Source organism: Eubalaena glacialis, chromosome 19, assembly GCF_028564815.1.
Source record: "Eubalaena glacialis isolate mEubGla1 chromosome 19, mEubGla1.1.hap2.+ XY, whole genome shotgun sequence".
NCBI classification, from domain to species: domain Eukaryota; kingdom Metazoa; phylum Chordata; class Mammalia; order Artiodactyla; family Balaenidae; genus Eubalaena; species Eubalaena glacialis.
Window position 1 is genome coordinate 18,859,279 of NC_083734.1, and position 279,851 is coordinate 19,139,129.

The window sequence follows — 279,851 nt, forward strand, 5'->3', positions numbered from 1 at the left end:
GAGCAATTTTGCCCTGTGTTATATGTGTCTTATGCACATATTTGCAGTTGGATTTTCTCCAACAGAAAGTGGTTTCACTACTGGCACATTAACAAGCACCAATAGAGTTTTTGGTCCAACTCCAAGCACTGTGGTTGAGTAACATCACCTCAATTTTTTATTATCCTTAAAGATAAATGCATTTTCATATTCTTTATTTATAAAGGATCAATGCTGCTGTAAATACAGGTATTTTTAATTTTTTTATTTCATTCCACCACCATCAGATGCAGTTCCCTATTTTGTTTAATGAAGGGATATAAGCTTTCTAATGGTGTCTTCAGAAATTTATAAAATGTAAATACTGATTTGATTGGTCTTTGAGATGTGTTTAACTGTGAGGCTATTTAACTAATAGTGTGGATGTGATTTGTCATCCAGTATTAAGTTCTTAGTCATTGATTTTTGTGTTAAAAAAAAAAATAGGAAAGAGGGAAACTGCAGCTTTCATTACAGACTCCTTGATTGGTAAGCTCTCCAAATGCTGAGTTACAGTAAACTCTGATTATGCCTCTGGATAGTGGATTTCGAGCATTTTTCTCGGGCTTTAATTTGCTAAAGCTGTGCACATATGTAAAAAGAAAAAAAAATAGATTATTTTAGGGGAGATGTAGGTGTAGAATTATTGCTTATGTCATTTCTTAAGCAGTTATGCTCTTAAATGCTTAAAAGAAGGCTAGCATTGTTTGCACAAAAAGTTGGTGATTCCCTCCCCCAAATAGTAATGAAATTACTTCTGTTGAGTAAACTTTTTATGTCATCTTATAATAAAAGCTGAAAAAATCCCTTTGTTTCTATTTATAAAAAAAAAAAATTCTTTTCTATATGTACCCTTGTTAAGAGATTTTGAAGAAATCATGTAAGATGATAAAGCATTTGAATGGTACAGTAGATGTAAAAAAAAAAAAAATTCAGTTTAAAAGAACGTTTGTTTTTACATTAAATGTTTATTTGAAATCAAATGATTTTGTACATAAAGTTCAATAATATAAAAGCTGTATTCTGTTTTGTTTTTGTCTTTTATTATTATGCATTGTCAATACATGCACAAAAATTTGGGCTTGGCTAGGATAGTAAGGATCCAAAAAAATTACACCCATCAGTCAGAGCTAGTAAGAAATTAAGAGAAAAATTAATGTGAAATCCTGCTTTCAGTTCTAGTAACATCGGTTGCAACTAGTATGTTATTTATGGTATTACATAAAAAATATTTTAAAATTTATAGTCCAGAGTAATGTCAATATTAGTTAACCTAATGTTAATCCATCTTTGGTTTTTTCATTTTCTTTTGAATGAAAAAGAATTTATCTTGGCCTTCAAAAAGCCCATAGATTAAGAGTGGGATACAAATGGTAAAGTAAAACAATATATAATAAAATTGTATACTACATTCTGTGAGGTCAATAGTTTGTTGAAATTAGAAGAGTTGAGGGAAACTTTACAGAAGTGTTGACAATTCCACTGTGCTTGCTTTATTTACAAGTAATAGCTTGCCTGTATACATGTTGCTTTGTATTCCTTGAGCTGAGCACCCCTCTGCCTCCAAAGCTCACTGTGTGTGTTTCTTTTAAGCACCTGTTTCCTTTTCATTAGACTGCTAAGTCAGTCTCACTGGCCTCAGTACTGCCTCATGGTCTTAGTTGGTGTTCAGACATTTGCCACATGAACTGAAGGCTTTACATGCCATGCTAAGCGACTGGATTTCAGGCAGTAGGAAGTATTTGGAGATTTACTGCACAGACATGACACAAACCCATTTGTGTTATAGGTGAGCCATGGTTACAAGAATTTGGGAGGGGAGAAGCTCTACAGAGGGAGAATCACTAGGATGCTGTTGTAGTCCTCCAGGTGAAATATCCAACTACTAGAACACTGCCCGTTGTGAAGTAAGTGCCCAAGAAGTAATCACTGAGTGGTGTTTGTTTCGGTGTGAAGGAATGAAAATGAACTAATACGCAGTGACAAAGCCAAGGGAGGAGAGTTTCAAAAAGGAAACAGTAGTGCTGTAACAGAAAATGAGTACAATATCACCTTCAAGGGAGTTTAGTGATAGAAAACAGGTTTAATGAGCTTAGTAAATGGAAAATGAGCTGGAGAAGTTCATCGTGAAGATGTGAAAAACGGGGCCATAGGAAGAGGGAAGCAGGCAAAGGAAGAGACCGGGGAGAGTGGATGGGAAGGTTGAGCATGTATACTGAGGAAGACACAGAGAAGACCAAAGATGCAAGTTACCAGAAAAAGGAAGGAATGAGATCAAGAACACAGATGGATTTAGCTTGCTAATAATACTGTTGGTAAAAAATGGGGAAGTGGGTACTCAGGACATTTCTGGTGGGAAAATAAATTCGTACAACCTCTGGAGAGAGCAATTTGGTACTTCCCGTTAAAATCACAATGCATTTAACCTTTGCCCCAACAATTTCATCTTCAGGAATTTAATCCTACAGATAAACTGGAACACATGTAAACTGACAAATTGTGACCACTGTTGAAAAGAGCAGATTAGACGCAAGTCATCAGTAGGAGACTGGTTAAGTAAGTTATAATCCATATAAGTGGAATATACAGCCATAAAAGGGGGATCGGGAAGGTTTGTTTTGAACCAATGTGGAACAAATGACAAGATGTAAGTTCCATTTTTAAAAAATTTGAAAAATATGCCCATTTTTGCTTGGGTTATAGAATATGACTAAAAGGATACACAAAAGCAACTGCTTTCAGAGAAGATGGCTGGATGAAAGGACATATAGGAAGGCGGCTTTTCACTGTGCCATTTCTGAAATCTAAATGTACTGCCTGTTTTCTGTAGTTCTTATATTTTAAAAATCTAAAAAAATAGATAAGGGAGTTCAAGAAGAGGGATGATTTCTCACTGGGAACCAGGTATAATGGATAAGTGGTTAGCACAGAATTGGAACATAGTAAATTTGTATTAAGTAAAACGGGAAGTTCACTGTCAAAAAATAGTTTCTAAACATTCAATTTGTATTTTCTGTTTGTTAATCTAAATAGTATGCTGATCTTAGAAAAGGAGAAATACATGAGGTTTTATTAACTATACCAAGTACCATATTAAAATGGATCATTGATGGTTCCCAGTTGTTGACAGCGTATAAATCATGCTCTTCCTCCCTGATCTGAATTCACTAAGTTTTCAGTCTTATCTCTCATGTATGCAGTCTCCCCTCCAACCAGGTGAGATACCAGAGTACAGCATGGTACACACCATGCATTCTGGTGTTCTCCGTACATAGTCTACGATCCAGTTTCTGGAGCATATTCTATTCCTATGTACTATTTGTACAAGTGTAAGGTTGATTTTTATACAGAGGTAAAAATTCACTCAAGTACATTCTTAGGCAAACAAGATTGCTACTTAAGTGTCACATGGATGAATCACGTTATAAAGTTGGTTCTAGAGAACAGGGTGGATATCTCCTGGACTACTGTATTTCATCTGTTCTCTTTTCCCATTTCTGACTACCATCCTATCCACATGGCAAAGCTTCAACCAGGGGCTACCTGCAGGTGCACCATCTCCTGGAATCATATTTCTGTCCATGCAACCCCATTCTTTTTCAGAACCCAAATAGCTTCCACCTGCTCTTGTAGCATGCTACCACTAGCAGCCGTTCTGTCAATCATCTGTGAATGTGTGCCAGCACTTGTCCCAAGCACTGGGAATGAGTAGTTGAATAAGACTCATCAGATCCTGTTTCAAGGATTCTCCCAGTCCCCATGGATCAAAACCACAGTCACTTCTTTCTCTTCCTGTCCCTAAACATTTACCTCTTTGCTAGATTTATTGCTCATTACTCCAGAGAAGGGGTGAAGTTATACAGATATCAGAATAAAACCTTTTTATATTTTGAGACAAATTTATGAATCACCTAATACAAGTACCTAGAACGTAACAGGGGTCCAACAAATCTTAGCTTCTTCACTAATTCAACTAAGATTTTCTTCTGAATGGATTCTGTCTATCCATCCCGATTTCTCATTTGGGGGGCTGGTTCTTCTGTGCAGCCCTGTAGGGAAAGGACCAAGGGTGCCATGTGGGTAATTAGCCTTAAGGAGCCTTACTTATTCATTAAATACTTCCTGGGCGCTTGCTATAGCCTTTGCCTTAAGCTAAGCATGAGGATACAAAGATGAATAAGCCAGACATTGTTCCTGTCCTCATGAATCTTAAATTCCAGAGAGGGAGACATTCACTCATGTTTTAGTAAGCCATATTTCCAAGTGTCTAATCTCCAATTGGTACCCTGAGACATCGGGTAGTGTGGACAGAGGGTATCGTGGTAGAAGAACTGATAGTCGATAGCCTTGGATTTGAATGCCAACTTTGGTGCCTTTGCAGCTTCAAAACTCATAGTTACTTAACGACACTGAGTTTGTTTCTTCAGCTGTAAAATGGGATTAAAATGCCCCCTTCAACAAGGGATCTAGCACAGTAACCTGCTCTCGGTTAGCATCACTGTTTCCTTCCCTACGGCCACACGGTTTTGCCAACTTCAATCCTCAGCTCTCACCTCTAAAGAAAAACCATATGCTTGCTCCCTCTTCCACAAGCTGTTTTAAGAACATGGAGAAGTCTCCTGAGATTACATTAACAAAGTCTAATTCTCTACAAAACTGCAAGTTTTCTAACATTGCCTTATGTAAGACTAATGAATAGAAGTGACATAGAAAGGTCACTTTTCATATAATCAACATGAAATTCCATGAGAGATAGGCTTTTGTGAGAGATTAGTTTTATTTTGCTGAATATGGTTTTTGTTTTTTAAAAAGAAAAGTACTGGTCTTAGTTCAAAAGTATTTATCAGATGCCCATATATCAGGAAATGTAGGGTAGTAAGTAGATCCCAGACTTTTGGATTTCGTAGACCAGTAATATACATTCAAAATTTTTTTGACTTTTTGTCAGATAAGATTTATGAACAAAACAAGCATACCTGACATCTACTGTCACTTTCATGTTATAGAAGGACACAGTGCAAAAAGAGCAAGAAGGATAATTTCAGAATAAGGGATAGTCTTTCACAGAAAATTTGGATTTACAAAAAAAAATTACTACGGAGACTGGACTTTTAGTTACTTTGGAGCAGTTATTCCCAAATCTGCCTTCATAATACAATCATTTCATTTCTTTAAAAAAAAAAAGTGAGCGCCACTAGTACCAATTAAATCAGAATTTTTGCTATTTTTAAAAGCTCTCCAGGAAATTCTAACGTGCAAGCAGGATTGAGAATAATTGCTACAGAAGATAACAAAAGCTCAAGGAATTTATAATCTAGTGGGTTTAAAGCAGGTGTCAGAAATTCATGTACCCATAGGGTCAGCAGTTAAATGAGCTATATAGCTGAGTGTTATACCAACCTAGGAAGACAGAATAAAGAGAAGATACCACAGTCTTCCAAAGAGAAAAAACATACAACCTACAAACGAATGGGCACCAGAACAGCATCAACTTTTGGTTGTATCCTAGGTGACAACAGAGCAATGCATTCAAATTCTGAGGGGAAATGATCTCCAACCTAGAATTCTTAATGAGTCACAGTCAAATGCAGGATAGAATAAACAGATTTTCAGACCTCTACCTCTCAAAATATTTACCTCTTGGGCACCCTTTCTCAGGAAATGGAGGAAGTGCTCCACTAAAATAAAAGAATAACCCAAGAAGGAGGAAGACATGGGACACAGGAAACAAGTAATGCAGCAGTGGATATGAGCTGAGCAAACTATCCATTCTGGCACTGGTTGATTTACATACGTATGGAAAGTTCTGAACCAGTTTAGGAGACACCTAAATGAGTGTGTGACCGTCAATCACAGTTGTCACAATAGTTTGTTCTCAACAATTGAATAAACCTCACTTCTTGAACTAAGTCCTTCATATTTAACACAGGAGCTAGATGCTTACTCTGCTCCCTCTGCAGGAAAACCCCTCATAAGAGATGTCTTTACCTTTCATCTCCACTTCTATTTTTGTTTTGATATTAAAATCTATTATATAGCTTCAGAATTTATGCTTCTGAGAAGATGGAATAGCATAATTTCCCTATTCCTCCTGCTAAGTACAACTAAAAACCCTGGAAAAAAATATAAAACAAACATAAGAAGATTCTGACAGATGGCCGAGGGACCTCAAAACTCAAGGAACTCAGTACTGTGCGTTCCTAGGGTTCTCTTGTCTTATGTATCTCAGACTTGGGGCTGAAGAAGCCAACAACATGGAAATACCAACAGACACAGACAAAAAAGCCCCAACAAAAGCCTGCTCTCTGTAGCCAAAGGACCAGGAAAGGGGCAGCCTAGCAAGACAGAAACTTACAGCCAACCACCACTCCACTCCAGCCAAACACCATCGTCAGGGTTGAATGGTGGTGGCCCACAAAAAGACATGTCCACACCAGAACCTGTGACAGTGATTTTATTTGGAAAAAGGGTCTTTGAAGATATAAATTGAGGACCTTGAGATGAGATCATCCTGGATTATCTGACTGGGTCCTAAATCTAAGAGAAGTGTCCTTTTAAGAGACCAAAGGAAGGAATTCCCCGGTGGTCCAGGGGTTAGTTAGGACTGCCGCGGCCAAAGGTTCAATCCCTGGTCGGGGAATTAAGATCCCACAAGCTGTGCGGCCCAGCTAAAAACAAAGCCCAGGGCTTCCCTGGTGGCACAGTGGTTGAGAATCTGCCTGCCAGTGCAGGGGACACGGGTTCGAGCCCTGGTCTGGGAAGATCCCACATGCCGCGGAGCAACTGGGCCCGTGAGCCACAATTACTGAGCCTGTGCGTCTGGAGCCTGTGCTCCGCAACAAGAGAGGCCGCGATAGTGAGAGGCCCCCGCTTGCCACAACTAGAGAAAGCCCTCACACAGAAATGAAGACCCAACACAGCCATAAAAATAAATTAAAAAAAAAAAAAAAGCCCAAAGGCCATGGGAAGACAGAGACTGGAGTTATGCAGCAACAAGTCAAGGAATGCCTGCGGCCACCAGAAGCTTCCAGAGACAAGGATTCTCCCCTAGACCCTTTGGAGGGAGTACAGTCTTGCCAATATATATGTTATATATGTATATATAACTTATTCATTTAATATATATATGGATCCTCCCACTTAAAAGTGAAGATGACTTTTCTCCCTCTACTTAAAAAATTAAATCTGAATTAATTAAATCTCATGAAAGAAAAAAATACACACATATACCTTTTAGTTTTTTATTTTGTTTCAGACAGTTGGACGAGGCATCTACATTCTAGCACATCTTCTTAACAGTCACTAAGCAAGTGAAAAACAGCTTACTTATAATATAAAAAGGCAAGGGGAAAAGGTCATGATTGTCTAATAGGGAACTGGAATCCCCAAATAAATTATCTCACAAAAATATCAAACTTGCTTTTCCACTTTTCTACTGTTAAAAATGAAAAAAAAATAATTCACATTAAAGAAAAAAGATCTTAAGCTGTTATATAGCAAGATAATCATTTTTACATCCTAAGTCCTTCAAATAAATATTTTAAACAAATTTAAGTTTTCCAAAAAATAGGTCAAGTATTTACCCTACATTTGTTTGGTCCACTAAAAGACCATTTATGAAACTGACATGAAACTGGACTGCAGCTCAGACCCTAGGAAGAACAACATGCACGTCACTGAGGCTGGATATGCACCTGTGCATATTTCAAACATGGGACATGGCTAACACTGCTGTGCATACTACTTCCATAAGTAGTTTTACCCTGTAAAAACCCTCTAGCCTATCGTGAACTGAACTGCAAGGAAAGAACAAAAGAAAATACCTTGCCTGTGGTAGACATTTGCTCAGTAATTTTTAAAAATGCAAAAATTATCATGCTTTTGGGACTTAAAGATTACTGAACATGAGATAAAATTCAATACTGCTTACAAATCCCTGAATATGAAGAGCATATTCAACACTCCTGTGGAGAACACACAAGAGAGTGTATATTACAGCGTACATGGTGGCACATTCTACCTGGTCTACTCTTGCCTTTTCATTCTGAAGTCTTGGATGGCCCTGGATCTTTAAAAGATAGAGATTTAATTAAAAAAAAAATGTTACGTTACATTTTTGTGTTCTTACAGCCAACTTTAAAAAAAAGTACAGTGGAAAGGTACATAGGGCTGTCTATATCTCCTCATACTTTTAAAAGCCAATTTGATTTTTATTGTGATGTGATATTCCAATTAACACTATGCTAAAAATAAAATGGACTGCATTACTGTTTTGTCCACAATATTCACGCCTCTTATTGCTAAGATACTGGAAAATAAATCCAGTAAATAATTTGTTTCCAATGACTTAACTGAGAGATGAATCTAACGATTTTTTAAACCAATGACAACTGAACTGGGCTGAGGAAAGCTATGTGAAACCCCTGCAAACCCAAAGCCAATCATCTGAAAATCTAGAATACCAGCACTTTCCACCCAGGATAGAAAAATGAGCATCCAAAGTAAAGAGAACCACAAGACTGATCGAGCAACCAATCAAACACCACTTCTCTGTTATTTGAGCTAATAGTTACTCGAAGCTTGATGTTTCCGCCTTCGTTATTATTGCTGGATCCTAGAGTCACAGCTTCAATGTCAAATGTGACAGTGGACCCAGAAGTAACTGCGGGCAACTGATTAGTCATTTCTTTTCCATTTACAAAAACTGCACCTAAAATGTTAAGGTAAAGAGTCATTCATATGTGAGCAATAACTAAGAACGGAAACAAGATTCTAGATTATTGGTAATACAGCTAATTTCCTAATTCAGATAAAGAAAACATTTTGGAATGCCAACTGGTCAACGATAATGCAGTTAAATATGTTAACTAACCCCCATCCCCAAGGCAGAAGAAGAAGTTAAAGCTTTGATAACATTTTAGAGTTCTGGTCCAGGGTTCCACTCTTTTGAAATACAGACCATGAGTTTCCCATATGGATGGCATCAAAAGAAACTTGACTCCTTTATAAAATTACATCCTGTGGAACAACAAGATTGTTTCACATGGAATAAACAAGAATCTTGTGCTACCTACTGTTTGACCCACACAGTAAAATATTAATACATCTTGGTAGTGATTTTTAAAAGTGTGATTACTGCAAAGTAAGGGACCAAAGAACACTACAGATGTAAACTCTCTCCCCATTTCCCTAATCTATGCCGAATTTATGTTGTCTAATCTATGTTGAATTCAGATCACCCAGGCACACCGAATCCAGGGGTAAACCACCTGGTGAAAATCCCAGCTCAATCACCTCCAAGCTATGTGAGTTTAAGCCAGCTACTTCACCTCTCTGTGGCTGTTTTTATCAACTACAAAATGGATATAATACTACTCCTCACTTCAAAAAGCTGTTAAAAGGATTAAATAATGTATTATTTTTAAAGGGTATAGAATAATGCCTGGTACATAGCAGCCACATAGATATGCCATTAAGACCTAAACTTTTTCATCTTCTGCTATAAATGTGTGATCTTGAAACTGATTCAGATCTTACTAGAGTGAATCACAGATTTCAAAGAGAATGGCAGTAATTTCCCTCTTACCATTTGTACTAATGCAAACTGCTTGATCCCGCTGCAGGGAGTCATATCCGTTCTGTTTTTCTGCACACACTCCTATACTGTCTCTTCTGTCTGGCTGTCCCACAGTTTCAACTCTGTCAATGAGGTAGAAAGGTCATTTAATCTTTTTTTCTTAATGTGATATCTAATGCTTAAAAAGAGCCATCTCATCACAATTACTCTTAAGAATAGCTAACAATGATTCAGGCAGGACTTCCTAAATTCCAGGCACTGTTCTAAAAACTTTGTGTCTATTTATCTATCTATAAATCATCTCATTCAATTCACATAACAACCCATGATGTGGGTGCTATTAGTATCATACCCAGTTTATACATGAGGAAACTGAGGCACAAAAGAAAAAATAAGGTTAAATAAACTGATGCTGATCACCTAGCTGAGTGGTGGAACTAGGACATGAACTCAGGCATTCTGACTGCAGAGTCTACGTTAACTATTTATAACTATGACAGCACATTTCTATTCTATATTCTGGCTCTAGACGTGTAGAAAATGTGTCATATTTGCCATTATAATGAATGTGACCATTACTGCCATCACCTAAACCTTCAATATGAGAGTCTATGCAATGATTAGATTACTATTTATCAAGAATTTAAAAACAGACATTATCATCTTTTTAAAAAGAGGATAATATAGTTATGGACATATTTTGGTTGCAGAACTTCATACATAGAAAGTTTAAGCATTTCCTTTTGTGTTTTAGTTTCAAATAATACATCATCATGTACTCCAGAAATGGGAAACTTAGATGTAAAGGTCAATCTACATCCCTATTACCAGGGTCATCTTCCCCTGCATTCCAGAAAGCCAGACTTTGCAAGGACAGGAAAAGAAAAATTAGCAAGGAGCAGAATGTAGCTTTATCAAGGGAAGATGAGATTATTTATACTCAACCTGGCCTCAAAATGTTTTTCTTTGTAAAGTGGCAAACATACAGGTTCATAATAAACATGTGGGTGGGTTTCTTAAGTCATTTCACTTCTAAACCAGCAGCATAAAGAAGTACGGGGAGGAGGAGAACAACGTCAGCAAACACAGCAGAACTGTACGTCCTAGGACTCATTCTACCACAGAAACACCACTTTCAAAATGATATACGGACCAAAATACCTTTATGAGATTTCCAGAATCCAGTTAAAAAGTCCCAAAGGAGCACAAAGCTGAAAACAGCTGCACTGAAATGGATAAGAGGGGCAATTTCACTTGCCCCACGTCAACCCCTCTTCCAAGCTAGCACAGTTTGGTGCCAGGCAAGAACAGCCCAACTCCTGACTTTTCCTTCAGAAAGGAATCACAGGAGTGGAGTGTGCCTCCAGCATTCTAGCTCTTTGGAAGGTTGCCTGAAGGACGGGTTTCTGACATGCCTCATTTGGAGCACTGACAGAACCGGCATAGCACGGATGCCTGAATGCTGCAGAGACCAAAGAAAAGTGAGGGGTGGCATCCTGCAGGCAGTGCAATTTGGCATGGGAGGGAAGGAGAAGAGGAAAACTTGCTTCTGGTGTGCCAGCTTTTCACAGGGCTGCTCAAGGGAATGGTATCTGTCTCGCCTCATGGGGAGCCAGCATACTCTGGATGCCTGGTGGCCCCTGATTCCAAGAGAGAGCAAAGGCACCCTGCTGCTGGAGCACCAGAGAACTTGCAGTGCCACAAACAGGCACCAGAGGGAGCAAAAGATTATGCGCTCCTAAAAAACCATCAAGCCTCTCTAATCGAGAAATTGCACACGCAAGCCCAGAGAAGTCACATCCCACCAGAAAAGGTTTCAGAGGCCCCCTGGATCTTTAGCTGGGCTCATGTGTGAGGGTCTTCTCCTGTACGAAGCAAGGCCATAAAGATTTGGAAAGGTGGCTGTTTTTCCATATGTGTAGATCCCAGCACAAAACTATGAAACATGAAGAAACAGGGAAACCTGGCTCAGACAAAAAAAAAAAAAAGAAAAAGATCTTCAGAAAATTATCCTAATGAAATAGAGGTATATGAATTATCTGACAAACAATTCAAAACATCCATCATAAAGATGCTCTACAGGCTCAAGGAAATGAGGCATGAACAAAATTAGAAAACCTACAGAGACAGAAAATTTTAAAAATAACTAAACACATTTTGGAACTGAAGAATATAATAACTGAAAAGTTCATGAGAGGAATTCAATATCACACTTAAGCACTGGAAAGAAACATCAAACTTGAAGACAGGTCGTTTGAAATAACCCAATCAGAAGAACAAAAGGAAAAAAGAATGAGAGTGAAGAAATTCTAAGAGACTTATGAGAGAAGAGAGAGGAAAAGGGGCAGAATGTTTAAAGAAATAATGGCTACAAATTCCCCAAATTTGGGGAGGGAAATGGACTTTCAGATTCAAGAAGCCTAAGGAACTCCAAAGAGATGAACCCAAGAAATCACACTGAAACTCATTACAATCAAATTGTCAAAAGTCAAAGACTGAGAATTTCGAAAACAGCAAGAGAAAAGTGACTTGTCATGTACAATGGAACTCACATAAGACTAACAGTGTATTTCTAAGGAGAAATCTTACAGGCCAGAAAGGAGTGAGATGATATATTCAAAGTGCTTAAAGAAAAAAACCTACCAACCAAAAATACAATATTCAGCAAAACTGTCCTTTAAAAATGAGAAAAAAATAAAGACATTCCTACATAAACAATAGCTGAGGGAGTTCATCACCACTAAACCTGCCTTATAAGAAACGCTAGAAGGAGTTCTTCAAGTTAAAACAACAAGACACTAAACACAACATGAAAGTATGTGAAAATATAAAGCTCACTGGTAAAAGTAAATATATAGGCAAATAAATACTGTAATACTTTAACAGTGGTGCATAAATCACTTTTAATTTTGGTGTAGAAATGAAAAGACAAAAGTGTAAAAAATATAACTATAAAAATATGTCAATGAATACACAATATAAAAACTATGTAATTTGTGACATCAATAGTAAGTGTGGAGGAAGAAGAAGTAAAAGTGTAGAGTATATGTATTCAATTGATGCTAAGTTGCTGTCAGCTTAAAATAGATTGTTATAACTACAAGATGTTTTATGTAAGCCCTAGGATAACTACAAAGAAAATACTCATAGAAGATACACTAAAGAAAACGAGAAAGGAATCAAAGCACATCATTACAAAAAAATCAGTGAAACATGGGCTTCCCTGGTGGTGCAGTGGTTAAAAATCTGCCTGCCAGTGCAGGGGACACGGGTTCAAGCCCTGGTCCGGGAAGATCCTACATGCCACGGAGCAACTAAGCCCGTGCGCCATAACTACTGAGCCTGCGTTCTAGAGCCCGCGAGCCACAACTACTGAAGCCCACATGCCTAGAGCCCGTGCTCCGCAACAAGAGAAGCCACTGCAATGAGAAGCCTGGGCACCGAAACAAAGAGTAGCCCCCACTCGCCACAACTAGAGAAAGCCCACGCACAGCAACGAAGGCCCAACACAGCCAAAAATAAATAATTAATAAATAAATTTATTTTAAAAAAAGAAAAAAGAAAAAATCAACCAAACTACGTTGGTTTTTTGAAATGAGAAACAAAACTGACAGACTTAGCTAGATTAACTAAGAAAAAGAAAGATAACATACAAATAACGTCAGAAATGAAAGGGGAGACATTACAACCAATGCCAGAGAAATAAAAAGGATAAGAGACTCTTATGAATAATATATACTAAGAAATTGGATAATCTAGAAGAAATGGATAAATTTCTACGAATATACAACCTACCAAGACTGAATCATAAAGAAACAGCAAATCTGAACAGACTTACAACTAGAAAGTAGATTGGATCAGTAATCAACAACATCCCAGGACCATCAGTAAACAACAGCCCAGGACCAAGTGGCCTCACTGGTGAATTCTACCAAATGATTAAAGAAGAATAAATAACAAACCTTCTCAAACTCTTCAAAAAAAACTAAAGAGGAGGGAATACTTCCAAACTTATTTTATGACGCTAATATTATCCTGAAACCGAAGTCAGAGAAAGACACTACAAGAAAACAAAACTACAGGCCAACAACTCTGCTGACAATAGATGTAAAATTCCTAAACGAAGTACCAGCACTGTTGGTGAGAATGTAAATTTGTTCAGCTACTATGTAAAACAGTATGGAGGTTCCTCACAAAATTAAAAATAGAACCACCACATGATCCAGCAATCCCACTTCTGGGTATATATCCAAAAGAATTCAAGGCACTGAGAAGAACACAATATTACTTCTATAATATTTCTGCTGAAGATGCATAACCTGAATCTAACCACCAGGAAACAGAAAAACCCAAATTGAGGGATATTCTATAAAATACCAGACCTGTACTCTTAAAAAATGCCAATATCATAAAATTTAAAAGAGACAGAGAAACTGTTCCAGATTAAAAGAGACATAACAAATGAATATAACACATGATCCAAGATCTTTTTTTTCTGTAAAGGACATTAATTGGGACAACTAAATCTGGTAAGGTCTGTAGGTTAGATAATAGTATATCAATGTTAATTTTCTGATTTTGATAATCTCTTTTTACAAAATACTCACTGAAAATGATTTGGGAAGAAAAAGTAGAGGACTTCCCTGGCGGTCCAGTGGCTAAGAATCCATGCTTCCACTGCAGGGGGCATGGGTTCAATCCCGGGTCGGGGAAGATCCCGCATGCCATGTGGTGCAGTCAAAAAAAAAAAAAAAAAAAAAAAAAAGGTAGAGAAAAATGATGAAGCAAATATTGAGGCATCTGGGTGAAAGGTATTTGGGAATTCTCTATACTATTCTTGCAATTCTTCTGTAAGTCTGAAATCATGTTTATAAAGATTTTAAAAATACACAAAATACTATATGGATAAATATATACATAGAGAGAGAGATGTGGGAAACCCAAGATACCTGAATTTTATCCCTAACATCCCTAATGTTGTGTCCTAAAAAATAAAAACCTGATAATATTATTATAGATGGAGGACAGCAGTTACTTGTTTAGTATTGTGTAATGAAAAATATGGCTTGATTCTGGGAGGTAACCTTTAAACCACTGCAATTTCACAAGTGATAGGAGTGTCTTTGTTATTCATGGTGGGTCCCTCAGACCACACTTGATAGTTTATGCTAATGAGGTGCTCAAGGTGGGCCCCTAGATAGTTTATGCTAACAAGATGACTCAGGATGGGAACAGGTCACCCCAGAAAGACCAATCATATGATTACAGGGTTGAGGCTTTGAGCTACATGATGTCAGCCCATTCTCCTAGGAGAGCAGGGGAGGTGGATGTTGAGTTAGGTGGGGAATGATTTAATCAACTATGCCTCCACAATAAAATCCCAATAAAAACTCTGGACACCAAAGCTTGAGTGAGCTTTCCTGGTTCGTAATACTCTTTGAGTACTGTCATGCCAAAAGGCCTTGCATCCCTGAGATGTATGCTTCGTCTTTGGAATCCTCCCAGATCTCACACTATGAGTTCCTCCCTTTGGCAGGTTCTGATTTATATCCTTCTGCTATAATAAAACTGTAATCATAAGTGAAGTGCTTTCTTTCTTTCTTTTTAATATTTATTTATTTAGCTGAGCCAGGTCTTAGTTGCAGCATGTGGGCTCTTAGTTTCCTGACCAGGGATCAAACCCGAGCCTCCTGCATTGGAGAGCGGAGACTTAACCACCCGACCACCAGGGAAGTCCAGTGAAGTGCTTTCTTAAGTTCTGTGAGTCATCCTAGCAAATTATAAAGCCTGAGCATTGGCCCTGGGGACCCCTGAACTTGCAGCTGGTATCTGAAGTGAGGGCAATCTTTTGGAGGACTGTGCTCTCAACCTTGAGTTTGGCTAGCTCATTGCAAGTGTACGTTTTTTTCTGTGATTAAACTTTTTAAATAAATAATTAACGCAAGTAAAATTTCTTGAAATTAACTAAAATCCTGGGAAGAAGGAAAAAAAACTCATTTGAATAAATCACAAAATTGTTCCTAAAAGCATCTTACTTGAAAACAGCATTTGATAAATAAGACAAGCCTGGCATTAAAAGCTTATAAATGTTTCTCTGAATATAAAATGAACCACGAAAGTAAAGAGCTGATTTGCCTTAACACAGAATTATTTTCACAGCTCACTAAGAAATAGAATGGAAGTTTAAAATCTTTGAATTTTTCCCCCCTTTGGCCACACTGCACGGCTTGTGGGATCTTAGTTCCCCGACCAGGGATTGAACCTGGGGACCCGGCAGCGAAAGCTTCAAGTCCTAACCACTGGACTTCCCGCCAGGGAAGTCCCTAAAATCTTTGAATTTTTAAATTGCAAGACAAGTAGTCAGGACATTATTTCCTTAAAAACTACCCAAGTGGTTCTCTCACATAAACAAGTCCTATAAGAAACTCTGCCATAAATCATCCAAATATAAAAAGTATATAAAAAAAGAAAAATGGTATACAAAATAATTCATAGTAGGGTACAGTGACCTTGGAGATACAATTAATAAAAAAAATCAATTTATGCACAAGTTGGTAGGACTACATCCATTGCATAGAGTCATGTAGAAAGTTCTAGGTGATAATTTTTCTCAAAGGTAAAGTATTCTGAGAAAGAACATGGTTCAGAACAAAAAGGAAAAATTTCGATGGCAGAAAGAAAGCTAATCTATTCCTACTACTCTGGCACTTTGGCTAACTGACTGGATTTAAGTGGCAAATTCTCATATAATCTCAAACTTCCTTCTTCTCAGAGTGAACACCTGGAGCAAAGATCCAAAAATTCAGTTGTTTGGCTAATACATCATAATATATTATGAAAAATATCCAACTTTATGATAAATATATGAAAGAAAATGAAAATATTATTATGTCCTACAGCTACAAATTAGGTAAAAACAGTAATACTTAATACTGACAAGGATGCAGTGACATCAGTCAGGACCGTCACACACTGCTGGGAAGACTGCAAGTGCTTCCAGGAACACAGCTAGTTGGCCTGTGTCACTAACAGGAAACTAGCCCAAGGAATAAAGAATAAGCCATATGTCAAAAAAGAGGGTCATAGCACAGCTTGAGTTGTCAGGAAAAAGAAAGAGAAAGAAGGGATGTCTTATCAAGTCATAGTAAACAAGGATTTTTGATATAGAAATATACTCCTTACTACACAAATCCTAAAATAGCTTTTATCCTCTCTTAAAATGAAACTGATAGTCTTATATCTATTATAGAAATTGAAAATCTTCCAACAAAAAAAATTCTAGGATAGCAAATTCATTGGTGAATTCTATCAAACATTTAAGAAATAATACCAATTCTCACAAACAGTTCTGAGAAATAAAAGAGGAAGAAATACTTCCCACCTCAGTTTATGAGGCTAGCAATTACCCTGCTACCAAAGACATCATAAGAAAAAACAGACAGATATCTCTCTTCTGAAGAGACATAAAAATCCTCAAAAAATATATAAAACTTAAATTTAGCAACATATATAAAGAATAATACATGGTCAAGTGGGGTTTCTCATGGGAATGCAAAGCTGATCCAATGTTAAAAAATCTATCATTGTAACCATATCAACAGAAGAAAAACCATATGATTATCTTAAAAGATATACAAAAATAATTTGACAAAATTAAACATCCATTTATAGATAAAACTCTCAGCAAACTAAGACTAGAAGGGAACTTCCTTAACCTGATAGAGGGTGTCTACAAAAAAACCCTACAGCTAGCATCATACTTAATGTGAAAGACTGAATATATTCCTGCTAAGATCTGGAATAAGACAAGGATGTCTGCTTTCAACACTGCTATTCAAAATTATACTTCCTAACCAGTGTAATAAGACAAGAAAAAAATTGCAAAACACTGATGGAAGCCATTTTTTAAAAAACTAAATGAAGATGGCAATTCCCTGGAAGTCCAGTGGTTAGGACTTGGTGCTTTCACTGCTGTGGGCCTGGGTTTGATCCCTGGTTGCGGAACCAAGATCCCACATGCCACTCAGTGCGGCCGGAAAAAAAAAAAAACAAACAAAAAACTAAATGAAGGGTGACTTTCAGATTTACAGCTCTACAGCCTGTCCCCCATTGCTATAGGAAGGTACTGCCTTATAATATGGCTCTTCTGTGAAGCCACATCTCCTTTGACACTCAAAACCTAATCTGGTTCAAAAGAGCTTCTATTGCCAGACCTCAGTTCTCTTCAAAGGCTGCTTATAAACTACTGTCCACTGTCACCAAGGGACACAGTCCTTGCTTCCTAAGATGATGCACTGTGACTCCCCTGGATATTTTTCCCACCTTTTCTCTCTGCTTCCTCAAGAACACTCAAGCACTGTTCAGTCCTGGCCCTGTTTATAGTCTTAGGGTGGAGTCTTCTCCTTCTGGGACTGAATATTTGGAGATTTCTGAGACTGGCCAGCAAACTCACGATTTCCAGCCTAGCTGTGTCTTAGGGGGCCTTTACAGCTAATTTGGAATTTGAGTTTTCTGTATTTCTTAGTTCTGTTGAAAAAGTACTTATGGGTCCCTACCCCCTACCTCTTTATTTCTCCAAAAAGTTTCCAGTAGTCGAAAAATTCAGAACTATGGTGCTACTATGCATCTATTGGTCCCCAAAGATCCCATCTCTCTTTTGAACCCACTCTAATCAAGCTTCCCTCCACCACACCTCCCCTGAAACTGTTCACGTCAGGGTCACCAATCCATGTCCACGCTGCAAACCCAAAGGTCAATTCTCAGTCCTTTTCTTATCTGTTGGGTCAGCAACATTTGACATAATTGATCGCTACTTCCTCTTGGAAACACTTCCTTTGCTTGGCTTCAAGGACACCACATTCTCCCACTTTTCCCGTCTACCTCACTTGCTACTCCTCCTCAGCATCCTTTGCTGGTTCTTTCCTCCCCAAAAGCTAAATGTTCAGAGTTCTCCAGTGTCCTCTCCCTATACTCATTCCCTGGCTAATCTCATGCAGTCTCATGGCTCTAAACACACATCTATACGTTAAAAACTCTCAAATTAATATCTCCAGTCTGGTCTTTTCCACTGAACTCCCGATTTGTATATCTGACTGTCTACCCCACATTTTCACTTATATGTCTAATAAGGAACTAAAATTAATTTGTGAAAGAACAAAATGATATTCACCCATAAATAGGCTCCTCATAAGGCCTTACCTACCTCAGTAAATGACAATTCTACCCTAAGTTACTCAGTCCAAAAACCCTGAGGTTACACTTGACTCCTTTCTCATACCTCACAACCAACCTGTCAATAAATCCCGTCAGTTCTTCCTTCAAAATAAATCCAGATTCTGACCACTTATCATTACCTCAACTACTCCATCCTGGTCCAAGCCACCATTAGCTGTCACCAAGATTAATACTGGAATGCTGAATACAGCTTTCCCTTCATTTCTGGTAATATTTTTGCTCCTCCTCTCCAGCCTCCTAAACGGTCTCCTTCCAGCCTGTACTGCTGTACAGACTATTTTCCACCCAGCAGCCAAAATGACTTGTAAAACATATGTCAGATCACATCATTCATTTGCTCAATGTCCTCCAATGGCCTTCCAACTCACTCTAAGTCCAAGCAGAGTCCTACAGGGCTAGACTGCTAGGATTTGAATCCCAGCACTACTATTAAGAATCTGTACAACCTCAGGGCTTCCCTGGTGGCGCAGTGGTTGAGAATCTGCCTGCCAATGCAGGGCACACGGGTTCGAGCCCTGGTCTGGGAAGATCCCACATGCCGCGGAGCGACTAGGCCCGTGAGCCACAATTGCTGAGCCTGCGTGTCTGGAGCCCGTGCTCCGCAACGAGAGGCCACGATAGTGAGAGGCCCGCGCACCGCGATGAAGAGTGGCCCCCGCTTGCCGCAACTAGAGAAAGCCCTCACACAGAAACGAAGACCCAACACAGCCATAAATAAATAAATACATAAATAAAATTAAAAAAAAAAAAAAAAAGAATCTGTACAACCTCAGGCAGGTGGTTTAATCTTTTTACATCTCAGTTTCCTCATCTATAAAATGTGTCTACCTCCTGAGCATGTAATGAGGATTTATAGACATTAACTCAATACTTAAGAAGCAACACACAGTAGGGTTCGACAAATGTGAGCTGGCTGTTATTATTTTGTAGCCTAGCTCAACTCGTGAATTCATGAAAAGTCAAATGCAGAGCATGACTCCCAAGACTATGAAATGTGAACCAGACTTGGTTTTACTTGGTGAAGACTTTTGTTGGGAAAAGGAAAAAAGAAAAAGACCACTGTATGTGGTATCAAATGTCCTCCTTATAAATGGGCACAAGTGAGCTCCAAAGGGGCAAGTCTTTGAGGAATTGAAAAAGAAATAAATATACACAGCCTGTCCACAAGAATGTCGTACTTTTCTGGGGTTCTGACTATACTCCCATCTCTATAAAACCCATTCACACTCATTACTTCCTGTTCTTTATATTTTTTTCTCCTCCATATCTTTGGTTCTTGCTTTGTTTCTCTACCTGAACTTTCCTTTTCAGCCCTACCTGAGATAAAGCCTTCACCAACCCCTCATCTAGAAGTAACTCTTCCTTCTTCTATATTCCACAGCAGTCAGGATCTTTCTTATACTTTATAATTTATAAACTGCCTATTCTATGTTTAGATAAGATTCTAGTTTTTTCTTTTTCTTAAACTTTGCATTCCCAACGATACCAAGTACTGTAAGTACCATCTGAATGGAATGGGGTTGTATGAAACAATCAGCATCATTCACAAAGACCACAGGTGAGCAGAACTGTCCTTACATTTTAGAAAAGCAGTTTAAGACAGAAGGATATGGACAGGAAAAAGAAGTCTAAGGAATATTCCTTAGGTTATCTGGGAGGAATAGCTATTATATGTGAACATCCCAAAGCAGATATGTCTCCCTGACTTCATGTAATCCTCCCTCTACAAACAAACTAAAAGCTAGGGTTTAATATGATATCACTTATATGTGGAATCTAAAATACGGTACAAATGAGCCTATCTACAAAACAGAAACAGACTCATAGAGAGAAAAATATGGTTTAAAAAATAGTAAGATTGGGAAATCTTAGAAGCAAGGGAAAGCAGGAATGTTCAAGACAGGAAGTCAGGGAGAGGCCTGGAAGGAGGGGGTTGCTAGCAGACCCGGGCACCACATGAGACTGGGCTCTAGAGACTGTTAAAAGCCGGCCAATAACAGGTTCCTTTGGTGTCAGCAGTTCTAAGCATTCCAGAAACTTCAGCAGGGATCGACTGGGCTGAGCAACAGGGCAGGGCCTGCAGGAGTATAATCTCCCTTCTGACTATAAGGCCCTCAAAAAGCTGAATAAAGTTTACCTTGATTCAAGCAGGCCTATCTGCCCCCAACCCCATGCATGAAGGTGCCCCATACAAACACACCATTCACATCCTCTGCCTTAACTGCCAATGCCTGAAATTCCTTTAAACAGGAGAGAAAACATTTTCAATCCACATTCAAAGGAAAAATGACAAAAATGCAACGGTCTGGCTAAGATAATACTGAGCTTAAATAAGTTTCACTTAATCACCCTACCAAGGGGGGCCCCTTTGGAGGAGGAGGGAGGAACTAATGGTTTATTGAGGCCGACTAAGTGTCAGGCCACAGTCCACAGACAGTACGTGGGTTTAAATCAATGTGTGTAATTTCCAATGTCGTAATCTATAAACATTTACTGAAAGACTTAAGAAACAAACCTAAGTAGGTCATCTATCGGCCCTTCCCCTGTGTTCACAGAGGGAGAAGTTAAAAGTAAAAAGAGCATCAGATCACCATCACCCAGGGATAAAAATCATAGAAGAGAGAAAAGGAAGAGAGCTGAGGATACAGTAGCGGAGAAACTATACATTTCCACACTAACTCAAATCATGTTTACTCTCCCATGAAAAAAGACAAATGAGAAGCAATACAGACCAGTGGTCAAAATTACTGGAGCCAGACTGGGTTTAAATCCTAGCTTTGCCACTTACTAGTTATGTGACACTGGGTAAATGACTTCACTTCTCTGTGCCTCAGTATCTTCATCCCTAAAATGGGTAACTACACCTATTTCATTGGGTTATTGTGAGAATCAAATGAGTTAATGTAAGTAAAGTGCTTAGAACAGTACCTGGCACATAGTAAATGCAATTTAAATATTAACTGCAATTAATAATACTATGATTATTATTCTTATTATGATCTGAGGTATCTGGCCTGAATCTGTTAACTCAGGAAGTCCTATCATTATACAGAAGTACCCTGTTCTCAGCAGACTCACTAATGGGAGGGAGTATTTCTATAAACAAGGGACATCAGCAGAGAAGAGGTTTGTTAGTACAGAAAACTCCTGATTACCTGGGGAATAATTAAATAGATGTTAGGTACCAGACTCCTCATTTCTCTTTGTTAGTTTTTTCTGGTTATTAAGTCATTCTTTTTTCATAACGTAAGGGGTGAGAGGAGGTGTCAAAAATGAGACAAGGTTTCTGACGGTGACGACCTCCCCACGAGGACATGCCTCTCGCAAAGGATCTCCTTCATCCCTCTCCAGAAGAGGAGAAGAGGAAACACAAGAAGAAGCGCCTGGTGCAGAGCCCCAATTCCTGTTTCATGGATGTGAAAAGCCCAGGATGCTATAAAATCACCACCGTCTTTAGCCATGCACAGACAGTAGTTTTGTGTGTCGGCTGCTCTACCGTCCTCTGCCAGCCTACAGGAGGAAAAGCAAGGCTTACCGAAGGGTGCTCCTTCAGGTGGAAGCAGCACTAAAAGCCCCTGGAATCAAGATGAATGGGAAACCATCCCAATAAACACATTTTGGATACGTCCAAAAAAAAAGAGACAAATGGGATTTCCCTGGTGGCACAGTGGTTAAGAATCCGCCTGCCAACGCAGGGGACACGGGTTCGATCCCTGGTCCGGGAAGATCCCACATGCGGCGGAGCAACTAAGCCCGTGCGCCACAACTACTGAGCCTGCGCTCTAGAGCCCACGAGCCACAACTACCGAGCCCACGTGCTGCAACTACTGAAGCCCTCGTGCCTAGAGCCCATGCTCCGCAACAAGAGAAGCCTCAGCAATGAGAAGCCCACGCACCACAACGAAGAGTAGCCCCTGCACGCCGCAACTAGAGAAAGCCCATGCACAGCAAAGAAGACCCAACGCAGCCAAAAATAAAATAAATAAATAAATTTATTAAAATAAAAAAAATGAGACAAAGCATAAACTAGTGCATTCTGATCATGCTGACAGTTCAAATGACTTGGCTGGTGGAGAACATGGCAACACTAGCTTAGATAAAACTCTCAGATACACTCCATGCCTTATACAACAAGGGACTGAGACCAAGAGGAACCTGGAACAAGCATTCACAATAAAATCCTATGATCTCACAACTTAAAACTTAGAGGAGAGTTTGCTACACTGAGGTGTGTATGGTGAACATCAGACAAGCTTCACTTTTCTAAATCAAAACCGGGCTTTGGTTTTTAGGAAAAGCTATTTAGAAATAGGACCACAGAGAATACATCTCAGACAACATGAAAACAAGAAAAAGGAAATTTTTCTAATACAGGAAGAAGTGGATGAAGAAATAGAAAATTAATTGGCGGCAGGAGAGGCATGCTTTCAATTTTATTTTACAGAGACTATATATATAGTATGTTTACTCTGATAGGTTGTCTCTCACAGATACTTGCTCTTATTGATTCACAAAGAAAAAAAAAATTGGGGACCTCTGAATGCTTAAGATTGATTTTTGAGGGACTTCCCTGGTGGCGCAGTGGTTGAGAATCTGCCTGCCAATGCAGGGGACACGGGTTCGAGCCCTGGTCCGGGAAGATCCCACACGCCGCGGAGCAACTAAGCCCGTGCGCCGCAACTACTGAGCCTGCGCTCTAGAGCCCGTGAGCCACAACTACTGAGCCCGCGTGCCGCAACTACCGAAGCCTGGGCGCCTAGAGCCCGTGCTCTGCAACAAGAGAAGCCACCGCAATGAGAAGCCCTCACACCGCAATGAAGAGTAGACCCCACTCACCGCAACTAGAGAAAAGCCCATGCACAGCAACAAAGACCCAACGCAGCCATAAATAAATAAATAAATAAATAAAACGCTCCCAATCTTTAAAAAAAAAAAAAAGATTGATTTTTGAGAGGTATTCTATTTACCAAGAAGAAAGAAGATGTAAACACAGTGAATACACACTATGTATCAGGCAGAAGCAAGGCATTTTATACCCATTATCTCAGTTCATGCTCATAATAACCCTGTGAATACATACGAGAAAAGCGAAGCAAAGAGAAATAAGGAAATTGCTCCAAAGTAACACTACCTAGAAATGACGGAATAAACTCAGGACTGTTTTGATCCGAAGCTCATGGATGCTCTGTGCCCTTCACTTACTGCCTAAGGCATGACAGACAGATCTTTTAATATCCACTTGCCTGAATGTTAATGTCTGCCCACAGAAGTAAGTGGGAGCGCTGGAGTAGAGAACACCGGACGATTCAGCATCATTCCGAAGCGCTATGTTTCTTCGACTGCTCAGACTGTACCCCTCAAAGCCAGCTGTCCACTCTTTTTAAAAAGCAAAGATATTGTAAATTGTTAGAATCTTCTGGGGAATATCTTCAACACAGACACATTAAATAAAACTTGGAAGTGGAAGACGCTACTTAGGGTTCATGGGCAACTTCAATGAAAGGAAAAATTCAGTGACAGGGTGTCATGGTCAATCCTACAAATCACAAAAAAGATTTTAGTCTTTTCCTACACATTTTTGGCAAGGAAGATCAAATAAGTGTTATCTCTTACCTAATAAAATCACGTTTGAGCTTATTCCAACCCGATTAAGAAGTAATTAACCGAGTCTAAATCTTTTTAAAAAGTAATACAGGAGAGGTCAATTTTGGATCATAAGACTTCTAAGAAAAAGCCTCTATCAAGATATACGTTGAAGGTTTGGGTCAAATATTGCAGTCTTCTAATGCAATATTTAAAATCTTTGGTTTTAGGGATGCTTATAATCCTGCCTGGCACTATTCGGGGACTCTGGAGATAAGAACGAATGAAAATTTCTCAAAATTCACATGAAGTAATTTGAGCAGGAAGTAAAAGACATATTCCATGTTATTCTCCATCAATTCAGGGTTTATCCTTAGGAAAAAGGGTTGTCAGTGTGCTGCCTTTAGCACAGGATACGTGTACTCATACACAATTAAGCTTCAGGAGTGAGAAGGCAACAGCATACCATGAGGCACCAGCGTGGAATGACCTATCTGGGGGACACTCCAAGGACTCCACTCCTGTCGGCCATCTCCTCGGGCGCAGACTCTGAACTGATAATCAACATTGGGGTCTATGTGCAATACTATGAATTCAGTTTCAGAGCCTACATACACGTCCTCAAAATGACTGGAAGTACATTTACGGAACTGGAGCCTGTAATCTTGGGCGGTAAAGTCGTCATCCACCTGAGGAGAAAGGCTTTACGTTAGGTAAAAAGTCAGAGAATAACTTCTCTCAGCATCACTACTTAGGAACTTTGAATGGGGGCATTTGGGGCCAAGCATACAGGCCCACATGCTGAATACGGGCTCTTCTCAGGAAGGTCAGAGGAAACGGGCCATTATTATTTCCCTTCTTTTCCGTATTGAACCATGTGTTTTATAACCCCAGTCTGATATGAAAAAAATCTGCTTCCTCTGAAGTAATGGCATGTCTTCTAAACAATTAATGCCAAAGATAAGACATTCAAAATTCAAAGACAAGTATCCCAAAACTACATTATTCATATAACCAAGACAGAGCTAATATCTGAAATATATAAAGGACTCCTTAAAATTAATAGAAGACAGGGCTTCCCTGGTGGCACAGTGGTTAAGAATCCGCCTGCCAATGCAGGGGACAAGGGTTCAGTCCCTGGTCTGGGAAGATCCCACATGCCGTGGAGCAATGAAGCCCGTGAGCCACAACTACTGAGCCTGCGCTCTAGAGCCACAAACCACAACTACTGAGCCCACATGCCACAACTACTGAAGCCCATGAGCCTAGAGCCCGTGCTCCGCAACAAGAGAAGCCACCACAATGAGAAGTCTGCGCACCGCAACGAAGAGTAGCCCCCGCTCGCCGCAGCTAGAGAAAGCCTGCACACAGCAATGAAGACCCAACGCAGCCAAAAATAAATAAGTAAATAAAATAAAACAGTAAAATAAATAAATTAAAAAAAAATTAATAGAAGACAAACCACCCAATAAGGGAAATGGGCAAAAGACATGAATAAGCATTCTACAGAATAAGAAATGTAAGCAGCCAAAAATATATAAAAATATTTAACCTAATTTGTAGTATGGAAAATGCAATCAAAACCCACAATGAGATACCATATTGGCAAAAATATAAAGTCTGACAATGCCAAGTATTGGTCAGGATGCAGAGTAAGAGGAACACATACACTACTGGTAGAAGTATACTCTGGGACAGTCACTTTGGAAAGAGTTTGGTATTTCCTAGTAGAGTATAGATCCAATACTCTAAGACCTCATAATGTTATGGCTAGGTATATGCCTTAGAAAAAAAATCTTAAATGTGTACACAAGGAAACATGAATAATAATGGTTACAGCAAAAAAACTGGAAATTGTAGGTCCACAGATAGGCAAAAACAAAAAATTAATTAATTAAAAAACAAACCAAAAAATTGGAAAAAATAAAAATAAAAAAATAAAAAAATAAAAATCCCATTTAAGAAAATAGTTTCCAGAAGCTGACCACCCACCTCTGAATGATGTTATCTGTCAACAGCCAAGACATCATGACTCATCTGGACATGGTTTTTATCTAAAATATGGTAACTCACAAGCATAATATGATTTAATACACAAAATTCTTAGCAGTGCTGAGAGTGTGAAAAAACTATACTTTAAAACTTTATTTCAGAGGTATTAGTTCAGTGTTGAACAGAAAAATATCCAACACCCAATATTCACTATCACCTTCTGACTTTTCTAATTCTGAGCGATCCTCAACTCACCAAGAGTTAAGTTTGGGAAATATGTGATGGGAAACAACATTTCGATACAGAGATTTTATAAAGTACCTTCAAAATTGTTTATCCCAACTGGAAGAGCTACCTCAGTTCAAGTTCCCTGTGACCTTAGTTGTAAAGCAAAGGGCACTTCTGTTCACAAAGAGAAGAAAATATTCAAAGGCAACTAATAAAAAAAAATCGTAAAGGCCCCCAAATCTCAAATCCATAATGCTGAAGCCACTTCTACAATCCTGAATTACGTACCTTACACCATCGTACGATGATGCCTCCGGGTTTCTCTATCAATTCTTCTATCTGTACTGGTGGGCGAGATGCTACCGTTCCATGCTTGAAAATATGGTCTTTCACTATGTTAAGAATTGAGTCGTCCAACTGAGCAGATAAGCAAGGCACATCAACCAGTAAAGGCACCTCTGGTAAGCTGAGGAAACAAGGCTCATGTGTTTATAAGGCTTTTAACTGAAAGTTAAAAATACAAGGGAGTATAGCCTTGAAAAACTGCAAATCACTATGCTGTACACCTGAAACGTATACAACACTGTAAATCAACTATATCTCAATTTTTTAAAAAATAACAAGGAATATTTTATTCATTTATTTTTGGCCGCACTGCACAGCTTGTGGGATCTTAGTTCTCAGACCAGGGATCAAACCCAGGCCCTCAGCAGTGAAGGCGTGGAGTCCTAACCACTGGACTGCCATGGAATTCCCCAACAAGAAATACTGTAGATCAGTCACATACTGTAACAGTGCAGAAGCCCCCAGTAAACAATGCTAATGGCAGTGGGGGTTTTGCAAGATATTACATAAAAATTCTCTTCCCAAATAAATAAAAGGAACAAGAGAAAATGGGTAGGATCACAATTGTCAAGTTTATAGCAAAAGATCTGGTTTACTGAGCTATGACTCAGTTTTGTTTGTTTTAATTCAAGTGTACTTGATTTACAATGTTGTGTTAATATCTGCTATACAGTAAAGTAATTCAGTTATATATATATATACATTCTTTTTTATATTCTTTTCCATTATGGTTTATCACAGGATATTGAATATAGTTCCCTGTGCTATACAGTAGGACTTTGTTGTTTGAGCTATGACTTTGTTCAGATTTTTTTAAATTAACAATTCTCTTACACATTAGGATTGTAGAAAATCGGTAGTAATTCTATACCAGAGATTACAATCACAACTATTTCATACTAGTAATACTGGTAATGGGCAGTGAAAACTTGAGAAATACATTCTCTATATCCCTGAATCAGAATTTTTAACAGGCAAAAAGAAAAAAAGAAAAGCGGACAGCTTAAGCCCAAGAGACACTAACTCTTTTACCTGTCCAACTGGATGTGTGAGGCCTTTTTGGTAAAGCTCCACAGTTTTTCATTCTGTTCTCCTACACCACCCAGAATGGCGATCTCACCTACAATCAGGAATAAGAGAACTAGTACAGGGAAAAATGGTTACATTATAAACTAATCAACACAACCCGTGTCTAAGTGGGTCTCTGGTTCTCTTGAAAACAATTCTTAAGTGATGTCACAAATTCCCCAAAAGTAAATGTAGAAACTATTTTAGGGACTTCCCTGGTGGGGCAGTGGTTAAGAATCCGCCTGCCAATGCAGGGGACACGGGTTCAAGCCCCTGCCTGGGAAGATCCCACATGCCGTGGAGCAACTAAGCCTGTGCGCCACAACTACTGTGCCCGCACGCCTAGAGCCCGTGCTCCGCAACAAAGAGAAGCCACCGCAATAAGAGGCCCGCACACCGCAACAAAGACTAGCCCTCGCTCGTCGCAACTAGAGAAAGCCCGCGCGCAGCAACGAAGACCCAATGCAGCCAAAAATAAACAAACAAATAAATAAATAAGAAACTATTTTAGAAACGGCTTTAAGGTTAAACCCAAGAGGAAAGGGGTACACAATGACAACATTCTGCCAGAGATGAAAGATTCTGCTCTACAAATGGAAACTTGGTTTGTCAACTAATTTTATGCAAGGCATAAGTCCCAGGGACCTCTTCCCATCTCCCCTACAGAATCTTTATCAACTCCAATAGGAGTCAGTGCAAATATTATCCTGACACAAGCAATAGGGTGAAGGGTCATATAAAGGAAATATTATATAAAGTCATAAGAAAATGATCAACATCTCTGTCCTTCCACAGCCCTGAAGAACACTACCAGAACTGTTTTCCATCTCAGTATACCCTGGAGTTACTCAAGTGTTTTGAGACCACATGACATGACCTTCCCCCTTACCAAAAGGAAAACAGACACACTGAACACTGCCTCAAAATCCTAAAAATTTCATAAATAAGTTTTTAATCCCTCGGGAAGGGAGGGGAGAAAGAAGTTTGAAAGTTAAAACACTTCTGAAGTATAAAAAAAAAAAAAAATCAGATGCTGCAACAAGCATGTATGTGCCTCAAAGGATTTATTTTCTAAATAAAAACATTGGTCAAGCCTCGTGGTGATTGGTATACACTCTTGACCTGTGCTGAACTGCTGCTGAGTTTGTTTCCAAATGCTAAGCGCCCAGGAAAAGACATTCTGAAGTCCTGCTAAAAAGAATTTTCTCAAAGGCACTGTTATGGTCAGTGGCAAATAAACACTTCTCCTTGAAGATAAGACAAAAATGTAATTAGTGTGTAAAGATAACATTAGTACTATATTCTAAGAGGGACCAAAAAGGGGACTAACTTCCAGCTGGAGTGACAGAGCTGGGAGCCAGCCACGCACACTTTTTATCCTATGCCACTCATAGCACTCATCGAAGAACCAATGGTATTTAGTCTCCTTCCCTGGATCCTTTTTCCTCAACTGCCCTTTAAATACTGGCGTCCCTCAGAGTCCCACCTTCTGCAGCCTTCTCTTCTCATACTGTACACTATCTCTTGATGATTTTACTTATTCCCATGGATTCAGAGGTGACATACACACCATTCACTGCCATACTGACATCTCCAGGTATGATCTCTCTCCTAAGCATCACACCCACATTCCCAACTCCTGGCATCTCCGGCACCTCGAACTAACATACCCCAAACCAACTGTCTAACTACCCACCCTCCCCCTTCATGTTCTGTGTCAGTCAACTGCACAATTAACCAGTCGTCTAAAATCACACTGGGTTGGGTCATCCTAAATTCTTCTCTTTCTCCTCCATCCTATAACCAGGCAATCACCAATCATCAACACTTACGGTTCAGTAAGATCACCATTAATTCTATCTCCAAAAAATCTTTTTATTTTATTTTATATTTATTTATTCATTCAGTCATTCATTCATTCATTTTTGGCTGCGTTGGGTCTTTGTTGCTGCGCGTGGGCTTTCTCTAGTTGCGGTGAGTGAGGGGCTACTCTTCATTGCAGTGCACAGGCTTCTCACTGCGGTGGCTTCTCTTGTTGCGGAGCATGGGTTCTAGGTGCACGGGCTTCAGTAGCTGTGGCGCGTGGGCTCTGTAGTTGTGGCTCACGGGCTCTAGAGCGCAGGCTCAGTAGTTGTGGCGCACAGGCTTCGTTGCTCCGCGGCATGTGGGATCTTCCCAGACCAGGGATGGAACCCATGTCCCCTGCAGTGGCAGGCAGATTCTTAACCACTGAGCCACCAGGACGTCCCTCCAAAAAATCTTAAAACCAGCTCTGCTTCATCTTCACCTGTCACCGTCTCCATCGCTTCCTATCTGACTGCTGCCACAACTTCCTCATCGGTTTTACTTCCTTACAACCTCTAACACAGTCTCCAAACTGTGGGCAGTGTCGTTTTTTAAAAATGCAAATCTGACTGTGTAACTCTGCTGCCTAAAATACTGCATTCAATACCTCCCAGATATGCCATTCACTTTACTCTTGACGTTACTTCTGCTTCCAGTCGTGCTGTGACCTTCTTTTCTTCCTTGGTCTGCTTGATGAATTTCTTCAAGCCTCGGTGGAACTCCTCCTATAGAAAGCCATCCTACACTCTTCCAGAGGTAAGCATTTCCCCTTCTGTGCTCCCATGAGGTCTTAGATCTCTCTCATCGTGTGTGCTTCTCTCACTGGGCTATGAACCCCAAAGGGCAGAACTTATTACCTTTTTATTTAATGTACCTGACAAAGACCTACAGGAGGGAAGGAGGGGAGGTAGGTAGATGTGGAGACAGGAAGGCAGCAAGGCAAGAACCGGGCATGCTTTAACCAAAATAATTGACTGAAGTTAGGGATATAACCACTGCAATTTCAGGAGTAAACACCAATCCTACTCCTTAATCTCTAAAAAGAACGATGGCATTAAATCCTATAAACCATTGACACTCTGAAAAATATGTGAACAGACTCAAAATGACTGTAAAATCACTGTGTTAACACAACCATGAGAAAAATCATTTACTCCTTATTTTGTAAATGATTATAATTAGTACATTAATTGCACTTACCCTAGGATACCTCACTGTACACCTGTCATCCTATATCACAAACTGTCCCAAGGTACGAATAGCCTAAGCACCCCACAGATGGCAGGAAGCCTGCTGGAACCCTGAGATACCAGCAGTGTCAATCTGAATGTGCTGCGTTTAATGGGCTCCCTGGACTCCCCACCTTCTTGGACTAAGTCCGCTGCAGTGTTAACTCCGTGCTCTATCAGCTTCTGGCAGTCATCTAGTGGTTTAATGGTCTCCTGTTCAATGGTGTCCACCTCTTGCAAAAGGGTCACCAATCGCTCATCCAGGAGCTTCCCAAGGGTTCCTTTTAAATCATTAAAATGCTGTTTGAGGACATCTCTCGTCTGGGATGCACTCTCTTTGATCTGAAAAGAAATAACATAAAAACTCAGAATCTCTAGAAGAGGCTAATCCACAGGCATCACCCCTAATAATCTCAAGGCACTACACAACCATCACCTTCCATTCAATGATAAACCAAATGTGATTCATTTGTGCAAACTTGCAGAATTCCATAGAGTTGGCCTTCAGGTGAGACAGAATGGTCCCATCATTCACAACTGTGTCAATCTGGCTAAGTTAATTAAACACACCATGCCTCAATTCCCTTATTTGTCAAATGAGTATAACAATGCTCGCTTCATGGAGTTGCTGCAAGGATTAAATAAAAATAGTCTATGTACCGCACTTGGTAAAATAACGGGCACACTGTTGTTCTCAATAAATAAATGTTAGAAATAAATATTATCTGCACAAAGTAGTTCTTGGAAATAATGTTTCAGTACCAAAAAAAAAAAAATTAAATTAAGAGGAGATTAAAATTCATTTTACTGAAAAGCAATAAAGAAACGGTAGATTAAAAAAACCACAATACAGGGACTTCCCTGGTGGCGCAGGGGTTAGGAATCCGCCTGCCAAAGCAGGGGACACAGGTTCGAGCCCTGGTCCAGGAAGATCCCACATGCTGCGGAGCAACTAAGCCCGTGCGCCACAACTAGTGAGCCTGCGCTCTAGAGCCCACAAGCCACAACTACTGAGCCCACATACCACAGCTACTGAAGCCCGCGCGCCTAGAGCCCGTGCTCTGCAACTAGAGAAGCCACCGCAATGAGAAGCCCGCACACCGCAACGAAGACCAAACACAGCCAAATAAATAAATAAATATATTAAAAAAAAAAAAGAATAGCTATAAAAAAAAAAAAACACACAATACAAAAAAAATCACTTCATGGACAAAATGCCCTCATTATGGTAAAAGAAAACTAAGAATTTATTCACCATCCAAAAGGTTCAGAGGAGGCAGAAGACAGATGTTCAGGAAAAACACACTTCTGGGACAATGACTTCATCCTTTTTCAGTCATGGTCCTCTTTGTGAATCTCAATGAGAGGTTTATAAACCTTCTTCCCAGAAAAATGAATAAACTCTACCCAAAAGAAATTTATTCAATTTCAGAGATTACAAATTCCCTCAGATCCCAACCATGGCTTGCTCAGAGCAGTAATTCTGAAACTTGCTTTGCAGAAGAATCACGTATCATACAATTGCATCCTATTATAGTTTAGATGGCAGGGCTCCATCCCAGAACCAGCTTGGAGAAGGGGCTGGGGGAGCGTATGGGCAGAGTTCTTTTTCACAAGCACACCTGTGACTCCGCAGCCCACACTTTGAGAAACATTACCCTAGGTCCACAGACCCCAGATTAAGAACTGCTGTTCTAGGAGATATGACAGGAAAATCTTTACATCTCAGAGATATTTTGAAAACAAGTCAGTTGTCTATACAGACACTGGATTTTTTTTTTTAAGAATACAGATAACACACAATTCACTTTTTCTCACTTAACAGGAAAATTCTAACTATAAGCCAAACACTCAGTTGAATTAAAGCAAACTCATACTTTACTTTGCAGATACCATATTAGTTTCCTAAGACATGTTATGTTTACTACCCTAACCCTTTGCTAACTTGATCTTAGCAAGAGCATTTGATGTCCAAGAAAAATACACCAAGAAAAGAACATATCAAAATATGGATAAAGCACAATATTTCAACAGTTAATAGAGAAATTTAGAAAACTTTCTATTTATTCTCTAACACTAAAATTAAAAAGAATACAAAACTGTTGTCCAGAAATGTTCACAACCATGTAAAAACAAAAGATGCCCACGTCTAAGGACTACAAAGAAACACAGGAAAAAAAAAAAAATGGTTTGATTGGCTGGGGTGGGGAGATCACAGAAACAATTTTTTCCCCTTTTGACACTAATGTAAGTTATGATGGTATTTGTGCGGTAATGAAAAAATTTCTTAAATCATAAAGAAAAAGAGAAATCCTAATTTAAGTTTAACTGTTAACTAATATCTGTAAAATTACTAGAGAACTTCTAAACCCAAGTCGAAGTTTAAAAGAAATCAGGGGGCGGGTATATTCAAAATGTCCTTGATTTGGTGCATCACCAACTGTGGGATCCTTGAGAATCAGGCCCTAACATACATAGCACCTAGCAAATAAATGTTCAGTGAAATTAAGTTAATCGTGTATGTTTTTAAGACCTTTTAAAAAGAACCAGGAAAAGCATGCCGTATGATTTTGATACATCCCACCTGGAATATTGTTAGAAATGCAAAATCTCAGGCCCCACCCAGAATTACTGGATCAGAAGCTGCATTGGTAACGAGATCCCCAGGTGATTCATACAGGCCTTACAGACACCAGAATAAATGAAGACAACGTGTTGGAGCACCCTCACCACGGCGAGGAAATTCTGCAGTCGAGCGCTATACCAGTGAGGTCCTAGCTCCCTCTTCAACGGACACCGCACACACAGGAAGTGCATTGGTTAGGTAAAGTCAATTTCCTCTTTAGGAAGAATTCAAAAGCTCCTTCAGCTGCTGCAGAGCTCCACTACGTTTTGTTTTTGTTTCAGAACCTCAGAAAAAAAGGAAGTGTGTGAGCACAAAGCAGTGAGAGGGCCAGTGAAGGGAGAATCCATTTCCAAATCCACCTCCTGCAATTTCATTGTAAATTTGACTCCTTTTTGTTCATAGATTCCCGACCACTGCTGTTTCAAACTTGACACTACCTTGGCATCATTTTCTTCTCCCTGAAAGAGTTCATAATTCAAAGCCACAGCCACCTTTAATTGAATCATGTAACTAATCAAGTTCATTCGCTCGGCTTTTAATAAAACTAATTTTAAAATGCGAACTTCACTGCTGAGTGAATTTCTTCATATTTGATGTGGTACCATGGTCCATTGTGCTCACTGTTAGCTCATTCAGTCTTCCCAACAACTCCGAGAGGTAGGTCTGTATTGTCTACGTTGAAGAAAGTAAACCTCAAGGAAGTCAAATAACTTCCCCACGGCTTCCCAGTGCCAGAAGCAGTGCGACTCCAAGGACCATGGTCTGTCCACTACACCAAGCTGGTTAGTGCTTACAGACCCCATTTTAAAGCATTCCTGTAAACCGGTAAATTATGTATTGGCTGAAGACATTTCCTGCTGCAACATGTATTTCTTGTCCTTGCATAAAGAATCATGTGGTAGATTCCATATATATGTGTCAGCATATGGTATTTGTCTTTCTCTTTCTGACTTACTTCACTCTGTATGACAGACTCTAGGACCATCCACCTCACTACAAATAACTCAATTTCATTTCTTTTTATGGCTAAGTAATATTCCATTGTATATATGTGCCACATCTTCTTTATCTATTCATCTGTCGATGGACACTTAGGTTGCTTCCATGTCCTGGCTATTGTAAATAGTGCTGCAGTGAACATTGGGGTGCACGTGTCTTTCTGAATTATGAATTTTCTCAGGGTATATGCCCAGTAGTGGGACTGCTGGGTCATATGGTAGTTCTATTTTTAGTTTTTTAAGGAACCTCCATACTGCTCTCCATAGTGGCTGTATCAATTTACATTCCCACTAACAAGGGAGGGAGACGCAAGAGGGAGGGAATATGGGGATATATGTATACATATAGTTGATTCACTTTGTTATATAGCAGAAACTAACACAACATTGTAAAGCAATTATACTCCAATAAAGATGTTAAAAAAAAAATGTGGTAGACAACCACTCAGGGCAAAACAACTGTGATGGTTTCTAACAAAGTAAATTTAAGAAAAATACAAATGATACACAACTCAAAGTCTCAAAAAGGAAACTGTAATATACACTGTTTATGTTGATTAACAATATTCAGAACCAATTTTCAACTAAAACCTCTCCTGTAACAGACCATTAAATCTTATTTACAAAGTTTCCACTGCAGTTGACTCTTAATTCCAAAGCAACTGTATTTTTAAAGTTTTAACATAAGGATAAGTTCTCAAAATGCCAAAAAGCCATCAAGCTTATACATCAATACTAAGCCATGCAAAAGCCTAGTAAATATATACTTCACAGCCCTCCAAGACAACAGTGACTGATACATTTTCCTCTAGAGTTTAGCTACTAAAATGTCATAAAACCTACCTAGAATCTGATTTAAGACACCTCTGGTCTTAAGTGGCAATATACAGTTGCTCTATCTATAATATAACGCAACATAACATGTATGTGTTTCAGGAAATTAACTGGAATCTCCTCTACCTCCTCTGAAACATGCATTTTCATGACTTTATAGAAGAAAAGAATTTTTATCCTCCAAGTGTAATCTAAGAATTTGTTTTCCCAATTGTTTTGCTTACAGGAAACTAAAACTATTTTTAAATTAGAGATTGGCTTTAAACACTATTAGCTAACAAGAACACAGGGATCAAAAATAAAAGACAAAGATAAAAAATAGTCAACTGAAATTGAAGAAGCTAACCAAAATGTTTCTTCTCAGTTCATATGAAATGTACTGCGTTAGCTATGTGTCTTCACACTGACACCAAGATATTAGTCATTAAAAATAATAATGGCAATAATAATACAACAGCAGCTCCCACCTACTGAACACCTACTGTGTACCAGGTACTTATACCCATGGTCTCATTTAAATTCTACCACAACCCGATGAAAAGCTAGTCAAGTGGCAGGAAATCTGAACTGTCTGCTTCGTGTATGGACTCATACGTGCTGCTACATTTCCTTCTTGACTCTTACAGTTAGGCTTTTTGTTTTTTTAAAAAATATTCATTTATTTATTTGACTGCGCTGGGTGTTAGTTGCGGTATGCAGGATCTAGTTCCCTGACCAGGGATTAAACCCAGGCCCCTGCATTGGCAGCGTGGAGTCTTAACCACTGGACCACCAGGGAAGTCCCTACAGTTACGTTTTTTTAAAACATGCTTATTAAAACTTTCAAAAAGAAAATCTTGACTCTATCACTTGGTAGTCTGTTACATTAATGGCCCCAATGAACCACGAACCATGCCTTGTGGTACTCATATCCTCATGCAGACCTCTCCCTTGGAGAGGAGGCTGGGCTGGTGACTAGCAATGCAGTCACATGTGCATCGTTATGGAGTGGAACTGAGTTGTGCCAGCTCCAGGCCTCAGCCTTAAGACTACCTGGCTTCTGCACTGCGGGGGTTCCTGAGCCACTGCGTAAGAAGCATGGCTATCGGGGCTTCCCTGGTGGTGCAGTGGTTAAGAATCCGCCTGCCAATGCAGGGGACATGGGTTCAAGCCCTGGTCCAGGAAGATCCCATATGCCATGAAGCAACAAAGCCCGTGCACCACAAGTACTGAGCCTGTGCTCTAGAGCCCGTGTGCCACAACTACTGAAGCCCACGCGCCTAGAGCCCATGCTCCGCAATGAGAGAAGCCACCGCAATGAGAAGCCCGTGCACCGCAACGAAGAGTAGCTCCCACTCAACACAACTAGAGAAAGCCCGCGTGCAGCAACGAAGACCCAACGCAGCCAAAAATAAATTAATTAATTAAAAAAAAAAAAAAAAGAAGCATGGCTATCTTTCTTGAGAGAACAAGTGGAAGGGGGAGGAGAGTGAGAGGGGTGGGAGGAAGAGTGTGGGAGGGAGAGAGAGAGCTTGGCATCCAGGCTCAGCCATGCCAGCATTCCAACTGAGTCCTGCTACTACTTAAGGCTCCAAACAGGTAAGTAAATGTTCTATCTTGAACATTCCAGCCTCAGCTGCCATCTGACTGCAATTACATGAGAGCTGCCAGCAAAATCAGAACTGCCCAACTGAGCCCCGGTTAATCCCCCGAATACTAAGCAAATGGTTGCCTTTTAAGCCATTATGCTTTGGCATAGTTTATTATGTAGTGACAAACAACCAAATCATGATAAAACAAATGTTTAATTCTTGATTATCTGCATTAGTGAACAGGGTGCCTATAATCAAGACTACGAACAATCTAAAAAGAATGTCTGCGAAATCACACCCACAACATTCATAAAGGCATTCATTCTATATTTGTTGAGGTCTAGTGCCAGGAGCTGGGGTTATAAAGATGAATAAGGCATGATCCTGACCTCAAAAAACTGTCATTCTAGTAAAGGAGACAGTTGCATGCACACGTAACTATAGTAAAAAGTATTAAGTCCTTATGTAAGTGAGACAGCCACAAACTGCCATCAGAGCTCAAAAAGGTCATTCTGCTGGGAAAGAGAGTAGGAGACATTTAAAGAATAAGTTACCAGTTGGAGAAGTAGGGGAGGTCACCTTGAATAATAATAATATTTGGTGGTATTATTTTTATGGCTAATATTTATTAAGCAGTTCCTATGTCCCAGGCATCATGCTAAACATTTTAAATACATTTCTCATTTTAATTCCCACACTGGCCAAGTAAAGTAGGTACTATCCTTATCCGCATTGTACAGATAGGGAAGTGAGGCGTCAGGAAAGTTAAGTTTCTCAAGGTCTCACACCTAATAGGGGCAAATGCAGAAAAAGTAAAATAACTGCAAATATAAATGATTCATGGATACCCCTCAAAAATAAAAGCCTGTCCCAGGAATTCCCTGGTGGTCCAGTGGTTAGGACTCGGTGCTTTCACTGCCAGGGCCCAGGGGCCCGGGTTCGATCCCTGGTTGGGGAACTAAGATCCCACAAGTCATGCAGTGTGGCCAAAAAAAATTAAAAATAAAAATTAAAGGGGCTTCCCTGGTGGTGCAACGGTTGAGAATCTGCCTGCCAATGCAGAGGACACGGGTTCGAGCCCTGTTATGGGAAGATCCCATATGCCGCGGAGCAGCTAGGCCTGTGTGCCACAACTACTGAGCCTGCGGGTCTGGAACCTGTGCTCTGCAACAAGAGAGGCCGCGATAGTGAGAGGCCTGCGCACCCCGATGAAGAGTGGCCCCCGCTTGCCGCAACTGGAGAAAGACCTCGTGCAGAAACGAAGACCCAACACAGCCAAAAATAAATAAATAAATAAATAGATAAAAACGTGAAATTCTTAAAAAAATAAAAATAAAAATAAATTAAAATTAAAAAAAGTCTGTCCTACATTTGTTTGGCTTTAGATCACAAATTAGCCATATTATTTACCAGGTTTCTAGTAATAAGAACAGTTCTCTATCAAATTTAAATTTACATTACACTCTATATTGAAAAAAAAAAATTCTACACAGAGAGAAACTGGGCTCCTCTGTGACACTCACACACTTTTTAATTTGAGGTTAACATTATAGATTCTGAATGCTTGTTTAAATTCTCATTTATATCCTACATTTCAAGTGAGGTTTGGACTCAACAAGCAGCTTTCAGAGTGTCGTGTTTAAAGACAGTTTGTGAAAAGACTTAAAAAAGGATGACTGAAAAGCCAATATAAATATGTGGTTTTTGCACACAAATATATGTGCAGCTTTTTTTTTCCCTTGGTAGTTGATTATTTAGTGTTGCTTCTAGAGCTTTGCTTCCAGTATTTTGGCATATTTGAGTCCATTCATTTTCAGCCTACCACCAACAAATGCTCCATAAGTATCTATGTAATAGACTATTCACCTCTGCATTAAAAATTAGACTGTACGTGGGAAATTTTTCATAATGCTTATGATATAATGCTAACCAAAAGAAAACAACAAATATAAAGTTGCATATACAGTAGTCTTTCAATTTGGCAAAATAATATGTCTAGAAGGATACACCAAAATGTTAACAGTGGTTGTCTGTAAGGAATAGAATTAAGGGTGATTTTCAGATTATTTCATCTGTTCTTGGTTTTCCCCAGCTCTAGATTTAACCTTTTCTTAGGACAGTATAATAGGGACATTTTAAGTACTACTGCAGTAACAGATTATTTTCAAACAGATTTTTTGGACTGTTTTGAAAACGGGCAACAGAAGGGGAAGTGGGAGATAAAAGAAGCAATAACAGCTTTCTTTTCTTTGCTGAGCTACTAAGACTTCCTGCCCTGGTTTTCTGAAATAACTTTTTTCCCCCAACTGAGTTCTCTATCTGTTCCAGTCTTTAACTAGTATGCTACGTGTTTTCAAATCTTGTGAGAATAACGATCTATGGAGAACCTGGTATTGTACATTAGGAATATCAAAGTTCCTAATAAGATCTTCAAAAAATTATCTGAAATCAATTATTAAAAAACTGAAAACAAAATACTATGAGAGGGCTTCCCTGGTGGCTCAGTGGTTAAGAATCTGCCTGCCAATACAGGGGACACGGATTCGAGCCTTGATCCGGGAATATCCCACATGCCGCGGAGCAACTAAGCCCATGCGCCACAACTACTGAGCCTGCGCTGTAGAGCCTGCGAGCCACAACTACTGAGCCTGCGTGCTGCAACTACCGAAGCCCGTGTGCCTAGAGCCTGTGCTCCGCAATAAGAGAAGCCACCGCAGTGAGAAGCCCGCGCACCGCAACAAAGAGTAGCCCCCGCTCGCCACAACTAGAGAAAGCCCGCGCAGCAACGAAGACCCAACGCAGCCAAAAATAAAAATAAATAAAATAAATAAATTTAAAAAAAATACTATGAGAGACAAATGGTCACATTACAGATGTTAAGACACGCTAGGACAAGCGTTGGCTTGAGATTGTCAATTATTCACTTGTCTGTCACTGCATAATTATCTAAACCCATGCTATTTCAAACAGCGTTTTAGTCTTGAGGAAAAACCACAGCAGCTTACAACAACACACCTATGGTTCAGGATAAACTACAGAAATCGGTAGAGAGCTGATAAAGAGTTAATGGTATCCTCTAAGGCACTGTGCCTCTATTTTTAATGTGCATACACATCACACCTGATGACGATTCACCAGGTCTAGGGGGGGCCTGATTCCTGCATTCTTCACAAGCTCTCAGGTCAGGATGACCCTGCTGCGGTCGTGGACCACACTTGTAGTAGCAACGATAAAAGGGACACCACTGCCCAGAGCTGGGCAGGGTCCTCACCAGTATCTTAATTAGGCACCAGGATCTGGCCCTTTACTCTGAAAGAGCAGAGACTTGCTCTTGTCAACGCCCCTAGAGACACTGAATCACACTAATTAAAGGCACATGAAGGCCAACAGTTCATTTTAGAGTAAATTATAACTGTACACTGACTACAATATTGGTATTTCTCACTGCTGGCACCTCCAGTACCTCAAACTAATCCCCCTTTGATAATGTACAAACATGGAGTTTCTGGACCTGCAAAGCTTAAAGACTAGGTCCTGGACAGTGGCAATGTCGTCAAACTAGTGTCACTCTTTGAGGCATATCTGACTGGCCAGCTGACATCACTATGTGACATCCTGATCAGCTATCTCTACTCACAACAAGCAGGAAAGTCAACCTGTAGAAATCAACAAGGGATGAACAACACAATGGAACTGAAATCTAAAAATGAATACACAAGAATTTAGATTTTTCCTATTTGTTTTGTTTTTAGGCGGAAGAGGCTAATGACTAGCCACCAAAGGAAAGAGTAAATCTGTGACAGCAATGCTCTGTTGCCCTACCCACAGTATTTCTAGGACCTAGAAGTATCTCTGACCCACCGAATGCACCCAGTGCATATTTATTGAGTAAATGAACAAATGAGTATTTAAGGAGGGTCGGAGTTAATTTCTTTGGTATTTACATCTTAATACCAAGGATTCCAGGGAGCTATATAGAACTATTCTTAATGATTTCAACATCAGTTATGCCAGGCTGACTGTAAATATTATCTGATTTCCTGAAGACAACGAACATCTCTCTAGCCTTTAACTTATTCAAACAGTAAGAGTTACAGACTACCTTTCATTCCTACACAGAACTTCCTTTTCTCTGAAGACAGAGGGTAGGGCTTAAACTTAACCACAAGAAGAGAAACTGCTACATGCTGGCAGTTGTTTTTCACACTAAAAGATTGACAGTAAAAGACTGTTATTCTTGTTCCTTCTAAATTTTCGTAGCCATGATTTCCTAACAGGAGGTAAATTTCATGAGAGATTTTTAAAGGGTAAGAAACAAAAGCAAAGATAAAAAGTATGCCAAGAGTTCTTGAAAAGGTTAAACAAAGAGTTACCACACGACCCAGCAATTCCTAAGTATATACTAAAAGAACTGAAAACATGTCTACACAAAAACTTGTACATGAATGTTCACACCAACATTATTCATAAGAGCCAAAAAGTGAAAATAACCCAAATATCTATCAGTTGATGAATGGATAAATAAAATGTGGTATATCCACACAACAAATATTATGCAGCCACAAAAAAGACTAAAGTACAGCTACATGCTACCTCATGGATGAACCCTGAAAACATTATGCCTAAGTCAAAGAAGCCAGCCACAAGGGGCCACAGACAGTATGGTTCCATTTATATGACATGTCCAAAATAGGCAAATCCAAATAGAGACAGAAGGTAGTTGAGTGGTTATCAGGGGCTGGAAGAGTGACAGCTAACAGGTATGGGATTTCTTTTTGGGGTGATGAAAATGTTCTGGAATTAGTGGTGATGGCTGCACAACTTTGCAAATACACTAAAAACTGCTGAATTGTACATTTTAAGGTATGAATTTTATGGTATGTAAATTACATATCAATTTTTAAAAAATCCTATGCCAAAAGGAAACAAAATCGGCAAGTAAAAAATATACACAAAGGGAGCATCTTTCCTCTCTGCTCTCTCATCCTTCCCTGACACAAAATCTTTGACTGAAAAGCCATATATTTTATGTAGTTATTCTGAAAATGACTGGAACCCTAAAAATATCCTAACCACTAAACAAAAGCAGCTGCTTATTTTGATAACATTTTTGTAACATTGACCTTCCTTAAAATGCAAGTTGACAGAGGACTTATTCTACAAACCCAAACGTGTGCAACCCACTAGAATTAGCTTTGAGGAAGAATTAAAGCTTTTAGAACTAGAAGCTGTTGTAACTGGCACCGGCACAACACACATTTCAGTTCACAACAGTATGACATTACTCAGTCTAGTCCGAAGGCAATGTCATTAGGAACCTAAGCTAATGGATGTTCTTAGTGTCTTCTGTTTCAAGCACAAGACAATGGTCCTCAAAAACAAAACAAAACCCCATACCAAACTCCACTAAGTTATAGGAAAGTATGTTCTGTCTTTAAATTTTTGGACATAGAATTTAAAAGAATGTAGGTTTGGAAACAATACTAAACCATTCAGGATGAGATCATACTAAATTGTTTTAATGTGTTCAATATCACACGAGAAAGTAATAAGTACTTCTCCCAGGTGCTAAGCTCATTCATTTAGTATCAACTCTGTTTCTTAATCCTTGATGCAGTTAAACAATAGTCTCATTCATATATAAGACGTCTTAATTGGCTGCAACGTTAATCATATAATAAGAGATACTTTAATCTCTTTTTAAATATGCCCTAGATTTAGAACCTCTATTTCAAAACAGCAGAAGGAATAATGCAGATGTTTTCAAGTGGAAATCAAAACGAATATATTGGAAGGCCTTAAAAAGCATTCGTCAAATCAGGATCACCATATCTAGATCTTGCTCCCAGATTTGCTACTAAACTACAAAATATGCCTGGCCTACATTTAAAATCTACAAGAATTTTTAAATGTATAAAACCTAAAGCATGTTGAGTATCCTTAATGATGAGAATATCCACAGGCACTGTTATCACAGCACTATTCTACCTGTTGTAATTTTCAGATTCTATGCAGCATGGGAGTTACTAGGATGACAATATATATTAATAACAAATGTGATGTTGAAAAATCCCACTCACTCAAATGATTCCACTCAGACGGAATCCCACTGACTCAAAAAGCACTTATTAAGCACCTGAATTAATAGTAGCTTGAAGATTATCTGTCCTCCTGCACATTGGCAGTGGGTTATATCTTTTTCTGTATATGTTCCAGGGTGCAGAGAAACCATGTGGCATTCCTTTATCTTTGATAACCAGGTCCCCATGGAGCAGATAACTGCCCTCACTTGAAAGTATATTTAGCTTCTCCTTTCAACACTTCTCTCTTTAAATCTGTTTTTCCATTTCGCTACACTTTTGTATCCCATCCCCCAGGGGCTTCATTTTCCTTCTTTTGCCCTTCCAACATAGCTTCACCTTAAAACCCAAACTCTCTAGAATGGGATCCCGCTACATGATTTTTTAACGCGTTCAGGATCATATGAGATACTAAGTACTACTCTGACACCAATTCCATTCATTTAGTGTTAACGTTACTACTTCTCCACTCCTCTGTCTCTCCTTAGTCCATCCCTTCCACTGTCCATTCCGCCTCCACTTTGAGCTCTCCCCAAGTCACTGCTACACGTTTTCCTCACGCTCTCTAAAATCGCTCTCCATCCACAAGGTAGGTTTTCCAAAGAATCTCCACCTCCCCCAACTCTCTCAATCTTCACTACCCTCTGTGACGCCCTCGGGTTTTGCTCCGGTCCCTCACTCCCCCCAACCTCGGACCCCATCGCATCCCCGACACCGCCCCACACAGCTTAGGGAACGCCCTTCACACTCTCCCTCGATCCCCCAAATTTGCCCCTTCCTCTTAAGACCCCCGTCCCCCTCCCCCCCCCCCCAGAACCCACCTCCCCCTTCCCAGACCCTGCCAGGTCTCCCGAACCTTCAGAGACGCTTCCCTCCTCCCTTCAGAGTTTCCGGACACTCCCGCCCCTCGCAGCCCTCCGTGCCCTCGCCCATCTCCGGGCACCCCGCGCCCTCCCCCGGGCCCACAGCGCCCCTGCGGGCGCGGCCCTCCGACCTGCCTCCGCGCCTCCCGCAGCCCCTGCAGCCTCTGGCCTAGCTCCCGCCGGTAGCTCTGCGCCGCCTCCACGCTCTCGCGGGCCTCCTGCAGCAGCAGCTCGGGCTCCAGCTCCATCGTCCCCTCGTCCGGCCGCGCGGCCGGCGGCTGCGGGCGCGGTTCCCGACTGTCCCGGGCGCCGCCGAGCGGCCCCGAGCGGCCACGCGCAGGCGGAAGCACCGCCCCGCCCCGCCCCACGGCGGCCTTGATTGACAGCAGCGCTCGACGAGCGTCCGGGGCCCAGCGCCTCCCGCGCTGCAGGCCCAGCTGGTCTCAGCTCAGCTCCCGCGCGGCACCTGCCAGTGATGCTTCCTCGGGGCACGCATGGAGCCAGGGAAAGATTAATGACTACATCTCGCGAAGTGCTTCCCGCATCTTACCTTATTCTGGCCTCACTACCAGGCCTCCTTGCACCTCTATCCCACAGAGGAGAAAACTGGGGGACAGAGAGGAGAATTAACTTTCTCAAGCCGTCGGGATTTCAAGCCGTTGGGATTTCAACCCGGATGGGTCTTGAATCATCATTGTCCTACCTCCCTAGTAAACGAGCATCCCTGCAGTGGCCAGTGTTTTAGGAGGTTACTGTGAATCAGGCACCACGCTCACAGGGATCAGACAAAGGCCCCATCACCCAGAAGCTCGTAGTCTAATGAGGCAGCCAAGACAGAGGCCTAACCGTGGGCCAGCGGTAGGTACCTCAATCCTGGCAGAATTGCAAGATGGATGTTATCAAACTTTCCTGTGTGGGCCAGGTAATTGAAAATGTGGAGCTCGGCGGGCCATAAGGCCTCTGTTGCAATATAGTGAGTAAATGGGCGTGACCGTGTGCTAATAAAACTTATGGACACAAATTTGAATGTCACATAATTGTCACATGTCACAAAATATTCTTTGCATCTTTTTTCAACTACTTAAAAAGGTAAAAACCGGGCTTCCCTGGTGGTGCAGTGGTTGAGAATCTGCCTGCCAATGTAGGGGACACGGGTTCGAGCCCTGGTCTGGGAAGATCCCACATGCCGCGGAGCAACTGGGCCCGTACGCCACAATTACTGAGCCTGCGCATCTGGAGCCTGTGCTCCGCAACAAGAAAGGCCGCGATAGTGAGAGGCCCGTGCACTGCGATGAAGAGTGGCCCCCGCTTGCCGCAACTAGAGAAAGCCCTCACACAGAAACGAAGACCCAACACAGCCATAAATAAATAAATTAAAAAAAAAAAAAAAAAAAAAAAAGGTAAAAACCATTCTTCGTTCAGGGGCCATACAAAAACAGGTGGTGGGTCAGATGTGGCCCTGGCCATAGTTTTTTGTTTTCTGTTTTTTTAAAATTTTTACTGGAGTATAGTTGATTTAAAATGTTGTGTTAGTTTCAGGTGTACAGCAAAGAGAATCAGTTATACATATACCTATATCCACTCTTTTTTAGATTCTTTTCCATATAGGCCATTACAGTGTATTGAGTAGAGTTCCCTGTGCTATACAGTAGGTCCTTACTGGTTATCTGTTTTATATATCATAGTGTGTATATGTCAATCCCAATCTCCCAATTTATCCCTCCCCCCTTCTCCCCTCTGGCCATAGTTTGCTGACCCCTGGCCGAGGATGGTAGAGTTGCCTCCCCAGGAAACAAAAACAGAACAGTGATTGTCTCAACGTTACACAATGAATCTGTGCTAGAGGCTAGATTCCAGTTTTCCTGGGCCAGACTAAAGCGCTTTCTACCACATTGTTTGGTGCTAAGTAAATGACACTTGAAATTAGAGAAGTTTAGAAAATTAAGGTTCTTCTGGAGAAAATGGGAGATTATCTTTATCCTGAAGTAGCAAGGCACTCAGTAGATTCTCAACAAATACCTGTGGAATGAATCAAGGCATTAACTAAACAAAAAGGAGTAAGTAAAGGCACCCTAGGTAGGATAAAACTAAGGAAAGGGTATAAGGACTTGCAGACAGGAATATAAATGGATTGTGTAAGGAAGGAGGAGCAGACCACTTTGACTGGAGAGGAAGGACTGAATAATATATTGGGAGATGAAGTTAAGAGAAAAGTAAGGGCCGTGGAGTTCAGGTTAAGAAGCTTTGACTTTAATGAATAGACGTTAAAGATTTTTGCATGTGCAGTGACATTTGCGAAACAATGTTTTAGGAAGATAAATGATAGAGAGGTGGGACGGGTTTGTCTTAAGGTAAGGCAGGGGTTGGCATACTGTAAATTCTCAATAAATATTTGTTCAGTGAAATGAATATGCATGAGATAACTAGAGGAGAGTAAATAGGCAAAACTAAATGGCGTTAGTCTAGTTATGATATGATGGAGACTTGAATTAGGATGTTGGCTTTTATGGAGTTTTTGGGTTTTTTGTTTGTTTGTTTTTTAAATTTATTTATTTTTGGCTGTGTTGAGTCTTCGTTGCTGCGTGCGGGCTTTCTCTAGTTGCGGCAAGTGGGGACTTCTCTTCGTTGCGGTGCATGGGCTTCTTATTGCGGTGGCTTCTCTTGTTGCGGAGCATGGGCTCTAGGCACCCGGGCTTCAGTAGTTGCAGCACGCGGGCTCAGTAGTTGTGGCTTGCGGGCTGTAGAGCGCAGGCTCAGTAGTTGTGGCGCACGGGCTTAGTTGCTCCGCGACATGTGGGATCTTCCCAGACCAGGGCTCGAACCCGTGTCCCCTGCATTGGCAGGCAGATTCTTAATCACTGCGCCACCAGGGAAGCCCTTTTATGGAGTTTTGACACTGAAAGCAGGGGGAAAGATAGGCAAATGGTTCAAGGGAACAGGAGAGTTTGGACACACATTGAGTCAGTAAATAACAGGATTTATTAATTGTTCTTGAACATGGTATGTTCTGTGTGCGCTCTAAAGCTAATTGAACAGAATTGGCTCCCACTCCAGAAAGCTTTACTAAGTGAAATTAAAAAAAAAAAAACTAAAAGGAAAACTTCCATAAAGACAAGCTACCAATCTTAGTCTCATTCAACTTTATTTCCTTGACCTACTAACTGCTGGGAGGCAGGAAATGTGTATCTAATATATCCACACTACCCACAAAAATAACACGAAGAAAACTGAAGAAAAGCTGTAAAACTGCGCCCCCAGGCTCGAAATTTTTTTTTTTTAATTTATTTATTATTTATTTATTATTTATTTTTGGCTGTGTTGGGTCTTCGTTTCTGTGCGAGGGTTTTCTCTACTTGCGGCAAGCGGGGGCCACTCTTCATTGCGGTGCGCGGGCCTCTCACTATCGCGGCCTCTCTTGTTGCGGAGCACAGGCTCCAGACGCGCAGGCTCAGCAGTTGTGGCTCACGGGCCTAGTTGCTCCGCGGCATGTGGGATCTTCCGAGACCAGGGCTCGAACCCGTGTCCCCTGCATTGGCAGGCGGATTCTCAACCACTGCGCCACCGGGGAAGCCCCTCGAAATTTTTTTATTTTTTATTTTTTTTTAACTTTAGAGCACAAGTTTCTGAAGAATAAATTCTCTGGTCAATAACAGAGAGGAAGATTGATCTGGAGGTGGTGATGACAGAAGCCAGCAGGCCATCAGACAGGGCTTTACAGAGTTTTTAATCTCCGTGTCACCACATTAGTCTAGCACTGACTTTTCAAGAGTACCCAGAGGTGAGCAGATTCAGAGGCACAGACTCCTCGTGCTACAAGAAACAGAGGACTTGCTAATTGATTTATTTACGATAAGAATGTAATTGCCGGGCTTCCCTGGTGGTACAGTGGTTGGGAATCCGCTTGCCAATGCAGGGCACACGAGTTCGAGCCCTAGTCCGGGAAGATCCCACATGCCGCGTAGCAACTAAGACCGTGCGCCACAACTACTGAGCCTGCACTCTAGAGACCGTGAGCCACAACTACTGAGCCCACGTGCCACAACTAGTGAAGCCTGTGCGCCTAGAGCCTGTGCTCCGCAGCAAGAGAAGCCACCGCAATGGGACGCCTGCGCACCGCAACGAAGAGTAGCCCCCGCTCGCCACAACTAAAGAAAGCCTGAACGCAGCAACAAAGACCCAACGCAGCCAAAAATAAATAAATAAATAAATTGATTTTTTAAAAAATGCACTGAAATTTAAGTTAGGAGACTTGGCTAAACATTGTAACTTTGGAAACATGTGTGAGCTACATTTCTATAAATCGACAATAATGTAAATGTCTTCCTCACAGGACTCATGCAAAGGCTGAATAGTATGGCCAGGTAAAAGTACACATTTATTTACAAAATATTTGAAGAGTACAAGGTATGTGTCTGGCTCTGTGCTTAGGTGCTGGGAATCAAATCAGGAATGAGACCTAGGACTTGCCTTCATAGTCCAGTAGGGGGATCACTCACACATAAGAAGGAATTTATATTCTAATATATTGAGTGCAATGAGTAGATGCACAGAGACGGCCACCTAATCCAGCCTAAGGTAAAGTGGAAGGAAGAAGGTATCAGGAAAAGTTTCTTGAACAAGGTAAACCCTAAACTGAGTCTTAAGGCTTTTCTCGGCTTGGCCACAGGTGCTTCTCTCCTTTCCCTTACAAAACCCCATCAAAATAACAATTAAGGAATTTAAAACTGGATTAGGGAAAAAAAAATGGATTAGGGACAAATGGAACAGTAGAGAACACAAAAGAGCACTAGAAAGTTCCATAAATTTTTGGAAGATGGAAAGTGGAGGAGTAGTAATTGCCCAAGACAACTGCAGGAAGTTACAACCTAAACTGCAGAGGATGAACCATTCAGAATTGGGCTAACTCTCCCCGAAGACTCCTGAGAAACTCATGCTATATATCCTTTTAGAAATTTTAGTCACTTAAAAAAAATCACAACCCCTATTCTGACATTCCTTTCCTTATCCTACTTCCTGCATTATTTTCTCCTCAGCATTTAGCCCTGTCTTACCATATACTTTACTTATGGATCATTTCTATTACATGTCTCTTCCAGCCAGAAAATTCTAAAAGGATAGGCATTTTTCTCTGTTTTGTTCACAGCTGCTTTGATCATAGCTGGCACATATCAGGCACTCATTTGTATTTATGGAATGGATGGAAGGATGAATAACACAGCACATGAGAATGAGGTATGGAACTGAAAAGGGGAGACATCAGTTAATATTAGAGTTAGATATTTTAGGTCCATTGCCCTATTCCATGCATTTAGGTGACGCCTCCCTACTGCTTCCACAAAACTGCATGAGATATAAACACCTCTGCCCCTAAATAGATTGGAGGAGAAACCAAGTGGTCCAGAGAAAAGACCTCCACCTATTAACATTAGGAAGTTCCCCAATGAAAACCTCCTGATCATCCTACAGTAGAACCCACTAGTGAGTCCTACCTATGCTAAAAACCTTCAATCAGCTTGAACCATTTTTTAAACAGCTTTATTGAGTATAACTGATTTGTAATAAACTGCATATATTTAGAGTATATGATGTGATGAACTTTTTCATCAGTAGATACCTGTGGAACCATCACCATAACCAAGATAATGCACATCTCCATCACTCCCCAAAGTTTCCATGTAACCCATTCCTTTGTAATCTATCCCTCCTTCAACCCCTGAACACAGGCAATGATGATCTGCTTTCTGTAATTAGAGATTAATTTGCATTTTTCTCAAATTTTAAATAAATGGAATCATGCAATATATACTCTTTTTTCATCCATGTTGTTTCATGTATTGATAGTTCATTTCTTTTTATTGCTGAGTAGTATTCCATGGTATGGATGTGTTTGTTAATGTACCTGTTGATAGGTTGTTCCAAGTTTTTTACTATTACAAATAAAGCTGCTATCAACATTTGTGTACAAGTGTACAAGTCTTTATAATATAACTATATTGGGAATGTGGGAGGAGAGAAAGTATGGAGGGTGGTGTTACAAGAGAATTAACCACCATAACAGGACTTAATGAACACTGTTTAAAATTGTTAGATCAAGAAATAGCTGTTTAGGGCTTCCCTGGTGGAGCAGTGGTTGAGAATCCGCCTGCCAATGCAGGGGCCACGGGTTCAAGCCCTGGTCCGGGAAGATCCCACATGCCGCGGAGCAACTAAGCCCGTGAACCACAACTACTGAGCCTGTGCTCTAGAGCCCAGGAGCCACAACTACTGAGCCAGCGTGCTGCAACTACTGAAGCCCACGTGCCTAGAGCCAGTGCTCTGCAATAAGAGAAGCCACCACAATGAGAAGCCCATGCACCGCAACTAAGAGTAGCCCCCGCTCGCCGCAATTAGACAAAGCCAGTGCGCAGCAAGGAAGACCCAACACAGCCAAAAATAAATAAATAAAATAAATAAATTTATTAAAAAAAAAAAAAAAAAAAAAAGCTGTGTAGGGCTTCCCTGGTGGCGCAGTGGTTGAGAATCTGCCTGCCAATGGAGGGGATATGGGTTCGAGCCCTGGTCTCGGAAGATCCCACATGCCGCGGAGCAACTAGGCCCGTGAGCCACAACTACTGAGCCTGCGCGTCTGGAGCCTGTGCTCCGCAACAAGAGAGGCCGCGATAGTGAGAGGCCCGCGCACCGCGATGAAGAGTGGCCCCCCGCTTGCCGCAACTAGAGAAAGCCCTTGCACAGAAACGAAGACCCAATACAGCCAAAAATAAATTAATTAATTAAAAATATATATATATATATATAATTTTTTTAAAAAAGCTGTGCAAAGATATTGAAATATTTAAAGATACGCAGATATTTATAGTGCTAGAAGACCAGGGATCGAACCCGTGTTCCCTGCATTGACAGGCAGATTCTCAACCACTAGCGCCACCAGCGAAGCCCTCAACGCGTTTTAAATGCTTAGTTTTTTAGAAGAATAAAAAGCGCTAGAGACATACCTTATAACCCAGCAATTCCACGTTTAGGTGTGTATCCTGGAAAAGCACCATTTGTGTTCAAGGAGACAAGAATGTTCGCTGACTCGTTTGACTAACAGAAAATTGAAGACAATTTAAATGATCATCACTAAGGAAATGGATAAATAAAATGTTGCGCATAATTGGGTGGAATGCTCAGGAATGAAAGGGAACGAATCAGATCGACCTGTATAGCTCTTGAAGACAATGATGAAAGAAACAAATTGCTGAGTGATATTTACATTGTTACCTTTTATGTAAAGAAAAACGAAACTAAAGATTTTTCTACGGATACGTATATGTATGTAAAAGTGTTAGGAAAGGCTGCAATGCTATCCACCAAATAGGTAATACTGGCTGCCATTGGGGCTAAGAGGAAGAGACCGAGTTAGGGGGTGAAAGTCAAACAGACTTTCAGTTTTTTCTGTAATTTTCTAATTGATTTCTCCTCCTTCTCCTCCTCCTCCACGCTCTTGCTCTTCCATCTTCTCCTCTTCTTCGCCGTCATTCTCCTTGCGCAGCGTTCTTACACTACGTGAGTTATAAACAAACGAAACCGAAACAACAAAACAGTTTATATTTAGAAGTGCAGTCTCCCTTCCTGAAAAACCTTATCCGGGGTTAATAATTTTCAAGGAGAAAGTAATTACCACTAATTTCATTGGAGAAATTTGTACCCTTTATGTTGTCCAGACAATAGCAAATACCATAAAGATAGACACAATTACGTCAACAGTTAAAATCAGTTTGCATAACCCGACCGAACAAGGTGGCTTCCCGTTACTATCTGACAGGTGTATTTACATGACTTGTTTCAGCTCTTGCATACCGTGTAGTTAAAACTAGCACTCAGACAAAATAGACATACTCTCTATATTGCAAGTGCAATGTAAAAAAAAAAAAAATGTAAAGCTAAACATATCTATGAAAACAATGCAAATGATGTATGAGATTATCTTCACTACAAACTAGCAAACTACTGGTACCCAGCAACAACTCGAACACACACCAGCCAGCTGAGGCGACGACCTTGGGCTCCTAGCTGCTCGCGAGGACGACATCCACGGGAAGAAATGCCTCCTGAGCTCAATTAGGGGTAAAAAGTCGAAATCTCGGACCCCAAGTGGGCGTATCTCTAGGTAGGACGCTTGCCAAAATAACATTTTATTCCATGTGGGAGGAGTGTAATCAATTGTTACTCCCTTTTCTGTATTTTTCGATTTTCCACTTTTAAATAGGGGCTAGTCTGGGGCGTCAAAAGTATGGGGTTCTAATTCTGCCACCAACGGACTTAGTCAAATCATATCCTCATCAGTGAAACTGGGCGTTAGAAGTTTAAATCTCCGAAGTCCCCGCTACTTTTAGATTCATGGTAAAGCAATCCGCCTCCTGCAGGCTTGCTGAAGAAGCATTTTGGCCCTCTCGGCTCACTGTCCGCGCAGCCTCCGGAAGCAATCTAAACTCCGCCCCCTGCACTCCGGACGGCGCGAAAACCCAATTGACAAGAACTCCCTCCGAAGCCCGCGGGTAGGATTTTTGTTCGGCCTGCTTTCCCCGCGGGAGCCCCAGTCCCAATCACTCAGAACTGGAGCGCCGGCCTCAGGGGCACCCCGCGCTCACCGACCGCGCCCGAGGGTCTTCGCTGCCCGCGCTTTCTCACCGCCTCTTCCCGCGTTCTACTTGGTTGAGCTGGGCCCAGCCTCTGCGACCACCCCGGGCAGTGGGCGCGGGGGAGTCCGAGGCGGACCCCGCGGCCCAGCTCCTCGCTCCTGCTGGAGCCGGCCGCCTCCATGGCCTCCCGACAGGCCGGGCCGGGCCGCGGAAGGTCCTAGGAACCGGGATTCCGGGAAGCAGGGAGCATGGTGGGGGTCTTGGCCATGGCGGCGGCAGCTGCTCCCCCTCCGGTGAAAGACTACGGGAATGAGGTGAGCTTGAATATCTCCGAATGTTGGGTGTGGGTGAAAGGTGATCCCGATTTAGGATCTATGAGGGGAAAGGAGGGATCTGGTCTGGCCCCAGAACCTGACATTGTGTGGAACAATTGCTGGGGTGTGTCGTTTCTTAAAGACGTGATAGGTACCTAGAAACATTGGGATTGTGAGATGTTTGCGGGGACCTTAAGATGCCTAGTAAAGGACTAGTTCCCAGATCCTGAAATGTTTCTGGAACTTGATGTTTTGGACTTGTGAAATGTTATGGAGGATCCCAGGGTCAAGTCTGGGGTTCATGATAAGGAATCATAGAACTTTCGCGTTGAAAAGAATCTTTAAGTTCTACCTGTCCGCCCAATCACCTGCTCTAGGAATACCGCTTAGATTGTCACTACAGGAATCAAAAAAAGTACTTCATTTAAAAATCACTATCTCATTGTTCTAGGACTTAAGATACTGCAGTTAGAAGTCCCAGCTTGGCATGCTGTTATTCTCCTGTGTTCATCAAGTTTCAGTGAAATGTACTAAGCAGTTGTTGCTAAGAGATTCTAATGCCATGAAGTAGTGGAGTAGCATCTAAAAGTAGACGGTTGCTATATTTTTACACCTTTTCATTTCAAGCTCGCATTCTAACTGAAGTGTGCAAACAGATGTCTTCGAAGTGAGCCAAGGTGTATATTCACTTATTTTGCTGGGACTCTTCCTTACTTTTTAGAATTGAGTACTTTTGTCTGCTTGCTAATAGATGTTATGCTGATACTTCTTTGCTGAAAAGGCAGTTGCTCTGCTTGTCTCAGGTGTGAAGAAGGACTTTTGATACTTGAATTACACAGTTCTTGCTTTTTGTTTGCTCAGTTTTCCAGTCTTTTCATTACACTTTCTGCTTTTGGTGCCCTGCTTAGAGGGCTATTTCACATTAATGATACTTACTGTTTAGTATTTTAAGGGTAAGGACCTTATACACATTATTTTACTTAATATCAACCCTGTGATGAGGTGTTATTATCTGTATTCTACAGATGAGAGAAGGTAAGAAGTAATTAAAAGTAAGTTAGGTTAGAAAAAGTAAGTTAGAAAATTAACAGTAATTTGCTTAAGGTCCCACACTAGTAGATGTCAGGGCCAGCACTTGAACTTAGATCTGCCTGACTCCAGAGCCTATGGTATTGTGCCTCTGATACGAGCTCACGATAATAATAATACTAACAACTCATTAGCGTTTTCTTCTAGTACATTTATCATTTCATTTTAAGATGTAAAATTTTAATCTGTCTGTAATTTATTTTGTCTCATATTTATCCAGAGGGTTAAAATTTGTCCCAGTACTATTTATTAACTACTTCTTTGCCCACTAACTTGAGTACTACTATTATCATATACCAAATTCTTAAATACACACTTATGTCTCTTTCTGGTTTTCTAATCGGTTCTATTAAGTTGCCTGCCTATTCATGCATCAGTGCTATGCTTTTAATCATGATAGCCTTATGATCCATTTTAATTTTCTAGACGTATAATTCCTTTGTTACTTATCTTCAAAGAAAAAAAAGGTTTTCTTGTTGTTCTGGCAAGTGTTTTTCTAACAAATGAACTGAGGGAAGTTAAAAATAAAGTTGATGGAGCTTGTTTTTAAGGGTACTAAATAGTGTAAGAGGCAGGCAGTAACTCTTAATAGCATACTAAAACACTGAAAAGTCTTATTTGTTTTAATGGTAGTAAATGTCCACTATAATTTTTACTTAATTAGTAAATTTTGGGATTCTAGGCTTGTTCACCATGTACCTGTTTCTTGGAAATAGTTAGAATAATTTGTTTATTTTTAACTAAAACAGTATAAAGGGAATGGAAATAATATTTATAGAGTTCCTAGCATGCATCAGACTTCACATGTTTGTATGTAATATGTTCATTACAAATTCTGTGGGGAGGGTGGTACTATTCAAAGGTTATAGAGTAAACAGAGACCAACAGTAATTAACACATTTGTACACAAGCATAGGGGGTCTTGAAACTTTTTATTGACGTATAATATATAAAGTACACAAATTATAATTGTATAACTTGATGTGACATTGAGATTTGAATGTAGGTTTAACTTTAAAGCTCTTTTTCTTCCTAATATGTAATGTTTATCAACTAAGGGAGCCTTCCTTTTTTTATCGCATTACATAAAATAATAGATCCATGTTTAAAATTTATGTTGCTTGAAATAAGTGCTTTTTTTCTTCTTTTAAATTGATAGGCAAGCAAGAAGCGAAGGAAAGACGATGACGGAACTTCTTGCAAAACAATCACCAAATATTTATCACCAATGGGGAAGACTGGAGACAGGGTTTTCTCTCCACCAAAATCCAGTAATATTCTGGATTATTTTAGAAAGACTTTACCCACAAATGAGAAAACTCAGACAGCAAAAAAGTACAAGATAAAGTCATCCACACCATTGCCTGCTGACAGTGACAAAGACTGTAAAACACCTTTGGAAATGTCCTCAAATACAGAGAATAAGAAGAGAGGAAAGAGACTTAATTTATCTCATCAACTAAGTCATATTAAAACTGAAAATGAATCTCCAGTTGAAATTAACAGTGATGATAGCAAGAAAGACTCCAGTTTAAGTAACAATTTTGTGGAAAGTAGTACTTCTGCTTTACTCTATAAGAAACATGTCGAGGTACTTGCAGAAAGTATTCAAGATACCAAAAAACAATCAAGCACTATGACCTCCAAAAAAAGTTCTAAGAAAGTAAGTCCTAAACAAGGGCCCTCAAAAAATGATCGCAGAAAATTGAGGAAAAGGAAGCACAGAGAGGTAATAGATCTATCTGAAAGTTTACCCTTAGCAGAGGAACTAAATCTCCTTAAAAGAGATGGTAATGATAGTAAACAGATAATGCCTTCCCTAACTAATGAAATTGAAAATACTGCAAATGATGCAGAATCTAGAGATAATATAACTAAAACAGCCCAGTTAAATGATAGTACAATAACTGTCTCATATGAGGAATTTTTAAAAAGTCACAACGAAAGTGAAGTGGAACAGGCACCAGACTCTACAGTGTCTAATTGTATTCCTTCTGAAACTGTTGACGATACAGTCAAAAGTGGTTGTATGACTGACCCAGAAACCTATGAAATTTCCCGACAGGTCCGCTTTAAGACAGTCACTGTTCTTGCACAAGTTCACCCCATCCCCCCAAAAAAGACAGGGAAAATACCCTCAATTTTCTTGAAACAAAAGCAAGTGGAAATGGAAAATAGTCTGTCTGATCCTGAGAATGAACAGACGATTCAGAAAAGAAAATCTAACGTCGTTATACATGAGGAAGAACTAGAATTGGCAGTGTTGGAAGCTGGAAGTTCTGAAGCTGTGAAACCAAAATGCACTCTAGAAGAAAGACAGCAGTTTATGAAAGCATTTAGGCAGCCAACATCAGATGCACTTAAAAATGGAGTCAAAAAATCTTCTGATAAGCAGAAAGAACTCAATGAAAAATCTTTAAATGAGGAAGGAAGAGACAATAATTCTAAAAAAATCATGGAAAATCCTAATATCCAAATGATTTCAAATAATGGCAATTCACAGACACATGCTGATAAAGGAGATTTTCCTAAAGAGAAAAGTAAAAAGCTGAAGAAAAAGAATAAAAAAATCTTAGATACTGGTGCTATTCCAGGTGAAAGTAGAGAGAGAAATACTCAAGAGAAAGAATCAACTTTTTCCTTTAAAGAGAAACAAAATCAAAACAGGCTTAGAATGAGTTTAAGACAAAAGAAAACAGAAGTTTTCAAAAACAGCACATTACTTAACAGCAAAAACCTTGTTTGTGAAGGTACAGCAGATGATGACCCTCTAAAAATTTCCTCTCCGTGTAACAATAAGTCTTCAAGAAAAACCGGCATACCAGTTAAGGATAAGGTTATACACTCTAAAGCTGAGACTGAAGACAGCTTGGTATATGTTTCTACACCGAAACCAAACAGAAGATCTGTAAGAAGTAACAGCACACCTGCTACAGTAATCATTAGAGGTACTGATTCTGAAGACGCACAAGACGATAGTCCAGTAAAAGCTTCCACTCCAAAAGCAGCGAACTTATCAGGGAAGCGTAGCTTATATACAGCGGAATTAATAACAGTATCCTCTGATTCAGAGAGTCCTATTAGGTAAAGTTTTGTTTTGTTCTCAAGTTCTAAATATTCTGCATGTATTATTGATGTGAAGGAAAATATGTCAAGCACTGAAGAATTGTTTTTTTTTTCCTAGAACACAGCTGATTTATAAGAAAAAGAAAACAGGGTTTCAAAAATGTTGCTTATTTTCCATATTTAATTTAAAGTCAGGCATGATTTCAGAAGAATTCTAGATGTATTTTAGATGAGTTTTAAACTCTTATTTATCATAGTTGTTAATTCCTGGAGAAATATCCTCCAAATATGAATTCTGTGCATTTAACAAACATAAGATTAAAAATAAATCATAGAACTTTTTTAGGTAAGCTGAGCCATATAGTGTGAGGTATTGGGTTGGCCAGAAAGTTTGTTCAGGTCTTTCCATAAGATGCTTCGGGAAACCTGAATGAACTTTTTGGCCAACTCACCATGTACTTGCATGTTGGTTCTGGCTAATCTTAGGGGCTAATTTTCTAGAAAGCTTATGATTTATAAAATGAAACTTTATATTTTCTAAGAGTTTAACATTGAGTTTGGCTTACTTTTGAATCAGTAGTTTGAAACTAATGCGGGTGTCTTTTTTCGTTTTCTGTTTCAGAACTGTCCAGAAATTAGAGCCCTAGTTGACTCCTTTCTGTATTTAATTGAAATTCTTACACATTATAATCATATAAATGTTTGTGAATATCTTTTTGGGTTTTTTTCAGAATGAAATTCACCAGAATTAGTACTCCCAAAAAATCTAAGAAAAAATCTAAGAAAAGGTCTAAGAAATCTGAAGCAGCTGATGAAGATTTTGAGTCTCAGACTAGAAAGGTAATTGAAATATTAGGGTGTCCTGTAAGTGGTATTCTGTTTTGTAAAACAATAACTATTACTATTGGAAGTGATACGCCAAAAGAAGATTCACATATTTCATATATTGCTTATGTTAACTATAACCCTATATTATTTTTTGCTGTTATTTCATTCCTCTAGTTAGCTTATTAAGAGATCAACATATCTTATTCTGAGATGAAAGCAATTGATAAAGACAGTATAGTTTACTTAGAAAAAGTTTTCTTAGTGACAGTTATATTCCAATCTTTTTCCCTAAGGCTGCTTACGGAAATAAGCATGATTGAATTTTTGGTTTATTTCTATAGATTAGAGGCTAACAAGTGGGGTCTTTCAACCCTGGTACTGTTGACATTGTGCGCTGGATAATTCTTTGTTGTGGGGAACTGTCTTGTACATTATAGGATGTTTAGCAGTAATCCTGGCCTCTACCTGTGAGATGCCAATAGCACCCCAACTGCCCTAGCTATGACAACCAAAATATCTCCAGTCATTGCTAAATATCCCCTGGAGGGAAAAATCATCCCCAGTTGAAAACCACTATCCTAAAGGGAGAAGTTGTATATATAAGAATAGTTTAGCTGCTTTTGTAAAATAAACTGCTTATCCGTTATGATGAGAGAATTGGATTCTCTCCTGGGTGAGTAGGTACAAGTGTGTGTGTGTGTGTGTGTTGAAAAAGCCACCAGGGTGATCCTGATATAATCCTTTGGTGAAAGCCACTGCCACAGAAAGTTGGTATCGCTTTTGTTTTTATTTAGCAACTCTCTTTTTTTTCCGTGTGGGGGGGCTTCTTATCTCACTCTAGGTACTATGCTTGGTACTCTTATCATTAATCTCATAAAGTAAATATTTAACCCTGTTTTGAAGGACAGTGGTGCCAAAGGAGGTGAAAACATTTTTGAGAGTTGACATGATATATGATGGAATTTAAGCTGGGGACGGGGAAAAGGGGTACCAGGGACTGATAAATAAGGAGAAAGTAGAGAGCTGTCAGGACGGAGGTTTCTGTTTTAGTCAGGAGTAACCAAGTAAGAGCTGGGAGGACAGGCAGCTAGGTCAGAAAGGAAGGTGTTGGAAATGACAGGTTTTTGAGATGATAGGATTATGGTAGATTTTGATTTTCTTCATTTTTCTGTTTTTTGTTTTTCTATAAACATGAACTTTTAAAAACTTTTATCAGAAAAATAACCATTAGGAAAAAAAAAACCAGATTTCAGGTAATAGCAGAACTACATGCCAAAATGCATGTGGATTTTTTTTTTTCACACATTCACTAAAACATATGTCTTTCTTAACTGTTTCAATGATTGAGTCGTTAATTTAAATTTAGCTGGATTATTTTGAATACTAACTTATCCTAAGGTTCATCAGCCTGTCAAAAATTTTGCTAGGGACTTCCCTGGTGGCGCAGTGGTTGGGAATCAGCCTGCCAATGCAGGAGACAGGGGTTCGAGCCCTGGTCCCGGAGGATCCCATATGCCGCGGAGCAACTGGGCCTGTGTGCCACAACTACTGGGCCTGTGCTCTAGAGCCCGCGAGCCACAGCTACTGAGCCCGCGTGCTGCAATTGCTGAGGCCCGTGCGCCTGGAGCCCGTGCTCCGCAAGCCCCCGCTTGCTGCAACTAGAGGAAGCCCGCGCACAGCAACAAAGACCCAACGCAGCCAAAAAATTAATAAATTAATAAATAAATAAATTTATTAAAAAAAAAAAGAATCCACCTGCCAATGCAGGGGACACGGGTTCGAGCCCTGGTCCAGGAAGATCCCACATGCCGCGGAGCAGCTAAGCCCGTGCGCCACAACTACAGAGCCTGTGCTCTAGAGCCTGCGAGCCACAACTACCGAGCCCACGCACCACAACTACTGAGCCCACACACCTAGAGCCTGTGCTCTGCAACAAGAGAAGCCACCACAATGAGAAGCCCGCACACCGCAATGAAGATCCAACGCAGCCAAAGATCAATCAATCAAATAAATTTATGAAAAAGAAAAAAAAATTTTGCTAGCAGAACAACAAAAATCTGTCACTCTACTACTATAAAGCAGATCTTTAACATTCCTAACCTCCTTATGTATGTTCTGAATATCCATGCCTATTTTTTTTATATTTTATTTTTAATTAAAAAAATTTTTTTTTCCATGCCTATTCTTTTTAATGTTTTTAAAAAACATTTAAAAAGTTTTGGGAATTCCCTGGGGGTCCAGTGGTTAGGACTCCACGCTTCCACTGCAGGGGACACAGGTTCAATCCCTGGTGTGGAAACTAAGATCCTGCATGTCACAAGGCACAGTCAAAAAAAAAAATTTTTTTAAGTTTTTAAAAACAGCAAACATTTGTTTAAAAGACACAGTAGTATATAAATTTAAAAGTGAAAACTTTAAAATTTTCTCTCTCCTACTGTTTAGGGGGAACCCACTTTTTTTTTCTTAATTGCTATCTCTCTTTTTAAAAAGATTCTACTGAACTTTTAAATGCTGCTTATATTATTTATTTATTTGGATTTAATTTTTTTTATTTATTTATTTGTTTGACTGCCTTGGGTCTTGGTTGCTGTGCGTGGGCTTTCTCTAGTTGTGGCGAGCAGGGTCTAGTCTTCATTGCAGTGTGCGGGCTTCTCATTGCGATGGCTTCTCTTGTTGCGGAGCACGGGCTCTAGGTGTTCCGGCTTCAGTAATTGTGGCACGCAGGCTCTAGAGCGCAGGCTCAGTAGTTGTGGTGCATGGGCTTAGTTGCTCCGCGGCACGTGGGATCTTCCCGGACCAGGGATTGAACCTGTGTCCCCTGCATTAGCAGGCAGATTCTTAAGCACTGTGCCACCAGGGAGGTCCCCAGGGGGGAACGCACTTTTAATAGTTACAAGTTTATCTGTCCAGGCTTTTTCCTATCCTTAAATATTTATATGTCATTTTTAAAAGGGATCATATAATGTGAACTATTTTGCAGCTTGCTTGGTATGTGTTTTTTTTTTTTTTTTTTTTTTTGCTATGTGTTTTTAATCCAAATGTAAAAACCTGTAGAACTCAGAATATGGAAAATACATTATCTGGAAGATAATATTTAAATGCACAAGCTCGCTTAGTACATCAGTGGTAGAGCCAGGCCTGAAGGCCAGACTTTATTCTTATCAGTGCTCTTTTCCATACCTACTACCTTTTCAACCTCTCTCCAAAGGATTCAGCCTAAAAGTGACTAAAATCAAAGAATAGATGCCATGAAGATAATGGGGAAATAACCAATAATTCTAATCTGTACAGACATCTATTTGTTTGTTTGTTTGTTTGTTTTGGCTACACCATGCAGCATGTGGAACTTCCCTGACTAGGGATTGAACCCGTGACCCCTGCACTGGAAGCGCGGAGTCTTAACCACTGGACCACTGGGGAAGTCCCCAGACATCTATTTTTAAAAAATTTTTTATATACAGACATTTAATATGGATATCTTTTGGGGTATTTTTCACAAATGTAATTATATTTATCTGAATAGATTTCAAGCAAGAAATAAAGGCAAACCAAGTATAATTGGACACATTTTAATTTCATTTCCTTGGTAAGATTTGAATAACCATTTTTTTGGTCTTTTATTTAGTGTGATCTGTGATTATATTTTTCTATTATATATGTACTTAGTGGGCTTCATTTTTTAGAGCAGTTTTAGGTTCACAGCAAAATTGAGCAAAAGGTATAGATTTCCCGTATACCCAGTGCTGTCACACATGCATAACCTCCCCATAATCAATATCAAAATAGTACATTTGTTATAATTGATGAACTTACATTGACACATCATTATCACCCAGTGTCTGTAGTTTAAATTAAGGTTCACTCTTGGTATTGTACATTCTGTGGGTTTAGACAAATGTAAAATGACATGTATCCACCATTATAGTACCATACAGAGTAGTTTCACTGCCTTAAAAATCCTCTGTGCTCTGCCTATTCGTCCCTTCCTTTTTCCCTGGCAACTACTGATCTTTTTACTGTCTTTAAAGGTTTGCCTTTTCTTTTTTTTTCTATTATTAAATATAAAATATTTGCCAGTAACCTGAATTATTATTTCACATTTGTGTTTAGGTAAGCAGTGCTTCAAAAAATGTATCCAAAGCAAAACAATTGATTGAAAAAGCAAAAGCTTTACACATTAGTAGGTCAAAAGCTACTGAAGAAATAGTGACACCTTTAAGGCGTTCGTCCAGACGTCAGATGCTCCCTGAAAGGTCAGAAACAGAAGTAAGTATTACAAATGTTTATTGATATAAATTCTGTTCTTCTGTTTGAAATGGGAGAAGGAAACCGTTATAAAATTATAAGGTAGAATTGTAGGAAGCCCTGAGGTGGTAGAAAAAATATCATTTTCCATTCTCTTTTCAAAGGCTTTGGCTCTCTTTTGCCTACAGAATACACTTGGAATCCTTATCAAGTCATTCAAGATCCTTCTTAGGCTGAACTAGCTCCTCCTTTTCCTCAAAACAACCCCCCTTCCCCAAACACACACTTTTTGCTCTGTCATACTAAATTATTCATTTTGCCCCAAAGGCTGCAATTTTTACTTTTTTCAGTTTGTAGATTCAGTGTAAAATGTATATTAGGTACTCTCTTCTACCTGAGGAATTCCTACTCAAAGTTTAAGATCCTGCTAAATTATGCCACCATCTCTCTCTCTTTTTTAAAAAAATATAATAACATGATTTATTTAAAGTGTGCAATTCAGTCACTTTTAATATATTCACAGAGTTGTGCATTCATCACCACAGTCAGTTTTAGAATATTTCGTTACCCACAAAAGAACCCTCATTCTCCTTAGGTGTCACCTTCCTATCTCCCCTCCCCCAGCCCTAGCCAAACACTACCTTCTGTCTCTATAGATTTGCCTATTCTGGACATTTAATATAAATGGTATCCTACCATATGTGTCCTTCGTATCTGGCTTCTGTCATTTAGCATAATGTTTTAAAGGTTCTTCCATGTTGTAGAATCAGTATTTTGTTTCTTTTTTTAACCAAATAACACCCCATTATATGGAAATACCACATTTGATTTACCCATTCATCAGTTGATGGACATTTGGGTTGTTTCCACTTTTCGGCTATGAAAAATGCTGTGAATAATCGACTACCTCCTCTTGAAAGCTTTGCTGATGCCTTCAAGTCAAATAGTTTCCTTCCCTATATGTACTTTAATTTACTTTCATGGGGTTTTTTTTTTTTGTATTTTAGTCAGTATTACTTTCACTATACTGTATTATAACTAGTTAAACTATTTTTTTAAATAAATTTATTTATTTATTCATTTATTTTTGGCTGCTTTGGGTCTTCGATGCTGCACACGGGCTTTCTTTAGTTGTGGCGAGCGGGGGCTACTCTTCGTTGTGGTGTGTGGGCTTCTCATCTCGGTGGCTTCTCTTGTTGCGGAGCACAGGCTCTAGGCATGCGGGCTTCAGTAGTTGTAGCATGTGGGCTCAGCAGTTGTGGCTCGCGGGCTCTAAAGCACAGGCTCAGTAGTTGTGGTGCACGGGCTTAGCTGCTCTGCGGGCATGTGGGATCTTACTGGACCAGGGCTCGAACCTGCGTCCCCTTCATTGGCAGGCGGATTCTTAACCACTGCGCCACCAGGGAAGCTCACTAGTTAAACTATTTACTCGTAGATTAGCTCTCCCTCTGTCCCCTAGACCCTGGTGTAAACTTGTCACCAACTCTAGAGTTTCATTTTTTTGTGTGTTCCCAGTGCCTGCTGTATTGCCTAACACATAGTAGATGCTCAATAGATGTATGCTGACCACATGAGAACTTACCAGACTTCATCTAATACATATCTAGGTTGTATAGTTCTGAAAGGGAATAGCCATAATTTTTATAGCTTGGTTGTATTGATTCTTTTATCTGCAATATAGTCTGTTAGTTTCTTCTTTAAAAAAGAAAACCCATGGTCATAATAAATCCACTCTTTGATCACGTGAACGTGTATGATATAAGCACAGACTATTGCCATTCATATCCTGTGTTTTCCGTGTTAGTTTCTGACAGGGAGATGTATGGAGTTGCTAATGTGATTGTCTTGTCATGGCTTCTAGCACTGTAATCCTTTTGAAATTTTAATAACATTAATTGTATGTTATTAAAAATTTTTTTTCTTACTCTGTCTTAGGACTCTGTAATAACAGGTTCACGTCCTACTCCTTTAAGGCATCCTGAGAAAAATCAGAAGAAACTTCAGTGTCTGAATGATGTGTTAGGAAAAAAACTTAACAAGACTCCTAAAAATGTCCCTGGTAATCAGATTTGATAACTTGATGATGAACATTAGAATGTTTTGGGGGGATTATATTGTTCTGAATTTTAATTTTATCTCGTTTTGATTTAATCTCTTGTCTTATAAAATATAACCTTTTAATTATGTTAAATATTTTTATTTTAATGAGTAAATGAGTAAAGTTATAATGTAGTGAAGAGTTTTACAAAAGTTAACTGAGTGTATTTTAAGTGATTGCATTTCTTTGTATCTATTTAGCCTCAGTTAACTTAGTGGTTCCCAAAGCTGACTGATCATCAAAATCATCTGGTAAATTAAAAAAATTTTTAAATCCTTAGGTCCTTCCCTAGACATACTGACTGAGAATCTCCAGAGGTGGGTTGTGGGAATCTGTAGTTTAAAAAGAAGCTCCCCAAGAGATTCTGATATTGATTTTGCCAGGTTGAGAGATCAGCTCATTATAGAAAATTTTTTAATTAAAAAATTTTTTTTAAAGTTTTAAAAGTAGCTAGAGGTAAGTGGAGATGGTGAACCTTGATACTAACCTAAGCATTTATTTTTCTAAGGAAAAGTGAAAGTCGCGCCTTTATTTCTTACTAGAAAGGCTCAGAAAACAGCTGATCCTGTCCTTGGTTTTGATGAAAGCAGGTCAGTCTGATACAAATTTTAAAATGCCAAAATATTTCATGGAATATGTTTTGCATTCATTTACTTTGATGAGAAAGCATTTAAGTTATCATTTGAAGCTTTCATAAATCCATTTTAACAGATGACAATATTGACAATGCTACAACTGCAATTTGAAGATCTTGGTCTTTTGCAAACATTTTGTGTCCATCTCTAGACAAAACAGTGGAAAAATAAACAAGCAAACCAAAAATAGCAAAAAGCTGATTTATGAACTTGTTCAGTAAAAATTTAAATACCTACTATGTAGCAGGTGCTGTTTTTGGTACTAGGAATGTCATGGGGAATAAGACACATTACCTGTCCTCAGGAGGCTTATACCCTAGAGGAAAGACAATCTCTGATTAAACATTAATTGGGCCAACAAATGAAAAATTGCAGTGTGCTAAGAAGGAGAGGTACAAAGGTCTATTAAAAGTTTGTTGAGTAGATTTGGTCTGGTCAAGAAAGGATTTTCTGAGGAAATGGCATCTGAACTGAAGGATGAGCAGGAGTTCATCAGGGGGAGGAGCAGTGGTCCAGCCAGAGGGACCATCTACAGAGTCCCTGTGGCTGGAAGGAGCGTGGTAAATACCGGAGGTTGAAGGAATGCCAGTGTGACTTGAGCATAAACAGCACGGGTGAGAGAAATGAGATTACGCTGGAGAGGTGGCTGCCAGCCCACGTGGGTGGGGCCCTTATGAACGAATTTTGTCACTATGCTAAGAGCAATGAGAAGCAATCAGAGGGTTTTAAACAGGAGTATGGACATAAACATTTGGATTTTGAAAGTTTAATTTGACTGCTGGATTAATTTGGCTATTGTACAGAGAATGGGATGGAGGAGGGACTAGAATGGATGCAAGGGTTTGGGTGTGAGATGATGGAGGTGTGGACTCAGATGCTGGAGATGATGTATGAAAAGATTTTAGGAGATAAATTTAAGAACCCTTGATTAATTAGACACGGGGGCTGGGGGTGGGAGAGACGAAGGTAGAAGGATGACACTTAAGTTCTGGTCTGTGCCAGTAGATGGCACGATGGAAGAAGACCAGGTTTAGAGACATGAGTTCAGGTTATTTTTTTTTTCCTGTTTCAATTTTATTGAGGAATAATTACATATTGTTAAATGCACAAATCTTAAGCATACAGTTTTGATAAGTACACTATATCAAGATATAACATCTTTCTTTTACTCCCTAATGGTTACTTACTCTTTTTCTGTATCACCACCATCACCACCACAACAAAAGGTTACCACTATTCTGATTTCTATTACCATCAATTAGTTTGACTTCTGTTGCCATGGGTTAGTCTTGTCTGTTTTAGAACTTCACGTAAACTTTATATATTGTTTTGTGCCTAACTGCTCTTGCTCAGTACACATATACTTTTTAAAATCAACTTTATTCAGGTATAACGTACGTACAATCATGTGCACCCATATTAAGTAAACAGTTTGAGCTTTAACAAATGTACACATCTGTGTGATCGCCACCACAATAGAGAACATTTCATCACTCACAAATTCCCTTTTGCCTCTTTGCAGTTCATCCCTGCCTTCCACTGCCAATGCCATGCAACCTGTGATCTGCTTTCTGTTGGTATAGATTAGTTTGCCTTTTCTAGAATTTCATAGAAATGAAATCATACAGGAGGTGCACTTTTGTCTCTGGCTTCTTTCAGTCAAAGTATATCAGTAGTCTATTCTTTTTTATTGCTGAATAGTATTCCTTATATGAATATATTTACCACAATTTATTCTTTTATTGGTGGCCATTTGGGTTGTTTCCAGTATTTACCTATTTACTCATGGATTCCTGTTTTATTCTCTGGGTTTTAATCCATTAATAATTTTAATGCTCAAATTGCTTCTAATTTGGCCATTGGAAGCCCTTCAGCTTGGTTTCTATGCCCCTTTGACACATACTCATCATTTATTGAGCATTTCTTACTTGTTTGAACACAAAGATATTCCAGGCTCATCTTTTTTTTTTTTTTTTTTTTAATTAATTAATTTATTTATTTATTTATTTTTGGCTGTGTTGGGTCTTCGTTTCTGCGTGAGGGCTTTCTCTAGTTGCAGCGAGCGGGGGCCACTCTTCATTGCGGTGCGCGGGCCTCTCACTGTCGCGGCCTCTCCTGTTGCGGAGCACAAGCTCCAGACGCGCAGGCTCAGTAGTTGTGGCTCACGGGCCTAGTTGCTCTGCGGCATGTGGGATCCTCCCAGACCAGGGCTCGAACCCGTGTCCCCTGCATTGGCAGGCAGATTCCAGGCTCATCTTTTATTTGCCCTGCCCCAGCTCTGTAATTAGCCTCTTCTCCAAGGAGCCCTGGTTCCTTTTAGTGGAGGTGCTTATTTTACCTAATGCTCCTGAGGTATCAGTGCTTCTAGGCTTTCTCAGCAGATAAAGCTAGGAAATACACACACACACATCCAAAACTATTTCTCACTGTGTATATAATATATGTGTGTATATTTTTTATTAGTACCTTGTACCCCCTCCTTAAAGTTTACCTTCCGCTATAGGCACATACTAATATAGCTACTTCACCCATCTTTTCGTCCTTCCCTCCAGTTAATAGTCAAAAAGGTACACCTCCTCTTTTCTGAGATTAATCTCTTCAGTCTGGCTTTAGATCTCATCTTTTCTTCATTTCTCTCAAACTGGAAAGGAATAGAAATTTTTGAAGCCTCTTCTTAATTACCAACCCAAATTTCAGTTTGCAGAGAATATTACAGTCCTCACTCTATATATGGCAGGCTAGGAAGGGTGTATAAGCTGTGATAGACCAGCACCACGCTCTCTCTCCCCTCCGCCACTCCATCATCCCATCCTCCTCTACCCTTTCACCACCCTCCCGCTAAAGTCAAGATTCTTATGATTAGCAATACAAGATAAGCCAGGTGAAACTGAGACATCAATAATAAGGGCCTCAAGGTTCCTGCTATTGTATTGGAAACAATATTACCTTAGAAGTTCTTGTATTAACTTTTAGAAATGTGGCACTGATTTTGTTTTCTGATTATAATATAAATGTATGTTTAAATAAAAAAAGGAAGACAAAGACATTTTGGTGGATGTCCTTCAAGACATTATTTTCTGTATATACTTATTTTTATTTAATTTTTTTTAACACTGAAAGACTTTCGTTTTTATGATAAGCAGAAAAAGAATTTGACCAGCTAACATCTCAGGTAGCTGATTAAATTTTTTCAAATAAAATTAAGAAGTATTTATTGTACAGTTAGTTTATTTTTTTAAGTGTTTATAACCTTAGCTCTCCTTTTCTCACATCATTTTGTTAAAAGTCAAGATGCAGCTGAAAAGCCTCAGGCTTGTGATGTGCAGTTTAAAGCAAAGCGTGACTTTCTAATGAGTGGTTTGCCAGATTTGTTGAAACGACAAATTGCAAAGAAAGCTGCTGCGTTAGATGTGTACAATGCAGTGAGTACCAGTTTCCAGAGCGTCGTTCATATTCAGCAAAAAGATGATGGTGAGTTTATTACTATGAAATATTTTTAAATGTTAGTAGTAATATGAAACTATGTAAGTTGGTTTAAGGTGAGACAAAGGTTTAGGTATAATTCTTATGGGGATTTTTGTGGGAATTTAGTGTTTTATCCTCTCTTCTTCAGCCTTGGACTGAGGAAGGGGGTGGGGCAAGAAAGCCAAAGGCATCCTCAGCCCTTACCCCTGATGCTAGGGGAGGGCAGGCACGTGTGTGGGCCCTTAAGTGAATGCTGTCCAGACAGGCGCTGTGTTCTAAAAAGGCAGTTCCCTTCTGAAATCATAGCCTGTGTGTGAACAGATCATCTTTAAGAATTTCTCAGAGGAGCTCCAGCCCTGTCTTTGTCCAGTCTACCGTTCACTGTTCAAGGGAAATCTGTTTGCCTCCTTTCCAGAACAGCTTGTGCTGTTTAGTACCACAGAAGTATCTTGTGGGCTATCTCCTGGAATTGGTAACAGGGAGCAGTGCTCCATTGCTCTAGTTCGCTCTTTTCTCACATGCACCGTGCACGAGAGCGAGCTGTTTGCCCAAGCCATGTAAGGTGGTGTTAGCTTGATCCTGAGCTAATTCTCTTTGGATCCAAGTGCTGTGGCAACCATAGTCCTACTTTACTTATGTAGTTTTTAATTACTGTTAATGTACAAAGCCTTCTATCTTTGCTTTGTTGTTGTTCCTACCTAGAGTGTTTTTGTCAGCACAAAAACAGTTATATTCTTCTCAGCTGGCTTTGTGGTTTGGTTTGGTCTATTCCCTCTACTCATGAAATGTTCACTACGTTCTGTTCTCCTTTCTTTTCCTTTTATGTTTCTGACCTTGATAGTTTTTGAGTTTTGTTTAGCCTCTCTCTTTTTTTTTTTTTATAACATGTAATATGTGGGAGGTTCTTGGTATTTTGATTATTATTTATTTATTTATTTATTTATTTTTGGCTGTGTTGGGTCTTCGTTTCTGTGCGAGGGCTTTCTCCAGTTGCGGCAAGCGGGGGCCACCCTTCATCGCGGTGTGCGGGCCTCTCACTGTCGTGGCCTCTCTTGTTGCAGAGCACAGGCTCCAGATGCGCAGGCTCAGTAGTTGTGGCTCACGGGCCCAGTTGCTCTGCGGCGTGTGGGATCCTCCCAGACCAGGGCTCGAACCCGTGTCCCCTGCATCTGCAGGCAGACTCTCAACCACTGCGCCACCAGGGAAGCCCTAGCCTCTCTTTTATGGGGAACTTCCCAGTCAGTCTTTCTAGTAATATTCCACTTTTCTTTTTTTCCCAGTTCTGCTACTGGCCATTCTGTTGATGAAGCCTTTCTTGTTACTTTTACTAGTTCAGTTCTTTTTTTAAAAAAATATTTATTTATTTAATTTTCTTTTTTGGTGCGTTGGGTCTTCGTTGCGGCACGCGGGATCTTCGTTGTGGCACGTGGGATCCTCCACTGTGGCGCGTGGGCTCCTCGTTGCAGCACGTGGGCTTCCCTCTAGTTGTGGTGCACGGGCTCCAGAGCACACAGGCTCTGTAGTTGTGGTCCAGTGGACTCCCGAGTGTGTGGGCTCTGTAGTTTTGCGCATGCAGACTCTCTAGTTGAGGCGTGCGAGCTCAGTAGTTGTGGCGTCTGGGCTTACTTGCCCCACAGCATGTGGGATCTTAGTTCCCCGACCAGGGATCGAACCTGCATCCCCTGCATTGGAAGGTGGATTCTTAACCACTGGACCACCAGGGAAGTCCCTAGTTCAGTTTTATAAAGCATTTTCTAATAGTACGTTCAATTACAGAAGTTAGTTACGCTTTTCCTTAGGATCATGCCCACGCTCACCTAGTAACAGAATCTGGATTTCAGGATGCTAACTGCCCCTGAAATTTTTAACCTGATTAGCAAGGTTGATTTAAAAAGAAAAGAAAATATGCTAATATTTGCTTATTTTTAACAATTGGGAGGGAAGACTGGGTAATTTTTATGAATTGTATTTGTTGGAGGTGAGGGTATTATTTCCTGTATACTCATTTGAGTTTTGGTACTTTTGTGTTAACTACATAGTTGTTGTCGAGTCTTCTCATGTTTATTTAGTTGGTACTTGATAAATGCATAAGGATATGAATGAAGGTAATTAACATAATTTTTCTGTTTTTCTTTAGGGTGCCATTTGTGGCATTTGAAACCACCCACTTGTCCTCTTTTAACTAAACTTAAAGAACTGAATACTAAAGTAATAGATCTCTCAAAATGTGTCATGGCTCTTGGTGAATTTTCAACATTAAATTCAAATTCAAAAAGTAATAATTCTGCTGTTGTGGTAAGTATGAGAGCGGTCATCCATTGTAGGAAGTTTCCTTCATATGTTTCAGAGGGAAAAAATTTTGGATATTTACTGTTGTGGCCTAAAATTCATCTCTTCCTAGAGTCCAGTTTTAAAAAATAAATCCCAATTGAAGTACATATCTCTTTTAAATACTCCTAGACCTTTAAAAACATACTAAGAATTAATGATAGCCAGTTTCAAAAGAATATTAGATTATATAGCACATTTAGATACTTTATCAGTCAGAATTATAATCTAATAAATGTGTAAAATACAATTAGTTGAAAAGAAAGAACAATAAAAATATGAACTAAGGGACTTCCCTGGTGGCACAGTGGATAAGACTCTGCGCTTCCAATGCAGGGGGCCTGGGTTCGATCCCTGGTCAGGGAACTAGATCCCACATGCATGCTGCAACTAAGAGTTCTCATGCCACAACTAAGGAGCCCTCGAGCTGCAACTAAGGAGGCCATGAGCCGCAACTAAGGAGCCCTCCTGCAGCAACTAAGACCTTGTGCAACCAAATAAATAAACAAATAAATATTTTTAAAAAAAATGAACCAAGTCCTTCTAAAGCTGTGCGAACGCAGCTTTGCCATCGAGGTTGTATTTAGTGACTAAAGCTAATCCTACAATGACATAGACTTATTATAGACAGAAAGTAGTTGGTAGTATTCTGATTAATATTAATGGACAATGTGGGTTTAATTGAGCATTTTATTCTTTATTGCAGTTTGTGGGGAGAAGGAAGGATTTGACTGAAGAAGTACGAAATCTTTTGCTGGAGGAAATTAGGTGGTCAAATCCCGAGTTTTCTTTGAGGAAATACTTCCCTTTGCTTCTAAAAAAGCGAACTGAGCACCAGGTACTTTCCGAGTGTCATCGTAAACAAGGTTAGTGATAATTATTATTTCTGTTAACATTTCAGTTTTGAAAACACTAAGCTTAGCCATTGACTCTTGGAAGTGATCACCACCGAGAGAACATTGCTTATGGTTGATAAGGAGAGCTGTTCAATTAAAGTAAAGCAACTTGTGTGATACAGTGTTAGCCCCTGCCAGCTTCCAGAGTTGGCAACCCAAAGACAGGTTTAATTATGTTAAAATACTAATAATTTATTTAAGGAAAGCCTTAGATGAGGTAGTTTATATAGCCCGTACAAAAGGCAATCTAAATAACAAGATATCCAGCTTGCTTTCAGTATGCCACAATTTGATTCTTCCGTTTTCATTTTATAGTGATAAGGCTATTAGATATTTTGAAGTGGTATTAAGATTATTGGGTATTAAAATTTGTTTTTTGTTGATTAATAAGCACATGCATTTCAATAATTCCCCAAATAGAAAGTCCAAAACTAGAGCCCGATGTCAGTCGAAAAGAAACCAAAAGGAAACGAGTGGAAATGGAAAATCATAAATCCAAAAGAAAGAAACCAAATGAGTATTCAGAAAGTCCAAAAAAGATAAGTGGGAAACTAGAAGAACTTGACAAAAGAAACAACTCCAGTGGGATAAAGCTAGATTCTTCCAAAGGTTTATTTCCTAAAACATCCAGGAAGAAACGAACAGCTTTGAGTACAAGGTGTAAAGTGGAAACAGAAGCCGTAGAAGATTCTGATATTCTGATAATAGATGGTGACAAGTCTACATCAGAAGTATCTTCTATTCCAGGTAAATTAGACTTTCTCCCTCTGGTCCTAGAGGTTTTTTGTTTTTAACTTCTCATTTTTCCCCTGTCTCTTTTAATATATGCTTATTGCAACATTCAAACAAAATAAGAAGTGGAAGCCTCACTGATTAGTCTTCCAGATAACCATGTTTAACAGATCGCTGTTTGGTCTTTGATTTTTCTGTGCTTCCCTAAATAAATACACTTTTTTAAAAACCTGAAGACTTCCCTGGTGGTCCAGTGGTTAAGACTCCACGCTCCCAATGCAGGGGGCCCGGGTTCAATCCCTGGTCAGGGAACTAGATCCTGCCTGCTGCAACTGAAGATCCCGCATGCCGCAACTAAAAATCCCGCATGCCCCACCTAAAGATCCTGCATGCCGCAGCTACAAAAAAGATCCCGCATGCCGCAATGAAGATCTCGCACACGGCAACGAAGATCTTGAGGGCTGCAACTAAGACCCGGTGCAGCCAAATAAATTAAAAAAAAAAAAACCTGGGATCACACTCTATTATTTTACACCTGTTTCACATATTTTTGACATATTCCCATTTGGTTACGTAGCTTTTCTGAAGCATTCTATTAATTCATCCATTTAGATTATGTTTTGATAATTTGTACAGCAAGTCTCTGTATTTTTTAAAATTAATTAATTATTTATTTTATTTATTTTTGGCTGCGTTGGGTCTTCGTTGCTGCGCGCTGGCTTTCTCTACTTGGGGTAAGCGGGGGCTACTCTTCGTTGCGGTGCGCAGGCTTCTCATTGTGGTGGCTTCTCTTGTTGCGGAGCATGGGCTCTAGGTGCACAGGCTTCAGTAGTTGTGGCACACGGGCTCAGTAGTTGTGGCTCACAGGCTCTAGAGCACAGGCTCAGTAGTTGTGGCGCACGGGCTTAGTTGCTCCGCAGCATGTGGGATCTTCCCGGACCAGGGCTCGAACCCGTGTCCCCTGCATTGGCAGGCAGATTCTTAACCACTGCACCATCAGGGAAGCCCCTCTATATTTAAAAATTTTTTTTTAAATTTTTTTTTAATTAATTAATTTTTTTGTTTTTATTTTTGGCTGTGTTGGGTCTTCGTTGCTGAGCACGGGCTTTCTCTAGTTGCGGCGAGCAGGGGCTACTCTTTGTTGCGGTGCGCGGGCTTCTCATTGCAGTGGCTTCTCTTGCTGTGGAGCACAGGCTCTAGGCATGCGGGCTCAGTAGTTGTGGCACATGGGCTCTAGAGCGCAGACTCAATAGTTGTGGTGGCCAGGCTTAGTTGCTCCGTGGCATATGGGATCTTCCCGGGCCAGGGATCAAACCCGTGTCCCCTGCATTGGCAGGCAGATTCTTAACCACTGCACCACCAGGGAAGCCCTTTTTAAAATTTTTCTTGGAGCATGGTTGATTTACAATGTTGTGTTAGTTTCAGGTGTACAGCAAAGTGAATCAGTTATACATATACCTGTATCCACTCTTTTTTTAGATTCTTTTCCCAGATAGGCCATTACACAGTATTGAGTAGAGTTCCCTGTGCTATACAGTAGGTTCTTATTATTTATCTATTTTATATGTAGTAGTGTGTATATGTCAATCCCAGTCTCCCAATTTATCCCTCCCCACCCTTACCCCCGGTAACCATAAGTTTGTTTTCTACATCTGTGACTCTACCTCTGTTTTGTAAGTAAGTTCATTTGTACCCTTTTTTTTAGATTCTACATATAATTGATAATCATATGATATTTATCTTTCTGTGTCTGACTTACTTCCCTCAGTATGACAATCTCTAGATCCATCCATCTATCATTTTTTAAAACTATTTTCATGCATTGATTCCACTAAATAAACTATAGATTCCCTTACCCCACAAATTCCACTGGGGTTTTGATTTTGCATTAGAATGTAGATTAATGACACGTGGTGCGGCCAAAAAAAAAAGAGAGGGAGATGCATACCAAAATGTAGATTAATTTGGAGGGGACTGGCATCTTCCTAAGTCTTCTCAATGGGAGTGTAGCATCTCTCCGTTTACTCAGGCTGACCTCCTAGAATGTTTTAATGTATCCTTTTAGTTGTCAAGAAGAGGCTCCATGAAAATTATGCTGCATTTGTTCTTTAGATTATTTCCTACAGTACAAATTATTTTTCATATTTTGTGTTTCTTGGGTGATTATTAAAATTTTTAATGTATACTTTTAAATCTTATTGTCATAAGATTTTATGGTGGTTAGCTTTTAAGAGGGAAGGGTTTTGATGTGAAAAATTTTTAATGTAATGTTAAGTTTTGAAATTGCCTCTTTGGCAATTTGTAAATATAAATATTTGTACAAATACTTATTGTTACATGAAACAATAATGTAAATGCCTAAGAATATATGTTTATGCCAAGGAACAAAATACTTTAATATATATTTTTTGCTTTAGATTCTGGAACTGAAGACATGCTTTGGACAGAAAAGTATCAACCTCAGAACTCCGGTGAACTCATAGGCAATGAGCTAGCTATTAGAAAGTTACATAGGTTGGTAAAATTTGTAAAGGAATTGAGAAATAGTTTATGAATCTAGTTTTACTATTTATTTTATTTGTACTAAAATCTAGAAATTATAAAATAATACATCACAAGGTAAAATCTTAAAAAAAAAAAAAAAAAAGGAAGAAGAATTTTCGGTGAAAAGTAAATGTACCTCTTTTCTCCTGTTTCTACTCCCTAGAGGTAAATGACTATTAAAAGTGTCTTGTAAAACCGTCCAGAAAAATTTTAATGCATATATTTGCTCCTTTCTTCCTAACAAATAGGATCATATTACTACTAATTCAGGTAATAATCCTTTGTCTACAATTCCCACCTCCAAAGAGTTCTGGAAATTGAAAGTTTATTAACTTTATTATATACATGAAGTTTATTATAGTCTTTATCAGTCCCACTTAGTAGGAGTTCATATTTTTTTAACTAGAAATATTCAGTGATTATGGATGTACTGCCACAGACCCACTAGGGGTATTATGTTTTATGTGGTATATGTACCAAATTACATTGCTAATATCTGAAAAGTCCTGAATTCTAAAACTCATCTGGCCCAAAGGATTTCATACAAGGAATTGGGACCCATAATAATAAAATCTTTGAGATTGGCATTGTTCTAAGCACTTGATCATGCTTAGCTCATTTGATCCTTAGAACAATCCTATGAGGGTAAATACTGTTCCTCATGAGGAATGAAGCCCAGAGAGTTTGAGTTATTTGTCCAAGGTCACACAGCTAGAAAGTGGTGGAGCTGGAATTTAAACTCAGTCTAGCTCCAGACTAGAACTTAATCTTTCTACTCATACTTAGCATTGGATCAATATATTAGACATCTTTCATGTCACCATACAATCTACTCCAGTTCTTCATAGTTTCTCTGTACTGATTTCTTATGTGAGCATACATACCATAAGGTATCTTTTCCCCTACTGATGTAGTTTTAGGTTTTTCCTTTTGGAGGCTAATATAAACAGTGTTGCAGTGAATATCCTTGCACATATTGTCTTGAGTATTTAGGCAAAAATTACTTCATTTTAAAATATTCATGTCTATGTAAAATTATTTTACTATATAGTTGATTCAAAAATGTTTTGGAGTTCTTAAAAACTAACAATATACCATCACTTCCCCCAACGATCATTTTAACATATCATCTAAGAGATATCTATATTCTGTGAATTATTTTTATTAACATACATTTTCTATGGTAGTTGGTTGAAAGACTGGAAAAGAAGAGCTGAATTGGAAGAAGGACAGAATTTGAAGGGAAAAAGAGATGAGAAACAGGAAGGTATTTTGAGTCATTTTTTTCCATTTCACTGAACATTTTTAGAATTAGATTAGCTGAAAATTTTTATAAAGCTGCTTGTTTGGTATTTTATATTTGGTTTTTTAGTTTTTGTACATTGAATTTCCAACATTTATTGGCAAGAAGTTTGTGGGATTTGGTCATTGGGTTTGGTGAGACAGAATTGATGCCTAAGCGATTGTTTTATGTGCATTTGAATGATTTTTCAGATCCATTGGATGGCATAGACTTTAAAGGCAGTTCAGATGATGAAGAGAATCGTCTTTGCAATACTGTTCTTATAACAGGGCCAACAGGAGTGGGGAAAACTGCTGCGGTATATGCTTGTGCTCAGGAGCTTGGATTTAAGGTTAGTGAATGAATGTTAATGTAATAGTTACCCTTGAAACAAAAGGAAACATAAACCATTCTGCCATTTTTTCATATATTCTTCTTTTAGATATTTGAAGTGAACGCCTCTTCTCAGCGCAGTGGTAGACAAATTCTGTCTCAGCTGAAGGAAGCTACTCAGTCCCATCAAGTAGACAAGCAAGGTGTAAACTCACAAAAACCCTGTTTTTTTAATAGCTACAACATAGGCAAGTCACCAAGTAAGTAAATTATTTTCCTGAAGTTATAATGTTTAAAAAATTAAAATCTAAGAAAAGAATTTTAATAATTAGCATTTTAAAAAAATAAATTTATTTATTTTATTTATTTATTTTTGGCTGAATTGGGTCTTCGTTGCTGCACGCAGGCTTTCTCTAGTTGCGGTGCGCAGGGGCTACTCTTCATCACATGCGTGGGCTTCTCATTGTGGTGGCTTCTCTTGTTGTGGAGCACAGGCTCTAGGCCCATGGGCTTCAGTAGTTGTGGCTCACGGGCTCTAGAGCGCAGGCTCAGTAGTTGTAGCGCACGGGCTTAGTTGCTCTGCGGCATGTGGGATCTTCGCCGACCAGGGCTCGAACCCATGTCCCCTGCATTGGTGGCTGATTCTTAACCACTGTGCCACCAGTAAAGTCCCAATAATTAGAATTTTGCCATTCATTTTTACTCTTTTCCTATATATAAACACATGCCTTTTTCATTTTTCTTGAACTTTATTTTTTAAAACAAATCTCAGGACCATCACATAATTTTACTCATGTATATATATTTCAATATGTAGCTCTAACTGATAAGGACTTTTTTAAAAGCATAAACACAATATCATGATCAGACCTAACAAAATTAGCTATATACCTTAATTTGATGTAATATGTAGTTTAATTTCAGTTTTCTGTTGCGAATGGTTTGTTCAAATCAGGATCCAAACAAGGTCCACAGTTTACATTTGATTAATGTCACTTAAGTTTCATTTAATCTAACAGCTCCCTCACCGTTTCTTTTCATGTCATTTATTTGTTGAAGAATATGGGTCATTTGTCATAAAATTTCTCACATTCTAGATTTGGCTGATTATATCTTAATGGTGTCAGTTAACACATTCCTCTTCCTTGTATTTCTTATAAACTGGCAGTTAGATCTGTGGGATTGATTAGATTCATTTCCATTTTTGTGCTGGCATACACGCGTAGACCGGGCTGTGTGCTTCCTGTGGTGTCATAGCAAGAGATACATAACGACTGGTTATCCCACTTTTTTTTTTTTTTTTTTTTTTAATTAATTATTTATTTATTTGTTTGCATTGGGTCTTCGTTGCTGCGCGCGGGCTTTTCTCTAGTTGAGGTGAGCGGGGGCTACTCTTTGTTGTGGTGCGCGGGCTTCTCATTGTGGTGGCTTCTCTTGTGGAGCACGGGCTCTAGGTGTGCACAGTCTTCAGTAGTTGTGGCACGCGGGCTCAGTAGTTGTGTCTTGCGGACTCTAGAGCGCAGGCTCAGTAGCTGTGGCACACGGGTCCAGTTGCTCCGCGGCACGTGGGATCCTCCCGGACCAGGGCTCGAACCCGTGTCCCCTGCACTGGCAGGCAGACTCCCAACCGCTGAGCCACCAGGGAAGTCCTGGTTATCCCACTTTTAGTGATATTAAAATACTTTTACGATTACACCTCTTTCCTTGTGGTGTTAAAATGCCCTATTTTTTAAAAAATATTTATTTATTTATTTGGTTGCATTGGGTCTTAGTTGTGGCTTGCAGGCTCCTTAGTTGTGGCATGTGAACTCTTAGTTGCAGCATGCATGTGGGATCTAGTTCCCAGACCAGGGATCGAACCCTGGCCCCCTGCATTGGGAGCGTGGAGTCTTAACCACTGCACCACCAGGGAAGTCCCTAAAATGCCCTATTTTTATGACATGATAGTGATATCTATGATAATTTTTTTCAAGCTCAAAATTTTTACTAAGTTTTTCAAACACCTATGATATGCAAGGTCTATGATAAGATCTCTGGGGATGAGGGTACAAAAAAAGAATAGTACACAGTCATGGAATTGTGCACATATGCTAGTACATAAAGAAGATCCTGCTCTGAGTCCATATGATAATAACTAGCACTTGTAAAGGCTGAATGAGGGTACTTAGAGGGGAGCAAAGGACATGCTCTGGAATAAATGCCAGGCCGCTGTTGGGCTTCTGAAGGGTAGACATCAGCCATTTGTTTTTTAACTTTGTATCCATCTTTCATAGCATATCTAGAAAAACATATCGTTTACTTGCAATATCAGTTTACTGTGGGCTAAATTGAAGTTGCACAAGAAAGTCTGTAATGTGCTCAGTATGTACCGATATCACTTTTTCTCCAGCCTCTTCTGACCTCAAGCAAATGTAGACAGAGTGAATTAAGGGATTATGAAGATTTTTGCTTCAAGAATATATGTTTCTTTCTTTTTTTTTTTTTTTTTAATTTTTATTTATTTATTTATTTTTGGCTGTGTTGGGTCTTCGTTTCTGTGCGAGGGCTTTCTCTAGTTGCGGCAAGCGGGGGCCACTCTTCATCGCGGTGCACGGGCCTCTCACTATCGCGGCCCCTCTTGTTGCGGAGCACAGGCTCTAGACGCGCAGGCTCAGTAGTTGTGGCTCACGGGCCTAGTTGCTCCACGGCATGTGGGATCTTCCCAGACCAGGGCTCGAACCCGTGTCCCCTGCATTGGCAGGCAGATTCTCAACCACTGCGCCACCAGGGAAGCCCAAGAATATATGTTTCTTGGAAAAGAGTATCTTTTCCAAATGATTGGTTTTGTCTTCTCTACTGGTAGAATAACTAACAATACAGTAATATTTGACTGTAAAGAGAATGTAAGAATGAAAAAGAATTTTTATACCTTTGCCTTTTAACTGGTAAGAGTAGAAATATACTGTGGATAACTCAATCTTGCCGTCTGTTTAATTTTTAGAATATTTGTCTTTAAGTGCAATTTGTTTTTGGCAGAAAAATTAATCTCCCCCAAGAAGGTTGTTACATCACCAAGAAAACTTCCTCCACCATCACCACAAAGTAGTGGACCAAAGCGAGTACTTCCACCTAAAACTTTGGCAAATTATTTTAAAGTGTCTTCTAAGCCAAAAAATAATGAACAAATAGGAGCACTTCTGGAAAATAATAAAGGTAAGATACTAAATTGACAGAGACCCTGATAACGTAAAAATATGATCATAGTTCATGAGTTCCTATTGCTATTTATTAAACCTCAGTTACCCTGAAGGTCATATATATAGGAGTACTGATACTTTGTTTCAGTTTTTTGTTTTTTAAATTAAATTTATTTATTTATTTATTTTTGGCTGTGTTGGATCTTTGTTGCTGTGCGTGGGCTTTCTCTAGTTGCAGCGAGCCGGGCTACTCTTCGTTGCAGTGGCAGGCTTCTCATTGTGGTGGCCTCTCCTGTTGTGGAGCATGGGCTCTAGGCACGTGGGCTTCAGTAGTTGTGGCGCACGGGCTTAGCTGCTCCGTGGCATGTGGGATCTTCCCAGACCAGGGCTTGAACCCGTGTCTCCTGCATTGGCAGGCGGATTCTTAACCACTGCACCACCAGGGAAGTCCAGTTTGTTTCAGTTTTGATAATGGATTTCAGTTTGAGTTTATTCTGTGGAAATATCCAGTGTTCTATTAAAAGTTGATTTTATCTAAAATATTAATGTTTTATTTATGCAGGAATCAAAAATTCTTTTGAACAGAAACCAATTATTCAGACTAAATCTACAAACACAACTAATAAAAATGTCAAAGAGTTTGGGGCTGAGGAACCCAACAGGAAAAATGCAACATCTCTCATTCTGTTTGAGGAGGTAGGCTTACAGAGGTATACATTTGTGATACCTCCTGATAAAAGCTTATTCTAAAGATTACTGTATGTTTTACTATAAAGGACTGTAAAATAGCCAAGAAGGTCAGGAATAATTGTATCTATTTGAAATTAAAGTGAATGAAACTGTCAGCCATAGAAGAATTTTTCAGGAACATGATTAATGCAATTCAGTTACTGTTTAGTGTTTGTAGAAATTATTCTGACCCATGCTTATCCAATTATAGGTGACTGCATTTTTTTGTTTTTAATGTTTGATAATTCTTTTACCCTTTTAATAGTATAAGACATTGTAAGCTTTCGGCATGGTGTGAAGTCACACTGTTCACAAATTCATAAATTCTGTCTCTAATAGACATATAGTGTATCTACTGTGTATACGTAACAGATATCCAATAAGTGTATTGTTACTACATTAATATTCTAATAACCATTTGTTCTTAGGTTGATGTCATTTTCGAAGAAGATGCTGGGTTTTTGAATGCAATCAAAACATTCATGGCAACCACGAAAAGACCTGTAATCCTTACGACAAGTGGTAGGTAACCAGTGATTTTACAATTGATTACTTTTGGTTAAAATATTTGGGGAAAGCTTCTAATTTTAATTAGATATGTTCCTTTAGAAGTCTGCTGGTAAATTAAGTCTGTTTTTTTCCCTAAAGCGAGGAGGCTTCTAGATCTTTTTTTTTTTTTTTTTTTTTAATTATTTTTGGCTGCATGGGGTCTTCGTTGCTGCACGCAGGATCTTCATTGCCACGTGCGGGATCTAGTTCCCTGACCAGGAATCAGACCTGGGCATTGGGAGCGTGGAGTCTTAACCACTGGACCACCAGGGAATTCCCTATATATTGTATTATAACATTCTTTTCTAATATTTGTCATTGCAAATATTCAGTAGAATATCTCTGCTATGGATTTCTGTTGGAAAATGTTTGTGTTAGACTCTACTTAGAAATTAATAGCCCGTTTGATAGTTAATGATTGTACTCTAAAAATATCGATAAAAATCATATTAATCCCAAGTGAGATGGTAGTTTAATTAAAAAGTCAAGATAGAAGTTCAATTCCTTAATGATTTATAATTTGCATATTTTATTTTCATTACTGATGAAATATAGAATACTTTCATAGAAAAGTATGACTAGAGAAAGTACCTTAGTGGTCTTAATGTTTAAAAATATGTTTTTTCCCTATAGATCCAACATTTAGTTTAATGTTTGATGGCTGCTTTCAAGAAATTAATTTTAACACTCCTTCACTGGTAAGTTTTGAATTTTGATCAGCATAAATTATATATCACAATTATATAAAAAGTGGTTTATTATAAAATTTAGTTATAATTTTTAAATGTGGTTACTAAGGGGTATGTTAAAATTTTTGAGTTTTAGGAGACTTCTGATTATCTTTTTTTTACTTTAAAAAGTATCTTTTTCAAAATTCATGTATTCAAATTTTTAGTAGACTCCAGTGTTCATTAGGTCTTTTTCATAGTAACCAGTGCTTTACTGAGGTGAAATTTGCATACAGTTTAAAATGCACTTAAGTATACAAATTGAAAAATGTGAACAGAGATAAACATCCATGTAACCATCACCCAGATCAAAATACAGAACATTTCCATCACCTCCAAAAGTTCCCTTGGGTCCTTTTTAGTCAGCACTCCCCTCTCCACCAGAGATAACCACTATTCGAATGTGTATTAACTCAGATTAGTTTTGTCTATTCTGAAATTTCAAATGATAGGAAACATTATGTGTCCTTTTATATCTGGTTTCTTTCATTTAACATTATGTTTTTTAGATTTATCCATGCTGTTCTGTCAGTGGAATTGTTGAATCATATGCATTATGTTATTTTTATTTGTTTAGCTTTTTAAGAATCTGCCAGATAGGTTTCCAGTGCATGAGAATTCTGGCAACTGTTGTCAGTCTTTTTAACTTTGGCCATGGTAGTGGTATCCATCTGTGTGTGTGCATGTTTGCTTTCTGTTAATTAGCTTTCAAGTATAGTTTATTTACAGTAAAATACACCCACTTCAAGTGTATGGTTCAATGAATTTTGACAAATGTAGTTACAGAACATGTCCATCAAGATAGAGAACATCTTTATTACTTCCAAAAGTTCCCTTGTGTGCCGTTGTGTTCTGTCCTTTGTCCTAACCCCTCGGCCCTGCCGACTACCAGTATGTTTTCTGTCACTGTAATTTTGCCAATTGTAGAATTTCATGTCAATAGAATCTTATAATATGTAGTATTTTTTATTTAGTTTCTTTCACACACCATAATGCTTTTTCAGATTTGCTCATATTACCTGTGCCAGTAGTTTCTTTCCTTCTTTTTTTTTTAATAAGTTTATTTATATATTTATATATATTTTATTTTTGGCTGCGTTGGGTCTTTGTTGCTGCGAAGGGGCTTTCTCTAGTTGCGGTGAGCGGGGGCTACTCTTTGTTGTGATGCGCGGGCTTCTCAATGTGGTGGCTTCTCTTGTTGTGGAGCACGGGCTCTAGGCGTGGGCTTCAGTAGTTGTGGCATGCAGGCTCAGTAGTTGTGGCTCACGAGCTCTAGAGCGCAGGCTCAGTAGTTGTGGCGCACGGGCTTAGTTGCTCCGTGGCATGTGGGATCTTCCCGGGCCAGGGCTTGAACCCGTGTCCCCTGCATTGGCAGGCGGATTCTTAACCACTGAGCCACCAGGGAAGTCCCTTTCTTTTTTATTAATGAGTAGTATTCCACTGTATGGATATACCTTACATATATGAATATGTCTATCATATTCACCTACTGATAGACATTTGGGTTGTTTACAGTTAAACCATTATAAATAAAGCTGCTGTGAATATTCACATTGAAGTCTTTGTCTGGACATATATATTTCCATTTCTTTTACTTAAATACTTGTAGGTAATTGTTGGTCCACTAAACAGAAGAGCCTGACAATGTATTTTCTGAAGTTTTCCAATGATTTGCATTCCCACTAGCAATGTATGAGAGTCCAGTTATTTTTCACATACTTACCAGCACTTGGAATTGTCCATTTGTTTGATTTTATTCATGTTAATAATTACATATTGGTATCTCCTTGTGGTTTTAATTTGCATTTCCTAAATGACTTATGATGTTGAGCATCTTTTTCTTATGTCCCATTTGCCATCAATATTTCTTCTTTGTTGAAGTATATGTTCAAATCTTTTGCCCATTTTTTAAATCAGTTGTTTGTCTTCTTACTGAATTTTAGCAGTTCTTTTTATATTCTGGTACCAGTTTGTATTAGATATGTGTTTTGTAGATATTTTTCCCCAGTTTGTGGCTTATCTTTTCTTTCTTTTTTTTGTAAAGAGTAGTTAAAAGTTTTTAATTTTAATGAAGTCCAGTTTACCAAGTTTTTCTTTTATTTGTTTATGATTTTTGTATCCTATTTCAGAAATCTTTACCAAACCTAAGCTTACAAAGATTTTGTCCTAGAAGAGTTGTAGTTATAGCTCTTAGATATAGGTGTTTGATCTTTTAAGTTCAAAGTTTTGTATGCAATATTAGGTAAGATGTATGATTCATTTGTTTTCCCAATAGATATCAGTTGTTCCAGCACTGTTTGTTGAAGGAGTCTTTTTTTCTGTTGAAGTACTTTTCAGTTTTGTCATATATCAATAGGCTGTGTATGCAGTCTTACTCTGTTCTGTTTGTCCATGCAAAAATATGACATTGTCTCGGTTACTCTAGCTCTTTCGCAAGTCTTGAAATCAAGTAGAGTAGGTCCTCCAACTTTGTTCCTTTGCAAAATTGTTTTGGCTATCACATGTCATTAATTTCTCTTAATTTTAGAAATACGTTGTCAGTTTTTACAGTTTATTTTGGTGTTTTGATGGGAATTGCATAGCATCTATGCATCAATTTCGGGAGAACTGACATTTTAACAATATTGAGGTTTTTGATTCATGAACAGTTTATTTATTAGGAGAGGGGGTTAATTTCTTTCAGCAATGTTTTGTCGTTTTCATTGTACAGACCTTGCACATATTTTGATAAATTTAGTCCTAGGTATTTAATGGTTTTTGATGTTATAGTAAATGGCATTTTAAGATTTCAATTTCCAGGGAATTCCGTGGCGGTCCAGTGGTTAGGACTCTGCGCTTCCACTGCAGGAGGCCTGGGTTCAGTCCCTGGTTGGGGAACTATGATCCTGCAAGCCACGCGCCATGGCCAAATAAACAAAAAAAAAGATTCCAATTTCCAGTTGTTTTTTGCCAGTATATAGAAATACAATTGATTTTTGTATCATATGACCTTGCTAAACTAAGTTGTTAGTTCTAGTAGTAGATTCCTTAGAATTTTCTATATTGATGGTCATGTCAGTTAAAACCACGTTTATTTCTTCCACTTTTATTTCTTCCTGTGCAATCTGTCCTTTAATTTCTTTTTGCCATATTCTAGTGGCTAGTGCCAACATACCTGCAGTATTGAATAGAATTTGGAGTGGCATCTCTAACTTGTTCCTAATGTTGGGGTGAAAGCAGTCATTCTTTCACCATTAAGTATGATATTTGCTGTATATTTTCATAGATGCTCTTTATCAGTTAGGTGAGAGTTTTTATTGTGACTGGTGTTGAATTTTGTCAAATACTTTTTCTCCATCTTTTGAGACAATCTTATCGTTTATCTTTTTGATTCTACTAATATGGTGAATGACATCGGTTGATTTTTTTAATGTCAGACCCGTCTTGCATTCTTAGGATAACATGGTCACGATGTATTATGTCCTTTATATATTTCTGGATTTGATTTGCTCATATTTTGTTATGGATTTTTGTATCTACATTCATGAAGGATATTGGTGTATAGTTTCCAGGCCATATGAGATGGGTTAGGACTTATTTTTTAGTAGTTTCTTTAGAGATTAAAATATGCATCCTGAGATTTTCATATTATACTGATTTACAGAGAATCTAAGAACCTTGTAGAAATATAAGTCCATTTACCATCCCTCTATCTTTTATGCTTTAATTTTCAAATATTTTATGTTTACACCATTACAAACTCGATAGAATGCTCTGTTTTTTGCTTTAGCCAGTCATATGTTTTAAAGAAATTAAGAGGGTAAAAAGTTGAGTTTATGTTTACCTATATGCTTGTAAATTTTGATGTTCTTCACTTCTTTATGAAGATCTGAGTTTTTCTTTGGTTTTGTTTCTCTTCAGCCTGAAGGACTTCATTAGCATTTCTTATAGAACAGGTCTGCTGGCAGTGGATGACATTAGATTTCTTTCAGTTTTTCCATCAGTACTTTACACATGTCATTTCATTGTTTTTTTGGTCACGACTGTTTCTGTTATGTTACATAACAGAACGTCTTCATAACGTCAGCAGTTTAAAAATTTATTTATTTTTTTGCCTCATATATAGTGTGTCATTTTCTTCTAGATGCCTTCAGGATACTCTCTTTAACTTTAGTTTTCAGCAGTTTGCTTGTGATGTTCCTAGGTATTATTTTTCTTCATATTTGTACTGCTTGTGGTTCTTGGATATCTATAATCCTTAATTATATATCATTCCTCCAATTAGAGAAGTTTTTAGTCTTATTTTTTCAAATTTATTTTATTTTCCTTTTCTCTCTTTATCCCTTCTGGGGATTTAATTACAGGTAGGTTAGACACTTTACATTGTCCCGCATGTCACTGAGGTGTGCTGTTTCCTCCCTAACCCCCCAGTTTTTTCTGTTTGTACTTCTGCTTTGGTGATTTATATTGATTTATCTTCGAGTTACTGACCCTTTTTTCCTGCCATCTCCTTTCTTCCATGAGGCCCATCCACTGTATTCTAATATTACAGTTTTTAGTTTTACGATTTTTATTTGCTTCTTTTTTATACTTTCTATTTTTCTGCTGAGATTTCCTGTTTGTTCATTATAAGCATGTTTTCCTTAAGCATAGTTTTACTAGCTGTTCTAAAATTCTTTGTTGCTAATTCCAACTTCTTTGTCATCTTGTGATCAGTCTCTATTGATTGTCTTGTCTCTGAGGTATTGGTTACTTTTCCTATTTCTTTGTATGTCTAGTGATTTTAGATTTTTATCTTGTACTTTGTGAATGATACATATACCAGTACATATTCTGGTTTCTGTTATGTTCCTCTGAACAAGTATTCTCCTGTTCAACTAAAATTCTGTTCAGTGCTTTTAGTTTTAGCTGGGCTGCTTTGAGACAGGCTCACACATGTGAAGTTCAAGCATCAACCAGTGATTTGCATTCTCCTTTATACCTAGAATTTCTGTTTCTCTACCTTTGTGGACCTCCCCTCTCACTTTCCAGCTGCTGCTATCATCCCGAACTCTGTCCCTTGGTTCAAGCCAGTAACACTGTGAGTTTCTATCTGAGTTTTAGCTACCACTGCTGTAGCCTGCACTCAGTCAAAAATCAGTTTTAAAAGGTGTGGTGGGGATTCATCCAGGGTCATTTCATTTTTCTGAGTGTTGATTTTCCTTCCATTTTCTTTTGCCTTTGGTTACTCTCTTGTTCATTCAGGTAGTTGGCTTTTTATATTTTTTTGTAGTTGATTATAGAATTTATAGTTATTATCGATGGTAAGGTTTGTCTGATAGTAGGTACTCCTTTGTTATTGAAAGCAGAATTCCCAGTCTGTGGGAAGCAGAAGTCCCAGATGTGTGCAAGAATAATATGTATGTATAGAATAAAGTCAAAGATATCATAGGGGAAAATATTTTTTAATTGTCTTGTTTACTATAATGTAAAAATGCTAGTGGTCTTGTAAAATCTGTGAAATGTGACTATAATTTTATATGTTTTAGCTCTTCAAGGTAAAAAGCTTTCCATAAACAACAATGGGAAGAGAATTGTACATATTTTGTTGTTTTATAAAAAATATAGCAATATTAATTGTACACTAAAATGAAAAAATGTACTTGGTTTATTTACTGCCAACAAATAACATGTATTTGAAATTTTTTCTTCTATTTCTTGCTTACATACATTTATTCTTTTATGCATGCATTGATATAATTTTCGAACTCTGGTTTTCAAAAATTATATAGTAAGTATTTTTCAATACTACTGTAGTATTCATATTTATCATTTTAATGGCTGTAAAATGTTCCATTCAATGTTCTTGAATGGTACAATCAAGTTGTACCATTATTTAATCCTAAGAGATTTTCTTAAGGTTTAATAAAATTGCCTTCAGGATTCAGGTTGGAGGATCTCCCGTAAAATTTTCCTTGCTGTCTCAGACTATATACAGTTAATAAAAGAAGTTTATGTAAATGCTTTTAATTTGGTACCATATTCCTTTATATTTTTCTAGATCAATCATTCTCAATAAGAGCTTAAGATATTGTGAATCTTAGCAAAATTTGGCTTGCTTTTTGATATGTTATTGATGTATTTCTGTTAACTCTGCAGTTGACCATGTTTCTTTCCTTTGTCTCTCTCCCTCCTACCCCCACCTCTCCCCTTCTGTCTCTCTCTTTCTCTCACTCTCTCAGCTAAATGTTGCCAGCTACCTACAGATGATCTGCTTGACTGAGAATTTTAGAACTGATGTAAAAGATTTTGTAACATTGCTAACTGCAAATACTTGTGATATCAGAAAAAGTATCCTTTACTTACAATTCTGGATTAGAAGTGGAGGTGGATTTTTAGAAGAAAGGCCATTATCTTTTTGTCGTAAGTTGATTTGTTGTAAAAGAAATTTCTGTAATGGGATCCTATATTAAAATATATGCTGTACCAAAATATTTGAAAGATTATAAAAATTTTGAGCATTGAGGTATCATGTTAATATTAAAAGAAACATACATACATCAACTTAGTTGATGAAAAGTTTTGTAAGCATTGAATGTGGGTAAATACAATTAAACTGAACCTGGAACAAATGGTTACTTGTACATTTATAAACATAGTTTCTTATAAACAAATAGAATTATATTATTTAGTAACTTCCTTTTTTCACTTATTAAAAAAATAAGTATTGGTAATTTTTCCATATGTAAATTATTTTTAAATGACTGTATTGTAAGTTCCTTTTCAGCTTCCTTAATAGCCTATAATTCTCTCTTTCCTAAGAACTCTATTATTTCAGAAATGCTTTATTTTATTTCTTATCAATCTTCAGTCATTGTTACCTAATTCAAGTCACAGACATTTACTGAGGACTTTCTCCATGCCAGGTCCTGTGTTTATATGAATAAGACATGGTTCCTTCCCTGAAGAAGTTCATAGTTTGTGGTTTCCATGCTCCATAGTCACAGTTCTGTAGTTACAGATCCTGCTCTGGGAAATATACAAATATTTAATTTTAAAAAAGGTGAAGTTCTGTAATATTAATCCCTTATTGGTTTTCAGATTAGTTCAAAATTTAATATCTTATTCTTTTTCAAAGTATATAATTCAATTTAGGCTGGCAGTTTTAACTATTTCTTAGAAGTAAATATGATAAATAAGACATGGATAATATCCTATTTTAAACAAAATAGTTAATAACTATCACCATATTACTGGTTATAAAATGCAGTACCAAGAGCTTTAGCATTATTTCTTTTCTTGAAGATCTTAAATGCATTTCATTCCTGTCTTAAAAAAAACACACAGATACACACTCATTGGAAATCAAACAATACAGAAGTATATAATGTAAAAAGTAAAAGATCTTCCCCCACTTCTTAAAGGTAGCTACTGTTAGACCTTTATCTATGCATATACAAATATTGCTACCTACTTATTAAGCAAAATTAACCAGTACTATATGTATTGTTAAACAATTTGCTTTTTCTTACCTCACAATTTATTGTCAGTACGTATAGTTCTAGCCCTCTCTTTTTCACAGCTGCGTGCTATTCCATAATATAAAGTGGATGTAACATAATTTAATTAACCATTACCTACTAGGTGACATTTAAGTCATCTTCAGTTTGTCGTTAAAGTATGCAGTGAATATCTTTTTTAATTTTACCAATTTAGAAGGTGAAAAATGAATGGTATCTGATTTCAATTTCCATTTCCATGATCACTGGTAAAATCGTACATCTTTTTATGAGTTTATTCGATATTTGTGTTTCTTCTGTGACTTGCCTGTCCAGTCCTTGTCCTTTTTTCTGTTGGATTGTTTTGTAAGCCCACCCCACACCCCAGCCCCACTTAACCTATGTAGAAATCATGTTTGTATTGTACGCTTTATGAATTAGATGCATACGGGGAGAATAACAAAATGAGGATTAGGTCCAAAAAATGCCAAAGGGGACTTCCCTGGTGGCGCAGTGGTTAAGAATCCGCCTGCCAATGCAGGGGACGTGGGTTCAATCCCTGGCCCGGGAAGATCCCACATGCCGCGGAGTTGTGTGCCACAACTACTGAGCCTGCGCTCTGGAGCCCATGCTCTGCAACAGGAGAGGCCACGACGGTGAGAGGCCCACGCATTGCAACTAAGAGTGGCCCCCCCCTGGCTGTAACTAGAGAGGGCCTGCCCACAGCAAAGACCCAACACAAAAATAAATAGATAGATAAATAAATACATTTATTAAAAAAAAAATGCCAAAGGATCTTGGATTTTAAATAATTGCTTGCTACAATTTGATAAAAATATGGATAGCTAAGGTTTTCTTTTACTAATCTTGTAGGAGGAAATAGCAGAAATGTACAACTTGTTTGCTCTGAAGATGACCCTGATTCCCAAAATAATGCTAAAAATACTAAAAGGAATCCAACAGACTTTCCCAAATGTGACACTGGCTGTGCTGAGACCTTGTTTGGCCTTAAGAACATTTTTTCCCCATCTGAAGACTTATTTTCATTTTTGAAGGTATTTTCAATGTCTAGTCAATTTATGTTCTTTTTCATCTTCCCAACACTCACTTCTGTCTTTTGAATCTTAAGGTTAACTTAAATTTACCAGTAATTTTTACAGGCTTCAGATTTCTGATTTTAGCACATTGTACCACTTTGACAAATGGTGCATAGGCATTGCTCTAAATGTATATTATAGAATTTAGAATAGAACTTAGAAATATTTCAGATAAAAAAAGACAATTTCAGAACAGTAGTTTTTAAGCAAATGAGCTTCTAATTATTGAATTAGGGTATATACTGACTATTAGAGAATTTAATTTTTTAAATTAACAGTCTAAATTAATCTTTTAGACTCATGATACTATTTGATGTATTAGGAAAGAGTAGGTTAATAAAATTATGAGGGTTAGCGACTCATTACTTTGAAAATAGATAGGGATGACACTATATTCATATAGGTAGAAAAATGTTCAGACTATGTACTGTTATGACATTTCTTTACTCAATATTGTTTTTCAGCACAAAATCAGAACAAAAGAAGAATGGCATAAGCTCATCCAGCTTCTTACAGAATTCCAAATGCGGAATGTAGATTTCTTATATAGTAATCTTGAGTTCATTCTACCATTACCTGTTAATATCATTCCAGAAACAGAAAACTTTTCTGGTTCATCAGTAAGTGTGGACACCAATGCAGCAACAAAAAACATGAAATGTCTTGCTAGGAAACCTTCTGAAGGAGAGAAGCCATTGAAAAAGTCACAAAAAAAGAAACATAAGAAAAAGATGGTAATTTTAGATGATAGTGACTTATTTGACACCGAATTGGACTTTTCTGATGAATTTATTAGCCTTTCCTCTGCATCTTCTCCAAATTCAGAAGAAAGCAAAGCCAGAGATAAAGAAAGCAATCCAGAGACAAAGAAACTAAACAAATGTCTGGAGTCAAAAGTTGAATCTATACCTCATTCTCCTAAAACACCAGCAGAAAAAAAATATTCTGTCCTTGTTTCTCACTGTTTAAATTCTCTCACTGAGTTCATGGACAACATGTCCTTCTTAGATGCCCTTTTAACTGATGTAAGGGAACATAGGGAATTTGGTAAAAATGATTTTGGCTGGACAAATGGAAAGGTTAAAAGTGGACTTTGTGATGAGTTTAGTCTGGAGAGTAGTGATGGATGGACTTCTCAAAGCTCTGGAGAATTAAAGGCAGCTGTAGAAGCTCTCAGCTTTACTAAATGTTCTTCTACTATTTCAAAAGCATTGGAAACCTCCCTGAATTCTTGCAAGAAAGTAGGAAAAGATCCAACAAAAGAACTTACTTTTTATGTTTCACAAAAGCGCAACAATGTACACTTCAGTCAGTCAGCAGCTAATTTAGAGTAAGTCTTGACTTCTGTTTACTTTTTATTTTTCAATAATAAATGGTAAAGGGGAAATTATTAGTTTCTTTCTCTTACTAATTTTGAAATGCTGGGCTTTATTGATCATGGTAAGCCCTTCATATTAATAATGTAGCTTCTAATGAGACAGTTAAGGAGACCAGCCTGATTGCTGGGAAGAAAAAGTGAGAGATTGGGGTGGGGGTTAGATTTGGGAGACTCTTGGATAACAGGGAAGGGGTCTGGATTTGCTGTGCAGACAGCAGGTAGCCATTAAAGTCTTTTCAGTATGGGAGTGACTGATGTGTTGAAAATGATATAGGAAGTGAATCTGGAATACAGTTAATCTAGTCTAGACCAGAAGCAGGGAGAAGCAGAGGCCAGCAGCTGGTTTTGGGATTGTTGCATTTTTATTGGGCATTAAAAATCAAAAAATAATGCATTACTTTTAATTTACAGCAGTGCTTGGAAGAGGATAGCAGTCATCAAAAGTGTGTTTTCTAGCCGATCTCTTCCGAACCTGGGTAATAGACAAGCTAGTATAATAGAATACTTGCCAACTCTTCGAAACATTTGTAAGACTGAGAAGCTAAAAGAACAAGGAAAAAGTAAAAGAAGGTAGTTTCTGTAAAAACATTTTACATAACTATTTCAAGATTGATAAATATTCTCATCTGATGGAACTATTAATATTTAAGTGTGTTTTTCCTTGTAATTTTGACAGATTCCTGCACTATCTTGAAGGAATTCATCTTAACATTTCAAAAGAGACTATGAACACTTTGGCAGCTGGCTTCCCTTAATATCCTACATTTACAGTGTCTTGTACAGATTCTTACATGGTCCTTAAGAGACATTTTTATAGTGATTTTAATGGAAGAGTTTATTTCTCTTAATGTACATTTAAAACAGACTATTTGTATATTTTTTATTAGTGTGTAAATATTTAAAATGAAAATATTTGAGTTACAAATTGTATTTATAATTGTGGTAGTGGTGGGGTTTTTTTGAATTTTTTTGTATTACCTGATTTAGCGTTGTTGGAGTATTTTTGTATGTGTGTGAGCTGTTTCTAGAAGGTAGAGTTCACTGAACATTTCTAAAGGTGCTTCAGTGCTGAACTAATCCATAATTTTTCCCCTTCTGGTGACCCTTAATCCAGGCTGTGAATGTGAATCACCTAGGTGATAATCTTTTTTAAAAATAAGTTTACACAATCCAAAATACAAAATAGCATGTATAATACATAAGCAAACTTCGTAGGAAAGAAATTTCAAAAAGTAAGATCTTCCTGATAAAATTATTTTTAGTGTACTCATCCAGCATATTTTACCATGTGAATCACTGAACCCGGACAAGGTGAAATCAAGATTATGAACTGTAGTTTTCATAAATCTTTTTTAGCAACCATACAAATGTGATATCTTGTATATTTTGACAACTCAAATCATTTGTACATTTTTCTTGTACTTTTATATCATCGATGTTTTATTTCATGATAATATAAACATTTTGGACAAATTGCTATTCACTGAAACTGTAACAAAGGATTCTACCCTAGGATTTCTACATGATAGCCATTTTGACTTAAGGTTATATTTTTGGAGAAAGTATATATTTTTAATTACAAGATTTTAAAATATCACATTTCACTTAAAATCATTTTTGCAATCAGATGTATCTGAAAGTAGTTTCCTATTTCAAGTGTTTATATATTAGCTTAACATTCAGTTACATTATCTGGTGAATTAATTTTCACTTCAAAAGGTAAGGATCCTAATTTTGTACAGTTGAAAAATAGATGTATACCTGTGTACAAAATGTTTTTACCTCTTATTTGTTCAACCTACCTTTTCTTGTATTGATAGTACACTGATTTAATTAAAGGCTAAAGCTAAAAGACTGCAATGTTTAGAGAGTTCCAGATGTAATCATCTGGGTAAATATGGATATTGTATAGGCTTGGATATAGGCTATATCTTATAGGTTTTGTCCCTGTACAAAAGAGAGAATAACATCTAAGGCTTTTTTTTTTAAGTATATGGATTTATTTTTTTCTACTGAATGCAAAAGTCCACTACCTGTAGAGCATTTACCAGTTAATTTGGTCTTTAATTATTAGAAAATTCGGATAATCCTCATCAATTGAGGAACCAAAGTAAAATAACTCCATAGAATTGTATTTAAATGATCAAAAACCAAGAAATAATGGGGGTATTTTCCTCCCTAATAGGGACACATTTAATATCTTTTTTTTTTTTAAGGTTAAGCATAATTTTGAGAAATATTTTCTCAATTCTTAAAGGTTCCTGTAAGACTTAAGATTTACTTTTGTGATAAAAGTAACCAAATTTGATGACTCTTCAGTACTTAGCATCTTATCCTATAAATATCTAATTTGGACACATTTCACTACAGCTATTTCCAGAAATGTAAGAAGTAGAATGCCACACATCTGGCATGAACAATTGAATAGTTGGTGAAACTGTTTACTAAAGTATAAAACAATGGCAAATGAGATGGTCTGGAGGAAAGAGAATGATTTCAGACGTGTACTTGGAGGTATCTACAACAGTTCCGAGGTGGAGATGCTCACGTATACAGTCACATATGTAGAGATTTACATGTGCATGGCCACAAGTTTAGAGTGTACATCAAACTGCCTAGGGAGTTGGAGGCGCTGGAAGGGAGGACTTCCATGTATTTTATAGATTTCTGATTATTTGAATTTTTTTTTTTCCCAACAAGTATACTTCACTTTTAGATTAAAGGAAAGAAAAGACTTAATGCTTTGACATCAGAGAGACTTGGGTTCAGTATAGGTGAGATATAATGAGGGCCTGAACTAAGGCAAGTCTAATGGAAATGGAGAGATGTGGGGAAATAAGTGCTACTTTTCTCAAAAGATGGTCTGTTAAGTAAAATATTTCAAAGTTTAAAAATGAGCCTAGGGACTTCCCTGGTGGCACAGTGCTTAAGACTCCACACTCCCAGTGGAGGGGGCCTGGGTTCGATCCCTGGTCAGGGAACTAGATCCCATATGCATGCTGCAACTGAGAGTTCACATGCCACAGCTAAGGAGCCCACATGCTGCAACTAAGACCCGGCGCAACCAAATAAATAATTAAAAAAAAAAAAAAAAAAAAAATGAGCCTATTGGGCTTCCCTGGCAGTCCAGTGGTTAAGACTCCATGCTTCCACTGTAGGGGGCACAGGTTCGATCCCTGGTTGGGGAACTAAGATCCTGCATGCTGCGTGATGCAGCCAAAGAAAAAAAAAAAATGAGCTTATTAAACAAAGCTTGTTTGTTTTGGGCTTAATAGATTGAGCTGATGAAAACTCCCTTCTGGAGGCAGTGCATCAAACCACATTGTACTTTCAGAGTAAGAAGAGGATTCCACAAGTTGTGTTATCAATTATATGTAGCTTTATTCCCACGGTGAGCACCATCCAGAAAATTCATTATTCCCTATTTTAACAGTATGATAATAATGCAAATCCTTTAGTATAGATGGCATTTGCCTTTTAAGGAAGGTAACTTTGTTTCTTGTTTTGGATGTTTAGGGAACATCTTATTTTTTAACGCTTAAACCCAAAAGGCACAGAATCTCATTTATTGATTTAGCCTTGGTTTATTATTGTGTAAACCATTCAGTAGCCAAAAGTCTGACTTTAAACATCTAAATACACTCAAACTTATGTTTTCTTCTCCATTAACATGGATGTTCAAAACAGTTGGTTTTACAACTTCAGACCTAATAAATATAAATTAGTATGATATTAAGAACATGTAACATACTAACCTCAGAATTTTAAGATTCAGTATTAAAAACTGCCAGTTCATAGAAGGCAATAGCTTGTAATAATGAATCATATAACTCTTCTACCCTGTATTGTTCAGTAGATGAAAACATCTGTCTGTAGCGGACTATCTTATCTGGTGGGAAGAATACCCGAGGCTCTTCTTTCAGTACAGACTCTGAGAGGAGCTGCTTCACTACCTCTTTTCCACTAGTCCGTGTGTCACCAATCATCAGTTCAAAGTGCTTCCCCACTGCATTTCGATTCATGCTCAGCACCTGATGATGGCCATCCTGGGTAAAAGTTGTATTCAGCAAGGCATACAGCATGGCTTCCATGATATGAAAGTGTAATAGTATAGGAAACAGAGATGAGTTCTGAAATGAAGGTCCTGTTTTCTCCAGAACATAGAAGTCGGCTTTAGGCATCTTTGAAACAACTGAAGAAATCTTTTTTTTGGGGGGGGGGGCGCGGGGGGGGGGGAGGAGGGAAGATAAAATAAGTGAACAGAAATAATTCATTAAGTTTTATTGTTTGGGCCCCCTCTCCCACTTCTATTTTTTAAATATATAACTTACATAATATTGCTACTGACAATTCTGAAGTAATTGAAAAAGCATTTTATGAAGGGGTCAGGACAGCCAAGTTCTTTCTAGCAGGAACAAGCTGAGCTAAGACAAGTCAGTTAATCCTCCTAATTACTAGTTTCTTCATCTGTACAATGGGCTTCATAATTCCTAAAAACTATATTGGCTTTAAGATTAGACAAAATTGTCTTATTTAGCTTTTAAAAAATTCTAGGGTAGAATATATGGTTGGAATAACTAGCCTAGAATCAATCACCTCTGCAACTGACTAATCACGTCATATACTTGATTGAACCAGTTTTCATAGATACAATCAGGATGATCATTACTGCCCATCTCACCAGGTTTTGAAGACTAAATGAGACAATAAGTAATAGCGTTTGAAGAGTAAGCTTTATAAATATGGTAATGAAGTTTCTTAACATTTAGAGTAATATACTTTACCACTGATTTTCTCAGGATCTGCCTTTGATTCATAAGGCATTTCTTGAAATAAATGATTCAATTTTTAAAAAATCATAAGTGATGGAAAACACAGGAATGGGTGAATAGTAAGTACCAAAAGAAAACCCATCCTTACTATCTTATTTCATTCCTTTTAGGACTAAAAGACGACACAAGGAGCTCTAGCAGGTAGGGCTTTGGGGGTGTAACTGCCTTACCTCTTCTAAGTAGGCAGATGATAGGTACGTTCCTTTCATCAATCGGCAATATTCAGTTTGCTGCCAGTCCAGCACTGCCAATTGACGATCAAGGTGAGCCCAGGCAATTCTTCGAGTACCAGAAACAATGGATACAATACTATTAATCGCCTAAAACAAAAAAGGCTGGTTTAATTACAAGTGTAAACATTTTAACATATAAAATTTAAGATACAAACTCAGAAATCCAAATTATGTAATAGAAGTATATTTACAGTTTATGAACTAAGAATTGTTAAAGAGTAATTATTATTAAAAGGTAACCAGTAGCAGTCTTTCACTTGTTGAACAGAACTTTTACTTGTTCTCAGCACCTAGCTCAAAGTAGGCATTCAAATATTCAAATGTTGCTGGGGAATGTGCCAGATACTGAGAAACAAGGGACATAACCATATATTATAAGAAATGCCGCCATACAAGTTACACTGTAGAGAGGAGAAATGGTCAGGAAGACTTACTGGATGGAGGACTAGGAGAATGAGTAAAGTGGTAAACGGGGAGTTATTTCACCCAGATGTCTGTATTTGTCAGCAAATACAGGCTGACACCTCTCACTCAGGCAGTGGAATAAAGAGTGCAAGTGGGAAAAGGGCAGAGGGGTAGGCAGATTTCTGCAAAAAGTAACTTCCTTTATCCTGAGAGCTACAGGGAGCCACCAAAGCATATAACATTCAGGTGTAACATGAGATATACATTTCAGAAAGAACATGGACAGCTGTGTGGAAGGTGGACGGGACGCGTCTATAGACTAGAGGTGGGGATTTGTGTTAGGTGCCTGTTGCACGACAAAGTATTAAGAATCTAGGTCACAGTGAAGAAGCACAAGAAACAGATCAGAAGTAATAGGAGTAGAATTAACATGTGAGAAGGAGGAGCCTAGGAAAACAGCCATATATCTTCTCAACATTCCTCCTAAATAAGTCTTGCCCAGACCTACTTCTCTACATAAACTGTCCTTTCTTCCTAGAATGCCTTCCTCTTCCTGCTAGCCTAGTTCTCTCTCCATGATCCAGGCTGAGTTCGTCTAGTAAACATTCCCCAACCCACAGTTCTCTCCTCTAAATTGCCAATTTACTACCTGTACATCTCATACTTTGAGAATAACCATATAATAGATTACCTATTTATACGTGTATCTCTGGGCCCACCAACTAAACTATAATCAGCCTGAAGAACCCCGTCTTGGTGCTCAGAATAGTGCTTTGGTTCTCAAATATTTAGGCAGTATAAGACGCATGTAAGAAAAAAAGAGTATACCTTAAGTCTCTCTCTTCCTATTTCTGGTTTGATGAGCTTTCTCAAGAGACGATTTTCCTGTAACTTCCTTTTTTTCCCTCCAGTCTCTGGATTAAGAATGGAGTTACAAACTTGAATGGTGGTTTTATACTGGAGCAAGGGCACATTCATTAAACTCTCCAAATTCTGAAATGGCCCAAACTTTTCTCTGTGCTCTACAATACTGAGGGACTTTTTTCCACGGAGCAATGTGAAAGCTTCAAGTTCTTTATTAGACGCTGTATTCAACACATGCAAGATGGAAGCCTGCTGTTCTGAAGAGAAGAGCTTGTCAAGTGCCTTTCCAGACTCCTTTGCGTTTTCATCAGAAAAATCAACATGGGGAATAATTTTCTTCGGTGCAGTGGATTTTTTCCGACAGCAGGAATTACGTAGGGCCTGGAATAAGGAGGACCCTAATGGAACTGGAAAACATCTCCACCTCCCTAAAAGGAAATTTTAGCAAGATGTAAGTTGAGACGTCTTAGTTCCTTTTAGCATTAGTTGTGGCCTAACCAGAGCCTTTGCAAAGTGACATTGACTTTCCTATAATTTAACAACTAGTGGGGTTTCCCTGATGGCGCAGTGGTTAAGAATCCGCCTGCCAATGCAGGGGACACAGGTTCGAGCCCTGGTCCGGGAAGATCCCACAGGCCGCGGAGCAACTAGGCCTGTGCACCACAGCTACTGAGCCTGCGCTCTAGAGCCCGTGAGCCACAACTACTGAGGCTGCGTGCCACAACTACTGAGGCTGCGTGCCACAACTACTGAAGCCCGCGTGCCTAGAGCCCATGCTCCGCAACAAGAGAAGCCGCCACAATGAGAAGTCCACGCGCAGCAACAGAGAGTAGCCCCCGCTCGCTGCAACTAGAGAAAGCCCACGTGCAGCAACGAAGACCCAACACAACCAAAAAGAAAGAACGAACTAGCGGATCATATCTATAAGAGATATCTTCTGATTTTTATGGATAACGCCTAGGTTTTACTACCTAGAAATCTTATTTTATGTCCATAAAGAAGCATGTATTTAAAAAATGATTTCAACTGCTTAACGTTTTTGAAATTTTTAACCTTAGAGAAATCTTTTTCCAATTAATAGATCTTTTTAACAATATTTATCTTCAGTAGTTTCTTTCTCATCCAGTGGAACCAAATAAAACTAAATTTTAGGGAATTCTCTGGCAGTCCAGTGGTTTAGGACTTGGTGCTTTCACTGCCAGGGCCAGGGTTCAATCCCTGGTGGGGGAACTAAGATCCCGCAAGACACATGGCGCAGCCAAAAAAAAAGAGAAAAACAACCAAATTTTATACGTTTATAATAAATGTTTTAGCTGAGTGGTAGATTTGAGGGCGGTTTTTATTTTCTTTTGTACACTTTTCAAGATTTCTACCATGACTATATTTCTATAAAGAATTAAAACCATATAAGGAGCAACTTTGTAAAACCAATGGAAACTTTGACATTGCGGCCACAGGACAATAACGCATCCAGAAGCAAGCAAGCAGCCGTTAGACTCTGAACACTCCGCCTTCGGCCCAGTCCGAGGAGTCGCTCGTGGACCCCTAACCCAGGGAAGAAAGCACAATCGCTCCTAGGCTCGGCGACCAGAACCGCCCCGTCAACTCAGCGGGGACTCCCAGAGGGAGACCTGGACACGGGACCCAAGGGGGAAATACTCCAGGACCAGGGGCTAATGTCACACGGGAGATTCACCCAGTATTGCAAGCACCCTACCTCCCGCCAAAAGGAGACTAAGGATGTTCATCTTCCACGTTAAAGCAGTAGGCTCCCGCGCCCGTCTTCCTCCACTAACTTCCGGTTCCTGCGTGCTTCGCCCAAAAGCGCCCGGCCTTTCAGTAGGAAGGTTCCAGCGGAAGCGGCGTTCCGGCCGGCCCGAGGTTGTTCCCGCTGGACTGTGGCAGCCGCTCCGCTGCGCCTCTGGGCAGACGCCAGCCGGGATTGTGCCGGGATCCGGAGCCCCCGGGTGCGCCGCAGGCTCCTTCCACTGCATCCGAGAAACGGCCTCGCCCTCTCCGGCCCCTGACTGCCGGTGAGCAGAATGTCTGGGAAGAGAACGCCTGGGCGGGTTTTAGCCTGTAGTTGGCAAGATCCCTCCTTTGGGGAGACTCTCTGGGTTTATTATCTAGGCATACAGATTGATGAGCTCCTATTGGGGCCCTGCCTAGAGTCTGGTGGGGGAGCGTAGGCAGGAACATACATAACCAAATCACCAGGTAAAATGGAATAACTGGGACAGATGCGAGGTGGTGTTTCAGGAGCTCAAGGGGGGAACTGTGTGAAGACAGCCTTCAAGGAAGGGAGAGGTAGGAAGAGGTGGCTTTTGACACTGGGCCTCGAAAGTATCCTATTTGGAAGGGATGGAGGGAGCTGAGGCTGGCTCCAAATTTGGCTGGGCCTCGAATGCAGAATGGAGCAGCTGAATAGTTCCACGAGGTAACTGGAAACCACCGGGGCTTTTGTAGCATCAGATCTGAGGTGTGTTTCTAAAAATTTGGGCATATGTCGAAGTGTGAGGCCGGACTGGAGGTAAAGAACCTAGTAGCAAAGTGTATTTGGAAGCTAGTGTATCTTCTCAAGGGACAGGCAACCATAAGGAATTGAACTTGGGAGGTTGTGTGATCAGGCCACTCAGGATGGCTGTTCTCTTGCTCTCTGTACATCCCCTACTGGAACAGTCCCTGCTTCTCCTACACCCTACTCAGGTGGCTGACCTTCGCTCCTAATCATAGAGCCTAATCAGTAAATGCCTTTGTACTTGCCCCCGGCCCCAGCTAGTGATTTTTCTAATCTATAGCCCAAAACATCTCCACTGGGATGGTTTATCAAAGGGGCAGTGAGGGGCTGTGCTCCTCTGCTGGTTTCCCTGGTAACCAATGTACCCACCTGACATCATTTCCCTCTATAACTGGTGACCTCTCCCCCCCCCCCCCCCCCCGCAACCAATGAAGACTGCTACCATGTCCTGCCCTCCACCATGTGGTGCCGCTCCAGAACCCTTTTGCTTCAGATGTGTAAGATCCCTTATTCATTAAACCACTGATGTCTCTGTTGCTGACTCTGGGTTATTTCAGGAAAGATGGGACGACTTTAGCTAATTTTGTGAAAAACAGGGAAGTCAGGAGGGTGGTGGCTTTGGGAGGGAAAGATGGTGTGTTTGCGTTTTTATGAGGCAGCAGTGTCTGTGTAGCTACTGTCCTGGAGGTGGTGGAGATGTGGCCAGTTATAAGTACTCATGAGAATTCTAGGATTCTTGCCAATTTCTGCGGAACTTAGGAATCCAACACAAAATAAAGCCAACTTTTTGTGCAAAATTCTCCAAATCAATGGGAAATAATTTCCTTTTAACTCCAAGGCTTATTCCACTTAATGAGGTGTTAATGAGTTGAAATGTATCCCTCAAAAAAGACTGTGGCCTTATTTGGAAAGAGGGTCATTGCAAACATAATCAGTTAAGATTAAAATGCCATCACACTACAGGCGGTGGGGGGCAGCTAATCCGATATGACTGGTGTCCTTATAAGAAGACGACCCTGTGAATGCAGGTGAAAATGGAGGCGGAGCTTAGAATGATGCATCTACAAGCCAAGGCCAAGGATCATCAGCAGGTCACAAACACCACAAGCTGGGAGACAGGCATGGTACAGATTTGCCTGCAGAAGGAACCAACCCTGCTTGCATCTTGATTTCAGGCTTCTGGGCTCCAGAACTGTGAGAGAATACATTTCTGTTGTTTTAAGCCACCCAGTTTGTGGTGATTTGTTACAGCAGCCCTAGAAAACCAATACACAAGGCCATAAGGAATGCTGGTGATTGATGCTTTCTGAGATGCTGTGGTTCACTGGCAAGATGTAACAAATGACTTGCTACCTGCACAACCTTGGACAGTTTCTCATCCCCTCTGAATCTCAGCTTCCTCATTTGTGAAATGGAGGTAATGGTACCTGCCTCACACCGCCAGGAAATCCTGCTGAGAGGATTTCTCGTTAGAGACTGGATGCAGAGAGCCTGGCATAGAATAAGTGTTCAGTAAATGTACTTCCCCTATTAAAGTTTCATCTCTTCTTTGGAGCTGATTATTAATGACCTTGAGGGGAAACTCCCTCATTCCTCAGAGCATTCATTCAGAATTCCTTTGACAAGAGCCTGGAAGTAGTAAGAGGCAACCACTATGCATGATTTACTGTAAATCAGAATCAGTGGGTTCAAAATGAAAGTCATCATCTTCCCAGAAACCAGCTCCTCACTTCCCTGTTTTTACTGCCCAGATGTAGATGGCCCTGGCCCTTCCCACGCCCATGTCTAGCCCGTTATCTAGTTCCTATGTTTTCAAAACTTTCTTGAACGTGACCCAGGACACATTGATGATGTACATGTGAAACAAAAGCTTTATTTAAAAATACTTGTACCAACAAGGACCTACTGTATAGCATAGGGAACTATACTCAGTATTTTGTAATAACCTATAATGGAAAAGAATCTGAAAAAGAACATATATATATATTAACTGAATCACTTTGCTGTACGCCTGAAACTAACACAGCATGGTAAATCAACTATACGTCAATTTAAAAAAAGAGAGAGGGGCTTCCCTGGTGGTGCAGTGGTTAAGAATCTGCCTGCCAATGGGACACGGGTTTGAGCCCTGGCCCAGGAAGATCCCGCATGCCGTGGAGCAACTAAGACCACACGCCACAACTACTGATTCTGCGCTCTAGAGCCCACGAGCCACAACTACGGAGCCCACATGCTGCAACTACTGAAGCCCGCGTGCCTAGAGCCCGAGCTCTGCAACAAGAGAAGCCACCGCAATGAGAAGTCTGTGCACTGCAAGGAAGAGTAGTCCCCGCTCGCCGCAACTAGAGAAAGCCCGCGCAGCAACGAAGACCCAACACAGCCAAAACAAAACAAAACAAAACAACACAAATTTTAAAAAAGAGAGCGAGAAAGAAAATATTTGTGTTTTTACATAGGATGCACCTTGACATTTTCTACTGTATTTCAGTTTGTGTGTGTGTATTTCAATTTTTAAAAAACACTGATCTGTTGTTTTTTTTTTTAACACTGAGCTGTCTTTAACCCACAAGACATTGGGTGGAGATGTCTAGTAGATGGTTAGATATGTAAGGGAGAGGACTAGGCTGTGCCATAAAGAAATGGCACTTTATCCCGGGAGAATGCCTGGCTGAGCCAGGGAGAGGGACGGTGTGAGGAAAGGACAGGGAGTCCAGGAGAGAACCCTGGCAGCACGAGCATTGGGTGCGAGTAGAGGATTCCCCAAAAGACGGAGAAGCAATGTTCAGAGAGATTTAAAAGGAAACAGGACAAAGTCAAGTTAAAAAAGAGACAAAAGACATGTAGAATTTTGAGGAGGAACAAGATTCAAAAAAAAAAAAGTGGGTTAATTGGAACCACTAAGTTGATATTAATTTCATGACTCACTACTGTGTGGCATCTTGCAGTTTAAAACACATGAAATTCTAGCAGCCTTACCTGCAAAACGTCTTTTTACCTCTCCCTGTGGCCACTTGAATCAGAGCCTCATTGTCTCCATTGGGCTCCTGCAATAACCCCGCACCACCTGATTTCTCAGCTTTCCGTCAGCCTAACCCCGTCCCTGTCCTTACACACACCCTCCCTGTCCTGGCCCCGGTGCTGACTAAACCTCCAACTCCCGCCTCACCCTGCTCTTCCAGCTCTTTCTGTCTGCTCACCGCCAGACACCCACATGCTGCCTCTCCCCCTTCCTAACAGATCCCTGCCGGTGGCGATGTCCGGAAAGGTGAACCAGTTATGGGAATCCTATTTGCCTTTACTAAAGATTAAGATAAGAGTGGGTGTGTGGGAATTCCCTGGCGGTCTGGTGGTTAGGACTCCAAGCTTCCACTGCAGGGGGCACGGGTTCGATCCCTGGTCGGGAAGCTAAGATCCCGCAAGCCGAGCACTGCCAAAAAAAAAGAAAAAGAAAAAAAAAAAAAGTAGGTGTGGTTCTGTTTGGGACCTAAGTGGGAAAGATTTTATACCCTGATCAAGAGTGGGAGGGGGTGTGGGAGGGGAAGCGGCCACCTCCCTTTTCTTCTTGTGGCTCTGGTGGTGGGAGGATGAACTCAGAGGAGCAGCCGTCTCTCCGTGGACAGGCAATGCTGACGAGCACTAGAAGAACAGGCCTTGATAACATTGTTTAGCTGCAGGACAAACCCTTGAAACCACCTACCTGCAGACTTATGGTTCAGTGAGGGAATAACTGACCTTGTTTAAGGCACTTTCGATCAGTATTCTGTTACTTGGAGCTGATCACTTCCTGATTAAGATACCCACTCAGGAGATGTTCTGGGCATTTCTCCTCTGCGCCTTTGTGCCTGCTGGTCCCTTTCCCTAGGATGCTCTCTCCCTAACATGACCTGAATTCTGCTCATCTTTTCAGGGCCAACAAGGGTACACTGAGAAGCCTTCCATTATCCTGAGCCAAAGGCATCCTCTCCCTTCTCTCAAGCACGTGACTCATATCTCCCTCATAGTACAGGCAAACGTGAACTGTAAGGTTTTTGGGGATTTTTTTGCTTTTGACCGTGTTTTTGTCTCCTTATTTGACTCTACATTTTCCCAAGGTGACCTGGAAACTACCAACTAGAATATGTCAAAAATCCATTCCTGGTGGCTCAACAGTCCTGGAGACAGAGGAGCTCATGGTATGCTCAGACTCTGGAATCAGTCAGTCCTGTGTTTTAACCCTGTTTTAACCCAGCAAAGCAGCAGTGTGAACTGGGGCAAGTGACATCACCTCTTCGAGCCACTTTAGATCCGTCTAGAGTGCAAGAGGGATTCAAGCCATAATTATATCCCTTATAATACCCAGCACATCGCCTGGCACACATGGGGATTCATTAAGTGATTGTTAAAAAAATTAATGAATGATCGCATATGTAATATTCCAAAGGTTAATTTTCTTTAGGAAAAGTATTAAAAATTCATGCTCCATAACTTCATGATCTTGACATAGGCAAATATTTCTAAAATAGGAAATGAAAAGCATTAACCGTAAAGGAAATAAAAATGAATAAATTGGATCTCATTTAAGTTAAGAACATCTACTCACTAAAAGACACCAGTGGGGGACTTCCCTGGTGGCACAGTGGTTAAGAATCCACCTGCCAATGCAGGAGACACGGGTTTGATCCCTGGTCTGGGAAGATCCCACATGCCGCGGAGCAACTAAGGCCGTGTGCCACAACTACTGAGCCCTCGCGCCTAGTGCCCCTGCTCCACAACAAGAGAAGCCACTGCAACGAGAAGCCCATGCACCTCAACGAAGAGTAGCCTCCGCTTGACGCAGCTAGAGAAAGCCCGCATGCAGCAACAAAGACCCAAAGGGGCCAAAAATAAAAAAAATAAATAAATACATAATAAAACTTTTAAATAAATAAATAGACAAATAGGTGAATTCCATCAGATTCTTCTGCATGACTGTTTGAGCTTCCCCTGTTACACATGCCTGCCCGTTATTTCTTTCCTTCAGAAAGGAAAACACTTCCAACAAGGACCTAGTGCATAGCACAGGAACTATATTCAATATTTTGTAATAACCTATAAAGGAAAAGAATCTGAAAAAGAACATATATATATATTTACTTACATATATGTATAAATGAATTGCTGTGCTGTACACCTGAAACTAACACGATATTGTAAACCAACTATACTTCAATTTTTAAAAAATTTGTTAAAAAGAGCAACCTAAATGTCCATCAACAGAGGAATGGATAAAGAAGATGTGGTACATATATACAATGGAATATTACTCAGATGTAAAAAAGAACAAAATAATGCCATTTGCAGGAACATGGATGGACTTAGAGATTGTCATACTGAGTGAAGTAAGACATAGACACCGAAAGACAAATATCATATGATATCGCTTATATGTGGAATCTAAAAAAATCATATAAATGAACTTATTTACAAAACAGAAGTAGAGTCACTGATGTAGAAAACAAACTTATGGTTACCAGGGGATAAGGGGGGGAGGGATAAACTGGGAGATTGGGATTGACATATACACACTACATATATAAAATAGATAACTAATAAGAACCTACTGTATAGAACAGGGAACTCAATACTCTGTAATGGCCTATATGGGAAAAGAATCTAAAAAAAGAGTGGATGTATGTATACATATAACTGATTCACTTTGCTGTACAACTGAAACTAACACAACATTGTAAATCAGCTATACTCCAATAAAAATTAAAAAAAATTTTTTTTAAAAGAAAGGAAAACACTTTTGTGACCTCAAGTCCTCTCATTTATTGTTTATTATTTTTTACCCCCACTCATTTCTTCATTTATTTCAAAAATATTTATCGAATCCCTGTGTTGTTGCAGACAGTTGCCGGGGATAAAACGGAGGACACACTGACCTGGCCCTGTCTTCACGAAGCTTAGATGAGTGAGGGAGACCAACTACAGTAGATTGTGGTGCTTGAAAATACAGTGTTAAAGAGGGAAAATACAGTGTTAAAGAGGGAAAATACAGTGTTAAAGAGGGAAAAGGCTTTGGGCACAAAGTTACTCACTACGATGTTATGTATAACAGTGAAAAATCAGTCACCATCTATGTATCCAACAACAAAGAAATATATATACCCGCATGGACGATTACATAGCTATTAAAATGATGTCATGCGTAGAGAATGGACTTGAGGACACGGGGAAGGGGAAGGGTAAGCTGCGACGAAGTGAGAGAGTAGCATTGACATATATACACTACCAAATGTAAAATAGATAGCTAGTGGGAAGCAGCTACATAGCACAGGGAGATTAGCTCGGTGCTTGTGACCACCTAGAGGGGTAGGATAGGGAGGGTGGGAGGGAGATGCAAGAGGGAGGGGATATGGGGATATATGTATACATATAGCTGATTCACTTTGTTACATAGCAGAAACTAACACAACATTGTAAAGCAATTATACTCCAATAAAGATGTTTAAAAAAATGATGTCATGGGGCTTCCCTGGTGGCGCAGTGGTTGAGAATCCGCCTGCCAATGCAGGGGACACGGGTTCGAGCCCTGGTCTGGGAAGATCCCACATGCCGCGGAGCAACTAGGCCCGTGAGCCACAACTACTGAGCCTGCGCGTCTGGAGCCTGTGCTCCGCAACAAGAGAGGCCGCGATAGTAAGAGGCCCGGGCACCGCGAAGAAGAGTGGCCCCCCACTTGCCACAACTAGAGAAAGCCCTCGCACAGAAACGAAGACCCAACACAGCCATAAATAAATAAATAATTAAAAAAAAAAAAAAGCATTTCACTGCAGTTCACTGATTATTTAAAAAAAAAAGATGTCAAAAAAAAAAAAAAAAAAAAGATGTCATGAAGCATCTATAGTAATATGATAAGAAATATAATGTAAAGAAATTTTTTAAAAAAATATTCTTGTTTTGATTTTTTTTTAATTTTTATTTATTTATTTATTTTTATTTATTTTTGACTGTGTTGGGTCTTCGTTTCTATGCGAGGGCTTTCTCTAGTTGCGGCAAGCGGGGGCCACTCTTCATCGCGGTGCCCGGGCCTCTTACTATCGCGGCCTCTCTTGTTGCGGAGCACAGGCTCCAGACGCGCAGGCTCAGTAGTTGTGGCTCACGGGCCTAGTTGCTCCGCGGCATGTGGGATCTTCCCAGACCAGGGCTCGAACCCGTGTCCCCTGCATTGGCAGGCGGATTCTCAACCACTGCGCCACCAGGGAAGCCCCCAAAAAATTTTTAAAAGGATATAAAATTGTATGAAAAATATGGTCCCGATGATCAAAAGATGTTAAAAGACCAGAAGGAAATTTATGAAATATTAATCAATATTAGTGGTAGGACCATTAAAAAAACACCATTAGGTTGAACTGCATGACATTACTACTTTTGTAAGTCAACTTTATACATTTCAACGTAATATTTTGTTGAAAAGGGCTCAAGATGAACTTGGGTTTGAATCCCAGCTCCAGTACTCTGTATCATCCAGTATGTATCATCTCAGTTGTGTAACTGTGGACAAATTCACTTAGATTCTCTCTCAGGGCCTCAGTTGCCTCATCTGTAAAATGGGCATAAAAATAATCTACACCTCAGGGTTTTATTGAAGAGCAAATGGAATAATGCCCATAAGGGGCCTGACATACAGCAATCCCTGAATAAATGGTAGCCATAACTGTGGGTGGTGTTTTCTTTCTTCTTTACTGTATTTTCCAAATTTCCTATAATTATAGTTTTTTAAATTCTGTAACTAATAAACATAATTATTTAAAATTTCCAGGGGGTTGTGGTCTATTCTGTGGGGATCTTGAGCCCAGTCCAGAGCTGGGAATGTGGTTGAAGGTTTTCTTCTTGTCCTGCTGTGGCTGGGCTCAGCTCGACAGAGACAGTGACCCCGGGAGCAGGGCTGATGTTTGTACTCTGAGGGATCCTGGGAGCTTTATTTACAGAGGACACTCTGTCCCAGGGCCCGACTGCCCCCTCACCCCAGCAGCTGCTGTATGGACTGAGCCCACGAGGGAGGCTGCCTCTGCCCGATCCCAGTACTCGGTGTCCGCTGGGTCAAGACATCCTTTGGCACAGAGTTCTTCCCTTAGAAGCAGCTTCTGGTTCCTGAATACAGAGCTGAGCTAGACTTTGATCATGTCCAATCCCCATGAGGGGGCTACAGAGTCTCTCTTTGTGGCAATGAAAAAGGTTTGGAAATAAATAGTGGTGATGGTTGCACAGCATTGTGAATGTAATGAATGCCACTGAATTGTACACTTTAAAATGGTTAGAATGGCCAATTTTATTTATTTATTTTTTTAATTTTAAAATTTATTTATTTATTTATTTTTTGGCTGCGTTGGGTCTTCGTTGTTGTGCGCGGGCTTCTCACTGCAGTGGCTTCACTTGTTGCAGAGCACGGGCTCTAGGCACGCGGGCTTCAGTAGTTGTGGCTCGAGGGCTCTGGAGTGCAGACTCAGTAGTTGTGGCACACAGGCTTAGTTGCTCCGCGGCATGGGGGATCTTCCCAGACCAGGGCTTGAACCCGTGACCCCTGCATTGGCAGACGGATTCTTAACCACTGAGCTCCCAGGGAAGTCCCTAAATGGCCAATTTTATGTTATAGAGATTTTGCCACAATTTTTTTTAAAGTGAAAAAAAAAATCCAGTTATGGGAGGAGGACTAAAGGGAGAGCAGCCTTGTCCTGTGGGGTTTGCCAGACACCACAATAGGAGATCTGGATGTAGGCCCCTGTTCCCACCTTTGCTTGGCTATGACTTTGGGTACCTTAACCTCTCATCCTCCATGAGGATAACAGGCTGCTCTCAGAGGGCTGTCATGGAACTCAAGTGTGATCAAATGGTGTGAAAGTCTCAGTAAAAACACTCAATACTTGTTAATTAGCATTATTCCTCTCTCTCCCCCCTCTCACCAAAGAAAGAAAGAAGGAAAGAAAGAAACCCATCACCATGGGGACTTCCCTGGTAACTCAGTGGTTAAGAATCCCCCTGCCAATGCAGGAGTCACAGGTTCGAGCCCGGGTCCGGGAATATCCCACATGCCGCGGAGCAACTAAGCCCGTGCACCACAACTACTGAGCCCTCGTGCCGCAAGTACTGAAGCCCGCGCGCCTAGAGCCCGTGCTCGGCAACAACAGAAGCCACCGCAATGAGAAGCCCGCGCACCGCAACGAAGAGGTGCCCACACTCGCGGCAACTAGAGAAAGCCCGCGTGCAGCAACGAAGACCCAACGCAGCCAAAAATTAAATAATAAATAAATTTTTAAAAAAAGAAAGAAACCCATCACCAACAAAGTTTAACAGTACCGCTTTTTGTTTGTTTTTGTTTCTTTTGTTTGTTTTTGGCAAACCTTGAGGCTTGAGATTCTGGTGTTTTTTGTTTGTTTGTTTTGTTTTTAGTTTCAGTTATTTATTTTTTTGGCCACACTGCAGCATGTTGGATCATAGTTCTCCAACCAGGGATCGAACCCACGCCCCCTGCAGTGGAAGTGCAGAGTTTTAACCACCGCACCGCCAGGTAAGTCCCTTGAAATTCTGTTAAATGGAAACTTCCAGAAATAAGGACGGGAAGAGAAGAAACTAAAGGAACCTCTCAATCTCTTGCTTCTCACCGTGAAGGAGATGATATATTTTCCCTTGGGTTGGCTTTTGTGGGACCTCCAGGGAGGGGACGCTGAATCTCAAGGTGCAAAGAGAGCAGCTCAGCGGGGCAAAGGCACCCAAGAAGCTCCCCAACATCACTGTTTTGCCCTGGCAGCGGAGAAGTGATGTCCTTTGCCTGTCCCCTCTTCGTCCCCCACTTCCCCCCTTGCCTTGCATTCATACCTTAGGTTGCCTTTCCCAGATTTCTCCTGGGAGATTTATTTCTGTCCCTTTTTTCATCTAAAGCAGCGGAAATGAATCATCTTTCGGCCTGTTTGGTAAACAACCCCATGCCCTCTGACCCCTCTCCGGGCTCTCTCCCTGGTCCCTCCGGAGAGGTTCCTAGGCTAGGCCTCACCCCCACAGTCAAGACCCTCCCGGCTGCTTACTCTTGGTAATGTCCCCTTCCCCCAGGGCCTGGAGGCTTGACCTCCTCCACCCTGGGGAAGATGGGAAATGACACAGAGCATTCCAACGGATGATCCCATGAGCTGACCAGAGGGGCAGGGGAAGCAAGGGAGCCACTGTGTTTTGAGGGCTTTGTGTCTCATGTACTGGCTCATCTCAATGACCCTATTAGGTGATCTCTCGACCCTCGTTTTACAGATGAGGTGTCCAAGGCTCAGAGAAGTGAAGGAACTTGCCCAAGGCCACACAGCTGGTCAGTGATGAAGCCAAGATTCAAAGTCTGGATTCCTGAATTCATTCCATTATACCATGCTGCCCTATGTGTTCGCATGTGTATATGCATGTGTGTTGAATTGGGGATGCTGGCAGATCAGCTGCAACCCACCAGAATGGAAACCTAAGATGATGTGCATTAAGCCTTATGCATATGACAGATATTTGCCTACAGAGGGGATGGCAAGTGTGCACAGTGTGTGCCTTACCAGGAGTCTGTGGGTCACTGAGGATGGTGTCAAAGAGGGACAGAGATGGGGGAGGGGGAAATTCAGGAAATGCCCAGATTCAAGACCACCTAAGCCCTCCCCACACCTCACGGTGATGGAACTTCACAGATAGAAATGCCCAGCGGTGTCCCTATTGATGAAGCCACACTTCCTGGGGAACACAGTCATGCGACTATTTATTAGACTTCTAAAAATGTGCAGGTACTCTTTCTAGGAGCTGTGTGGGATACAGAAGTAAATCTTCTGACATCAAAGTATCTAGTGTGCGCATGTGTGTGTGTTGGGAGTGGAGGAGGAATTAACATAAATATATAAATAACTGTAATGCAAGATCGGTAGAAAATGCTCAGGGCCAAAGGGAGAAATGGATCCAATAACGGTTGGTATTCTAGCAAGACCAGAAGCTGGAGAGATTACTCCAGGCTAGGTATCAAGGAGGGCTTCCTGAGGAGGTGGCATTTGAATGTCTCTAAGTCTCTGAGTAGATGTAGGATCTATAATACGTCAGGAGAACGCTTTAACAGAAGTTAGATCCTTTTTAATTTGTCAAGGACATATGCCCTTATTCCTCTTTTACAGAGGTGTAAACTGAGGCCCAGAGAGGTTGCCCAGGTTGTCCACAGTCACAACGCTAGCCAGTGGCGGGCCAGGATTTGACCTCGGTCCAGGGTGACCGACTCCAAGCCCTGCGCTGGGTCCCTGCCGGGCGGGCATACGCCTTAGAGAGGAACGCAGTCCGCGAACTGGACGCGCCGGGGGCGGGACAGAAAGTCCAGGAGGGGCGGGGCTTAAAGTCCTGGGGGGCGGGACTGGCGGCGCGGGCGGGCTGGAGGCGCCGGGTTTGCGTCCCGCTCCACCTGCGGGCGAAGGCGCTGGCCATGGGCGGCCGCAGGCCGGGGGGAGGCCGGACTGAGCCCTGCTGAGCCCGCGGGGCTGGCCATGGGCGACGGCGAGCGCAACAAGAAGCGGCTGCTGGAGCTGCTGCAGGCGGCGGGCACTGGCAACGCGCACTGCGCCGACTGCGGGACGGCGGGTAAGGGCGCGGCGGCGCGTGCAGTCCGGAACGTGGGACCGGCCCCCGGCCCGCCGGCCCCCTCCCCTCCCCTCCCTTCAGGCCCGGGCCGGTCCAGGACTCCCGCTGGATCCGCGCGTGGCCCTTATATCACCTTCGGGCCCGGGCCCCCGGCAGCCCTCTCCTCGGCCGGTACCGCTTCCACTCGAACCCGGGCCGCCTGTTCTCCCCACTCTGGACCTCGACACTAGATCCCGGCCCCGGGTGCCCTGACCATTCTACTCACCTCCCCTACCAGACACCCTACCCACCCGGACCACGGTCCTTGACGTCTTCATTCCGGACCCAGCCACTTCCCACACCCTCGGATCCACACATCCTACACACCAGGGATCCCAGACCCCGGACCCAGTTCTGCACTGATGGTCCAGTGCCCCTTCCCCACCCGCCCCGGACGTCCCCGGGGTCCTCCCACGTTCCTGCTCCACAGCACTCCGACCCTGTGGACCCTGAGCGTCCCTGACTCCGACTTCCCCACCCGCAGCTCCCCAGCCAGGCGCCTCGGTGCCGGTCCCTCCCTCCGCGCTCTCCTCTAGGTTCCTCGGAGTCCTGACACTTCCACATCGCGCCCGCCTCAGCCTCTCGCCCCCATCCATCCTCGGGACTCCTTCCAAGATCTTCATCCTGGCCGCTGCCGCGCCAGGGCCAGTGGGCTGACCAGAGGGTTTCATGCTGATCTTTGTTCATCCAAGGCGGGGAGGCTAAGAGAGAAGGCATGGGCTGAGCTGGACACCTCCCCAGGCTAACTGCCAAGCCTTGCCTCTCCCGGCGCCCCCTGCCCAACCCTGGTTTCTTCACCCAGCTCCCCTCCTGGCCTCTTGCCCTGCAGATCCCGACTGGGCCTCTTACAAGCTGGGCATCTTCATCTGTCTGAACTGCTCCGGAGTCCACCGCAACTTCCCAGACATCAGCAAAGTGAAATCTGTGAGACTTGACTTCTGGGACGACAGAATTGTGGAGGTAGCAAGGGGCACAGGTGGAGAGCATTGGAACAGCAGACCTGGGGTGGAGGCAGTGGGCAGGGTGCTCCCATTCTACAGGGAAGGAAGCTGAGGGCAAGAGAGGGGCAATAAGGAGCCAATTAGACTTGCCTTAGACGAGGCCCTGAGTTCAAATCCTAGCTCCATCACTTGCTTACTTACTAGCTATGAGGCCCTGAGCCTGCTATTTAACGCTAGTTGTGAACCCTTTCCACATTTGTATTATAGGTACCACTACCCCTTCATAGGGCTGCTGTAAGGATTAAATGCAGGCTCAAGGCAGGTACAAAGTAAATAGTCAGTTAACAGCTGCTGTTCTCAGTAGCTGAAATCCTGGACTAGAACAGAAGTATCCTGATTCATGGTTCCTAGTCCTCCTCCAGTTCCCCTAGCCAGGGAGGGGACCACTTTTCTCTCCTGACTTGCAGAGATGGAGGACACCTGCAGCCCAGATAACACCATTCTGGCCAGAAAACCTTCAGAGAGCAGGCAGTACTAAATTGGGCTGGCTAGCTGAGGATTTCGAGGACTACTGGGGAAGCAGACCCATGTTTACTGAGTACCCATCTGTGCCATGCACTGTGCTAGACCACTGGGCTATATACTTTACTCTTTCATTCCACACGTTACTGTAAGCCTACATATGCTGGGTATAGGAGAGAGCAGTGAACAAGATACAGTCTCTGCTCACATGGAGCTTACATTCTAGTGCAGGAGAAAGACTGGAAACCAGCACCTAAACCTGAGGGTCGTTTCTTTGTGCCTCATCACTCCCCTGTTATATCTTCTTCATCTTCGTGGGTGAGACCCCTGAAGCTCAGGGGCTTAAGTATTGCCCAAGCGTCACTCAGTGAATAAATGGCGCAGCTGGGGTGCGAACCCTGCTCTGTTGAGATCCAAAGCCCATGCAAATCCTGCGACACAGCCAAGTGGCCACTGGGGAAGGAGAGAATAGGGTTCACACTGCCCAAGGGATGTGGATTAAAAACCTGATGTTTTTTCCACACCTGCCCTCACCCCAGATATGCCACTGCTGTTACTGAGTGCTGTTGGCCAGGGCCACTCCTGGCACATCTGCCTCTGGGTCTCTTGGGTGCCAAAGGCCCCCAGTGATCTTCCTGACCTACATACTCTATGGGGCGAGCACTGAACTTCTTCCATCCTCCAGCTCCATCTATCTCCTGCGGACTCGCAGGGACTGCTGCTGGTGGTCCTGGCCATCTGTGGAGGGGGTGGGAGAAAGAACATGAGCTTTGGAGTTAGACAGGTCTGGGTTCAAATCCCAGCTCTCCACTGACTAGCTGTGTCACCTTGGGTAAGTCACCTAACCTCTCTGAGCCTCTGTGTCCTCACCTCTAAAACGGGGATGGTAATATTACAATGGTTGAGCGGATCAAATGAACTAATGCAGGAGAGCTGTAAAGTGCTCTGCCTGTATGAAGCATGGTTGTTACAGCACCTCATTGCTCCAGGTTGGGGCTTCCCAGCAGCACAGATGACCAAGCTGGGTGGGGTGGCGGGGAGGAGGGGAAATGTGTCAAACTCCGGGAGGAGTGTCTCCTGACTCAGCCCAGGAGCCAGTGAGAACAGTGGCCTTCAGGGTAGACCGTGGTTTCATTTCACGTTTTTTCAAGTTCTAACATTACCCCAAGTTGCTGTTGTCTTGCAGTTTATGACCCACAACGGAAACCTCCGAGTGAAGGCCAAGTATGAAGCCAGAGTCCCTGCTTTCTACTATATCCCCCAGGCCAGCGACTGCATGTGAGTGGGTGATTTCCTGGTCCCACCCCTCCCACCACTACCCCATCTCCTGTGTGGTGGTCTCTTCTACAGACATGCCCAGCAGGTGGAGCCAGGAAAACATTTGGTACTGTCATGGAGAACACACAGACCTGATGAAAGCCCCTCTCCACCTTCATAGCTTGGGTTGTCACTTGCCCCCTCTGGGACTCAGTTTCCACAGCTGTGAAATGGGGCATTTTCTTTAGGCTCTGTCCCTTTGACTTGATGTTCTCATAGCCTACAGGTGATGACTAACTTGATTAAGAAGCCGCCGGTATTTTAGCAGAAAAGATGTGTTTCAGCTATTATACTATCTACGGAGTCCCACCTGAGCTGTCCCACCTGAGCTCAGTGTTGCTCCAAAGCAGCTGCTTAGGCCCCACCTAAGCACCTACTATGTGCTCCGCACAGTACAAGCCACTTTGTATGCATTTAGACCTCTCAACAACCCTCAGGGGTAGGCAGGTATAATATTATTGGCATACTCCCCAAGTTCAGAGGTTAAGTAACTTGCCCTTGGTCACACAGTGGATAAATGATAGAATGGGACCAGGTCCCAGGTGGTCAGACCCTAAGACCACTGCTCTGTCCAGTGTAGCATGCTCAGATCTCATGGGAAGCCACAGGAAGAGGCTCTTGGACTCTCCTGGCTTAAGCTCATGAACACGCAGTGGGATGTGGCAGAGTAGATGGTCCAGGGGAGCTGTTATCTGTCTCATTGACCTAGAGGGCTGAGGCTGAGGTTGGAATAGTATAGTGGTGTGCATATAGCCCACTGGGGGAGATATTTCCCCCTGGGGAGACACTGGCAATACCTGAAGACATTTTGGGGTGTCACAACTGGGGAGGGGGTGCCACTGGCATCGAGGGGGTGGAGGATTAGCAGAGATACTGCTAAACATCCTACAAAGCACGAGACATCCCCCCACCACTAAGAATTACCCGGTCCCAAATGTTAATAGTACCCAGGCAGAGAATCCCTGGCTAGCCTGAGCAGGCAGCCAGGCAGCTGCTGTGATGTTCCCATCCTTAGCTGCGGGGTCTCAGAAAGTTGCCATGGGAAGAGGATGCATCAGACACAGCTGACTAAACATTCTCTCTTTTTAGGGTCTTAAAGGAACAATGGATTCGAGCAAAGTATGAGAGACAGGAGTTTATGGCTGAGGGGAAAACAATCTCACCCCCAGGTAAAGTTATTTTCATCATCTTTTGAGGGCTAGTTCTGATGAGTTCTAGAAAACAAAGTGCCTGAGTATTAGGAACAAGGTCAGCAGAGATATACCTGCCACCCTTGCTCTGGCCACAGAGGCCAAGGTGTGGGTTCCTCTGTCTCTGAAATAGCAACACATCGGCTGGTGGGGTTTTATGGTCTGAGTGGCCGAGAAACACATCCGTCTCAGGTCCTTGCGGGGCCACAGGGTGTATAGAGTCTTCAGTATAAATTGCAAAAAGACTCACCCACCGGGCAGACCAGGAAGAAATAGACACCCTGCTTCTGGCTAATGTAGCCCCTGGTGTGGCACAAGCCTTGGGAACGTGCACGGACTGGATTTCACCTCCCTTCCCGCCTTTGTGCAGGGCACAACCTCATCGGTGGCCCTGAACCTGTGGCAGTTTCTGCCCTGCTGCTCTGAGTCCAAGCTGACACTGACCCAGAGAGCAAAGTATACAGAACTGCTCTTTGAGGACGAGAGGCGGCCAGTGCTTAGCTCTCCTAGTGGCCAGGAGCACAGAGTATTCATCTACCAGCAGGAGCCCAGAGGTCACTCATTATTCCCACACTCTGGAGAGTTTCATTAGGCTGATGTCAATGTGAAGTTGGGCCTCCTTCAGAATCAATCCAGTTTCTTAGGATTTAGCCCACTTAAGAGTTTACTATGTCTTCTTAGGAAACAGCCAAGGAAGAAAGTTGAGGGGAGCCCAACTGAAATCATAAAACATTGCAAATTTGGCCCCAGACAGGACCCCCATGTCCTGCAGCTGAAATAGCTAAATTAGATCCTAGACATTTTAGCAGCAGGTGGGAGGTTCATTCCACCCCTGAGACCGTGCGGTATGGGGTTCATGAGTTGCTTGTTTGTCTTGAAGCCGTGAGTGTTCACTCTTTCTCATCCTTGGTGGAAGGTAACCGAGAAGGGTTCCTATGGAAGCGGGGAAGGGACAACGCACAGTTCCTGAGAAGGAGGTTTGTCCTCCTGGCAAGAGAAGGCCTCCTGAAGTACTACACTAAAGAAGAGGTAAGTCTTCTCTTACTCCTCCCCGAGCGCTGGCTCTCACCCCACTCAGGTCTACATTTTTATTTATTTTTTTAATTTTTGGCTGCGTTGGGTCTTCGTTGCTGCACGCGGGCTTTCTCTAGTTGCGGTGAAGGGGGGCTACACTTCGTTGCGGTGCGCGGGCTTCTCATTGTGGTGGCTTCTCTTGTTGCGGAGCACGGGCTCTAGATGTGTGGGCTTCAGTAACTGTGGCACGTGGGCTTCAGTAGTTGTGGCTTGTGGGCTGTAGAGTGCAGGCCCAGTAGTTGCGGTGCACGGGCTTAGTTGCTCCGCAGCATGTGTGGTCTTCCCAGACCAGGGCTCGAACCCGTGTCCCCTGCATTGGCAGGCAGATTCTTATCCACTGTGCCACCAGGGAAGTCCCAGGTCTACATTTTGATCAGTAGTGCCTGGTTTCGTGTATGAGCTCAGCCACTGAGACTTAGGTACCACACGCTGCTACTTTTCCTTGTTATACAATCCATCCAGTCCGCTAAAAACCACACCTTCTCTTCACCTAGAATGGGCTCAGACTGGTCCATGATTAAGCCTTTGATAATCACTTGACTTTTACTTCATTTATTTATGTACTTAAGAAATATTTATTGAGCACCTACTATGCTAGACCTTATTCCAGGAACTGGGGGGTAATAAACTAAACGAAGTTCCTGTTCTCCTGGGGCTTCCATTCTAGTGGATGGATACAGGTGTAACCAAAACATACATCAATACGTAATCTATCCAGTGGCAATAAGTTATGTGAAGTAAAATAAAAGAGGGTGAAGAGTTAGAGCGTGGGGTAGAGGGAGGTGCTACCACAGGTGGTCAGGGGAGGCCTCTCTGATGACATTTGAGCAGAGAACTGAATAAATGTGAGTTATGTGGATTTGTGGGCGAAGGGTAGAAGAAGTAGGGGGAACAGTATGTACAGAAGCCCTGAGCATGGTCATGTGTGCTGATTAGAAAAGATGACCCCTCTGAGAGGGTGCAGCCCTGGTCCCTGTCTAGGCAAGCAGAAGCCTGGATGGCAGTTCTCACTTGTACCTTCAGCCGGGGGCTTTTTGTTCAGTGCGCAAACTGCCCAACCATGAGCCGTAGCCCTGGCTTGAGCTGGGAATGCGTTTGCTGAGTCTAGAGGACATGAAGGAGGCCGGAGTGCTTGGTGCAGAGTGGGCAAGAAAAAAATGGAGAGAGATGAGCTCACATAGTGGAAGACTTCAGAGGCCATAGGAAGACTTGGGATTTTCCTCTGGAAACAGCTTTATTGAAATAGAAATTCACACACCATTGGATGCACCCATTTAAAGTGTAGAAGTAATAGCTTTCAGTATATTCATGGAGTTGTGCAACTATCACCACAATCAATTTTAGAACATTTTCATTACCCTAAAAAGAAACCCCCACATGTGTTAGCTCTAGTTCTCCACTCCACTCCCCTCCCCCAGCCCTAGGCAACCACGAATCTACTTTCTAACTCTATAGATTTGCATATTCTGGACATTTCATACAAAGGGAATCATACGATATGTGGTCTTTTTTCTTTTTAATTTTTGTTTATTTATTTATTTATTTTTGGCTGCGTTGGGTCTTCGTTGCTGCACACGGGCTTTCTGTAGTTGCGGCGAGCGGGGGCTACTCTTTGTTGCGGTGCGCGGGCTTCTCATTGCGGTGGCTTCTCTTGTTGTGGAGCACGGGGTCTAGGCACGCGGGCTTCAGTAATTGTGGCTCATAGGCGCACGGGCTTAGTTGCTCCGCGGCATGTGGGATCTTCCCTGACCAAGGCTCAAACCTGTGTCCCCTGAATTGGCAGGCAGGTTCTTAACCACTGCACCACCAGGGAAGCCCATAATAGTTCTTTATATATTCTATACACAAGACCCTTATTGGATATATGATTTACAAAACATTTACATTCTTTTTTTAATATTCTTTTCCACTATGGTTTATCACAGAATATTTTTACAAAACATTTAGACATTTGGATTTTACTCTGCTATTGGGAAGCCACAGGAGGGTTTTGAGCACAGAAGTGATCTGCTTTGACTAAAACTTTTGGAAAGGGGCACTCTGGCTGCTACCGGGGCGAGAATGGAGCAGTGGGGAGGCGAGGGTGGAAGCAGAGAAGCCAGTTAGGAAGCTATTGCAATAATCCAAGCGAGGAATAATGGGTTAGATCAGGATAATGGTGATGGAGCTGGTTAGAAGTAGTCAGATTCTACATGTATTTTGGAAATAGAGCCAATGGGATCTACTGAAGGATTGGACACGGAGTGTGAAAGTCAGCAGAAGCAGGAGTGATTCCCAGCTTTTGCCTTATGCAACTAGAAGTCTAGATTTGTCATTTGCTGAGATGGCAAAGACTTAGCTCCCTACGGGGATGATCAAGAGTTCCTTTCCCGTTTGAGATGCTTATTAGTCATACAAGTAGAGACTGAGAAAGAAGTTCTCAGAAGTTCTGAGTCTAGAGATTTGGGGAGAGTTTGGAGCTGGAGTCATCAGCATGTAAACTGGTTTAGCAACCGGACTGGCTGGAGTCACCTAAGCAGGGGGTGGTGGTGGATGAGAAAAGATGTCGGAGGACTGAGTATTTTAGTTATTTGTTGCTGAGTGACACACTACCCTAAAACTTAGTGGCTCAAAACATCAGTCTATCGTGTCTCACAATCCTGTGCGTCAGGAATTTGAGCAGGCAGTGGCTGCTCCAGCGTACTCCATGTGGCATCAGTGGGGTGGTTGGGCTGCGCTAGGAGACCCAGGAAGCCTTCACTCACATGTCAGGTGCTTTGGCATCCTCCTTGTGCCTTCTCTCTCTGTGACTGTTCCTCATTCAGGAGTCCAGCTCAAGCTTTGTTACAGCATGGCGGCCGGCTTTCCCCGAGCAAATGAGAATGCTGCCAGACCTCTCAAAGGTTAGGCCAGGAACTGCCTTCTGTTGGTCAAAGCAAGTCATGCAACCAGCTCCAATTCAAGAGGAGGGGATACAGATTCCACCTCTTTATGGGTAGAGTGGCATGTGCAAACTAGGAGGGAAGGAATTGGAGAGAGCCATCTTTGGAGATTATCTATCACACTGAGCCCTGGGATATTCCAATATTTAGAGGAAAGATAAGAAGTTTCCAGCTAAGAGAATGTGAAGGAATGGCCAAGAAAGTAAGAGAAGCACAAGCTCTGAGCACTTTAGCCTTCATCTTACTCCATTTCCTACATGCAGAAATTACTATTTATGTCCCCTGTTGCTTTCCTGGATGGACCAGAGCAATGCCAGAAGATCTATCCAGTGTGGCCTCAGTCTGGGGCCAGATGAAAAATGATGGGGGATGAAGAGTATTAACCCTCCAAGAGAGAGTAGGGATTTCTTCTCAGTCTTCAGTTTAAATCACTGAAAAATATTTCAGGTACAAAAGGCAGGAAGAAAAAGTGCTGCTACAGAGTTAGGAGCAGCCACCGAACCCCAGTAGCTGTTGTGAGTTAGGATGTGAGTCTCATCCTTGGTTGGAAAAAGTTGATCTGTTTCTCAGTCCTAAGCCTGTTCAGTCTAAAGCAGTCTAAAAATAGAACAAGTTGCCTTTGTTCTTTTTTTATTTCTTGACCCAAATGGAAAAGTTTTAAATTATAAAGGTAACTCATTTTTATGTGAAAAGTTTGGGTAATACAAAAAAGTGAAGTTTAAAGAAAGCAAAACTCAGAAGATATTTCAACATAGCAAAATATTAATACCCAGGTCACATTTTTTTAAAACCCTAAAAATCAAGAAGAAAAAACAATCCATTGGCAGAAGAGGCAAAGGAAACGGTTTAGTAGTTCACAGAAAAGGAAACCAAAATGCCTGATAAATACAGGAAAAGAAGCCCAATCTCTCTGGCAGTCAAGGAAATGAAAATTAAAATCACAATGAGTTATACTATGTATCCACCAGAACGGCTAAAATTAAAAAGGTTGACAACACCAAGTGTTGACAAGGATATGGAGAAACTGGAACTCTCATTGCTGGTGGGACATAAAATGATACAACCTCTTTGGAAAACAATTTGGCAATTTCTAATAAAGTTAAATGTACACTTAACCACATAACCCAGCTTTTCCACTCCTAGGTATTTACAAAAACATATGTCCACAACAAAATTTGTCCACAAATCTTGTTCACAGAAGTTTTATTTGTAATAGCCAAAACCTGGAAGGTACCCAAATGTTCATCCACAAATGAATGAATTAAAAAATTGTAGTATATCCATAGAATGGAATATTACCCAGCAATAAAAAGGGACAAGCTACTAATAAATGCAACAATGTGGATCAATCTAAAAAATATTATTCTGAGCCAAAGAAGACTTATACAGGAGTATGTACTGTATAATTCCATTTATATGCAATTTCAGAACAGACAAAACTATACCAATAGAAAGCAGATAAGTGATTGGGATTGGGGTGCGGTGGGGATTGATGCAAAGGAGCAAGAGGAACTCTTTTAGGGTAATAGTGATGTTCTAGATCTTGATTGTGGTGGTGGTTACATGGGTATATACGCTTGTCAAAAAACTGTACTCTTAAAGTGAGTTCCATTTATTGCTTATAAATTATACCTCAATTAAGTTGAATAAGAGAAATTAACAATGAGACTCCATTTCAAACCCATCATATTGGCAAAAATGTTAAAAAACTGGCAGCGTTGAGTGTTGGTGAGGATATGGGGAAAGGGGAACTCTTCTATGTTATTGATGGAAATTTACTTCCGGTATGTACATTGGTGCAACCACTGTGGAGAGCCATTAGCAAAATAATTTGGCAGTTTTCAGTAAGTCAAAGATGTACACACTTGTGAGCTAGCAATTCCATTCCTAATCATGACCTAGAGACACTCTCACAGAGGTATACCAGGGATACAAGCTGACAGCAGCAAAAAAATCAGAAACAATCTCAGTATCTGTCAACAGGAACATAGACTGATAACTTTTGGTGTAGTCATTTACAAGAGCCAAGTAGATTGGTATATCTCAACATGGACAGAGATAAAACGTTGAGTGACAAAAGCAAGATGTAGAATGATCCATATAATGTGATACCATTTATGTAAATTAAAGCCACATAAAACAACACTATGTATTGTTCATGGGTATGTGTATGTGTGTATAAAAGTGTAAAAAGTGAACTAGAAAGATGAACATCAAACTCATGACAGTGATTGACTGTGGGGAGTGGAGGAGGGGAAAGGGACAGGGTAAGTAGTAATTAAAGGGATTTTGGCTTTATTAGTAATGTCGTATTTTTTAAACAAATTTCCTTTTTGGGAACAATATTGACAAAATTAAATACACTTTTTTTGTATTTTTAGTATTTTTCATAGTAAATATTTTAAAAGGAAAGTCGTCCAGTAATCTTTCAAGAAAACCATTGTGAAGAGTGTTGGTGTAAATCTGTCCATACTTCTTATGTATGTGCAAATAAATATATAGTATATGCATATATATGTGTGTATAATTTTTGCATTAATAGGTTCCTACTATACATCCAGTTCTGGGACTTGGTATTTCTTACACATGGATATCATGGACATTGTTTGATATTAGTAATATTGATTTAAATTTTCCTTTAAAAAATTCTGTGATATTTTATTGTGTGGATATGCCATGATTTATTTATTTAACCCATTATCATTGATGGACATTTAAGTAATTTCTTCTTTTTTTTTTTACTGTTATAAGCAACATGGCAGTAAACATCTTTTGACATACATGTTTGCATAGTAATGCAGTTACTTCCTCGGATAGATTCTTAGATGTGAAATTGTGTGTCAAAGCAAAACACTCAACGTTTTAGTAAATATGACCAAATTTCCCTCTAGAGAAGACTGTCCACTAGAACTTTCTTCAGTGATGGAAATTTTCTATGTTTGCACTGTGCAATACCCTAGCCACTAGCCACAGATGGCCGCTGAGCACTTGAAATGGGACTACGTGTGACTAAGGAACTAAAGTCTTAATTTTATTTAGTTTTAATTTTTTTTAAATATTTATTTATTTATTTTTGGCTGCACTGGGTCTTCGTTGCTGCGCACAGGCTTTCTCTAGTTGTGGGAAGAGGAGGCTACTCTTCACTGTGGTGCGCAGGCTTCTCATTGCGGTGGCTTCTCTTGTTGCGGAGCACGGGCTCTAGGCGCGCGGGCTTGAGTAGTTGTGGCACTCAGCCTCGGTATTTGTGGCTCACAGGCTCTAGAGCGCAGGCTCAGTAGTTGTGGCGCACGGGCTCTAGAGCGCAGGCTCAGTAGTTGTGGCGCACGAGCTTAGTTGTTCCGCGGCATGTGGGCTCTTCCCGGACCAGGGCTCGAACCCGTGTCCCCTGCATTAGCAGGCGGATTCTTAACCACTGCGCCACCAGGGAAGCCCCTAGTTTTAATTTTAATAGCTGCATGTGGGTAACAGCTATTATGGGACTAGAATGTTGGTATCATTTTTCTCTCTTATCAGTTACGAAAGGACGCACTTGTTTTCCCTTTGCCTTCTTAGCATCAGTGAGTGCTCGACTTGTGTTCAGACCCTGAGAACAGAGTGGAGGGTGGGAGGGCGTGCCCTGAGGCCCCCACCCCTGCTTTTATCTGTTTGTTTTATCTATTTTATTTGTTTGCCTTCTACGGATATTTGTTTCAAATTCTTTTTTTTTTTTTTGGCTACACGGCATGCGGGATCTTAGTTCCCCAACCAGGGATCAAACCCGTGCCCCTTGCAGTGGAAGCACCAAGTCTTAACCACTGGACCTCCAGGGAATTCCTGATGATTCGTTTCAGAAAAAGTTCTATGGCTAAAAATTTTGAAAAGTTCTAAGTTAAGGTCTTTCCAAGCCCCCTTTCAGCTCAGAGAGGCCAATCTGATTAAGCAGGAATGGTGGGATGGCTGAATACAGGACAACGGTAGGATATCTGTACATCTTGATATTAGAGCAAGAACATTTAAAACCCATGCAGAGTTCCATACGGGTCATCTGTTTGCAGTTAAGTCTCCCTGGGGAACGTGATGAGAAGTCACCCTGCTGACTGTCAGCATCTTAAGTATCTGCTTCCTCTCTTTTAGGGTAAAGGGCCCAAAGCTGTCATCAGCATCAAGGACTTGAATGCCACCTTCCAGACAGAGAAGATAGGGAACCCCCATGGGCTGCAGATCACCTACCGAAGAGAGGGCCACGTCAGGAACCTGTTTGTGTATCACGAGAGTGGGAAGGTGAGAGGATAACGTTGCCATACCAGCCTCCAGCTCGGCACCCCAGGACCCAGCAGCCCCAGCTCGCCGACCCCCTTGCACAGCAGCCTCCTGAGATCTGCTGCTGCTGTTCACCTTAACCTATTGTCACTTTTTTTTTTTTTTGGCCACACGACGTGGCTTGTGGGATCTTAGTTCCCCAACCAGGGCCCACGGCAGTGAAAGCACCAAGTCCTAACCACTGGACTGCCAGGGAATTCCCTATCGTCACTCTCTAGTTGGAGACAGAGGTACAAGTAAAGCAGAGCGAGATCAGGGAGAGGAACCTGGTGGGTACCAGGGGTGTGTCTGGATGGTGCACAGCTGTCAAGGGGCATCCACTTAGCAGAAGGGACTATGCCCAGGGATGGCAAATCAGGTGGGGCCGGAGATTCCAAATATGGGAGGAGGAATGGATCAAAGCTTGGGCAGCGGCGCACTCCACGGCCTTGCTTCTCAGCGTTCGGTCCGGTGCCAACAGCATTAGCCATCACCTGCGAGCTTCTTAGAACTAGAGTCTTGGGCCCACCCCGGACCTACTGAATTAGAAGCTGCATTTTAACAGGATGCCCAGGTGATCCTTATGCACACTGAAGTTTGGGAAAAGCACCACTTAAAGGTCCAGGAAATCAACTCCATCAGAGGAGAGCAGGCCAATAGTACAGGTTCAAGAGAATAAGCTGGGTCCAGATGAGCAGGGTCATGTGACCGGGCAAGGGTCAGAGATGCTAAGTCGAGGTGAGGCGGGGGCAAAGGTGGGGGCTGACATTTTGTGAGTTTCTTTTTAATTCTGTGCCAGGTGCTCTTCTTGGCGGTCACTATACATCATTTCTTAATCTTCAGATCAACCCTGGAAATGTTTTATCCGCGTGTTACAGAGGCATGGGCACGTTAAATAATTTGTTCAAAGTCACGTAGCCAATGGTTCCTGAGCCCTGCACCCATTTCACCTCCCCAAGTGCCTCTGCTGGAGGGGGGACCCTTGGCAGCTGGAGCCAGGAACCAGATACAGGGACTAGATCTTCCCATAAGGCCCTAGCGCTGGGATGGTGACCGTGGATCACCCTCCCTGCAGGCTTCATGCTCCCTCCACATGCTGGGCTGACTTCCTGGCGTGGTCTGAAGAGCTGGGTTTGGAGTCAGAAGCTGGGGCCCTGGTTCTGCCACTCCCAGCTGTGTTACTAGGGCAGGTTCCTTCCCTTCCTAAGTCTGCTTGTTTATGGTTGATAACGTCCACCTCCCAGAGGGGTTTTGAGAGTTGAGTGACCATGAACCATGAACGTGAAAGCATCTCATTACGGTGAAGTGCACTGTAAACATTAGTTGCTACTGTAATTTGTTCATGATTGTGGCAGCTGTAGAAGAAGACAAACTCTTGTGAGTCATTTCACATCTGTATCATTTATGCATTCATGAATTCACTCTTTCGGAAAATCCTTACCGCGCTCCTCCCCACAATGTGCGCAGCCCTGGGGTGTGTAGTGAATGGGGCAGAGCCATGAGTGGGGTTCTGGGATCTCAGAGTCTCGGGAGGGAGGCAGATGGGGAAATAGGCACTGATGATGCTGTGTGAGGATGGGCTGGAGGCCGTGCTAGGGACACACAGGAGACATATAAGTAGCCTAGTCTGGGGCGGGGGGGAGGTGGGTGGGCTGGATGGGGGCAGTCAAAAAGGCTTTCCAGAGGAAGGAGCATCTATTTAAGAATTGTGTGAATATGCTGAAAAGGAGAACACTCAAACCAGCTTAAACAGGACATGAATGGGAAAGATACAGGAGTGTTTATTTCAAGGGCCAGTAGTATGGCTTGGCCTCCTGAGAGATTAGAATCAGGAACTGTGGTGTGTGTGTGTGTTTAAGAGAGAGAGAGAGAGAGAGAATACACTCTAACAGGAACACATTGTTCTATAAAACCAAGAGTGCGAGTAATGTCTCACTTGTTTGTTTCTCTAAATTCAACGATCTCATTCCCCAAATTGCCAAGAAATCTATTATCAGTCTTCTTTCTCGGCTCCCTCCCTTGGCTTTACCAGAATCTTGGGACTTGTGCAGTGTGGGAGACATGGAGGAGATCCCTGGTTCTCAGTCCACACTGGGCTCACTGCTGTAGTCCCATGTCCAGACTGGCTGGATACCAGTGGCTACCCCTCTACCCGCGCGACTGCTACAAGGACTTTTGCTGCAGTGCCCAAGGTCTCAGACAATTACGGTACCTGGGTCCCTACCACTGACCCAGTTATAGAGCATCTGGCAACCTGGTTCTGGCCGGTCTCCTTTTTCCCTTGATGCCCCAGCTTCTCCCTTAGATGGGCATAAATGGGGGGGGGGGGTGGGACGGGGAGGGATGCTCAAACTCATGCCCACAGGAGGCAGGTGGGCAATTGAAAAGTAAAGTGGACAGCCTTAAGGCTGTGGCAAACAGGAAAACCTGTATAGAGGATTGAAACAGACAGAACTTCAGGAGCCAAACAAACCTGTATGCAGGTTGGATTTTGCCCTAGAGCCACCAGTTTGTGACCAAAGAGCCCTTCCAAAGTGGAGGCCTAGGTGGGTCTTTCATGGGATGGTCCCATTCCCTTAGTGCCTGAGCCTCTAGAAGTTTCTTAACACCCAGGACAGGAGAGCTCCGAACTCAGGAATACGGGGCCAGCAAGTTTGACCTGCAAGAGAGAAAGGGTAATGATGTTTCATACCTTTGAAACCAAATTCAAATGAATTTCTCAATCACCGTATTACATCTAAGTGCAACACAGCAGCTCTTTCAGCTAGCTCCCCAATTCCAAATTCCTGGGAGAAAGAATCTGATAAGCCCTGTCCAGCCTCTGCATTTGTCCAGCCCTTGTCCAGTTGCTGTGGTCAAGAGTGGGTAGGATCATAGCAGCAAGCGTGGCTGCAGCTGTGGGTGGTTGGTGTGTGGCTGAGAATGGGTGGGGCAGTTCTCATAGAATCAGGGCTTGGGTGGAGCAGAAATCTATTACATCTAAACTCACCCTCAGGATGAGTAGAATGTTCTAGGTAAAAGGTGTGTCGGGGGTGAGGGCAGAGAGTTGGGTGAGGCAGAGTGTTTCAGGAAGAGGTAATAGCATGTTTTGGGACGGGGGAGGGATTGCAATGGTTTTGTATGGAAGGAGCTCAGAGAGCAAAGAACTTAGACTCTCTTCCTGAGGGTAGTGGAGAGGACTCTAAGCTAGACTCAGTTAGATTTGCAATTCGAAAATCACTCTGGCTGCCATAAGGAGAACTGAAAGGAGAGTGGCAGAGCAGAGGCAGAGCCAGCTGGATAAAGTGAGAGATGATGGTGGACACTGCCGAGGGAGGCGTTCTCCCAGAGGGACACAGAAGGTCCAAGCCAGCTTTAGCCTAAGTTGCCCTCCGGGTGATGAGCATCCGCATTGGAGGAGCATCCCCAGGTGCACCTGCCCCCACCTGAAAGCCAGTCTTTGACATCGAAGGACCCTTGCTTCTCAAAGTGTGTCCCAATGACCAGCGTCACATCACCTGAGAGCTCGTTAGGAATGCAGAGTCTCAGGCCCTACCCCAAACCCACTGAATCCAAATCTGCATTTTAATGAGATCCTCAGGTGATTCATACACACATTAGAAAGTGCCAAGCACTGTCCTAGGCCATTGCATAACTCCTATGTGGTTCGCCTTGGTCCTTTCCCATGGCTCTGGGGATCTCCGTCAGTGGCTTCCCACTTGCTCAGGTGATGCCCCTGGGCTCTGGCCCTGTCCTCCCAGATGCCTGTGATCAGCCCACAGGCCCCTGAGTGGGACTGGGGGTGCGTGCATGTGCCCAGACCTGAAGATCCAGCTGGCTTCTTGCCTCCAGCCTCAGCTCCCCCACTACTCTGTCTCATTGACTGTCCATCTGTCCTTTGTATTTTTCTCTGCAGGAGATAGTGGACTGGTTCAATGCCCTCCGTGCAGCCCGTCTCCAATACCTAAAAATGGCCTTTCCTGAGCTCCCAGAGCCTGAGGTGAGCTAAATGTGGACCCCAACTTCCACATCTCCTCTCTGCCATCTCCTTTGCTTCTTGTCTGCTGACCTCGAAGACACTCAGAGGCCAGCCTCAGTTTGTTTGCAGGAAAGACCTTGAGATTTGGGGTTGGGGACCTCAGTGGGAAACCAAAAGCTTTCTCCTGGGGAGTCTGGGGGTTATGGCCTCACCCCTGGCAAGGCAGCCTCCAAAAAGTGGGTCAGGCTCTCCCCTTCGGGATGCATGTCTACCACCCACAGTGTCAAGGGGCTCAGGATTTGGGCATCTCTTTCTCACCCCTTCTCCCACTAAAATGCACGAATGGTCCCTCACATACTGCTTATAAAGTGCTTTTGAGCCCATTTTATCTTGTAATCCCTTTTATCTAGTAATCCCTTGCAGCCAGCAGTTAGATGAGTGTGATTATTCCCATTTCACTGATGAGAAACTGAGTCCCAGGAAGGTCAAGTGCATAACCGAAAGTGTTCTTCACATTCGAACATTCCCCCCTTTGCCCTTTCATATTCTGGTATAAGGAAGGTAGTGGGATCTTTCCCATTATCATTCTTACAGGAACAGTCTGCCTTTCATGGCCTAGGTAATGGGGAGCCTGAGAACTTCATTTGATTGTCCTCAGATGTCTGGAGCATCCATCTACATCTCTCAGGCTTGACTGGGGAAGCTGTATAGTGGGCTGGAGGATACTGCCCTGAGCCAGGAGGCCTAGGCTCTTGTGGATGTTCTGCTGATAACTTGCTGTGTAACCACTGCAGGTTGAGTCACCTCTCTGTGCATCTGTTCCCACATCTGTAAGATGGTGCTTGGTCTGGGTCATCTTCAAGGTCCCTTCCAACCCTGAGGTGCTGTATTCTGGTCCCTGTCTTAGGCCTGCTCTAGGAGGATTTTGTAAGAGATAGGGGTGGAGAGACCATGTTAGTCCTGGGACTTTCTTTTTCCTTTTAATATTTATTTATTTTATTTATTTATTTATTTTCTTTCTTTCTTTCTTTTTGCTGCGTCGGGTCTTCGTTGCAGCACTCGGGATCTGCGTTGAGGCATGCGGGATCTTTTCGGTGCGGTGCGTGGGCTCTTTTTTGTGGCGCACAGGCTTCTCTCTAGTTGTGGCGTGCGGGTTTTCTCTCTTTAGTTGTGGCGTGTGGGTTCCAGGGCGCATGGGCTCTGTAGTTTGCGGCACATGGGCTCTCTCGTTGAGGCGCATGAGCTCAGTAGTTGTGGCCTGCGGGCTTAGCTGCCTTGCGGCATGTGAGATCTTAGTTCCCCCACCAGGGATCGAACCCAGGTCCCCTGCATTGGCAGGCAGATTCTTTACCACTGGACCACCGGGGAAGTCCCAGTCTTGGGACTTTCTTAATCCCAACTGTTAGACCCTCCTTGAAAGCCTAAGTGCTCCTTAATGCCCAAGTTTGCAGGGAGCAAAGTGTCTGGAACAGGGGTCCATTCCAGACCCAGTGATGCACTGAGATGGCAATTCTCTAGGAGCAGTTCCAGCCAGACCCGGCTCAGGGCCCTCCCGGTCTGCAGAGTCAGCACCCAGAGCTGGTGACTGCCCGCTTCCATGGGCGGGGCGCTGGGGGTGCTGACTGCTGGCTGGAGAGGATGGAGAACAAAGTGCAGATGCCCAGCCTCATTTTTCTGGGCCAGCTCTCCAACTCTGCTGACCCCTGCAGAGGAGACTGGTCTTTGACCAACATCCTCAATGCCCTCTTACCTCCCTCATCCACCATAGTTCGTTACCCCTTATCCACCCCCAGTTTCCTCCCCGCCCACCTCTCTCCCCATCTTTCTTCCCCCCATGTCTATGTATGACGTGAGGTTCTGGGCAACCACCCAGGCCTGACTCAAGCTCAGGGATCCAGATGCCAGAAACCTGGGGAGCCCAAGTGGGGTTGTGGTCCTGTGATAAGAAAACGCGTGGACTCAAAGTCAGAGAAGCTGATGTGTTATGTAGGACAAGTCCCCTCACCTCTCTGAGCCCCAGTTTACTCATCTGTCACCATGGGGACAATCCCTGCCTCCAGGGCTGCCGTCAGTCCAGTGAGCCAGGTGTCTAAGGTACAGTGAGTAGAACCCCATCCACGTGCTTTTCCTTCTTCCATTGGCTTCCCGAGGCCTAGACTCCCCCTGCTCTGGCTCCAGTTCAGACGACTGAGCTGTCAGGACTTGTCTTCTCTCCAAATGAAGGAATTAAAGCCTACAGAATGCATTTTAGGGAAAGGGGAGTGTTGTCCTTTATACTTTCGTTTTGAGCTCACGACTTTCTCCCTTTCAGACTTTCCATTCCTATTTCCAGATGTCACGTCCCCTTCGTCCCTGCCCTGGGCTCAGGCTCTGGAGAACCCCTGTGTTCTCAGAAACCTGGGTTGTCACTTGAAACTCTAGACTTGCCAGTTTGACGCCCTGGAGCATAGGAGGCCAGCATCAATCCCTGGAAGCTCCTCTGAGCATAGGATGGCAAGTTGGAAGGGATCCTGCAGATCACGTAGGCCAGTATCCTTATTACATAGCGGGAAATAGGCCCAGAGAGGCATAAGGTCTTACCAAGGTAACACAGCTGGTTGAGGTCAGACCTGGAGCTAGAACTCAGGTCTCTTGACTCCTAGTCCAGAGCTTTCTCTACCTGCCCACCCTGCCATCACCTCCTATGGCCCTGGGTCAGAATCCCCACCAATGACCAGGTCTTGGCCAAGGGCCTGATCAGAGGGTTCTGCCATGTTTATACTTTAGCATCATAGAGTAGCGGTAGGGGTACCACTAGTGTCTGTATGGTGTCCATCGCCTCTAGATGCGAAAGCTCTTCATCCTACCAATGACATGTCTTTGAGAAAATCCACAACCACTTCTCTGAGGCCTGGTTTGTTCATATATACAACAAAGATGATAATATCCACCTCACAGTGTGGTTGAGAATGACGCGCAGAGCCTGACACACAGTAGATCCTCAGAATATGCCCGCCTGACACCAGGAGGGTCTCCTCAGCGCCTTGCCTGTGTTCTCCTCCTGGAGCTGCTGAAGGAATCCTTCAACTAAGTCTTGAAACCAAGACTTGGCTGTGCTGGTGAGCTCTGCAGACATCTGGGGTGCTGTTATCTGGCTCTGTTGAAATGTCAATGTTGCATCCATACCAAATATAACCCCCTGAACCATGCGTACACATCCTTCCCCATTCCAAACTTCCCCTTTTTTTGGGGAGCCAAGTTCGGTGGGGAACCTCGGGCTCCTGGGTGTGAGGCAGGGGTGTCAGTGTGTGTTTTTCTTCCCCCAGCTCGTGCCCCTCATCACCAGGAACTACCTCAAGCAAGGCTTCATGGAAAAGACTGGTCCAAAGGTATATCCTCCACTCCCGGGGAGACTTTCGTGGCCCCTGTCCCAGTGGGCAGTAGGGCAGAATTTGGGAGGTGGGAAAATGGGGAAGCAGGGGCAGAGAGGAAGGAGGAAGGGGAAGTAAATGGATGTTTGTGAGTTCCGGGGGTGGAGGACCAAGTGGAGACCGGGTGGCTGGAGTGTGGTCCAGCATCGCTGCAGGTGCTTCTCCCTATAATTGGGCATCCTCCCGCTTTATCAACATCACCATCGGCTTCTGTCCTCTTAACACCATCTAACTGATCCTACTCTTGGGAAAGCATAGCTGAAAAGGGACTCCTTGGGGGACAGCTTTTGACTTTCCAGAACGCTTGTGTGCTCTGTGCTGGGGCCCTACCAGGACCGTTCAAGTGACGCAGGGACTAGTGATCAGTCTGAGAGAACACACCTATATATACCCGTGCTTGGGTGCCCAGCTGCATGCTGGTGGGGCGAGGCTCAAAGTCAGAAGGTGGAGATGGTGGGGGGTTGTGACGGGCGGAAGCAGGGAAGGGAGGAGGGAAAGGGAAAAGGAAGGGAAAAGTGGAGGAGCTCCCTAAAAAAGAACCCCAAAGCGACAGCATTCCAGTGCGGTTTTTTTTTTTTTTTTTTTTTGAGATGTAATATGCTGACAGGATGCTTGTTAAAATGACAGTGAAAGGTGTTAGGCAATCAGGGTAAAGAAAGCCTCAGGCAGCTGGAAAACTTGTAAAAGGGTTGCAGGTTCTCTTCCTTCACCAGCTGGTGGCACCGCCCTCCTCGTGGTTCTGGCCGGGGGCTTTCCTTCCCCTGACCTAGGATAGAATTCGGCCAAGGCCAGCGCTTTCAGAAGCACCGAGCAGTGGCCACTTCTGATTTCCCAGCTTCCTTTTTCTGAGGCTTCTTGTCCACAGCCTGAGAAAGGGGGAAAATGCTTCTTCCAACCCACGCAGGCAGCACCTGGAGGCAGCAGGGCGAAGCTGGGGCTGGGGGAGGGGGTGGGATGGCGGGGGGAGGGATGGGGCGGGGGGGGGCGGAGCCTGCAGAGCTCTAGGCCTGGGGAGGGGCGCTGGGGCGTGCGACTGCGGGGCTGGGGCCCGCCGGCTCCCTCGGCCTGGCCCAGGCTGGCCCTCTGACCTCTGTGCCCCCCGGCCTGGCCGAGCCTGGTACGAGGTTCCCTCTTTTGCAGCAGAGAGAGCCTTTCAAGAAAAGGTGGTTTGCCCTGGATCCCCAGGAGCGGAGGCTGCTCTATTACAAGAACCCGCTGGTAAGAGCCACTGCCGGCCCCGCCGCTGTGCACCCGCAGGCAGAGGTGGGGTCAGTGCTGGTCGGGGACCATGGGGAAGCGACAGGGCTGGAGAGACCCAGCCAGAGGCACACCTCCATCGTCACTTGTCTCTAAGTCAGTCTTGTGTGTGAAGCTGTGCTCTCCCTCACCTTCAGGAAGTCCTTTATGTGTGTCCAAAATGCTGCCGATGTATCAGCAGCTAAGACAGGTGTTTCCCGGCAGGACTCTCTTCCAGCCGGAGGCTGTGGAGTGCAGCAGTTGGGAGTGAGGGCTCTGGAACTCGGCTGTCTGGGCTCCGGTTCCAGGCCTGCCACCTGTAGGGGTGCGCTCTGGGCAGAGCACTCAGCATTCTGTGCCTCAGTTTCCTCCCCCAGAAAATAGGCTTCATAACACTGCCTTCCTCAGAGGTTGCCGTGAGGATTATCACATGAGTTACTACATGTAAAGTACTTGAATTCATGGTGCAGAGTTAACTCTCTGTAAATATTATCATTTAAACAGATGCCGTGTGTGATGTCTTTTATGGTTTGAGCCTTTTAAATTCTGGGTCCCATCTAGCCGAAATCCCCAGCAGAAGCCCCACCCAACACACACACCTCTTACTAAAATGGGCCTGGGGGGCTATCGGGCCTGCAGGTGGCCCTCAGCCCCAGGTGTGGCCTCTGACGACATGTGTCTTCTATTTTCAGGACGCCTTTGAGCAGGGCCAGGTATTTCTCGGGAGCGATGAGCAGGGGTACCAGGTGTATGAAGACCTGCCTAAGGGCATCCGAGGGAATCGCTGGAAAGCCGGCATCACCATCGTCACCCCGCAGCGGAGGTTCATCTTCACCTGCCCCAGCGAGAAGGAGCAGCGCGAATGGATGGAGAGTTTTCGGGATGTCCTCTCCCGCCCCTTGACGCCCCTCAACCTCCTCAGTAAGATGCAGGGCTTGTTCCTTCGGCTGAGGGCAGCAGGCAAAAAGGGGCTTCTTCACTTGGGTTCAGCTGTGAGCCCTGAAACTGGGGTCATGGCTCCCGAGTGCCCTCTTTCCATTTTCTTCTCTTCCTGCCAAAGAAAAGTTGAGACAGTGCACATTATTGCCAGGAAACCCTCTCTGTCCATGCTTAGTTCCTCTACCAGGAGCCTTTCCCTAGCCACGTCTGGAGGAGTTTCACTCTGGCAGAGCTGTTACTTAGATCCGCTTTTCTGCCCTGCTCAGTCCAGGAGCCTAGCAGCCTCTCTGTCCCTCCACCCTCTGCCCCTGAGTCCCTTTTCTCATGAGAAAACTCTGGCTTGTTATTAAGGTCACAGCGCTGGGCAGCTCCTGGGATTTTGGATTACTCCTCACTCATAGAGGGAAGGCTATTTTTAGGGCTCTTCTGTTTTCTGGGTCCTTTCATGTGTCTTCCCCTCTCCTGCTCCTCCCCTTCACCCCAGATGTGTCACAAGCAGGCTTCCCCATCTGCAGACAGCCCCGTGAAAGGAGGGGAGACATTCGGAGCCAGAGCAGGAAACTTCTGGCCCAGGGCCTGCCTTCTGGGACACCAAGGAGAAGTTCTTTGTTTGGAAAAGTACAGTCTGAGCAGGTGACCCCACACAGCCCCTTTGGAGAAACCCTTGTGCCCTTTGAGTCTGACCAGGATAAACACAAACTTGCTTCGCTTTCCAAAATCCCAAAGCCAAAGAGCCTCAGAAATGGGCTCGGAAGTTGTTAGTGAGGCAGCTGGTGCTTTTTTCCTCTGGGGGCCTGTGTGTCCGAGTCTCTGTTTTTCTCTGTTTCTGTGTCTGACTCTCTGCTTTTCTCTCCTTCTCTGGTGTGTGTGTCCCCTCTGTCTGTCACCTTTTCAGTCTGTTTTTTATTCCGGTTCCCTCTATCATTGTCCCCCTGTCCCCCTGCTCTCCCTTCCCTCCAGTGGGACTGCATTGGCATGGCCACGCCCCCAGCCCTCTTCTTGTTCCCCTTGCAGCTGCATCAACAGAGAGTGGCTACAGCAGCAGGTGACCCACTGGCCAGCCAGCGCACCTGGTGGGAAGGAGAAGTTTTCACCTTGGCCTTGGGGGCCCCGCAGGAGTGCCCCACAGTCGGCAGCTATCAGGGGCTGTGAACTCTGCCAAGACCGAAGCTTTGGCCTTTATCTGCCGGCTCTCTGGGCTTCCCCGCTACCTAGCTCTGGGGGTCTGATGATCTGGTAAATGTTCTCAGGGCCCAGGACATCTGAAATGAAGGCATTGCAATGGAAAGGCACCCACAGCATCACACAAGTGGCATGCTTGCTGTAAACAAGAACAACAACAATAAAAAGTTAAATCTGAATCTAACCATGAGGAAACAATCAGACAAGTCCACATTAGAGAAATTCTGCAAAACAACTGGCTGGACTCTTTAAGAATGTCAGTATCATGAAAGATCAAGTAGTCTGGAAACTGTTCTAGTTTAGAGAAGACTAAAGAGACATAGCGACAAAATGCAATTCATGATTCTTGATTGGATCCTGGATTTAAAAAAAACAGTTATAAAGCAAATCATTGAGATAACTGGGGATATTTGAATATGGATGTATATTAGCTAGTAATATTGTAGCATTGTGATGATTATGCTGTATTTGTGTAGGAGAACGCTCCTGATCTTAGGGAATATGGGCTGAGGTGTTCAGGGGTAAAATGTAATCATGTCTACAACTGACTTAAATGGTTCAGCAAAAAATGTGTATGTGTACATGTGTACATATAGAGTATATACATGGATATAGTGTGTGTGCATTTATGTATGGAAGACAGGAAGTCTGTGTGTATACACACACACATGCATACACGGGGAGAGAGAGAAAGCGGGCCACTGTGCAAAATGTTAGCAACTGATGAATCTAGATGAAGTATAGCTGGATGTTTATTGTCCAATTCATGTAAATTTTCTATAGGTTTGAAAGTTTTCAAATTTAAAAGTTGGGAAAATTTTTTTAAAAAAATCCACTTTTCACTCTTCAAAAGTAGTGGGTTTTCTACATGAATCGAAAATGTTCCTGGGAGAGTTCTACCTTTGTGCACATTTTAGAAGAAATAAAAGCCCAGATAAGGGCTTCCCTGGTGGCGCAGTGGTTGAGAATCCTCCTGCCAATGTAGGGGACACGGGTTCTAGCCCTGGTCTGGGAAGATCCCACATGCCGTGGAGCAACTCAGTCCGTGCGCCACAGCTACTGAGCCTGTGCGCCTAGAGCCCGTGCTCTGCAACAAGAGAAGCCACCGCAATGAGAAGCCCCCGCACCACAACAAAGAGTAGCCCCCGCTCGCCACAACTAGAGAAAGCCCGTGGGCAGCAACGAAGACCCAGTGCAGCCAAAAATAAATACATTAAAAAAAAAAAAGCCCAGATAATACAAACAAACAAAAAAACCAATGTCCCCATTGACCATCCGCCCACTCTGGAAGGAAAGAAGGCAGCTGAGAAGGCAACTCAGCTGGACCCCAGGACAGAGAGCTATCCAGCCCGAATGCCGGGTCTGGCCCTGCCACTAATGAGACTGCTGGAAAACTCACTTCCCCACCTCTGTGCCTTGGTTTTTCTCTTTCAAATGAGGAAGTTGTACTAACTACTGAAATTCAATGGAAGCAACAAGTATTTTTGAGCACCTCCCAGGTGCCAGGCTGTGTGCCGAGCCCTGGGAACAGGCAGGAACCAGATGACGTGGTCCCCGCTGTCACAGATTTCAGCCTGCTGGAAGGCAGCCTGTACATGGGGCAGGACAATGAGACCAGTGTTCCGAAAGGGGAAGTGGGGCTGCTGTAAGACGTGTGGCAATACGGTTCACCCTAACTGAGGGGGAGAGGGGAGACTCCTTCCTCTCCAGAAAGTGACGTTGAAGTCGAAACCTTAAATTGTTTAGAGGTTAGTCAAAGGGAAGAGGGCCAGGAAAACATTCTAGGTTGAGGGAAGAAAATGTTCAAAGGCTCTCAGATGGGAAAGAGGAACTGAAAGAAATCTCAAGTGGCTGAAATGTTAGAGAAATATATCACCCAGGTCTCTGCTCTGTGATTCTTTGTCCCTTCGAGTGACGTGGAGAAAGACATTGAGTGTTTTCATTTCAGTGGAGACCCAGAGGGTTGGGAGGGTCTTTAAGACAGTCTCTGCTTTTTATGGGATTTTCCTTTGATCCCCCAATCGGAGGACAAGCAACGTCATCGGGGTGTCTTTCCTGAGGCTTCCTGACTGCCCAGATGAAGACGTGGTTGCTTCGTCTTCTGGCTCCTAAAGCACCTTGAAAATGTTTTTCAACACCTGCTGGGTTGTATATTAAGGGTCGATCTACTTGTCTGCCTTTTTTTTTTTTTAACACGACCCATGAGCTCTGTTGACTGTACTCTGCTAAGTTCTGAGAATGACAAAATCAGTAAAGGCATAGTTCCACCTTCAAGGAACTTATAGTCCAGAGAGGAAGAAAGAGAAGTAAACAGGCAATAACAAAACTACTTGAAGAGGCAAATTGGCATTCTTAGGAGTCCCTCAGCGGGGCAGAGAACAGACACAAGAGATGGAGACAAAGTCCCAGTGAAATGGAATGTCTGGTTTTGGTTGGTTTCTGAGGCCTAGCTGAATCTGTCTTTGGGTTTCCCAAGGATACTTCTGTACTCTTACATTAAATCCTCTTCTCCCTTTTGACTTGTTAGTACAAGGAGATTTCTGTTACTTGAATCGGTCCTGACCAATGAAGTTCTCCAAAAGAGGTAGTATCTATGCTGAGTCCTGTAGAAGGCACTTGGGTTGGGGTGGGGACGAGACAGAGTGTGTACAAAGGCCCAGAGGCAAGAGAGAACATGGCCTGTTCTGGAAATTACAAATAATTGAATATGGCTAGAGCACAGATTGTTGGGGGCAGGAGGGGGGTCAGCTTCCAATAATGGTGGAGTAGCTCATATCAGAACAACCATTCTACAGATAACAATTAGAAACTCTGTACAGATTATAACAAAAATTATCTGGAGGCCTTGGAAAATAACCTAAAACAGTCAGAGAGGAGTTGGCACTAGGAAGCAAGGAATGGCAGGGGTGAGTTTCTCATTTTTTCACTTTTCACCTGATGGCAGGCCCCAGTCAGTGCCTCAGGGGGCACTAAAATTCTGATGGAAACCTGCAGTCTTACTGGTTGAAAAATAGAAGACAGAGTTTAGGGCAACTTTAGCAGCAGGGAAGTCTTGGAGAAGAGGGCTACAGAAGGGGAGCCCTGAATTCTATTATCTGCCTGCTCTCTGGAGGAACATAACAGAATCCAGAGGTTTGACATTCATAATATCAGGATGCAACCCTAAATTAGTAGACATATGAAGAAACAAGAAAATATGAATTGTACTCAAGAGAAAAAAATCAGTCAATGGAAACTGATTCCAAGATGCCCCAGACATTGGAATTAGGCAAGAATTTTAAAGCAGCTATTATACCTATGCTCAACAAGTAAAGGAAAATATGATCATAATGAATATACGGATATGAAATTTCAATGGAGAAATAGAAACTATAAAAAAGAGCCAAATGGAAATTCTAGAACTAAAAAATACAATATGTGAAAAAAAAAATTCAGCTCAACAGTAAATTGGAAATGACTGAGAGTCAGTGAACTTGAAAATATATCCATGGTAATTATCCAATCTGAAAAATGGGGGGAAGTAAAGGATTGAAGAAGTAAAAAGAGAGGACTTCCCTGGCAGTGCAGTGGTTGGGACTCTGAGCTTCCACTGTAGGAGATGTGGGTTCGATCCCTGGTCGGGGAACTAAGATCCCACATGCCATGTGGTATGGCCAAAAATTAAAAAAAAAAAAAAAAAGTAAAAAGAAAACCTCAAAAGCTCTAATTTACATGTTATTGGGGTCCCAGAAAGAGAGAAGAGAGAGGTATTGGGGCAGAAGAAAATATTCGAAAATATATTGATTGAAATGTTATTAACTTTGGTGAAAGAAATGTAGAGACTGAAGAAGCTTGGCAAACTTCAAGTATTTAGAATAAATACAAAGAAAACTACATTCAGGTACATTACTGCCAATCTGCTGAAAACCAAAGATAAAGAACAGATTTGAAAGCAGCCAGGGAAAAATGATACATTACATACAAGGAAATGTTGTTTCTTATCAGAAACAAAGGAAAAAAATGAATGGACTTCCCTGGTGGTTCAGTGGTCAAGACTCAGAGCTTCCACTGCAGGGGGCGCAGGTTTGATCCCTGGTCGGGAAACTAAGATCCCACGTGCTGGGCGGGGCAGCCAAAAAAAAAACCCCCAAAACAAAAACAAAACAGAAACAAAGGAGGTCAGAAGGTGGAAAGACCTCTTTAAAGCACTAAAAGAAGAAAAAATCAGAACTCTAGAGAAAATATCTTTCAAGAATAAAGGATATGTAGATCTATATCTATATCTGTAGAGAGAGCAAACAAAAAAAAACTTCAGAAAAAGAATAAAGGCAAAATATCACTGAATTGTACACTTAAAAATGATTAAAATGGTAAACTGTTTATATTTAACCCGCCCGAAAAAGTGCAAAAGGCAGATTTTTTCTTAAAAAGGCAAACAAAAAAAGATATTTCTGGATAAAGATAATTACACGTTTCTGACAAAGCTGCAGTATAAGAAATACTAAAGAAAATTCTTTGGGGTAAAAGAAAATGATACCAAACAGAAACTCTGATCTTTAGGAAGCAATAAAGTGTAATAGAAATGGTAAAGATATAAGTAAATATAAGACTGCCTATTTAAAGCAAGAATTACATGTGTTATGGTTTATACCATCTGTAGAGATAATGTATATGACAACTACAGCATGAAGGCCTGGAGTAAATGGAACTCTACACTTTCAAGCTTCTTATATTTTACATGAAGTGGTACAAAATTAGGTTTACGTAGATTGTGAAAGTTCAAGGATGTATACTGTAATCCTTAAAGCAACCACTAAACATATAATGCAAAGAGGTATAGCTAAAAAGCTAACAAGGAAATTAAAACAGAATTTTAAAAGCATTTGATTAACCCAGAAGAAGGCAGGAAAGGAAGACAAAATGAATATGAAACAGATGAGATAAACTGAAAATAAAGAACAAAAGGGAGACCTTACCATATCAATAATTACATTAAATATTAGTGGATTAAACAGTTAAATTAAAATGCAAGATTGTCAGAGTGGATGAGGAAGCATGACCCAATTGCATGGTGTTAAAAAGACATTTAAAATCTAAAGACATAGATAGACTGAAGTTATAAGTGTGGAAAAACATATACCATGCAGACAGTAACAATAAGAAGGCTGGAGAGGCTATACGGAGATCAGACAAAGTATTTTTTCAAGACAAGGAGTAATAGCAGAGATAAAGAGGGATGTTTCATAACAATAAAAGGTGTAATTCATCAAAAGACACAACAATCATAGATGTGTATGTGCCTAATAATACAGCTCCAAGGTATGTGAAGCTGAAATGGACAAAATTTAAGGGAGAAATAGACAACCATGAATCAAAAAAGAAATCACATGGGAAATTAGAAAGATTTATAACTGAATGATAATAAAAATACATGTCAAAATTGAAATGATGCAGCTAAAGCACTAATTAAAGGGAAAGGCATAAGAATCAATGACCTACGGCTGTACTGTCTAATATGGTAACAGTAGCCATACGTTGCCATTGAGGATTGAAATGTGATTAATACAACCAAGGAAATGAATTTTTAATTTTACTTCATTTTATCTAATTTAAAATAATTTAAATTTAAAATAAAAAACTGGGGGAGTTCCCTGGTGTCTAGTGGTTAGGATTCTGCACTTTCACTGCCATGGCCCAGGTTCAATCCCTGGTCAGGGAACTGAGATCCCGCAAGCTGCGCTGTGTGGCCAAAATTAAAAAAAAAAAAAAGTAAAAAATAAAATTAAAAACTGGAGCAGTGTAAGATATTTTTTCTTCAAACACAACTTAGTTGTTTTGGTAAGACTTATATTTTAATTTAACCATTGCATTGCATAAGATATTTATTATTTCAGTTGTGGAAAAAAATTTAATGATGAGGAAAAGACTAAAAACTAAATTTTATAAAAAGTGAAGTGTCTTCAGTTAAGCTGCCAAACAATTACCTGTAGAATACAATATTTTTTCCTAATAATGTCAAAGATCAGCTGATTCAAAATTTGAAAAAATGCAGGCACTTTTCTTTAGTTTTCTTTAGTTTTAGGTGAGTTGTGTGATACAAGACTAACAATGAATAATTTGGGTAAGTTTTGTTTCAAAGGACTTTTAAATTTATGAGGAAATATCAATCCACTGCCTAAAAATCAAACTGATGGTGTAGATATTTTTGAATCTTTTACATCTGTAAGAGAAGAATTTCAGGTAGATATGGAAAACCTAATTTTTATTGTGACAGATGGTTCTTTAGCTATGTTAGGTCAAAAATTCAAATATTGAAATTTTAAAATAAGAGACTGATGATTCTCTTATGATTTTGTTCCATTGTGTGACACAAAGTAAAAATATTTATGTTCAGTTTTCTGAAACAGACTATGAAAACTGTCATGGATATAGTTGTTAAAATTGTTCAGCATGTACATGAAAATGCTATGAATCACTGCCAGTCTATGGAACTGTTGAAAGAAATGGAAGACAATTCAGTGATCTCATATTCTTTGCCAATGCTTTTGGTTGAGTTCTGGACAAGTTTTACAATTATTTAGTGTACTCAATTTCAACTCAAGATTTTCTTGAAACCAAAGGAATGCTTGCAAAATAGTCGATAATCAAAGACCTAAGGCAGTGTGATTATGTTTTCTCACTGATATCCCACTGCATATGAATGAGCTAATTTTGAAACTCTAAGGAAAGGTTAATTTGTTGCTTAGCTAAGCAGTTACAAGAATTTATGTTGCGATGAAAACATTTAATAATACAAATCAGTAGTAACGATTTTATACACTTTTCTAACGTGAATCAATATGCAGAACACTTTAATTATAATCAGTAGTAACATGTAAATTGTCCAAAAATACTATAAGAAAAATTTGCAGGACACTTTATTGATATTGAAGTTGCTCTTAAATTTATGCACTATCCCTTTGAAATAATACTGAGTTTACACTAGAGTTCATGAATTTATTCAACTTGGAGAGGCACAGTTTTCAAACTAATATGCTTTTGCTTTAAAAGAGTTAAATCAATTTTCCCCAAAAGATGAAACAGTTTTGTCAATACAATGAGATATTAAATAGTTTGTTAATGTTGAGTTTTGAGAGTTCTTTGTGGATTCTGGATACTAGTCCTTTGACAAATATAGGATTTGCAAATATTTTCCTCCAATCTGTAGCTTTTCATTCTTTTAACAGTGCCAGTGAAGCCTTTTTTAAGTCAAGGCATTGAGGTCAGGGTTTGTGACTTCCTTCGTTTAATGAAGATTTTTGTTGGTGACAAGGTTTGGCATTAAAAATATGTTTTGGCTTATATTTGGGTGTTTTGAGTTCATATAAAGTAGAGTGGAAATAAGGGTGATGTATGTCTTGTGAAAATTAATAAAGGGAAACCTCACTAAACTGGAGTCAGGAGGCCAGAAGGGGGAAGCTCTATCATGTACATACCACTCCACATCAATACAGATCCTAATAGGAAGAGAAGTACCTTGCATCTCCAGCAGGAAGTGACACTACTTTACTTCCGCCAGCAGGAGGAAGAAAAATTTTTTTCCTTGCCTGGCAATAGCTCAGCCAATAAAAAGCCACTGTACTTCAAACTCCCAATTTCCTCCAAAGGACCTTTTGTTTCTAGAAGCCCCTCCCAACTTCCCCTTCTTCTCTATAAAAGAGTTTCCTGTCCTTTGCTTAACTGGACTTGCATGTGGTTCACCGTAGTTCCATGTCCTGAATTGCAATTCTTTGCTGCTCCCAAATAAACCCGTTTTCCTGGTAAAATTAACTGGTTGTTCAATTATTTTAGGTTAGCAGTTTACTGACTTCTGTCTTCCCCTGACAAAATATGCTTTGTCCCTTAAGGAATCCAATGAGAGCAAAGCAAAGAAAGGAGCACTGATAGAATATATTAATGGCAGTTGCACACAAACTCCTTTCCCATCTAACTTAGCATTAGAACTCAGCATCACAGGAACGTGTATTAACACATCTACTTGAATTTAACAATGATGTCAGATTCTCTGATAGAAAATGAGTCTGATTTGACTGGTTTGACTATGAGAACTGGCACCTCCAGTTAGATTCTGTAGCCCATATTTTGCATGTATTGAATGAGCTAAATTTGCAGCTCCGAACTTTTGAAGGAAATATATTTCAAGCACTTAAGACAAAAGTACCTTTCCAAAAAAAATTAAATTAACAAAGGTGTATTTAAATGAACAATATTCTAATTTTCCTAGCCCTTTCTGAGTATATCAGGTTAAACAAAATGCCTCTAAGTAAGAGTAACTGGTATATTGATAGTAGTTTGATAAACCTTGGTAAAGTCTTTTTAGCCTACCTCCCAGAAAATAAGAAAGTGGATTATTCTAATGACTTTTGCAACACAGGTGGTTTCAAATTCTCTGCTTTCAACAAAAAATAAAGGAAAATCTAATCAAGTTGTCAGCTGAGAGATTATTAAAAATAATTTCTGGTGATGGATCACTGTTATTTTTTTTGCATATATAGATACAGTCATTCCTCAGTATCCGCATGGGATGAGTTCCAGGACCCCCGTGGATAACAAAATCCTTGGATGCTCAACTTCCTGATATGAAATGGCATTCCATGCAAGGTAGGTTGAATTTATGGATATGGAACCCGCTGATACGGAGGGCTGACTATATCTCAGAAAGTGTTCAATAAAATGTGTGGCATTTTGTCATCTATTTATATATGTGAACAAGGTTTTTCAGCATTAACATTTATTAAAAAAATAGAAATAGAATTTATTGTTGAACCTTGTCTAACTCTAGTGTTAAGTAATGTTCATCACTCATATAACTCAATAGCAAAACCTCCCACAAATAATCCAATTTAAAAATGGGCAGAAGACCTATATACATGTGTATGTGTGTGTATATATATATATATATATATGAATGTTATTCTGCCAAAAAAAAAAGAAGAAGAAGAAAATCCTACCTTTTGTGACAACATGGATGGAGCTTGAGGGCATTATGCTAAGGGAAGTAAGTCAGACAGAGAAAGACAAATACTGTATGATCTCACTTACGTGTGGAATCTAAAAAAGTTGAGCTCATAGAAATAGAGGGTAGAATGGTGGTAGCCATGGGCTGGGGGTAGGGGATATGGGGAGATGTTAGTCAAAGGGTAAAAACTTCCAGTTATAAAATGAATAAATTTTGGGGAGCTAATGTAAAACATGGTGACTATAGTTAACAGTACTGTATTGTATACTTGCAAGTTGCTAAGAAAGTAACTCTTAAGTGTTCTCACTGTAAAAAAAAAAAAGTAATTATGTGACATGATGGAGGTGTTAACTAACCTTATTGTGGTAAGCATTTTGCAAAATACACATATATCAAATCATCGAATCATACACAATGTTAAATGTCAGTTATATCTCAATAAAGCTGCAGTGGGGAAGCAATGTTCATCCACAGATAAATGTGTTTTTAAAAGAAGATGGACCATCCATCTCATTAAGAGCTTTAATTCCAATAAAAATTTACTTTTTGTTTAACAATTATTTATATAAATTTACAATATTTTTTGTTTTGATTGATAGTAATAATTGCAGTGATAATTCAATCCAGGAGAAAAATTTAACAAGAGCCTTTTGGTCACAGGAAGTAAAAAAGAGGGACTTCCCTGGAGTTCCAGTGGTTAAGACTCCCTGCGGGTTCGATCCCTGGTCGGGGGAAGCACGGCCAAAGAAGTAAAAAAGGTTGAAAATTCAATATATATATATATTTTTGTTGCAGAGAATTATAACAAAGTGACGAAAGTGATCACAAAGTTATAAAAGACTTTCGTCATAAAATATACTCCTTAGAATAGAGTTCTGTGAGGAAAGTGGAATGGAAATACAAGTTCAAGATGAAAGAATGATAAAATTTCTGATGTAAAGGAAGAAATTGTTCATGTATTTTTCCAGCTAGGGCTGACCCCTTCTACCCCTCCCTCCTTTCTTGTAACCACTGCATGTTTTTGCATAAAACTTTTAGGAGGTGTCCAAGAAAAAAAAGTTTGAAGACCACTGGTTAATCCACTCTTTCAAGAAATTTGTGTGTGTAATGGAGAAGAGAAGGAGGGGTGGCTAGAAGGAGGCTTATATCAAAGGAAATTTTATTTGTTAAGATGGAAGATTTAAGCATACGTGCCTGGAATTGTGCTTCTTTTCCAGAAAAGACAGGTGCAGAGAAGCTATGAGTTTATTTCAAATGAGAAGTCTCTGGAACAAAATCCAGGTAATCTATCAGTCAGGATAGGCTAGGTTATGCTGCAGCAACAAGCACCCACTAAATCTCAGTAACTTAAACATATCTCAGGTTTATTTCTCTCCTTTACTGCATGTCCTAGTGTGGGCCGGCAGGGGCCACCAAATTACGATTTCATCTCTATAGTTAGGGCAGCTGGCAGAAAAAGATGCAACGACTTACTAGCTTTTTAAGCTGATGTGAAGTTGAAGTATTACCTCTATGTGTTTCAAGAGTGTCAGAGAAGTGCCAACCCTACCAAGTGCCTAGACGGGGAAAGAGCTGGAAACTTGGATGAGCAGCGCTAAGGACTACTTCCTGTCATTTCCAGTATTGGAAATAGACACAAATTTGTATTATCTGGTACCTACTTTGACACCAGGCAATATGGGGTAAAATAAAATATAAGACATTTTTAGTTCATTTCAACAGATCATGGAGATACAGGCCCTGTTCTCTGCCATTCAGTTATTGCTGTGTAAGCCTGTAAGTTCCTTTGTCTCTTGGGGACTTTGCTCTTCCAGCTCTTACGTTTTCTACTTCTAATGCACTTGGGACTGGAATAAGAGAGGAGGAAGAGAGCAAGCCCCACCAGGGCCAGGCCTGTTACCTGAAGAAAACACACTTTGGGACTTTCCTGGTGGCACAGTGGTTAAGAATCCGCCTGCCAATGCAGGGGACACGGGTTCAAGCCCTGGTCCGGGAAGATCCCACATGCCATGGAGCAACTAAGCCCGAGTGCCACAATTACTAAGCCTGCACTCTAGAGCCCGAGAGCCACAACTATTGAGCCCGCGTGCCACAACTACTGAAGCCTGCGCACCTAGAGTCCCGTGTTCCACAACAAGAGAAGCCACTGCAATGAGAAGCCCAGAGCAGCCCCTGCTCACTGCAACTAGAGAAAGCCCAGGCGCAGCAACGAAGACCCAACGCAGCCAATAAATAAACAAATAAATGAATAAAAATTTAAAAAAATTAAATTATAAGAAAAAAAAAGAAAACACACTTTAGTATTTTTGTCCTGAAGTCTATCGGGTAATGTGCTTTCAGTCAGCAGAGAGCAGTAAGGAAACAGTGGCTCAATTCTGCATTGTAATAGCGATTTTAAAAGTCTAGGGGTCACTCAACTTTGGCTGCACGTTAGAATCATCTGGGGGAGGTTTTTAAAAATACCCCGCCGGGGCTCCACCTCAGACAATGAAATCAGACTTTCTGGGAGTGGAGGCCGAACAACATCGGTATTTTTAAAGAGCTTCACAGCTCTCTGCACCGAGTATTCTTCAACCCCTCACTACTTGTTGGAGTGGTTGGATGACACCTAGTGGGCGCATTCTCAGAAAAGAGTTCTTAAATCGAATCCGCTCCTTTTCCTCCTCCCAAGAGTTGTTGGGGTAGTTATCTATCTATCTATCTATCTAATCTATCTAATCTATCTTATCTATTATCTATCTAATCTATTATCTATCTAATCTATTATCTATTATCTATCTAATCTATCCATCTATTATCTATTTACCTATCTAATCTATCTATTATCTCTCTACCTATTATCTATCTAATCTATTATCTACCTACCTATCTAATCTATCTACCTATTATCTATCTACCTATCTATCCAATCTATCTATTATCTATCTACCTAATCTATCTATCTACCTATCTATTATCTATCTACCTATCTATCCAATCTATTAATCTATCTACCTATCTATTATCTATCTATCTAATCTATCCATCTATCTATCATCTATCTATCGCTCTATCATCTATCTAATCTGTTATCTATTATCTATCTAATCTATTATCTATCTAATCTATCATCTATCTAATCTATCTACCTATCTATTATCTATCTACCTATCATCTATCTAATCTATTATCTATCTATCGATCTGTCTATATTTATCTATTTATCTATTATCTATTATCTATTATTTATCTATCTAATCTATTATCTATCTACCTATCATCTATCTAATCTATCTATTATCTATCTATCGATCTATCTATATTTATCTATTTATCTATTATCTATTATCTATTATTTATCTATCTAATCTATTATCTACCTATCTAATCTATTATCTATCTACCTATTATCTGTCTATTATCTATCTACCTATCTATCTATTATCTATCTACCTATTATCTATCTACCTATCTATCTATCTCTATCTATCTATCTATATCTTTTGGCCACACCGGGGGGCATGTGGGATCTTAGTTACCCGACCAGGGGTCGAACCCGCGCCCCCTGAAGTGTTAGCGGGGGTCCCAACCACTGGACCGCCAGGGAAGTCCCCGGGTTGCACTTTGATGGGAGTGGGGGACATCAAGCTAAAGAAAATCTTTGGGACATCAGCGGGTTTCTAACAGCCTGGGGCGAGCGCATTTCCCAGCGCATAAATCAGCTTGCAAAAGGACTGGAAAAAAGGAAACAAGGGTGGACCCAAGCTGCAGCGAAGGAGGAGGGGACAGGGAGAGCGAGGGAGGAGCAGGAGGAGACGGAGCCGCAGGGCTGGCAGCCCCCGGCGTAGCCCTGACTTCCGCGTTCCGACCCCAGGGGTGGGCGGAGCGGCGGCGGCCTGGGGACCAGGGCGGGCCTGGACGCCTGCTCGGCCATCCCCATGTGGCTGGCCGAGGACGACCTGGGCTGCATCATCTGTCACGAGCTGCTGGCCCGGCCCGCCACGCTGCCCTGCGGCCACAGCTTCTCCTGCGACTGCCTGATGGGTCTGTGGGGCGCGGGGCGCCACGGGTCCTGCCCCACCTACCGCGAGGGCGCCGAGCGGCCGCTGCAGCTGCGGAAGAACACGATGCTGCAGGACCTGGAGGACAAGTACAGTCGGGAGGCGCGCTAGCTGGAGGGCCCGAACCCAGCGCCCGGGCCCCCGGGCCGCACCGCGCAGCTGCCGGTAGGAAGGCGGGACCAGAGACTGCCCTCTGACCTCCATCCGCCCGCGCGCGCCGACTGCATTCCATTATCCCCACGGCGCTTCCTCTCCTCCTGATTGTATTTTCACGTTACTTTTCTCAGTCTGAACGTAGAACCCGTTCTTTGGAAAGTTCAGAAAAATATGAAGCAGAAAAAAAAAAAATCAAAATCAGAAATCCTATCAACCTAGGCGCTATCCACCCTGGCCTCTTTCCACTTATTTTCAGTCTTTCTGCCCCCACTCTGTCTCTCTGACAATTTTTGATTGTGCTAAAATATGTTTACATTATATAACATAAAATTTGCCATTTAACCATTTTAAAATGTACAATTCAGTGGCATTATATTTACAGTGCTGTGCAACCATCACCACTATCTAGTTCCAAAACTTTTTCATCACCACAAACAGAAGCTTTGTACCCATGAAGCAATAATTTCTCCCTCCCCTGCCCTCCAGCCCCTGGTAACCTCTATTCTACTTTCTGTCTCTATGACTTTGCCTACTCTAGATATTTCATAGAAGTGGAATCATACAATATTTGTCACTTTGTTTCTGGCTTTGGCTTCTTTCACTTGCTATGTTTTCAAGATTCATTCATGTTGTAGCATGTATCTGAACTTCATTCCTTTTTGTGGCTGAATAATAATTCCCTTGTATGATTATACCACTTTTCTTTTTTTGAATCCATTCAAACATCGATGGACATTTGGATTGTTTCCAGCTTTGGGTTATTGCGAGTAATGTTGCAGTGAACGTTGATGTACAAGTATCCGAGTTCCTATTTTCAGTTATTTTGGGTAGGAGTAGAATTGTTGGATCATATGGTAATTCTGTGTTTAACTTATTGAGGAACAGCCAAACTGCATTCCACAGCAACAACAATACTTTGCATTCCCATTAACAAAGTAGGATTCCAATTTTCCCCAACTTTTGCTCCTGGGACTTTTAGGTCTATTTGCTTTTGGGACTTAGGTTATTGTCTGTTTCCACCACAGTCTTTTGCCCCAGACACCTGCAAGTTTAACTCCGCTTGCAGAACTTCTGAGCAATACTCACCACCTTTCTGGTCTGAGCTCTGGGTTAGGTGAAACAAAGACGAGCACCCTGTGTCATTCCTTCAGGCAGCCCCCAGCCAGGTTAGAACAGACAGACACAATGGTTTGTGAATAAGATCTGCTCTGCTCCTTTGGGAACCAGGACCAGAGTTTCACGCTGGGAATTTTCAATACCATCACTGAGCCAGGAAGGGAATGGGGCAAGGGCAAGTCAAAATGCCACAAAGATTTCCTACTGCCAGGTTGTGCTTTTTTTTCTTTTAATTTTTATTTATTTATTTATTTATGGCTGTGTTGGGTCTTCGTTTCTGTGCGAGGGCTTTCTCCAGTTGCGGCAAGCGGGGGCCACTCTTCATCATGGTGCGCGGGCCTCTCACTATCGCGGCCTCTCTTGTTGTGGAGCACAGGCTCCAGACGCGCAGGCTCAGTAATTGTGGCTCACAGGCCTAGTTGCTCCGCAGCATGTGGGATCTTCCCAGACCAGGGCTCGAACCTGTGTCCCCTGCATTGGCAGGCAGGTTCTCAACCACTGCGCCACCAGGGAAGCCCAGGTTGTGCTTTTTTGAGTCAGTGTCTGCCAAAGTTCTGACAAAGTTGGTTCTGACAGTTTCTGCTTGTCTTGCAACATTTCTCTCTGTGTGTGTGTGTGTGTGTGTGTGTGTGTGTGTGTGTGTGTGTGTGTGTGTTGGGGCGGGGTTGGTGGAGGGTAAAAGAGCTTGGAGCTATCCACTCCTCTTTTTTTAAAAAAAATTAACTAATAGACTTTATTTCTTAGAGCAATTCTAGGCTTATAGAAAATTGAGCAGATAGTACAGAAAATTCCCATATACCCCTCACAGTTACCCTTATTATTAATATCTTGCATTAGTTTGGTACATTTGTTACGATTTATGAACCAATATTGATACGTCGTTATTAACTAAAATCCACAGTTTACATCAGGGTTCACTCTCTGTGTTGTACCGTTCTATGGGTTTTGACAAATGCATGAAGTCATGTATCTGTAGTTAACAGTTTTATGCCTTGAAAATCCCCTGCACTCTACCTCTTTGTACCCACTCCCTCTCCCCAACCCCTGGCAACCACTGACTTTTTGCTATCTCTTTAGTTTTGCCCTTTCTAGAATGTCGTATCTTTGGAATCATACAGTATCTAGCTTTTTCAGGCTAGCTTCTTTCATTAAACAAAATTAAGGTTTGTGGCTTGATAGCTCATTTCTTTTTATTGTCAAATAATATTCCATTGCGTAGATGTCCCACAGTTTATCTATTCACCTTTTGATGGACATATTGGTTATTTCCTTTTTTTTTTTTTTTTTTGCAATTATGAATAAAGCTGTTCTCTTCTTTTTGGTTATAAATACAGCATTGGGAGTTCCCTGGTGGTCTAGTGGTTAGGACTGGGCGCTTTCACTGCTGTGGCCCGGGTTCAATCCCTGATCGGGGAACTGAGATCCTATAAACCAAGTGATGCAGCCAATAAATAAATAAATAAGTACAGCATTATTCCTCAGGTCCTTAAAACTCTTTGTTGGTATAGCTTATAGTGACTGAATATACTTTCCATTGGCTTTTAAATTAAAACGATTGCCTATGGATGGTAGGATATCGGATAATTTAAAACATTTCTTCTTTCGCATTCTCTGCATTTTCTAAATTCACCACAATGAGTGTGCAGTTCTTTTATGGATGGAAAAAGCAACACGCTTATTTTTTAAAGTTTTAAATTTGTTCAGGTGTCTAGATAAGGGCTCCATTCCAGAATTCCAGCTGCCTGAATATTTAAGAGTGAGACCTGGAAATTTAAGAGCAAACAATGTTACCTGTGGTCAGCCACCTCCTCTATAAAATAGTCTGCATATGGCTTCCAAAACACATGCTATTTTGAGGGACATCAGTGCTTCTTAGAGATGAAAAACTGGTTCCAGTTTTTGAGGTTCCAGCATAATTTAAAAAATGAAAAATGTCCCTCCAAAGTTCTAAAAACTCTGGTTTATTTAGAGTAAGATGATGAACATCTTGTATTTCTGTGGCTCTCCGTAGGACCTCTTTTGGAGGTAATGCAAATTTCTCCATTGAAGTCTGGGCCCCGCCTGCCTCAGATGACCATGACCAGGTCTTGAGGCTGTTGCCAGAATGTGTTGGCTGCAAAACTTCTTCCCATTCCCAGCCAGGCAGCTGAGCAGATGAAGCTCCGGAAGTGGAGTGGTTTAGCATTCTCATCTGAATGTTTCTTTAAATGTGAAGGATGTCAATAAACAAACAAAAAGAGCTTGCATCTGCACATCACTTTAAAGTCTCCAAGATCTTTTCATAGTCATCCTTTTCACTGTTGAAGAGAAGGAAGGATGGTCACTTTTATTTATGAAAGGAGTGATGAAGACACAGGACGAGTCAGTCAGAGGTGAGAGTGGAGCTGAAACCCGAGCCAAATGCCTTCCACTCACCTCATCAGCCGCCACCAGTGCTGCCAAATCTCCAGGCTCTCACCCTATTTCGTCTGTGACTTCCCCTGTTCAAAATGACCCCTAGGCTTCCCTTCATGCCTCACTCCCCCCCCCCCATCCTATGGATGAACTCTGGTTCTCTGTTATGGCCACTGGACCACCAGTCGGGGGAAATGGGCATGCCAAAGGTCCAGGGAGCTTACCTCCTTGCCCTCTAGACATTTTTGTCACTTCCTTGCCTGCTTCCTTTATCCAGTGTTTACAGCTCCCTCTGTCTAGAACTGGTTCCTGGGTCCAGCTTTGTGTTCTGCTTTGCTCTTTTAAAGGTTGTGGCGCAGAAGAGCATCACAGACGTTGGCTGGGAGCTCGCAGAGCTGGTGGAACGGCTTATAGATATTGTCAGGAGCCTTCAGAGTCAGAGACATCTCCCAGAATCTGAACCAGACAATGAAATGAGCATCCTGGCTGTGGTAGGCTCATCTGGGAGAAGAAAGGATGTGCCAGGGGGTGGGGCTAGGGACAGCTCCCTGGGACAGCTAGGGAGCAACCTGAATCTGTTTGCAGTTGAAGGATGCGCTAAGTCCCAGTCTTTTACCATGCTCTTCGCTACCAAACATGGATGATCGGGAGTTTGGAATGCTTGAGGTGAGGTAGGAAGGCTTCAAGTGGGCTAGGTTCTATCCTTATCACTCCACCTAACCAGCTCTAAGATCACCCGTGACCTCTACGCAAATTCTGTAGACGTTCTAGCTCTTATCCTTATTGGCCTTTCAGCAGCCTTTGACACAGTCAACCACAACTTCATTCTTTTTTTTTTTTTAATATTTAAAAATTTTTGTATAATTTTGAAAGGTTATGGTCCATTTACAGTTATTAGAAAATACTGGTTATATTTCCTGTATGTACAATATATCCTTGTAGCCTATCTTACACCCAACAGTTTGTTCCTCCCACTGCCGTATCTCTATATTGCCCCTCCCTCCCCTCTACCCACTAGTAACCACTAATTTATTTTCTATATCTGTGAGTCTGCTTCTTTTCACAACTTCATTTTTTTTTTTAATAAATTTATTTTTTTTTATTTATTTATTTTTGGCTGCTTTGGGTCTTCGTTGCTGCACGCGGGCTTTCTCTAGTTGCGGTGAGCGGGGGCTACTCTTTGTTGCAGTGCGCGGGCTTCTCATTGCAGTGGCTTCTCTTGTTGCGGAGCACGGGCTCTAGGCACGCGGCTTTAGTAGTTGTGGCACGTGGGCTCTAGAGCTCAGGCTCAGTAGTTGTGGTGCACGGGCTTAGTTGCTCCCCGGCGTGTGGGATCTTCCCGGACCAGGGCTCGAACCTGTGTCCCCTGCATTGGCAGGCGGATTCTTAACCACTGCCCCACCAGGGAAGCCCACAGCTTCATTCTTGAAGCTTTCTTTTCCCTTAGCTCTGGGACACGAGTCTTCCAGTCTTTCCCCATTTCTCTCCAGCTGCTCCTTTTCAGTCTGTTTTGCAGGTTTACTCTCCGCTGCTAAGCAATGAAATGCTGGGATTCTTCAAGGCTGAGTTGTAGGTCGCTGTCTCTTCCCCCTACATGGTCCTCTGCACGCCTGTGGCTTTAACTACCACCTCTGTGCACAAATATAGCTTCAGCCTGGACCCTTCTCTGAATTCTGGTCTGGTGTCTTCCTTCTCATCTTCTCCTCTTAGCATCTCAAAGACACATCGCACTTAACCCGTCCTGCACTGTTTCTCCTCTGGAATACCCCGTCTCAGCAACTGACCCTGTAGCCCTTCCAAGTGTACAAGCCAGAAACCTGGGAATCATGTCACCTCTTCCATCATCTGCCTAAACATCTCTTGAATCTATTTACTATTCTTTTTTTTTTAAAAATTAATTAATTAATTAATTCAATTTTTGGCTGCATTGGGTCTTCGCTGCTGCATGCGGGTTTTCTCTAGTTGCTGAGAGCGGGGGCTACTCTTTGTCGCGGTGCACTGGCTTCTCATTGTGGTGGCTTCTCTTGTTGCGGAGCATGGGCTCTAGGTGCGCGGGCTTCAGTAGTTGTGGCGCACGGGCTTCAGTAGCTGTGGCTCGCGGGCTCTACAGTGCAGGCTCAGTAGTCGTGGCACACGGGCTTAGTTGCTCCGCGGCATGTCGGATCTTCCTGGACCAGGGCTCGAACCCGTGTCCCCTGCACTGGCAGGCAGATTCTTAACTGCTGTGCCACCGGGGAAGCCTCCTATTTACTATTCTTGAGCTCCTTAAAGACGACTCTAATCCAGTCCTATGACTATTTCTTGCCTGGATTTCTACCAAAGCCTTTTAATCGCTCTGATCTGTTCTCTCCAGAGTGTCACACTTCTTCCCATCACAGGGCCCACACCATGGAATGTTCTTCTTTTACTCTGTCATGTAGGTAGTGCCTGCTCATCCTTCAGACCTCAGCTAGATTATCACTTCCTCGGAGAAGCCTTCACTGATTTCCTTGAACAAGTCAAATCCCCTTATTAGAGGCTCTTATGTATGATTCCATGTACCTTTCATTTGTAACAGTTGTTACAGTTGTGACTTGATAATGATTGGCACCATAATTTATTAATGTCTTTCATCCCTCTTCCCTTGCACTGGACTCTAAGCTCTATGAGGGCAGCAACCTTGATGGCTTTTGTTCTTTTGTTCACTCTTGTATCCCCAGGCCTAACACAGTGCTTGGCACATAGTAAGTGCTCAACAAACACCCAGTGTATTTGAGTGAGTGAATAAATGGGTCCTCAGGGATGCAGTGTGTTGGGGTAGAAGGTCTGAGAGTCTGTCCATCAGTCCTGACATTGCCACTCACTAGTATTATGACCTTGGACAAGTCATTTCATCTTTCTGAGTCTCAGATTTCTATCTGTAAAACAAACAAACAAAAAATGATCCATGGCCTGCACCTCATTGGTTTAATGTGGAGATTTTTTTTTAAAAGATCTTGCTTAAAAAAGTGCTTGAGCAATGTGAAAATGTGGGACAATCAAATTAGCTATGGCAATATAGTTAACCTCCGTGAACTCCCTCTTTTGTAAAATGGGGATAATAAACCTATCTTGGAAAGTTGTTAGGCAAATTAGAGGTGAGCAGTGGAAAATATTCAACGGGTGGTACCTACTCCTGTTATGATTGGCAAAAAGAATAGGAAATGGATTTTGCAAAGTTGGGAAGGAAAGTCAGGTGCTGAAGGTGGGAAGGTGGTGAGCAGATGAGAGGCTGTGTTGGGGAATAACAGGATCTGAAGTTAAAGAAAATCAGGGAGTGTGTGTTGGAGGCCCCAGAGAGCAGGGCCTGTATGCAGGCAACATGTTTGTCTTGGCCCTTAGGAAGAGTTATGATAGCAGTCTGGGGAAGATTATTTCAGCCTCTGTAGCTTATCTTAGTGACTATCTGTATTATTTATTTTGTAAAGCCCCTATAAGATGGCCTAAAATTTTCAAACTTTTTGGGGGTATGAGCTAAGAACTCCATATCCGTTGTACAAAATACTAGAAAATATATAGCAGTTGAAAAAACAAATGAAAATCATCCATAGCCCCATCACCAAGAAATCGCCATTCTCTAATATTTTTGCCATACTATGTATTATTCCAGATTGTTTTCAAGGCTCATATTGTGAGGGCCTAACGATGTTTTGAAAAACCCGTTAGGAGGTAAGTAGAAAATTATAGATGGTTGGTAGAACTGGAATATATTTGATGCGTTCCTTAGGAGATTTTCTTTTTTCCTTCTTCCTTCCTTCCTTCCTTGCCTTCTTCTTCTCCTTCTCCTTCTTCTCCTTCTCCTCCTCTTTCTCCTTCTTCTTCTTATTTTTTTTTTTTAAATGATTCATCAATAGGCTTTGTCAGATGGGGTGGACCTTTCCTTGGCTTCTCCAAAACTAGTGACTTCCAACACACCTGAGGGGAAAATGAGAGACATTCTCCATGACCTAGAAGAGATCCAGGAAAAATTACAAGAAAACTTCACGTGGAAAGAGGCCCTTGAAGAACAAATGCAGGGTGAGTTGATTTTATTTGGTAGAGGAGGTTTAATTATGGAAGTTGGGGCAGCGTTCCATGGCTTTGTTTTTTGGGGACAGGATCTGAGAGCTCAGCTGTGTTATCCCTGTGGTGTGAATGAGGAAGGAGTGGGCTGAGCTATTTTTGTGACTGGATGTGTTTTTGGACCTGCCTGGAGGTGTGATGTATCACAGGCCCTTAATAGATAGAAACTCGTTTTCTAAGACCTATAAATCCAGAACCTAGACCTGATTTTGCTAGCTCACCGTGCATCTGTGTTATCTACCTGAAGAGATTCAGAAATAGGTGGCTTTTTATTTTTCACTAGTAAATGTCCTTATTAATGAAGCATGCAACTTTGTATATAGTTCTTGATAAATTCTACTCAACTGTAATCTCTGGCCAGTGTGTTTAATAATAAAGGGTAACAATGTAGAAAACAACCTTTCTGTCCTGACTTTTAGGTTTGCTGTTGTTCCCTGGCTCAGGATTGAAAAACAGTTCACACCTGCCCCTTAGACAAGTGCTCTGGTCTCGCTTGCCTCTGCCTCCTGACTCGGCCACGGCCAGCTTTGTATGCTTTAGAGATGTATCTCTTAGAGCTTTTAGATATTTAAATCATCTGGCTCTGCTTAAAAAGTTTCTTACTTAAGTGGAGAAGCGTTATTCCTTGGGAAAGGTTTCTTAAGGAAACCAGTTAGAGTATAGTTTATTAATTGTTCCAAAAATGATCTGAGAAATAAAGTGCCCTCTTAGCTCCTGTGTGCTCCTAAATTTAGGATGGGTTCCTAATTTAAAATCTAAAATCGAGCTTTAAACTTGAGGATTAAATTTTAAAATTTTAATTCAAAAATCAAAAAATATGAAAAGACACAACAAAAGTGTTGTGTTCCTACCCTCGTCCAATTCCTCTTATTCCCCCAGTTAACCACCTTTACTAGTTTTCTTAAGTGTCCATTCAGAATTTACTTTTGTAAGTACAAGCAAACACAAATTTATATACTTATCTCCCCCAATCTTTCTTTTTTTTACACAAAAGTTAGCATACTGTATACACTCTTCTGCATTTTGCTTTTCTTTTTTACTTAATATATCTTGATACCTTTACAAATCAGTACCTCAAGCATTTTCTCTTTAAAGCTGCATAATATTCCAATTTATGAATATGCCAACATTTATTTACTCAACCCTTTACTCATGGATGCATGATTATTCCCAATTATTTATAATTGCAAACAATGCTGAAGTCAATTACTGTATATACATCATTTTATATGAGTGCAGAGATAATTGTAGGTTAAATTACCAGTAAGGATTGCTGGGTCATAGAGTAAATTTTGCAATTTTGATAACGTTGACAAACTGCTCTCCAGTTGGGTTATATCAGTTGGCACTCTTACAGAAGAAATGTTTATCCCCCAAGCCTGCCAACACGATGTGCTGTCAAACTTTGGTATTTTTTTGCCAATCCAATGGGTTTAAAACAAGTGATATATTTGTGTACTGTACTTTTAATTTGCATTTCTCCATGAATTGCCTGTTTATATCTTGTGTTGTTGGTCCTTTAAAAATTTGATTTTTAGGAACTCATTATAAATTAGGGAGATTAGCCTTTTGTCTGTGATATGAATTGCAGATTTTGTTCCCCATTTGTCATTTATCTTTTGATTCTATTTAGTGTGGGCTTTAGAATGTCATATAGACATTTTTATATTTTCAAGTAGTACATTTTATCAGTGTTTTCTTTTGTGGCTTCTAGATTTTAAATTTTAGTTAGAAAACTTCACCACCTCAAGTGGTGTGTGTGTGTGTGTATGTACACTTTTATATTAAATCTTTGGTTTCACATATAAATCTTTCACCCATTTGAAATTTATCCTAGCGTGTGTCCTAGTGAATTTTAAATAATAATGTAAATGTTTTATAACATTTATAATGTTTAATGGTGTTGCTCTGGTTGAAATGTTTCTCCTTATTTAACTGGAGAAACATGATATCTTGGGAAAAAATTATGACTTTCTATGATTACTTAAGTGTGCATTTTTTATTTTTAATTGTGGTAAAATACATATAACAAATGCACCATCTTAACCATTTTTAAGTTTACAGTTGAATAGTGTTAAGTATATTCATATTGTATGCAACCAAGTTCCAGAACGTTTTCATCTTGCAAAACTGAAACTCTATACCCATTAAACAGTAACTCCCCATACCCTCCTTCCCCAGCCCCTAGCAACCACCATTCCACTTTCTGTTTCTATGAGTTTGATTACTCCAAATAGCTTATATAAGTGGAATCGTGAAGTGTTTATCTTTTTGTGACTGGCTTATTTCACTTAGCATCCATATTATTGGATCCAAGTTTCATCCATATTGTTGACTGTGTCAGAATTTCCATCCTTTTAAGGGCTGAATAATATTCCATAATATTCCATTGTATTATACACATATCTATACCACATTTTGTTTACCCATCCATCCATCCATCCGTCGATGGACATTTGGGTTGCTTCCACCCCTTGGCTACTGTGAATAACGCTGCCGTGAACATGGGTGTATGAACATCTCTTTGAGACCTTGCTTTCAATTCTTTTGTATATATGCCTACAAGTGGAATTACTGGATCATATGGTAATTCTATTTTTAATTTTTTGAGGAATTAAGTGTACATATTAAGTATTTTTAAAATTTAACTTAGAAAATTCAAGTATGCCTTATCAAGTACAATGTTGATTATTTTGGTTATTTTGATTTTGATTATTTGGACCAGTCCAGGACAGTTTTAAAACATAAGATCTGAATATATCCCTATTTCCTGAAACATCATTCCCTGAAGTTCTCACAAGATTGTTTTTAAGACAATAGATTAGTTATTCTTCAAGTCAGCACTTTAACAGCTGCTAAGCAATTTGACTGCCTCATCACAACGATTTCCTTTGACCCTATGTAAACACACCATGAGCTGCCACGGAAATCACGCAGCCTAAATGGTACAGTGTTTCTCGAGGTATGACCTGGTACTCTCTGTAACACTAATAAGAATGCAGATAATCTCCAGGTTTGTTGGCCTATGTTGTGTTTTTTTTTTCCTTATATGTTCTTTTTGTGGCTTTGATATCTGTATTATGGTAACTTCATAATATTAATTAAAAATCTTTCCACCCTTAAAAAAAAAAAGCAGAATCCAAGGCCCATGGCCAGACTATTGAGTTAGCATCTCTGGGAGTAAGCCCCAAGGATTTGCATTTTTGACAACTTTGCAGGGGATTTTCATGCACACTAAAGTGTTTTTTTTTTTAATTAATTAATTAATTAATTAATTAATTTTATGGCTGTGTTGGGTCTTCGTTTCTGTGCGAGGGCTTTCTCTAGTTGCGGCAAGTGGGGGCCACTCTTCATCGCGGTGCGCGGGCCTCTCACTATCGCGGCCTCTCTTGTTGCGGAGCACAGGCTCCAGACGCGCAGGCTCAGCAATTGTGGCTCACGGGCCTAGTCGCTCCGAGGCATGTGGGATCTTCCCAGACCAGGGCTCGAACCCATGTCCCCTGCATTGGCAGGCAGGTTCTCAACCACTGCGCCACCAGGGAAGCCCCCACACTAAAGTTTTGATAAGCATTTTGGTGCAGCTTACCCAGTAGGGGTGATTATTTGTAATACAAATTTAATTACTGGGGAGTACAGTTGACCCTTGAACAACATGGGGGTTAGGGGCACCAAACGCCTATACAGCCGAAAATCTGACTATAACTTTTTTCTTTTTTTGTAAACAGGAGTCCTATTTTATTTTATTTATTTATATTTTTAATTAATTAATTTATTTATCTTTGGCTGCATTGGGTCTTCGTTGCTGCGCATGGGCTTTCTCTAGTTGCGGTGAGCAGGGGCTACTCTTTGTTGCAGTGCACGGGCTTCTCATTGCGGTGGCTTCTCTTGTTGTGGAGCATGGGCTCTAGGCGCACGGGCTTCAGTAGTTGTGGCACACAGGCTTAGTTGCTCCATGGCATGTGGGATCTTCCCGGACCAGGGCTTGAACCTGTGTTCCCTGCATTGGCAGGCGGATTCTTAACCACTGTGCCACCAGGGAAGTCCCTTGATGCACCAGTTTTTTTTTTGTTTTGTTTTGTTTTGTTTTGTTTTAAACATCTTTATTGGAGTATAATTGCTTTACAATGGTGTGTTAGTTTCTGCTTTATAACAAAGTGAATCAGTTATACATATACATGTGTTCCCATATCTCTTCCCTCTGATGCACCAGTTTTAATGCCAGTATGTGTAAAACTTTATCACACTCAAAAATACAAAGCTGCTTTTTGCTATTTGAAGACCTCTTAGCATGAACCATCAGAGGTGGCTAGTCATGTTCTGTTTTTTTTCCCCCGGGGGTCATCAATTCAACCTTTGACCTAGGGAGCCTCTCCTGTAGCCTGGAGGTGTCCAAGGATCACTGTATCTCACCGCCCACAGCCCTATCCCTGGAGTCATGAGAGGTTTGCCTCCTGCCAGGCCTGATGTTCCCAGGCTCTCTCTTCTGAGCAGCAGTACTGGGAAGTGGACACTCAGTGTTGTAGCCACTGGGCAGTTGGGGTGGCTTCCCGGGGGATGAGGCGTGACCAGACCCTGGGAAGGACCAGGAACTCCTGGGGTGTAGAGTGGAAAGGGACTAGCCAGCTCTCTGCATGGCACATGGTCAAGGAAACTGTCCTTGGCTCAAACAGACCTAGTGTGGTGGGCATCTGGCTGGACCTTGAGGAGGGAAAGCTTGCCTTCTATTCCATGGCTGATCAGGTGAAGCTCCTGTATGAGTGCCCAGTCTCTGCTGCCTTTCCTCTGCACCCTGCCTTCTGGCTGTATGGCTTATTCCCTGGAAACTCTCTGACTATGAGGCAAATAAACGTATAAACATTCCCTGGGTGTTAAAACATGTTGATTTCCTGGTCTCTCTGCCTTCAAGCAGGGTGTCAACTTGACTTAAGTATCCCACTTGCAAAGTTAAGGGATGCAAAGTAAATGTTTAACTCAGCAGACTTGCATTGTTCAAACCCTGCACGGTCGGAAGAAAGGACAGGCTCTTGAGTGGGAGATAATATCTAAGCCCTTGGAATATCCTGCCTGATAAGAGTGTATCTATCTGAGGGCCTTGGGCCACACAGTATCAGCTTGATTTCTGGAAGGGCTGGAAACTAAGGTCAGCCACTTGGGCAGTGAGTCTGCCTACATGACCGACCGCCAGTCAAAGCCTTGGGCACCAAGACTTGAATGTGCTTCCCTGGTTGGCAGTATTCCGTGTGTGTGGTCACACGTCATCCTGGGAGAATTAAGCATTGTCCCCATAACTCCACTGAGAGAGGAGTGAGTGGGCTCTCCTGGCCCCTGCCCTATGTGCCTTTTTCTGTTGCTGGTTTTAACTTGTATCCTTTCACTGTAATCATCTGTAACCGTAAGTGTAACAGCTTTGCTGAGTTCTGTGAGTCCTTCTAGTGAATCACTGAAAATGAGATTGATTTTAGGGGACCCCCCCCCTACACACACACAAGGGGCATGCTATCAATTGCTGTGTACTACTATGATCACACATTCAGTGGTTTCAAACAACACACATTTATTCTCTCGCAGCTTCTGTGGGCCAGGAGTCAGGGTACAGCTTAGCTGAGGCCTCTGCTTTGGAGTCTCGCAAGCTGCAGTCAGGGTGTGAACTGGGGCCGGGTGAGATCTGAGGCTCCACTGGGGAAGGATCTGCTTCCAAGCTCACGTGGGTGTCGGCAGCATTCAGTTCCTTGTGGGTTGTCAGACTGAGGACCCCCCTCAGTTCCTTACTCGGTGGGCCTCTGCAACATGGCTGCTTACTTCTTCAAAGCCAACAAGGGAGATCAAGTCTCCTAGCAAGGTGGACATTAAATCTTATATAATGTAACCACAGGGACATATAATCACACGTATGCCATCGCCTTTGCCTTATTCTATTGGTTAGAAGCAAGTCACAGGTCCCGCCCACATTTAAGGAGGTGGGGTTCACAAAGGCATGAATACCAGGAGGTGGGGGGGGGGGTCCTTACAGTCTGGATGGCACATGGTATCATCTCATACTCGATTTCCCCTATTTTTTAGAATCATTTTATTATATTAACAGAATGGACAGAGAAAACTACACAAAACACATGTGCAGCATAAGGAATAATAATAATTATTATTATTAAACACCCTTGTAACTACCCTTCAGGTCAAGAAATAAAGCCTTGGGCTTCCCTGGTTGCCCAGTGGTTAAGAATCCGCCTGCCAATGCAGGGGATACAGGTTCGAGTTCCGGTCTGGGAAGATCCCACATGCCGCGGAGCAACTAAGCCTGCGAGCCACAACTACTGAAGCCCGCGCGCCGCAACTACTGAAGCCTGCGTGCCTAGAGCCCGTGCTCTGCAACAAGAGAAGCCACCGCAATGAGAAGCCCACGCACCGCAACGAAGAGGAGCCCCCGCTCGCCACAACTAGAGAAAGCCCGCGCGCAGCAACGAAGACCCAACACAGCCAAAAAATAAATAAATAAATAAATAAATTTAAAAAAAAAAAGAAAGAAAACCTTGCTGCCCACCCCAGAAGCTCTTTCATGTGCCCCATTCCAATCACAAAACCCTCCGTCCACCTGAAAGGCATCCTGACTTTTATAGTAATCACTTACTTGCATTTCTTTAGAGTTTTAGCACCCAAACATGCATCCCTAGCATAAACCCTAAAAAACCCTGATATATCTTTTTCTTAATAGCTTTGTTGAGCTATAGTTTACATACTATAAAATTCACCTATTTAAAGTGTACAAATCAATGTGTTTTAGTATGTTTACAGAGTTGTGAAACCATCACCATAATCTAATTTTAGAACATTTTCATCACCCACGAAAGAACCCTCATACCTATCAGCAGTTGATATGTCTCTGAAGTCTCCTGATCTACAGCCTTCCCCTCCCTTTCTTCTCCTTCCGATTCATCTGTAGGCCGTCAGGCTCTGTTAGCGCCGTTGGAGAGGTGGAAATCCAGCTCTGTTGGATGGGGTTGAGCCGAAAGCCTTGCCACACAAACCAGCCAGGCAACCTTTGACAGTGCATTTCACTTCTTTGCCTCTCTTTCCCCTGTAAAATGGAAATAATTATTTTTCGCCCTTCCTTACCTTCCTCAAAGGGTTGCTGAAAGAATTGATGTAATAGATGAGACACTGGAAGACTGCCAGGGTGATTATAACCACAGCAACAATGACGTAACTATATTTTCGTATCACACACCTTGATCTCTAACATCTGTAAATTCACACCTAATTTCCATACGGATCCTCGAAAACAGGAGCAAGCAGAAGTCTTCCCCTGTGATCTACTCATTTGCTCTCTGAGCCTCATGACCACCCTGCGTGATGAGTGTTATCATCTTTCTGTTAACATACGAGGGAAGGGTGGGGGTCCTGGACCGGTTGAGGGCTTTGTGCAGGGCCAGTCAGCTGAGCGTGGCAGAGCTGGGAGCTGGCCCAGCATTCCCACTGTCAAGTCTCTAACCTTAATACCCTCTGATAAGGTCCCAGTTGAGGCCAGGACCTGGGCATCCACTTTGATAAGACACAGCTCTAAAGCCACGAGGTGCTCTTTTTTTCTTGTTGTCGGTGGCAGTTCTCAGTGTAGTGGCCTTGAGTTGCCTAAGCAGGGACAGGGCCTCTCTGTGCCAGATGACCATTAAAAGGCTCTCTGTTCTCACTTTCTGCATTATGGAGCCTTTATCTTCTCACCCAGAGTCACCTTGATGTTTGCCTTTTGAAAGTGCCAAGAATTTAGAGGCCAGGGTTTTAGCTTCTTGAGGTCCTTTGATTAAATACCATGCTTTCAGGTGGTTTGGATAATGGGGCCTCTGTCCGTGGGGGCTTTATTGGCTGGCCACGTGATTTCCCCAAGCTGCAGCCAAAGCACAAGAATCATAGAGGTGGGGAACAAAGGTTATCATTTTTGGCTTCCTTGCTTTTGTCTCACGTTTTCTGTCAGCATATCTCTTCCAGTACACTGTGGAAAATAGCACCCTTCACTCAAACAAAACAGAAAATCCTCCCAAGGAGAAGAACTGAAGCTGAAATGCCAGTGGATGAAGGCACCTCTCACTGAGGTCTACACCGTGTGGGGGACGAAGTCATCCACCGTGGACCAAGCCAGACATCCCATCAGGGGCTCCTGGGGCAGCCACTCACCCCATCTGGAGATGTTTCTCTCAAACATCTGAGTGGTTGTACCCATTTTTGGGGTCTAGGGCTTTGGGTTCCTGGAAGAACCACCTGCTAAGCAGGAAGCCACCACCTTCTTAAGGCTCACGACAACCTCTAATATAGTTATATCTATCTGTCCCTTGCTTCTCCCTCAAGTACATTTTTTTTTTCCGGAAAAGTTTAATTTGAAGACTTTATTTCCTAGCTGATTGCAGAAACAAACCACAAGATGAAACAGTGCTGCTCTCTGGGGAGACCTCTCAGGCTGCCTTGCTCAGTTCAAGGGAGAAGTCCCTTCCCCGGGGGGCACTTGGGGATTTTGACAGGAAAAGGGGACTCTTCCCTGGTATATGCTCAGCTCCATCACCCCCTACTCCTGCTGAGCCCTTAGCCCCAAATTCATCCTCATTCATAATTGCTCAAAACCCTAATCACTGGGTCCTTCCAGACAACTGCAGTCTTCTTCTTTAATTATACATACTTAGGTTATGCTGAAGATTTTTTAATATTTATTTTTATTTGTTATTTATTTAGACTGTGCCGGGTCTCAGCTGTGGCATGCGGGCTTCTTAGTTGCAGCATGCACGAGGGATCTAGTTCTCCAACCAGGGATCAAACCTGGGAGCTCTGCATTGGGAGCGTGGAGTCCTACCCACTGGACCACCAGGGAAGTCCCTGAAGATTTGTTTTGATTTGGGATTTATCTTCCTAACCAGCCATAGGTTTTTTAAGGACGGGGTTTCTTAAGCTTCAGCCTTTCATGTGCCATGATTCTTGTTACATATGCATATCCCCTGTACTTTTTTTTTTTTTTTTTTGGCAGGGCCGCCTGCCTTGTGGGATCTTAGTTCCCGGACAAGGGATCGAACCCGGGCCCCCTGCAGTGGAAGTGCGGAGTCCTAACCACTGGACCAGCAGGGAATTCCCGTCTCGTGTACCATGTTTTACTTAATATTTTTCCTAAATCAACTCACATCTCCCCTTTTAGGTACATGTATTTCAAAAGGAAACTTTAAAATATTTATATAAATGAAAACCAGAATCATGTGTCTTAAATAGAGGGATAAGCCTAAATGTATGTTTCAAGAAAAACAAAACAATGACTAGCTTGGTACCGTTGTCTGTCTAAGTTTCTGAACCTGAAGTGGGCTTGCGCTCTCCCTCTCTTTCTCTCTCTCTCTGGCTCAAAAGGAGATTATCAGGTATTAAAGATTGACTGAGGATTTCACCTTGACTTAATCAGGATGGAAAGAGACTAGAAAAAGGAAACCTTTCTGTCCACAAGAGTCACTGTTTCTGATGTCCCTGCACCACTTTTACACCTCTTATTCCACCACTTTGGGAAACGTGATTCTAAGAGATTGGTCTGGTGCAATATGGAAGACTGTGTCTTCCTTTCGTGTGCCCGGAAATTGTTTCACCTTTATTCTTCAAAATAAATACACCCTGGGGGAGAAAAACTTATGGCTTTGGTCAGTGACAATCTCCAGGACACAATGTCTTGGAGTTACCATAGGAGCTTTTCTGATACCACCTTCTGTACAATTAGTCACCAAGTTCTGACCCTCGATTCTGCTTTCTCAAATCATTTCAAGTCTGGCCCCTCCTCTTCCCTCTGCATCTGCTCGCTGGTTCAGACTCCCATCACATCTCTCCCAGGTTATTTTAATTTATTATTTTTGTCTGAGTTGGATCTTCATTGCTGCGCATGGGCTTTGTCTAGTTGTGGCGAGCAGGGGCTACTCTTCGTTGCGGTGCGTGGGCTTCTCATCGCGGTGGCTTCTCTTGTTGCGGAGCACGGGCTCTAGGCGCACGGGCTTCAGTAATTGTGGCTCGTGGCTGTAAAGCGCAGGCTCAGTAGTTGTGGCGCACGGGCTTAGTTGCTCCGCGGCATGTGGGATCTTCCCGGACCAGGGCTCGAACCCGTGTCCCCTGCATTGGCAGGCGGATTCATAACCACTGTGCCACCAGGGAAGCCCTCTCCCAGATTATTTTAATGCGAGCTCCTCTATCTCTAGTCAGAAGGCCCCTTCCCATCCATTCTCATTCTGCTAATGTGAACTTTCCAAAATGGAAGTCAGATCATGTCACTCCCCTGCTTAAAGCTCCCCAGTGCTCCCTGCCTACAACAGAAAGTTCTGCTTCCTGTTTCTGCTCTTACCTACCTCTAGCCCCCATTTGCTGTCATCCCCCCACATACACCCTCCACCCCAGCCTCCCTGCTTTGTGTCACACTCTGTACTTTTGCAATTTCGGTTTGCTTTGCCTAGAGTGTCCCCCAACCCCCCTTGTCTAGAGTTGAAAACTGTTTACCCAGAGTGGATCTGGTTTCCACCCAGAGGACTGGAGTCTTTCACTGTCACCGTGTCTAACGTGGCAACATGTGCACAATGAATTTAGATCAGATCAAAGCTGACTCACTAATTGTAGAAGCAGGTACTGGAAGGCCACTCAGGCTAAAATCATGGTCATTTTCCTAGGAGCTTTCTGGGGATATTTTCAGTTTTGCTGGGTTAAGGCATTTTGTTGCCTGGGGGGTTGTCTGTGAACACAGCCAGACAGGGAGAGCAGATTACTGGAAGGAGTGGGACACAGTCACACAAGTCTGGCTGGTTTTGGCTAGGGGTGGGGTGGGGAGAGAGGAGGTAGAAAGATTTAGATTATGAGATGCTACCTCTCATGAAGGTTTTTTTTTTTTTAATAAATTTATTTATTTTAGTATTTATTTATTTATTTTGGCTGCGTTGGATCTTTGTTGCTGCGCATGGGCTTTCTCTCTAGTTGCGGTGAGCGGGGGCTACTCTTCGTTGCAGTGCACAGGCTTCTCATTTCGGCGTCTTCTCTTGTTGCGGAGCACGGGCTCTAGGCGCGTGGGCTTCAGTAGTTGTGGCACGTGGGCTCAGTAGTTGTGGCCCACGGGCTTAGTTGCTCCGTGGCATGTGGGGTCTTCCCGGACCAGGGCTCGAACCCGTGTCCCCTGCATTGGCAGGCGGATTCTTAAACACTGGGCCACCAGGGAAGCCCGAAGGTTTTTTGAAAGAGGTAGTTTGGGCTGATAGGGACTGATTTGGAGGATTCTGGTGAGAAAGATGAATGCCCAAACTTCCTTGTCCACAACTTGCCTCCCATGATAAGTCTGTGTTGTCCATTACTGTGTCCCTGGCACCTAGTACAGAGCACCGCACAAGGTGGAACCAATAAATATTTGTTAAATAATTTTATAAACATGATATCCTATGTTAATGTCTCAAAGCACTGCTATTCTTCTAAATATTTCTATTATCTTTATTATCTTTATTATCTTTCTATTATCTTTATTTAAAAGATATAACTTTGACATTTTACAAAAGATGATTGTACTGGGACTTCCCTGGTGGTCCAGCGGTTAAGACTCCGCGCTTCCACTGCAGAGGCCACGGGTTTAATCCCTGGTCAGGGAACTAAGATCCAGCATGCTGTGCGGTGCGGCCAAAAAAACAAAAACAAAAAAAAGATGATTGTACTAAAAATTAATTCGTAATCTTTAACACATTTTCTCCTTCCTTTGTACCCTCATCTAATGTTTATGTACATCCATTAGTTTTTAATTACCCAAATAATACTCGTGCATCCTTATCAAAGTTCAAAATTGCAAACGTATAGAGGGTAAAAGTTACATAAATGTATATTTTATACTTGGTTTTTATATAGTTGTAATTGTATGTATGGTTTTAGATTTCTGTTTTTTCACTTATTTTGTAAATACTTTTCCCTCTTTAATAGTCATTAGTTTTAATGACTGCAAAAGTTCCAGTAATCTTATGTCATACTTAATTTAGCTATTCCCCTATTATTGTATATTTTTCCATTTTTTACTGTTGTGTAATGATGCTATAAATAGGATATGTATATGTATATATGTATTTCTTCTTTTGAATTATTTTCTTGGAACATATTTAATTGTGGTGATTTCTTTGCAGAGATAAACAAATTATAAGTTTACTATTCTCTGGAATTTTTCGTTTTGTGGAAATGGCCTGTGACCTAAAATTTTTTGAGAATCACTAGTTGGTATAGATAATAAGTCATCAAAAATTTTAATGTCTCTGCAGTGATTAAAAATTACGTTAAATGCATTTTTGTCGTTCAGAGTTTACAATTTGGGTGGGCAGGCTAATCAATTTGCCCTTGGAAAGATAACGCAAATCAGCAAATGAATTCCAAATTTTAAGCTGCAGCTGTTAAGGATGATGTATGGACATGTACTATATGTTAAGTAATGTGATAAATGCTTTATTGCATTATTTTACTTAATTCTCAAAGAGCTCTATGAGCTAACTCCATTTTGCTGATGGGGTTTACGTTTTTCAGAGAGGTTATGTAACTTGTGCAATGTTGCACAGCTAGCAAAGTATTGGAGACGAAAGGTAGACTCCAGAGCCCATGCCCTTAGCCATGCCATAAGGGAATTCAGGCCACTTGGGGGCAAGAAGGTCTGAGAGGCTTCTCAATATCAATTATCTCTTAATTGAGGGTATTTGTTTTACAATATATATCTGAAAGGAGCTTGAGAAAATTAAAAAGAAAACTGGATGCAACCTCATCAACAGGTGAGGCTCTTGTCTGGAAAATGTGCTTTCAGTATGGTTAGTTATAATCAAATGCCTTTTAAAAGTAATTGTGCTGAGTGATGTCTCTTCTGGCCAAATCAAGCAAACAGAATCCATATCCTCTAGAGACCAATTCACGTGACTATGCAGAGGACATGGATGTCTGGCCAATGAGCCAAGAACATTCAAAGTGCATTCAAAGGCAAGATAAAAGATTTACTCTGTACCAAAGCATTGGACTTTTCTGCTCCACCAGATCAGGCTTGGCAGGAAAAGGAGGAAGTCTTCCTGGAAGGAATGGGAGACCAGAGTGAAGATGGATGCCACTTTGGGTTTAATTTGAGAGACCAAAGATAGATGGGTCTGAAGAGTGGGACCAATGCCAACCCATCTAATTTGGCCTCCTGCCCAGGACTGTGTCTAACTCACCAGTCAGAGACCAGCCTCTTGTTCCACCCAATGTCAGTCATTTAACACACACTATATCTTCTCCCCAGCAGGCCTGCCCACCAGCCCTGGGGTGTTCCACTGTCCTGAGACTCAGAGAGAGGCTGTGTTGCAAGTTCCTTCTTTGATAGGTGTGAAAGATGGATCCTCTTAAATCCTGGCAAAGGTACTTTGTTCAGACCCCCAGTGTCCCCTTCACAATTGAGAAGCCATGAAGTTTGTCTTGTGAAGGTAGAGCTCCTTCCCAGCATTCTAGAGGGAAATTCCATCAGTGCTTTCTAGATACTAATCTGTCCTCTTGGCTTTATCCAATGTACTTAATATACAGTCATCAATCTGTAATATCCCAACAGTAAATTCCACTGCTAACAACTGCATTCTCTGGCTTCTGTGTTGCTGCAGTGTGTGTCATCGTGTGGCTCTATCTTCTGGCTCAGAAAGGTGTACAGAAGTCACTTCTCTCACAGTTTATTTTATTTATCCAACATGTGTATATTACAGACCATGTACCAGGCACTATTCAAAGCATTTTCCTATTATATTAACTCATTTAATCTTCATAACAATCCCATGAGGTGTTATTCCCATTTGGCAGATGAGGGTTAGAGAAGTTAAGAAATTTGCCTGATGATGCACAGCTAGTAATTGGTAAAGCTGAGGTTCAGACTTAGGCAGGCAGACTCCAGAGTCCCTGCTTTTATTTTATTTTATTTATTTATTTATTTAGGCTGCACCGGGTCTTAGTTGCGGCATTGTGGACTCTTAGTTGCGGTAGGCATGTGGGATCCAGCTCCCCAACCAGGGATCGATCCCGGGCCCCCTGCATTGGGAGCGCGGAGTCTTACTCACTGGACCACCAGGGAAGGCCCGAGAGTCACTGCTTTTAATCACTGAGCTATGCTGTCTCCAAGAGAACTTCAGAGTGACCCCTGATGGATGTCTGTTAACATGAGAGAAGGGCATAAAGCTCAAGGCAAGACAGGAGGCCAGAGCTTCAGAAGTATAGCTGACTGGGAGATGGGAAGGGGCTGTAAAAAGAAACTTATTGATACATTGCCTGTGAGGCACACTCGGGCTTGTCCGGCTCCCCACTCCCACTTTAGTTTTGGTCTTCTTTTGTACCAAACTGTTAGTCATCGCTAGCTGTAAGTGCTTGCTGGGTGACTCCTTTCTGCAGCCCTTGGGTCTGGATTTTTAAGTAAGTTTCTTCTACAAAGGAGTTTGAAGTATTATCTTTGCAATGTTCCCCCTAAATAAACTCTTCTTCCTAGCCCTCTGCCTTCCAGACATTCCCCCTGCAAAGCCTTTACGCAGCATGCATGTGCAACGTCACAAAGGCCTTGTCTCTTCTCACGCTCCTGATGTCCACAGAATTAACACCGGCATCCACTGGCGATGCTGATGCAGGGCTCCCGGGGTCAAGATTCTCTACAAAGTCTTGCTCGGAGGGAGCTGTGCCCTAGAGAACTTCGTCCTTTGTGATCTGATATTTGTGCAATTCATTTGTTAAAGAAAAAGCCTTTTTCACAGACATTGTTTTATGGGATCCTCCAAACTACTCTGTGAGGTAGAAGGCTGGGAAGAGATGATAGTCTTTGGCTGAGAGGAAACTGAGGCACAGAGAGGTGATGTGACTTGCCTAGCATCATATGCTCAGGATGGCAGAGCCCGGGCTCAGTCTCAGCTGTCATGCCTTTGGCAAGTTATGGTATCTCTCTGGACGTTGCTTGTCTTACCTATAGAATAATGGGATTAGAATAGGTGCTCTGTAAGGGTCCTTCCAACTCAAACATTTTGTAATACTAAAATTCTGAGGAATACTTTCCCCTGAAAGATCAGGCCATCAAGCCTCCTGAAGTTCATCTTATTTGCCTCCATCCTGGAATATGACTTCATTATCTCCCAGTGAGCAGGGAGTGTGCCTTTCCTGTCTTCCTCCTTATATCACAGAGAGAGTGTTTTTTGGAAGGGCTTCCACCCCTATGCTCCTTACAGATATCATATAGCTTAGATGGTGAAATACTGTTGTAAACATAACAATGAATTTGCCTCAAAACCTGTGGATTTCAACTTTTCAGTGAGCTCTACGACAGTAATGACAGCTGAGATCAGTAGAGCAAGTGCTGTGCATCTGACAAATGCTTGACATGTATTATATATTCTTCACAACCACCTAAGAAGGTAGGTATTATTATCATTATTGCCATGTTACAGAAGAAGGGGCGGGCTTGGAGAAGTAAAATAACTTACTCAGGATCATATAACTATCAGGTGATGGGCTCTGGATTCAAACCCATGCAGTTTGTCAGCAGCTGTTAAATGCTGCACCAGACCACAAGGCTTCTCCTAGGAGAAAAGGGGATTGGTATTATATACACTTTATTCCCTTACAAAAAATTCATTTTGTAATATTTAAGATAGAAAAAAGGCACATTATGCACAGTGTTTCCTCCTTTATTCTCTCTCTCTCTCTCCAACCATCTGTCCATATATCTCCCACTGTCTGCCAAGCACTGTTCAAACATATAAGCATATATAGAGAGATATAACAACAAATTCCTCCGGATGGAGAGAGTCAGGAGGAAATTAAGACAATGTTAGACAAATTAGTACAAGTTTATTATTCAGTGCCACCTATGTGTCCGACACGGCGCTGGGCAAACCTATGTAAAGAGACGTATCAGAAGACCCTGCCTAAGGTAAACCACATAGAGAGAGGAAAATCACTTAGTTTGGTTACAAAGAAACGAATCTGTTTACACAGATAGTGTAGAAACTAATCTCATTATTTAGAATCGTATTTTATAAGCATCACAGATAAAAAGCAGCTAGGGTGGTGGGCTTTGGTAGTGGAAAGGACTCGATTCTGGGAGGTAGTCATCCTTTACTCAATCAAGCGCTTTCTGAGGGCTTTGTCCAATAAGGTGGGGAATACTTCTGAAAACCAGGTGGACACGTCGCTGCTCTCCTGCAGCTTATAGTCAGTCAGGTGAGAATATTCCCGCCCTGAGTCACACTGCCAAGTTCTAGCTATATGACCTTGGACGAGGAACTTCTCCTGCCCCTATTTCGTAAAAGAAATGGGGTCAGACAGCGACCCTGCCACTCAAATTCCCGGCCCAAAGCGTATCCCTGGCCGCTGTTCCCGGAGGAGGGCGGGCGAGACTCCCGCGCGATGCTCTGCGGCGAGCCTGACGGCGGGGGCGCAGGTCCGGGACAGAGAGCTTTCGCGTTCCGAAAGCGCTTGTCCCTCGCGGCGCCCCGTCGCCCCGCCGCCGCCGCGACTCGCGGAGCCGGAGGAGGCGGAGCAGGCGCTGTCCCGGCTCTTGAGCGGGCTAGCTGCTGAGGAGGTGGTGCGGCGGGCCCGGGAGGCCGAGGTTCGGGCGGGGCGGCGGGAGAGGCTGGCAGGCGGCGCCGGCAGCGTGGGGAGAGCGGCGCCGCGGGCTGGGCGCTCCCGGCGAGAGGAGTCCGCTCCATGCGTGCGGGCCGAGGCCGGCCCCTGCGAGCCGCAGACATGAAGAAAGACGTGCGGATCCTTCTGGTGGGAGAACGTGAGTCCGCGCTCCCGGGCTGGCCGGGTCTGGCCGCGGCCACCGCAGCCCCTGCCGCCCCGCTGCCCTACCTCCGCGCCCCCAAGGCCTCCCAGCCCCTCCGCTCTTCCCTTTCGGCCGCCCGCCGGCGGCCCTCGATCTCTCACCTCACCTGGGCCCTCCTGAGCCCTCCGTCCTCTGTCCGCCCGTCATCACCCTCAAGCCGTGTCTCCATTAGCCTCTGACCGCCCGGCCTCATCCCTCCGAAGGTCCTCTCCTCCTTTTTCTCTTGGAATGCTCTCCTCCCGGGCCTCCGCGTTTCCGAGGCCGCCTCCTCTCAGACCCTCTCGTCTTCCGTGGAGATTCCCTTGTCCCTGCCAGGCAGGTGGTGGAACAGGCGGACTGACCAATTGGGATGGCGTGAACTGGCTCCCGGGGAAGCTAGGGGGAGGGGTGCAGAACTGTTCGACTTGTGGGCAAGGTCAGGTGTCTGCTTGTTTTTGCGCTCGCGGTCTTCCCTCGCTCTAGGCATTGACTGTAAGGCACGGAGCATTTTAAGCGGTATTTGCTCTTTGCATTGGAATAACTCCAGGTACACTCGATGTTTCCTCAAAAATTTACTCTCAACTTCAAGTTATACAAGTGCTCAATGAATGAATACTTATCTGGGGAGGGTCCTTCAGTTGAGAGAAGTATTGTTACCCTAAAGCCTAGTTTCCCCCATCTTTTAAAACATTATTTCATAACTACTTGGTAATTAATTTAAAAATAACGAGCACACGTGAGACCCCTCCCCCCCCCGACATTCTTAGATTTCACTTTTTGAAGATGTAATAAAGGAGACATGTCTTCTGTTCACTGATTTGGGGACAGAACAGCAGGGACTTCTTGATATTGTGCAAGTTACATGACTCAATTGGTAGGACTAAAATAAGAAAAAAGTGGGCTGGGGAGGACTGGACTGTTTGTTTTAAAAGTACATTAGTTAATGCCCTGCCTTTGCTGTTTTGAAGCTTTCTGTTCTAAACCCCGTTTCATTCTGGAGTAGCCCCTCCAGGTCACTGTGATGCCCTCCCAAGGAAGGAAGTGAACACATTTTTACCCTCTTCTGTAGTGTTCTTTGCTGTTCATAGAAACCTCTGTTCACCTGCTATTGTAGAAATCTTCCTTTAGAATCAGAATTTAGAAGTAAGCTTAGCCAGACACAGTTTACTTTTTGGTTTGCAGTTGTGAATTTTAGTTTTAATTTATGACAACACGTGTATCTTAATCTGTGTTTTGCATGGACTTCCTTGACGAAGTTCAGGAATATGATTCATGTTGATGCATTTGGAGCAAGGTAGGGAAAGTGAGTAGATGTCCCACTTAAAAAACTTACGCATAAAAAAATTTTTTTTAAAACAAAAATTCTTTGTTTTGGTTTTAGTTTTGAATATAGGGAGCAATTACCTATAATCATTAGTCTGTAAAACATCTGAATTGAAGTGCTATACATATGTAAGATATATTGTTAGCCTTAGGACATTTAAGCTAAAAGGTTAACAGTATTACTTATTTTGAAATACATAAAAGACTTAAAAATTTGTTAGAAAAATTACGAGCCATATTCTGATGAAATGAAAGCAAATAATAGAATTGGTAAGAGTGTATATGTGAGAGTTTTTAGATAGGGAGAAACTTGACACAAGAGAAAGCCTTCGTTTTTGAGGCAGACATTTTTCTTAAAGAGGATGGTACCGAAAACTTTAGGCCAACTACCATATATACATGATTTTTTTTTCACATTTAAAAGTATGAGAGGGCTTCCCTGGTGGCGCAGTGGTTGAGAGTCCGCCTGCCAATGCAGGGGACACGGGTTCGAGCCCTGGTCTGGGAAGATCCCACATGCCGCGGAGCAACTAGGCCCGTGAGCCACAATTACTGAGCCTGCGCGTCTGGAGCCTGTGCTCCGCAACAAGAGAGGCCGCGATGGTGAGAGGCCCGCGCACCGCGATGAAGAGTGGCCCCCACTTGCCGCAATTAGAGGAAGCCCTCGCACAGAAACGAAGACCCAACACAACCATAAACAAGTAAATAAATAAATAAAATTAAAAAAAAAAAAGTATGAGAAATGGGCTTCTCTGGTGGCGCAGTGGTTGGGAATCGGCCTGCCAATGCAGGGGACACGGGTTCGAGCCCTGGTCCGGGAAGATCCCACATGCCACGGAGCAACTAAGCCCATGCACCACTACTGAGCCTGTGCTCTGGAGCCCGCGAGCCACAACTACTGAAGCCCACGTGCCTAGAGCCCGTGCTCCGCAACAAGAGAAGGCACCGCCATGAGAAGCCCATGCACCGCAACAAAGAGTAGCCCCGCTCACCGCAACCGGAGAAAAGCCCGCGCGCGGCAGCGAAGACCCAACGCAGCCAAAAATAAATAAATTAATAAAATAAAATAAATTAAAAAGAAATATGAGAAAGAGTTACACTTATTTGGAATATATAATTTTAATTTTATAGTAAAGGGTTGTGTTCTGGGGGGAAAATGACTGAAGCATTACTTTTTGAGATTTAATGTAAATATCTGACAGCTACTTAGCCTAGCTGTAGTGCTTTAAGTGCTAGGTAAACAATAAGTGTGACCAAGACTGGTCATTTTGATACTGGTCTGATACACAGATTTATCAGGAAAACCACTTTTTAAGGAAAAAGTCGTAATAATTCATTTGTAGTTTTAAGATGGTTAACTAAGGGAAATAGGAAACGAAAAGAAAAAGGAGCATCGTCTCTGGAGTTGTTGTAAAGCCTGTTCTTTCTCAATCACTTCAGTACATTTTATTGCTGTTAGTGTCCGTCCCTGAACCACACAGCAGCAGCTTCATTCACTGAGGCTCCCAAACCGTTGTGAGCAGTTTCAACATTCTGTTGGCTTAACCTATACTGTACTCTGGAGGTGAAATGGATCTTTTCTTGATCCATCCAGAATCTGGATTCTGAGCCAGCCAGGCTTTAATGCTAAGTAGTTGCTTAATGTCTATTGACTGCTTAGATCAGAAAAGTTAGGCTGTCTGTAAATTTTAAGGTGTTTATTTGCAGAGAAAGCCAAAGTATTTTAAGTATCTTCTTCACTTTATCTTAATTATTGAACATATTGAATGCTGTTCAGGCCAAATTAAAAGTCAATTACCATTCTTTAAACAAAACAAAAAATTAAAAATTTTAAAAAATGCAACGACATGAAACTTAGTTCTTCAGGTTATAACTTTCCATGGTCAATTTCATTGGCCAGAATTTGCATTTAACTAGATTTGCATTAGTATGCTTAACAGATGTCCTTGTTATAATATGAGAAATGAGCCTTATTAACCTTTTATCTAAATCCTGTAGCTGCATTAAAAGTACACAAGATAGTCTTAGTTTTAGTGAAGTCTTGTTTTTAAATTAAATTGAGATATATTTGTTTTCTGGTCAAATTAATTAAGAAAGTGGAACTGTTATCCTCTTTTTAAATAATTCCAGTAGCTCTTACCCAATTTGTCTAACTGCTTGGTTTATCATCGAAACTTCTGCCAAACTAGCTCACACTTTGGTTGGCTCTGGCCTAGGCTTTTGTAATATTTCCTTAACTGGTATCCCTGCTTCTAATTTCGTCCATTCTCCATGTAGCAGACAGAGTCATCTTTAAAAAATATCTCAGATCGTGTTACCCATTTAATTCTCTGATGATTTCTACTTTCACTTAAAGACCATTAATTTTTTTTTTTTTTTTTTTTTTTAACTTTTGGCTGCACGGTGAGGCATGCGGGATCTTAGTTCCCCAACCAGGGATCGAACCCATGCCCCCTGCACTGGAGGTGCAGAGTCTTAACCCCTGGACCACCAGGGAAGTCCCAAGGCCATTAAACTTTTTAATGCAGTCCTGCAGAGTCCTTCACAATCTGGCCCTTGCTTTGTTCTTGTACTACTCTCTCCTTTACTTTGCTTTCTCTACAAGAGGGCCCTGACCCAGGCATTATCCCTACTTCCCTGCATATTTGTTCACTTTTTTCTGTTGTTACTTGGGCTAGAAGGTAAGCTTTGTAAGGACAGGGGATTTGTCTTGTTTATTGCCATTTCCCCAGGCCTAGAGTAGGACTGGCACAGAGTAGGCACTCAAATAGTTGTTGAAAGAATGAAAGAGTTCAAGCTAGTTTAGTTTATTTAGACTTTCCTTGTTTTCCAAACCACTCCTCTTAGTCATAAAAATGTGATCATTCTCTTTTCTTAAAATCTGGTCTGATGTGGTTATTGTTAGGATTTGAAGGGGCAGCATTCATCCAGTCTCTTGTTCCATGTTCTTAGCTTTATTTTGTTGGAGAGATTCCTGTGTTCTGGCAGTGAAGTAGACCAGTGACTTATAATGGCAATGCCATGTCTAGTTCATGTCTTGACTGCCAGGAATTATAGTCCTTGCCAAAAGAGGTCAGCTTCTCCTTGAACCACTAGAGGCCATCTTGGAGGTTTAAAGGAGTTAGAGAAAGATTCTTTAGGTATAAGAGTTAAAGAGACTTCAGGAATAAGCTAGCATTTATTTTGGAGAAAAACTTTATATGATCTTTTTAAAGCCATATTGCTCTCCATTCTGGTCTTTGTTAGAATGATATTTGAAGATTAAACTGCTCCAGTTTCAATTATACTGTGTCTGGTGATCGATAACGCAACGCAGTATGGTACCTACTGTCACCTGGGTGATAGTACCTGGGTGATTGGCCATAGAAAGTCCATTCTACATAGCCTAGTCTATTCATATAGAGAGTCTCTTCTACATCATCCTTACCTATGTACTGAGACCTGTTCTCTGCTGTCTTTTCTGATCTGCCGGCACCAGTTGGGCACTAGTGTTGACGTAGTTTGAAGGAGAGGGATAGACCATAGCATTTGTCCTTCTGCAGCCCACATTGTCTGCATATGGTTGATGAAATTTTCCTTTGGAACAATGCTCAGCTATTTCCCCAAATGCTAAAATTTTCCAGTTAAAAATACAACTTCATAGCTACTCTCCTCCTCCCTGTGTATTCTAATTACAATAAATTAGGAAGAGCCAACAAGGCTTCTTAATAAAGAAGCAGATAAAAATGAGGAGTAGGTCCCTTTGCTACTTGAAGCATGGGGTGTTTGTTATCAAGAAAAATAGCCCATATGGCTGGTAGGGTGGTAATTGGAACCAGGGAATATTACTTCCGCTTCATGAATATTAAGAATTTGCTGTCATTTAGAACTAGATGTTCAAAAGATGTGATGAAAAGACAAATTTTTAGCCGGGATAAATCTAGATAATTTGTTCTATAGTGATGAATTATGCTTCCCATGGATGACCTACTTAGAAGCATGGGGTTTCAGACAGAACTGTAGCATGCTGTGTTGAACTGAATCAGAAGGCCTTCTGTCCTTGGGGATAATTGTGGCCATGCTTTTAATTTTTATAGATCACTTTAATATTTCTCAGGCAAAATAGAGGAAATAGAGACCATCAGATGTCTGGCTAACAAAGAATAATTTTTTGTCCTCCATATTAATATTTATATTAAAATGTTTATATTATATATAATTATTAAATTTAATTATATTTATCATAAAATTGTACTATATAAAATATTTATAGTATATATTATATTAAATATAAAATTTAATTGGTACAATAATTAGAGAAGAGCTTGGGATATTGTTCCTTTATGGAAATAATTTTTATTTTCTGAAGTAGTTAAAAATATGCAGCGCTTATACTCATTTGCCCTTGTTATAAGGGATTTTTTTTTTTGGCTGTGCCGCGCGGGTTGCAGGATCTTAGCTCCCTGACCAGGGATCGAACCTGGGCCCTCGGCAGTGAAAGCATGGAGTCCTAACCACTGGACTGACAGGGGATTCCCATAAGGAACCTTTTTGATTATAGGCTTATTTAAATAGTTTTAAAATTTTAATATTCTAAAATTTTTTCCTTCAAGGCATTCATTTATTTTCTCAATTAAAATTAGCTTGAAAGCGGCCTATTTTAACTTTAATTTTAAACCTGCTGCTTCATTATTTCTTTGATAGTCTCACTCAAGGTTAGGTGGGTAGGCCTTAAGAGAAGCAGAAAAGCCCTAGTTTAGATTCACCAAAGCATTTTTTTTTTTTGGTTGAATTTTTTTTTTTTTAATTTATTTTATTTATTTTTGGATCTGTTGGGTCTTCCTTGCTGCGCATGGGCTTTCTCTAGTTGCGGTGAGCAGGGGGCTATTTGTTGCAGTGCGTGGGCTTCTTATTGCGGTGGCTTCTCTTGTTGCGGAGCACGGGCTCTAGGTGCGTGGGCTTCAGTAGTTGCAGCACGCAGGCTCAGTAGTTGTGGCTCGCGGGCTCTAGAGCGCAGGCTCAGTAGTTGTGGTGCATGGGCTTAGTTGCTCCGCAGCATGTGGGATCTTCCCAGACCAGGGCTCGAACCCGTGTCCCCTGCATTGGCAGGTGGATTCTTAACCACTGCGCCACCAGGGAAGTCCCTCACCAAAGCATTTTGAAACTAAATCACATCTGTATAATCCTTTATTAGTTAAAGCAGCTATCATTTCACTGCTCTTCCAAAAGGAAACCCAAAATGGTACTAAGGAAAACATGCTCATTCATTTTCTCCCAAATTCACTGTAATCTCTCTCTCTTGCTCTAATTTTGAACTTGTTTTAAAAAAGGAGATCACTCTTGGATTTCTATGTGGAAGAGATTCATGTTCTTTGATTTTTTAAAAGGCCTTTTATTATACAATTACTTCAGAAACTAGATGGGATTGTTTTATTGTAGTGAGTGCTAAATTGCCTCAGATTCTTTAACAAATGAGGCAGGATACGAATGAGTAGAAATGTCACACTTTGAAAGGTAGTATCATACAAATAAATTAATTATCCCCACTCTTTGGTATTGCTGTCTTGTAAGTCTGTATGATCAAGCATAAGTAAAGCTCTTTAATTGTTGCCGTCTTTACAGTGCCTCGTCTCCTCCAAGCCGTTTCCTTTCCTGTCTCTGAGGCCTGCCCTGTTGGAATGGACATGGTGACAGGTCTGTGCTTTGGCAGGAGTTGCTGCAGGTAGCCAGAACTGCCCTGAGGAGCTGAGCTGCGAAGAAATCTGAATTTCCTCAGAATGTTGGTTTTCTCTTCTGAAAATATCACTGGGAATACAGAGGGTCCATGAGAAAAGCAGAAAAGGGACTATGACCAAGAAAAGGGTTGTTGTAATGAGTTTTAAGAAGAGAGATGAGGAAGAATGGATGCATTTTAAAGGTTACGGTGAGGGGGAACTTTAAAGGTAACACAGAACACCTGTTGAAGACCTGCATTTTGCTAAGGGATCCTGAGTGATGGTGATTAAGGAGAAACAAGTCCTTTGCTGTCTTGGAAACTAATAGGCTTTTTGATATTGCTGATTGACTTAATTTTGAAGATTTTGTTTAACATTTTGAGTTAAGGATTCAAAGGTAGGTTTCTTCTGAAACTGGTGAGGGCCTTTGAGTGGTAGGATACAAATAAAAATTTTAAAAGGTAATTCTAAAAAGGGGATTATCAGGGTATCAGAAGAAGAATCAGGGTATTAAGGTAGGCAGATTTCTCAAGGACCAACAGTGGGACTTGTTTTAGTTACCAAGGAGCATCTGAGTTATTGAGTATCTGACTGAGTATCTGATTATTGAGTATCTGATTCATTTTTTCCCATTCCTAACTTAGTAGATCAAGGATAACATTGTAGACATGTACAACTGACCTTTGAACAACACAGGTTGGAACTTTGCAGGTCCACTTATCTGCTGATCTTTTTCAATAGTAAGTACTACAGTACTACACAATCCGCAGTTGGTTGAATCCAGGGATGAGGATACAGATGAATCGCTGATACAGAAGGCCGACTATAAGTAACACTATTTTCAACTGTGCGTGTGTTAGCACTCCTTACCCCCGCATTGTTCAAGGGTCAGCTGTATAAGATATCCAGGAGGGTTCTTCAGAAATGGAAAAGTTTCTGGGAACATCTGTGCTGGTGATAGTTGTAGGATTTTGGAGATAACCAGGGAAAAAGCAGACATCTCTCCTAGGGCCAGAAAGGCCCAGAAGTTCAAAGGTCACAGGTATTGTACAGGCATTGGATCTTCTAAAAGGTTTGTTGTTTTAAGTATCTGGAATAAGAGGACGGTGGCTTGGCCCATTTTAAGATAACTACATTTGACCTTTGAACAAAGCAGGGGTTAGGGGTACTGACCCTCTGTGCAGTTGAAAATCTCTGTGTAACTTATAGCTGGCCCACTGTTTACTGTGTTCCTCTGTATCTGTGACTCCACGTCAAAGATCTGCAGATTGTGTAGTATTTTAAATTGAAAAAAAAAATCTGTGTCAAAGTGGACCCACACAGTTCACATCTGTGTTGTTCAACATGTGGGGAATTTGATTGAAGGATAGACATGACTCCTTTGAATTATTTTTGCAATTTTTCTGTAAGTCTGAAATTTTCTGAATATAAATTAAAAAAAAATTGAGCCAGAGTTGCTGGATTAGTCAACAATGAATCTGAGTATTTTAATTAATTTACACAGTATTTGTGTATGGGGTGCTTCCTGACTTTTGTGGTCACCATTCCTTTTCTGTATTACTAACTTGTGTTAACAATAATTTTTAATGTCTGGCATAAGAAAGAGAAAGAACACTGCTTAGCCATCAGGAGATGGGTTATTCTCTTAGTGAGACCATGAGAAAATCACTGTGGCTGGGTCCCTTAGCTCTTCATGTGAAATTTTTGTGGGGAGCTGGATAAGCTGCCTTCAATAACTAGGTTATAGCAGTTCTGTGATGATGGGCTCCTGATTCCCCGACTCAGGGAGATGTTATGTTATTGTCAGCCACTTGAAGAAGGCCCAAGCCTTCTTACACATGTAAATTGAAAAGATTGAAGAAGTCAGAGCTAGAAGACACCGGTTAACCATCTGATCTGCCCTCCATCTGCAGCACCCGCTTGTTTGCAGCACACCCTCTAAATTGTTTTGACCAGTGCTCTCTTTTCTAGCCAGTCATCATTTTTCCAGAGACTTGACTTGTATTTTTTTTTAATAAATTTATTTATTTTATTTATTTATTTTTGGCTATGTTGGGTCTTCGCTGCTGCGCTCAGGCTTTCTCTAGTTGCAGCAAGTGGGGGCTACTCTTCGTTGCGGTGCGCGGGCTTCTCATTGAGGTGGCTTCTCTTGTTGCAGAGCACGGGCTCTAGGTGCGTGGACTTCAGTAGTTGTGGCACGCGGGCTCAGTAGTTGTGGCGCATGGGCTTAGTTGCTCCGCGGCATGTGGGATCTTCCCGGACCAGGGTTCGAACCCGTGTCCCCTGCATCGGCAGGCGGATTCGTAACCACTGCGCCACCAGGGAAGTCCTTTGACTTGTATTTTTAGTCACCCTTTCTTTTAGTCATTTAGAAAAGGAATGTGACTTTCCTTAACTTTAACATTTTCCAGTTCTTTTATATTTAGACTTGACTTTTGAAAACTATAATTTTCTATTACAGCAGAGATTAACAGGCAGGTGGACTGTTTTCCTCTAGAATCACAAGAGGATTTAGTTGATAAGCATTTGAATATCTAGCAATAGTAATTATATTATCAGAAAATGATGGGAATGAAAGTCAATTTTTAGAAAAAAAATTAAGAATTTAAGTTTGTGCATTAAAAAAAATTGCTAGGTTAGAAAATGTAACAGGAAAGTATCTTTGCTCTTACTAACCCTTTAAATATGATACCCTAAAAAAGAAATGAGGTAAAGATATAAAGAAATAGACACTCTGCTCTTCTATTGGTGAGGATATAAATTAGTTTATTCTTTTTTGGAGCTAATTTAACAATGTCTATTAAAACAAAAAAGATCATGCATGCTAACTTGAGTTCCACTTCTAGGAATTTATCCTGTAAAAATACTCATTGCAGCATTTTTTATAAAAGTGAAAACTTGAATACTGTTCATTGTTAGGAAATTACGTTAATAAATTATGACATCATACAATGGAGTCTTATACAGCTATCAAAAAATAATGTAGGAGGCTTTTTAAATGTTAATATAAAGTACACTTATTGCTATTTTTAAAAATTGTGTTAAACTATACAAGACAATATTAAACATTTTAACCTTTTGTAAATGTACAGTTCAGGGGCATGAAGTGTGTTCGCAGTGTTGTATAACCATCACCACTTTCTACATCTAAAACTTTTTCTTCATCCCCAACTAAAATGCTATATTTATTTATTTATTTATTTTTAAACATCTTTATTGAAGTATAATTGCTTTACAATGGTGTGTTAGTTTCTGCTTTATAACAAAGTGAATCAGTTATACATATACATATGTTCCCATATCTCTTCCCTCTTGCATCTCCCTCCCTCCCACCCTCCCTATCCCACCCCTCTTATATTTATTAAATAATAACCTTCCCTTTCCCCCTCCCAGGAGATTTAAAAATATTGACATGGAATACTGCCCAAATACATAATTAAGTGATAAAGGAAGATTGCAAAATAGTATAAATACTCTGATTCTACTCTGGTAAATTATTACTATGTTAAATATAAGTGTAGGAAAATCTGGGAGACTACATATGTTAAACAATGGGGGATACTATGGGAGATTTTTACTTTTACATATTTTGGTAATTTTTTGTTTTAAACAATGAATATGTGTAACTTTACTAAGCAGAAGAAAAAGATAATAATTTAAGTATTGTACTAAAACATGCTAATTTGGACGCCTCTGATTTTAGGTAACAAATAATAGACTTTCCCGTGTGGTTGCTAAATTTGAGGTTATGTAGAATCTAAATACTTTATTAAAGTAATTCTTTCTTCTTTTCACAGCTAGAGTTGGGAAGACATCACTGATTATGTCTCTGGTCAGTGAAGAATTCCCAGAAGAGGTAAACATTTTGATTTCTTAACTATATTTAAAATGTTTTAAATTTTATCAAAATTGAGTTAAATAGAATACATTTTTGCATGTGGTTTCTTTCTGATAGTTATGACTTCTAGAAAGGCTTGTGGTAGTTTTTACAAGACATCTCTGAAATATAGTGTAGGAGAAAGAGTCAAACTAGTTCTGAGTTCACTAAGGCCTTTGTGTTTCTTACTTTTGATCTTGGCTAGGACATTTGTCATCTCTGTGCCTTAGTTGTCTCATCTGTAAAATGGGAGCTGAAAGGGATGTTAGAGATATCTAAGCTGTATCATCCTCTCTTAATGTTTTTCGTAAGCCCAAAATATAGAACAGATGGAGTATTCCTTTAGTTGAAGTAAGGGTAAAAGGTCTGGCTCCCCGCCTGCCTTCCATCTGACACTCCCCAGTCTTTGAGGCATTGGAACCACTAGGATTCTGACACACATATTTGAAAACCTCAAATATTATCCACCTGCATCATTTTACAAATAAAAAATATAATTCATTCCACCTTTGCCTACCTCAAAGGATTGTTATGCATCTCAAATGAGATAAGCTTAGTAATAATACAGTGCCACCAAAAGTTAGGTGGTTTTGTTATTGCTGGCAATGTATTTATTTATTACATTTTGGAAGTTCCAGTATGGGGGACTGTTGGCTAAGACCTTATGTAAAGTTAAGATATTGTTATGAGGAATGGGATCAATGCAAAAGGGATGAAAATTATTTCTTTTTATTTTCTTTCTTCACATAGTAGGTATTATTAGTGCCACGGTTTGCATTTATCATTTCTTTACTCTTGTTTAATTAGGAATATCTGTGCAATTTTGCTGTTTAGAGAGGAATTTGATGTATTACGTGGTAGTTATTTCAAAAATTACAACTGCCATGTGACCACTCATTGTTTCTTTTTTTTTAAATTTATTTATTTTTATTTTTGGCTGCCTTGGGTCTTTGTTGCTGCGTGCGGGCTTTCTCTAGTTGTGGCGAGCGGGGGCTACTCTTCATTGCGGTTCGCGGGCTTCTCATTGGGTGGCTTCTCTTGTTGCAGAGCACGGGCTCTAGGCGCGCGGGCTTCAGTAGTTGTGGTACTCAGGCTCAGTAGTTATGGCTCGCGGGCTCTAGAGCGCAGGCTCAGTAGTTGCGGCGCACGGGCTTAGTTGCTCCGTGGCATGTGGGATCTTCCCGGACCAGGGCTCAAACCCGTGTCCCCTGCACTGGCAGGCGGATTCTTAACCACTGCGCCACCAGGGAAGTCCCACTCATTGTTTCTTTTGCTTTTTTTTCTCTTAAATAAGATAGTTAAATAAATCATAGCTTAATTTGTAAAATGGAGTGTATTTTCATATGTGGTGTGTGGAATCAGTAATGTTAATTAGGGTCACTCAGGTTATAATACCTAAAAGTTTTCTGTGATAGTTTATCTTAGTTTAGAATTGTCATTTTATTTTATTTATTTTATTTTAATTTTTTTATTTAATTCCTTTATAAGTTTATTTATTTATTTATTTATATTTTTGGCTGCGTTGGGTCTTCGTTGCTGCGCCCAGGCTTTTCTCTAGTTGCGGCCAGTGAGGGCTACTCTTTGTTGTGATGCGCGGGCTTCTCATTGTGGTGGCTTCTCTTGTTGCGGAGCACGGGCTCTAGGCATGCTGGCTTCAGCAGTCATGGCACGCGGGCTCAGTAGTTGTGGCTCACGGGTTCTAGAGCTCAGGCTCAGTGGTTGTGGGGCACAGGCTAAGTTGCTTCATGGCATGTGGGATCTTCCCAGACCAGGGCTTGAACCCGTGTCCCCTGCATTGGCAGGCGGATTCTTAACCACTGCACCACCAAGGAAGTCCAGAATTGTCATTTTAGCATAGTCCTTTTTGGGCGTGGATAAGGGGTTTTTCTAAGTAATAGGGTCATTAAGCATAAGGCTTATGTAGCCAGTTATCTTCTAGAAGAAATGAATTTTGATAATTTATTAATTTATTTGAGGATTGTTTTAGATTAACATAGGTCTTCATTTGCAGAGTATCTTAAGCCTTCAACAAAATAGAATGAAAACTACATTTTAAAAATCTAATTTTGAAACACCAAGTTAATTTAGGAGCTGAAGTATCCTTAATATGTCCTATGCCCACACAGGTATAAATGTGCATGTTTTTTTTTTAAAAAGTGTTTTATCATATAGTTTTCATATATATTTGCATCTGTGGTAAAGCATAAAAATAAGCATTTAAAAGTACAATCAATACTTGTAAAGATAAGTATTGGCAAAAGGGGCTAATAGATGGATAAATTTACATAATCTGTTAACAAGTTTGATTAATAATATTCAAAGGTTTTTCCTTTTTTATATTTGTTTGCAAATGAAGGTTCCTCCCCGGGCAGAAGAAATCACCATTCCAGCTGATGTCACCCCTGAGAGAGTTCCAACGCACATTGTAGATTACTCAGGTAGTGAATGTCTTCTTGTAGGTGAAGCTGTAGAGTTAATTTAATAGTCCTTAAAAAGGTACTTAACTGAGCTTTAAAAAATGTTTTAGGAAGGGTGTTCCTTTTCTCTAGCAGTAAATGATCATTTACTCTTTTTGTCTTACCCCACACCCCAAGAAAAGCCTCCACCTTGCAGTTCTCTGTCCCTAATTTACTAAGTTGGGTTCTGTAATAATGAAAAAGAAGGAGGGATGGCAAATGACCAGACAAATGATACCCTCCTTGAATTTGCATGTTTGCAGAGAGTAGTTCTGTGTTAATTTTGTTATCAGACATTCAGGCATGCTCTGATGATGTAGAAAGAGTTCTAATTTGAAAATTTTTTGAGTTCTAAATGGTTCTTTAATTTGTCAGACTTTGTCCTAAAAAAAAAAAAAAAAGCTAAAACAGTTATCTTGCTTACAGTATATGATAATGGAAGCACATCTGTATTGCTTTTAATAATGTAAAGTTTTTCTACACACTACTACTTTACTTTTTAGTCATTAAATAATTTTACTTTGTTCTGGAACTTCTTTTGGAAAGAAAGGGAAGTTGTAACAGGTGTACCACTCTGATGAGAGATGTTGATACTGGGGGAAGCTATATATGAAGGCAGGAGGTATATGGGAAATCTCTGTACCTTCCACTCAGTTTTGCTGTGAACCTAAAACTGCTCTAAAAAATGAAATCTATTTTTAAAAATGGGTATAACTACATTAGTAATACTTTGTTTTGCTGAGCTGGTATTCCATATATTCCAAAAGTGAAATACTTCGCAGTCTGATACATATGACTGTTGAACACTTAAAATGTGTCTGGTCTAAAAAAAAAAAAAAAAAAAATGTGTCTGGTCTAAATTGAAATGTGCTCTAAGTATAAAATATAAGTGGATTAAAAAAAAATAAGTGGATTTAGAAGACAGTATGAAAAAAGGAGTGTACGATATCTCATTAATAATTTTTCTATTGATTACATATTGAAATTTTAATATTTTTGTTATTTTGGGTTAAACTAAAAAGTCATTTTACCTGTTCCTTTTTACTTTGTTTAAGGTAACTACTAGAAAATTAAAAATTTCATGAATGGCTTGTATCATATTTCTCTTGGACAGCACTGTACTAGAAGCTGAGGGGAGTTGGATGTTTTCTGTTACAATCAGTCTCATAACGAGCTTTATTTACAGAATTATTCTTTTTCAATATGTGTAGCCACATACTTAGTTTCACTTCAGTATTAGAATTGAGGCCTTAACCCATTGATTACTCAACATTTGAGAAGATATTTAAAATATGGCCAATTTTTTAGCATAAATTGAAATACCATGTACTCATTTGTGGTATTAGTTTGTATGTCAGAAATAACATGCATTTTGGGGGGAAACAGTTAACGTAAAGTGATCTAAATTAATATGTCAATAATTGCTTTGGTCTTCATTTGTTTACTTCTCCATTCTAGCTATATATTGCACCTATCCTCTGCACCTGTAGGATTATAGGCATATCCACCCATTGAGACCAGTTCTAGCCAGAGATATGGGCCAGTGAGGGAATTTTTTCTTTTTTTTTTTTTTTTAATATTTATTTATTTATTTATTTTGGCTGCACCGGGTCTTAGTTGTGGCACTTGGGATCTTAGTTGTGGCACTTGGGATCTTTTAGTTGAGGCATGAGGGCTTCTTAGTTGCGGCACGTGAACTCTTAGTTGGGGCATGCATGCAGGATCTAGTTCCCCAACCAGGGATCGAACCTGGGCCCCCTGCATTGGGAGTGCTGAGTGTTACTCAGTGGACCACCAGGGAAGTCCCCAGGGAATTCTTGACTCATTATCATGCTCCAGTTTTGCTTCTGAGGCCTGGTTAAGATTACTTCTATCTGCTGTCTAGATCTTAAGCTTATACTGCCCAGATTCTCACCTGGCTTTTTGACCCTGTGTGTATAGACTCTTTGTCTGGGCTTCTGACTCTAGCTTGGGTTTCTGATCTCTTTTCCCATTCCCTTCTCAACTCTGGATCAGATGCCGGCCCAGATTTATCACACAATGCCTTCTGCTCTTCCTTGCCTGAGTTATCTTCATGTGGACTTGTCTCTCAGTGCCAGCCAGCTTCCTTATCATAGTTCAACTCTGCTTTCTCTGGCTTGCCCTTGTCTTTGCCACTTGTCTGGCACTACACCATGTAAATGGCATGAGGGGTGAGGGATGTTTTGAGGGATGTTAGATGGGTGTCATATGGATTTTAGCTTGGCCATTTGTTTTTATGAAAGTGTTTAAAATGTGAAAAGAAATTTTTGACTTTGTCATTTGTAGAAGCAGAACAGAGTGATGAACAACTTCATCAAGAAATATCACAGGTAAGTTAAAAAAAAATAGTTCTAGGTTCTCTTGTGGGAAAACAGTGATGATTCTGTATCTACCATTTCATTCTCTCACTTACCAAGAGGGCTTTTTCAGTTCTTTATTGTTACTGCTGACTTTGAGAATGTATTTTTGCTGTAAATCCTTTGGAACCTTTTCCTCTTAGAGGCATGCTAAGTTTTTTAGTTTTCAAATTTTGTTCTTTCTTTGGCCCAAATATATTAGCTAGTTGGTAATTAAATGCTACTTTTGTGTTATTTTAAAATGACATCAATTTGTTAATTTTTCTTGTAGGCGAATGTTATCTGCATAGTTTATGCTGTTAACAACAAGCATTCTATTGATAAGGTATGAATGTATGACATTTTTTCACTATATTTTGTTAAATTTCAGTGAGGGCACTTTTAAAATCGATCCTCAATTTAGAATTTTAGGGGTCAAGGGTAGAGTATTTTTCAAAGAAGATCCTCATCATCGCTTAGTTCTTGTTAATTTTCATTTTAGGTAACAAGTCGATGGATTCCTCTCATAAATGAAAGAACAGACAAAGACAGCAGGTAGTTTTTTTCTCTCAAACTTTGTATACTGAAAAATTTCAAACTTAGAGAAAAGTTGCAAGAAATAGTATAATGAACATCTGTAAACTATTCACTTAGATCCACTAGTTAACAGTTTGCCATATGTGCTTTATCTATAGGTCTGTCTGTTTACACACTCACACCTTTTTTGGGAGGAATTATTCGAGGCAGCGCATATATTTGAGAGCAAAGCAGAAAATAGAGCTCTGGTACTATAATGTGCCCTCTCTCTTGAGATGCCCTTTTGAGGATTGACAATACCCTAAGTCATTGAGGGCTCACCATGTGCTATATGTAAGAGCACAGGACTTGGAGGAAAATGAGTGACCTTGGAAATCTGGCTTGGCCTCTTATGAGCTTTAAAACTTCATTGAGCCTTAGTTTCCTCATCTGTAAGTGGGTAATACTTCTCTTGGCTACGTGTGGTTATTTTGAGAATCCAGTGAAATATAATGCATGTATAAGTGCTTTATAAGTTCTCTAAAAATCTTTATAGAGGTGTTCATTTAGGAATTCATGCAGGGAGATTTCTTTGAAATTCTTTGGAAGATATATGTATGATAGGGAAAAAGCAAATTCTTTTTTTTTCTGAGCAGATTGGTGGTGCTAGGTATAAATGTTTTGAGCTTTAAATGGAAACAAAACATTCTCTTGTGGTATTGTTTAATTGAACATGTTATTTGTGAAGCATTTGAGTCTTTTTCAAAAAAATTTTTATTGAGATATAATTGACATATAACATTATGTTGGTTTCAGGTGTATAACATCATGATTCAGTATTTGTATACGTTGTGAAATGGTCACCACAATAAGTCTAGTTACTATCTGTCATCATACACAGTTAACTTTTAGTATTTACTCTTTTGGCTACTTTCAAGTATGCGCCACAATATTATTGACTATAGTCACCATGCTGTGCTTTGCATCCCTGTGGCTTATTCATCTTATAACTGAAAGTTTGTACCTCTTGACCCCCTTCACCTGTTTCACCGACTCCCCACCTCTCACCCACTTCTCTGGCAAGCACCGTTCTGTTCTCTGTATCTATGATTTTGGTTTTTTTTTTAGATTCCACATATAAGTGAAATCACACAGTATTTGTTTTTCTCTGTCTGACTTAACTGTCCTTAGCCTAATTCCCTCAAGGTCCATCCATGTTGTTGAAAATGGCAAGATTCCATTCTTTTTTATTGCTGAATAATATTCCATTGTATATATATTCACCACACCTTCTTTATCTATTTATCCATTTATGGACACCTAGGTTGTTTCCGTATCTTGGCTATTGTAAATAGTGCTATAAATGAACATGGGGACACATATATCTTTTCAAATTAGTGTTTTTGTTTTCTTTGGATAAATACCCAGAAGTGGAATCGATGGATTGTGTGGTAGTTCTATTTTTAATTTTTTGAGGAACCTCCATAGTGTTTTCCATAGTGATTGCACCAACTTACATTCCTACCAACAGTGCACAGAGGTATATGAGGGTTCCGTTTTCTCCACATCCTCACCAACACTTATTTCTTATCTTTTTGATAATAGCCATTCTAACAGGTATGAGGTGATATGTCATTGTAGTTTTGATTTGCATTTGCCTGATGATTAGTGATGTTGAGCATCTTTTCAGGTGCCTGTTGGCCATCTGTATAACATTTTTTTGGAAAAATCTGTATTCAGATCCTCTGCCCATTTTTAAATCGGATTTTTGGGTTTTTTTTTTTTTTGCTGTTGAGTTTTATGAGTTCTTTGTGTAATTTGGATATTAACTTCTTATCTGATATATGATTTGCAAATAATTTTCTCCCATTCAGTAGGTTGTCTTTTACTTTTGTAGATGATTTCCTTTGCTGTGTAGAAATAGAAATTTTTAGTTTGATATAGTCCCACTTGTTTATTTTTGCTCTTGTTGCCAGATCCAAAAATTCATCACCAAGACCAATGTCAAGTAACTTATGCCTATACTTTCTTCTGAGAGTTTTATGGTTTCAGGTCTTACATTCAAGTCTTTGATCAAAATGGTCTTACATCCATTTTGAGTTAGTTTTTGTGTATGGTGTAAGATAGTGGTCTAGTTTCATTCTTTTGCATGGGGCTGTCCACTTTTCCCAATACCATTTGTGGAAGAGACCATCCTTTCCCTATTATATATTCCTGCCTCCTTTGTCATAAATTAATTGACCATATTGTTTGGGTTCCATTGATCTATGTATTTGTTTTAATGCGAATACCATACTGTTTTGATTACTATAGCTTTGTTATGTAGTTTGAAATCAGGGCACATGGTGCCTACAGATTTTTTGTTCTTTTTCAAAATTGCTTTGGCTATTCAGGGTCTTTTGTAGTTCCATCCAATAGGATTATTTGCTGTATTTCTGTGAAAAATGTCATTGGAATTTTGATAAGGATTGCATTGAATCTGTATATTGCTTTGGGTAATATGGACATTTTAACAATATTAATTCTTCCAATCCATGAGCACAGAATATTTTTCTGTTTCTTTGTGTCTTCTTCAGTTTCTTTCATCAATAACATACAGTTTTCAGTGTACAAGGCTTTCACCTCCTTGGTTAAATTTATTCCTAGGTATTTCATTCTTTTTGATGCAATTGTAAATGGGATTGTTTTCCTAATTTCTCTTTCTCATAGTTTGTTGTTAGTGTATAGAAATGCAACCAAATTTTGTGTATTGATTTTGTACCCCACCACTTTACTGAATTTGTCTGTTAGTTCTAACAGTTTTTTGGTGAAGTCTTTAAGGTTTTCTATATATAAAATCATGTCCTCTGCAAATAGTGACAGTTTTAGGTGCCTTTTATTTCTTTTTCTTGCCTAATTTTTCTGGCAAGTACTTCCAATATTTTGTTGAAAAAAAGTGGGGAGAGTGGGCATTCTTATCTTGTTCTTTTTTTTTTTTAATTTATTTTTGTTTATTTATTTTTGGCTGTGTTGGGTCTTCGTTTCTGTGCGAGGGCTTTCTCTAGTTGCGGCAAGCGGGGGCCACTCTTCATCGCGGTGTGCGGGCCTCTCACTATCGTGGCCTCTCTTCTTGCGGAGCACAGGCTCCAGACGCGCAGGCTCAGTAGTTGTGGCTCACTGGCCTAGTTGCTCCGCGGCACGTGGGATCTTCCCAGACCAGGGCTCGAACCTGTGTCCCCTGCATTAGCAGGCAGACTCTCAACCACTGCGCCACCAGGGAAGCCCCTTGTCTTGTTCTTTGAGTCTTTTTAAATGTTAGGAAAACCAGACTAATATCTATATATTATACACATCTGGCCCTTTACTTCATTTTTTAGATTTCTTTTTTAGTTGGGCATTTTCATGCCTTGAAACTCTAAAGATCTGTTTCTAAACAGATGAACATGGTGACTCACTCTCTCACGTATTTACTTTGTGACTGAGATGGCATTGTATGTGCTACATCTTGCATCTCTGATGGCTTCTCTTTATCATTGTCTTATCATTAGCATTGTTTTAAAGTCACTTTGTAGTGACTTACTGACAAAGCTGAAAGGAGCTCTCTAGAGCTATACTGTCCAAGGCAGTAGCTTCTAGTCAGTTGTGGCAATTTAAGTAAAATGAAATAAAACGAAAAATTCAGTTTCTTAGACACAGCCACATTTCAAGTGCTTGATAGCCACTTGTGGCTAGAGGTTACAGGAATGGACAGTACAGATAAAGATCATTTCTGTCATCACAGAAGGTTGTATTGGACAGGACTGCCTTGGAGGAAACAATGCCTGTATGCTCCTGACACTTGTTTTTCTTGCTGATTACTTGAACTGTTTCCAGGAGGGACTCTTCAGAGGAGTCAGTTTTGCCAGGATCTATCAAGCACTAGCTTGAACAACTGAATTTTTAAAATGGGCTCTACTACGACAGCTTCCTAAACTGCTCTTTAGAAACTAGCTGGCTAGTCTTGTGGCCCTTTTAGTATGCCATCTGAAAGTGGCTTTCAATATTTGGAGATCTAACTGTGCTTTCTCAGGTGTGGCTATACTTTTACCCCTCCCTGAATCATGTGAGCATATTTATTTCTCTTGTGGTTGATTTGTTCCAAGGTGGTCTATTTCTTTAGTGTATGGACTTCACATTTTCCCAATACCTTCTTTCCTGGGCCTCATACCTTAAGTTTATATTTGTTACACATGTGTTCTTACTTAGGACTTCCTTGTACCATTATCACAGTGCTCCTTAGTCAGAGGTGCCCATCACTGTCGCCTGAAGTACTTTAAAACAATATAGATGCCTTTGCTCCACCCTTTGAGTTTTAGAATCAGTAGGTTTGGAGTAGGGCTTGGACATGTGTATTTTTTTTTTAAGATCCATAAATTATTCTGAGCACACCTTTGGTTGTAAAGCAGCACATTTTTGGAAACCCTTCTGGCTCTATTAACAATCTATATTTGGGTTATGAAGTGGGCCAGTCCTTTTACACATAATAACCACACTAGGTGGTTAAATAAATGTTTGCAAGTATTTCTTTTGCAATCTGGAGTTCCAGCAAGATGATTTGCTTTCCCTTTAAGCTCTCTTGTGGGATGTACAAATAATTGTTCTCCACTGGGCTAGTACTCCTTGGTAATCCCCATTCAGATTTCTGATAGGCCTGTCAGATTTAATTTGTTTAAAACAAAATCCTTAATTCCCTGCCTACTCCCCACTGCCCCCCCCCACCCAGATTTCTCAGTCTTTTCTGTCTCAGAAGCTCTACGCATTTTGTCCAGCCAAAAAATCTGTTTATTTTTCTTGATTTCTGTTTCCTTCAATCTCCATATTTAATCTACCCATTGCTCCTGTTTGTTCTACTTCTAAAATATATCTCAAATCTGAATATTTCCTCTTCACCTTCATTGCCCTAATCCAAGGTATCACATTAAAAAACTTTTTTATTATTGAAAAAAAATCAAACATATACAAAAGTAGAGAGAATAGTATAACGAATCCCTCTGTATCAGTCATCCATCTTCAGTAATTAACAACTCATGGCCAGTGTTGTTTCATTTATTACCCCTCCCCTTGGGATCATTTTGAACAAATCAGATATCATATTGTACTGTGAATATTTCAGTATGTATCTCTCAAAGATAACAAATGACTGCATTTTAAAATATCATTTGGATCATATCATTCACCTACTTATAATCCTTCTGTGGCTTCCCTTTTTACACTTAAAATAAAACACACACTCTTTACTGCAGCTGTAATTCCTTTTGTGTCTGGCCTTTGCTCCTCTCTCCAACTCCATTTCATACCTCTTCCCCTTGTACCAGTACTCTTCAGCCACTCTGGCATTTTTCTGTTCTTTGGACTCATGGGAATGTTTTTTCAGTTTGGGGCTTTTGCACATGCTGTCCCTTCTTCCCAGCCAGCTCTTTCTTGGCTTTTCACGTAACAGATTCCATTTCATCCTTCACTCCTTGGCTCAAATGCCACCTTGTCAGAGAGATTTTTCCCTGATTACCATGTAGAGTTAGCCCCCTCCCATTACTTTATCCCATATACCCATTTATTTCCTTCATTGCACTTACAGAATTGGAAAGTGTCTTGTTTGTTTATTTGCTTATTGTCAATTTTCTGATTTTCACTATGAGAGTGAGCGGGGACCTTTTCTGTCTTGTGTCTGTAATGCTTAGAACAGTCCCTGGCTTATAATAGGAACTCAGTAAATATTTGTTGATTATGAACATGCTGTCCAGGGTGCTTGGGCTGACTAAGATAGAGGGTTCATATTGAGGAGATTAAGTAAATCTTATTAATTAGACTAGGTTACAATGTACATTAAAATATAAATCTAATGTCTTTTGCCTTCCTTATTATTACAATTTGCCCTGTTTATTTCAGGCTGCCTTTGATATTGGTTGGGAACAAATCTGATCTGGTGGAATACAGTAGTATGGAGACCATCCTTCCTATTATGAACCAGTACACAGAAATAGAAACCTGTGTGGAGGTATGCCGTATCATTTGATTTTGAAATTTACGGTTGGTGAATTCTCACTAAATTGAGGTTCAGAATAGGAGGGAGGGAAGATGTGGGGTGGAATAAATTTGTTTGTGAAGTCATGTAAACCAAGTAAAACAGAGAACTTGGAGATGGCCTCTGAGCTCTTTGTAGACAGTCATATCGTGATATCCACTAAGAAAAATGCACTTTTTTCAGTTTCTTCAAGGAATGTTGATAGTTTAAAAAATATTTTTAGCTCTCATAATTGCTTTCAGAGTAAAAAATTTTAAACTTTCTTTTCAGTGTTCAGCAAAAAATCTGAAGAACATATCAGAGCTCTTCTATTATGCACAGAAAGCTGTTCTTCATCCTACAGGGCCCCTGTACTGCCCAGAGGAGAAAGAGGTAAACCCTCCATCCCACCAGGCTATGTTAGTAGGGGCTGGAATGTGTAGGTAGTAACTCCGTTATGATAATGATTTTTAGTAACTCTGAAGTATTCATCTAAACTGCTAACATTAAAATTTATTGCTTACTATACTGTTACATTTTCTAGGTACTTTTCTTCGAAGACATTCACATTAAATAGTCAGAATAATATTCCAGATCAAATATTATTTCAGGAAATACCATTAAAACAAACAGAAGAATTGGCAATTGTAAAAACAAAAAGTCCAAAGACTTAACTAATGGTCTACTTGTTTTGCTACTGTTAAATCCACAAATCTGTGGGATGAATTGGGAGATTGGGTTTGACATATACACTAATATGTATAAAATAGATAACTAATAAGAAGGTGCTGTATAAAAAATAAATAAAATAATATTCAAATCAAAGAAAAAAATCCACAAACTTAAAAACACATACAAGCAAAAAACTTGTGTAATTATTTGACATGGGTACAATATGTAATACAATTTGAATATTCCCTTTTGTTCCATAGCTTAGAAACACAGTAATTCCTTAATGAAATATCTAAAATTTAACAATATTTTACCATAGACTTTTAAAATTAATTTTTAAATTGAGATGTAACTCACATACCATAAATTTCACCCTTTTGAAGTGTTCTCTTCAGTGATTTTTAATGTATTCACAAAATTGTGTGTCCATCCTCACTGTCTGACTCCAGGGCGTTTCATCACCCCAAAAGAAACCTTGTACCCACTAGCAGTCACTCCCATTCCCCCCTCCTTCCTTACCCCAGTTTTTGGCAACCACTAATCTTCTTTCTGTCTCTATGGATTTGCTTATTCTGGACATTTCATATAAATGGAATCATACAGTATGTGGTCTTTTGTGTCTGGCTTCTTTTATTTACTTATTTATTTATTTTTGAATTTTATTTTATTTATTTTTTATACAGCAGGTTCTTATTAGTCATCCATTTTATACACATCAGTGTATACATGTCAATCCCAATCTCCCAGTTCATCCCACCCCCACCCCCACCCCCACCCCCACTGCCCCCCTTGGTGTCCATACGTTTGTTCTCTACATCTGTGTCTCTATTTCTGCCCTGCAAACTGGTTCATCTGTACCATTTTTCTAGGTTCCACATGTATGCGTTAATATGCGATATTTGTTTTTCTCTTTCTGACTGACTTCACTCTGTATGACAGTCTCTAGATCCATCCACGTCTCTGCAAATGACCCAATTTCATTCCCTTTTATGGCTGAGTAATATTCCATTGTATATATGTACCACATCTTCTGTAACCATTCGTCTGTCAATGGGCATTTAGGTTGCTTCCATGACCTGGCTATTGTAAATAGTGCTGCAGTGAACATTGGGGTGCATGTGTCTTTTTGAATTACGGTTTTCTCTGGTTATATGCCCAGTAGTGGGATTGCTGGGTCCTATGGTAATTCTATATTTAGGTTTTTTGGTTTTTTTTTTAAAGATTTTTTTGATTGATTGATTGATTGATTGATTGCTATGTTGGGTCTTTGTTTCTGTGCTAGGGCTTTCTCTAGTTGCAGCAAGCGGGGGCCACTCTTCATCGCGGTGCGCGGGCCTCTCACTATTGTGGCCTCTCTTGTTGCGGAGCACAGGCTCCAGACGCGCAGGCTCAGTAGTTGTGGCTCACGGGCCTAGTTGCTCCGCGGCATGTGGGATCTTCCCAGACCAGGGCTCGAACCCGTGTCCCCTGCATTATTAGCAGGCAGATTCTCAACCACTGTGCCACCAGGGAAGCCCTATTTTTAGTTTTTTAAGGAACCTCCATACTGTTCTCCATAGTGGCTGTATCAATTTACATTCCCACCAACAGTGCAAGAGGGTTCCATTTTCTCCACACCCTCTCCAGCATTTGTTGTTTGTATATTTTCTGATGATGCCCATTCTAACTGGTGTGAGGTGATACCTCATGGTAGTTTTGATTTGCATTTCTCTAATAATTAGTAATGTTGAGCAGCTTTTCATGTGCTTCTTGGCCATCTGTATGTCTTATTTGGAGAAATGTCTATTTAGGTCTTCTGCCCATTTTTGGATTTGGTTGGTTGTTTTTTTAATATTGAGCTGCATGAGCTGTTTATATATTTTGGAGATTAATCCTTTGTCCGTTGATTTGTTTGCAAATATTTTCTCCCATTCTGAGGGTTGTCTTTTTGTCTTGTTTGTAGTTTCCTTTGCTGTGCAAAAGCTTTGAAGTTTCATTAGGTCCCATTTGTTTATTTTTGTTTTTATTTCCATTACTCTAGGAGGTGGATCAAAAAAGATCTTGCTGTGATTTATGTCAAAGAGTGTTCTTCCTATGTTTTCCTCGAAGAGTTTTATAGTGTCTGGTCTTACATTTAGGTCTTTAATCCATTTTGAGTTTATTTTTGTATATGGTGTTAGGGAGTGTTCTAATTTCATTCTTTTACATGTAGCTGTCCAGTTTTCCCAGCACCACTTATTGAAGAGACTGTCTTTTCTCCATTGTATATCCTTGCCTCCTTTGTCATAGATTAATTAACCATAGGTGCGTGGGTTTATCTCTGGGCTTTCTGTCCTGTTCCATTGATCTATATTTCTGTTTTTGTGCCAGTACCCTATTGTCTTGATTACTGTAGCTTTGTAGTATAGTCTGAAGTCTGGGAGTCTGTTTCCTCCAGCTCCGTTTTTTTCCCTCAAGGCTGCTTTGGCTATTCGGGGTCTTCTGTGTCTCCATACAAATTTTAATATTTTTTGTTCTAGTTCTGTAGAAAATGCCTCTGGTAGTTTGATAGGGATTGCATCGAATCTGTAGATTGCTTTGGGTGGTATAGTCATTTTCACAGTATTGATTCTTCCAATCCAAGAACATGTTATATCTCTCCGTCTGTTTGTGTCATCTTTGATTTCTTTCATCAGTGTCTTATAGTTTTCTGCATACAGGTCTTTTACCTCCTTACGTAGGTTTATTCCTAGGTATTTTATTCTTTTTGTTGCATTGGTGAATGGGATTGTTTCCTTAATTTCTTTTTCTGATCTCTCATTGTTAGTGTATAGGAATGCAAGAGATTTCTGTGCATTAATTTTGTATCCTGCAACTTTACCAAATTCATTGATTAGCTCTAGTAGTTTTCTGGTGGCATCTTTAGGATTCTCTATGTATAGTATTATATTATCTGCAAACAGTGACAGTTTTACTTCTTCTTTTCCAATTTGTATTCCTTGTATTTCTTTTTCTTCTCTGATTGCCATGGCTAGGATTTCCAAAACTATGTTGAATAATAGTGGCGAGAGTGGACATCCTCGTTTTGTTCCTGATCTTAGAGGAAATGCTTTCAGTTTTTCACCATTGACAATGATGTTTGCTGTGGGTTTGTCATATATGGCCTTTATTATGTTGAGGTAGGTTCCCTCTGTGCCCACTTTTTGGAGAGTTTTTATCATAAATGGGTGTTGAATTTTGTCAAAAGCTTTTTCAGCATCTATTGAGATGATCATATGGTTTTTATTCTTCAATTTGTTAATATGGTGTATCACATTGATTGATTTGCGTAAATTGAAGAATCCTTGCATCCCTGGGATAAATCCCACTTGATGATGGTGTATGATCCTTTTAATGTGTTGTTGGATTCTGTTTGCTAGTATTTTGTTGAGGATTTTTGCATCTATATTCATCAGTGATATTGGTCTGTAATTTTCTTTTTTTGTAGTATCTTTGTCTGGTTTTGGTATCAGGGTGATGGTGGCCTTATAGAATGAGTTTTGGAGTGTTCCTTCCTCTGTAATTTTTTGGAAGAGTTTGAGAAGGATGGGTGTTAGCTCTTCTCTAAATGTTTGATAGAATTCACCTGTGAAGCCACCTGGTCCTGGACTTCTGTTTGTTGGAAGATTTTTAATCACAGTTTCAATTTCATTACTTGTGATTGGTCTGTTCATATTTTCTATTTCTTCCTGGTTCAGTCTTGGAAGGTTATACCTTTCTAAGAATTGGTCCATTTCTTCCAGGTTGTCCATTTTATTGGCATAGAGTTGCTTGTAGTAGTCTCTTAGGATGCTTTGTATTTCTGTGGTGTCCGTTGTAACTTCTCCTTTTTCATTTCTAATTTTATTGATTTGAGTCCTCTTCCTCTTTTTCTTGATGAGTCTGGCTAAAGGTTTACCATTTTGTTTATCTTCTCAAAGAACCATCTTTTAGTTTTATTGATCTTTGCTATTGTTTTCTTTGTTTGTATTTCATTTATTTCTGCTCTGATCTTTATGATTTCTTTCCTTCTATTAACTTGAGGTTTTGTTTGTTCTTCTTTCTCTAGTTCCTTTAGGTGTAAGGTTAGATTGTTTATTTGAGATTTTTCTTGTTTCTTGAGGTAGGCTTGTATTGCTATAAACTTCTCTCTTAGAACTGCTTTTGCTGCATCCCATAGGTTTTGGATCGTCGTGTTTTCATTGTCATTTGTCTCTAGGTATTTTTTGATTTCCTCTTTGATTTCTTCAGTGATCTCTTGGTTGTTTAGTAACGTATTGTTTAGCCTCCATGTGTTTGTGTTTTTTACATTTTATTCCCTGCAATTGATATCTTTTTTTTTTAAATTTATTTATTTTATTATTTTTATTTTTGGCTGTGTTGGGTCTTCGTTTCTGTGCGAGGGCTTTCTCTAGTTGCGGCAAGTGGGGGCCACTCTTCATCGCGGTGCGCAGGCCTCTCACTATCGCGGCCTCTCTTGTTGCGGAGCACAGGCTCCAGACGCGCAGGCTCAGTAGTTGTGGCTCACAGGCCTAGTTGCTCCGCGGCATGTGGGATCTTCCCAGACCAGGGCTCGAACCCGTGTCCCTTGCATTAGCAGGCAGATTCTCAACCACTGCGCCACCAGGGAAGCCCTATTCCCTGCAATTGATTTCTAATCTCATAGCGTTGTGGTCAGAAAAGATGCTTGATATGATTTCAATTTTCTTAAATTTACCGAGGCTTGATTTGTGACCCAAGATGTGATCTATCCTGGAGAATGTTCCGTGTGCACTTGAAAGGAAAGTGTAATCTGCTGTTTTTTGGATGGAATGTCCTATAAATACCAATTAAATCTATCTGGTCTATTGTGTCACTTAAAGCTTGTGTTTCCTTATTAATTTTCTGTCTGGATGATCTGTCCATTGGTGTAAGTGAGGTTTAAAGTCCCCACTGTTATTGTGTTAGTGTCGATTTCCTCTTCTACAGCTGTTAGCAGTTGCCTTATGTATTGAGGTGCTCCTCTGTTGGGTGCATATATATTTATAATTGTTATATCTTCTTCTTGGATTGATCCCTTGATCATTATGTAGTGTCCTTCCTTGTCTCTTGTAGCATTCTTTATTTTAAAGTCTATTTTATCTGATATGAGTATTGCTACTCCAGCTTTCTTTTGATTTCCATTTGCGTGGAATATCTTTTTCCATCCCCTCACTTTCAGTCTGTATGTGTCCCTAGGTCTGAAGTGGGTCTCTTGTAGACAGCATATATATGGGTCTTGTTTTTGTATCCATTCAGCAAGCCTGTGATTTTGGTTGGAGCATTTAATCCATTCACGTTTAAGGTAATTATCAGTATGTATGTTCCTATTACCATTTTCTTAATTGTTATGGGTTTGTTTTTGTAGGTCCTTTTCTTCTCTTGTGTTTCCTGCCTAGAGAAGTTCCTTTAGCATTTGTTGCAGAGCTGGTTTGGTGGTGCTGAATTCTCTTAGCTTTTGCTTGTCTGTAAAGCTTTTGATTTCTCCATCGAATCTGAACGAGATCCTTGCTGGGTAGAGTAATCTTGGTTGTAGGTTCTTCCCTTTCATCACTTTAAATATATCGTGCCACTCCCTTCTGGCTTGTAGAGTTTCTGCTGAGAAATCAGCTGTTAACCTTATGGGAGTTCCCTTGTATGTTATTTGTCATTTTTCCCTTGCTGCTTTCAATAATTTTTCTTTGTCTTTAATTTTTGTCAATTTGATTACTATGTGTCTCAGCATGTTTCTTCTTGGGTTTATTCTGCCTGGGACTCTGCGCTTCCTGGACTTGGGTGGCTATTTCCTTTCCCATGCTGGGAAGTTTTTGACTATAATCTCTTCAAATATTTTCTCGGGTCCTTTCTCTCTCTCTTCTCCTTGTGGGACCCCTATAATGCAAATGTTGCTGTGTTTCATGTTGTCCCAGAAGTCTCTTAGGCTGTCTTCATTTCTTTTCATTCTTTTTTCTTTGTTCTGTTCCGCGGCAGTGAATTCCACCATTCTGTCTTCCAGGTCACTTATCCGTTCTTCTGCCTCAGTTATTCTACTATTGATTCCTTCTAGTGTATTTTTCATTTCAGTTATTGTATTGTTCATCTCTGTTTGTTCATTCTTTAATTCTTCTAGGTGTTTGTTCTTTAATTCTTCCCAGTCTTTGTTAAACATTTCTTGCATCTTCTTGATCTTTGCCTCCAATTCTTTTTCCGAGGTCCTGGATCATCTTCACTATCGTTATTCTGAATTCTTTTTCCGGAAGGTTGCCTATCTCCAATTCATTTAGTTGCTTTTCTGGGGTTTTATCTTGTTCCTTCATCTGGTACAAAGTCCTCTGCCTTTTCATTTTGTCTGCCTTTCTGTGAATGTGGTTTTCCTTCCACAGGCTGCAGAATTGTAGTCCTTCTTGCTTCTGCTGTCTGCCCTCTGGTGGATGAGGCTATCTAAGAGTCTTGTGCCTATTTATTTTTTAAAATTAATTAATTAATTTTTGGCTGCATTGGGTTTTTGTTGCTGCGCATGGCTTTCTCTAGTTGTGGCGAATGGGGGCTGCTCTTTGTTGTGGTGCATGGGCTTCTCATGGCGGTGCCTTCTCTTGTTGCGGAGCACGGGCTCTAGGCATGCAGGCTTCAGTAGTTGTGGCGCGCAGGCTCAGTAGTTGTGGCTCGTGGGCTCTAGAGCACAGGCTCAGTAGTTGTGGTGCATGGGCTTAGTTGCTCTGTGGCATGTGGGATCTTCCCAGACCAGGGCTTGAACCCGTGTCCCCTGCATTGGCAGGCAGATTCTTAACCACTGCGCCACCAGGGAAGTCCCTGTGTCTGACTTCTTTCACTTAGTGTAATGTTTTCAAGGTACATCCATCCACGTTGTAGCGTTATTAGTACTTCATTCCTTTTTATGGTCAAATGATACTTCATTTTATGGATATACCACATTCTGTTTATCCATTCATCTGTTGTTGGATATTTGGGTTGCTTCCACTTTTTGGCTGTCGTAAATAGAGCTGCTAAGAACATTCGCACATAAGTTTGAACCCCTGTTTTGAGTGTCTATTTAGCAGTGGAATTGCTAGGTCATTTGGTAATTTTATGTTTTACTTACTGAGGAACCACTAAACTATATGAAAGTCCCAATTTCTCCACATCTTTGCCAACAGTTGTTATTCCCCAGCCCCCACCTCTGTGTGTTTGCTTATAGCTATCCTGGTAGATGTGAGTGGTATGTCATTGTTGTTTGAACTGCATTTCTTTGATGGCTAATGATGTTGGACATCTTTTCATGTGCTTGTTGGCCATGTGTATATCTTCTTTGGAGCAAGGTCTATTTGAGTATTTTGCCCATTTCTTAATGGAGTTATTTGTTTCTTTTGTTGTTGTTTTTGAGTTTTTAAGAAATAAAAGTTTGCTGGGGGAAAAAAAGTTTCCTGAAAACATTTTTTTCAGGAAAAGTTTATAGTATAGGTGAGTGGTTGGAGAACTGACCCACAGGCCAAATTTGGCCTGCCACCTGTTTTTATACAGCCTATAAGCTAAGATACATTTTACATTTTTTAATGATTGGGGAAAAAATCAAAAGGAATAATATTTTGAGATATGGGAAAATTATATGACATTCAGATTTCACCATTGATAAATAAGTTTTATTACAACACAACCACCTTCATTCCTTTATGTTTGTCTATACTTTCCTGTTACAAAGGCAGAGTTGCATAGTTGCAACAGAGCTTATATGTGGTAACTGTCATCACACTGCTGCTCAGTGCCCTGCTAACTGGACTGACACGGTTCAAATGCGGCAGCGTTTCATGTACCATGTGTACCACTGTACTGCAGCATGTTATTTTTTTATCATCAGTATATACTTATCATGCCACAACAAGAAAAGAAAAAAAGTGGGTTTTCAGATGGCAAAACAGATATATATTCTGAGCTCTAATTTCAGCATTGGTGTTTTTGGACCTAAATGCACGTGCAAAAGAAATTTCCTTATTTCCTAATCCATTTGACCATGCAGTTGAGGAGCTTCCACCCAGCCTTCAGTTAGAACTGATCAATCTGCAGTGTAATGATGCGTTAACAGGCAATAGCAAAAAAAAATCAAATATGATTCTGTAAATGCCTTCCAAGTGATGAATGTGCTCAATTAAAGTTATATGTTTACAGATATGTGTCACTATTGGCAGTGTGTATCTGTGCAAAAAGACATTTTCAAAGATGAAATATGTAAAATCTCATTACAGATCAGCATTAACAGCTGAACACTTGCAATTGATTTTCATGATAGGGAATGCTGACTTTTTTTTTTTAATTTAAGTATAGTTGATTTACAATATTGTGTTAGTTTCGGGTGTATAGCATAGTGATTTGTTTTTTGTTTTTGTTTTTGTGGGTTTTTTTGAAGATTATATTCCATTATAGGTTATTACAAGATAGGGAACGTTAACTTTGAACCCTAATTAAGCCAAATGTTATCCCTCTAAGAGGAATTCCATCCTTCTCATTAGTAGACCTGTATAGTAAATGTATACTCAGTTATTACTGTATTTTTAATTTCATTAATAAAAACTTTGTGGAAATTTGATTATCTCTTGCTATGTAAGTACCTACATGATATCCTTGGTTTTGCCTGTTGACCCCCAAAGCCTAAAGTATTTGCTATGTAGCTCTTTACCAAAAAAGTGCTGACCCCTGGTATAAATATTAATCTGAGTTATCCCTTAATCTGACCCTGATTTACTCTTCCTTAATCCTGGTTTACTGTTCCTTAATTGGAGTGTTTATTTCTAACTTGCTCTTAATTCAGTATTTCCCAAATTCACCTCATAATAGTCACTAGGTGTACTTGTTAAAAATACAGATTCCATTCTGATTCACAGGTGCTATATCTTACGATCAAGAAAATTTGGGAAACAGTCTCATACTGTAGAGATTTACTTCTGAGCTTAGCCTAGCAGTACATTAAATCCCCACTGTTAGTTTGTTCTCAATTCTCTAATTGCTACTTTTTTCTTAGGCCTATTATTAGTTCTGCTTATCTGCTAATCCTCCCTTCCCTGTAAAACGCCTACTACCATCTGTTAGTCATTTCTTAGGTGGACCTGCCTAAGGTAAAATCTGTAACTTTTAGAGACTATATGCCTTGATTTATACAAGTACAAGCCTTGAGTCTAAGCTTATAACAGAATCTTTTATTTAGACAACATTAATAAGCTTTTAACACAGATTTGAGGTAGGATCATCAGAAAGATCATATTCTAAATTAAAGCCTGAATTCAAAATATGTTTCCAGTGATGACGGACTCTGTATGACCCATGGAGTCCTCTGCTTACCTAATAATGAAAAAGATCTGTGTGAGGGTTTAGATTACTTAATATGCAAAATGAGTTTATTTTATTACTGCCAAAATATTTTAGTTTTATTAAAGTATAATTTTTAATACTTTTAAAAAGTAGTCATTTTTTGGTGTTATATTTTAAGAGGTTAATATTTAAATATCGTATTGAGCTAGTACCTTAGAGCACTTTTGCTTCTGATGCATTTCAAGCTTTAATGAAAAATGCATCACTGTTTTTCTTCAATTACTTTTTTTAATGTAGCATTTTATGATACAAGGAAAAACCACTTGCAAATAAAAAGTTAGTTTTAGGGCTTCCCTGGCGGCGCAGTGGTTGAGAGTCCGCCTGCCAGTGCAGGGGACACGGGTTCGAGCCCTGGTCTGGGAGGATCCCACGTGCCGCGGAGCAGCTACGCCCGTGAGCCACAACTACTGAGCCTGCGCGTCTGGAGCCTGTGCTCCGCAACGGGAGAGGCCACGATGGTGAGGCCCGCGCACCGCGATGAAGAGTGGCCCCCACTTGCCGCAGCTGGAGAGAGCCCTCGCACAGAAACGAAGACCCAACACAGCCATGAATAAATGGATAAATAAATAAATAAATAAATATTTTTAAAAAAAAGTTAGTTTTAGATTCTGTTTTTTGCACCATTCTAGCTTTGCTACTTTTTGAAACGTTTAGATTATTATGTAACAGATTTTTAAAAGAAGAGTAAATAAAATATAATGTGATCTTTATTAATCTTGAATATCTAATATTAGGATCACGTTTATAGAAGCAGTATCCTATTTTTGCTTAAAAAATTATCCTTGATTGTGGATGTGATACGTTATAGTCCATTTAACGTTCTTTTATGAAGAAAGCCCTAACCAGTGCTCCCTAAATGTTTGACTTCTTTTTCTCAGTTCTTTCTAATCTCTTTATGTCTTAGATTTTACCTTTTTATCATTATATCAAGTTGCTCTCCTAGAGCCCCTATTTCAACCGAAAGAAGATAACTGTTGCTTCTGCTTCATTTTTTTTTTTTTTTTTGCATCTTGACTCTGGTGGCTATCTTTTTTTTTTTTTTTAATTTTTTTTAATTTAATTTTTTTTAATTAACCCGTGTCCCCTGCATCGGCAGGCAGATTCTCAACCACTGCGCCACCAGGGAAGCCGTCTTTTTTTTTTTTTTTTTAACACCTTTATTAAAGTATATTTGCTTTACAATGGTGTGTTAGTTTCTGCTTTGTAACAAAGTGCATCAGCTATACTTCCTTCCTATTTTTAAAAGAACTTATTTTATGCACTTGAGTTTGACATGTTCGTGTGATCAAAACTCATCATTACTGTTTGCTCTGGAGAGCCATATCACTGAAGTTAGTAAGCTAACAAGTACACATTTCCTCCCCTTTCCATCTCATTTCTCTTATTCAGATGTCCATAAGATATCTCCCTCCACGTTTACACCGTATTCAGAAATCTTCCTGAAAGTTTTATTTTCTCAAAATTGTTGACAGTGATTTTCCGATGGCAGTTATACAAATTAGAAGCATGTGGGGCTTATTTTTAAATAGTCAAATATTTGTTCTATCCATTATAAATCCTAAAATAAAAGTTGTTAAAGTACATTTCCAGCAGCTTTTCTTACAGAAGTTGTAGAGTCAAAAATGTAATTTTTAAAATGTAATTCTTATCTCATAATAGGAAGTTAGTAAAAGACTTGTACACTTATCAACCAGTGCTATTTTGTCACCTGCTTGCGAATCAGTACATTTTATATCCTAGCTTTGATATATACACACACACAAGTGACAGACCAAAACATTTAGTCCCATTTTGCTGCTAGAAGGTCAAAAATCAGAGAAGTTGGGGGGAAAAAGCCTTTACTATAGTTTTATGTCAGCTCAAATTCTTTATGGAATGAGAGAGGGCATTTCTTCTTTACATGACTGGAAGAATGAATCTTCCCTAAAGATGAATTTCTCTTTTGCCCATCTTCAGAGGGGTGTGGTCATGAAGGGAGAGTTTAACCATTCCAGATATCGGTCCAAGTAAATATTGCCTCATTTACTTAAAGTGGCTTGGGTATAAAAGGAAATGGCTTTGCTTTAGTTCATTTTTCATGTTGGTTGTATTTGATGTTATGTATTTGACAGTGAAAACATTCAGAATTCTCAGCATATTTATGAAAATCATATTTTAAAATCCCAGCTATTTACATTAAAACGATTGTTTCTTTTCTCAATGATTTATAGATGAAACCAGCCTGTATAAAAGCCCTTACTCGTATATTTAAAATATCTGATCAAGATAATGATGGTACTCTCAATGATGCTGAACTCAACTTCTTTCAGGTAGCCTTCTTTTATTTCAGATATTTGTGTATCTTGGTCTTTTTTTGCTGAGAAGAGAAAAAATTTATTGGCTTGAACAATGGTATTTTGATAAACATGCATCTCTTTCATGTAAAAACTCTCTTTCACATCAGGCTATTTAATCTTTACCTAGGGGATAAAACTCTCTTATGCTTAGGAATTGAGGGGACTCTGAGAGTGTCATTTCATGGTGTACAGTGGGTGTATTAAGGATGACTTGAAGTCTGAACTCTGAATTATTTTTCTTTCTCGGTTTTGTATAACATAGCTACACAAAAAGCTCTGTGTTTTAGGAACATGATGGGGAGAGTAGGGAAAACATGTCCTAAGTATGACATGTTTTACTTAATACAAAGTAGAGGCTCTGCTAATTCAGAATTTGTTTCCTTTGGTTGCAACTCTTTGATTTAATGTTGCTTTGTGGATTAATATTTGTATTATTTGTGGTTTTAATGCTGATTTGTTTTTAACTTTATTTTTATGTTTTTTGCTAGAGAATTTGTTTCAACACTCCGTTAGCTCCTCAAGCTCTGGAAGATGTCAAAAATGTAGTCAGAAAACATATAAGTGATGGTGTGGCTGACAGTGGATTGACACTGAAAGGTGGGTGAATGGTGCTTTTTCCCCCTTTTGAATTTAATATTTTCAAAATTTGGCAGAAGGCGGAAGTCTTTATAGTATTATCTATATTTAGGGAAATGTTTGTATTTACTAATATACCTAAAATCTAACCTGGATGTTTAAGAGTTGGAAGAGGCAGGCGTTGGTGGGGATAATTATCTTTACTGTGAGTATAAATTAGAGGTAGGGAAATTGATTGGATCTCAGGAGTGCAGAGGTCCATCTGAGGGTAAGAGATTTCAGAAACAAATTTATCTTAAAATTAAAATGATTTCATTTGTTTTTATCATATAACCATGTGAATGTCAGTATATTCCTTGGGATATGTTTTTGGCCCTTTCATGTAGTGCCATCTCTTGCTGACCTGGGTGTATCTGTGAAATGATTCTGAAATCAACTCTTTGAGACACTTGTGAACTTTGTTTTGGTTTGACCTTCCATATGCAAAACTAGTACACATATGTTCAGTAGTCTAGCTCTTGCCGTTATGTGTTACATGCTTTTCTCCCATGTGACTCTGTACCCATTTTCACATCAGCTATATTTACTAATTTATTTTATTTCAGGTTTTCTTTTTTTACACACACTTTTTATTCAGAGAGGGAGACATGAAACTACTTGGACTGTGCTTCGACGATTTGGTTATGATGACGATCTGGATTTGACACCTGAATATTTATTTCCCTTGTATGTACCTTTGGCTTCTAATTGATTTCACTTGCCAGTATTTTAAAGTTTTTATTTAGCACGTTGGTAGGTAGGCTCTGAGCTACTCAGGAACAATTTATAGATTTATAGAGCCGTTTATAGCAGGGTTTCTCAAACTCGGCACTATTGACATTTTGGACTAGATAATTCTTTATTGTAGAGCCTGTTCTACGAGTTATAGGATGTTTATTAGCACATCCCTAGATTCCGGTAGCACCTCTTCCCCCAGTCGTGACAGCCAAAAATATCCCCTCAGGAGTGAAATCATCTCCAGTTGAGAGCCACTGATTTATAGCATGGCTCAAACTCTTCCTCTTCTTCTAATGAAGAATACAAGTTTCTTTTTTTATTCATTTTATTGAGGAAGGAGATAAAAGATGCTAGACGAATTTGTTTTTAGAGTCAAGGGATCGGAAATATATTGGTTAGCATTTTTCTTTTCTTTAGTCCTTCTCCTCCCTAAGTTTTATAGCCTGTTTTCAGCTTAGGATAAAATAAGTATTTTTCCTAAACGACCAGTCTCTTTGTGGTTATTTTTCTTTAGATAGTGATATGTTTAAGTTCTGTATGTTTAATGATGAACCCAGCATCACCCTGAAATAGGAGACTGCCTTGCTATAGGATGCCTCTCCCATACCCAAGGGAAGTAGGCTTTTCAGGGAAGTGACTTCCCAAGATCTGGCCTTTGAGCCTTTCGCCTTTTTTCTTCGCTTTTTCAGTAGCACATTATCTTCATGTTCTCCTTTTTAATTTTAGCATAGTACTGCTAGCTATCCATCTAAGGGTTCAGAAAAACTTTGTTGTTGTTTTTCCTTCCCCATCATTAAGGAAGCAAAATTTCTAGTTGGATTCCTGGTCCATTAATCAGTTCTAAGTTAAAACTTCCCTTGTCAAAGTTATTAAATCTTGGCTCAAGTAATTTCCCAGGTTTTTCAATAAATATATATTGCATGAATGCATTTGTCCCAGGACTTTTTTATCAAGTTTTCTTTTCTGTGCCATTTATGTGAGTAGATAAATTCTACGGGAGGTTGCTTATTGCTTTCTAAAGTATGACAATAAGGAAACGCCATCTTTTATGACTTTGTGACTTACACTAAGATCTCTTTTAATTTCTTTCTGCGCTCTACCTTTAATTTTCTGTAAAATAGCCCCTTCAAAGTCACCCCTTGAGTCTTCTTATTAAAATCTCTGCCCCTGTCCTTCACACTGCTGCTAGATTAGTAGATATACAACATGGATTTTGCCATGTCACTTTCCCTTCAAGACAGGATAAAGCCTAAGCTTCTTAACCTGGTGTAGGAGGTCATTCATGATCTGCTCACTCCGGCTCACTCCCTGCCTTCATTCTAGAAGTAAATACTAAACTATTTCTGGTCTACCAATCAGATATTGTTTCCCACTCCAGGCTTTTGCCCATGGTATTTTTACTCTCTTCCTCCCTCTCCCCCCAACCTAATTCATGTCTGTTATCCTTCAAGTCTCAATACAGGTGACAGTGTCTCTCAGCAGTGCTGACACCTTCCCATCCCCAGGCCCAGGTGTTCCCTTTTACAAGGGTTCCCCTAGCATCTGTAGTTTACCCATACTCAACAGTTGCCTCATTCTGTTGAGATAGTGAGGTTATCTACTTGTGGTCTGTCTCCAGCTTGAATGTGATTCCTTAGAGGTAGGGAGCCTGTCTTGTTTTTATGTCCCCAGTACCTCCGTGCATTTGATAAATGTTTATTGACTCGAATTTAGGGTGTGTCAAAGGTCAAATCAGGCAGAAATAACATCTCTTCACATCATTTTCAACTCATTACAATGTTGACATTGTTTAAAGCTCATAATTTTGACTTATAATTGATTTGTAGGAAGAACAACCCATTACAGTTTAATCAGTATGGTCTGTAAATTTTTTAATACAACCTGCCCTTCAGATAGTTAAGAAAACTGTCACCTTGGAATGAGCACTATTATGACTCTTCTGAGAATTGCCATACCACTGCAGTGACTTTCCCTGGGAAAGTCTAAATGGCTACAGAAAACATGTTCTGCAAATGCTGTCATCCTACAAAAAGACTTGTTGCAATTTCATGTTCATTTCTCCAATTAAATTTTAATATTTGGTTAATGATTTATTTTACTTTTTTTTTTCATCAACAGGCTAAAAATACCTCCTGATTGCACTACTGAATTAAATCATCATGCATATTTGTTTCTCCAAAGTACTTTTGACAAGCATGATTTGGTAAGCATTTAGCTGCAGTTTTCCATGATATATGATAAAATATTTTCCTGTGAATGATGTAACTCTGTTCCCTGAGCTATTGGGTATTCCTGTCACATAGCCAAAAATTACCCAAACTTTCTTAAACTAGCAAAGATACTTTCTCATATTATTTACTTTATTATTTTCTCAAGATGAAAAAGTCTAGTTTCTGATAGACCCTTGCATAGGTTTCATTATATATGTGTAAGGAGTTTTCTTGATAAAATGTAAAATTTCTTTTCATTTGTTAGTTTTTAGGAACATAGCTTTACTTGATTAGGGGGCTCTTGCATTTGGGAATTATCCTCTTAGATATCTAAATGTTATGTATACTTCCTTGTGTATCTTCAGGATAGAGACTGTGCTTTGTCACCTGATGAGCTTAAAGACTTGTTTAAAGTTTTCCCTTACATACCTTGGGGGCCAGATGTGAATAACACAGTTTGTACGAATGAAAAAGGCTGGATAACCTACCAGGGATTCCTTTCCCAGTGGACGTGAGTATAAGGCTCACTTCTTTCCTCTAGAGTTACAGCTAGTTTGAAATTATGGTGCATTACATTTCATTCATCATTTTGTATATTTGTCAGATCTTGTGAAATGCTTCAATGATAGCTGCCTGTGAGCAGGATTTATAGTGCTGCTGCTACCTCTAAGTTGAACTATAGATGTTCTATAAATTTATCAGGAAGGGATGTGTTTGCTTCTGGATGAGGTACAGGGAAACAGTAATAAGTCATATAAAAATGGAAGTAGGGGCTTCCCTGGCGGCGCAGTGGTTGAGAGTCTGCCTGCCAATGCAGGGGACACGGGCTCGAGCCCTGGTCTGGGAGGGTCCCACATGCCGCGGAGCAACTGGGCCCGTGAGCCACAACTACTGAGCCTGCGCGTCTGGAGCCTGTGCTCCGCAATGGGAGAGGCCGCGGCCGTGAGAGGCCCGCGCACCACAATGAGGAGTGGCCCCCGCTCGCCAGAACTGGAGAAAGCCCTCGCACAGAAACGGAGACCCAACATAGCCAAAAATAAATAAATTTATTTAAAAAAAAAAAATGGAAGTAAATTTTAATACTTAAAAAATTTTTTATTGGAGTATAGTTGATTTACAGTGTGTTTTAATACTTTTGATTAAGGGAATTGGAAACATCATTGTCATTGTACAAATCTTGTATTTTCAGAATATGGGGAGAGCATATTTTACTTGACACTGAATTCTTACTTTGAGGGTTTTTTTGTTGTTGTTTGTTTTCAGTGAACTCTTAGACTTAGTGAGGGTGTCTACAGTCTTGTTGACCTGTTGTCTAGGGTGCTAAGAAAATTCTCTGGTTGTGCATAATCACATAATTACTTTAGCCTTGGCGAGAATAACTTTCTCAACGCCAGGGTCTGTTCTTTTTTCAAATCGTACGAAAGGCTAACTATTTTCAAGTGCCTTTCAGCCTTTCAGTTATTTTTTGCACCTTTTGCAAACCTTTTCAGATTTAATTATCATTAAGTCCTTAACTAGCCAGTATTTGCAGTACAATATGTAACTTTGGAAGCAAATAATATAAAATATCCCTGCTCTAGATCTTACCAGCTGCTCACTGCTCATCTGTGTGGCCTTGCTCTCTCTGGGCAGGTGGAATAGATACAGCAGTCCCCTGTACCCCCCATCTTGCATTCTCGTCCCTTTCATCTCTGCCCTAAGAATGTCACTGTAGGAAAAGCCATGGTTGGGCACATGGGAAATTAAAGCAGTCTTGACAAAAATTATCTGGGTCTGGTGGTAAAATTATTTGAGCTGTTTTAAATTTTTTTTTTTAATAAATATTCATTTAGGGACTTTACACATTTTAAACTCTTCCCTTTCCTAGGCTCACGACCTATTTAGATGTGCAGCGGTGCCTGGAGTATTTGGGTTATCTAGGCTATTCAATATTGACTGAGCAAGAGTCTCAAGCTTCAGCCATCACAGGTAAGTATCTGAATGCTATTTAATTAGAAAAAAATTTTTTTTAAGATTCCAGTTTCATATGTAAAAAGAGTGAAAATAAATGCATCTTCATTAGTCTTCCATGTCTATACTCTATTTGTTTGCCCTTGATTTGGTAATCACTTTTGAGATAAGTTGCTTTTTGATTGTTTATCAAAAAGGAAAGAGTAGAGGTTTTACCTCTAGTCTCCCCCTGAGGGTACTTCATTGATGAAAATCAGGGAGGGCTATGGGCATGAAAAGTCTTTACCAGTCTATCTTGTGTTTTAATTTTCTTTAAACATTAAAAACAATGCCTATTAACACATGATCCTGATATTCAACTGATTGTACATCTCTCAGTTTTAGAACCTTTTTCCACATTAAAAAATCTTTCACAGATCTTGTAATGTTAACCAGGCATTCTTGCCAGGCAATGTGCTCCACTTAAAGAAAACCCATAGATATAATATGAAATAACAAATTAGGGAACTGATCATTTCAAGAAGTTCTTATATCCTAATTTGTGGGGAAAAATGCCATATCTTACAGGAAGCCCCATTATAAGAAGTCAGCCTTTGTGAAATTGACAGAGCAAGTACCCTTCAAAGTACTTAACCAGTTAGACAGTATTTAATGCAGCACCAAAGACTAAGGAACTAATTCGCCAGCATGAGGTTCTTTCACTCAACAAAATATTGTGGCCATATTTCTATTATCAATAAGTATACTTTTATATATCTTTAATATTAGATAATATATCATCATATGGATATTCTATAACTTAACTACCCCATAATTATTATCTGTTTTTTATCACTTTCAGGTTTTTTTTGCTATGAATAGTGCCTCTTGGTGAGCTTTCTTGTAGTTGAATCTTTGGGTATAGTTTAAGGAGGTCTCTTTACCTCAAGAAGAGATGCCTCATTGCTCTGCTGATACAACATTGTTTTCAGGGCTGCCTCTTTTACAGATTTACCTTGGAAAGGCCAGTTAACCCTAGCGTGCATATACTCTTTCCATTTATAGACCCAAGAGAGTGCAGTTTTGAGATAGCATCTTTTAGTTTATAATTTGTTATGACAATAATTTATAACAGAAAAAAAGATGGGATATAGTATTGGCTATATTCATTGTAATTTTCATTCATTTTTTGAGATATCATTTTGTTATGTAAACGTACTACTTATTTTATGATGAAATAAATACCATTTGGTTACTAGAAGTTTACTTTACAGCCGACTTTCAGAAATGCATCTTTTTCACTAAGTGGGGCCCTTCTGTATTATATTTTGTACTTTATTTCACATACAGCTTGACTACTGTACAGTATGTTTATTGATTGAACACTTTGTAAAAATGATAAATAGCAATACCCTATTTTGCAGAATGTGAAATGAAGGCTCAGTGAGTCTAAGCGGTACATAATTAGCTTTTTTTTTTCTTTTTAGTAACAAGAGATAAAAAGATAGACCTTCAGAAAAAACAGACTCAAAGAAATGTGTTCAGATGTAATGTAATTGGGATGAAAAACTGTGGGAAAAGTGGAGTTCTTCAGGCTCTTCTTGGAAGAAACTTAATGGTGAGAGTTCTCAAGAAATAGAACTTTACTCAACAGATTTTTATAGTCATGAGTTTACATAATTTTTTCATAACCATTTACCTTTTTAGATGATTAGTAGAACTGAGTGACCTATGTATAATAGTAAGGTACAACTAAAGTGTAACAATAATCTCATTGAACTAGCTTTATCTTTGCTTCATTGATGTTAGCTATCATTTGTCTTTTTTTTTTTAACCAGCTTTTCGATGGAGATTAAATAAATACACATATGAAAGCATCATACACAGTGCTTGGCATGAAGTAAATGTACAGTGAATATTTTGAACCGAATACTGATACCTAATTCTGACTACTGCCTTGAGTAAGGAGATTGACATATTTCTAGATGAAATAGCAGGCCAAATTATAGTGTAATGAGAATTGCCAGCAGGTGGCTCTGGAATAAACTTTCAGTGCTATAGTTTACTTCCTTTTCAGCTACTGCTTTCCCTTTATGCAGAACAAATGCATCTTTTATTTTAGACCTTAAGAACTAAGAAACAAAATCAATATCCCCTTTGTATTGATAAATAATACATAGTGTAGGGAAGAATATCCTTTTTTTGGTAACACACCCACACAACACGCATGTGTTGATGAAAACTAGTTCCTGTAATTTCTTACTATAAATACTGAGATGTTTTTGGTTGTTTTCAGAGGCAGAAGAAAATTCGTGATGACCATAAATCATACTATGCGATTAACACTGTTTATGTATATGGACAAGAGAAATACTTGTTGGTAAGAAATTTTCTGGCATATAAAGATGATTAATTATTGGGTACATTTTAAATGACTCTTTGAAAACATAATTGGATTTAATTTAATGGTTTTTATGTGATTTATTTTTTTACCTGGTTTATTCATTAAAATTAATTTTAATTCCCTTGATCCATGTGGTGATTACATGGGTGTAGATATAAGTAAAAATTCATCTATCTGTGTGCTTAATTGTATGTTATACCACTGTAAGAAAGTAAAAAAAAAAAAAAAATTAAATCCTCTTTGCTCTTTCTTCCACTTTTATTTTTAAAAATTATGTCCTCTATTGACTAGAAATTAGTTTGAAGACCTTTGTGCAGGTGTGGGGTAGTTTAATCTGTAATCTGAATCAGGTTGTATCTATTTAGCAGGGAGGAGTGTAGTTAACAAGTGTGGTAGCCTAAAAAATGATTGAAAGAATGGTATGACTGAAAAGATAATATGAAATAGTAGAAAGAGGTTTTATGTTCTTTTTGGATCCAGACTGATTTTGGTTTGAATGCTGGTCCACCACTGATCAGCTGTGTGACCTCAGGCAAATTGCTTATTCTCTCTGAGCCTGAGTTTCTTATTAAGTTAACTAATATGAGAAGCTCCCAACAAATAATAAGTACTAAAGAAAGTTCATTCCCTTTTTTTTTTTCTTTTTGGAAATAGTTTATTCTGCTAGACAGGTAATCACATTGAATTTTGTGCATATTTTTGCTCTTTATGATAAAAGTTCTTTGTCAGTTTCTTGTTAAACCTGTTTATCTCTCATTCTTCTCCTAAGTATAATTCTGTATATTGGGTACTCAGTAAATCTTGCTGATTGTTAACTTTCCAGTTTTATTGTTAAAACCATTCATTGCAAATTGATGTCTTTCATGTCTCTGAATATCCATGCTCTAATAGTGTTTTATTTGGAATATATTGAGTCACCTCTGACTTTACACTTCCCCTTTCTTCTCCTCAACAAAGAAGCACTACCTTATATAGCTCAATACTGAATTTTACGCTTGTTGGATCATTATCATATCACAGATGGGATGTTTCTTTAGAGATTTTATAATAAACATTGAAAAAGAGTAGGTAGTGAAGTAGAACCAAATAACCTTAATGTACCGTCCTTTGCTTTGTGTTTTTGATTGGTGGGGAGGAAAGGTGGTGTGGTAGAAAGAAAAAAGACTTGGGAATCATATCTGAGTTCAATTTTTGGTCTGATGACTAGTTAGTTGTGCTATCTTTGGCAGTTGACCTAATCACTTTAGCCTGTTTTCTTATCTATAGTATGTAGAGAATGCATGTAAAGGGCCTGCCTAGCACACTTTAGTCACTCACTAAATGTTAGTTTCTGTAGGACCTTAATCACCATTTTTCATCTTCAAAAATCAGAAGCTACTTGTTTATCTATATGTCTTACTTCCAAAAATAGTCTGAAAATTTATGCTTAACTAGTATTTTTAAATTAGGAAGTCAAGTTAAGCAAATAATAAAACATCATGACTTTAATTTTACATCAGTGTTATGATAATTATGTTTCTGTCTTTTTCTTTTTACAAGTTGCATGATATCTCAGAATCGGAATTTCTAACTGAGGCTGAGATCCTTTGTGATGTTGTGTGCCTGGTATATGATGTCAGTAACCCTAAATCCTTTGAATACTGTGCCAGGATTTTTAAGGTTTGTTGCTCTTTTGGTCTAAAACCAAGTTTAACTTTATAAGGAGTTTAATGGAATTGTAATGTGGTGTTTTCTAACCAGGGAAATAAGAAAATTATTTGTGGAGCTTTTCAAAAATACATACATTTGTGTCCTATCCCTAAAGGTTCTGGTTTCATTCTGAGGTGGTAGAGTCGCAGACATCTGTATTTTTAAAAGTACTTTTTTCCAGATGTGACTCTGATGTGCGTTCCTGGTTAAGAACCTCTGCATTAATGGAAGGTCTTAGGAATGCACATGGATTGTATGTTGCCCGTTATACCAAGAATAATAATAGAGCAAGGGGATAAACCAGAGGCTTGAAAAGTTATCAGTTACTTTGAGATTATCAACAAGATTCAATAAGAGTAAAAAACTGTATGTACGAAGGAATTTACTCTAGCATTGTTTTTAATAGCAAAAACCTGGAAATAATCCAAATGTCTAACAATAGGAGGATAGTTTACCAAATTGAGATAAAATGATCCTATGAAATTGATGTAGCCATTAAAAGTAATGGTTTTGAATTCTGAAAACATGGAAAATTCAGTATTATATTTTTTAATGGTTATGTCCAGCATGACTACAACTATGTAAACATATATATGTATATGCATGTGCTTAAGGACTAGAGGTAATATCAAAAAATGAAAATAGTGTGCTTTAGGAGAGAGAATTTAGATAGATTTCTTTTTATTTCAAAGTATTGTTTCTTTTTGAAAACAAAATTTTTTTTTCAAATTGTAGTGAATTTGAAGAATTGTTATAGGTTTATATTGTTACCAGCATTAGAAAAGTGGCCCTGCTCTTATTATGCTACTGACCTAGACAACTGCCAGTCTTTGCCTCTTAGTTTACTTTCTCCCTGAAACTGTTGATGCTTTCTTTGCCTATGTAGAGAAAAATTTTAGTGCCCATTTAGTTAAATTTAGTAATTTTTGAACTTGTCATCAGATTTTGATTTCACTTTTTATTCTGTAGCAACACTTTATGGACAGCAGAATACCTTGCTTAATCGTAGCTGCAAAGTCAGACCTGCATGAAGTCAAACAAGAATATAGCATTTCACCTACTGATTTCTGCAGGAAACACAAAATGCCTCCACCACAAGCCTTCACTTGCAATACTGCTGATGCACCCAGTAAAGATATCTTTGTTAAATTGACAACAATGGCCATGTACCCGTAAGTACTTGCTCTGCCATGATTTTCGTGTTGCATGGTTCGTGGTAACATTGCATGCCTTTATTAGCCATGAGGGTGGAATCTGTGTCACATAGAAGTTGTTCAGCAACAGAAAGAGACTTTGTAATGAGAAGGGACAAGTTTGAGTAAATGCAGGTTTGGTTTGGGTACCAGAAGAAAATTATATCAATGGTGCTTCTGATAATATTTGACTATATTTGAGCAGGCTGTAACTATCTTAATAGGATAGTACAATAAAACTCAGCCCAATAAAATGGAATTTATTTAATAAATATATGGAATAAATAAACTCAATAAAATGGAATTGACATCATGCTAATAAGGCATTTCCATATGAACAAAAAGTTAACTTTTATATTTTTTCTGCTGATTAATTGACCTTGAGTATGTGAAGGATTCTAAAATCTTTTATGAATTTATGTTTAAATTATGGGTATGTTTGAGTTCAGGATATAATGTCTTTTTTTAGTGCTATAAAAAGTAATTGTAATTGGAATTCCTTCTATATAAATGTTTTACGTTGTGTTATGAGCCACAAATTTTATGTACATTTATTGTATATCTATACATGCATATGCACAAGCACATAACTGTGGTCATCTTCGTAGTTTACTAACTGCCTTAAAATTGCATGGTTCTTAATGGCATTCTCCTCAAGTACGGTGTTTGTATAAATTCTGTTTTGTGACAAGATAGTTTTTCAGGCAGTGCGTTTCTCAGGACTTTACAGTTTATTCTATTTATTATTATGTTATTCTCTAAATTATTTTTCTTCTTATGAAAAGTACAGTATAACATAGAGTAATACTCAAAAATTGCTATAAGCTAAGGTTTTTCAAAAGGTTGTTAATTTGTACGGATTTTTCAAATCAGAGTTAACTTTGTTGCTGTTCCATTAACTAGTACTTTAAAAAAAATGCAGCAAACCCTTGAAATTCTATTTGTATTGGAAGAGAAGTCATTCCTTCCTATTACTGTTAGATAAGCAAAACCTTATTTTTTATGTTTACCTTTGCTTTAAAACTTTCGTGTATGTTATCTACAGAGAGGATCATTACAGAGACAGACTCTCCCGAGACATGGGCAACACTGATAGAATAGAGAATTTGAGAAAAATCTGGGTCTTTCTAAAAACTGCTTTGTAAGTTACTTTTTCTTTATGGCTTCTATGGCATTTTGTTGACATTTTCTTATAGATGACCAAATCTTTTTCTCCATAATTCACATTTAGTAATTATCCAGAAACGCACTGCTTGGTTAGGCTTACTGCCTAACTGTATACTATGGTGTCTTTTTTTTTAACTATGTAAATGCACTGTCTTAATCTTGTAAATAACTGCAACTATGTTTTTAGATCTGCATCTTTAAAATTTTACTGCAGTATGTGTGTGTGTGTGTGTGTGTGTGTGTGTATATGATAAATGTACATACATGGACACTTGTTTATATGGTTAATCCGAAACTACTTCTCATGAAGCATCTCCCTGTTGCTAAGCATACTTTGCATCCCTCCTTTTTGGGGGGTGGAGCCTGTATATGTTGAAGAGTCAGATTCAACTTGTAAAATAACAGATGGATTCCAGTATGACAGCTGGCAGTGACTTAGTAGCAGTGATATGTTCATCATCACAAGTCAGATTTTAAAATGGAATGTCTTGAGCCTATAAGAGTCTTTTAAAAAATTAATTCTTGTTTTTCTTCATGTTGGGAATTAGGCATTATTGGGATGCTGCTAATCTCCACAACCATGCCACCGTGTGCTGTGGTCTCATCAGATCTCACAAGCTAAGCCAAGTCAGATTGGGCCAGTCCATTGACTGAGAAGCCTCTAAAAAAATGTTCAGGTGTTACAGGAAGTGATGTAATTAATTCTTCAGGTGGCGCTCTTCTGAGTGGGTTCTGCGCCAGTACCTCTCCAGGGGTGGTGTGATGGCCTTGTATGTCTGAGTGGCTCTGACCACTGAGCAGTCATTGGAGACCTCCTACTTTGGTTGTTAGAGTGGAGGTGAAATGGGCTACCCCACGTGCCTGTACCAACTAGTGCAACTCACTCAACCAGAAAGGAGTCAGAAAGCCTCCCTAAATTTCATATCTAATATCAATTGGATCCATTGTTGATTTTTACACTCTTACCCAGAGTTTCATATTATCATACTTAGCTGGTGTGTTTTGGTAGCAGATGAAATTAACCCTGTATTTTGGGTTCAAGTAGAAATTTATGAAGCACTTTGATTTCCTTTGGGAGCCATGGTGCTTGATGAATTAAAGACGATGTTGTTCATATCTCCTCAGGGTTGAACATACTCGTCTTTTGACTCTTTTGTGTATTTGTCACTCTTCTCCTTCCTGGTTTTCAGGCATGTGTATATTCTGAGGGAGGAGGAGGGAATGGTTATTTAAATGCTAGCGAACTCTGACCTTTTGGTGGGTGCTGTGGCTTACTCAGTTTTTCTTTTATTAATTTAGATGAGGGTGCCATCTATTGCTGTGCATATTTATTCCACTAAAACCCTTGTACTAATAATTCTGTCCCCCCTCCAAAAAAGCAAAAGTGTTAGCTAATTTTCCTTAGATTTTCTATAGGGAGGGAGGAGGGAGCTATTGCTGTTTATTATATTTTTGGTAAATGTGGAATTCTGCACAACTTTAGCATGCCCCACACTGTCCTTTTCCTTAGTGTTGCTTATGCCTAAATCTTTTTTTTTTAAGTTGGCACACTCTGACTTGTGCCATATTTGTAAGTAAGAACTCAACTCCTGTCCTTCTGTGTGTTTTCGCAGCCATGCCCGGTTACGCTGTATGTGCACCTGCAACAGGTGTACATTTTGCATCTGTCAGAACTTCCTCAACTCAGACTTGCTGCAATCTGTAAAGAACAAAATCTTCACTGCAGTTCTTAACAGGTTCTTAACTTTCTTTACTGGGTACCAGGCATTCTGTTAAAATACAAAAGAAAAAAGTGGTTAACTATTTATTATACAAATACTACAAACACAACAAGCTGACTGATGCCCAACTAACTTCCACTAAAATTCTCACTGTGGTGACAATGTTTAGTTCTGGAATCATCCTTAATGTTTAAAAATTAATAGATATATTTAGGGGACTATAAAGTAAGATTTTAGCTTTTTTTTTATTAAGGAAGTTAAAGTATTTTTTATATTAGAGGATAATATATGTAGGGAGATTAAAAATCTTTTGGCTGAGAGTTGTAGAAATAGATTAGGGCTTTAGTAAGGAAAAGACACATTGATTCCAAATGTTATACTGTACTCAGCTTGCATTCAAATAGTACAGCTTATTAAAACCATACTTATATGAGCGGTATCTTGGGTTTGAAAAACTTCTCTATTGAAATTATTTATAGTTATAATTTACTTTTACTTTTAAGTACCTGGAATGTTTTTTTGAAATGAAGATAATAACCAACTTTAAGGATTCAAAGGAATATGGAAAAGCAAAAGATCTATAGTACTAGTTTTTGAGGTCTTTACAATTGAACCCGAAACATAAAGTATGCCTAGAAAGTAATATGCTTTTAAAAAAGAAAGAGAAACAACAACAACAAAATAGGTTGTATACCTTCCCTCAGAGCAATAAACTTGGAAGGTTATGTTCTTATTCTGGTCATGCTACCTTTCTTTGTTCAAATCGATTTTACATTTTGTGAACATTTAAGAGCCTATGTAATATTAATTTGTATCTAATGTCAAATTTTTACGCGTCTATGAATGAATTACGTTTTTGAAATCATTCAAATGTCGTTGGGAGCAGGGCTTGATTAAGACAGATGATCAAGCTAAACAGATTTTGGTTAGAAATGGATCTTATTTGGGTTACTGTTGGACTCTTACTGAGGGCTAGGCTCCGACTGTACCAAATGAGTAGGATAGTTTGTGTCCACCAGCAGTGTAGACATGGCTATTAAACAGTGAGGCTATATCTTATGTGAGTCAGAAACTGACTCTGAAGACATTCTAAAAGAGTTTCAGTGATGTTTTGAGCACTAGTAGCTCTGGAATAAGAATGCAGCCATCATAGGTGATTGCTTTGAAGGGATCACCACGCTCATTTGGTGGTGAAGTTCTGCCTCTGTCTTTTGAATGGCATCTTATAAAGAGTAACACAGACAGATTTGCTCATGACAACTGTCTGAGAAAGTGCAAGGCTATTTCAAACCAAAGAGCATTCAGGAGCTCCGGTGTTGGAAATGGTAGAGTTGGAAGAGATTCTAGAATTCATCTGGCCTAACCTCCCAGATTAGATTGCCTTCCTGCGAGCCTTCCTGAGAGAGTACTGTTATCTGCTGATGGCTTTCCTCATTGGAGAGGGTTTTTGCTTTTGCCTTTTTTTTTTTTTTTTTTTGACTAAAATTATTTCCCTATAACTTTCTCTCCTTTAGTTTTAGTTCTGCCCTTTAGAACAACATACGACTATTCTACTCCCTCTTCAACATAGCCTTCAGACATTTGAAGACGGCCATCATGTCTCCCCTAATTTTCTCTTCTCCAGGTAGAACATCCCCATTTCTTTCAGCCTTTTCTTAAATTAGATGGTTTAGTGACTTCATCATTCCTGGTTTTCCTCATCTGAAAGCCCCTTAGTGTTCAGAGTACCTCTTAAAAAGTGCCACTGAGAATGGAGAATGGTGCTCCCGGTGTGATCTGACTAGTCCATAACGGTGGGCGGTCATATTCCACAGTTAGGACAGCACCTGTCTGCTGCATGAATTAACTTTTTAGCAGCCCCAGCCCACTGTTGATGCATATTAATCTTGGGATTGCAATCAGATTTTTTCATACAAAGTGCTATTAAGGCAGTGTCCCCTCCTCTCTGTGTATTTGACAGTTTTAGTTGGCTCTTTGTATCTAAATGCTGATACATATATATCTCTATTGAGTGTCATATTCTGCTTTTTGATCCATTGTTCTAGCTCAGTCATTTCAAACATTATTTCTGTCATTTGTCCCATTATATATATTTCTCGGCATTGTGTTATTTGCAAATTTGGTAGCTGTGTCTTCTTTATCTTTCAAGTTATTGATTAAAAAATAATGTTGAATACCCAGAGATCAGAGAGCGAGATTGCTCAAGCAAGCAAGCCCTTTAGTGCTCCACTAGAGAACTCTTTTCCCAGTGACACAGATTCAAAATTCTTGGGGAAAGATTATTCTGTCAATTAAAAATATTTTATTATCCAGCCCATGTTGTATCTTACTGTCTTACAAGAGATTTCCTGGAGGGCTCTTTTGAAATCAGTATAATTTCTACCACATTCCTCTGATCCACCAATGTATTAATTTTATCTAAATAGAAAGTGGCATCTATTTGGTGTCTTATTCTTGGTGAACTCACCTTGGCTCCTAGTAATTGCTGATCGCAAACCATCAGTTTTATTCTAGAAGCTCTTGATCGTCAATAATTGCAGATTGATTCGTTGTCTGCATCTTTAGTGACAATTTTAATTTTAGGTTGGTTTAGTCAGCTTCCCAATGAAATAGGTTGGGTGTGCATTAATGGATGAGATTGCTCATCATAAATTACTCTGTACAGTGATCCTCGAAGAGAAATCAGTACATTTTGTCATATCTAATTATAAACTAGAAATAATTTAATGGTAATGTCAGCATACATCACTGATGTCTGGTAATCAGGAAGGGAAAGAATGAAAAAGATGAGGAGGGAAACCAGCATACTTTTCAAAGAACTCCTTCCTCTTCCCTGGTAGTATTTCAATAAATTATTTTATAGAAGTAAGTGCAGTGGAAATTTAGGAGCTCTGTATTGAAGTTTCTTCTACTTCACAAAAGGATTATAGATGAGGTAGGTGAGGATGGAGGCCAAAAACTTAAGTACCTACAGGGTCTGGATGGATAATGTTAATGAATGAAGGTGGCCGAGGAGAAGAAATAAGAGAGGTGGGAGCTACGACAGGTCCTACCTGCAAGAGGCAGCCACCACTTAGCTCTGGCTGTTGCTTATTGTCCGAGCGTGGTGTTGCCAGGACTTCTGATTCTCTGAGACACTAGAAGTCAGGACTTTTAGGTAAAATTTCCTGATATTTAAATAAAGGCAATTAAATTTTAAAAATCTGAAGTACTAATCAGAACAAAGAAAGCATGTTTACAGGCATGTTATATGCCTGTGTGACCTGAAGTTTGCAACTTCAGTCTTAAGACATAGCCTAAAGTTGTGAAAATGCAGGCCAGAAAAAGGTACACCTGAGGAATGAAAATGTCTCTTACAAACACCTCCACATACAGTTTTACTCCTTTCTCTTTAATAACTTGAAAAAGTAATGGGGTTGGTGGGGTGAGAATGGAACCACTTTCCCTACTATGTCTTGGGTTTTGGCAACCTTTTGGTGGTTGGTCACCACTGGTTTGCTGTGCTAGGTATATCTTAATGTTACATAAACAGAAAAAGGATTCACTAATTGAGTAAAAGTCATGTAAGAATTTTTCACTGTAATTCAATAGGGACGATTCTCACTCAACAGTAAGTCTTAAGTCTTTCGTTTTAGAAATCTGCTGTGCCTAGCGTTCGATTTAGAAGTATAAATGAGCAGTTTAAAATTTTTTATTTAACCAAAAAGTTTTGTTAAATGTCTGCAAAGAAATTAATAGACAAATATTGGTACATACACGTTGGTCTCAAATTAGTACATTGTTTTAGTGTGCTTGTAAAAATTTTGATCACCAAAATAGAAACTACTTCCAGAGATAATACATGTTTGGGGCCACGTTCTCCCTTTATGTCATCCTCCTACCACTTTGATTTATTCATCCAAATACTTAAGTACCTGCTTTAGATAGGATCCTGCTGTGAGCTGGGGCAAAATATCAAGATGAAGAAGATACAGACCTGTATTTAAATACCTTCCTAAATATTACGTTAAATTTTTTTTTTAACTTTTGGTTATATTTTCAGTGACCTTAGTGCCTTATGCTAGCAAAGGAAGTGCTATAACCTGATCATGAGAGGATCTATGCCAAATTAATTAATTTATACTTACGCAATTTCAACAGTTCCAACATTTCTGAAATTGTCCATTTTTCCCAATCTGTCTTTGACCAGAAAAGATTGTCTTTATTTTTTTAGCTTATTTACTGACACTATGTATTTTAAGTAGAAAGTAGTAATAAAAATTTTTTTCTTTCCAGTTTAATTGAATGTATAGTCAACATGTGAGAGAAGTGTTTAACTACACATCTGACATGTGACTTTGTTCTTTGGTAATTATGGTCTCAGCCTTTAGTGGATAGGTTTATGTTTTTCTTCGGAATAATTTATGAATAGCTGGAATTATTTGAACTTAAATACATTTGGAAGATGATTAACCTGTGGCCAGATGATTTTAGTCTCTGGCAGTGCTTTCATTTCAAATAGTGAAAATCATGTTATTGGAGAAAAATACCTTTTGATTATATTTTAATTATAAATACCTCTTAAATCTGAAGGTGTTAAAATGATTATGTAGGAGTGGGCTTGATTGTTGGTTTGAACTACCCAGGATTTTAGTTTATTAAATATTTATTATTTCTGACTTTAGAACACTCCTGCTTTGCATGAGGATGTCACTATACTGTAGTATGTGTGCACTTTAATTTGTCCCTTCCTTTAGGTGTTCATTTTCATTTGTTTGCCTGTGCCACTTAGTCATTTTTTAACTCCTCTTGATCCGTTTCCCAGCTGTGTTTCAGTGTATAATCCTCCCATTTTTCCTAACCTGTAATTTAATCAAATTGTTTATTTTACAATTTATTATTTTGGTGTGGTTTTCTTTGATGCATATCTTGGTTTTAGTATTTCTTTCACCACATTTTAGTACTTGCATTAGCCGTATAGGTTATTTGTTCATGTTAATTCTTAAGTTTGGTAACAGCATCTTACTTTAGTAACAAAATGTGTAGTTCACACTGAGTATTTACCGAGACGCAAAGGTATGATGGACAGTCATCATACCCATTGTATTTTTTATCCTATTTATTAATGTATTTTTAAAAATCGGATATATGTGACATTTATTTTAATCTGTTCTTTAATGACTCACTTCATTTGCCCATATTACTTTATTTTTTATTTTTATTTTTTTTTATTATTTATTATTTTTGGCTGTGTTGGGTCTTCGTTTTCGTGCAAGGGCTTTCTCCAGTTGTGGCGAGCGGGGGCCACTCTTCATCGCGGTACGCGGGCCTCTCACTGTCGCGGCCTCTCCCGTTGCGTAGCACAGGCTCCAGATGCGCAGGCTCAGTAGTTGTGACTCACGGGCCTAGTTGCTCCGCGGCATGTGGGATCTTCCCGGACCGGGGCACGAACCCATGTCCCCTGCATTGGCAGGCGGATTCCCAACCACTGCACCACCAGGGAAGCCCAACCCATATTACTTTAATAATCACCTAAGTTCCTCCTTCACATTGTTGGAAATCATGTTACTTAATATAGGAGCCCTGTTTTTGAAGAAAGGACTTTACTGTTGTCATGCTAAAATGAACTGTCTTTTCACAGGATTGCTTTATGAAGAGGATAGTTTCCTAGAAATCTTAATGCTATAGAGATTCTGTTGGGAATGTAAGAGTTCTTAGGATATTATGTTACGGTAAAATATTGTATTTTAAGGAAGTGCATCCTGTGTTTTAATTTCATATGAAACTTCTGTGTTCATATGAAAGGTCCTTACAAGGCTTTTCTTTGAATTTGGATACATATACATAGTCATACGTTTAAAATTATATGAGAGCTTGTGTTATAGATTCTCTTCAAGTAAGCTGCTGCTGCTTATAAATTAAAAATTTTTTGCCGTTTGGTTAGTATATTAAAGGACACAACAGGATGGAGTTTGCCTATTCTGACCTTTAAGTATCGGTAGTTAACATGTAGACATTACGTGTTTCCCATGTATCTACAATCATCCATGAATTTTTATTCTTCTAATGCTTGGTGAAGCATTTCTTGACATTGATGCACACCTATGTCCTTTTCCTAAGTATGTTACTGTTTAGGCATGCTCAGTTAACAGCTTTCGTATATTTGTGTTATAGTTCATCTTTGTTGGACACTATGTTTTTATTTCTTAACCTATTTCGAGAAATAGCTTATTAAAATGTTTCGTGCCTACTAGTTCAATTAGGAGAATTGTCATTGTTAAAATTATTATTAGCAGTAATGGTATTATTATTAGAGGCAAATATAAAAAAATACTTCACCAGGTGGTAGAAACATAAAGCAGGGAGAGGATAACATTCCCTTTATTATTGGTTAAATACACTGAACCAATAAAGATTTTAGTTCATGTTCTTATATTTACCATAAATTGTAGAGTTAAAGCATCTTGTATGCCTTCTTTAAGGCATTCTGTGCAAAGGTACATAGGAATTTTGGTCCGTTGTTATATGCCTATGTGACCTTCACACAAACAGTTTTTAATTTGCCTCTTTATTGCCTGAATTTTGAAACATTATCTTCTCTCTGCCTTGTTAAGTAGCAGCCTTAGTAATACCCAGGTCCAAACCTGTTGGTTTGCTCCCACACTTGTGTCAAAAAGCGCTTGTCATCTAATCGACATCTGGGCCCTCAGCACTTCTAAGACAGAAAGCCGGCATCCAGTCCACAGGAATTTTCGACCTAAGAACTCGAAAGCTGTGACAAGCTTCACACGATTATTTAAGGTTATATTTTAGCATTTCGTCGTTATTTCTTATGTTCTAAAAAGGATACTGCTGAACGTAAATTATTTTATTCCACGTAGAGTAGGGAAATGTGTGATTCTGATATATCAGTAGATTGGAAAAAAAGAACCTTTTTATACACACACACACACACACACACACACACACACACACTCTTGACCCTGTAATATTCATTTTGGGGTAGTCTGTCTTAAGGAAACTGTTTTAAGTATAGCGAAAAATCTTAATGTAGAAAGGTATTCATCACTTTAGTTACAGCCACCTGTAAATGGTGATAGCCACCAATAGGAATATAAAGCAGCTATTTAAAATGATGTCTCTATAATTTATGTAAAAGTCGCTATATAATATTTTTAAAAGATATAAAATTATATAAATTATACACATTGTGTTTGTAGCTATGTTAGAAATACATAGAAAAAGTTTAAAAGGAAATACCCCAAATTTTAATTAGTGGCCTCAGGTGATTCTAGGTGATTTTGTTCCTTCCTACTTTTATTTTCCTCATATAGTGTGCTTGTATTACTTTTTTTTAAATAAATTTATTTATTTATTCATTTATTCATTTATTTTTGGCTGCGTTGGGTCTTCATTGCTGCACGCAGGCCATCTCTGGTTGCGGCAAGCGGGGGCTACTCTTTCTTGCGGTGCACAGGCTTCTCATTGCAGTGGCTTCTCTTTGTTGCAGAGCACGGGCTCTAGGCACGCGGGCTTCAATAGTTGTGGCACTCGGGCTCAGTAGTTGTGGCTCCTGGGCTTAGTTGCTCCGTGGCATGTGGGATCTTCCCAGACCAGGGCTCGAACCTGTGTCCCCTGCATTGGCAAGCAGGATTTTAACCTCTGCGCCACCAGGGAACTCCCTGTATTACTTTTTTAATAGTCAAAAAAAAACTTAAGAAAAAGTATGCAGTAAGATATTATAATTTATTCTGAGATGTTTTATGTGAGTCATTTGGAAAGAATTAAACTTTTGAATTGTGGAAGCATTCCTTTTGCTTGAGTTTGTAGGCATGAACTAGGAAGCAGCCTTATGAAGCTGTTACTCTGCTTCTGCTTGAGATCTGAAATGACAAACATGGCTCAGTTCTTAATACTTACAATTAAGATTGCACTGTTCTCCATTCAGGTGTTGTCAGTTAGGCAGGCAATGCAAATGTGCCATCTGTTATAAATGCATTCTCTTTTGTAAATAGAGCCTGGTGATGTAGCTTTTAAATGCATATGGTAAAGGCATAAAATAATTCTCTAAGTAGCTTTCTGTCTAAAAGTATGTTAAACAACTACTATAACATCAATGGAGTCATTGAAATATATTTTATGAGTCAGTGGTTGCCTTGAGTTTTAAACTAGCTGTATATTGAACATGTATCTGTATTGTTTTTCATCTATAAATATGAACCACTGTTTTGCCTATTGAAGACTATACTGTAGCTTAGGGAAAGTAATAATTACTGTCTTGAAATGCAAAAGAAAACTAAGCAGTAAAGTCAGTTAGAATATATTATTTCATGAATGGTAATACTTTCTCAAAATTCAACAAAGGGAGCTAATCTGTGTTAACAGATTCCATACGTGAAGAATATTGATGAGAAATCATTTTGACTGATTTTAATGTCATTATAGCTAATATTAATCCTAACCCCCTTTTCCCCTAAATTAAAAAATAAGTGTAAAAATATTCTCCATTAGTGAAGATGCATGAAAATCACAGAGAGACCAAATCTGAAGCAAAACTCTAATGCACTTTTAGCCTGTGTTCTCACTTTAAGTTCTTTACATCTCTGCTGACTTGGAGTTGTAAACTTTGAATCTCTCATCATAGGGCCATGACAGCCTCTGAGTTTGGGATGTTTTACTCAATTTTTTTTTTTTTTAACAGATGTATGTTTGTAGTTTTTAGTAGTCAGAAACTAGAAGCATTTCTAAACTTCATGACTAATAGTTGTTAGCCTCATTTTGAGTAAGTATAGTCACCGCATATTGTCAGGTACTGCTTATAGTATTGGTTTCAAGGGCTTCTCTTAGTGTTTCAGATATACCAAGACCAGCCTCTGGGGGATACATAGAGAACGTATATAACAGCCTTAGGTTTCCTGCCTGGTATGTGAGTGTTTTAAAAGAGTATATATAGATAGATTTTTTTAAGTTTGGCAGTTTTCTATAGAATAACTTTATTTTAGATATAGAAAGCGTGAGATGCATCATGTAGGGTGGCAACTCAGTTTATGTGTGGGATGTTTAATTGAGAGATATTACTTTCAGTCCCCTTCTTTTGTGAGCTGTGCTGTGAACTGCAAACTGTGTGCATGTGTATAAAAGGTTAAGAGCCCGGGTAGCTGAGTGGGGTGCCATGCTGTTAGACGACGAAGGCAGTATTATTCACCAAGTGCACGCCGTCAGCTCTGTAGAAGATTCCATCTTCGTGGGGTCATCTCATGGTCCACTTTTTCTTGAAGCCAAGTAACATTTCCCACAAACAGTGGGTTGGCTTTGTTGGAGTTTTTCCAAGTGGAAAAACTGAAAACCTAAGTATTTTCTTCCCTAACTGTTTTTTAAAAAAACGAAACATTACCTGTTGGAAGAACTAACTTGCAAGGTGGCATGAACCTGTGTTATCACTTTGCTTTGTAAAATAATAATTATTTAAGGAGTGACTTTTTTTTTTTTAATAGAAACTGAGTAAGATAAGAAGTTGGAGTGCTTTGTGTTGTTTTACCGTAGTGATAAGCATGGAGCACTCTGCTTGTATTGTAAACTTGTTTCTTAGGGATGTACAGATTGCATTTTGTGAAAACTAATCTGATTGTTCTCTCTTTGACTATTACTGAGACAAAGTAGTTTTGTATAATTTATAGATTTTTGGCTCTTAACTCTTTTGCATATGTCAGTGTGTTGGTCTTTTAATGATGTCTGACTCTTGCTTCAAATCTGTTTGTTTAATTTAGTTGTGAAATAACCTAAACTAGACAGTCTTTCTAAGCTCTTAATTCTGTAAGTTTTCTGCATCAACTCAATTGTGTTCACTTAACTAAAACTTCAGTGACGCTGAATAAAATGTTCCAACCTTTGCTTTAAAGCTGTATCCTCTTCATGGTAAGCTGTCATACTTGAGACCCTTGGGGGTGCTTAGCAGTGTTATTAACTGAGCATGCTCACAAACTCAGTTTGTGATACAGGCTGTCCCTGTTCTTGTCATGCATAATATGGCTTCTTTTATGTCATTTACCTTTCAGTCCATCATGTTACATCATCTCCTTTAGTTGGTACCAATGTCACTGCCTGTCTGATACCAGGATTTGGTTCGTTTGTTTGTTTTTTTCTTCTTCTTTCTTTAATCAGCAGTAACCAAATTAATGCAAACTTGTAAATCTTCCCCCTCCCCCTTTGGGATTTTTTTTGGTAAATTTTTATGGGACTCAGTGTTTCCAAAGTTGATTTTAAGCATTGCTCTTAGAAAAGTATTGTCACTTGTCACTTAACTGCTTACAAGATAGCTTTTGGTTCCTGGGGACAGGAGATTGCACATTAAGTTCCATGAAATTGACTCAAAATTGTGAGGTCTCAGTCTTACCTCTCGTTTTGAAGGACCATGCTGGTATTAAAAAGTGGCAGGTTGATTTGTCTAAGTTCTCCGTTTCCCATGTGAGGAAAATTTATAACATTTTGGATGTTGTTTACTCCCAAATAGTAACTAATTATAGATATTTCTTTATTAATGTCTACAGTATGTCTTAAGATAATGATTATCTAAGCAATGTACATGTGGCTTTATTGATAAATGTTTTTGGTGACCATTACTGTATGCAATTAGCCTGACAAGTGTGCTAATACTTCCCTAAAAGTAGATTGTTCATATAACTGGTTTTTTCATACTAATCATGTTTTAAACATTAATTATATTTTTTGACTACAGGCACGTGACACAAGCTGACCTCAAGAGCTCCACGTTTTGGCTTCGAGCAAGTTTTGGTGCTACTGTTTTTGCAGTTTTGGGCTTTGCTATGTACAAAGCATTATTGAAACAGCGATGATTTAAAAAAAAAAATACTGGCCCTACCAAAAACAAATACTTTTATGTACATTCTGAATGCTTTAAATTCCGCTAGAAATATTGAGATATTTATACATGCAGAGTTACTTTGTTAATATTTGTAATTCATGCATAAGAGTATTTTAATGATAGTTATAACTGCAGTATTGGCTAGCATATGGAAGGAAACAGCTTAACAGCCAAACTAAAATGGCTAACTTTCAGAGGCCAAAAGGGAATATTTTGTAAATAATGTACATATTCAGGCAAGATATGGTCTCCCAGACTGAGTTCAAGAAATGATGTTTCTAGACGTTTCTACATGGTATTATTAGTGCTCAGTTGGCTCACTCTCCTAGGTTTAAGTCAGCTCAGAGACTTTATTTACTCATTGATCACTTATTTATTTCACATTTACTCAGAATGATCTTTGGGTACTTTAAGTACACGAGGCACAATTTGCCTTTATCTCTCCGTTTTTAAAAACGTGACTTTCTTTCAGTCCCATCCTTCATGGTAGGCCAGCCTTGAAGCCATCGTGCAGTCTAGAAAATTGTATAGCTGAGTGTGATGCTCTCCTTTAAGGAAGGAGTAAGCTCCAGGCGATTAGCAAAGGCGTCACCTGTGTGATTATTTTGTTTCCTTTGTCAGTATGTTGAATTTTATAGCTCTTTCAATCAAATGAGAAAAAAGATTTGTATATTATTAATGTTTTTAGTTTAAATAAACAGTCACCATTACTACTATTGAGTTTCCTCCCAAAGTGTAAATCATTCTATAATGGCTGTGTCTATTATAGTATATTACAGTAGCTGCATGTGTCATGAAATGTTCTATATCTGGCTAGGATAACCTAGAAGCAGCACTTTTTTAAATGGTGAAATAAATCTAATGAATAAAACTCTCATTATGAACCTATTTTTTCCATCATTGACCTTTTCAAGTATTTAAATAAATAAGCACTGTGTACTGTGATCTTGAGTTTTTTGTCTAACAAAAGTAAATATTTCTGTACAGATATGAATGAAATCCTCTGGTTTCTGTCTTTCCTGTCTTGAAAATTATTTTTTATACAAAAAGATAATACTTATTAGGAAAGAAGACAAGTATGATTTGTATGTATCAGAGGAAATCTATTTTAAAGTTGTGGGGAAATCTATTCTTAGAAAAAGGCAATTGTTTCCCCCTACACATACCTAACTAATGAGGTTTTTGCTATGATTTACATGTTTATTTTCTCCTTTAACATGGATGGATTTTTTTTCCCCTTTGTTCTTCTGAGGGGTGCTTTCTCCCTAAGATCACACTCCTTGAGCAGCTAGGAACAACATAATTTATTAGCTATAAGCTTGTAAAATAATGTGTGTCATGTTCACTTCATAATTCCCTGTCTCCCTCCCCACTCCCATTTCCATTCTGAAATTGAGGAAAAGGAAAATTGAGCAAAAAAACCAGGTGGCTCCTCATTTTCATTATTTTCTGAGAGTTTCTCATTTACCAAATAAATTTCAGTTACACAGCTTCCAATGACAGTTAATTCTTTCCTTCCAAGTTCTTCCCTGTTCAGACTGAAATATTATTTTAAATGAGTATGCCTTGTAGATTGTTGTGTTTGTGAGGAACAGAGGAAAGAAGGTAGTTTGCCAAAAGGTGAAAAGTAGTATGTTTACATATTTAGATTTTTCTCTCTGAATCTTTTCATTTGAGGCCTAAGTGTCTGATTCACAGGAAGGCACCTGCCCTATTTCTTTACCTGCTCTTGACCCTTCTCCCTCCCTGGGGGAAGCCTCCCTCCACTCTCAGTCTAGGCAGGGTGGGTTTGCAGAGGAAATGCTCACTGTTTTCTCCTCTTTAACCTACAGGCTCATGCGGATCCTTTTCCTTATTTCATATCCACGTTAGGGACTAGTTAATGTGGGGAAATAAGTGAATCAATACAGTAATGGGCCTCTTCCGGCTTTTACAATTTACTCGAAGGTGCAAGCTGTAAGAGTACTAAGGAAAAATGAGGAAAATAGGACTTTGAGGGTTGAAAGGAAACCTTTCACTTTGCACCAACTGCATTATATTTTAAATGGCCAGTTCTGAAACTGCTACAGTATTTTAATGAATTTTCGAGACGGTGCTGTGAAGAAACATCGCTTTGAAGGTTTGTAGTCCCTTGGCATAATGTAGTAACTTAGCCTTAATTAGCACATCAGTGGTCTGTTGCTTCTTGCCGTTCATCTGTCTTTCTCTTTCACATTTGACCAAAAAATGGGCCATGTCCCACATTGGCAGAGCTTATGAGTGTTATAGTAGGAGTGGGGCTGATGTTAGGAGTTCGGGAAGCACATCACCATTCTGAAATGGCCTGTGAAAGAAGAGGTAGGAGGGCTGTGGATATCTGTTTGTGCAGATCTGTACATCATCTGTCAGAGGAAGGCACCAAAGAGGAGGTATACTGCTGAGCCAGTCCTGAATGAAAGGAGAACTTTTCTGACCTGAGGGAAGGCAACTGAAAAATGACTAGCAGAGGGGAAACAGAGGTAAGTGCTCAAACTCTGTATAGGGCATAAACCTTTCCTAAACAGACCCTCACAATGCAACTGGTGTTAACTTTGATGCCCCTTTTGTCTCAATTGTACTAGGAAACATCAGTGTAAAAGTGTCTTTAAAATACATGTGCAAATCTTAAAAATGGATATGTGACCTAATTTTCATTAGCACATTTATTTATTTGGCATCATCCTCGAATTTTTAATAGTCCATGTGTTTTTAGGAAGCTGATTCGGGACTAGATGCTTTTTGAGAAATACCCCACGTCAAGATTCTAAATTTATTTAATGTTTGTAGTATGAGAATGCTCCATGCAGGTAGCCTGAACCAAAAACCTTGATCCCCAGATTCACAGTCCCAGTAACCCATTTGTTAAAACCTCTAATCTTACAAGTACTTCTTGTCTTTTAAACTCTATTTATCAAAAGGCTCCATCAGTAAGAGTGAATGTCTGTTAACCTGTTTGGCTCTCAGCTCTGTGGAAGTCTCTGACCTGTGAGTATCACAGTTAATGCGTCTCAGATCTCTCTAGTGCATCCCCAATTCAAAAACTATGTCCCCTTGCCTCCCGTGGCATGCTCACACTTGTCATACCATTTGTCTCAGTTATTTTTGGTTCAGAAAGCACGGACACCTTACTAAAAGGTGAGATTTTGACATCCTTAGGAAACTTCTTAACTTTGTAGTGCCATTCTGGTTCCTAGCTGTATTTTCCAGTGATAATGTTTTACTCTGTAGATTTTCTCTTCTCCTTTAGCATAGAGAGCTGCAGAAAGACAATGAAATTGAGAGATTGTCATTCCTTCTGGGTTTGAAAGCTGCACGTCAGATACACACACACAAGGCGGCATTGCCAGTATTATCCTCATATGTTGAAAAATTCAAGTTCTGTACGAACACTTTTCCTCTTTCAGTATTTTCCTATTCATACTTTACCTATGTCTTTTATGATCTAAATAACCCTTGGAAGTGTTTGTTATTAAAATGATATGGGTATATAGGCTGTGGTGTAACTAAGGGGTCACAAACTTTTTCTGTAAAAGGTCAGATAGTAAATATTCGAGATTTTTGCAGCTGCTCAACTATGTCATAGCAAGAAAGTAGCCACAGACATTACGTAAACAAATGAGCATGACTGCGTCCCAATAAAACTTTATTTATAGGCACCGAAATTTGAATTTTGTATAATTTTCACTTGTCAAAAAATATTCTTATTTTGATTATTGTAACCACTTAAAAATGTAGAAACTATTCTTGGCTCATGAGCTGTAGAAAAACAGGCTGTGGGCCAGATTTGACCAACTCCTTGGTGTAATTGATGAAAGTAGTAGTAGTAAATGCATAGCAGGTTAAAAAAATTTACCTGATTGTTTCGGAATTTGAAAAGGTACAGTACTAGGAAGAACTTAAAACGACTGTAGTCATGTTTTATTTATAGGAAAACCAAGATTGGACCTGCAGAAAGTGTTTGATTTCTTTCACTCTTACTGATGGTACCTTTGTTCACCAGAGCATGGTGCTCTGGCTGAGCTGGCGCCCACCTCGGAGGGCAGCATGGCACTCAGAAGGTAAAGGGCGCGTCAATTCCACTTCCTCTGAGCGCTCATCTGGAGCTGTTCTTTTGATACTTGATCCATGTTTGCTTTCCCTTTGTCCAGTTGTGTAATTGACAAAGGTGGAAGGTGAAGGAATCCCACAGGAATGTTTCGTTTGAACTCTAGTTATCTGGGGACTGTCCCCTTGTGTGCATGACAGTGTGATAATGCTTCTTATTTCTTTAGATTTGAAAGTCAAAATATCAGAGCTTAAATAGACAACAAAGACCATCTGTCCAACTCTATACGTTTATAGCATAAACTGAGCACAAAGCCATACAATTAGTCTGTGCCTGGGCTAGGAGTGGAACCCAGATGTCCTGATTCCCAGTTCAGCACTCCTTCCACTGTAGGAGCCAGCCTTAACAACTTGCCTTGATTTTATACCTTTAGTAAATATGCTGTATGTTCAGTGTAAAAACGCAGGCAAGAAAAAGAGGAGAGAGAGAGAAAGAAAAAAATAAACCAATAAAGAGTTTGACATTTCTGTTACTAAGAAGGGTTAAAGTTGGCAAAGCAAAGTTTCTGGACGCTTTTCAGTTCCTCGAGGCATTTTGCCTTCCCTTCTCGTAGCTGTCACCAGGTAATTGATGATGTCTATTTAGAGGAGTGCAGGCTTGGCGGTTAGATTTATTTCAGGTATAGATAATTGAGGGAAGGTAAGGATGTAACTACTCTTTTAAAAGCATTCTTTGTGGTTTTTGTTTAATTGTTCTAAAATTGTTAATTTTGAAAAAATTACTGTTTTGCTTTTTATTTATAAATGGAAGAGTATCTTGGAACAGGGGCTTTAATGGAGGGGAAACCTCCTAGGCTAAAGTTTTGTCATTAACTGTTTTTATCTCTACTTTTCCAGTCTGCCTCTGGGATTTCTATAATTCCAGCCTCTTTTATCCCAGCTTGTTTTGTATACGGTCTAGAAGAGCATCAGGAACTGAGTGTGTCTTCATATACTCTCTTACTCTTTTTACTGATTCCCTCTAGAATCTTTTGCTTCCCCCCCCAGATTCTTAAAGTGCGGTCACAACACCTGGGAACTTGTAAGGAATACAGTTATCAGGTCCCACCCCAGACCTACTGAATCAGAGACTTGAAGGTTGGGGCCCAGCAAAATCTGTGTTAACCACCCCCACCCCCATCCCATGATTCTGCTAAAGTTTGAGAACCACTGCACTAGATATTGAGGAGGTAGAAGTAGTTCAATCCGATGGCTTTGCCCTCAAGGAGGTTATAGTCTGTTTGAATAACTAAGTTAACAGTGGTTAAATTTTTTTAAAGACAATTTAATTATGTGTAAGTATAATTTTGATTAAAAAAGGGAATAAACTTAACATCTTCCCTTTCCTCTTATGATAAAATTCAAATCCTAAGGTAGTTTACAAAGCCCTGAAGACCTGGCCCCAGACCTTCTTTGCAGCCAAATGTACGCTGTCCCACGCGACTACCCTCTAGTCAAAGAGATCATCTTTCGGTTCTAAGAATGCACCTTGCTCACTCTCTGTGGAGTGCTTTGCCAGATGCTTCCTGCATCTAAAACTCTGTCCTCCCAGCTTCTCATCTTTTGGATCCCGGAGGGTCAAGGCCAGGATGCCAGTGTCCAGGAGCTGAGTCTTGGTGTTTAAGATACATGTGTCCACTTCATCCTCCTGTTCTCAGCGTTGACACCCCTGCCCTCACCTGTGCTTTGTCCAGATACTGTCTCTTTTACCCTCTCTAAAGATTCCATTAAAGGGGTTTAAGCAGGGGAGTGATGTACTAGGCAGGTCTTGACAAATTGCCCGTTCCCCTGTCCCTGGGGAACTCAACCTGGGGTAGCTGACCAGTCTCCATCCTGCCGTATTGGCAGTGAACTGAGTCCCAAATCTTTGCACCGCAGCCCTCCCAGCTCCCCACCATTGTGTGCCTGCCTAACCTTAAAGTACCCAGGGGGATACATATCAATCTGCTTGTGTCTAACTTAATTTTCTTGATTTATGCAACCCTTTCTTAAGAAGCAACTTTACTCAGTCACTGTAGCCCTTGTGGAAACACTGACTAGCAGTCCTGGAAACGAAAGGATCTTTAGGTGGTATTGGCAATTCACTAGGTTGCTGGGGGAGGAGTAGAAAAGCATGGACTTAAGAGCTAAAATTTTGAATCCCAACTTTGCCACATTCATTGTGCAAACCACTTGATTTTCTGGTTCTGTTTCCTCTCTCTAAAATGAAGATTAGGATCACTATGCACATTCACTGAGATCCGTCCCTGGTGGTATTTCATCTTCCTCCTTCCCCAGGAGAATAGATCTTCATCCCCACAGCAAGCACCACTGGGGGGGCAAGGCTCTGCCCCTCCTACGCTTGGGTGGCAGCCAGATTTTTTTTTTCTACATGTATCTGACAAATGTCTTGATTAAGCTCTCTTGAGTATTGGGGCCAGTAAAATGTCCCTCACCCCTGTTGTCTTGGCAGGCAGCACAAATAGCTGACTTTCCTATCTTGCTGGCTACTTTCTCTTTCTCAGTCTCTTGCTGGCTGTTCAACCTGTCTTCAACCTTTAAAGTGTTAGCATATCCCAAGGTTCTGTCCTGAGTTTCCTTATCCTCTCTGTCTATACTGTCTCTAGGTGATCTCATGGAGTCCCCTGATTTTATTTTTCTAAATTTTTATTTTGGAATAATTTGAAACATTTTCAAAGTTGTAAAAGTAATAATAGGGTTTGTCTATTCTGGGCATTTCATATAAATGGAGTCATACAATATGGTCTTTTGTGACTGGCTTCTTTTTAGCATAACGTTTTCAGGGTTCATCCATATTGTAGCATGTGTCAGTACTTCATTCCTTTTTTTTTTTTTTTTTTTTGGAGAGGGGGCTGAACAATATTTCATTGTATGGCTATACAGGCAGACCACGATGATACCGTATTGTGAGTTTGGTACCAGACCACCACAACAAAGTAAATACTGCAATAAAGTGAGTCACTTGAACTTTTTCGTTTCCCAGTGCATATAAAAGCTATGTTTACGCTATACTGTAGTCCATTAAGTGTGTAATAGCCTTATGTCTAAAAAAACAATGTGTGTACCTTAATTTAAAAATACTTTATTACTGAAAAATGCTAACCATCATCTGAGCCTTCAGTGAGTCGTAATCTTTTTGCTGGTGGAGGGTCTTGCCTCGATGTTGGTGGCTGCTGGCTGCTGGCTGATCAGGGTGTTGGCTGCTGAAGGTGGTGGGGGGGAGGCTGTGACAATTTCTTAAAACAAAACAACAGTGACGTTTGCCACATCAATTGACTCTTCCTTTCCCAAATGATTTCTCTGTAGCAGGCATTGCTGTTTAATAGCATTTTACCCACCATAGGACTTCTTTCAAAATTGGCATCAATCTTCTCAAACCCTGCCACTGCTTTATCAACTAAATTTATGTAATATTCTAAATCCTTTGTTGTCATTTCAACCGTCTTCACAGCATCTTCACCAGGAGTAGATTCCATCTCAGGAAACCACTTTCTTTGCTCATCCATGAGAAGCAGCTTCTCACCCATGAGAGTTTTTTCATGGGATTGCAGCAATTCATCACATCTTCAGGCTCCACTTCTAATTCTAGTTCTCTCGGTGTTCCTACCATATCTGCAGTTACCTCCTCCCCTGAAGTCTTGAACCTCTCAAAGTCATCCATAAGGGCTGGAATAAACTTATAAATTTCTGTTAATGTTGCTATTTTGACCCTTTCCCGTTAATCATGAATGTTCTTAGTGGCATCTAGAATCCTTTCCAGAAAGTTTTCAATTTATTTGCCCAGATCCATCAGGGGACTCACTATCTATGGCAGCTATAGCCTTACAAAATAGATTTCTTAAATACTAAGACTTGAAAGTTGAAATTACTCCTTGATCCGTGGTCTGTAGAATGGCTGTTGCATTAGCAGGCATGAAAACAACATTAATCTCATTGTAAGTCACCAGCTGCATTAGCCCCTAACGAGAGTTAGCTTGTCCTTTAATGGTTTAAAGCCAGGCATTGACGACTCTCTAGCTATGAAAGTCCTACATGGCATCTTCTTCCAAAATACTGTTTCGTCTACACTGAAAATCTGTTGTTTAGTGTAGCCGCCTCCATTAATTATCTTAGCTAGGTCTTCTGAGTAACTTGCTGCAGCTTCTACATCAGCACTTGCTTCTTCACCTTGCACTTTGATGTTATGGAGACGGCTTCTTTCCTTAAACCTCATGAACCAACCTCTGCTGGCTTCAGACATTTCTTCTGCAGCTTCCTCACCTCTCTCAGCCTTCACAGAATTGAAGAGAGTTAGGGCCTTGCTCTGGATTAGGCTTTGGCTTAAGGGAATGTGGTGGCTGGTTTGATCTTCTATCCAGACCACTCAAACTTTCTCCACGTCAGCAGTAGGCTGCTTTGCTTTCTTATCATTCATGTGTTCCCTGGAGTAGCATTTTTAATTTCCTACAAGAATTTTTCCTTTGCACTCACAACTTGGCGGTTTGGCAAAAGCCTGTTTCAGCTTTTGACAAGCCTTCCTCACTGAGTTTAATCATGTCTAGCTTTTGATTTAAAGTGAGAGACGTGTGACTCTTCCTTTCACTTGAACACTTAGAGGCCAGCGTAGGGTTATTAATTGGCCTAATTTCAATATTGTTGTGTCTCGGGAGTAGCGAGGCCTAAAGAGAGGGAGAGATGGGAGCAGCTGGTTGGTGGAGCAGCCGGAACACACACATTTATCGATTGTGTTTGCTTTCTTATATTGGTACAGTTCCTGGTGCCCCAAAACAATTAAAATAGTAACATCGAAGATCACTGATCACAGATCACTATAACAAATACGATAATAATGAAGAAGTTTGAAATACTGCAAGAATTACCAAAATGTGACACAGAGATACGTAGTGAGCAAATGCTATTGGGAAAAATGGCACGGATAGACTTGCTCAACATAGGGTTGCCACAAACCTTCAGTTTGTTTAAAAAAAAAAAAAAAATGCAGTATCCGTGAAATGTCTGTACCATATTTTGTTTATTCATCAGTTTATGGACATTTGGATTGTTTCTACTTTTTTTAAAAAAATTTATTTATTTATTTATTTATTTTTGGCTGCTTTGAGTCTTCATTGCTGCACGTGGGCTTTCTCTAGTTGCGGCGAGCGGGGGCTACTCTTTCTTGCGGTGTGCGGGCTTCTCATTGCGGTGGCTTCTCTTGTTGCGGAGCACGGGCTCTAGGTGTGCGGGCTTCAATAGTTGTGGCACATGGGCTCAGTAGTTGTGGCTTGCGGGCTTAGTTGCTCCGTGGCATGTAGGATCTTCACGAACCAGTGTCCCCTGCATTAGCAGGTGGATTCTTAACCACTGTGCCACCAGGGAAACCTCTGTTTCTACTTTTTGACTATTATGAATAATGCTTATTTTATTTTTTTTAAATTAATTAATTATTTATTTATTTTTGGCTGCGTTGGGTCTTCATTTCTGTGCGTGGGCTTTCTCTAGTTGTGGCAAGTGGGGGCCACTCTTCATCGCGGTGCGCGGGCCTCTCACTATCGTGGCCTCTCTTGTTGTGGAGCACAAGCTCCAGACGTGCAGGCTCAGTAGTTGTGGCACACGGGCTTAGTTGCTCCGCGGCATGTGGGATCTTCCCAGACCAGGGCTCGAACCCGTGTCCCCTGCATTGGCAGGCAGATTCGCAACCACTGCGCCACCAGGGAAGCCCCTGTTTCTACTTTTTGACTATTATGAATAATGCTTATATGAACGTTTGTGTACAAGGTGTTTCTTTTTTGTTTTTTTTGGGGGGGGGTGGGCGCTGCACCTCACGGCTTGAGGGATCTTAGTTCCCCACCCAGGGATGAAACCCGGACCACGGCGGTGAAAGTGCCGAGTCCTAACCACTGGACCACCAGAGAACTCCCAGTGTACAAGTTTTTATGTGGACATATGTTTTCATTTCCTTTGGGTATATACCTGGGAGTGGAATTGTGGGGTCATTTGGTAACTCAGTTTTAATATTTTGAGGAACTGCCAAACTGTTTCCCAAAGTGGCTGCACCGTTTTACATTCTCACCAGCAGCATCTAAGGGTTCTTGTTCTCCACATCCTTGCTGACACTTGTTATTATCTGTCCTTTTTACTGTAACCATTCTAGTGAGTGTGAAGTGGTACCTTCATTGTGATTTTGACTATTGCTGATCTTGCCCAGAACAGTTACTACTGTAATATTTGCCAACTTTTCTACTTCTATCATTTCTTCTACATTTATTAATTGGAGTTGTACTGTAAGAGAGAACAAAGCCTTTCCCCCCATGTATTTATTCAGTGATTTGCGTGTATCATTATGGGCTTGTGAATATTTACTCTGTTCTTTGCGTCATAGTCCATTACTATCATTTATTTCGTTACTCAGTGTTGCTCATTGTTCTTATCTCAGGTTTGGCCAGTGGCAGCGCCTTCAACTTGGTTCATGTGCCGTTTCAACATGTGCCCATTATTTCTGAGCCCTCCTTACTTTCTGGCCTCGTAAGAAGTTCCAGGCAACTTTTGTACTTCCCAGGCATCATCCTGTACTTTCCCTGTCCTAGTGCTGACACCAACCATTTCTCCAAGGAACACTGGTCCTTTTATTATTTTATTAGAAACCAAGATCTCGGAACTAGGTATAGCTCATTGCTACTAGCAGCCCCTTGACTTTAAATCCAGTCCTCCAGGGAATTCGCTGGCAGTCTAGTGGTTAGGACTCTGTGCTTTCACTGCTGATGGCTCGGGTTCAGTCCCTTGTCGGGGAACTAAGATCCCGCAAGCCACATGGTGCTGCCAAATAAATACATACATACATACATACATACATACATACATTCATTCATTCATCCAGTGACTCCCAAATCAGTATTACCAGCCTTGACCTCATTCCAGAAGTCCACACTTCTATTGTTTCTTGCCTGTAATTACCTCTTGGATATCTGAGGCCCCTTAAACAGACCCCTTGGTATCCAGCACTAACCACCCCCTTCCCAGTTTTCCCACTTTAGCAGAGAACATTCTCAAAGCAAAAATCTGGGAGTTATCTTCTGCTCTCCCCACCCCTGCAATCCGTCAACAAGTCCCGTTGACTGTGCTTCCAAAATACGTAACTGTCCTCTTAATCTCCATCTCCGCCATGACCACCTAAGTTCAGGCCGCCGTGACTTCCCACCTGGACTAAATGCAAGTTCACTAACTAACTGTTGGCTTCCCACTCCCATTCTTTTCCTTCTAAAATCCATTCTCTTATGTTGCCATGACTATGCTTAAGTTCTTTTGGTGTCTAATCACACTTAAATAAAACCTAGACTCCTTGCCCTGCCTTATAAAGTCTACCTGAGCTGCTCCTTGCCTGCTTCCTGACCTTACCCTGTTCCTAGACCTATTGTGTACCTGCTTCAGAGCCTGTGCACTGACTATTTTCTGCTTGGAATGTTTTTCTCTCTGATTTTTGCCAAGCTGCCTCATTCTTGTCATTCATATCTCAGTTTAAATGTCATCTCCCCAGAGAGGAACCTTTCTAGACCATCTAATCTAAAAAAAAAAAAGCTCACAGAAACATCACCCCGAATTCTTAGCATCTCACCATCTGTGTTTCATCCTTTTTTTCCCTCATGTGTATTCCTTCATTTGTTGAGTGTCTCCGCTGTGCTTGCATATAAACTTTGTGAGAGTAGCGATTTTTCTGTCTTTCTTTAAAATTGAGATATAATTGACATATAACATTATATTAGTATCAGGTGCATGACATGATTCAATATCTGTATATATTGTGAAATGATCATTACAATAAGTCTAGTTAACATCCATCATATACATAGTTACAAAATTTTTTTCTTGTGATGAGGGCTTTTAAGATCTATTCTCTTAGTAACTTTCAAATACGCAATACAGTATTATTAACTATAGTCACCATGCTGTACATTACATCCCCATGACTTATTTATTTTATAACTGGAAGTTTGTACCTTTTGACCCCCTTCCCTCATTTCACCCACCCCCAACCCCCCACCCCTCAACTCTGGCAACCACCAATCTGTTCTGTGTCTATGAGCTTGGGGGGGGGGTGTTTTTTAGTGAAATTGTATGATATTTGTCTTTCTCTGGCTTATTTTGCTTAGCATAATTCCCTCAAGGTCTATCCATGTTTGTCACAAATGGCAAGGTTTCATTCTTTTTTATTGCTGAATAATATTCCATTGTTTATATATATGTGTGTGTGTGTGTGTATACACACACCACATCTTCTTTATCCATTCATCCATTGATTGACACTTGGGTTGTTTCCGTATCTTGGCTATTGCAAGTAACAATGTAATGAACATGGGGGTACATATACTTTTCAAGTTAGTGTTTTTGTTTTCTTCAGATAGATACCCAGAAGTTGAAATGATGGATTGTAGGTAGTTCTATTTTTAATTTTTTGAGGAACCTTCATACTGTTTTCCATAGTGGCTGCACCAGTTTATATTTCCACCAAGAGTGCACAAGGATTCCCTTTTCTCCATATCCTTGTCAACATTTATGTTTTGTGTTTTTGATATTCTAACAGGTGTGAAGTGATATCTCACTGTGGTTTGATTTTCATTTCCCTAATTAGTGATTTTGAGCATCTTTCCGGGTACCTGTTGACCACCTGTATATCTTCTTTGGAAAAATGTCTATACAGATCTTCTGCCCATTTTTAATCACTTTTAAATTGTTGTTTTGCTGTTGAGTTTTATGAGTTCTTTATGTATTTTGGTTATTAATTCCTTCTCAAATATGTGACTTGCAAATATTTTCTCCCATTCAGTAGGTTGCCTTTTCATTTTGTTGATGATTTCCTTTGCTGTGCAGAAGCTTTTTAGTTTGATGTAGTTCCACTTGTTCGTTTTGCTTTTGGAACCAGATCCAAAAAATCATCACCAAGACTGATGTCAAGGTGTCTTAATCACCACTGTATACTCAGAGCCTAGAACAATCAATACTTGGCACGTAGTTGGTGCTCAATAAATTTTTTTTTTTGGCTGTGCCGTGCAGCATGCAGGATCTTAGTTCCCCGACCACACCAGGGATCGAACTCGTGCCCCCTGCAGTGGAAACGCAGAGTCTTAACCACTGGACTGCCAGGGAGGTCCCTCAGTAAATATTTTTTGAATGAATGAATGAATGAGCAGGCAAATAAACGAACTTAAGGTTACCTGCCTTAAAACTCCATAGAAGTCAGTGCAGCTTATTGGACTGAGTGAGGAAGTAAAACTAAAGGGAAACCCAAATATTTTCTGCTGAGATAGCTCTGGCAGCTGAGACGCTGTGGGGAGGGGCCTCAGCAAAATCAACTACGGAATGGCAGGGACTCAGATAATTCAGGTATAGTGGTCATGGGCCTCAGAGTTGGGGTCTAAGCTTTTCTTCAAGTCGTCTGGTCAACTATCCTCCTTAGCCTGAGCTCAACAATCTCTCTCCTGCTGCACTTAGTGTTGTTTTTTTGTTTTGTTTTGTTTGTTTGTTTGTTTTTTTGGCTGCATTGTGTCTTAGTTGAGGCACGCAGGATCTTCGTTTGAGGTATGAAGGATCTTTCATTGCAGCACATGGGCTCTTCATTGTGGTGTGCGGGCTTCTGTCTAGTTGTGGCCTGCAGGTTTTCTCTTCTCTAGCTGTGGTGTGCAGGCTCCAGGGCGCGTGGACTCTGTAGTTGTGGAGCACAGGTTCCAGGGCGTGTGGGCTCTGTAGTTGTGGCATGCAAGCGTTAGTTAAGGCACACAAGCTCAGTAGTTGTGGCACGCAGGCTCAGTTGCCCTGTGGCATGTGGGATCTTAGTTCCCTGAACAGGGATTGAACCTGTGTCCTCTGCATTGGAAGGCAGATTCTTTACCACTGGACCACCAGGGAAGTCCCTGCACTTAGTTTTATCACGAGGGATTCCATACTGCTTGGTCATTCATTCATTCAGAAGCATGAATGAATAAAGTGCTGGGCTGGGTGTTGTGAGAACTAAAGATAAGATAGCTATAGTGAGATAGATTTTTATCTTCCGAGAGGTAATATGTAAATAAGTGTCTACTACAAGTAGAAAAATAATAAGAACTGTAAGAGATAAAATCAAGTGCAATGGGGATTCAAGCAAAGTGGGAATTTTCTGAAGTTGAGGAGCTCCCAGAAAGCTTTATGGAGGAGGTCATGTTCCATTTGGACCTTGAACAATTCATATATAAAAAGTATTTAGTTAGTTTCACTCGGGCTGAAGGAGTTCAAGTTCCTGTGTGCCTCCTACTTCTGGGGCTGGAGATCAGCAATCACCTCTTTGAAGGAATTTCCTTCAGTGTGGTATGTAAAAAACATTTTTGACACACATTTCTATTAAAAAATGTCAAGGTAGCTGCTGAGTTTGAAAAATATACTGTATAATAATGCACTTGAGGGACTTCCCTGGGGGGTCCAGTGGGTAAGACTCTGCATTCCCAATGCAGGCGGCCCGGGTTCGATCCCTGGTCGGGGAACTAGATCCTGCATGCATGCCGCAACTGAGAGTCTGCATGCTGCAACTAAGAAGTCTGCATGCTGCAACTAAGAGCCTGCATGCCACAGCTAAAGCTCCCACATGCCGCAACGAGAATCCCACATGCCGAAGCTAAGACCCAGAGCAGCCAAAATAAAAACTATATAAATAAATAAATATTTTTTAAAAATAATGCACTTGAAACAAAATAGGTGTTCATCTCAAGCAACAGGAAAGCTTTGGTCACCTGTTAAGTGTCAGTGGCAGCTGAAACATGTACCAGGTTATAAGCCAGGTGCAGATGTAGCATCTTACATTGCAATCAGGATTCTGCCACATTTTAGGATTCATGTTTTGGAAGTGAGAGTTACTGTTTATCAGAAATGACCTTCAAAGCCCAAATGAAGAAGCTCTGCCTGCCCAGCAGTCAGTGAGAAAGAATTGAGAGGCATGTCACCTGCCAGGGAGAGCCCTCCTCATGTGGCCAGGACTATGGAGCTCCCAAAGCCAATGATTCTGGGAGTCGGGCAAGGAAGCCTGCTTTAGAGTGTCTCCTGGCTGGCTTCTTTGTGCCGGTGGAGCCACCTGTCTTTAGAGCTCCCTGCTGCACTCTCTCTGCTCAGCTTATGTTTATGCTAAACCAAAATTTTCAACTGATTTTCACTTTGTGAAACAAATTCTGGAACAGAAAACGTGTGGTTCTGGAGGGTGTGAGAAACAGGGACAGCTGTATGTGTTGCTTCACTGGGTGCTCGTTTAGAGAAGGAAGACACTGTCCTCTGGTTGTTCACCCAGCCCAATATGGTTTCTGGTCTTTATGCTGCATTCTGGTAAGGATTAACTTCTACCTGCTACCTCCAAGCAACAGTCCAAGTGCTGCTTATGTTATATTTTAACTAAAGATCTCAAGAACAAAATGGAGGGAATTCCCTGGCGGTCCAGTGGTTAGGACTCCGCACTTTCACTGCTGAGGGCCCGGGTTCAATCCCTGGGTGGGGAAACTAAGATCCCTCAAGCCGTGCAGCGTGGCCAAAGACAAACAAACAAACAACAACAACAACAAAAATGGAAAATCTAGATTCCGATACTCTAAGCAAACCTAGGCCTGGGGGAATTGACAGATAAGCATTTAGGTGAGCAGACAGTCCATTGTCATCCCACCTCACCTTAGGTCAGTTCACGTGTGCAGGGGTGCGTGGTGGGGTGGTATCCATTTCTTTCCTCTTTGTGTGATATTTAAAAGGTGCTTACATTAAGGGGGCACCCAATCTGCGTGTATCTTTACCCAGTCATCGATATGGGTTCTTAAATTCCCCACTAGCAGGTTGGATTCCCATTCATCTTGTCGGTAGGACGGCCCTATTAGGGTGCCTCTTCTCAAAAAATAGAAACAACAAAAAAGGCAACAAATCCTCCTGAGAAGGGGGTATGGGGTTATAGCAGACAAGGGTAAAATGCCTGTCACAAAAGATAACCTGTCTTGCTCATCAATAAGTCATCTGTCCTTTGACTTCCCAAGGTCCTGGAGAAACAGGAGCTCAGCTGGCTGTGAGCTGCTTGGGACCCCTACATGTGCTTCAAGCAGTGGGTAGTTTGGGATGGAGGGCAAGGTAGTGGTCCCTCCTTGGTTAAGAAATAACTCCTGAGCCCTTGTAGAGGGCAGTACAGCATAGGAAATTCTGGATTGCAAGATGAGAATGTCTGTGCACCAGCAGGCTTCTGCCTTTAGGGTCCAGTCTGAGGCCCTGGGGATGGAGGGATCCTCAAAGCGCTTTGACCTCTTGCCAGGACAGAAACGGAAAAGTGGCTAGAAGCGTCAGGAATTGGTAGGTCTTGTTTTCCTCCCCCACTCCCTGCCTCCCACATAAAACCCCAGAAGGAAAGAGCAGCTTAGCCCCCTACCAGCAATACTGAACAGTCACCCCCACCCACCTCCAGATCACCCACCTCTAGCGTGTATGGGAACCCTGACCCTTGGGGAAAAAATGCTGACCTACGAACTCCCCCCATTCTCCTCGAATGCACCCAGAGCAGAGTTTTGACTGAACTCATCAATCCTTTCTTTGGAACCTGTTCTTCCAGCTTCATCTTCCTTCCCTTGTTTCCTTTATTTCTAGAATTCTGAGAGCTGTACTGTTCATTGTTTCTACCCATCATTGTTAAGGGAGAGATATGGAAACATTCCCATGGTAACAGTTTCATCTCAAAATATCTGAATGCTATTAGCTGCTTTCCCACTCCAGGGAAAAGACTAGATTCTTTTTTTTCCTTCTTCATCTTCAGAGAACAGTTGACAGCTCCTCTCTACACTGCAGGGAGGCCTGCCCAGGTCAGAGGTAGAGACTGGAAAGCCCAGAAAGTCAGACTTGTTTCTTAGCTAACTTCACTTTCTGAACAAAGTAGAACCATTTCAAAAACTTAAAATTATATGGCTCTCACACTGACCCAGAGAATTGCTGGTGGAAGCACTGATGAAAATACCAACTTCCCTGGGGGAAATCATCACCTGAGAACACGTGAGAGGGGCCAGCACAGACATGGTTCAAAGCCCCACGCACCGCACTGTTTTACCGCAGAGCTGTGTGGTTTGAGCAAATTCAGATGTTATGTGCTGATTGTCGTTGGAGACGCAGCAAGAGGCAGTGGGATGAGAGAGGGTTACGCTTTATATTCACGGCAGGCTTTATGGTTGACAAGGGATTTTCAGATTGAAATAGGATGATGCAAGAGACAGGACACATTTGTTTTAAACATGTATATTTGTTATCTCACTGTTCTGATGGGTCAGAAATTTAGGAGCAGTTTAGTTGGGGGGTTCTGGTTCAGAGTCTGTAATTAGGTCGCCGTCGTCTGAAGGCTTGACTAGGGCTTGAGGATGCCTTTCCAAGATGGCTCGCTCATACGGCTGTTGGCAGGAGGCCTCAGTTCCTTACCACATGGGCCTCTTCCTGTAAGGCTACTTGAGTGACATGGCAGCTCGCTTCACCACAGCGCAAGTGAGTGAAGAGCTAGAGAGCAAGGAGAAGCTGCATTTTCTTTCATGACCTAGTCTCGGAGGACACGCATTGCTTCTGCCATATTCTATCTATTAGAAGTGAGTCACTAAGTCCAGCCCACACTTAAGGGGAAGGGAATCAAGCTCTACTGCTTGAAGGTAGGACTATCAAAGACTTGTGAACATATTTTAAAACCATCACATCCTAGTAGTTATGCAAAAGAAGGAGGCAGTGCTATATGTACTGATATGAGGCAATCTCCAAGATATATTCAGTGAAAACAGCAAGATGCAGAACAGTAAGTTTGGATACCATTTGTAGTTTAAAAAAGCAATGAAGGATACATATGCAAATATACACACATATGGTCTCATATACATAGATCATCTCTTAGAGGATATGCAATAGACTAGCCTCAAGGTAGGAGAGAGATTTGCTTCTGTACCTTTTGAATTTTATTTGTGCAACTATTACTCTTCAATAATAAAATAAAATTTAATTTAAAAATAGATTAAAATAACAGAAATAAATAACATCGTTGCAAGAATTCAGAGTAAAAGAATGACCAGTTTGGGTGGAATGAATTTTAAACAGCTGCTGGGGTAGATGATTTCTGGGGATTGGTTTGCTTGCTTGCTTGCTAATTTTCTTTGAAGCTAGTTTGCTTTCTTTGAAGGCATGTGTTGAGACAGGAGGCTGTAAGCAAGAAGTTCAAGGAAAATAGACTGAGCTCTCTGAAGGAAGGCACTTGGAAGAGAACTTCCTCAAGCTCCCACACCGTATATACCTGCATTTGTATGTATCTGTTGTCCTTTCTCTCCTGTTACTACAGATAAAGTGTCCACAAGGCAGCCCCATTACTTCAGCGTTGGATTCCATCCCCTCTCATCTACATCTTCCAGCAATTCTGTCTCTCCACCCCCTGCATCATCAACTTTTTTTTTTCCTTTCTGCTGGATGTTTTTTTTTTTTTTTTTGGCCGCACTCCGCGGCTCTCAGGATCTTAGTTTCCCGACCAGGGACTGAACCTGGGTCCTTGGCAGTAAGAGCGTGCAGTCCTAACCACTGGACTGCCAGGGAATTCCTTCTCCTGGATGTTCTTATACAAACATATCGTTATTTCTGCCTTCTGAAAAAGTTATCTTGTCCCCATTCTTCTGTTCACCTTTACGGTAGCATTGCTTGGAAGCTTCTCCAATGTCTTCTCCTATTCTGTCACTTAAAAACTTGAGATATAATTCACCCACCATAATATTCACCTGTTTAAAGTGTAGGATTCAGTGGTGTTTAATATATTCACAAAGTTGTATAACTATCACCACTATCTAATTCAAGAACATTTCATCACCGCCCCCCAAAAGAAACTCCATATACATTAGCAGTCACTTCCCCTCCAGGCCCTGGCAAACATTAATCTACTTTCTGTTTATGAATCTGCCTATTCTGGATCTTTCACTTAGATGGAATCATGCAGTATGTGGCCTTTTGTGTCTGGCTTCTTTCACTTAGCATGTTTTCAAGATTCATCCATGTTATTGCATGTATATCACTTCTTTTTATGGCCAAAAAATATTCCATTGCATGGATATACTACATTTCGTTTATCCGTTCATCAATTGATGGATTTTGGAGCTGTTTCCACCTTTTGGTTATTATGAATAATGTTGCTATGAACATTTGTATGCAAGTTTTTGGATGGACATATGTTTTCAGTTTTCTTGAGTATATACCTAAGCGTGGAATTGCTGGGTCATATGGTAACTTTTTTTTTTTTTTTATCATGGTGTTCTGAATTCACAGAACAATTTTTTTAAATTTATTTTTAATTTTATTTATTTTTGGCTGCGTTGGGTCTTCTTTGCTGTACGCGGGCTTTCTCTAGTTGCAGCGAGCAGTGGCTACTCTTCGTTGCAGCACACAGGCTTCTCATCGCGGTGACTTCTCTTGTTGCGGAGCACAGGCTCTAGGCGCATGGGCTTCAGTAGTTGTGGCACGCAGGCTCAGTAGTTGTGGCACAAGGGCTTAGTTGCTCCGCGGCATGTGGGATCTTCCCGGACCAGGGATCGAACCCATGTCCCCTGCACTGGCAGGCGGACTTTTGACCACCACGCCACGAGGGAAGTCCATGGTAACTCATTTTTAACATGCTGAGTAACTGCCAGACCGTTTTCCAAAGTGGCTGCAACATTTTTACATTCCCATCATCCTTTCCTGACGTTACACTTGTTATGGTCCATCTTTTTATCATAGCCATCCTAGTAAGGGTGAAGTGATACGTCATTGTGGTTTTGATTTGCATTCTCTAACGACTAGTGATATTGAGCATCTTTTCATGTGCTTATTGGTCATTAGTATGTCCTCTTTAGAGAAATGTCTCTGAGTCCTTTGCCTATTTAAAAATTGAGTTATTTATCTTTTTATTGTCAGGTTGTAAAAGTTTGTTATTTTCTCTCATTCTGTGAGTTGTCTTTTCATTTTCTTGATAGTGACCTTTGAAACACATAAGTTTTCATTTTAAAGAAGTCCAATTTATTTATTCATTGTGTTGTTTGTGCTTTTGGTAACATATCGAAGAAACTGTTGCCTAACCCAAGGTGACCGAAATTTATACCCATGTTTTCTTCTAAGAGTTTTAGCTGTTACATTTAGACCTTTGGTCCATTTTGAGTTAATTTTGTATATTATGTGAGCTAGTGAGCCAACTACTGTCTCTTGCATGTGGATATTCAGTTGTCCCAGCACCATTTGTTGAAAAAACTATTCTTTTCCTATTGAATAGTCTTCTCTAGGTCCATCCATATTGCTGCAAATGGCAATATGTCATTCTTTTTTATGGCTGAGTAATATTCCATTGTATGTGTGTGTATGTATGTGTGTGTGTGTGTATGTATGTGTATATATATATATATATATATATATATATATATACACATACATACACACACACACACCACATCTTCTTAAGCCAATCATCTGTTGATGGGCACTTAGGTTGCTTCCATGTCTTGGTTCTTGTAAATAGTGCTGCTGTGAACATTGAGGTGCATGTATCTTTTTGAATTAGAGTTTTCATCTTTTCTGGATATGTGCCCAGGGGTGGGATTGCTAGATCATATAGTAGCTCTCTTAGCCTGAATTCTTGCTTTGTTTTTCTCTATAGCTCTTACCACCATTTTATATACTGTACTTTTTATATAATTAATTTTGTTAGTTGTTAGTCTCCCCAACACTGTAAGCTCTGTGAGGGCAGAATTTTTGTGTGTTTTATTCACTGCTTTACTCTCAGCTCCAGCACAGTGCCTGGCACATAGCAAACACTCAGATACTTGCTTAGTGAATGCATAAAGAGAGCCTGCTGGGGGTGGATGGGAGAGTGTAATAAAAAGGAGGGAAAATTAGCACATTTTATAGAGCTGTTTCCAAAGTCCTTTTCACATATCATTTGATTCTCAAAACCAAGAGGTATGGTATCATCATCCCCATTAAAAATATAACAGAACTGTGGCTAAAGGAATTTGGGTAGCCAGTCACAGACCCAGTTAAGTAGCAGGACTGGGACTTGAACAAACGCCCTCTGTCAGATGCCTTGATTGAGGTTAGTACCCAGTTAGCAAAGGCCTTATGGGACAGACCTTAAGCTCCTTTCAGCTTTGATTTTGCCTATGACCGTTTCCCAAAAGAAGGAGCAGAGCTTCCGGCATGCACTTCGTACGGGCAACACCACATTTCTGAGTTACAGCATCCTAAGAAAACTCCAGGGCTTCCCTGGTGGCGCAGTTGTTAAGAATCCGCCTGCCAATGCAGGGGACACGGGTTCGAGCCATGGTCTGGGAAGATCCCACATGCCGCAGAGCAACTGGGCCCGTGAGCCACAACTACTGAGCCTGCGCGTCTGGAGCCTGTGCTCCGCAATAAGAGAGGCCGCGATAGTGAAGAGGCCCGCGCACCGCGATGAAGAGTGGCCCCCGCTCGCCGCAACTAGAGAAAGCCCTCGCACAGAAATGAAGACCCAACACAGCCAAAAATAAAAATAAATAAGTAAATAAATAAATAAATTTAAAAAAAAGAAAACTCCAGCATGACAGAGTGAGCACACCACCTGCAGATGCCCAGGAGAGCCTGGGACTTATTTTTAGCCAGAATAGGAAAAAAGCCGAATATCTTCTAAGAGAGTTGGCAACTGGCGGGCTGCTGATACAGCTGTGTTTATGTAAGCCAGCGGCAGAGGAGAGTATGAGGGTTAGAAAGGAGGCGGGAGGTGCTGAATCCACCTCTACACTTGCTGATGCTCTGATGCCCAGTGCCTTTTTTGGGGGAAGTTGTGGATCAAAAGTTATCACTGAAGAGAGAGGGTTGTGCAGATAATTTGGAGATTGTAGAGAGCATGAGAGCAATGGTCCCCCCGGCCCACATGTCAGAGCATTGTCGAAGCGGTCCCTTAGAAGATGCGTCCACTGGTTCTTGGCCTCTTCCCACCCTATTATCCAGGAGTAAATAAAAGAACAGCTCATTCAAATGGTACAGCTGTAAAGCACGGCAGCTCATCTGATTCTGAGCGTGTTTCTGATGTTCCAGGTGAAAGCAATCCCTAACACCCCATCCTACAGAAGTTGTCGAACAGTGGGCTCCTGTTTCCTCATAGAGGGAGAGAATAAAGCTTTAAAGGAGTCTTCTACGGGCTCTCCTGAGGGTAATCACGGTGGAAACTTTTTCTAGTAGGGATTTTTTTTATATTTAATTATGAAAATGTTCAAATAAAAACAGAAATAAAGCAAACAGCATAATGAACCCTCATGTACCCATCAGCCACCTTCAACAATTATCAACATGGCCAGTCTTATTTCATCTGTTCCCCCACCCACTCTGAAATGATCTTTAACAAATCCCAGACAGCACATCATTTCATCAGAAAATATTTCAGTGTGTACCTCTCAAATATAGGGAATCTTTAAACAAAATAACCACAACACCATGTTCACACTTAAAAGAAATAAACAATTTCTTAAGATCAAAATACAGAGTTCAGATTTCCCCATTTGTCTAAAGTTTTTGTGGGTTTTTTTCCCATTTTGTTTAAATCAGGATCCAAAAAAAGATTCATCTCTTTTTCTCTCTCTTTGCAATTTATTGCTGAAGAAAGGAGGTCATTTGTCCTGTAGAGTTTTCCACAGTCTGAATTTTTCTGACCGCATCCCCGTGGTGGTTTTCAACATATTCCTCTGTAAATTTATTTGTTAACTACCAATTTGTTTCCTGTAAACTGGCGGTTAAATCTAGAGACTGGGTCAGACTCAGGTTCAGTTCTATGGCAAAAATATTTCACAGGTGGTGCTGTGTACTTCCCTCAGAGGCAGCGAATGACTGGTTTCTTTTTGTGATGTTGGCAGCCTAGAATCATTGCCTAGACCCCATTCACTGACTAATGCCTAGTCATTTTAAGGAACAAGTGTGGCTGCAATGTCTGTCTCTGAGTAATACAATCAGAAAGGCATTTCCTGGAAAATGTGTTGTCCGTTTCTTTGGTGTTTCCCAGTCATGAAGACAGCCCTGTAAGTCCTGGTGGCTGCACCCTGGGGCTGATCTGGAGCCCTTTAGGGAACCACCAGCCCTGGGCTTTGTATGTCTCGGTTGGGTCTCGGGGTGCTCTGGCTATTTTTCCCCACTAGAGGACAGTCTGGCTCCAGGACTTCACGTGGTTCCCCGCCAGTCTTGCAACTCCCATGCCTCTCCGAAGGCCAAGGCTTTGGTGTGCATTTATTAGGCACCAACTGTGTGCCTCCTGTGTCAAGGTGAGAAGAGGTCAAACACAGTCTTGTGGCGTTGTTTCCCGAGGTAGTTTCTTTGTATTCTCTTTTAAAAATAAATGACCCTAGGTACTTCTCCATCTGTTGGAAACCACTTTAGACCTCCAGAAGGTGGCTGCCTCCTGCTGTAAACTGCAAATTTGGTTCCTTGGTGTTGGTTTGGGGAAAAAAACAAAAACAAAAACTGCAATGTATGGGCTTTTTAGAATGTGAATGTATCCAAGAAAGATGCCAAAGTATATTCATCTCTGAAATAATGTATTCATTTATTCAGCACCATGTATTGAGTATCCAGGGGGAAAAGGGAGGGGCACTGGTGCTGACTGAGAGGTACTGTGTGTCAGCACTGTCTCATCCTTTTTACCCACATGATGGCAAGCTGTGTCTTATTAGCCTCGTTCATATCCACGGAAACTGAGGCTCATTGAGCCTAAGTGAACTAACCTGCTGGAGGCAAACAGAGATCTGTATGAATAAAGATATGTGGTTTCCACTAAGGCCCCTAGATACCACGCCGACAGGCATTGTTCTAAGAGGTAGAGAAAGGGAGGTGATTCCAAAGGCATCCTGTCATTGTGGAGGTCATGATCTAGCACGGAAGTTACAGCGAATGGACAGTTACAGGTTCCCCAATAAGTGGTCATCCTCACGACATACAGACTCCGCTGCTCTGCTGCTGTCCTCATGCAGGGGGAGGCCACTGACCACAAGTAAAAGGGCAACACCGGGCTCTGCGGTAGGGATGCCTTTGTGTTGACTGCCCACTCACCCTGCCCCCATCTGCCCTGTGACCAAGGCTTTCAGGAGCATCTGTGGGATTCAGGCTATGACCAATCCACCTGGAATATGTAGCAAAGCCAAGACAGACATAGCACATACCGCTCACAGTCTAGTTTCACGGAGGAAGACAAAGGCAGACACATGTGTTAGCAGGGGAAGACAATGAGCTCTTGAAAATTCTGTGCTAATGTAGCAAATAATTTCAAACCCACTCCCAGCCTAGTCCCCATTACCTCACAGTTCAGCCCTGGCAGCACAACCAAACTCACATCTTAGGTGCCCAAGCTGTATAATTGACTAAATGCCGACAGTTACATTAAGGAGAGAGAATGACAGCTGGCAGTTAGGAGAATGGACTGACTGGCTTAAGCTGGGAAAGAAGATACAGGTGGCAGGTATCTAAAGAAACAGAGCTAGGAGCACTTGGAGAGGCCCAATCCCCATCACCACCTCAACCTCGGGCAATCAGAGCTGCTCCAGACGAGCCCTAGGATAATGAATGAGCCATCAGCCAGCACCACTGGAATGGAAGGACCCCCTCCCCCCGCTTCAGACCATTCCTCTGCAGATACAATTGTGCTCCAGGAACCATCTGGCAAATGTGCCCGTTCCTTCAGCGGTTCTGGTATTTCCTTGACTTGCAGCCCTTTCCTCTTGGATATAAATTGTTGCAGCAAGCCAAGCCAGCAGAATGCTTACTGGTGCTTCACAGGCTTTCCCCGAGCCTGGTTAACCCCATGGCTCACAGCCTATGAGGCTGTTCACAGCTAATGGATGTCTTGGATGCGTGCGTTTCTCCTCTCTGCTGTTCTTGTGTATATGGGAGTATGCAGAGCAGGCATACAAGCTGCAGACTGGAGCCGCAGCAGCCAGATTGAGAGGCCGGCGGGGGGAAAGCACATTTCTGTTGCAGGACGTCCTTCACGGAGAAGGGACAGGTTAACTCCATCTCTCTGCAGAGGACTTGGACAGCTCCCCGAGGAGCCACAACAGGCCGCCACAGCTGTAGGACAGATCACGTGCTCTGGCCGCACGTGGGAGGCTGCCCAGCAAACCCAGACTGCCCATGCCAGCCAGCCGCTGGCCCCCATTTTGCATAAAGCCACGTTCCTCCTCTGACCCAGCCTGATGGTGTACAAGGCTGGAGAACTGTGGGTCACCTTGGAGCCCCTGGAGCCAGCCCCCTATTTCCAGCCTGCTTTACTGATTCTAATTCAGAGAACTGATAAAGGCAGGAGATGGAAGGGGAGACTTATTAGTCTCTCATCTCCTTGGTGATACGCTTTATGGACAGGGAGGCCAAGCTGAGCCGTCAACTATAAGCCCCCTCGCCCCCATCCAGGGAGTACTGGATTGTTCCAGAGGGCTGGGAGAGGAAGCAGTCACTGCAAAGACTCCCAGAATGTCTCCATCACCCTAACAACAAGCGGGCAGTTTCTATGCAGATTCACACCTTCCTGCCTTAGTACATGCAGTTCCCTCTGTCTTGAACGCATCAAGCCTCATCCACCTGGCCAACTCCTACTTGGTTTTTTAAGATTCAGCTCTGGCATCATTTACTTGGACCCCCTTTCTGCCACCACATGCTTTGTATATATCTCTACTCAGTACCCATCACATTGTACCTGCAGTTTTTTTTTTTTTCCTAGCATTTTAGCATGTCTTCTCCACCTGTCTTAGACCTCAATGAGGGTCTAATTCATCTCTATGTCTGGAGCCTCAGGCTGTCAAGATGTTTATCAGCAGTGTTTTGGGAGGGGAAATCAGAGATCACGGAATTTCAAGGTGGATTCTCCTACTGAAATCTCCTAGTCCCACCCACATGTTTCACAAAAGACAAAACTGAGGTTAGGAAACTGTGCCTTCCCCAGGGTCACATGGCTAAATAGTGGCAGAGCTTGGACAAGAACCCAGGTCTGCTGACTCCTGGGCCTGCTTGCAAGTGCTGAGGAATCACGTCCTGATCTGTATTTGCCCTGGCCAGCCTGGGTGGAAGGGATGATCAAAAATGAACAGGCTTCTGAGCAAACAGCAGGGAGCGAAGGATTAGAGTGAGAACAATTGAATTGCAGAGCTGGAAGAGGTGTCACAAGTCATCTATCTAATCTGACCTCTGCATTTATAGATGAGAAGATGGAGGCCCACGGGGTTGAGCTGCTTTGCCCAAGGTCGCACAGCAAGCTGGTGGCAGAACCAGGACGAGAATGCAGGCTTCCTAATTCCCAGGAGATTTGAGAGCTCACCTCCCACCCCCACCCCAGAAAGAGGATGACCAAGCCCCCATGACCAGCTGTTCTCCGAGGGGTGGGTCCCTGGAGTCTTCGACTCTTCTGGGCTTTTCTCTACCTCTCCTGGTGGCACAGCACTTAAGTAGGGTGCGTTCTGCATAAATAATAAAGAATGCTTCCCTTCCAGGGAGGAAGGCCGAGTCTGGGCAGGCAGTGTGACAGACGGTATTTACAGTGTGTACTGAGAAGTTCTCACACAGCCTCACTTGGGCTGAGTGGCTGAGAGGTGGAGGAAACAGATCTGAGTGCCCGCTGTCTCACTCCTCTGCCTGGTGGTCCTGCTGCTGCTGCCGCCGCCACCACTGCCGCACTTCTCTTCTGTCTCCCTTGGGCCGGTTGCCCCATGTCAGCCTGGATCTGGAGCTCCAGGGTGTTTGCTGCTGCTGCTGCTGCGAACTCATCATCAGAAAGCCTGCCTGTGGGGCTTCCCTGGTGGTGCAGTGGTTAAGAATCTGCCTGCCAATGCAGGGGACACGGGTTCAAGCCCCGGTCCGGGAAGATCCCACATGCCGCGGAGCAACTAAGCCCGTGAGCCACAACTACTGAGCCTGTGCTCTAGAGCCCGTGAGCCACAACTACTGAGCCCACGTGCCACAACTACTGAAGCCCGCGCTCTAGAGCCCATGAGCCATAACTACTGAGCCCATGTGCCACAACTACTGAGCCTGCGCTCTAGAGCCCACGTGCCACAACTACTGAGCCTGCACTCTAGAGCCCGTGCTCCGCACCAAGAGAAGCCACCGCAATGAGAAGTCCGAGCACCGCAACGAAGAGTAGCCCCCGCTCGCTGCAACTAGAGAAAGCCCGTGCACAGCAATGAAGACCCAATGCAGCCAAATATAAATAAAATAAATAAATTTTTAAAAAAAAGCAAGCAAGCCCGCCTATGGACCCCAAGGCATTCTTCCCCATAGCGCCTCACTAGAGGAGGTGCTGGATTAATGGACAGTCTTCCCCGAAGGAGGCCAAGGAAGTCCTCTGAGGCCAAACACTGGGCAGAGTTCCCAGGAATTCTGACATCTGGGAGGCCTTCCCCAGGCGTGGAGAAGTATGAATAGGACAGGTCCGTTCACTGAGCACATACTTGCTGTGAATCTTCTAGGTGCCAGGAGTCGTCCTAGGAGTCAGAGATTCTGCTGTAAGCAGACAGAACCAAGTCCTTGTCCTCGTGAAGTGGCCCCTCAAGCAGGAGGTTCACCACGGGCTTTGTGACAAATTGCCTCCAGACTCTCTCTGTCCCTTTCACTCTGCACAGACTCTTGTCTGGCTCTGTGCAGTGGGGAGTGACAGCAAAGCAGTCCCCCTCCTGGGGGCACTGCACATGTAGCTTAACAGAAACAAAGCAGAAAAACAATCCAATGGCTTTGCTCCACAGCCAGAGACACCCCCCACTGTTCTGACTCCTACTAGCCTGCAGCTGGACAAGCCCCCACCCCCACCCCCGGGTGCCCTGACTTAGCCCCACCCGCTTGCCTTGGGAGAAGGTCACTGCGGGCAGTGGTCGGGGCTTTGGTCTTTCACTCTTAAAATAAGAAATTTGGTGAGAGGAATGGAGAATCAAACCTCCTCTGGGCCTGGGGATCTTACTGTCCCCATTTGTACCTGTTCTGCTACCTCAAAAAGGCCAGCTTTTTGAGGATGGAATGAAATGACAAATGTGTAAGTGCTTTGAAATAAAGGCAGCAGGGATACAATTGTATTTTTATTATGCAGAAAAATCTTTTCTCTATAACATAAAACTTGTTTCTTGTTGAGGGCTGAGAGTAATAACTATGTAATTAGACTCCATGTCAGATCAAGAGACATGCTCTGTTTTTCATTAAACAGACATTTGTTCAGCTCTTAGGGTGTGCAATGTTGTGTATTGGGATGGGTGCAAAATTGAATAAGCCATAATCTCTCCTTCAAGGAATATATATTTTCATACAAGGAAGACAAAACTTAGATAATTTAATGCAAGGTCAAAAGAAAAAAGTGATTCAGAGGAAGCAGTGGTCCATTTGGGCTTGGAGGGTTGAGGAAAGGCTTCTGGAGGAGAGAGCATTCATCAGAGAGGCACACGATTGAACATGCATGTGCTGTTTGCTAAGGACAAAGGGCCTGCCTATGGCATAACCAAAGGTCACACAGAGTGTTGGAGGCCCAAAGAGAATCCAGAAATGGGACCCTGGGGACAGCCTAGCCCCAAGGAGATGGCAGAGAAGGAAGAGGAGACCCAGCAAAGCAGCTGAGAGTTTCCCTGAATGTGGGGCTGGCTAAATCTTGGAACCAGGAAAGTTTCCTCTGTGCTTTTCTGAGCTTCACTTTTGGGTGCCCACGCCTCTCTCTGAAAGGGCTTGGTGTCTGTGGACCTAGACGTCTTTCAGTAATGATTTAAGTTCCTTGGAAAATTGGCCCTGGCGTGAGAGAGGAAGAGACGAAAGGAGAGGGGGAAAAAAAAAGTCCGTTTAGCAGTCATGTTCCGTTTGATCTCTTCGACAGCGGGCAATAATGGAAGAATGCTGGAGCTGGGGATGGAGGGTGGTTGGATTCCAAGTGGCGGTCTCCTCCCTGAGCTGCGCCCGCTGTTCGGACTTGCAGACTTCAAACATGACTGGGGGATTCCTGGAAGACAAAAGAATTCAGGGCCCGGGCTTGGATCTCAGTCAAAAATAACTCTTGTCTTCATCTCAGGCAGCTCGGGGCTGTTTGCAGGTTTCTCAGAAGATGGAGCTCCACGCGGGCAGGGGGCACTGTGAGGGTCAGTTTAGGTTTGCTTTGGGGAGAGAAAGGACCTTGAAGGGTGTGGGCTGTTGGGTGGGAAACTTGTTGAAGCCGAGAGGTTCTGGAGAGAAAGCCACCCCCGTTTACCCCCCTTCTCGGCGTTGCCATTTGCTTTGAGCGGTAATTACAGCCTTTAATGTTTCTTCCCTGGCTTCTCATTAGCTCACGGTGTCCACAAACAAACTCCCGACTCCCCTCACCACCCGCCTTCCCTCTCCCAGTGGTTCCTCCTGGCTTTCCTGGTTCCCCATGGCAGCCCCATTGTTCCAGCCCCTCCCCCACCCCAGGTCAGAACATTAGGTCCTTAAAGAGATCCCCCTCCCTGTCTTGGTGGGTGCATCTTAGACACTCAGCCCCCAGACAGCTCTTCCTCACTTATCCCACTGGGCTGTAATTAGAGGATTATCTAATTTTCTCCCAGGAGGCCAGGGCCTGGGTCTTATTCCCTTTGTATTCTCAGCACCTCGGCCAGGGTCTGGCAAAGAATGGACACTCGCAATGTGTTAGTTGAATTGCTCTCTTGGGCTACTGCCAACTTAATCGTCCTAAAATGCTGCTCCAGTTAGAAGCCGCCACTGCTTCTCCATCGCCCATTAAGCAAGGTCCAGCCTCCTCAGACTGGTACTCAAAGACTTTTGTGACAGTTTCTCACCCACCTGGCCATCCCCGCTTTGTGCTCACCCACTGAGTTGTCCCCAAGACAGTCAGTGGCCTTCCTGTCTCTGTGCCTTTCCTGCAGTGGCTCCTTCCACAGAGAAACCCTTCCACACAAAGCTGCCCCCCCTTTCGAGGTTCATCTCAATAGCACGCTCCTGCCCCTCTGAGCTTAGTTTGATCCTTCAGGGTTTGAACTGCTCTCTCCCAAGCTCTTATCCTGTTCTGCATTGACTTACTGTCTGGATAGGAACTTCAAGAGAGGTCATAGGGCTTCCCTGGTGGCGCAGTGGTTGAGAATCTGCCTGCCAATGCAGGGGACATGGGTTCGAGCCCTGGTCTGGGAAGATCCCACATGCCGTGGAGCAACTAGGCCCGTGAGCCACGATTACTGAGCCTGCGCATCTGGAGCCTGTGCTCCGCAACAAGAGAGGCCGCAATAGTGAGAGGCCCGCGCACCGCGATGAAGAGTGGCCCCCGCTTGCCGCAACTGGAGAAAGCCCTCGCACAGAAACGAAGACCCAACACAGCCATAAATAAATAAATAAATAAATAAAGGAAAAAAAAAAAAAAAAGAGAGAGGTCATGAGTGTAGAGCTCTTACAAAATGAAGAGCAGGGTGTAAATGCCAATCAGCCCTTGCCTGCTGTCATCTCCAGGTAGACCCGGGGTTCCCTAGGGCAGAGCCCGTGAACATCTCTGAGCGCCTGGCCATGCACCGTTCAGTGGAAGTGAGTGGTCACCGTGCCCTTTCTCTCCTCTGTCCCCAGCAGGGCTCAGAATGGGCTGGTCCTCAGGTTGTCTCAGAGTGGGACAAAAGCTATCAGAGAGCCTGGCCACTCCCACCCCTCAGAGGTTCTAGGCCTCGGGACCCAGGCTCCACGCCCCACTGCCTGCTGGGGAGTGGGTTATTCCCAGTTGCACATTCCCCTGGGGCTGAGGGGTGCGCAATGAGCTGGCTGGTGAGGCTGAGGCAACACTGAGGGCAAAAGGTGAGTGTGGCCTCAGGTTCACAGGGGATGCTGGATGTCACAGCTCGTCTCCAAGTCCAGATGTCCGTGCTTCTTCCAGCAGGGGCCAGGGAGAGGGAAGCCATCTCCTGAAGGGAGGATTCTGGCTAGAGGTCAGGAATTCTTCCCTAGGAGACTTTTGGGAACAGTCTGCCAAGGTGGGGTGAAACGTTCCTAGGACAGAAGGAAGAACAAGATACCCTTCTGGATACTTCCCAGAGCCTCGCTGCTGCCCTCATGACTCTTGGATGGCACCTCCCATTCTCATCTCCCTATGCTCAGGCCAGCCTCCTGGAGGGGATCTTTTTTTTTTTTTTTTTAGTTCCCTGACCAGGGTTCTAACCCTGTCTCTCGGCAGTGAAAGCTTGGAGTCCTAACCACTGGACCGCTAGGGAAGTCCCTGGAGGGATCTTTTTAAATATTACTTTCCTGCTCACAATCCTTCGATGGCTCCCCATTGCCCTCAGGGTAAAGTCCAAGCCCCTTTCTCAGGAAACTCATAGCCCTTCAGACCCTCCACTCCAGGCTGGGTTCTTTACATTGAGCACCTTGCTCTCATTTCCAGCCATGCCAAATTGCTTGTAGTTCCCCTCCCAAACCATACTGCTTCCCAAGCCCAGCCTCTGCCCATGCTGTTCCCTCTGCCTGGAATGTCTCCCGTCCAGCTTTCCCACTTTGCCTGGTTCTGGGGCATATCCTTTGGGAAGCCCTCTTGGACCCACAGGAAACCCCCCTCCTTTGGGTTTCTATACCCCCTGGACTTCCCTGGCTGTCACCCCCAATTAAACAGTTTCTGAAGGTCACTGTCTGGATGCTATCCACCTCTCCCTTCCCAAAGTTCTGTCACTGGCACTTAGTAGGAGCTCAAGAAGTGTTCGGGGAACTGAACTGAGCCTGCTGAGGTCCCTTCCACTGGAGGAGACGAAAGAGTTGGATAGGTTGATAAGAGCTGTTCCTGGGCTGGAGAAAAGGCAGAATCCAAAGGGCAGCTGGGGTCAGAACACTGCCCAGGGCTGCTGGGCATCTCACAGAGACCAAGCCCTCTCTGAGCTCTTCTCTTCCCCCCTCCCCTGGAACCGCCCACTTCCTGGCCCACTTCTCCAGCCCCGAAGATCTAAGTGTAACACATCCAGCACCCGGGTGGTGTCACCCGGCAGTGACACTGACCTCAGGGCCCCCAGCCACCCGTTGTCCTTCTGGGCTTCTTTCCACGAAGAAGTGTGTCGGCCTCTCTTCTGTCCCCTGAAGGCTGTTTTCAAAATCACACCCTATGCAGTTTTATTTACAAGGAAATCTTGGCAGGATCTTGACTTAGTAGAGTAGGGATGGGGGAGGGGGGTGAGAAACAAAAATAGTTGGAATGATCACACTTTCTGAAACCGAGATGAAAATTGGTGTCTGTAGCAAACTCACCTAATTAGAACGGAGTTAATTTCCTTCTCTGTGTTTAGGGGGAGTAGTCATTGTCAGGTGAGATGGTCACAGGTTGGATCCTGGGGCTGGGGTTATGTGTTTGCTTTACGAAGATGAGAGCATTAATTGCAACTTTCACTACTGGAGAAGAGCATCAGTTTCTGAGAGGAAGGGAGAGGGGCAAAGGCCAGTGGGTGAGTGGGTGGTGGTAAGAGGAGTGGAAGGAGGTGTGGGCTGGGGACTGACTGTGGGACATCACCAGAAGTGAATCCCTGAGCCCCCTGGGAGAGCCGGGCACCTGTCCCAGCTGGCCACTGGCACCATTTACAGGCACGGCCTCGGCTTAAGGGAGACAGTCTCTCCTGGGAGGTCTTTCCTGCAAGGAAACGACACCAATTGTTTTCTTTAGAACCCCTATTCCTCTGCTCTAACTTGATTCCTACTTGCTGTAGTTGCTTTACCTCCCCTCTCCCAGTTGGGGCACTTCCCTGGTCTTACCTTTGTCAACCTGGTCCAATGAAGCCAGGGCACTGTCACATAGCTCTGGGGTGTGGGGAGGGAAGGATTTAGGGTCTGGGGTCCGGGACTCCCCTGACTTCTCCCATCCCTAAACTACTGAGCCTGCCTGGACCTCCCAGGATCTGAGACCGAAGTGAAGAGAGATGGAAGGGTGGTCAGGGCATTCTGTCTTCCCAGCCTCCGGCCCCCAATTCACTCCCAGTTAACTCCGACATTGCCAACTTAGTGAAAACCTCGCCCCTGCCACCGTCACGCGTCTGCTGCCTCCAAGTCATCTTTAATCCGGTGGGTCTCGGCAAGTAGACGCTGCATCCCCACCCCCGACACAGTCCTGAGAGACAGACCTGAACCCGGGGTGGAGGCAGGTGGGGATGGGGCCATCCCCGCCCGGGACCGTGCAGCCACTTCCCCGCCAAGCCCGCCGCAGCCCTCCTCCTCCCTGGGCCGCGGCGCTCTGACCGATTCGGCCCCGGTGGTGGCGCCCGGTTTGGGGGGGGAAGGGGGCGGCGGTCCCGGGAGCAGCCCCGCCCCCGCCTGCGCACCGCCCCCGAAGAGTCCGCGGGGAGGAGGAGACTCTGGTGCGGAGCGGGGAGCGGGAAGGCAGTGCGGGGAGCCGGGAGGCCGGGGCCGGCCCAAGGGCGCCCTCGCCTCGGAGCCGGGCGTAGGGGCCGGGGCGGAGGCGGAGGCCGGCGGGGCCGCGGGAGCCGAGAAGTTTGCGGCGGAGGGCCGGGCGTCCCGGGGTCGCAAGACGGCGGCGCGGGGGCTGGGACCATGGGGGCGGGCGCGGAGGCGGCGCAGCGCGCACTGAGAGCTCCGAGCGGCGCGGCCGCCGCGGCGCAAAGTTAGCCTGGCGCCCCGGGACGAGCCCCGCAGCCGCGCCCGGCCCCGGACGCCGCCTCGGCATGGGCGAGCACCCCAGCCCGGGCCCCGCAGTGGCCGCCTGCGCCGAGGCGGAGCGCATCGAGGAGCTGGAACCCGAGGTTGTGGAGCGGCCGCCGGCGGCGCCGGAGGACGTAAGTGCCCTCTTCCCCGCCCGGGCAAACTTTCTGGGGGGCTCCAGGGGGAGAGCTGCCCCCGGCTCGCCCCCCGCGGGGCCACTGGGAGGTTTCAGGGTGACGCGGGAGAGCCCCGGATTGGCCGGGTCCCCACGGGCGAGAGAGGGCGGAGGGACCGGGCTCCCCGAAACGCGCGCGCCACCCCCCGCTTGGGCTCCCCGGGCTTCCCTTCGGAACGCAGGGCCCGCCGCCGTGCTGGGGACCCGTCGGCCGCCGGAGCCCCCTCCTCGCGGCTGGTGCAGTGCCTGGGACACGGCGTTTTCCCGCAGAGGCGGCAGCGTCACAGCAGTGGCTCCCTCCCCTCCCACTCGCGACCTGCGGGCTCTCCGAGTCCGGGGAAGGAGCGGGCGCCGCAGAGTCCCCAGAACCCGGCGGCGCAGACCGGTCTGGCGACCCCCTTCTCCGCTCCCGGATTAGCTCCCGCCCGGCACCTGCCCTGTCGCGACAATGATTGAAATTCAAGCTGGTCCCTGTCCCTGAGCCCGGCCGGAGGAGAGAGAGGAGTGCTGGGAGCGCTTTTGCTCCCAGAGGGGGGCTTACGAGCCCCAGACCGCGTCGGTGCCAGCGACGGTCCTCTGGGCGAGGATAGGGAGGGGCTGCCCTAGAGGGCTTCCCTGCCATCTGCTGCCTGTGTCTCCCTCCCTCCGGTCCTGGGAGCCGTGGGCAGAGCTGGCACTGGGGAGTCCTGGGAACTGGAGTTTCTTAAGCTTCTCCCTCCCGGGGTTAACCTGCTAACAGAGGTGAAAAATTGGGCACACGTCCTGCCCGTTCCCTCTCAGGGTGGGGACAGGGAAGTGAAGCCAGGCCCTCAACCTACCAGACCTCAGCCGGAAAGTCTGAATTGGGTTGTATCCCCTGTAACTCTTGTGCTTAAACCCCTCACTTGCTTCTGGCCCCAACACTCTGGCGGACTCTCATGTGCTCATCACTTAGACTCAGTCTGGAAAGAGGCCGGGGGTGGGTTTCAGTGCAGGCGGAAACCCCCTCCTCCCAAACTACAGGCAAAATGTTAATACTTTATGCAGGGGTGGATTTTCCTGACAGGGGTCATTGGCCCCCAGCAGGTGGAGACCGCTGCAGCAAGTCTGATGGAATTGCAGGAATTGCACCTGTGCGTGCATTCCCGCGGAGATAAGCTTTAGGCAGCAGAAGTTATTAGAGGCCCTCGGACAGAATTGGACGACTTTATTTTAGGAATTGTTGAGGATCACCCTTGTTCTGCTCATCTCTCCTCCTGCCTGTCCCAGAATGAGGGACGCTGTCTCTCCTCAACCTGAGTTCTCCCACCTTTGTTATGTGTAGACTCGTTTGGGAGGCTTCTCCCAGGTTTTCCTGGTCTCTTGTCCGCGCGGGTCCCTGAGCCTGGGCAGCAGCTGGGAGGCTACAGAGGCCTTGGTGATAAGTGTGTTTTCTTTCTTTCTCTCTTCTTCCTCCTCTCCTGCATGGCCTCCCTCTCTACCAGCACTGGAAAGTCCTGTTTGATCAGGTATGTGAGCAGTTAAATCCGCCCCCCCCCTTCCTTCCAGCCCTCCCCGCAGTCTCCCTGCTTGCGTGGGCTTCCCCAGCTCTGCACTCCTGAGACGGTGACGTGGGGGCGTGGCTTAACGCAGCTCTGTATATGAACGGTCCTGCTCTCCAGGTTTGGGGGGGCGGCTGGGGGGGGCTCCCCTGAGAGATCCCTCCCTCTCTCCCTCCCTCCTCCTCCCAACGCCACTTCACCAGGACGGGCTTTATACCAGGGAGACACTGGACAATATGTATTGAAAGCCTGGGACCTTCTCTGTATGCCAGGGGATCGCCTTTGGGGCTGGGGAGGAGGGGGAAGGGCTTAGGTTAACATCCCCTTTCCTCTTCCCCCTCCACCATCAGAGAGCCACTGAAGTCAAATCTCTGCCATCCTTGAAGGGCGACTCGATATGAGCACTTCTGAAAGCTGACTCTACTCTAATTTTGCTGCAGGGATGGGGGAGTCATAGCCGGAAACTTGTATGTGATTTTTCGCAATGCCTAGAGCCTAGGCGTGGTGGATGGAGTTGGAAGTGCCACGCGTTGGCTTTGGAACCAGGAGACGGACATTTGACCTTCCACAGGGAAATGGTTCTCTTCTTTGCTTGGTACTCCTGTTGCGTGCTGTTGTTGTTATGTGTTTCCTTCTCCCTCCCCGTTTTGCGATGCAGAAGGAGAGGAGGCAAGAGCTGTCCCAGTGTGGGGGAATAGTGAGCATTGTGGTACTGGGGTGAAAATGACTATACCATGAAGTGTGTGTGACTTTAAGAGACCAGTCTGGTTGGGCCAGAGGGAACGTGCTGGGTTGGAGAGGTAGATAAAGCTGAAAAAGTAGCACGGACCAGACCTCGTCCTGTTGGAGGCAGGGGAAGCCTTTGAAAGCTTTTTTGACAAGTTTGTTACCAGATCCAGGCAGTGGTTTGGGAAGATCCTGTGTGAGAGTGGGATAGAGGTGAGATGGGTTGCAGGGATGAGAGGAACTGGCCAGGAGCCTGCTGCCAGAATGGAGACAAGCACCTTGACTTGGAAGATGACAGTGGGAGTGGAAAGGAAGCGGGACATGGTGATGGGAGAATTGGAAGATCTTATTAGACCCGAATAGATGAGGTGAACCACATGCATACCTTTGAGGTTCTGCACCTAGGAGGAGAAGGAAAAGTCAGGCTGGGGGCAGGGGGGGTTGTAAAATTGACAACTTTGGTTTCAGACCAGTTCAGTTTGAGGAGTCAGCTAGATGCAGATGGCCAAGTGGGACTGACAGCACGGAATTCAGCTTGAAAGGCATGGTGGGCCTGGGGTGGGGATTGGGGGCTGTCTTCCACCTTAACACAAGGCCTGGCTGTGGCTTGGGGAGCATCCTGCCTCTCCTGTCCCTCTGGGGTAGACCATCTCTCCCTCCGGCTCTTAAGAGTACAGCAGCTTCTGGCCTGACGCCCTGAGGCAGGAGGGAGCCGCCTGCTGCCACGGATGCCGCGACCAGCAAGCTGCCAGCCCTTCACACCTCCTGCCAGATTTAGAGTCGAAACCTAGAACAAAGTGTATCATTCTTTTTTTCCCTCTGTCTGTGTCTTTCTCATTTGATTAATTTCCTTTGCCAATCCCTGCGTGTGTGTTTACATTGTAAAGCGAACTATTTGGGCGAATGGAGGAAAACTTTTAGGAGGAAGAATCTGGAACTTGAGGGAGCAAAGAGAATGTATAGCACCTAATATCAGCGCGTGGTCTATGAAATCCCGTTTTTCCCACTGTAGGGCGATCCTGGGTGTCACCAAGAGCCTCCACCTGCTTCTGGGAAGGCCCACCCAGAAACCATTGTGGACAGACGAAATTAATTCTCGGAAAGAAACTCCCCAAACTTACTCTGGACAGTTTTTTCTCTCATGATAAGTTCTGCCTTAGGTCCACTCCCCAGCCCTCACACGGCTTTAGAAGCCTGTTTCTGTTGTTTTCCTTCCTATGGGTGCTTTGTGTTTGAGAAGAACTGCTCCTGAGCGGGGGCCCGACCTCTGGCAGATATCCAGTCCCTCTGCGTCTGTTCCCCCTCCTTTGTGCAGCCCCCCTGGACCATTCCCCTCATAGGGCTGAATGCAAAGCCGGTGTGAAGCTTCATAAATGGATGTACAACTTCAGAAGGACGCCGGGTTATTTGGAAAGCTGAAGGGTCTTATCCTTTCTGACTCTTCCTCTGGGCCTACTTAAAGGAAGGATTTGGTGATGGTGAACTTGGTGCACTCAGGAGAGAATGTTTGACTGGTAGTTGCAGGCAGCCTTCCCACAATTTCTTACAGAAATAGCCCTGATGGGTCAAACTCTGCTGAATGGGGTAGGATTCACATGACATCCGTCAGAATCCCTGTAAACTAATGTGGCCCTGGAATTCACCTTCCTGAGGTCACTGGATTGGGAGGCTGGCCCCAGTCAGTCCTCCTTCCCATCCTGGGTCAAGGGGCTGCCAGTGGTCACCTGGTTTCAAACCAGGATCAGCTGGGACCTTTTTCCAGGTGTTAGGAATGGAATTAGACCAGTGCCTCTGTGCTTTCTGGTTCTTCAGCACGTAGAGTAGCTTTGACCCAACATGACCCTAATTGGATCCAAGGGCTCAAAGCCATGACCTTGGCCTTTTGGTCCTATGTGGTCACCCCTCAACTCAATGGCCAGAATGCCTTTTGGGGAGTTGGAGGTGCAGAAAACAGGTGACTCCAGTCCCTTGGAAGTCTACCTGGCCACCGCCCACCCCCGGCATCCTGGACATTTGTCTGGTCTGCTCAGGCAGGGCTGTAACACACCACCCAAACTCACCCCCTGCCCAGTGTTTCCTCACAGGTCCCAGAAATTACAACAGACAGGAAACCTGAAGATCATCACGTTGACCCCCAGATGTTCCAGGTGTTTGTTTCCTGTTTGAACTTCTCCTTAAGGAAATTGTCTTTTCATATCCTTGGGTGGTTTTCCTAAATACTAGATTTTAAAGTTACCATAAATATTAACCCGTCGTTATAGTGTAATATCGTGGTAAAAATGTCTTATTTTTCTACAGTTGAATCTGTTGGGCCTTTCCTTCATGATTCCTTATGTTGCTTTGGAGCTGAGACACTTTTCTTCCCTCTTCAGATCGCATAAATATGTGCTTCTGGTTCCTACTGTTCTTTCTCTGATTTAAAAAAAAAAAATTGTCTAACCCTTTACTCCATCCAGATCCTATTCCTATCCAGTTACACCAACATCACTTATTAAGAAAGGCTTCATTTATTTATTTACTTACTTAGTTAAGTTTTTTTTTTTTCTTTTTGGCTGCTCCACGAGGCATGCAGGATCTTAGCTCCCCGACCAGGGATTGAAGGCATGCCCCCTGCAGTGAGGGCACAGCGTCTTAACCACTGGACCGCCAGGGAAGTCCCAAGAAAGCCTTCCTTTATATACTGAGAAATTGTATAATTTGGTAAATTTTTATATGTGGTTAGGTTTATTTTTGATTTCTGATCTACTTCCCTGATGTTTACAGTTGTGCCCAGGTAATGTACCCTTTAGTTATTGCTCCCATAGCTTTCCTACAAGCTCCTCTTTTTCAGGTTATGCTCTGATAGTTTCACTCCCAGTCCCTTCCTGAACTCCAGGGAGGTGCCCTCAAGGTCCCAAGGTCAAGTAGCAGGTCCATGGCAGATATGGGACTGGAGCCCGTTAACCCATAAAAGGCTTCCAGGGTTGGAAAACCATTTCCAGGTTCACCCTTACAAATGCCTTCAAGAACTCCAAATGTTTAATGAGCAAAAGGGTTTGGAGCAGAGTTCTGTTAAGTCAACAGAGCACAATTGCTTTCCAAGCTCAAACAAGCAAGAGGGAAAAGGGAGAATTGAAAGGAACTTGATCCTGTCTCCCTTTTTCCCTTCCCACTAGGAGCATGCATTTTCCAGACTCCAAGACGGGACCCTAACTTTGCTAATCTCCCAGAAGGGAAGCAGACAAGTCTTGACTATCCCTCCTATATTACAAACATGCTACGAACGCAACACAGAGCTGTTTGCGTGGGCTGCTGGGGAGAACCCTGAATGTGGGGTCAGAGAGTCCTGGGTTCAAGCCTTACTGACTTTGTGATTGGGGTCAAGCGACATTAGCTCTCCGAGCCTCAATTTCTTCATCTCTAAAATGGGGAGGATCATCTTTAACTCCAGGGATGACTATGGGAATTAAATGGAAGTGGAAACTCTCTTAGTGATGTCTGATACCCAGTGGACTTTTTTTTTTGGCCACGCCGAGTGCCATGTGGGACCTTAGTTCCCTGATAGGGATCTAACCTGTGCCTCCTGCAGTGGAAGCGCAGAGTCTTAACCCCCAGTGGACGTTTGACAACTGTCTTTTGACCAGGAACCAGAATTTGCTGGAAGAAGCACAGGACCGCTTTTGAGATCCAGGCCCCTATAGGGAAGGCCGCTGCCTCTAAACCAGCTCCTTCCCAATCCCGGCTCCTAGAGAGAGAGCCACTTCTGCACCCGGAGGATTTTTCTGCTTGCTTTCCCCAAGTGTCTCCCCTGTCCAGCCCCCTTGCCTCCAGCCTGAAGGTCTTCCCTTAGCCTGACCCTGAAGCCTGCCTCATTTACAGCCCTGCAGGCTGGCTTAAGAGGGTTCTGGGAGCTGAAAAGAGGTTCAGATGAGACTGCTGCATGGATTAGTGAGGAGCCGCAAAGAAAGCACCTGCCCCAGAGTCAGGGGCATTGGCGGCACCCCCAGGACACAGGATTCACCAGCAGAGAGGGATTCCCTTACTCAGGCTCTGCATCTCCAACCCCTTATCAGGTGGCGTCCAGACCCCTAGAGTCTGTGGACTTCCCTCCACCGCAAAGCCAGCTTCCCTACCCTGCTCCTGCCCCAGTGACCCCAGCAGTCATGCTGAATTAACCCTTTTATCCCTGACCACTCCCAGAAATGCATTGGATAGCGGTTGAGCAGCGGGGCCAAGGGAGCCGAGGTTGTTTGCTGCCTGGCTGCCTGCCTGCCACGGAACAGGCACGCACATGCTGGAGCGAACGAGTCCAGCTACATCCCTGCACACGTTGTCTTGGTTCTAATGTCTTCTCCAGGGGCAGGCCCTGACTGTGCGGCCACCTGGCCCGTGCCAGCCCTTCTGGGGCTGCCGCCACCTCAAGGACCGTGGATTATTAGAAGGTCGGTGGAAGCATCTTGTCCAGTCTGCTCATTTCGCAGATGAGGGAACAGAGGTCCGAGACCTTCTGAGGTCACTTGGTGCAGTAATGTCAGAGCTGGAACTAGAGCTCGGCTCTACTTTCTTTCTCTCTCTGACCGGTGTTCCTGCCACCGGGCCTTGCAGGCTTCCGTCTGCTTCCTTGGCACCGTGAGTGACTCAGGCGGGGCGAGGACACGGAGTCTGCCTCGGGTCCCAGTTCTTCTCCTCCTCGCTGTGTGACCAGGGGCAAGCCGGGTAACCTCTCCAAGCCTTGGTCTTCTCATCAGTAAGCTGCCTGCCCTCAGGGCTGTGGTGAGGCCTGATGAGATGGTGTGTGAATAGCACGTGGCACAGTGTGTGGTGAGCCCCTGGTAAATATGGTGGTGGTTACCGTGTTACTGGAATTTAAAGAAATTGACACTGTTTTCAAAATAACCTCTGGCACGTAATAGTTCTAGGTCTTGAATCAAAGTGTCCAGATCCCCAGTCTGGGGTTCCTCCCACCATATCAAGCTGACTTCTTCAGGGCAGGAGCTGGAAAACCACGTTCCCCCTGAACTTTCCAAAGAAAGGAGAGAAGTGTTTGGATAGAGGCTGCCTGGGGGAACGTGGACGCCCAAGCATTTTCCCTCCGCTCACTGGCTGCCTGCATGGCAGAGGGTGAGGGCGAGAACGAGGCATCGGGTACCAGGTGGCCAGACCCCAGGGCGGGCCTGCTCTGCCCAGTGTTCAGATTTGGCAATTCCTGGTGGTCGACGGTGAGATTGGGCCCAGGGCGCTATTCTCTGTTACGGAAGTGAGCTGATGTGTATCTCGAGTTGTGGACAACTAGGGATAGCTGCCAGCCTCGTCCCATCAGCTTTTTAAAAGCAAGGTACAGGTTTGAGTCGGAAAGTATTCCTCTGAGGGAGCAAACATCGAGCTTCAGCTGTGTGCACATGCGTCCTTGTCTTGTTTTGATCTCTCAATAGCCCTTCGAGGTGACTGGTGCTATCTCCTCTTTACAAGGAGGAAACTGAGGCCCAAGGGGGCGGGGATTGCCCAAAGACACAAAGCAAACAAGGACCCTCTGCAGAGGGGTTTGTGTGTGTTTGTACACGAGGCTCGTGGGTATGTTTCCACACAAGGCTTCTAGGTGGCTTCTGAAACAGGCAGAGGGCTGCAGGAGGTGAACCAGTTTGGTGACCCTTTATCCTGCCCACCCTGCTCCTGGTCAGAGGTCTGTGTCCCACTCCCCTCCTTCTCCCTGGATCTCTCTTTTCTGGGGAACCAGAGGGATCCCTTGGTGGCTTCCAGGAGAAGCAGCAGGAGGAAATAGGTTTAGGCTGAAGGGGGTGGGATGGGGCAGATTAAGACCCCTCCCTGCTCGAACCCGCTCCCGCCTCTCCCCGCAGCTCCCCTGGGACTCCTGCCTTTATGGCCGTGACTCGGCTTCAGTCCCCAAGTGGCCTTGATGGTTGGGCCTGGGCGAGTCAGCACAGGTGTTACGTCTGCTCCTGGGACCCAAGGGGCTTGCCTCTGAATCACAGCCCCCAGCTGCCTCCTCAGAGTCTGTGTGCCTCCAAGGCCTTCTGTGATTTGAAGGGGGAGAAGCAGGGTCTTCCAGGAGGCTCTCTCTCAGGGTGGAGATGGGCAGGGCCTGGAGGAAAGAGGCGGCCCCCACTTGACCCCAGCTTTCTGCGTTCCGGGGAAAGTCTGAGAGCTCTTCTTCTCACGGCCCAGGTGTTGAGAGAGAGAGAGAGCTGGGTAGTTTTCTAGAAATTTGCCAATTGTCCAGCGGCTCAGCCTGGATTCAGGCCAGGATGTCCTCCGCTTCTCTACTGAGGGAAGGGTGTTCTAGCTTCCTAATCAGCCTGCCAACCTCAGATCCTGGGGTTCAGCTCTTTGACTTATGGGGGGGATGTTCAGGAGCCTGACTTGGAGCTTCTGGGAGAAGCCCCTTGAGAGGGATGAGCTCCCTCCCCCAGACCCCTGGGGTGGCAGCTGGAAGAACAGAAATAATGTAGCTGGGAATCGTCGAATTGCTGAAGCTTCTCCAGCTGTCAGATGCCTGGCCAAATCCCAGGGGAGCACCAGAGCCCCTCGTGCCTTCATGTGGGGAGACTGGAGAGCAGGAGGGGTCAGAACCTGGCTTTTAGGAACTGGTCTCTCTTCTTCCCAGGGGGGCTTGAGGTCTTTATAAATCCACTCCTAGCTTCAGCTGAAAGCAGGCCCGATGGTACCCTGTTCTACTCACTGAAGTGCCTCTGGACAAGTCGTTCGTCTCTGTGTGCCTCAGTTTCCATATCTGTTAAATGGGACTAATCACACTTATACTCTAGGGTTGATGTGAGAATGAGAGCAATCAAATATTTGTGCCAATGAGTATCTCAGGTCTGGGGGAAAAGTCAGGGGATGGTGTGAGGTGGTTTTCTGTATGGGGCGAATTAGCATCTTCAGTTGCAAGGCAGAAGTGCTAGAGAAAGCTGCTGCGCCCCTAACCTCGCCTCCTGACCTCAGCAGCTGCAAGCCTGGGCCTAATTTATGGGGCTGTAAATATCCCTGAATGGGCCTGAGTTCCCTGGTGGGCTCTGGCTGTTGGATGGGGACAGCTCTCCTGAGCTGGAAACCCCTGGGCAGCCGCGTTAATTCTGCTCTGCTCAGAAGCCGGGTGATGATGCAGGGAGCCAGCAGATGAGCCATGGTAACCCCCTAAGTGGGGAGGGGCAGTTGCCTGCACCCTTCTCTGCCCCAGCACGCACACCATGTGGTCCTTTCCCAGGGCTTATTCTGTCTCAGTGGACAGAGAGGGGACAGTGGGGCCTGAGATGGGAGGCTTCCTTAGACTCCAGGTCCCGACCTTCCAGGCGTGAGAGGCCTGCACCAGGACGGCTCCCCAGGTACTACCTTTGGGCTCCCACACCCCTCACTGAGGACATGGACCTCTCGAGATGAAGGAGAGGGAGAGGTCCCCCTGGGAGAGAGAAGGGATCAGACATGTAATTGTCCTGGAAATGAGTTGGTGCAGATCACACATAACATAAGAGCTGTAAAATAGATGTGTTCCTTTCTTCTTTCTCTTCTGCTTTGCTACTGCTGGGTGGATTCTGAAGCCTTGGCCGGGCTCTTGGGCCTGCGGCAGGGAGGGGAGAAGTGGCGCTGCTGTCCTGGGTGCTGAGCAGGCAGATCCCAGACCCTGCGGGCTTGGTTCCCTGGAAGCTCAGCTCAGCCCATTAGGCCAGTCACTTCCTCCTCGGCCACTCGCGGGGACTGGCACCCTCCTCAACCCTCTGGCTGGGGCCTGGATCCGGCAGACTTCTAACTTGGCTGGAGGACTCCAAATAAAGTGTCAGCTGCCTCGAGGGCCTGTGTCACTCATGAGATGGAGGCGAAAGGCTGGTTCGGAACCACTGACAAAGGGGCCTGGTTTCACAAAAGGGAAAAGTAACTCTACTATGGATTCATGCATGTTCCCCAGATTGTGTCCCACGGAGTGTTACTGTGAAAAAATATTATGATCAAAGACCCAGTAAGTTTGGGAAATGCTGGGCTGAACAAAATCAGACAGGATTCTCCACTGTAAGATCTTGAAGATCCTTTAATATGGCTTTATACATCACGCCTTTCCAAAAGGGTTTCCCAAACTTCTGGAACCACAGCACCCTTATTTCATGCACCGTCTTGGGCCTGGTGTTCCACAAAACACACACTGGGAAACCCTGAGCCAGTTATATTTCATATGACAGAACAAGACAGAGAAAAACAAGGAAGAGCAATGCTGGACCGGCCAACCACTATGGAGGAACCCTGAACTATTTCCATCTTGACCACTAACTTGCTCTGTGACCTTGAACTAGTTTCTTTTGCTCTCTGCACCTGTTTCCCCGTCCATAAAGCGAGTGTGATGCCAGACACGTAGTCGATCCTTAGCAAGTATGTTAAATGAACGAATGGGAGGACTGAACTGGGGTCTCTCAAAACCTTTTTAGCCACAGCATCCTAATGATGGGAGAGTGCAAGCTCTGGGCCCAGCCACTTGGATGTGAGTCTACCTGCATCAATTACCAGCTCTTCAAACTTGGCCAACTCTGCTCTCGGTGCCTCGTTTTTCTCCCATGTCAAATAACACCTACCTCGTAGGGTTGTTGTGAGGTTTAAATGGGGGGACCACATAATTTATTATCCAAATTGGGACGATTTTGAGGGTGAAAGGGGCACTGTTAATAATCATGCTCAGGGACTTCCCTGGCGGTCCAGTGGTTAGGACTCTGCGCTTCCACTGCAGGGGGCATGGGTTTGATCCCTGGTCAGGGAACTAAGATCCCTCATGCTGTGCAGCGCGGCCAAAAAAAAAAAAAAAAGTCATGCTCAGACAATAGGTGTAAGAAGCCAGAACTGTCCCAGACAAACCGGGACACAGGGGGGTGACCTGACGTTTCAATGAGGTAGCGCCTGGTACCTGGCGGGTATTCTGCATACACAGCCACTATCGTGTTGCTGTTCAACCAGGTAGTATGCAGAAGGCCAATGCAGAAAACAACTCAAAATGGGGCCGCTCGGCAATCCCCTCCCCGCCTCGCTGGGCTTCGCAAGTCCCCCAGCCCCTAGAACTCTGCAGAGCAGTTTGAAAACCACTGAGGTTCCTTCCAGCTCTCCTGGATCATGACTTATAATTTCCTGACCTGCTGTCCTTCTTTCCAGTGTCACCAGCTCCTTCCTACAGCACAGACCTCCCCCCCCGCCCCCCACCAATATGAGCTGCCTCATCCTGATTCCAAATTTCCCGTCAGCCCTTTGACCGAGCAAGGATGCAGAATTGAAGATCAGCTGCCCCCATGGGCTGTGTGGGTTGTCGATGTCTCTTTCCCCAGCCCCCATTTGCATATGATATGCTTACGTATGCAGGGCTGGGGAGGACCACCTTACATCGCCCCAAGAAGGGAGAGTTCCTACCACACGGTGGATGGGAAAAGTGAGGCAGTGTGGTTAATGGTCTGCCCAAGATGGCACAGCAGCTGGGGCCGGGGTTCCTTCCAGAACTCTCCCCCAACTCCTTGCCCCAGAGGAGGGGAAGAGCCCTAGGTGGCAACAGTACAGAGAGAATCCGGTGGGTCCTTTTTGCATCCAAGGTCATAAGTGAGCCAGGAGGGGGCCCAGGGTGGGAGATGGGATATATATATGGCAGAGCATGCGTGGGGCGCCGGGGGTGGGGAGAACTGGCGACCTAGAGGATTAAGGGGCCAGAGGGCTGGGTGCTGGTGGGATTAAGCGCCCCTGGAGTCTCGAAGCTCTTTTCAAGGCCAAGGCAGGTGGGCGGGAGCTGTGGGAGGGTCACTCGTCACTTTGTGTTTTCCTCCTCTTCTGTGCCAGCAGCCTCCACGCAGGCTGAATGTGGACGTGGCTCCCCCTTCTCACACACACACGCACGCACGCACGCACGCACACACACACACACACGCACCCGGCCCTGCACAGCGCTGGGGAGGCAGCTGCAAGGATGCTCCTGGCTCCCCAAGGGGCGCCTGCCTGCGGCTGTTCCCAGTCCCATTCCTCCCGCTGCCCTGCCACCCCCAGACCACCCCCCGTCAGGTTGTCTCCAACCCACCCAGCCTAGAACTCATCTCAAGAGCCTCACCTCCGTCCAAAGTGGGTGAATCCGGGTCATGGAGCACCCAGGACGGGGAGCTTCGGGGCCTTCAGTACATTAGTGACAAGGAAATTGCATTTGTAGGGTTTGTTTCCCCCAAAGCTCCAAACCACGGTGCTCGTGTGATCCTGTCCCCAAAGCTGCCCTTGAGGAGGCCCAAAGGCGGAACGGTGTCCAGGAGGGTCGGCCAAGCCTCCATGGCAGGGCTGCTCCCTCCCCGCTTCGAATGAGGCAAGTGCAGCCGGACACTGAGTGCGGGCGGCCCTGGGTCCTGGAGAGCACAGCCCTGCGTTTGCTTCAGCCCACCGCACCCCAAGGGCACGCTCGCCCCTGCTTGATGAATGAGGCTGAGGCAGTTATGGCTCGAGATGTTGACCCTAAATTACACAAACTGGTAAGTGGCTGAGACCAGAGTGGGATTTTGCCTTCCTCCTCGCAGCCTCCTTTAGAAGCTCCGTCAGGGCAGTGGTACCCACCTCTCTCTGCCTCTGCACGAATCCTCTCTGTGTGTTTCTTTTTGTCTCCCCCTCGCTCCCTCTCTCTGCACTACCCTCCCCCCCCCCGCCCCACCGCGTGCCCCATGCCCCCTGCCCCCTGTCAGCTGGGGCTCTTGCCCTCATCTTCCCAGGTGTTCGGGGTGGTGGTTGGAAGGTGTCCCGTGTACATCTGTGGAGCCCAGGCAGCTGGCCCCTCCCTCCCTCTCCCACCCCCTCCCCCAGTCCCCCTCCTTCATCCCTGAGGCCTCATTATTAGGGTAGCGATGACCCCCCCCCCCATTGTCTGGGCTGTCTGGCTCTGGCATGAAAGGTAGAGTTTTGGCAGAGAAGGGAGGCTCGGCCTGCTTCCAGCTCCTTCTCTGCGGTCTGGAGCCTGTAATGTGCTAGGGGCAGGCCTGGCAGGCCCTGGTGGGGGGTAGGGGGAGGAGCCACAGGGCAGCCCCTGTCACTAGGACGACAGCAGGGAGCCCTGGAGGGGGAGGGAGAGCAGGGGAGCAGGTGGTTCTTTGTCTGGAGCTGGAATAAGGGAGAGGGGCCCTTGCCTGATCCCAGCCCCTCCACCCCACTGCCCCCCCACCCAGCCTCGGATGGGCCCCCGGGGCGGAGATTGGCTTCCTCCCCCGGGCTGGGCAGCAGAGGCTCCCTGCTGTGCACAGCCCACTGCCCCCTGCCGTGCTCACCAGGGGAGTGTTAGGGAGGGGATGGATCTTCCCAGGGCTCGGGGCTGCTTCTCATCCCTCATGTCAGCCCACCCAGTACGAGGGCCACGTGGGCCCAGGCAGGGGCCAGGCTGGTGAGTCCCTGTAGCCAGTGCCAGCCTGTGGGGACGGGAGGGGCCCCAGGCAGAGGAGGAGACCCTCGCTAGCTGCCATCGCCACTTTGCCACTCCAGGCGTCATTTCCTGTCTGAGCTATAAGGAGATCAGAACTGTTGCTGTTTGAGCTCTTTCCTGCTTTAAAAATCTGTGTAGAGTGGGCCTGTGAGGCTGCTGGAGCCCCCTCCACTCCTGGGCCTGCACTCACCTCTTTGACCCTTGACATTTGGCTTCTGAGCAGCAGAGCAGGCCCTGGAGGCTGACGGTCAGCGGCGGCCAGTGGTTAGAGGCAGTGCCTGGCTGCCCGGGTCTGGAATCCTGGCTCTGCCACTTGCAGACATGTCACTTAACCTCTCTCTGCTCGTTTTCCCGTGTCTCTACTTCCTCATCTGTGACATGGAGATAATCATAGGACCCATTCATAAGGTCGCGGTAGGAGGTCAAAGAAATCGTATATTTACATGAAGTGCTTGGTATGATGTTTGGCCCAATGAAAACACTCAGCAAATATTAGGCGTTTTTACTCGTAAAGATCTTTCTGGAACAGAGGGTAGGTGAGTTTCCTGA

At 41.6% G+C, this 279,851-nt stretch overlaps 7 protein-coding genes across 18 annotated transcripts; 5 read left to right on the forward strand and 2 right to left on the reverse strand.

Moving 5' to 3' along the window:
• Positions 1-7,351: 7,351 nt before the first annotated feature.
• Positions 7,352-44,402, reverse strand: CRLF3 (cytokine receptor like factor 3). The gene is made up of 8 exons (XM_061175397.1): positions 44,223-44,402; positions 31,254-31,461; positions 28,010-28,097; positions 26,921-27,098; positions 24,879-25,101; positions 24,073-24,205; positions 9,605-9,717; positions 7,352-8,728 (listed from the first exon to the last, which is right to left on the reverse strand). Exons 1-8 carry the CDS (start codon positions 44,337-44,339, stop codon positions 8,472-8,474), a joined length of 1,317 nt encoding a protein of 438 aa, XP_061031380.1. The 5' UTR covers positions 44,340-44,402; the 3' UTR covers positions 7,352-8,471.
• Positions 22,129-22,451, forward strand: LOC133079655 (small ribosomal subunit protein eS27-like). The gene has a single exon (XM_061175250.1). The coding sequence runs from the start codon at positions 22,144-22,146 to the stop codon at positions 22,396-22,398; it is 255 nt and encodes an 84-aa protein (XP_061031233.1). The 5' UTR covers positions 22,129-22,143; the 3' UTR covers positions 22,399-22,451.
• Positions 44,403-52,960: 8,558 nt separating the features above from the next.
• On the forward strand, positions 52,961-92,436 carry ATAD5 (ATPase family AAA domain containing 5). The gene is made up of 23 exons (XM_061176038.1): positions 52,961-53,026; positions 55,275-57,199; positions 57,913-58,021; positions 62,120-62,275; positions 64,190-64,313; positions 64,861-64,942; positions 68,274-68,458; positions 70,590-70,747; positions 71,487-71,646; positions 72,097-72,285; positions 74,826-74,922; positions 76,140-76,219; positions 76,447-76,586; positions 76,677-76,827; positions 79,583-79,759; positions 80,306-80,439; positions 80,901-80,994; positions 81,655-81,719; positions 87,950-88,130; positions 90,080-90,261; positions 90,768-91,633; positions 92,093-92,251; positions 92,358-92,436. The coding sequence occupies exons 1-23, from the start codon at positions 52,961-52,963 to the stop codon at positions 92,434-92,436; spliced, it is 5,559 nt and encodes a 1,852-aa protein (XP_061032021.1).
• Positions 92,437-95,328: 2,892 nt separating this feature from the next.
• TEFM (transcription elongation factor, mitochondrial) lies at positions 95,329-99,795 on the reverse strand. Its single transcript, XM_061176074.1, has 4 exons — positions 99,733-99,795; positions 97,980-98,443; positions 96,684-96,833; positions 95,329-95,883 (listed from the first exon to the last, which is right to left on the reverse strand). Exons 1-4 carry the CDS (start codon positions 99,761-99,763, stop codon positions 95,446-95,448), a joined length of 1,083 nt encoding a protein of 360 aa, XP_061032057.1. The 5' UTR covers positions 99,764-99,795; the 3' UTR covers positions 95,329-95,445.
• An 82-nt stretch (positions 99,796-99,877) lies between these two features.
• Positions 99,878-165,043, forward strand: ADAP2 (ArfGAP with dual PH domains 2). 7 transcript variants are annotated; one of them, XM_061176404.1, is made up of 14 exons: positions 99,878-100,048; positions 109,978-110,062; positions 110,794-110,848; positions 113,000-113,130; positions 114,820-114,911; positions 116,040-116,119; positions 117,057-117,169; positions 124,249-124,395; positions 128,309-128,392; positions 131,677-131,739; positions 132,922-132,999; positions 133,710-133,938; positions 143,652-143,757; positions 151,439-151,492. In XM_061176404.1, exons 3-13 carry the CDS (start codon positions 110,794-110,796, stop codon positions 143,732-143,734), a joined length of 1,155 nt encoding a protein of 384 aa, XP_061032387.1. In that variant the 5' UTR covers positions 99,878-100,048; positions 109,978-110,062; the 3' UTR covers positions 143,735-143,757; positions 151,439-151,492. The 7 variants fall into 7 exon arrangements, with proteins under 7 accessions (XP_061032387.1, XP_061032390.1, XP_061032386.1 ...); XM_061176403.1 differs by lacking the exons at positions 99,878-100,048; positions 109,978-110,062; positions 110,794-110,848; positions 151,439-151,492 and adding exons at positions 111,967-112,131; positions 164,903-165,043; XM_061176401.1 differs by lacking the exons at positions 99,878-100,048; positions 109,978-110,062; positions 110,794-110,848 and adding an exon at positions 111,967-112,131.
• Positions 145,793-160,755, forward strand: RNF135 (ring finger protein 135). Its single transcript, XM_061176873.1, is given in 7 exon segments — positions 145,793-145,797; positions 147,969-148,348; positions 152,158-152,312; positions 155,694-155,856; positions 156,345-156,430; positions 160,212-160,297; positions 160,299-160,755. Coding segments are annotated over 7 exon segments (1,332 nt in total).
• Positions 155,768-232,732, forward strand: RHOT1 (ras homolog family member T1). Of its 6 annotated transcripts, none has more exons than XM_061176397.1 (22): positions 155,768-155,856; positions 169,166-169,281; positions 183,504-183,562; positions 185,940-186,021; positions 188,347-188,390; positions 188,689-188,742; positions 188,899-188,951; positions 194,817-194,925; positions 195,223-195,324; positions 207,144-207,242; positions 207,758-207,866; positions 208,451-208,571; positions 210,741-210,825; positions 211,198-211,343; positions 212,700-212,800; positions 214,249-214,379; positions 215,058-215,141; positions 216,705-216,824; positions 217,824-218,026; positions 219,093-219,188; positions 220,828-220,950; positions 231,650-232,732. In XM_061176397.1, exons 3-22 carry the CDS (start codon positions 183,530-183,532, stop codon positions 231,765-231,767), a joined length of 2,013 nt encoding a protein of 670 aa, XP_061032380.1. In that variant the 5' UTR covers positions 155,768-155,856; positions 169,166-169,281; positions 183,504-183,529; the 3' UTR covers positions 231,768-232,732. The 6 variants fall into 6 exon arrangements, with proteins under 6 accessions (XP_061032380.1, XP_061032381.1, XP_061032378.1 ...); XM_061176398.1 differs by having other exon boundaries at positions 155,837-155,856; positions 169,169-169,281; XM_061176395.1 differs by lacking the exons at positions 155,768-155,856; positions 169,166-169,281 and adding an exon at positions 172,417-172,666.
• Positions 232,733-279,851: the final 47,119 nt, after the last annotated feature.

Excerpts from the sequence above, each read along its gene's own strand:
- LOC133079655 (XM_061175250.1), top strand. The coding sequence starts at position 22,144 with ATGCCTCTCGCAAAGGATCTCCTTCATCCCTCTCCAGAAGAGGAGAAG.
- CRLF3 (XM_061175397.1), bottom strand. The coding sequence starts at position 44,339 with ATGGAGCTGGAGCCCGAGCTGCTGCTGCAGGAGGCCCGCGAGAGCGTG. Across the intron at positions 31,462-44,222 it reads TGCGGGAGGCGCGGAGGCAG|ATCAAAGAGAGTGCATCCCA; the intron begins GTCGGAGGGCCG and ends ATTTCTTTTCAG. Across the intron at positions 24,206-24,878 it reads TTCCACGCTGGTGCCTCATG|AGTGGACAGCTGGCTTTGAG; the intron begins GTATGCTGTTGC and ends CTTTTTAAAAAG.
- ATAD5 (XM_061176038.1), top strand. The coding sequence starts at position 52,961 with ATGGTGGGGGTCTTGGCCATGGCGGCGGCAGCTGCTCCCCCTCCGGTG. Across the intron at positions 57,200-57,912 it reads GATTCAGAGAGTCCTATTAG|AATGAAATTCACCAGAATTA; the intron begins GTAAAGTTTTGT and ends GGTTTTTTTCAG. Across the intron at positions 76,220-76,446 it reads AAGAGATGAGAAACAGGAAG|ATCCATTGGATGGCATAGAC; the intron begins GTATTTTGAGTC and ends ATGATTTTTCAG.
- TEFM (XM_061176074.1), bottom strand. The coding sequence starts at position 99,763 with ATGAACATCCTTAGTCTCCTTTTGGCGGGAG. Across the intron at positions 98,444-99,732 it reads TAGTCTCCTTTTGGCGGGAG|GGAGGTGGAGATGTTTTCCA; the intron begins GTAGGGTGCTTG and ends ATTTCCTTTTAG. Across the intron at positions 95,884-96,683 it reads CATCTGCCTACTTAGAAGAG|ATTTCTTCAGTTGTTTCAAA; the intron begins GTAAGGCAGTTA and ends CCCAAAAAAAAG.
- ADAP2 (XM_061176403.1), top strand. The coding sequence starts at position 112,038 with ATGGGCGACGGCGAGCGCAACAAGAAGCGGCTGCTGGAGCTGCTGCAG. Across the intron at positions 113,131-114,819 it reads GGGACGACAGAATTGTGGAG|TTTATGACCCACAACGGAAA; the intron begins GTAGCAAGGGGC and ends GTTGTCTTGCAG. Across the intron at positions 124,396-128,308 it reads TGTATCACGAGAGTGGGAAG|GAGATAGTGGACTGGTTCAA; the intron begins GTGAGAGGATAA and ends TTTTCTCTGCAG.
- RHOT1 (XM_061176395.1), top strand. The coding sequence starts at position 172,591 with ATGCGTGCGGGCCGAGGCCGGCCCCTGCGAGCCGCAGACATGAAGAAA. Across the intron at positions 216,825-217,823 it reads ACTGTGCCAGGATTTTTAAG|CAACACTTTATGGACAGCAG; the intron begins GTTTGTTGCTCT and ends TTTATTCTGTAG. Across the intron at positions 220,951-231,649 it reads TTCACTGCAGTTCTTAACAG|GCACGTGACACAAGCTGACC; the intron begins GTTCTTAACTTT and ends TTTTGACTACAG.